Below are 288,358 nucleotides of genomic sequence, written 5' to 3' on the forward strand. Positions count from 1 at the left end.
TCTTTCATTACAAATAATCACTGGCCAAAACCTTCCTTGCACATGAGTCTTCCACAGTACTGCAGAGATAGTCTTAATGTCAGCATTGCAATGTGGGTTTTGACACCACCACCCACTCAGACATGGCATCTAAATAACAATGTATAGCTCCCCATGTATAACAGTGAATAGTTCCCCATTTGTAACAGTGAATAACTATCACTTGACTTTAAGAATTCATAAATATTTTGGATGTGTTAATCCCAAGAGTGTTATGGCAATAGCAGCCACATAGAATATACTGCAGCACTATGTTGGGGAGTTCATTTACAAATTTGAGGAGTCAAGTCATGAAGAGCCCAAAATTTTAAATTATATGTAGTACATATGAATATATTTAATAACTACCCAGAGCAGCTAAGAGAGGATCATCAATTCTTTGCAAAAAAAAGTCAACCTTCAATAATGATGTTTAAAAGTTAAATTTTTATTCTCCTGTCTCAATTTTTCTATTTCATATAATCACTGCATAACAGTTAAAAATCTATACACTGCCACCACAGCTCCATACAAGGCAGCACAAACAGTATTTACATTTTTTCAACAAAAAAACACAATCAATACTGAGAGGGGGCAAAAAAAGTCCATAATTAGTGCAATTTCACCAGATTTTAAATTTACATGCTGAGGATTATTTAGAATTGCTCCCTTATACTGCGCATAAATTTTTTGTAATAATTCTATACAATTTTTATGCTTTAATGAAACTTACAAGCAATATAATACCTAAATTATTTTTGTTCTTAGTTACCATTGTGGGCGCCTGTTTTCAGTAGAAAATAACAAACTTTATTTCATTCCCATGCAAAAGAATTTAACGAAAAATGAAATAAAATGTCAAACAGAAGGTGGTTCTGAAAACACAAAGTAATCCTCACCCTGCCTGGTTTTCTAGATTTAAATTTAAGCAGTACTGGTTGTGAGAGTGAATATGTATCATTCCGCTTGTTGCTCACTCGGGTCCTGCTGTGCTACAAAGTGAAATTCTGCACTAATTATTCCTAAATAGCAGATAAGTAAACAGCCTCTTTATTTGTTACTTTTGATGCCATGAGATTGTATCCACACTTCATTCAAACCTCACCAAATCTTTTATGGCTCTTTATGATTTTCCCAACTACCATAGCAGAAGTTCAAACAATGCAGCTCTTCGTGTACTGAGGAAGGCTGTCTGCCACTTGGAATTTATGCAATGGTTATCATTTCAGGGTAGTCCTTTTTCAAGAACAACTGTGATCCATTCAACCACCTCATACCACCTTCCCAATTTCCCCCTCCAGGATTCCGATTCATGCTGGGGAATGGTAGCATGGACACCGGTGAGCCCTCCAATCCATTATATAAGTGGGTATTCGTCAAGTGCAAACATAGATAGTGATTGTAGTCAGAATATTTTACCATGTGGGGCATCACAACCAAGCCTAATCCTGTTTACACCTAGCATCTACACACATGCACCTTTCCACAAAAATCACTGGGTAATAATTCAGAGATGATAGGTACTAGCACTGTTCCCCTCCCTAGTTCTGGCACATTTACGATTAATTCCAGTGCTCCAAGCTCCAATCAGTTTACTCAGAAAAGACTAGTATCACACTGCAAGGTGCACTTACCCAGTATCCTTTGTAGTTTAATGGAAAAGATAAAGGCGAGGAAGATAAATCTAAAGAAAAAAATATTTTAATCACTTTGTCAAACCCTAAAACTGTATGGGCAAAGGCTACTTACTTTAATTGTTCCATCAGATTTTACCTGCTAAATCTACCTCCTAGTTTTAAAAAATTATTCCCAAGGCTTCTGAAACCAATCAAGAACGCTCTACTGTGGGCAACACATTGAAATGAGCCAAGTGATTTATACTGCACACAACTGTCTTTCCATAATGCTGCTGAAGTCACTGCTCAGTATTGGTTTAGAAGAGAGGAATATCAAAAAATTAATCATCCCTTTTTTAAAAGATCAAAACAACCTGGAACAGGGCAGGAGATATCTTAACAATCCCATGGAATTGGACAGCAGCACTGTATTGCAGTTTCCTCACAAGCTTTCGCAAATGAGCAAAGCATCATACATCACACAATGCTCAGCACTATTTTTCAGGTTTCTACCAGGAAATATTAAGTGCTATAAATACCGAAACAAATGGTCTTTGGGAATATTTGCCCGTTGGATGCTGATCCTGTGAGTTTGTTACTAATATTGGATATTCACTGAACAAAGTGACTACTCTCAAATGCTGGTGCACATATACAGCAATGGAGATCATTAGATAGGCATTTCCAATATGTGATAATTTTGCATAGGAATCTATATTGAAAACTAAAAAATTTTTTTTTAAGTGATATTGGCCTATGTTTTGTTTAAAATATATTTTGTAGGAACAAGGATTTTTTAAAAAATGAAAACAAACTATTTGGATGTAGATTGCCAGCTTTAGGTAGGGACAAGTCCATCATGCATTTCAATATAAAATGCTATATGAATGAGTGAGTGGAGCCACAATAGGGACAAGAAATGTTGGGACCCACAAATTATTAGAATTTACTCTGTGAAATTCAGAAGTGTTCCAGATATAATGCGTGTTTGAATAATAATTCACTCAGCTCAGTAACTTCAGTTCAATTTAAACCAGATAGATTTGCATTGCACCACTATATCCAAGCCAGATCTTGGTTTAATGCAGATGCAAACTGTTATAACAGGAAAGGATCTGTGGCTATTTACTGCCAATCTGAGAAGAAGACCCTTTTATTGGTCTACATAGGTGAGCTTTCAAGATCATGCCAAGCAAATCTTAATTTAACAATTTATTTTAACCACTTCTGCACTAACAGTTCTTCACTCCTTTTCCCCAATATAAATAGAGACGCTTTCTCCCCAACTAATGAATCGAAAGTTATTCTCCCGTGGGGAACTAAACTTTCAAAACTTTCCTGATCTGGAAAGGACTAGGCTGAGCAACGAATAATTCCTTCACTCCAGATCTTAGTTTATTTAGCCCTTCCAAAGATACAAGCTATGGCTATTTACCTTTGCTCGGAGGTGGAACACACTTTTTGCAATACACAAAAGTTGAAAAGCTGATGAAATCCATTGGAAATGAAACCTGCTCAAGTGACGTGATCCCTACAGATGGAAGCAACTGTATTCAAAGGTTGGCGTTGAATAAGGAGAGTGAGTCCCTATGGATCACAAGCATTTTGTTTTGTAGACAGAATACCTATGAAAATTAATAAAACAGGATAACAACACATGAAGTCACCAGTGACTTATGCAATGAAAGGCATTGCCAAATGACACTAGGTGATAGTCTACCTGAAATTAGCAATTAAAAAAAAGGGAATGGCAGGGTTTCTCTGTAGAAATGGCATAATTGGATGCTAATAATAGGTTTCTAAAACTTTTCAGGTGGAGGAGTCCATTATTGCTCAGTAACATGCAGTAGGTATATCTCAAACCAGGCTAATGATGTAGCTCAAAAGAAGGTGATATAATACAGGCTCAGTTCAAATTACAAGATGCAGTAAACTTTCGGTTTAAATTAGGCAGAATGCTATTTCAGTTCTGGTCATCTGATATTCATGTGAGCCTACTTGCTGAAGTAAAACGTGCCAAAGAGTAAAACTATCCTCACAAACACTAGCTAAACTGTTGAAAAGATGGATTGTGTGTTTTAAGCATGCCAAGTATCTTGCGGTTATATGCTACCTTATATATAAAATGCTTAATTTTAACCTTTACATAAATCGACCTTTTTAAAGTAACTAAATCCACAACCAAGAAATTACACCTTTGAAATAACAGTTGGATTATTTGCCTTTAATTTAAAAGGGGAGGGTTGTTTGTTTTCTTTGCCACACACATCACAGGAAGTTGACTATCATGGTCTGGGAACCTATAGACAAAAGTCTACTATAACCTCCCAAAAACTCAGTAGTAACTTCTAGAAACAGAAATCACATAGTGCAATAGTCAAGAGCAGAGCAGCAGACTGTATCTTGGGACTTAATCACTTCTATACCATTAAAGATCCTGCACAGAAATTTTAACACTTCCCCATTCACCCTGATTAAAATAACCTATTGGAGTTAACATTAGATACTAACTGAAGGATAGTGGAACTCAGAAAAAAATCTTTTGTTGCTCAGACTCCTCCCTATACATAAATGCACAAAATTTTGATTACTAAATGTTTGGAAAAAAGCATAAAGACTTTACTAACATAAATTAAATAAAAACTCAGACACTATTACTACACAAACCTGGTTTTAGTGACTTTTAAAGATGATCATTTACACTCGTTACCAAAAAGGTACGTTTCAGCGTAAAGGCTCCAGTAACTCAAGTCTTAATACTCGTTCAGTGCTCTTCAAGATGGAACGCGAGTTCATCTGTCAATTTCGTTCGTGAGTCAAGAAAGAGTCTCAGATTAGCAATTGAAGGCTGCTAAAATATTTAGTATTGTTTTCAATCAACAGAGCCCATTTTCAGCAACCTCAAATAAATTTTGCTATTGGATAATCTTGTTTGCTATGGAGTCTTGAATCCATTAAATATCAGGAATTGACTTGGGCAGCATAGTGGTGCAGTGGTTAGCATTGCTGCCTCACGGCATTGAGGACTAAGGTCGATCCTGGCCCTGGGTCACTGTCCATGTGGAGTTTGCACATTCTCCCCGTGTCTGCATGGGTCGCACCCCCACATCCCAAAGATGTGCAGGTTAAATGGATTGGCTAAGCTAAATTGCCCCTTAATTGGAAAAAAACAATTTTGGGTACTCAAAATATATTTTTAAAAATTAGGAATTGACTTAAAAAGAAATCACAAGTTTTAAAAAATCTAAATTTCTTCCCATTTTTTCCAGGTGCCTGGGGTGGGTTCCGGGGAGCGTAAATAGTATGCTTCCTAGATACCGCCTTCCTTCCAATATTTTCCTCCATTGGTCATTCTTTACATGCAAGTAATTTGCTGGGCTATGGGAAAGATCAGGTTGTAGGACTAATTAGATGGTTCTAGCACAAGCACAATGCACTGAATGACTTTCTCTGTGCTGTAAGATTCTATGACTCAAGAGTTTGCACATATTCAACCATAGGGAAGCATCACATATCGCAATTCTGTCTTCACCTGAAGTACACAAGCGTAACTTCTTAGCCACAGGTCAGGGGTCCTGGCAAAATTGGAGCACTACATTATCCAAGTTGAGGTCAGCTAACACAATAAACCTGAGAATCCCCTGATCTATTTGAACCAGCACATTTGATGCAATTACCCAGTGAGCTCCCCTTTAAATTTTGGTGCCTATCAACAAATAAAACTAACCCGAGTACAAAAGGTAAAGCAAGTACTCAGAAAAAAAATACCTTTGTCGCACAACTATCATAGTGTCATGCACTGTTTCCTGCAAGATTTAACACGTGTCATTTTAAGCCACCACATCATGAATGACAAGAAGTGACAATCTTAAAAGTAAAATGATCAAAGATGCCTGGGAGATAAAATAAACTGCAAAGTTTGTACAGCATTCAGTGTACTACTGCTGAGGTTTAAAATTCCCTTGAATGACAATCATGGTGGGAACACAGTTTTTAGATCAGTACTTTCCTGGCTGCTCCTAAGACATACCTTTGAAAAAAATGGAGTGGGGATTAATATGCAAATTATTACTTCTAATGACCTTGGGTGCAGTTGCTAGAATAAACCAACAGCAGCAGCTGTGGAAGTAAGAGTTTCCTTTTGGTTCCACCTGTAACTAACAACTTCTCCAACCAAAATGCAGCACTAACATATATATCCCTGTCCAGTTGGAGATTTGCACAAGAATCTCATTTATCAGTTTGAACTTTTTTTTAAACTCCACTACTTAAATGGCTTAGATGGGAAGTGATTTATTAGAAGTATGTTCATCTGGCTAGGTTTAAGCCATTTATTCTAACAAGATAACAACTAACATCATTGCTATTGGAGTAAGAATGGAAACCATTCTTTTACTTGTTATGTCCCATTTTAATTTGTTGCAATGTTAATTGCAGCTGAGAAACAGGCTACAATCATTAAGACTAATAAATGTAGAGCGGCTGAACTGGCGAAATCAGATAGACAGAAACAATTACTTAATTCAGCAACTGGTCAATCTCCATAACTGACCAATCAGATCACGTTTAACACAATGAAAGGGTGGGATTAAGCCATTAATAAACTTGGATTCGTTGTGGTTTATGCTGATGAATGACTTTAAATTGCCCCTCGCGCCTGTGCATTATTTTGGGGACAGTCAGCATTATAGGCCAAAGGATCTTCTTCAACTGAAATGATGGCACATATTGCAATTGAAGTGAACCAGCACTGCATACTCGAGCTCACAGGCATGAATCCCTGTCATTAGACGCAAACAAATACGTTCAGCTCCCATAGAAATAGTTCTTAAAGGGAGAAGATTATAGTTAACTATTTAATTGCAATAAAATTTAGAGAGCATCCAAATTTAGTATGGCGAAAGCATTTTAAGTGCCAAGTTTTGCTCTGGTCAAAAATGTCTAACTCCAATTCAGATATATGTAATGTGAATCCTGTAAATTATTAAATAGCCTGGCACTATGTAAAATGCAAATTATATTAAAAATAGAGCCATTTATAAACACACTATCTCCCAATATGGATCCCACAATATTGTTTTTTTTTACATTTTAGGGCAAACGTGAAACATACCTTTTTGGATCGTCTAAATGGTGGAAACTACAGAAACTCCACTCAATGAAAAAAGCAAAATAACAACTTTTCAAATCGTTGTGAACAGAAAGGAGATACCAAGCAAGTTTTTTCCCCCTCTCTTCCTCTTCTTTCTGTACCACAGACCAAAGGTAGCACACCTTGATTTCTCACAGCAAGTATCTGCGTCTAGCGTCTTCATCAAGCGTAAGGTCAACAACCTCCGGTGCCCCACTCCAGGTTGGCTGAGAAACGGCAGCCCACGAATGCATTTGCTGCTGCTGGACCCTGCTGTTGAGGCAGAATGAATGAGAACTCTGCTTCCATGCCGAACAGCTCTGAATGACACCGGGTCTAGTCTGAGTGGATCTGTTTGCAAGCAATTAAAAAAGAAAAATGACGACAACTCATTTTTAAGTTCCTTTAGCTTTTTAAATTCACTTTTTTTTGATAAGGGTCAGACTTTCTTTTAATAATCTGCCTCATCATCAATCAACTGCTCATCAATATTTTCTGACAATGACCTGGGGAAGTTAGGAGAGATTATGATGACTCCCTGAGATAAAACATTTTATCTCCAATTTTCAATTTATGTCTAAACCATGGTGGAGCCAATTTCCTTCCTCTCCCTAAGGCAGTAACTCATGGAAGAGTAATTGTTATATAAACACAAGTGGCCTTCTAATTTCTCTTCCGCATGGTTAATTCATCGTAATGGTGCAGGTAAGCCAGCGTATAGCGATGTCGGTCCCCAGCCTGGATAAATGGGGAGACTTAACAGCGAGAAGGGCACTAGCTGTAAACCCACCCACCAAAACCAAAAAATTATGGTTGAAATGAAGGTGATCAACAAACATTGTGGTGACCCCATGTTACATGGTAAAAAAACAAAAGAAAAGGACAGAAACGAAAGCATCACAGAGGAGTCCAATCTTTTCCTACGTAATTCCCACAAACATGCAATTTCCAACAGAGATTAAGACAGTGATTCGTGAAATCTGACGTAATTTTTCTCTCATTAAACAAGAGGCGTTGAAACCAATTGTAAAGTCCCCATCATATGGCTGAGAATTCAGCAAGGGCCAAGAAAAGTGAATGTTGGCATTGCTGGCCTGTCAGCTTCCCCTGCTGGATGTGTCTGGATGCAAAAGACAACAAATAGATTAATGGGCACAAAAGTGAATGCATTGCATCCGTTGATGAGAAACGGGATGTAGCTACGGATAGAAAGGAAAAGGCAGATGTGTTTCCTCAGGAATACATTTGAAATATTTTAAAATCCTTTCATCTAAATTTTATGAGGAGCAGTTTTTTGGTAGAATTTATAATGCCAGTATGTCAAAGGGCAATATATGTTGAACTGTTATTATAAACCCCACCAACACAAGAATTTACGGTAAAGATTGAGAAAAACATAAGTAAAATAAGGACCAAAGTAAATGAATTGGGAAAAAGCTGATTTTAAGAGATGAAAATGAAACTAAGGAAAGTAAAATGGAAATATTTATTAACATGGAAATGGAGCAGCGGTGGAAACATTTAAAAAGGTGATCAACAAAGTCCAGGAGAATTACATCCTACAACAAACAAGAGAAAACTAACCATTAACGACACACCATAAGTGAAGAAAGAAATATAGTCAGAATCGGTGGTAAAGAAAAATGGGATGCATGCAAAGGAGAGAATGACAGTAGGGAATATGTAATGGTTATGAAAGAAATTGAAAAACAATTAAGGCAAAGCAAAACTACAAAATTACAGCAGAGAATATGAAAATAAATATTTGTGAATTCTACAGTTACAAGCAAAAGCAGGGAAGGGTCACTTGGGAATACGTATGAAGAATTCACAGGTAGTAACAGCAAAATTTCAGAAAAAGTAAATAATTATTTTGCCTCTGTATTTAGTAGTGAGGCTGCCATGGTAGGCATGTCACTGGACAAACTTTTTAAATGTCTTTTTCTACAGATATTTAAGAAAGGGAGAGATAATTGATTAAACTTGAGAGGATAAAACCTCTGGTTCAGGTCAATTGTATTTGTGCATATTAAGAGAAGCTAGGAAAGATATGGAAGAGGCTGTTTTACGTATGTATAAAAAAGTATTAGAAAAGGGAATATTTCCAGAGAACTGGCAAGCAGCTAATGTGATGCCTAGATTTAAAAAAGGTAGATAGAACAAGCCCTTGGAACTGTAGACCAACTCATTTAGTTTCAGTAATAGGAAAGATAATGGAATCTTTTACTCAGCCACGTATTAGAAAACATCTAGAAACTGAACAGATAATAAAGATAAATCAAAACAATTTCAGAAAAAGGTCAAGCTGGACTAACCTTACTGATTTTTTTTTAAGTAACAGAAAGGGTCGAAGTAATAGATTTGAATTTTTAAAAGATCTTGAATAAGGTATAGTAGACTAATGACTAACGGTCAGACCAAATGGAGTGAGGGGACAAATAGCAGAATGGATAGCAAGCTGGCTACAGAACAGAAAACAGTAGGGGTTAAAGGTACTTACTAAGACTGGCAAAAGGTAGGAGATGGTGTTCCACAAAGATCGGTGTTGGGACCACTGTTGTTCACTATTTATATAATCGATTTGGATTCGGGAATCGCAAGTACAATTTCAAAATTGGCGGACGACACCACATTGGGGGTGCAGTTAATACGGAGGACTGCGACAAAATATAGGAAGACATTAATAAATTTGAAGAACGGGCGTGTAATTGGAAATGAACTTCAATATTGTTAAGTATGAGATCTTGTATGTTGTTAGGTAGAACATGGAAGCTGCATACTCCTTGGAAAGTAAGAATCTACATAGAATTCAGGAGCAGAGGAATCTGGGGGGGTACAATACAACAATTACAATATGGCGTTGTAAATTAATAAAGTCTTTTGAAAAAGTAAACAATGCACTGGAGTTCATTTCTAGAGCGATTAAATTATAAAGCAGGGAAGTTATATTAAACTTGATCAAGTTATACTAACTTGATAGAATTTTTCGAGGAGGTCACAAAGATGATTGATGCAGGTAGGGCAGTGGATGTTGTCTATATGGACTTCAGTAAGGCCTTTGACAAGGTCCCTCATGGTAGACTAGTACAAAAGTTGAAGTCACACGGGATCAGGGGGGAGCTGGCAAGGTGGATACAGAACTGGCTAGGTCATAGAAGGCAGAGAGTAGCAATGGAAGGATGCTTTTCTAATTGGAGGGCTGTGACCAGTGGTGTTCCACAGGGATCAGTGCTGGGACCTTTGCTGTTTGTAGTATATATAAATGACTTGGAGGAAAATGTAACTGGTCTGATTAGTAAGTTTGCAACGACACATAGGTTGGTGGAATTGCGGATAGCGATGAGGACTGTCAGAGGATACAGCAGGATTTAGATTGTTTGGAGACTTGGGCGGAGAGATGGCAGATGGAATTTAATCCGGACAAATGTGAGGTAATGCATTTTGGAAGGTCTAATGCAGGTAGGGAATATACAGTGAATGGTAGAACCCTCAAGAGTATTGAAAGTCAGAGAGATCTAGGAGTACAGGTCCACAAGTCACTGAAAGGGGCAACACAGGTGGAGAAGGTAGTCAACAAGGCATACGGCATGCTTGCCTTCATTGGCCGGGGCATTGAGTATAAGAATTGGCAAGTCATGTTGCAGCTGTACAGAACCTTAGTTAGGCCACACTTGCAGTATAGTGTTCAATTCTGGTCGCCACACTACCAGAAGGATGTGGAGGCTCTAGAGAGGGTACATAAGAGATTTACCAGAATGTTGCCTGGTATGGAGGGCATTAGCTATGAGGAGCGGTTGAATAAACTCGGTTTGTTCTCACTGGAACGAAGGAGGTTGAGGGGCGACCTGATAGAGGTCTACAAAATTATGAGGGGCATAGACAGAGTGCATAGTCAGAGGCTTTTCCCCGGGGTAGAGGGGTCAATTACTAGGGGACATAGGTTTAAGGTGCGAGGGGCAAGGTCTAGAGTAGATGTACGAGGCAAGTTATTTTTACACAGAGGGTAGTGGGTGCCTGGAACTCGCTACCGGAGGAGGTGGTGGAAGCAGGTACGATAGTGACATTTAAGGGGCATCTTGACAAATACATGAATAGGATGGGAATAGAGGGATACGGACCCAGGAAGTGTAGAAGATTGTACTTTAGTCGGGCAGCATGGTCGGCACGGGCTTGGAGGGCCAAAGGGCCTGTTCCTGTGCTGAACTTTTCTTTGTTCTTTGTAAACCTATATAGAATGCTGATTGGACCAAAGCTGGAGAACAGTGCATGGCTCTAGTCTCCATATTATAAAAAAGATCTAGAGACACTTGAAAAGGTACAAAAAAAATTTGCTTGGGCAATATTAGAATTGAGGGGCTATAGCTATCACATAATATTGAACAAGCTGGGTCGCTTTTCTCCAGAAAAGAGTAGACTGAGGGATGACCTGATATAGGTCTTGAAAATCGGAAACTGTTTGATAGGGTAGACGTAAAGAAGATATTCCTACTTGCTGGGGAAATCAGAACTAATGGCCATAAATTGTAAGATAGTCCTAAAAAATCCAATCGGAAATCTATGAAAAACTTATTTACCAAAAAATATAGAACACACTACCAGAGGGAGTAGCACAAGCAACTAGCGCATATGCAATTTAGGAGAAGCTAGATAAACACTTAGGAGAAAGGATTAGAGGGATATGTTGGTGGGGTTAGACAAAGAAAGGTGGATGAGACATGTGGAGCATAAATTCTGGCATCTACTTATTTGGCCAAATGGCCCGTTTAGCACTGTAAATTATATATAATACAACATAATATGGGCTCAGATCTGAATGCAGGTCTACCATTTTTGCACTTCTGCCGTAGTTCCTACTGCTTTACTCTTCTTTGATGCTATTATATCAATATGCTAGTTATTTGACGGGCAATTACTATTTCTAGATATTGACTGGATGGCATTAGGAGCCAGAGATTTTCTCATAATTGATTTCGAGATGGATAGCTTGTACCTTGTATCTTCTTGAATTCCTACAATTTCAACCTCGCTATCTGAGGACGCAATCTGGATTTCTTCCTTTACTGGTACAGGGAAACCTGCAAAGCCATCTGCTGCTATGAAGCTCTCTTCTCCTCGACCTGCAAGGAACCAAAAAGCAAATACAACATTAGCATGCTTTATTTAGACAGAATTCATTCCAGCACTTCAAATGTAGAGAAAATCCTCCTTACTGAACTTGCAACTTATCTCCAAATGCTCTCCTTTTTTCAAAATTGCACAACTCCTGCCTCAGTTTTCTTTTCCCTTAATCCTTTTCTGTAGCAACCCCATCTATAAAGTATCCCAGGCAAAAAATGATGTAGAAAACATTTGTACTCAAAGTACTCTTGTCTGACTCAGAAGATCGAAGGGCTCAAATACCACTCCAGAACTTGGGAGTTCTTAACTTCGGGTGACATTTTAGTGCAGTTCTAGGATGTGCTGTATTGTCATCTTTCAAATTAACCTTTAAATTAAGATCCCATCTGCCGACATAGGTAAATGTTAAAGCACCTGTAGTACTATTTGGAGCAGTCCAAAAGATCTCCTAGAGTACAGGCCACAGGCCAACATTCCTTTCTCAATCATCACCAAGATAGATTTACCAGTTATTCATATCATTGCAGTTTCTGAGAGCTTGATGCATGACTACTGTTTTTATGCAATGAACAACAATAATTTCAATCAAAATGAGTTTGGTTTATGAATCAAGTAAAGATGTCTTGAGATAATGGTAAGGCGCTACACAATGGAAATACAGGTTTTCATTAATTCAGAATTCCACCCAGCAATCCACAACCAGTTAACAGAAATTATGCAAAGCATCCCAAGGGTGATTCTTCCTTCGTCCCTGACAAAAGATGTTTGGCATCTCCATCAATGTGATCAGCAATTCACAGTATGAACAATCACTTCTCCATAACACAGTGCATTAGAATACTTTTCAGAAAGTTTTAAAATACTATTGTAATAGTTTCAGAGGTGCAAAAATCACACTTGGATTTATTATACTGTGCATAATTATCAAAATTGACAAAGAGGTTGGTACTACTAGATGTAGAAGTAGCTTGTGCGCTGTGGGTGAGGTTAGCTTAACAAGGCAGCTCATTGGGTTTCAATGTGCTGTCTAAAAATGGGGTAATGATCAAGTGTCAGATCAAGCCAAGATGAGGTGCAATGCCTTTCCTGGTCAGTTTGGATCTTGAACGTCTCTCTTGTGGAGACCATGAATTAGATTCAATTTGAAATTGTTTTTTGGAGCAAGCAATGAGATGGATTAAGGGCTTTGCAACTTTGAGAATGGAATAAATTACTTTTTTTTAAATGGAGTAATATGGTTTGGTAGTGGGTAGTGCCTGTGAAATGGAGCTACTTCAGGGAGTGACCCTGGCTTTGCGAGACCCGGGCTCAGCTGGCTCCGGTCAGGGCTCCTGCTTAGGGATACAAGCCCAACTGCCTTGTGGGTGTCTCAGGAGGGACTACGGAAGGGAGTAAACCCTAAAGAAAATCCAGAGTGAAGCTCAGTAAGGCAGTCATGCGGTGTTTTTGGCATGTTCTGGCAGCCAAACTGGTGCCAAATCATGTGCTCTGCACTCCTTCAGACCCCACCAGCAAGGCCAAGAGGGAGGTTCTGATGTTTGGGCAGCTCAATACCCCTACATATTCTACCTAGGCATGCTCTATAGTCACCTCACAGTGACCAAAACAACACAGTAGGCAGGAGTTACAAGTTATACGCCCAGTTTTGTTGGTGTAATAATGAGCACTATGGGCTGCCATAGACGGTGGGAGAGATCATCGCGTCACATCGGACAGCTACTGCCCGCCTCAAACTGGGCAGCCCCCGAAGGTTCCGTCCCACCACAATCCACCTGCTCCAATGGGTGCTTGAGTTTAGGGTCATTGCCTGATAAGTGGACTGTAACCCTTCACCAAGCACCATGACAAAGAAAGAAAATAAGGTACCAGCCCAATTTGCAAGCTGGAATATCAGAAAAATGCTTCCGGATCTGTCAACAAAGAACAAAGAACAAAGAAATGTACAGCACAGGAACAGGCCCTTCGGCCCTCCAAGCCCGTGCCGACCATACTGCCCGACTAAACTACAATCTTCTACACTTCCTGGGTCCGTATCCTTCTATTCCCATCCTATTCATATATTTGTCAAGATGCCCCTTAAATGTCCCTATCGTCCCTGCCTCCACTACCTCCTCCGGTAGTGAGTTCCAGGCACCCACTACCCTCTGCGTAAAAAACTTGCCTCGTACATCTACTCTAAACTTTGCCCCTCTCACCTTAAACCTATGCCCCCTAGTAATTGACCCCTCTACCCTGGGGAAAAGCCTCTGACTATCCACTCTGTCTATGCCCCTCATAATTTTGTATACCTCTATCAGGTCGCCCCTCAACCTCCTTCGTTCCAGTGAGAACAAACCGAGTTTATTCAATCGCTCCTCATAGCTTATGCCCTCCATACCAGGCAACATTCTGGTAAATCTCTTCTGCACCCTCTCTAAAGCCTCCACATCCTTCTGGTAGTGTGGCGACCAGAATTGAACACTATACTCCAAGTGTGGCCTAACTAAGGTTCTATACAGCTGCAACATGACTTGCCAATTCTTATACTCAATGCCCCGGCCAATGAAGGCAAGCATGCCGTATGCCTTCTTGACTACCTTCTCCACCTGTGTAGCCCCTTTCAGTGATCTGTGGACCTGTACTCCTAGATCTCTTTGACTTTCAATACTCTTGAGGGTTCTACCATTCACTGTATATTCCCTACCTGCATTAGCCCTTCCAAAATGCATTACCTCACATTTGTCCAGGTTAAACTCCATCTGCCATCTCTCCGCCCAAGTCTCCAGACAATCTAAATCCTGCTGTATCCTCAGACAGTCCTCATCGCTATCCGCAATTCCACCAACCTTTGTGTCGTCTGCAAACTTACTAATCAGACCAGTTACATTTTCCTCCAAATCATTTATATATACTACAAAGAGCAAAGGTCCCAGCACTGATCCCTGTGGAACACCACTGGTCACAGCCCTCCAATTAGAAAAGCATCCCTCCATTGCTACCCTCTGCCTTCTATGGCCTAGCCAGTTCTGTATCCACCTTGCCAGTTCACCCCTGATCCCGTGTGACTTCACCTTTTGTACTAGTCTACCATGAGGGACCTTGTCAAAGGCCTTACTGAAGTCCATATAGACAACATCTACTGCCCTACCCGCATCAATCATCTTAGTGACCTCCTCGAAAAACTCTATCAAGTTAGTGAGACACGACCTCCCCTTCACAAAACCGTGCTGCCTCTCACTAATACGTCCATTTGCTTCCAAATGGGAGTAGATCCTGTCTCGAAGAATTCTCTCCAGTAATTTCCCTACCACTGAAGTAAGGCTCACCGGCCTGTAGTTCCCGGGATTATCCCTGCCACCCTTCTTAAACAGAGGAACAACATTGGCTATTCTCCAGTCCTCCGGGACATCCCCTGAAGACAGCGAGGATCCAAAGATTTCTGTCAAGGCCTCAGCAATTTCCTCTCCAGCCTCCTTCAGTATTCTGGGGTAGATCCCATCCGGCCCTGGGGACTTATCTACCTTAATATTTTTTAAGACACCCAACACCTCGTCTTTTTGGATCACAATGTGACCCAGGCTATCTACACCCCCTTCTCCAGACTCAACATCTACCAATTCCTTCTCTTTGGTGAATACTGATGCAAAGTATTCATTTAGTACCTCGCCCATTTCCTCTGGCTCCACACATAGATTCCCTTGCCTATCCTTCAGTGGGCCAACCCTTTCCCTGGCTACCCTCTTACTTTTTATGTAAGTGTAAAAAGCCTTGGGATTTTCCTTAACCCTATTTGCCAATGCCTTTTCATGACCCCTTCTAGCCCTCCTGACTCCTTGCTTAAGTTCCTTCCTACTTTCCTTATATGCCACACAGGCTTCGTCTGTTCCCAGCCTTTTAGCCCTGACAAATGCCTCCTTTTTCTTTTTGACGAGGCCTACAATATCACTCGTCATCCAAGGTTCCCGAAAATTGCCGTATTTATCTTTCTTCCTCACAGGAACATGCCTGTCCTGTATTCCTTTCAACTGACACTTGAAAGCCTCCCACATGTCAGATGTTGATTTGCCCTCAAACATCCGCCCCCAATCTATGTTCTTCAGTTCCCGCCTAATATTGTTATAATTAGCCTTCCCCCAATTTAGCACATTCATCCTCGGACCACTCTTATCCTTGTCCACCAGTACTTTAAGATCTCATACACATTGACAACTCTTGGAAGACTGCCACCATCAACAATGAACTGATTTATTTTTTATTGGCAGGTTAGAAACACAAAAGAGCAAAGACACCATGGAGTGGGCTTGCCATCAGAAACTCCTTGCTCAGTATGGTACAGCCACCCACAAATGGCTCAGAAAGCATACTGTCCATTTGACTGTCTGCCGCTCCTGGACCAGTTTTCTATTCCTCACCTGAAGTTACAGACCAATTCTATGAGAAACTCCACAACATCAGCAGCATCCCTAACACTGAACATCTGTTCCACTGGGGGACTTTAATGCCAGAGTTGGGGCTGACCATGACTTATGGCCCTCCTGCTTTGGGTAACTTTGGAAGGGTGAACAAGAACGGGCAGTGACTGCTGGAGTTGTTTACCACAACTTCTGCATTTCCAACTCATTCTTTCAAACCAAACCCTGTTGCCAGGTTTCATGGAGACAGCAAAGGTCAAGTTGGTGGCACCAGATAGGCATCGTCAGGAGATCCTTTATAAACAGTGTTCCAGTCACACGCAGCTTACTCAGCGCAGACTCCAATAGTTGTAATCTTTATCAGTAGTAATCTTTATTAGTATCACAAGTAGGCTTACATTAACACTGTAATGAAGTTACTGTGAAAAGCCCCTAGTTGCCACTCTCCGGCACATGTTCGGACACACTGAGGGAGAATTCAAAACGTCCAATTCACTTAACAAGCACGTTTTTGTGACTTGTGGGAGGAAACCGGAGCACCCGGAGAAAACCCACGCAGACACAGGGAAAACGTGCTGACTCCACATCATTACTTTGCTCCATGACAATATGAAAGGCACAGTCCAGGACAATGGTGCCTCACCAGCCCCATTCCCCATCTTGAGCAGTGTGAAACAGGGCTGTGTCCTCACACCCACACTATTTGGGGATTTTCTTCTCACTGCTGCTCTCTCATGCGTTTAATCTCCAGAAGGAATTTTCCTTCACACAAGATCAGATGGCAGCCTGTTCAACCTTTCCCGTCTTAGAGCAAAGGCAAAAAAATAGAAAGTTCTCACCAGGGAACTCCTCTATGCTGATGATGTTGCATTAATAGCACACACGGAGGAGTATCTGCAGAGACTTAGCATCAAGCCTGCGGCTGCTTCTAACCAATTTGGCTTAACCATCAGTCTCAAGAAAACATAAGACGTCAGGAATTGCGGCATGGGTTGGTACCTGGGACTTCGATGTTGTTGCCATTTCAGAGACATGGATAGAGCAGGGACAGGAATGGTTGTTGCAGGTGCCGGGGTTTAGATATTTCAGTAAGCTCAGGGAAGGTGGTAAAAGAGGGGGAGGGGTGATATTGTTAGTCAAGGACAGTATTACGGTGGCAGAAAGGACGTTTGATGAGGACTCGTCTACTGAGGTAGTATGGGCTGAGGTTAGAAACAGGAAAGGAGAGGTCATCCTGTTAGGGGTTTTCTATAGGCCTCCGAAAAGTTCCAAAGATGTAGAGGAAAGGATTGCAAAGATGATTCTGGATAGGAGCGAAAGCAACAGGGTAGTTGTTATGGGGGACTTTAACTTTCCAAATATTGACTGGAAACACTGTAGTTCGAGTACTTTGGATGGGTCCGTTTTTGTTCAATGTGTGCAGGAGGGTTTCCTGACACAGTATGTAGATAGGCCAACGAGAGGCGAGGCCATATTGGATTTGGTACTGGGTAATGAACCAGGACAGATGTTAGATTTGGAGGTAGGTGAGCACTTTGGTGATAGTGACCACAATTTGATTAAGTTTACTTCAGTGATGGAAAGGGATAGGTATATACCGCAGGGCAAGAGTTAGATCTGGGGGAAAGGCAATTATGATGCGATGAGGCAAGACTTTGGATGCATCGGATGGAGAGGAAAACTGCAGGGGATGGGCACAATGGAAATGTGGAGCTTGTTCAAGGAACAGCTACTGCGTGTCCTTGATAAGTATGTACCTGTCAGGCAGGGAAGAAGTGGTCGAGCAAGGGGATCGTGATTTACTAAAGCAGTCAAAACACTTATCAAGAGGAAGAAAGTGGCTTATGTAAAGATGAGACATGAAGGTTCAGTTAGAGCGCTTGAGAGTTACAAGTTAGCTAGGAAGGACCTAAAGAGCGAGCTAAGAAAAGCCAGGAGGGGACATGAGAAGTATTTGGCAGGTAGGATCAAGGATAACCCTAAAGCTTTCTATAGATATGTCAGGAATAAACGAATGACTAGGGTAAGAGTGGGGCCAGTCAAAGACAGTAGTGGGAAGTTGTGATTGGAGTCCGAGGAGATAGGAGAGGTGCTAAATGAATATTTTTCGTCAGTATTCACACAGGAAAAAGACAATGTTGTCGCGGAGAATACTGAAATTCAGGCTACTAGACTAGAAGGGCTTGAGGTTCATAAGGAGGAGGTGTTAGCAATTCTGGAAAGTGTGAAAATAGATAAGTCCCTTGGGCCGGATGGGATTTATCCTAGGATTCTCTGGGAAGCTAGGGAGGAGATTGCTGAGCCTTTGCCTTTGATCTTTAAGTCATCTTTGTCTACAAGAATAGTGCCAGAAGACTGAAGGATAGCAAATGTTATCCCCTTGTTCAAGAAGGGGAGTAGAGACAACCCCGGTAACTATAGACCAGTGAGCCTTACTTCTGTTGTGGGCAAAATCTTGGAACGGTTTATAAGAGATAGGATGTATAATCACCTGGAAAGGAATAATTTGATTAGAGATAGTCAACACGGTTTTGTGAAGGGTAGGTCGTGCCTCACAAACCTTATTGAGTTCTTTAAGAAGGTGACCAAACAGGTGGATGAGGGTAAAGCAGTTGATGTGGTGTATATGGATTTCAGTAAAGCGATTGCTAAGGTTCCCCACGGTAGGCTACTGCAGAAAATACGGAGGCATGGGATTCAGGGTGATTTAGCAGTTTGGATCAGAAATTGGCTAGCTGGAAGAAGACAATGGGTGGTGGTTGATGGGAAATGTTCAGACTGGAGTCCAGTTACTAGTGGTGTACCACAAGGATCTGTTTTGGGGCCACTGCTGTTTGTCATTTTTATAAATGACTTGGAGGAGGGCGTAGAAGGATGGGTGAGTAAATTTGCAGATGACTCTAAAGTCGGTGGAGTTGTGGACAGTGCGGAAGGATGTTACAAGTTACAGAGGGACATAGATAAGCTGCAGCGCTGGGCTGAGAGGTGGCAAATGGAGTTTCATGCAGAAAAGTGTGAGGTGATTTATTTTGGAAGGAATAACAGGAAGACAGAGTACTGGGCTAATGGTAAGATTCTTGGCAGTGTGGATGAGCAGAGAGATCCCGGTGCATATGTACATAGATCCCTGAAAGTTGCCACCCAGGTTGAGAGGGTTGTTAAGAAGGCGTACGGTGTCTTAGCTTTTATTGATATAGGGATTGAGTTTCGGAGCCATGAGGTCATGTTGCAGCTGTACAAAACTCTGGTGCGGCTGCATTTGGAGTATTGCGTGCAATTCTGGTCACTGCATTATAGGAAGGATGTGGAAGCATTGGAAAGGATGCAGAGGAGATTTACCAGAATGTTGCCTGGTATGGAGGGAAGATCTTATGAGGAAAGGCTGAGGGACTGGAGGCTGTTTTCGTTAGAGAGAAGAAGGTTAAGAGGTGACTTAATTGAGGCATACAAGATGATCAGAGAATTGGATAGGCTGGACAGTGAGAGCCTTTTTCCTCAGATGGTGATGTCTAGCACGAGGGGACATAGCTTTAAATTGAGGGGAGATAGATATAAGACAGATGTCAGAGGTAGGTTCTTTACTCAGAGAGTAGTAAGGGCGTGAAATGCCCTGCCTGCAACAGTAGTGGACTCGCCAACACTAAGGGCATTCAAATGGTCATTGGATAGACATATGGACGATAAGGGAATAGTGTCGATGGGCTTTAGAGTGGTTTCGCAGGTCGGCGCAACATCGAGGGCCGAAGGGCCTGTACTGCGCTGTAATGTTCTATGTTCTATGTTAAATTCTGCATCCATTACTTGGGTTCAACCATTACCAGCAACCTGTCTCTCGATGCAGAAATCAACAGGCGCATTGGAAAGGCACCTGCTGCTATGTGCAGACTCACCAAAAGGATATGGGAAAATGGTGTGTCACACGGAACACAAAGGTTTGAGTGTTTCATGCTTGCATCTGCAGAATCCTGCTTTACAGCAGTGAGGCCTGGGCAATGTATGTCAGCCAAGAACGACACCTCAACATATTCCACCTTCACTGCCTCTGATGAATCCTCAGCATCATGTGGCAGGACCGCACTTCCAACATAGAAGTCATCGAGGTAGCTAAAATCCCCAGCATATACTCCATATTGCGCCAGTGGTGCTTGAGATGGCTTGTACATGTGAGCCACATGGAGAATGGCAGGGTTCCCAAGGATGTATTGTACAAAAAACTCGCCACCAGCACCAGACCCACTTGCCGCCCACCCCTTCGCCTCAGAGACGTCTACAAACATGACATGACGTCCTATGGCATGGACCACAAGCGCTGGGAGCAAGTTTCCAGCGATCGTCCATGGCCGGTGAATAGCAGTGAAGGATGGAGTGAAAAGAGTAAAGAAGAGACAAAGCAGCTGGCAAGACACGAGATGACATCGCAAGAGAGCCAGATGCTGCCAAACCGCTCAGTGACCTATTGGCGTGCACCCATTGTCTCTCAAGACAGGGACTCCAAGAAGAAAAAAAGTGGTTTACACAAATTACACAAAATTTCCCAAGTGATGATTTAGTAAATAAAGGAGCAAGTCACCATGGCCCATTCTTGTACCTTCCAATAGTTAACAGCTGTCAGTAAGTGAAGTTTGCAAGCAGTCCCTGCTTCTTCTCTCAGCCAAAAGACGACGCAGACAAAACAACTCAACAAATTACCAAATCACAAGCTATCTTTTGGGCTAATGAAATACATATGACACCGTAAGCTATATTACCAAGTTCTAGATCATTTCATATCCCATTAAAATGCGTTCATGGTTTACATTATAACTGCTTCCACTCTTTGCCCAAACATCGGTGTAACTGGCAATATCTGTGAGCATAAAATAGGCAGTCCACCATTTTACACCCTCACTAATGTTAAACGTTCCTTTCAATAAAAGCATGATCAATGAGCAAGGACAAGTCATAGAAAATAGAGATTCCTAAAATAATGGTGTCAAGGGATATGAGGCGAGTGCTGAAGTGGTGTTGAGATTGTGGATCAGCCATGACCATGTTGAATGGGGGTGGTAGGCTCTGAATTGGGGAGGCAGTGGTGTTGTGGTATTGTTTCTGATTACTAATCTAGAGACACAGAGTCATGCTCTGGGGACCTGAGTTCGAATCTGGCCATTGCAGATGGTGAAATTTGAATTCAATAAAAATCTGCAATTAAAAGTCTAAATCATAGAATTTATAGGGCAGGAGACCATTCGGCCCATCGAGTCTGCCCGAGCCCTTGGAAAGAGCATCCTACTTGCCCACGCCGCCACCCTATCCCTGTAACCCAGCAACACCACCCAACCTTTTGGACACTAAGGGGCAATTTAGAATGGCCAATCCACCTAACCTGCACACCTTTGGACTGTGGGAGGAAACTGGAGGAAACCCATGCAGACACGGGGAGAACGTGCAAACTCCACATAGACAATCACCCGAGGCTGGAACTGAACCTGGGACCCAGGAGCTGTGAGGCAGCAGTGCTAACTACTGCACCACCGTGCCGCTGCAACAAAAAACCAAATCAACGTTGAATATTAGTTTTGTTGCTTTGCAGCTTCATTCTGTGAATCATGATATCAATGACCTTAATCTGTAAGCTTTATTGTTCTTTCCTTCCTCTCCTAAAGTTGATGCCTCATGTTAGGGTATGGTTTCACGCAATGGCCAAACTCTCACAATTTCAGCAGCGGGATGAATGGATAAGGATGAACAATACAGAGGATTCATTTTTCATAGTTCTAGATGGCTCAATTAATCATTGCAGAAGCCAATTAAATAATCGGTGCAAACAGAAAGTACGGTGGCCTATTAATCTTCAACTGTACTCTATGGACTCCTGAAATATAATAAAGGAAAGGGAACTGAAGTTAAAGTAAAGCCTAAATGGGGAAATCCACAACGAAATACCCTTTCAGCTTAACCTCTCTATGCATAAAAGGTTTGACTACCCAGAAAGTAGGATCAAGGGAACTCATTACCACTGGGCATAGTTGAGGCGAATCGCATAGGTGTGTTCAAGGGGACGCTAGCTAAGCATGATAGAAAGGACTGGAAGAACATCTTGATGGGATTGGATGAAGAGGGGAAGAGAAGGTTCATGTGGAGGATCACCTGGGACCTGTTCAGCCAGATGCTTAACCAAAAAATATAAAAACAGCTGATAATAAGTGAAGCCAGCATAGAAATCCTCAATGTTAATTGAAAAAATGCAATTGCGCCAGAGACAGCGAAGTATTTGTCAGTTGAGATAGGTCAGGATAATCAACAGACACATTAGTTCTTTATGGGATTCATCATAGTAGATTTAGGTTTGTAGATTAAAGAAATGCTGATGACCTGTAAAGACACTTTCCAACAGTTATAATAAAAGCAAAATATGGTGGATGCTGGAAATCTGAAATAAAAACAGAAAATGCTGGGAAAACTCATCAGGTCTGGCAGCATCCATGGAGAGAGAAACAGAGTTAGTGTCTCGAGTCCATATGACTCTTCTTCAGAGTTTTCAAACAGCTTTCATTTCTCAAGGCAATGACACTATCCCTGTATTACAGGATATATGTGTGACTAAAATGATTAGAAATAAGACCATAAGAATGTTTTAGATTACCAAAATTAACCACAGGTTGTTTTATCTTTTCCAGGAAGGGTAGGGGATTAGTGTATAGAATAGCAACAATGGACCTATGTACTTTGTTGCCCTTTTTATATGACAGTCCGTATCACAGGCTATTGTCACCAAAACTGCTGATGCAATCCAGAATAAACAGCTCAGAATAAATTAATATAGTTAACACTCATTATAATGGTAGATTATAACATCAAAATTACTACCTAGAACACAGGCAAGTACATTTCTCATTAGACTGACCTGCCACACATTGTTCCAGCAGCCCTTGGTTCCTAACAGTGTTCACCTTGAACTCATGATGTCCAAAAGAGAATTGCTCCTGAACAGCAGCAGCTGCAAGAAGATTGTCGACGTTCAGAACATCCGGGTCGGAGTTAGTGTCAGAAATATCATAGTGTGCTATCACTGGAGGTCCATCTGAGAACACACAACACAATGGATGATTCATTCACATGAACAGAAGGGAAGGAGGATAGGAGGTGGAAGAGGAAGAAATGGTGATAACTTAGTTAACTAAAATAATTCAGGTTTTATAATGCTTTCTATAGTGACAAGCATCTACTATTCCTCAATTTCTTGGTCTGCTGTATCTCTTGCTTTATTGAACACAATACAGTAGCCAGAGTGCACAAGCAATGTAGTTTCTTGAACAAAGATAGCTGTACAGTATGTTTTTAAAATTCAAATGCATTATTGGGTGAAGGGAAAAAATAAGCTTTCAGGCTCAATGCACTTTGCAAATTCATCAATAATTCCCAAACATGTTGCTGATAATATGAAAATAAAACATTAAATGTGGACAGCACTATCGATGTGGTCTGATCAGGAACTGCAGCTAGACGCGCACACATACTACCAATGACCAAGAATGACAGTATGAAAGGGCAGGGCAAAATGCAGTTACTATGGGCAGGATAACAGGCACACTATTCCAGAGAACCACATACATAAGCTGTCCTTATCATTTGTAGTCCTGACAATTTTTGCAATCCTCTCGCTCACACGCACATCATCCATACCCCATCCTGGTTAAATCAGCACAGGCCCCATTTTGGGACTTTGAGCAATTGTATAATGCCCCACCAAGTCCTCACTGCCTTCCCTCAATTTCAAACCACTATTTCACCCCAGTTACTCTTCTCTGATCGGCACAGTGGTTCGCACTGCTGCCTCGCAGCACCAGGGACCCGGTTCAATTCCAGCCTTGCGATTCCAGTCTGCGTGGAGTTTGCATTTTCTCCCAGTGTCTGGGTGGGTTTCCTCCGGGTGCTCTGGTTTACTCCCACAGTCCAAAAATGTGCAGGTTAGGTGGATAGGCCATGCTAAATTGCCTCTTTGTGTCCTAAGGTTAGGTGGGGTTACTAGGTTACGGGATAGGGTGGATTGTGGGCCTAGGTAGGGTACTCTTTCAGAGGGTCGGTGTAGATTCGATAGGCCGAATGGCCTCCTCCTGCCCTGTAATGATTCTATTCTATGATTGGTGTGAGGTGTATTTAATATGCTACCATATAAAAAAGACGCAAAGGAAAAGCATCAAGGAACATTTGGTTGTTATTGATTAGCATACCCACCATATTGCGCTTTGGTATGACTTGCCACACACTAGCTTCAAAAGTTAGAAACCAGCATTGAGAGCAGCATCAGTTGGCACTCCCATGTAAGGAACCCAGGTAGAATTCTGACCAAGACCATGAACTCAAACTCTAACAGGTAAGCCAGCCCCGGTTCTTAGTCATAATGCACATCACAATAACATTTGCGGGGAGCGAGAAAAGGAAGAAATTAGGACTTGGAGAACCAACCTGCGCCACAAAACACGTTTCTCATAAGATAACATGAAACATTACAATACACTGTTTATTTTGGAGTCTAAATCTCAGGCCAAATTGCCTATTTAAAGCCAAAAGGCAAGCTGAGTGTGGAACACAGGTGTATGATTTTATACGTTATTTTCAGCCAGGGCCGAATGCTTGGCTTTTTAAAAATCTTTTCATGGGATGTGAGTGTTGCTGGCTAAGCCAGTATTTTTATTGCTCAGCCCCAAGTGCCCTTGAGATGGTGGTGGTGAGTCACATTCTTGAACCGCTGTAGTCAATGTGTTGTAGGTACACTCATGGTGCAGTTAGGGAGGGTGTTCCAGAATTTTGACTCAGTGGCAGTGAAAGATCAGTAATATAATTCCACGTCAGGTGTGCCGCTCAGAGGGGAACTTGCAACCGGTGGCTCCATGTATCTGCTGCCCTTATCCTTCTAGATGGCGGGGGTCGTGGATTTAGAAGGCTCTGTCGAAGGAATCTTAATAAGTTGCTGCAGAACATCTTGTAGATCAGTGTTTTTCACTTTTTTTCCTCCTGGGATCCACTTTTACCAACTGGCTGACCTTCGGGACCCATGCTGGCTGATCTTCGCAACCTACACCGGCTGACCTTCGCAACACATTATTTCTTACCTTTAGTGCGACAGTTGAGCCTGCTTGGTTCTCACAATTTCACTTGCTTTGCTATTCAATGTTACATTTCTGCCGAGGACTTCAGCCGACGAATTCCTCACCGCATCCTTTGAAAAAAAAATCAAGAGGTTCGTCCTCGAACTCGCCTCAGTCTTCAAATGCCTTGAAGTTTTGAGGGTTTTAAACTTTAATTTTCCCTGTATATAACACACATGGGATTTGCATTCTGATTTGCCTTGGCACAATTAACATCTCGGGGCAGCACAGTGGCGCAGTGGGTTAGCCCTGCTGCCTCACGGCGCCGAGGTCCCAGATTCGATCCCGGCTCTGGGTCACTGGCCGTGTGGAGTTTGCACATTCTCCACGTGTCTGCGTGGGTTTCACCCCCACAAACCAAAGATGTGCAAGGTAGATGGATTGACCACGCTAAATTGTCCCTTAATTGGAAAAATGAATTGGGTACTCTAAATTTAAAAAACAAAAACAAAGCCACATCTCAAGAAATCATTTTTATAATGCTTTGTCCCGATTTCAGTGTTTTCTTTGTTGGCTGTTCATCAGAGGCACTGGAGTTCTGCATACAGCTCATACCAGCACTATTTTGTCCCACTGTGGACTCTCCTAAGAAGCTTTCTCCAGCAGATTCAGTTGAGAGATCCTGACCTGTTTTGTGTCTCTGGCCCTCTCTTCCTTATTACAAAACGACCCAGTTCTTCACACAGTTTTGTTGATTGCTTGCAGGTAGCTACAAAGTGGAGGAATCTCTCCTCTGTGATCTGTGCCAAAGCACAGACGTACAGGGCGTGTGTCGCCAGTGACCTGCTCTCTGCCGCCGCTTCTGTCGGGAAGACTACATAGTTTCTTTTTAAAAGTTTGGTCGAGGCCAGCATTCTCAACTTAAAAGCCAATTGCAGTTGGTATTCTTAAAAGTCGGTCGCATCCATTGGGCACTTTCTCCCACAATCGGGAATTTTGCGACCGATCACTCAGTGACCATCCCGACACCCACCTGTGGGTCACAACCCCGAGTTTGAAAAACCCTGCTGTAGATGGAATACACTGTTGCTACTGCTTTTTGGTGGTGGAGGGAGGGGAGTTGAAGGTGGTGGATGAGGTGCCAATCAAACTAGTCGCTTTGTCCTGGATGGTGTCGAGCTAGAGTGTTTTTGGATTTGCACTCATTCAGGCAAGTGGAGAGTATTCCATCACACTTCTGACTTGTGCCTTGTAGATGGTAGACACAATTTGCAGAGTCAGGAGGTGCAGGTATGCCTCCAACCAGTGCAGAGTTTTCCTCCTGATTCCCACTGACTCGGGCTCCTTGATGTCACATTCATCAAATGCTGCTTTGATGTCAGGGGCAGTCATTCTCACCTCACCTCTGAAGTTCAGCTCTTTTGTCTATGTTGGACCAAATTGTAATTAAGTCAGGAACTGAGTGGCCCAGGCAGCCTTGCCTTTTACACAATGGTGCTGGGCTCCCCCATCATTGAGGACGGGGACATTTGTGGATCATCCTCCTCTTGTTAGTTGATTATTTGTCCACCACCATTCACGACTGGGTGTGGCAGGACTGCGGAGTTTAGACCTGGTCCGTTGATTGTGGGATTGTTTAGCTCTCTATGGGATGCTGTTTTCGCTGTTTGGCACGAAAGTAGTCCTGTGCTGCAGCTTCACCAAATCGACAACTCATTCATGGTGCTGCACCTATCGTGTCCTCCTGCATTAAATCAGGGTTGGTGATAATGGTAGAGTGGGGAATATGCCAGGCCATAAGATTACATATTTTGGTTGTATACAATTCTGCTGCTGTGTATGGCCTACAATGCCTCATGGATGCCCAGTTGAGGTGCTAGATCCGTTTGAAATCTATGCCATTTAGCATGGTGATAGTGCCACACAACACAATGGAGGGTATTTTCTTTTTTTCCTTTTTAAAAATAAATTTAGAGTACCCAATTCATTTTTTCCAATTAAGGGGCAATTTAGCATGGCCAATCCACCTAGCCTGCACATCTTTGGCTTGTGGGGCGAAACCCATGGCAACACGGGGAGAATGTGCGAATTCCACACGGACAGTGACCCAGAGCCGGGATCGAATCTGAAACCTCAGTGCCATGAGGCAGCAGTGCTAACCACTTCACCACGTGCTGCCTTCAATGGAGGGTATTTTCAATGCATATCTGGAACTTTAGACTTGTGGTACAGCTGATCTTAAAAGCTCTCAAAAATATTTTAGAAAACAATCTTATCAGTGTTGGCAGGAAACAATTGTACACAAATTCAGTTAAGACACATGTCTAGTTCCTGAGCCCACAAATCTGCATTTGTAAGCACACAATATAATACAGGGCAATTTTATTATGAAGTTATTCCTTTATCTTTCCCTTTTTCCATCTGACCACTCTCAAAGTGATGACCTAAAGAGATGCCTCAACCTATCACTATGAGGTGACCAAGCTGATCTCTCTACAATCTCCGAACCTCTTCAACCAGAAAAGCACGGTTGAGGTTGGAAAAGTCACTGTATGGCAAGAACATAAATCCTCATCATACACATGTGTAGCAAAACACAAGCTGAATGCTTACAACAAAATACTGAACTGAATGGGAAAGGAGAAAAGAACTAATGTCAAAACCTGCACTCATCTGAAGTCAGCGCACTTTGGCCAACGTATCAACGAAGTGGAATAGAGTCACAGAGGTCCACAACACAGAAAGGCCCTTTGGCCCAACAGTCTGTGCCATTCATAAACACCTAAATATCCGAATCCCATTTCCCAACACTTGGCCCATAGCCTTGTATGCCTTGGCATCGCAAGTGCACATCTAAATACTTCTTAAATGTTATGAGGGTCTCTGCCTCCACCACCTTTTAAGTCCGTGAGTTCCAAATTCCCATCACCCTCACTCTGGTTGAAAACATTTTTCCTCAAATTCCCTCTAAACCTCCTGCCTCTTAGCTTAAATCTATGCTTTCTACCCATTGATCCCTTCACCAAGGGGAAAAGTTTCTTCCTGTCTATGTCCCTCGTAATTTTATACATCTCAATCATGTCCCCCCATAGTCTTCGCTGCTGCAAGGAAAACAAACCCAGTCTATCCAATCTCTCTTCATTACAAAACTCTACAGCCCAGGCAACATCCTGGTAAATCTCCTCTGCATCCTTTGCAGTGCTATCACATCCATGATATGGATTCCAGAACTGCACACAATACCTCGAACTGTGCCCTATTCAACATGCAGTTATACAGTTCCAGCATAGCCTCCCTTGCTCTTAAATGTTATGCCTTGGCTAATAAAGGCATATAAATAAGGCATATACAAGGAAGGCATATAATAATAATATGCCTTTCTCACCATTGTATCCACCTGCCCTGCTGCTTTAAGTGACCGGTGTGCATGCAAACCAAGGTCCCTCTGATCCTCAGTGCTTCCCACGAACCTGCTGTTCATCACGCATTCCCTTGCCTCATTTGTCCTGCCCAGGTTCATCACCTCATAGTGTAGCCACCTGGGTTAGCCACTTCCCGACTTAAAATGGAGGTCTGCAAAGGCTGCAGGGAAATTCAGCCAACACAGGCAAAAACTAGCAAGTGCAGAAATCCTGTGCATTAGAACGTGCAAAAGCCCAGACAGCACTGAAACCAACAGCCATCTGCATATTAATGAGCGATCCCCAGGCACAATTGAAACACTTAAGGTGAATAAGACCAAGCCAGACTCCTCGGCGCCAGCAGGAGCCAAGACAAAGGAAGGCCAACGGACACTTAGGGACCGCCCAGCGATCAGGGAACCACTCCAGTATTGGAGAAATTGATCCCAGTGATCGGAACGTAGTCCAATCACCTGGAACCAGGTACGGGGTCCGCCCCAAAGGGCGGGAAGCCCCTGGGGACTATAAAGTAGAGTTCCCAAGTTCAAATCGTCCTTCTTGGCAGGGTCACTCAGCAACGCAAATCAACCCTTGAGAGTGAACTGCCCAAGCTGCTGCATCAACCAAGTAAGTCTCCAGTCAACGCATGCTACGAGATAGGCGCTCCTAGCTACTAGTCCATACCAGCTTTTCAATCCTGCAGACTCAGATCGAACGAAAGGCCATTTGTTCCTCTGACCTGGTGGGCCAATTCCGAAGCTAAGTATAGGCCTTTTAGTGATAGAGAATAGTATAGAAAGTAGAGTTTATGCATGAGTGACTGACTGTGTATAATAAATATGTGTTTTGATTTGAACCTTACTGATTGGTGTGTTGAGTTATTGATCAGTACTTGAACTTGAACCTTGTGGTGGTATCATAAAGATATCCGGCGACTCTAGAGCAAAGGGTATGAAACAGAGCAAATTGAACCAACCAAAAGTTAGCAACAATACGAATTGTATTCCATTTGCGCTGACCAGCCTGTCTATATCCTCCTGAAATCTAAGGCTATCCTCCTCACTATTTACCATCCCACCAATTTTTGTATCATCTGTGAACTTACTGATAAACCCTCCTACATTGAAGTCTAAATCATTTATATAAACCACAAACAGCAACGGCACCAACACTGATCCCTGCTGGACTTCACTGGCCACAGATTTTCAGTCAGAAAAGCACCCTCAGTCATTAACCTCTGATTCCTGTCACTCAGCCAATTCTGGATACAATTTCAACATTTTCTTCGATCCCATGAGCTCCTATCTTCTCTATCAGCCTCGTATGTGGACCCAATCAAAAGCCATGCTGAAATCCAAGTAGACTATGTCAAATAGATTACTCTCATCTACACACCTGGTCACCTCTTCGAGAAATTGAATCAAGTTGGTCAGATATGACCTTCCCTAAACAAAACTATACTGACTCTTCTTGATTAGTCCCTCTCTCTCCAAATGCAAATTAATTCAGCTGCTCAGAATTTCTTCCAATAGTTCCCCACCACTGAGGTTGGACTGACTGGCCTGTAATTTCCTGGTTTATCCCTGAAATAAGCCAAAGGACAGAATCTAATAAGAACACTGTACAGGCGGTCAGGGTCAGAAAGAAAAACTATCTGGAAATGGTCACAAACACAATAAGCAGGAAGGAGTCACTGCTCGAGTATAACTGGGGAACATTTTTGAGGTGACAACGCCTATATTTAGGTTCAAGATTTAAAAAAAAAAAAATTTTTAAACAGATGGGTTTAGTAGATTCCAGCTCAGTTTTTAGGGGCACTCTCTAAAATAAGGAGACCAGGTTATTTTGGTGTGTTTTGTAAAACTTCAGGAAACAAGTTTCGGATCCAGAGTCTGCAACTGGGGGAACACTTCCACCTGCTGCCAATTTGCATTTTTATTCAAGGCTGCAGTGAAATCCATATACAAATTTTACTATATTTGGTCCACATATATTTTCAGTACTGCTTAAATAATGTACACCTCACTGAAAATTGAAGTGATAACTTGCTTCATTTACTCTGTCAGTAATTTTAAGCGACACTTTTTCAACCTCTGATATTAATTTCTTAAAGGCCTTTCTCTTGACTGACTTCAATAATTGTATTCCATCAAGCATTACATAAATCACAGATTGGTCTACTCTACAAGTACTTGTTGTAAATTATCCGCACCTGGAACATTTTGAACTTGCCCCTTAATACTGAGTGCAAACTATTACTTTAAATTAAAATTGAGTCAGAAGTTTTGACACTATTTTATAGCCTACAGCTCCAACTTTAGAACTTTGCTAGTCAAATACCTAAATCATTCAAATTCACAATGCAGCAACACCAACACAAAGAATAGCTAATGGTTAGTTCCTAATGATTATCCTTTATAAAAATCCATCAGTCCTTAAGACATAAGTGTCATATGTGTTAGCATCATGCATTAATATAAACTTGATCCAAATTTACATCACGTGCATTAGCCAAATTACAGTTACCAATCCAAAGCTTAGGCTGCCAATTGGTTTTCATAAACAATTTGTGCACCTGATTTGAGAGGTAGAGATTTATAAACCTCAAAGGTTTATAAACTGAAAGGTTTCTCCCAAATAAAGAAAAAATACATATTTTGTGGAAGAAATAACATTTAAAGAAAGTAGAACATTCTTTAATAATTTCAAGAAACCATAAAAGCAAATGTATGATGTGTATTTTTATTGGTATGATAGCTCTGGAACAACAGTTTAGAAATATTTTGATCCCGGGGGAACTCTCGGGCACCATGATGTGAAGACGGGTTTTTACCGAGCTCCAGCCTAGAACAACTTATATATATATGTTTTGGGAAAAAAACAATCTGCTTTAAAAGTTCATTTTTACAATATGGCAAGGCCAGCTATTGTTGCCCTCCTTAATTTCCCTTGAGAAGGTGGTGGTGAGGAGCTGCCTTCTTGAACTGCTGCAGTTCATGTGGTGTAGGTACACCCATGGTGCTGTTAGGGGAGTTCCAGGGTTTTGACCCCGAGATAGTGATTATTTAATGTCCAATTTCTACATCGTTATTACGGTTTGTCTCTTTTCTTCACTGGCTTTACGCTTATTTTGTCAATTTCAAAGACCTTTTGCCCATCTTGGCGTCACCCCATACAAAGGAGGGAAACCGATGTGGCCCATCAAGCCACCGTATTGCCTTTGACAAATCATCCAATGGAATCCTCGAATGTGGACTGCAATTCTTGATACTATAGCTTCTTTCGGGTCAAAATTTTTATCCAAAATGTTTTAATCTGCCGAGCTTTGTGGTCAGATAATTACTATCCAAGAAGAACTACTGACCTCCATTAACTCGGTCAGTGCTGTTTGCACTTCACATGGCTGCTTGCTATTCTCGAGCACTCTGTCAACCAGTCTTCGGACTGGGTGGTGCAACTTCAGAACGAAGGGTCTCGCTCTCACCTAAAGTCGACAAATTGACAGTAAAAACCAAAGACATTGAAGTTGGATCAAGGAGATCCAATTTGAGGATTTCTGGGGTGGGGGAGAACTGTGGGGCCCCTTGTCCTACTGAATTTGTGGCACAGCTGCTGAAAGACGTGCTGCAGTTGCCTGAGATGCCACTGCTAGGCAGAGCACATCGCAGCCTTCAGACTAAGCCAAAGACCAGACAGAAACAGAGGCCCCTTTCATCATTAAACTCCACTACTATCACAGTAAGTAGGAGATTCTGCAGCTGGCTAGACAGAACGGTATCCTGCTCTACAAAGGAAACAGAATTTTTATTTTTCTGGATTTTACTGTGGCAGTAGCTAAGAAAAGAGCTGCCTTTGTGTCTCCAATGGCACTATATGGGAGCAAAGGTTAGCCTGCTCTACCCTGCAGATTAAGGGTCACAGATAGCAAAGGCGTTCAGAAAATATTCCTTGATCCAGAATAGGCGAAAGACAATGTGACATGCAACTAGTTGACTGGGTGACCTGGTTGACTGGCTAATCTATTTGATAAGCTGCGATGGAGGACGCTGCCGGATTTCAGCTGTGGGAAGTTTTCATTTTCTCCTCCTGAGTATTTTGTCCTCTCTTCTACAGCTGCCCACAGCGTATTTCTAACATTGAACGCTTGATGGCAGTACGATATTAACAGCAACTGTGAAGATTGAAGGACTGCCTTTAAAAAAATTCTTGCTGTTATGAGAGTTTGCCACTTTTGGGTTTTGATATATATATATATATATATATATATATTTCTTTTAAATGTGTTTACTAATAATAATCTTTATTGTCACAAGTAGGCTTACATTAATACTGCAATGAAGTTACTGTGAAAATCCCCTACTTCAGCCCCTGTTCAGGTACACAATGTCCAATTCACCAAACAGACCATCTTTCGGGACTTGTGGGAGGAAACTGGAGGAGGAGGAGAACATACAGACTCCGCACAGCCAGTGAACCAAGCCAGGAATTGAACATGGGACCCTGGCGCTGTGAAGCAACAGTGCTAACCATTGTGCTACCGTGCTGCCCCATATTTTATATATATTTCAGTTACAACATTAGTCATTGCGATGTTATACTATTGATAGTTCATACCAGTTCTGATAATAATTCTCATTTATGAATATTAAATTGAATATACAAACATTTATGCTAGAGTATACATGAGAAGAATAGTTTTAATCAAGAATATTGATGACTGAGTCGATCAGGGAGCACTTTCTTTTCTTAGTACACATGGTGGCGATGTGTTTTGGATCACAATTCTTAATATTACTGTATGCTATTTATTTTACAGCATTGATATGATGTTGCAATTTGAGATAACAGTTTTAGTATGACAATTTCAATGTTATTGTTGGGCTCTTTGATATTTATAGCTGGGGATACTTATGTTTTATTTTTCTCTAGGTGGGGTTTTGGACCAAAGTTATTGAGGTTATCTTTAAGATAGTTATGTTTGAGCCCAACTTAAGAAAAGGAGGTGGGTGCAACCTTTCATTTGGAGGAGGGCCGGCTTTTGAGACTTTATATTATCTTTGCTCCTTTTCCCTTATCTTCCTATGTTTTTCATTCTTTGGTTGCTCTTTAAGTAGAGGGTTGTCAGTTTGCCATCTGTTCCAACTTTGTTGCCTCAATCTGGTCAGTTAATAAATTTCCCTTTTTGTGTAATGATATACAAGAATATTTCATCGAATATGACCAAATATTCAACAAATTTTGTTAGTTGGAGTGTAAAAGGGATGAATCACCCATTGAAGAGATTTTCTCGCCTTCAGAAGCTTATGGCTGATATTGCTTTTCAGATCCATTGGTGCATTTATATTATTTCAGACTCAGGAAGAGGTGGGTGGTACAGGCCTTTCACTCCAAATTTCACTCAAGTCATGATGTGTTGCAATTTCTGTTCACAAAAATATCCCATTTGTCTCTTCACACATCATAGCAGATCCTAATGGCCACTGAGTGATTGTATCTGGTAGTTTATTTAGCAAACAAGTAATTCTAACCAACCTGTATGCATCAAATTGTTTGGTGCTTAGTTTCTTTTTAACCAATTTTTTCTCCTCTTTGCCTTACTTGCACAAATGATCTGATCCTGGGTCGAAAACTGGTTCATGCTAGAGCAGCTTCTGTTATTAGTTCTTTTCCACAATCTTAGAAGGTTACTGATTCTTGGTGTTGCCGTTTCTCTAGTGCAAGAGATTGTTTTTCTTTCCAGTTCATCATTCTTATTCAAGAATAGAGTTTTTCTTTTGGATAGCAAACTTGACTCCAGTGAATATCATAGCATTGTTATATCTGATCATGTCCCCCTTTTGATAAAACTATGTTTTCCTGAAAATGTGCCCTTTGAACATACTTGGCGTTTTGATCCTGTTCTTCTTGCTGAAGAATTTATTCAATTTATCTCCTCCTAGATTGATTTGTTTTTAGACATCAACAAGACCCTGATGTAACTTTCTCCACCATTATGGAATGCATTTGAGGCTTATTTCATACACTGCAAGGATTAAAAAGCAGTGCTCGAGTCGCCAATCTGAATTAGTTGATCTTATACTCTAAATTAACCAGCATGTTTTGGCTCCAACTCCTGAGCCTTATAAGGAAAGACTCAGTTTAAAGACAGATATTTACCTTTTTTTAATATAAATTTAGTGCACCCAATTCATTTTTTTTCCAATTAAGGGGCAATTTAGCGTGTTCAATCCACCGACCTTGCAAATCTTTGGGTTATGGGGACGAAACCCACGCAAATACAGGGAGAATGTGCAAACCCCATCCCAGAGCCGGGATTGAACCTGGGATCTCAGCGCCATGAGGCAGCAGGGCTAATCCACTGCGCCACCATGCTGCCCTCGAAATTGACCTTTTTACGAGCAGACTAAGCAACCTTTTTCTGAAATCAAGGCAACAGTTTTACGAGCATGGTGGAAAAGTCAGCAAAAATCTTTCTCACCAGCTTCGCAAATCAGTGACTTCAATGTGATGACGGAAATTCACACCAAATTTGACTACAAGTGCATAAATGATCAATTTAAAACTTTCTATTCTACCCTGTATTCCTCAGAGTCTGCCAACAACTCCAGTTTTCATTCATTTTTTGATAAGCTTGATATACCAACCATGAGCACTGCTTATAGGTCTGCGTTACATAATCCCCTCTCAACTCTAGAAATGTCAGGTCTTCAAGGCGCTACAAAGTCATAAGGCTCCAGGACCTGATGGTTAACATTTAAAAAAATTGTCCCTGTTATCTCTCCTGTTTAGCTTAGTTTTCTCAGATTCACTTTTTCATGGTAATCTTTCTTTCACTTTAAATCATGCAAATATCTCACTATTGCTGGAAAAGGGTTAGGACCCCTTTAAGTGCAGATCCTATCGCCCCGTTTCCCTGTTAAACATGGACCAGAAGATTCTTACCAAAGCTCTTGTCCTGCATTTGGAGTTCATTTTGCCAACTATAATCTCCCTGGATCAACTTGGCTTTATTAAGGGTCGTTCTCCAAGTTAATTATTTATTCCAAGCCTCCCTCCCCTATTCCAGAAGTTATGATTTCCTTAGATGCTGAATAAAGCACTTGACTGTAGAATGGGACTATTCATTTAAAGTTTTAGAAACACTTGTTTGTGGTCAAGTTTTTATTTCGGGGATTAAAAACTCTGCTTATTCTCCCCCCCCCCCCCCCCCCCCCCCCCCCCCACGGAGGCACAAGACAGGGCTGTCCTTTATCCCAATTTCTTTTTGATATTGCTATTGAACCATCTGCTTTGTCACTTTGATCTAATAAGAATGTAATTGGAATTAATAAGCATGGTTTATGCTATAAGGTCTCTCTATGTAGGTGATCTTTTGTTGGACATATCTGACCCAATGTTCTTGACACTGTTCCAGTGTGCTAAATTTTCAGGTTACAAATTAAATCTTAGAAAAAGTTTGCTTTTACTGATTAAATCTGCATTTGAATTTATTTCCATTTAATTGGGCTTGTAATGATTTTACTTACTTCAAAATATCTGTGCAGAGCGGCACAATGGTTAGCACTGCTGCCTACGGCACTGAGGACCCAGGATCAATCCCAGCCCCAGGTCACTGTCTGTGTCGAGTTTGCACATTCTCCCCGTGTCTGCATGGGTTTCACCCCCAAAACCCAAAGATGTGCAGGTTAGGTGGATTGGCCACACTCAATTGCCCCTTAATTGGAAAAAATAATTGGGTACTTTAAATTTTAAAAAATATATATCTGTGCAACACAAATCCAACAATCTTTTTAAAGTAGAAACTTAAAGACTTTACTAAAAGGCACAAATCAAGACCTTGCCCATTAGTTGGCACTGTCCCTGTCGCTTCCTGGTTATGTCAATTCTGCCAAAATTATGATTTTACCTAAATTTTCCTAATTATTTTAGGCTATTCCTATTTTTATTTTAAAATCTCTCTTTAAATCTGTTGACCAATTGATTTCTTCTTTTATTTTGAATAAAACACCCATTAATTTGTAAAACATTTTGGAAAGTGCAAAATCGTACAGCAGTCTTGCTTTGCCAAATGTTTTGCATTATTATTGTCTCCCAATATTCATGAGCTTATGTATTGGGTTCACTCATTTTTAGGCAATGATAGGCCTATTTGGGCAAATATTGAACATTACTCTTGCCTCTCTGTCTCGCCCGTTTCCTTATTACGTTCACTATTACCAGCTTGTATGAACCGCTATACATAAAAGTGCTCTGTGTTGAGCTCCCTTAAAATATGGTCTCAATTCAAAAATCACTTTGGATTTAAACATATTCTTCCCTCTATTCTTATCCATTCTAATCCATTCTTTCACTTTTTAAAAAATAAATTCAGCTCTCCACCTTCTGGTACAGATTTATTTTGAAATCTTTTAAAGACTTTTTCTCTGAGGGTATCTTTGTTTCCTTTGATTATCTAGTAAGGAAGAATGGCGTTCCAAAATCAGCTTTTTAATTAGGTACCTACAAGTTGGCAGTTTTGGCAGTAAACATGTTGCTTTTTTCCTTCTCTATCTCCTAACAGTCCCATTGATTTTTGTTTAAGGGGCCGTTTTTCACATTTATAACATTCAAAAGCTCTTTGGTGCGTCTTTAGCCAATATCAAGGCGTCTTGGGAGCAGGACTTAAAGACTAGCGTCTGGCGGTCAATTCTTTTCAGACTGCCTTCTTCTTCGTTGTGGATTAGATATGGTCTGCACCAAAATTAATATTCTTCATCGGCTTTATCTTTCTAAACCTAGAGATATACTCCAGAGGTTGTCCTGCCTGTGCGAGATATCATTTGGCTCCTGAAACATTTTCATTTGTTCTAGTCGCGTCCAAGACTGGCTGCTTTCTGGTGCTCTGTGTTCTCAACTTTTCATACATGTGCGAAAAGTCTGGATATTAATCCCATTATGGTAATCCCTGATGATATGGCTGTAGACCATCACCATCCAGGTGCTTTGGCCTTTGCCTCATTGCTTACATGTCAACGTATCTTATTAACTGTGTGTCTGCAGCTCCACCCTCCCACTTGCATGGGTCAAGGAGATGATGACGTTTCTTAAACTTGAAAAGATGAAACATACCTTACAAGGGTCAATTAAAATTTGATTCAGTCTGGCAACCTTTTGTTATTTTGATAACCTTTCTTTTTCTATGAGTTTATTCCTCTTACTTTTTAAAAGTGTTTTCTTTTGTCTCCCTCTCCTAATTTTTTTCTCTGCCTATGTTTTACTGTTCATTTTTTAAAGTTTTGGATTATTTTTTTTATCCCTGCAGATACATGGATATCAAGCACAGCAGCAACAGAAGTGTGATGTTACACCCAAAAGTGTACGTGTAGAAAAGGGTGACAATTTAAGGGACTGCTAATCAACACTATAATTATTGTAGGAGTGAAGATTATTGTGTGCAAGGAAAGCTTTGGGAATGTTTTTTGTTCAAATAAATAAGCACGTAAACTGTAGTCATATGGAGAGGGGCTTTTGCTGACCACTAAAAACAGGGATTAATCAATGGGAAAATAATAAAAGGGCTGGGTGCTATAAATGGAATGAAATAATAGCCAATATCGGTTACTTCCTTCTATTAATTTATGGATCGTCAATTCAAAAAATGTAAGCAATACTTCAATATGGACATTGTGTATGTATGGAGTTAAAAAGAGCACTAGCTGATGTCTAGACTTCTACTCATCACTCAGAAATGCCTACAAGCTCCTTGGTAAATATTACAAATGGGTACACAAAAGGACTTTCTGAGCTGTATCATCTTGCCAATTAGATCATACATCAAATGCTTAAATTTCATTCTTCCAGTTAGAGTGATAAACTGAACCGAGATGAGAGTTTAGTTTTGCAAGTGACTCTCGGGTGTTTATTACTCTCCATTTAACTCATTCACTGCTAAATGCATTCTGGTAGAAATTCATGGTTCTAGAAAAATATGAAGGTTCTAGAAAAAATAATAATAGTAGGATTTTTTGGATTAGTTAAAGGTTGATTCGTTGTAAATAAATGATTGAGACACTGAAATGTGAATGACAAACTAGGAACATGAGGAGTCAGAGTTTTACAGCACGGAAAGAGGCATTTCAGCCCATCACACCTGCGCCGACCATCAAGTACCTAATTATTCTAATCCCATTTTCCAGAACTTAGTCAGTGGCCTTGTATGCAATGGTATTTCAAGAACATATCTAAATACCTCTTAAATGTTGTGAGGGTTCTGACCTCTACCATCCTTTCAGGCAGTGTTGAGTTCCAGATTCCAACCACCCTTTGGGTGAAAAAGCTTTTCCTCGCATCTCCTCTAAACCTCCTGCGCATTAGCTTAAATCTATGCCCCCTGTTTATTGACCCCTTACTAAGGGGAAAAGTACCTTCCTATCCACCCCCATCTACGTCCCTCAATTTTATACACCTCAATCAGGTGTCCCCTCCGCTTTCTCTGCTCCAGGAAAAACAATCCCAGCGTCTCCAGTATTTCTTGATAGCTGAAAAGCTCCAGCACAGGCAACATCCTGGTGAATCTCCTCTGCACCCGCTCCAGTGCGGTGACCAGAAATGTACACAGTATTCCAGCTGGGGTCTAGCCAGCGTTTTACACAGCTCCAGCATAATCTCCGTGCTCTTATATAGAATGTCTCGGTTAATAAAGGCCTTCTTAACCACCTCGTCTACCTGTCTTCAGAGATCTGTGAACTTGCGCACCAGGGTCCCTTTGATCCTCTCTACTTCCTTGGGTCAGACCATTCATTATATATTCCCTTGCCTTGCTAGTCCTCCCAAAATCCTTTACTTCACACTTTTCATGGTTAAATTCCATTTGCCACTCTTCTGCTCATCTTACCAGCCCGTATATATTGTCCTGTAATAAGGCCTTGCACCTCACTATTTGCAACATCACCAATTTCTGTGTAATTTGCGAACTTACTTGTCATCTGCAAACTCACTTATCATGCATCCTACATTCGCATCCAGGTCATTAATGTCATTAAATAATTAGCTACAAACAAGGGACCAAGCACCGATCCCTTCAGAACACCATGGGACACAGGCTTCCAGTCACAAAACAACCTTCAACCATCACCCTCTGCCTCCTACCACTAAGCCAGTTTTGGATCCAGTTTGCCAAACTGCCCTGGTCCCATGGGCTCTTACCTTCTTCATCAGCCTCCCATGTGGAACCTTGTTGAAAGCCTTACTAAGGTCCATGTAGACTCCATTATTGGGCAGCATGGTGGCACACGGTTAGCACTGCTGCCTCGTAGCTCCATGGACCCGGTTCAAATCAGCTTCGGGTGATTGTCTGTGTGGAGTTTGCACTTTCTCCCTGTTTCCTCTGGGTGCTCCGGTTTCCTCCCATAGTCCAAAGATGTGCAGGTTAGGTGGATTGGCCATGCTAAATTGTCCCTTAGTACCCAAAAAGTTAGGTGAGGTTACTGGGTTGCGGCGATAGAGTTGCAGCGTAGGCTTAAGTAGGGAGCTCTTTTCAAGAGCCACTGCAGACTCGATGGGCCGAACAGCATCCTTCTGCACTGTAAATCTATGATAAACAGCACTACCCTAATCTATACATCATCTCCTCAAAAAATTCAACCAAATTTGTAAGATATGATTTCCTTTGATAAAATCATGCTGACTGTCCTTGATTAATTCTTGCCTCCCCAAGTGGACATTATTCGGTCCCTCAAATTTTTTTCCAACAGTTTCCCTACCATTGAAGTTAATTCACTGGGGCCTGTAATTTCTTAGTTTGACCCTACTTCCCTTCTTGAATAATGGCCCCACGTTAGCTGTCCTCTGGCACCTCTCCTGTGGCCAGAGAAGATTTGAACATTTTTCTTAGAGCCGCTGCAACCTCCTCCCTTGCCTCCCACAGCAATCTGGGATACATCTCATCTGGCTCCGGGAATTTATCCACGGTTAGGCCCGTTAAAATTGTTAATACCTCCTCCCTCTCAATGGAGTTTTCTTTCTATTATTAAAAATGTCTGATAGTTAATTGATCTTTGCTATTTTTTCTTTACAACCTTATAATATGGGAAATTTGAAAATTGGACAACAGTATGTTGGAGCAGCAATATATTGCGCCATGTGAACATTTACTTTCTCACTCTCGATCAGGTGAAGTTGCCGGGTGGCCTTCTGGAAAATGGAGGTAGGAGAGAGGGAGACAAAGAAATAAATGGAGACATATAAGGAACACTGTCTTACATCCCAGTAAATTAGTGAACAGTAGCAAAGGGAGAAAGCTGGAGAGAAGATCTCCCACCTGTGCATTTGGTGGTGTGTGTCTCGGGATGAAGGGTAATAGGGAATGGAAATACACGAACACCCAGTTTTAAAAGCACAACCAGCTTCTCACTTTTCTTTTACAAGTTAGCTTAGTTTATACCCATCTGATTTGCCGCAGCGCATACCCATTCACACCTGAATTGTTTAATGTACTTAATGCATGCATTCTTTTATCTTATGTACTAATTAAAATACTTGGGTTCAAAGGTGTTTACACAAAAACACAAAGGCAGATTGCACACCAAATATTACTTGGTGGGCAAGTACTGCTGACAATGTTTAACATAGCCATTAATAATTGTTATGAACTAGGAGGCATCAATTTACCATATATGTAAATTAGTGGATTAACGTCCAACGTGACGTTCATTGCATTAATAAATCGATAAAGGTAAACCCCCAATTTAAGTACAGTGCTTTTGCATCATGCTGATCAAATAAGAGTTGCTGTTTCTCTTCACAGGGCAGACTTTCACCTGTTCCCAGAGCATGGTTTTTCTTGGAACAGGTTGTTAGTCTACCGCCAGAGGCTTACTAGCTTGAGGACACACTCGGTTAGCTCAGTTGGCTCGTTCGTGATGCAGAGCAATGCCAACAGTGCGGGTTCAATTCCTGTACAAGTTGAGGTTATTCACAAAGGTCCCAACGTCTCAACCTTGCCCCTCAGCTGAATCAGGTTAAATAGCCACTAGTCAGTTCTCAAAAGGAAGAACAACCTATGTTCTTCTGGGACTGTGACAACATTTTCTTTTAACAGTAGCTTGAGGGGGCCCACTCCGCATCAACTGGGAGTCCTTCCCATTCTTACCGCCTGCCACTGGCTGGTGTTCTTAGAATTTTGCAGGTTAATACTCAACCACCCGGTGGCTGCTTTATGAAACTATCAGATCCTAGTCATATCAGATCAAATAATACTGTCCACATTTATCTGACTGTACATTATGTACCTTTTTTGCTGATACTTCTGAAGGTTGTCAAAGGAATAGCTATCTCAAATTGTTATCAGCTTTTTATAAATATATAGTTTAGATCTAATTATTTCAAATGACATGGATATCATTTTCACATTATTAATCTGCCTTACTTGTGCCTGTAATATAGGTCAGAAGATACTTTTCAGAAGGTAGGATTGTTTGGAGAGAAGATGAGTTTACAAACAGCAGGACTGTACTGATCGGCACAGAGCTAACAGAACAAAATCAAGCAATTAAATTTTAAAACAATCTCATCAGCAAAGGTGAGGGAATGGGAAAGCATTGCAACAGACTATATTTGGTATTCACAGATGGTTTGCCAAAGGCTACAAACACACAAACATGCAATTTTATTCAACATAATTACTATGGGCTGAAAAACATGATCAGAATGAAAAGAAAATATTTTGTGCAGTGTACCAAACAATACCAATGGTAGTGAATGCATGCTTAGAATCAGCTTTTCTTTCCCCTTCTCATTTCATACTGTTGAAGAAGTGACTCCCCTGAGAGATCCAGTTTCAAGAGTACTAGCAGCTTTGATACCACACATCAGTGGTCATTCTCCGTTTGTGAGCCTTGACAGTTGTTTGCAGGCTATTCAATCATAGTCAAGTAGCACAGCAGCTTCTGAACCTATCCTCATCTAATGCTGGCACACATGCACTTAGCAACGGAGTCAACTCGGGAAAAAAAAGGATCAAATTTATTTCACTGTGATAAATGTTAGGCATTTGCAATATGAAGATCTTTTAATCAACAGAAAATAACCATAAATAAAATTGGCCAAAAGTGTGGTAATGTGCAATGCATCACAAAATATGAACCTTTCATAAATAGGAAAAAAAATTTGATTATCATGATCAAGCTGGTAAAAAATATGCATACCTGATCCAAGCATAATTTCCATGTAGCATTCACCTTTCATTCTTACTGCAACCCAAGTGCCAATCATGCACAAAATCTCTAGTTATTCAATTATCTGGACCAAACTGTTTGTTTGAGCTATTTAAGTTTTAAACTTTAGAAAAGTAAAGCAATATATCTATGTTGTTGTGTTGCAAACTATTATGTAGTCCAACATATAATCACATCCAGTCTTGATGCAGAACTAAGCAAATTGACACTGACCAACTGAGTTATTGATTTCTTTTGCAGTCACTATTTATACAAAGGCAATTAATACATAGAACAGACACTTAATTACATGCAACATCCATCAGTAGTACAGACATGCAAATATAAATACTTCAGCACCTACCCTTTAAAACATGTTTGGCAAATATTTCCAGTCTTCAGATAGTATAGGCACATCTGGTTATTTCTGTAGCTGTGGTCCTGCATCTTCAGTGTTACCAAACAACACGGCGCTGAGCTTAAGAAAGGTACTGCTTTAGTGCAGATCACTACAAGGGGAAGGACCATGGTGTTTGGAGACAGCATTAAAATGCTCTTATCTAGGGTTAACGGCATGGGGAACAAAGCCCATTCACTTTCGGATTTTGTTTGTGGTGCAGCTCACGGTGGCATTTTCATTAAGCTAGCTAACCTTTGGCACCCATTTACAATAGCTTTGTAAAAGTCAAGAGCACTGTGCTTTGAGTCAATATGTACAGCTCTCTGTCACTTCATGGGAACCAGATTCCCTTCAAATGAAAACATGGTGCCCTAAATGGTTACCATCCTGTTTTCTCAAGGGAGTATCTCAAAAATAAATGTATTAAAAGATTTTGTAGGAATTTAGAAGTGAAAATTGTATGTAGATACCATTTACATGATCATCTAAAATGCTATTTCAGTGACTTACATACTGTTGATTTCACAGTATGATGTGTGTTTCTGGAACCCACCTCTTCATTCACCTGAGGAATGAGCTGCGCTCCAAAAGCTAGTGATTCGCAACAAAACTGTTGGACTTTAACCTGGTGTTGTAAGACTTCTTTCTGATTTCACAGTAAGAAGCCAAGAGATGGGCTGCAAGAACAATATTGATAAATTGGTTTCCTTGAGAAAATAAAGAAGATTAATTAGAGAAAAATGGACAAGATGATGGGACAAGGCAATATTGAAATGAAACGCCGAAAAAATCTTTCTACAGTGCTTCATTTCAAAGAACTGTCACAATTTTTATGAATGATATGTGCCAGATGCAATAGCAGATGTCGTTTAAAAAAAATATTTTTTTGGCATGTTTTGGCTCTGTTCTTTCTACAATGAATGAATATTTGCTTTTGGTTCCTTCCCGGTTCCCATTTTTACTGTATCCTGTTCAGTCACAGTAATAGAAAGCCAGAGTTCACAGTTGCAAAATGTCAATGGTTCACATGCAGCACCTTGTGAAAGATGTCTCAACTCCTACCCCTGCCACGTGACACATAGATATCATACTTGTGGGAGGTGAGGTAATCTATAAGGCTGCTTTTATTATCGAAACTTCAAAAATTTGCCTTTCTATATGACTGAGCTCAATCATGAAACCTGCCTGTGTAAAGATCTGTTTCAGAATGACAGTTAAATCTGGTTAATCAGGATTAGTTCATTTCCAACCAAAAAAAGTCTGAAACATTTCAGGATGTTATGCAAAGGATTAATCCCTAACACTGATCAAAAGTATTAAGATGACACAATGAAGAAAATAGGGGGAATACATCTCAGCTCAACAGAAGACACTGGTTATAAAACTCAACAGACAGCACAAAGGTAAGAGCCCAACTACTTTGAAGACTCACTGAGGTCACAGCTATCAACAGAAAGAGCAACAAAAATTAGAAATGAGGGTTTGAACAAGATCAGGTCCCACAAAAAATCTTTCATTTCTACTATACTGTTGATTGAATGGAGAGGGGATAAAAAAGTAACGGAAAGTGGGGGGAAAGGACACAGTGTTCCTAACAGTCAGTTCATGAGTAGCACGGTTAAAGGCTGATGAACAGAATGCTTGCCCAATACACCAATCAGAAACTTAAAATGAAAATGGGTCAAATAAAATATAAGACTTGGATTAATAGCGAACATTGAGCAATTATAATCAAGCCCTCAATGGCTCAACTTCCCAGGGGAAGCAAGTATATGGATTACTGCCTCTGCCTGGATTACTACCTTTCCCTTTAAGATTCGGTACCAATCAGCCACTGGGAAGGGATGCTAAAAATGCACACAGCTTTAGAAAGCACTAAAGCTACATGGGGTGGAGGGGGAAGTTAGCTCAGTTCTAGACGGTTACCAAATGGATCATATGAATGCTAACAGCATGGGGTTCAATCTCTATACCAGCTGAGGCAGACTCAAGGCCTGCATCCTTGCCTGGCCTGCAGTAGAAAAATCACAGCATTTTGCCACGATTTGGTGAATAATCACCAAGGTCTTGCTTTCAAGCATAGAACTGAAGTGAGCTACATTAATAATCCCAGCTGCACAATACACTTCACTTGGTATATCTTAAGCTTTCAGGCCTAAAAGCTTCTATTTGCTGGAGGCTGCAGGAGTCATTTACCTGTTGATTTTTTTGAAACCTCATGCTCTTAAACACCACGTGCAGAATCTTGCTGTTACCCTTATTCGCCATTAGCAAAAACATTACCTAGACTTTTGCAAAGGGATCATCTTACTTTGCATGGATTCTACTACTTTTCTTTGATGGTACTAAACTAATTATACAAAAATTAGCTGTAACACTGAACTTAAACTTCAGCCCTGCCCAAAAAGAAGAAAATTAAAATTTACAACCTTGCAAACAATTTCCACTGCAATACTCATGGTTAAATCAAACAAAGGTTAAGGTGACAAGTGAATACTCGTCTTGAAGTACATCTTACTTCCTAGTTCAGAACACACCAAATGCTATTGCACCAGGCACATTTGCAGCATTGCACACTGGAAAGATCAGTACAAACAGAAGGTGAGGAAGCCAAAAGGAGTTTTATTCTTTCAACAATTTATTTTCATTGAAATTGCAGTATTTTACACTTCTGGATTTTACAGGGTTTTTGGCAATAAAGTACATGGCAAACAATACCGCTACGTAACAAAGGTAAGGTGTTGCAACAGCAATTCCCTAGAAAGTAAAGGTGGACACAAACAACAATCCTGGATGTCAGTTACTGAGATCCACTATATTATCTGTGATTTTGCAATGGCCCTTGGTTCTGAAAACACAGAAGCCTTTGTTGATATCAAAATGTTGATGGATTAGAATTTGCTTACTCTATTTGACACTTTGCAAACCATTAACAAGGAAAAGTATTATCCTAAGCTTTGTATTATTGTTGGATATGCTACAAACTGCTTTCCACAATGCAAGTGACGGTGAAGCAGGAATGTTAATCTAAACCAATTACTGGCTCATTAAAATGCCGTGGGTAAAAATTTGTTTGCAACTTTTCTGCTCTTTAAATATTTCAGACCAGCAAATAGTCTAGTCATTCCAAAAAATAATCAGCCTAGATCTGAATTAAACCAGCACTGCTCAAGTGAACTGCATTTTCATTGAAACAAGAGACATCCTTCTTAACCTTAGAGAAGCAACCTGAGATTTAAGTAATATAGACCATAATTTAGGGTTACAGCGGCAGCTATCTTTAAATTAAAATCAACTAAAATCTTATTTGAAAGGACATACAGCTTGTATTTAGATAAGGAATGTGTTTTTAAAATAAATTTAGAATACCCAATTAATTTTTTACAATTAAGGGGTAATTTAGCATGGCCAATCCACCTACCCTGCACAGCTTTTGGGTTGTGGGGGCAAAACCCACGCAAACATGGGGAAAAAGTGCAAACTCCACACGGACAGTGACCCAGAGCCGGGATCGAACCTGGGATCTCGGTGCCGTGAGGCAGCAATGCTAACCACTGCGCCACCGTGCTGCCCTTAGATAAGAAATGTTTAGAGATGACTATTGTAGAGTCCCACAGAATAATAATCCATTATCATTACAGTCCTTTGGAAAAAAAAACCAGTAACCATAACTTGGGGAGCAGTTGTCAATAAATGAATTCATTGTCTTGGTACAAATTAAAACTGGAAGGGGTGGGGAGGTGAAAAGTGAAAACTTTTTCCGAAAAGGCAGCGCTTCGACTTCAAACATTTTTGTTTCGAGAAGGTAAATATTCTAATAGAATTTTCTTTGTAATGACAAAATATGCATTTCAATCCAATTTTTTTTTTTAAACTGTAGAATTTTCTGTAAAGTGCAGATATTTAGGTGATTAAAAGTAGTGGCTGAAACACACACGAGAAACTAATTCCTCAATTTTGTACATGTAGAATGTGCACAATAGGTCAGAGTAGACTGCTAATAAGAGTCTTTCGTACAGTTTGAGGCAGCATTGTAAGAAGGACATTAAGACAATGAACAGCAGGTTAGATTCACCAGGATGCTGCCGTAGAGGAGGGAAGAAATTTGAGAAGACTTATCTTACTGGAGCTCAAAGGTGAAACTCATGGGAAGATGCTTAGGAAATCAGAAGCACAAAGGGACTTGGGAGTCCTTGTTCACGATTCTCTCAAGGTTAACGTGCAGGTGCAGTCAGCAGTTAGGAAGGCAAATGCAATTTCATAGATTTCATAGAATTTACAGTGCAGAAGGAGGCCATTCAGCCCATCAAGTCTGCACCGGCTCTTGGAAAGAGCACCCTACCCAAGATCCACACCTCCACCCTATCCCCATAACCCAGTAACCCCACCCAACACTAAGGGCAATTTAGAATGGCAATGTTAGCATTCATGTCAAGAGGGCTAGAGTACAAGACCAGGGATGTACTTCTGAGGCTGTAAAAGGCTCTGGTCAGACCCCATTTGGAGTATTGTGAGCAGTTTTGGGCCCTGTATCTAAGGAAGGATGTGCTGGCCTTGGAAAGAGTCCATATGAGGTTCACAAGAGTGATCCCTGGAATGAGGAACGGTTGAGGACTCTGGGTCTGTACTCGTTGGAATTTAGAAGGATGGGGGGTATCTTATTGAAACTTACAGGATACTGCGGGGCCTGGATAGAGTGGACTTGGAGAGAATGTTTCCACTTGTAGGAAAAACTAGAAGTAGAGGACACAATCTCAGACTAAAGGGATGATCCTTTAAAACAGAGATGAGGAGGAATTTCTTCAGCCAGAGGGTGGTGAATCTGTGGAACTCTTTGCCACAGAAGGCTGTGGAGAGCAAATCACCGAGTGTCTTTAAGACAGAGATAGATAGGTTCTTGATTAATAAGGGGATCAGGGGTTATGGGAAGAAGTCAGAATGGGGATGAGAAAAATATCAGCCATGATTGAATGACGGAGCAGACTCGATGGGCCGAGTGGCCTAATTCTGCTCCTATGTCTTATGGTCTGATAGTTATATGAGCATTTGGCTGTTTTGCACTGGTTCGAAAGACTTTGGTGAGAATGTGCAATTCCCTGCTAGAAACAGTTGTAGATATGGTCTATAAATTTTATTATGAAGGAATTAGATAGGTGTCTGAAGAATATAACGTATGAGAAGCAAGCAGAACGTTTGGGGGAGTCTAGGTGGCTCATGTAGAAACAAAAAACAATACATGTAAGCGGTTAACTTTACATTTTTAAACTACATTAAAAAAAACTTTCCCACAAAAAACTGTGCTTCTTTATAGATATAGATTTTACTTGTGTATGTTTCTGAAAATAATACCCCATTCCGCTACCTGGTGTTGCATAATGCTATTTGATAGCTAACAAATCACATTTGCCCCTTTTTGCACCTTAGAGATTCAGTAAGTTTAACCAGTGACTAGCTAAGCCAAAGAGAGTAGTTGAGCGGTGGTAAAACTGGCCTCCAAACTCTCTAGTGCAGAAGAACATTGGCCAGGGTGCCAAGGTTGATTATTCAGAAACCCATGGAGTTAAGAACAAGTTGAATCGGGACGGTGCAGTGGTTAGGACTGCTGCTTCACGACACTGAGGACCTGGGTTCGATCCCAGCTCGGGTCACTTCCATGTGGAGTTTGCATATTCAACCAGTGTCTGCGTGGGTGTCGCACCCGCAACCCAAAGATGTGTAGGGTAAGTGGATTGGCCACGATAAATTGCCCCTTAATTGGGAAAAAAGGAATTGGTTACTCTAAATTTATTTTTTGAGTAGCCTAACACAGCATTGCTTTGATAGTAATGAGGGCACTTTCTCCTGATTATAAAGTGAGCAGCATGGCAAATTGTGCCTGAAGTTTGTGATTATAAAAAAATGCTGCAATCTGTAACAATGACAATCAGTGGTAAAAACTGGTCATGTTTCAGAGCAGATTAAATCTTAAAACTAGTTTCCTATCTTTTACCATGTATTTATTCAACATCAAGGCTTATTTTAAAATGATAATTAGCTAAGATATCGATGTTCTCAACTTTATTCCTACTTCTGAAGCAATTTTCCTCCCCAATGGTAACTCAACAGGTTTTGATGTAGAAATGTAGCCATGATCTTACTTAACTCCTGCTCCTACTTTTATATGTTGTTTCATGAGATGCCAAAACACTGAGCTTAAAGTCAAAGCCATTTCAAAATAGGTGAATGAAAAGACAAGCAAAAAACCCCTGAAAGATTTTTTTATTACATATGGAATTGAAAGCTTGAACATTTGTCATGAAGACTATTAAATGAAAATGAAGAATGCACAAGTTTAAATCAATCTCCAAATACAAATCACAGGTTCTGGTATTTGTGTCCACCTCTAGTACAGAGTTTATTGTTTTCAAAGCAAATTGCACTATAATTATTGTCCACAACTAGTGTCTATAGATGTTGTGTTCCAGTGCAGGTAGCAGCTTCAGCAACAGAGTAAAGAGATGAAACTCCACCTCCACTGATCTTTTGAGTTGTTTTTCAAAATCTGCTCAAGAATCTCATCTTTGGAGTTACTTTACATTCAACATTACAGTGAGCCACAGATTTCAGAAACTGCTTTAATCGCTAAATGCTGGTCAATCCACAAAACCAAGAAAGAGAAAGCATGAAACTTAAAACAATTCTTGGAGGAGGTGGTGGGGAGGAGAATACATCTCAATATACACAGACCGATGGTAGTATTTTCCTTATAACACAAACCTTCATATGAGGCAGCAGTTTTCAGGTAGCGTAATGTTACAGCATATTTCACCATAACAGAATCATACAGAACAAATAAGCAGGTGCTGTATCGAGACTTTCCAATTATACTTTGGCAAGCTGAAGAGAAGGGAGAGGATATCTAAAGCTGCCAGCACTTTCTTTCCCCACTCTGGAGTGAGACATCTCTTACCTGAAACAACAGCTAAAAAATTTTGGATCTTGCGTTAAGCATTAGGGAGTGCGTTGACTCAAACTAATGGGGACTAGGTTATAAATAACCAACCATGACCACTCATGATATTGTTAAAATTTTAAAAATTGAACATCACAATACAGAAATTATACATTTGCTTTTCTCTTTCATTCACCCCCAATCCTCTCAGAAAACAAAATCCAGCAGCTATCTTTTTGCATTAATCTGTCTACTTGGATAGCTAGCAACAAGGAACAAAATAAAACAATTGCAGAAAACTATGATATTCAAACTATGGAGAATTATTGGAGGCATCAGCACACTGCATTTGCCACATTAAGTAGGCAGCTAGCCACTATCAAGGCATGACCAGTCAGAGGACCCAGGAAAACAATTAATAGCTCCTGACAACGAAACGGCCATGGAATCAAATTTAATTAAAATTCAATTCAGGCAGACCATCAAGAGATATGTTTGAGATCACTTTTAACAGCAGTCAAATCAGAGATAGAGAACACTGGTTAAGGAGTACATGTCCTTCCTCCATCATTGTAATTGAATGGTTTAAATTTTAGTACATTACACATATAAAATGTCGTGACAGATTTCTCCCTAAAATGTGCACATTCAATTTGCTCCAGACGATGAACATCAGAAAAATTGCCTGCCTGTGAAATAATTTGACATGGCAAATTAGATGAAAATCACTTTGATTCCATAAAAAGTTCCAATCCCATGAAAATGTATAAATCTGCAACAAGATGTTGTAATACTTAAATGTCATGTGAATACCTCCACGTTTTTTGTGAGGAGAGAGTTTTCTTTTGAACTGTTTTAACTTTAACGCAAAACCTTGCTAAGTTTAACTTTCCCGAATACTGTATATGAAGTCAAAACTGTAGAAAAATTTCTGGTGATGGAAAAGACCATTTGTGGCAGCCACATAAATGTTGGAGGAACACAGAGGAGGCCTACAAAGAGCAGTTTGAAAAGTCACCAGCAAACTTTCACTGACCAAAGGATCGTTAAAAGGCTTCATGCCACAAAGTTGTTCCTGTGAACTTTAGGAATAGCAGATATCCACCATAATGGAACACAGGCAGGGCAGTTTATATAGCTGAGGCAGCATAAAATTAAATTTACAAAATTAGGAGTGCAACTTAGTTTTCAGAAAACCACCCCTTCCCTCCTGAATATTTTGGATTTACAAGTTCTTCCAAATAGCCCACCGTAATTCACTTGTAGGTCATTTCCCATGTCTAATGGAAAGGCATGCAATATTCATTTTTAATCACACTACCAGGACGCCTCCTTTCCTTCATCTTTTCTCAATATGGTGCAAAAAGCTAATAGTGGTCAAGGCTGTATTGCATCCCTGAAATCCATCTACACTGATGTTTCTGCAGTAAAGTACACTAAATATCATGTAAAGCCTATTTCAGCTTCTTTTATATAGTTTAAATCTAAGAAGTGCCCAAAGGGAGGGTTTTTTGTAGTCTGAACTTTGGCTTTATCGGCACATGCAATGGATAAACTAAAGCAGTTTGATAAGTGGTCATTTTGTATAAACTACTAAACTTCAAGTTACTTCAGTGAGTGTATTTGAAGATTTGAATTTGGACATGCCTTGTGTTGCTTTACAAAAAATAATTTTTGGAAGCTCCATGCTCTCATTGAGATGCTAAATGTAACTAAGCCTAAACTTCAGTTTCTAAATTGCAATTATTTTTAAAATCGCAATTATTTTTAAAATCGCACACATTCACAAAAGGCTTATTGACATAAAGGTAAAACTCACATACACTCATTTTGTTATGCCCCTGACACTAGTATAGTCTAATACTGTGAACCTACTTTTTTTAATAAGCCCATTTCACCAGGGGTGGAGGTCTAAAATATTTTTAACATTTAAAAATGTTATCCCTCACCTCTACAGCCAATTTGTATTTATTTGCAAATTCCTTCTTGAAAGTACCGATTTGCTAGAATAAAATGTCCACAGGCAGCTCTCATTAACTAACTTCAGTCAATTGGGCATTCTATATATGCAATACTTAACAGTGAACCTGGCAATTTTGGGAAACATCACAGCGGAGCTGAATCTACCCATACCCAACATTCAAATATGCATTCCAAAAGGAGTCAACAGACAGCAATCAGCAACAGCCCTAACTGATCATCCTCCCCCGACTTCTATAGCCCAGGTGTGATGTGACATCAATTGCAAAATCTGTTATTGTTTGAGCTCAGACCACAAAATAAATACAGATGATAAAGGCCATTTGGTCGATCTTAGTCCATTCATCTAGAGAATCCTCCTCGGCTCAGCTTCCAACTGTCAACTAATCTCAGGAAAGACCATGGGTCAAAAGTTAAGATATATCTGGTCAGTACACCCTTAAGCAATTAACTCATTCATTGAGGTACAAGGACTATTTTTACATGAAATTTGATCTCTAGTTGAAGTAAGAACTTCGGGATTTTCTATATTCTAACATGTATATTTTGGCAAGCAATCATTGATTTTGAGATGTCAGTAAAGTACATTGTAATAAAATCTTAAATTTGTAATCTGTAACTTCCAATTAACTTTTATAATCTCATACCACAAGCCAAGAAGTTGGAAATCCATAGCTGAATCTCCAATGGTTCTCCCTTTCTTTAATAACATCCAGTTTTATTTATTCAAGTTTATGAAGTGAATAACCTAGCCTACCAGGTTCATTTCTATTGTTACTTTTAGATTATCTAAAATTGAAGATTAATGTAGTTAGTCTGCCAATTTAAAATACATTTCTGACATTCTAATGAGAGGTTACCGACTTAAAATGTTAACAGTTCCTCACTTCAATAACGCTGCACGGTTACTGGGATTTTCAGTTTTTACTTCAACTTTCCAACGTCCCCAATATTTCGCTTTTTAAAATGCATTTCAATTGTGTTGCAAGCATTTCATAAATTTCCTGGTTGTTTACAGATATCCAGGTCCAGGCAAAGGACAGGAGATCCCAACATTGAGAAACCATTTAAGCATTTGTTCAGGACATAGAGGTGGTGGGGGTTTAGATAAATATGGCCTGCACTGGCAAGAACAATTCAAATCCCAATTTATTCTCATCAATTGGCTGAGTTGGCAGGGTTGAGATAATCTATGATGTCCCAAATCCAATACAGGTCAGGGGAAGAACATTTGCAGGTAAATTATATAATTGTCCAAGTAAAGTGCCAGTTCAACACCAACAGGACACTTTGATTGTTTAAGATGCACCAACATATTGTGGGCATTGATTGGGTATCCTAAACATGAAACAAACGTATACAGTGGGTTTCTACAACTAAATGCAAATTATGTCATGGCATTGGACAAACACAGCATAGCGGCACTAAGTGTAACATTTACCTCTGGCTTAATGGACTTGAAAATAATCATTTCTGCTGGTACAACCCAAGAGGATTAATCTCAGATTCTGAATTGAAAAATTTTCAATTCTTGTTGGTTACTGTGAGGCTATGCTGTCAGTATTCTACCCCAAACGAGGATTTACAATACTATGCAGTGGCATGGTGGGAATGCGGTCCAGATGAAAAACGAGAAAGCACAAGTACATTGGTGCTATGTGGTGGGGACTTCAGAGGCTTTGTCTATCCATTATCGTAACTGAAAATAGTAAAACAAGAGGAAACTGGAATCTTATTTTAAACATGTTTCAAATTTATATCTCTAGTTTCAATTCTTGCCTAGTAATATCTGACAAATGAGATTTCGAGAGCATCAATTTTCAAAAACAAGGACACCAGTGAGGTTTTGTTTTGGAATGCAAGGACAGACGAGGGGAAGTTTAAAGGGGCAGGAGACGACAGGTAACAGATGTACTGGGTAAAGAAGAGATCAAGAGATAAGGGAAGCATTTTGTAAAATGTAAAGATGAGGCATCAGCAACTGCACCTTTTGGTAAGCATTTCCCCCATCTCACATTATCTAGGCATGATATGATGGTGATTACTGGGCTTTTATTGGTCACTGCATGCACATTAGGATGGTCTCAGATGTGCAAATACAGAACCTTATGTGGGGGCACCAACCTGAAATGTAAGCTTCTGCTTTATTAACCTAATAAGTAACTTGAAATTGTAAAAGTAGTTTTCGTTTAACTGTTAGTAACTTGGACAATTAAAAGTTATTAATTCTGGTTAATTGAACAGTTACATTTAGCAAAGTATTTATACGTTGCAGTGTGACCAAATGTAAAATCAGAGGTAGGTTGTTACAGTTATCATGGTGACTTGTGGCTTTAAAATTTTGTATTTCAAGGAGTCATTCTAAGATTAACAACCTGGCCACTGAAGTTCCAGCATTGTGTACAAAGACTGCGCTGCTGCCCATGTGTGATATTTAAATAGTTAAAAGATCTCCCCTCAAAAACTCTCGTTTGTCTGGAATTTAATTGGAAGATTTCAATTTCTAACTGTTTAAAGATTTGAGTGATTGAGATCCTGACCAGAGGAGTTTCCATTCCCCTGAAACCCAGTCGATGGATTGTTGTTGAAAGCCATTTGATATGCAGGCGGACTATCAGCATTTTGATCGTTGTTCACATAAGGGTTATATGATTGTTGTGGATTTGAATGGTTACTGGACAGATGCATAAATGTGCTGGGTTGATTGGGAGCTGGCACTGATGTGCCCCTTGTTGGCATTTTGAGTTCCTGTCGACTCGGTTGCTGTTTTGAGTCCTCATCAGTGTCCAAGCGGGTCAATTTTTCCATCCACATCCGGAATCTCTCCTCTGTCTGCCGTTGCATCTCCGCAAAACAGTTCATTGCTTCCTCCAGGACATTGCCAATACAGTTCCGCTCCCATGAGATTCCACTGTCCAGTAGTCCAGCCATTTGGGCGGCAGTGCCTGCAGTCCCCTCTGCACGATTGTTGGGAGCTTGAAAGACATTGAGGCCATTTGATAAGAGCGATTACAACACACCCATTTTACCTTTTAAAGAGACAGGATCCCTTTCAGTCAGCCTTATTAAAAAGCAATTCTACATAACAGATTTGTATTACAGCTGTTTTCAAAGAAATTTACATTCACTTTTCTTCAATGGACATTTAGGTGATGTGGCCTGACCTATTGATAGTAAAATGTTACTGATATATTAGATGCAATACTGGTTTGGAAAAGTTTGAATGATTTTAAGCAAGGTTTCTCGTCCCCAATAGCCAAACATCATCAACCATATCAGCATTTATTTTGGTCTTCAAAATACTATAATTTTATGTATAGTATTAATAAAAATACTAATAGGTTGAGTGGGGAAATTGAGATTTAATCATTGCAACCTCTTTGCAAATTGCCAAAAGGAATACAGCTTTTTTTTTTAAAAAAGAAAAGTTGAAATTTGATTAAATTGAAAGGAAAGTTTTAACAGGCCTCTAAATCAATGTTTCATCAGTACTGCAAACCATCTATTTGGTTAAAATGCACTTTACAAAGTGGAATTTATGAATGCAGCACCAACACACAGGATAAAAAAGATAAACCATTCATGCACAGGATCTTACTTTTAGTACTGGCTATAAAAAAAGGCAAGTCAATAATGTAAACAAAATTCTAAAGGTTTTATTAGATTTAGGCCTTATAGGTAAAGCATAAGGAAAGTGCTGCACCCATAGAAATTGTCACTTCAAGTTCAGCTTGAAGTTTCCTGCAGTCCAACAGCAAATGGCAAACTTCCACAGTCCACTGTATAAGCACACAAGTTTAAGGAACTAAGGGACAGATAATCAAACATCTGCTGTGATGTTAAAGATCCAAATGTTGTAAGCCGTTTTAGAAACAGGGTCAAGACACTGCCTCAAAAATAGAACAGAATTAAGATAAGAAAGACTTGGGTTATCTTAACACCAATGGGAACATACCGCAAAAGACAACATCTTCTGCCATTGCTGGTTAGGATGGGAGTGCTTCCACAATGACTGCACCCCAGTCAGCAATCCAAGCTTTTTAGCAGGAAATTGCATTGGCCTGACTAGAATGTTCAGATTCCTATTTGCAACGAACAATGTTCCCATCAACAGTTACAGATCAGCAAGTAAAAAAACAAGCCTCTCCCCACCCCCACCCCCCCAAACTCACACTGCTCTATATAATATATAAAAATATATATCTACATACACACACACACATGCTTTTATTACTATGTTTTGTGTTATTAAAATCTGCATCAAAGTTAATTTTCATGGCGATTAGTGAAACATTAATATGGAGCTTGTATGTACATCTGTACATACATCTGCACATACGCCAGGGACTACAGACAGATGTAACAGCCACAGCATCACTAGAGGGCAGCATCAGAGACGGGTATAAAGGGTCCAGCCCAAGGGAGGATCCGCCTCTTTCAGAAGCACAGGGCTAGTGAACAGCAGCAGACAGAGACAGCTCAGCATAGGCAGTTTACCTTAGCTTCACTGGTCATACCTCTTGACTGTATTAGATCTAGTTAAGCTCTGGAAACAGAACAAACCTACTGAATAAAGTATTTGTGTTAACTGGAAGCCTACAATCTTTATTCAGACTTAGAGAATAACATATGATACCAGGTGTGATTTAGAAAGATAGCTAGACACCAGCAAGAGAAGAAAAGCTTAAACCGGATATTCGACTGTGGAAGACTTCGCAGCAAATGGATCCTTGACGACTAACTGATTCGATGGAACTTGTTGGAACTCCATGGCAGCTGGAAACAACCGGTAATTTAAGTTGTAACTGGTAAATATTTGAACAGCTGTTCCAAATATTTATCACAGCTAATGATTTAAGCACTGCCTCTGACGCAACAAAAATAGCCCTACTACTCTCAACAGGAGGGCATGAAGCTAGAGAAATCTACAATTGCTATAATTACTTAGAAGGTGAGGACAACACCAAAGTAGACATCATACTCAAAAAATTTGCTAAACACTGTAACCGCCAGTCTGGTACGATGCTGGAAAGATTTAACTCTTGTCAGAGAAACGGAGGACCCATCTCTGATTTTATTACAAATCTCAAGTTAATATCACAAGGCTGTGATTATGCGGAGTTCAGAGACACTGTGATACTGAATCAATTAATTTCTGGACTATCTGATAAAAATTTGAGGGAAGAACTTTCACAAAATAAGTCTCTAACTCTAGAAATCGTTATATAAAAATGCCTTGCTTATGAACAAAAACAAAATTAGTACTTTGAGTCTCTACAAACACAGAATCATCCTTTAGAAAACAAAATCGGTAAAAATGGCGCGAACACTCACCACGAGGCAGGGTTGAATTGGAGGAAGACGGAGGTTCTGAGCGGCAGCCATCTTGGGAAAGGAGCCGCACATGCTCAGTTGCGAAAAGAGCACACATTGTACAGGAAGCTCGGTGTGCGCATGGGCAATCGAGTCCTACGCATAACGTCACGAGCGTCATGATGTCAGAGGACCAAGACCACGCTCACTTAAAAGGGAAATGGCCGAAAATGAACAAAAATAAATTTAAAGCTGCAAAACCCAATTTTCTTGCCTCAAAAGGTAGAACAATGCCTGGACTTACCCCAGCAGTTGAAAATAACACCCTGGAACAAACAGATAGCACCGCCCTAGAAGATGATATGGTCCTCGTAGACTACGACTCAGGCGAATATTTCGCTTGGGAGATGGCTACCCCAGTACCAAATCCGAACCGCAACTAGAGGTGTTGTACAATGAAGACCCCGACGATGAGTTCTTCAGAATGGGGAATCTTCAGCCCAGCATATATGACATCCCGACTCGTGAGTGCAGGATTATGCTGCGGCCTGACGCCAAGAAACAGAGTATGGTCCACGCACCACGAAGGGTCCCAGCCTCCACACAAGATGATTTGTTCATTGAAAATGAAGAGAACGATCACAACTCCGAAACAAAAAGCGATGATTTGTCTATCAAACAATACACACAATACTGCTCAGACATGGCTGAGTTATTCGGAGATCCTGATCACAGCATCAGCAACACGGTTGAAAAGCTCAATACGACTCTTCTCATGGTAGATGAATCCAATACCATGGTACCATGGCAGATCGTCGATACATGGGATGACAGCAATACCCAAGATGAAGGCGACGCCAAACAGAGAGCACAGAACGACTCCGTTGAGCACAGATCGACTCTACAGCGAGAACACTGCACGACTCCACAGAGAGAGCGATGATAGACTCCACAGAGAGAGCGATGACAGACTCCACAGAGAGAGCGATGAAGGACTCCACAGTGAGGGCGACACAAGCATCCACAGAGAGAGCGACGCAAGCTCCACAAAGTGACGCAAGCCTCCACAGACAGCTCGGTGACAGACTCAAAAATGGAAGCAAGCAAACACTCCATAGCGAACGCCATGCATATACAAGACCATGAAGATCTATCAAGCTTATTTGAGCCACCAGAAGAAGACACTGAATGTCTACCCACTGTATGTGAGACAAGTGACGAAGAAATCACAATTCCCATACAGGATGTGCAGGATCACAGCGACACTGACATATCTCAGCTCGTCTGCACAGAAGCACTCAATAATCAGAGGACAAAGCTGAAGGACCTGTTTGTGGACGGGACGTTTGCGAGTTTGGGAGCACTGGAAGAAAAATATAAGTTGCCACCAGGGAATGCTTTCCGATACATGCAAGTGAGGGCATTTACAAGGCAACAGGTGAGGGAATTTCCGCAGCTCCCGATGCAAGGGATCCAGGATAGAGTGATTTCGGGGGCATGGGTTGGAGCAGGTAAAGTGTCGGAAATATACAAGGAGATGAGAGACGAGGGGGAGACGATGGTAGAGGAGCTGAAGGGAAAATGGGAAGAGGAGCTGGGGGAAGAGATTGAGGAGGGGCTATGGGCAGATGCCCTAAGCAGGGTAAATTCCTCGTCCTCATGTGCCAGGCTCAGCCTGATTCAATTTAAGGTTCTACACAGGGCGCATATGACGGGAGCAAGACTGAGCAGGTTTTTTGGGGTGGAGGATAGGTGTGGGATGTGCTCGGGAAGCTCGGCGAACCACACCCACATGTTCTGGTCGTGTCTGGCACTACATGAGTTCTGGGAGGGTGTGGCAAGAGTGGTCTCAAAGGTGGTGGGGGTCCAGGTCAAACCAAGCTGGGGGTTAGCTATATTTGGGGTTGCAGAAGAACCGGGAGTGCAGGAGGCAAAAGAGCCCGACGTTTTGGCCTTTGCGTCCCTAGTAGCCCGGCGAAGGATTCTACTTGTGTGGAAAGAAGCGAAGCCCCCGGGCGTAGACGCCTGGATAAACGACATGGCAGGGTTCACAAGACTGGAGCGAATAAAATATGCGTTAAGAGGATCGGCTCAGAGGTTCACCAGGTGGTGGAAACCGTTTCTTGACTATCTCGCGGAACGATAATGGAAAAACAGAACAGACAGCTGCAACCCAGTTTGGGGGGGGGTTATTTTGTGTTTTGTTTTTCTCTCTCTCTTTAGGCTAGTTGTGGATAATTGCTTCTTGTGTAATACTTTTTTCTCATTTGTTGTTAGTTTAATATATTATTTAAATAACGGTTAATGTACATTCTATTATTATTAAGTTGTAAAAATGGAAAATTTTTGTTTTGAAAAACTTCAATAAAACATATTTAAAAAAAAAAAATAATCAGAGGACGGCCACCCATGAGTCCAGAGAGACCATGTCAATTGAAATCTTGAAGATTTTGACTCCAGAAGGAGCACCAAGAGTCCAGAGAGACCACATCAATAGAAATCCTTAAGATTTTGACTCCAGAAAAGGAGCACAAAGAGATCACAGATTATTCAAATGAACCTGAAATGACTTCAAAAGGGGAGCACCAAGAAATCAATGATAATTCAAGTGAACCTGAAATGACTCCAAAAGAGGAGCACCTAGAAATCAATGATGATTCAAGTGAACTAGAAGTGACTCTAGAAGAGGAGTACCAAGTAAGCAAAGAAGAGGAATCGAATACACCAGAAATGACTGATGTCACCAACATCAATGCAACATCAGATCATTCTCACAATTCTCAAGAAGACACGCTCAATGTAGCAGATACCACAAAGGACATTGACACCAATAACTGTGACAATGACTCAAATCATCCACATGGCACACTCATTGAGCGCAAGAACAAAAACCGCAAGAAGCACAGCAGAAACAAGAACAGCAACAACAAAAACAACATGCAGCGCAACAAGAACGACAACAGCACCAAGAAGCATCCCAGAAACAACAAGCACGACAAGAAAAAGAAGAATAAAAGCAAAAACAGAATCAACAAGCGCGACAAAAAGAACAGGAACGCCAACAAAAACCAAGACAGAAACAACAAAAACATCGACATGAACTACAACGAAAAGAACAAAGACAGAAACGACAGAAACACAACAATGAAACAACGACCTGTACAACATGGTACAACTCTGGACGTAAAGGACAATGCCACAGCACACTGCGAAACAATGACAAGACTACAAACATGCCATGGCATGATAAAGAAGGTCACAAATTCACATCTGCTCCAGAACAAACGAGCAAAACAGCTTTCGCGAACGATGACATACAGAATCAATACCACAAACACAGGAAAAAGTTGAGGTCAGACAATGGTGCGACACAGAATCGCTACCCGCAATCAAATGGAACCGGGGGGGGAAAGGTGTCCACATCACTAAACGACTCATCAGCAAAGCAGCCGAGTCACGTTCCGACATCAACCTAGCTGTTATCGTACCGAGCAACCCCATTGGGCTCAGGACTGTCGCCAGCGCAAATGCTCTTCAGCAGAGACATCCAGACAACCCTACCGGCAAAGCAATTCCGAGACCCCGGCAACGCACCGGTTCTCGACGGCATGCGGGCACTATACTACGATCAACATGCGATCCCACTCAAGCCACTGACAATAGGTGACACCAGCAGAATCAGGGACCCAGAAGGCGGATGGTCTAAGTCAACCACGGTGATCAGGCAGGAGGCACCACGGTCCTACATTGTCAAATCGTCTGCGGGAGTACTTTTCCGCCGTAACCGGCAGGATCTATTAGAGATTCGACCTACAACACCAGTATTTCCCCACACTGGACTTGACAGAGTCCATTTGTCCACAGGACGTTCCTCGCCACACAACGCCAGACAGTACTCTTGATGACATCAAACCATCATCCCTACTACCACCGTTAAGACGCTCCAGCAGAAGCCGTAAGGCACCCAACCGGCTAGATTTGTAATGACACTTCAACGCACGCACAAGACGAATATGGACATTTCTCCCGATGGACTCACAACACAGTTAATTGTTTCTGTATTACTTTTATCATTTTCAAAGTGTGCAGATTTGCATATTCTCACCACTTGTTATGTACAGTTTTCTTGAGGCCAGTCTAGAAAACATGTCCAATAAAAAGGGGGGGGGGGGGGGGGGATGTAGTGATCTGTACATCTGTACATACACCAGGGGCTACTGACAGATGTAACAGCCACAGCATCACTAGAGGGCAGCATCAGAAATGGGTATAAAGGGTCCAGCCCAATGGAGGATCCGCCTCTTTCAGAAGCACAGGGCTAGTGAGCAGCAGCAGACAGACAGCTCAGCATAGGCAGTTTATCTTAGCTTCACTGGTCATACCACTTGACTGTATTATATCTAGTTAAGCTCTGGAAACAGAACAAACCTACTGAATAAAGTATGTGTGTTAACTGGAAGTCTACAATCTTTATTCAGACTTAGAGAATAACAGAGAGCTCAAGTCCCTTTCAACTCTCATTTGTTACTACATGTTGTAGTAGGATTTAAGTTCTCTACAATATTGTAACAGAATAAGCACCAGAAAAGCTGATAACATTTTAGCCAAACATTCACCTCTATTCTAAAAACACAAGAGATGCCAAACCTGCACCTTAACATTCTGTCCAATCCAAAAATTTCTGCAGGACGTCTTAGCAAAACACACAATTTCTGCCTGTGGAACTCCTTCAGCCAGTGTCGTCACATGGGACTGTGCTTTCATATGTAGAAGTTCAAATGCAAAGTTACCATCAGTTACTGAATCAGGGCAGTCAGAGCATTCATTAGGATACAAACATTCTGTGATGTGCTGAAGCCTCCAAGTTCTTCAGTGTTCCCAGCAATCGCTAAGGTCAACTTTCTGCCCTCTTTACAGTTCCCTCCAACTGCCTCCCTTCCCCATCTATTATTCAAAAGATGGAGAAAAACTTTGGCCTGTAATTTAAAGCTTTTACTTTTGTGATTGCCCATTGGTTGTAGTCTTCCACAGGGAATTCAGGAATAACATTCAATTAAAAGGGTTTTTTGCAAACATTTCAAAATTATTTCAATCAACAAGCAATCAATTTAATCGCTATTTAATAAACATACTCAATTTTCCAAAAACAAGCTCCCTCATTGGCCCAATGGCTAAATATGTGCAACTAAGCAGATAAAATACCAGGTTTAATTTCTAGTCTATACGGAGGCATAAAAAAAAAATCAGGAGCCAATAGACCATCAGTTTACATAACTGACATACAAGTGAAATTTTCTAGCCATGATCATTTTTGTCCATGCACAAATGCAGTCAGACAAATTTACAGAGCAAACTAAGTTACAGTCTTTCAAAGTTTGATGCAGCAAGTTTACGATTAAAATATCATGTGATTGGTCCTTGGTCCAACCAGTAATGGTGTCCTCCATCCAATCTGAAGGGTAGCTGTGGAGAGGGTGACGTGACGAGTCTGGCATCACAGATGATTAACCTGTAAAGCACTCAGAAATATCCAGATGTTGTCTGCTTTTCTGGTACATGTGGAAATGGTCATGCTTCGAAAATTTGAATTATACTCTGCTAGAATGTATTTTTGAAATGGATGCTTAAAAGGAGATTTCCAAAATGCAGATACCCAAAATGGAAAGGCAGAGCAACACATCTGAAATCTCAATTGCACTGCTGAAAAAGCATGGCAACCATTGGTTGGCTTGGGACATTAGCACAACAAATCCAAAATAAACCTACACATCAGAGATATCGGGCGGGATTCTCCACCCCGCTGCCCACATTTCTGCCCCAACCAGTGGGCGGGATTCTCCGTTATGCCAGCCGGTCAATGGGGTTTCCCATTGTGGGGCAGCCCCATGCCGTCGGGAAACCCCCGGGTGCCGGCATAATGGAGAATCACGCCGGCGGAGTATCCCGGCCCAAGGGAGAGATTCTCTGTTTGAGAGACTACCGACAGATCAGAGATATAGGACGAGATTCTCCATCTGAGAGACTAAGTGCTGACGCCGGGAGTGAATCTCGCAAGTTCTATGGCCCTGAAAGCGGCGCCAGTCCAAGGGCGATTCAGGACATCCTAATAGGTGCTACGTGAAACCAGTGCAATTCCAACGAATGCTGCCGTGTGATTCGCCGGGGTCAGGTTCGGTACTGGAGAGCCTGACAAGCAGGAGTTGCATATAGGCATTCCACTCCCCACACACCCTCATCCCAGCCAAGAAGATGGAACTGGTTGCGCTGAAACACGCTCATTCCGGCGATGGATTAGCTGGGGCCAGAGGGTGGCTGGACTGGGGAGGCACCATATGACCTGTGGTGCTAAGTTCACAGTGGGCAGTCAGCAGGGAGCGCAGAAGCATGGCTGCCTTGCAGGCTGCAGAAATGGTGGTCCACACCGACCCCACCCATCCTGGCCACCCATTGCTACTCCCCTCCACTCTCTGCCAGTGGTACAACTGTCAGAACACTACAGCAATGTTGGACACTTTTCGTCCACCCCTCTTTCCCTCAGCAGCCATGTTGCCTGTTTCCTGATTTTAAACACCACAAGAAATTAAATGAAATGAAAATCGCTTATTGTCACAAGTAGGCTTCAAATGAAGTTACTGTGTAAAGCCCCTGGTCGCCACATTCCAGTGCCTGTTCGGGGAGGCTGGTACGGAAACCTTGTAAGTGAACCTTGCTGTCCGTAATTTGTCCTGATGGAGGCGGGGCATTCGGGGGGGGGGGGGGGGGGGGGGGGGTTTGCAGAAATTGCCTGGTCGGGCCCGTTAATGATATGCCAACGGCATTTACTGTACAATTTGCATGCACATGCTGGCATGTGGTGTGGAACACATTCACACTGTTGTCAAGGCACCGGCATGGCATTCCATCGGGTGCCCGGCGCCGACCTCAATTTTCAGCTGACGTGCAAAGCTGGACGGAGAATCCAGCCCATAAAATAAACTACAATTTCTCTAAATAATAAACAACCTGCATATGTGCAAGCCAACAAAAATGTTTTAAATTTTATTTTACAAAGTAGCAACAATCACAGCCCTCAGCAATTTTACTAATACCGAACTCGAGCATCAACTCAACTAAAAAATATGGTGGATATTTTGATTCAAAGGCATTTTAGCCATCAAACAAAGTATCTACTACCAAGATGGGAATACATAATACCTATATTTAGCAGGTGTTGTGCAATATCAGAGGTTTACACAACGGTATTAGCTACATTAAATGGGTTTTGATGGTGCTGGTTACTAAAATTCCAGAGCCTCTGTATTTTATAGGATACTTCAGTACCAATGAGCTTCAGGAGCACTGTGACTTTACTTTATCAACTTGGATCAATCTGCAGGACCTGACATCCAGACTATTGAGTTCAAACCCACTTCAGGAATAGAGCACCAACGTTGCCATGCAGTAGTGACAGTGAACTGCAATGGCAAGGTATTGGCCTTTGGATGAGATTTCATGTTTGTTCTCATGGACAAAAATCCCATGACCTAATTGAAAGAAAAGTTGAGAATTCTTGCAGTGGCCTGGTCTACAGTCCTCTCTCAACCAACAGCACAAAAGACAGATCATTTGTCATTTCCAGTGTGTGGAGTCTTGATCTACATAAAATGGCTGCCGCATTTGCTCAATACCAGTTAATACTGTTCAAAAAAATTAATTTAATGAAAAATGCTATGAGAGGTTTGAAAGACGAGCAAAACGCTTGCAAGGCTTAGGTTTCTTTTTCTGAATCTCCGAGTACGGAGACATTATTCTCTGTTGTGATGCCATAAGGGAGACCTATTCCAAGGTCAGGCACTTACCAGGTTATTCCAGAGTACTTGCATCAACTGCCAGCCCATTTCATTTTAGCTACTGCTTTTTAGAGATCCCTCATTAAACCTATTGGTGATTTTCCCTTTCAAAATCTCAAAACTACTCCATGGATGCCAAACGCTCAGGTTTTCAGAAACAGTGTGTTTGTTAACCTGTGTCCACTTTTGTTATAGGCCTTGCCAATTTGCAATTTTAGTTCTTAAACAACTCTTCATGGAGTTCATAATTTGCCCAAATGTCATACATTCACAGAAACTTGACAAGAGTTGGGGCTAGAAACATGATCTGAAGAGGCACAATGTAGGAACGTATACTGAGCGCAAAGCTTAACACACCGTTGCTTCACAGCAACAGGGTCGCAGGTTCGATTCCCGGCTTGGGTCACTGTCTGTGCACAGGCTGCACGTTCTCCCCGTGTCTGCGTGGGTTTCCTCCGGGTGCTCCGGTAACCTCCCACAAGTCCCGAAAGACGTGTTTGTTAGGCGAATTGGACATTCTAAATTTTCCCTCTGTGTACCCGAACAGGCGCCGGAGTGTGGCGGATTTTCACAGTAACTTCATTGCAGTGTTAATGTAAGCCTACTTGTGACAATAATAAAGAATATTATGTAATAGATTTAGCTGGATATTATGAAAGCGGAGTCCTAGATCTGAACACTTGAGAAAACATTGGAGCAAAGCAAAATGCCTATGAATAAGTTACAAAACCAGAATGAGGATGGAATCCATTAACGCCAATCTGTGGCAGCAGTTTACAACTAGAGATAAAAGATTAGATTATGATTATACTCACTTGCAGTAGAGCCTTTCTACAAAAATTTAAATCAGAATATTGCTTGCAACATTCTATAGAGATATTTTGAGACAGCGAGAACATGTGCTAATGTTTAAGAAAACATATTAATGCCTTGTGAAGTAACTAAGAAGAAAATCAGTTTCTCTCTCCCTCTACTGAACATAAAACTGTGTCCTTTCCAAGTACCTGAACCACAGCAGCTGATATAAATCTAAACAGCAAAAGTAGGCCAGCAGCAGCAGAAATGAAACAAAGGAAACAAAAACTCATTTAATAATTATTACAAACATTGAATGCAACACGGCGCAGATCTGCTGTGAGCAAGGATTTCCACCTGTTATTTTAATTCTCCGTGCACTCCTACTCTGACCCAGTCGTCTACACGGTTTCCATGAAGCTCACATAAATATGAGATAGCACCTCATCATTACACTGGGTATTTTACGGCCTTCAGGGCTGAACAAGTTGTTCTACAAGTTAACATAACCTCGGCCTGCGTTTTCCTTTTTTCTCTTTGTATTATTTTTGGAACAACAGCTAGTGACGGTGATTGTATTTTTCCCCATTTACTCCTCCTGCCGACACATTTTTTGTTCATTTTCTTGTCCCTTTACCACTTCTCTGCCTTGCACCATTATCCTTTGTCATTCATTCGCTCATCCTTCCATTCTGGAAAAGGGTCATTCAACCTCAAAATGTTTACATATACATACTACAAAAAGTGGGTGTGTCTCTTTTAAAAAAAAACTTTAGCCCATCTTTGAACTAGTTACTTAAAAGTTTTTTAAGGTTCACGCATTGCAATCTTCGAGTTGACCTAGCAACAGTGAACCAGCCCAGTGGTTCTCAACCTTATCAGTAACATGGCACACTTCAATGAGACAAACAATTCAACAGCACACCCACTTTCTTCCAGCTGAATTGATTGCTCATAAACTCCCCAAAATGTAGTAGTGAACAGACAATGAGCAATTGCATGCAAGGGCTGGGGAATAGGGTGCGTCACATCTCAGCAATCCGCACAAAGTGTTTCCTCATTGCGCTGCCATTTATCCTGTGCGCTCAGTTTAAAATCAGCATTCAGATTCAACTTCAGTTTAATTCAAAGCTGTTATATTTAGTGCAACAATAATTCCAATTAAAATGTCAATAGATATTAGACATGAAGATATACCAATCAATGTCAACCAGAAAACAAGAAAAACCATATTGTTGCACTGTAATATAACTGGTGCCCACACTATATGAAAACAACCTTCTTGTTTACCAAGTTAAATGTCAAATCGAAACACCAACGTTAGTTTGTTCATTGTTCCGATTCACAAAGCTGCTCAACAACAGCTCTGCACTCGTGTTTGTTGAAAAGATTCTGTCCAATAAAAACCACCAGTTCCATCATTTCCCATCATCAATATACAGGGAATTTGTGCACAGAGTTTGCACCGTTCCCTCATGACACGACCAGTGTATATTGCCCACCTGGAATTGCTTTTCAGAAGACTTTCCAATAGTATAGAACAAAGCTCATTCAAAGCACCGAAAAGGAAACATGCTCTGGAAACGTTGCTTTATTCCAGTTTGATGGCAGTGAAGCAGGTTTTTAAAAAACTGCCAATAACTGAATAATTTGTTCCACTGAATTTGATATTTGATCCCACAATTTGGTGCAGTTACAAGGACAGGGAAATTAAACTCTTTTTACCTGGCTTTCAATTAGATACCTAAACTGCGAACACCTTTGGGGAGGGGAGGGGGGGGGGGGGGGGGGGGGGGGGGGGGGACGGACGCGGTTGGGAAGAGAACACATTTTGAACGTGGCATTCAAACTGCAGCGGGAGCTGGGCGGTCGCTGAGAGAATTGTTGGGGATTGTCGGTTGGCTTGATGTAAGGGCACATGCACGAGAGTTATGGGAGCCGCAGCATATTCGCACCCTTCTCGCGGCATATTGGGAACCACTCAACGAACCACACACAGACTTGCAAGACAATGGGTCAACATGACAACTATGCAGGTTCCCTGACCCAAATGAAACTGCAAACAAATGCTTCAACCATTAAACTCGCACTGCTCCATCTGTAGATGAAACCACGTGAAGAAACATTAACGTATTAACATACTAAAGCACCACTCCTAAGTGTATCATAGGAATCAAAATACATAACCAATAATACACACTTTTGAAAATTAAGTGGAAACTAATCTTTTGCAAAACTCAAAAAAAAATTGAGATGAGTTCTCAACAATTTTTTAAAGATCTATACTCCTTTTGCAATAATTCAATAGAAATCATGATTATAACAAAATATAAAGATTAACAAATGAAAATTGGAATAACTTATTGGCTTCTATGACATGTCTGTACAGATTATTTGGATACCAAGTCATTAGATTTAGTGTCCAAGAAGGTCATGTAGACAATCAAACCTAACTTCTTCTACATACAATGCATCGACCAGCTTGACTCAGTTATACAAAGAACAAAGAAAATGACAGCACAGGAACAGGCTCTTCGGCCCTCCCAAGCCTGCACCGGCCAGGCTGCCCGTCTGAACTAAAAACCCCTACCCTTCCAGGGACCGTATCCCTCTATTCCCATCCTACTCATGTTTTTGTCAAGACGCCCCTTAAAAGTCATTATCATATCTGCTTCCACTACCTCCCCCAGAAGCGAGTTCCAGGCTCCCACCACTTGTCTCGTACATCTCCTTTAAACCTTACCCCTAGCATCTTAAACCTATGCCCCCTAGTATTTGACTCTTCCAGCCTGGGGAAAAAGCTTCTGACTATCCACTCTGTCCATGCCACTCATAATCTTGTAGGCGGCGAAAGGTCCTGTGATGCCTTGAGTCTGCAAATAAACTAACTCTTTGAGTCAATCCCAGCGCAAGTTTGCTGTGGGGTTATTAATGGAAATTGGATCATACTAAAAATAAGGCATTAGGGAAAACGCCACTGCTTATAAAGAGGGAAAAAAATCAAAACACCTACTGACAGATGGGTGGCAAGAACATATGAACAGAAATAAGACATTCAGCCAATTGAGTGCGGCCCACTATTTAATACGATCATGGTTGATCATCCACTTCAATGCCTTTTCTCTCACATTAACCCCATATTGCTTTCTTTCATTGGTATTTAGAAATCTGTCCATTTCTGCATTAAACACAATGACTGAGCTTCCACATGCCTTTGGGGTAGAGAATTCCAAAAATTCACAACTCTTGAGTAAAAGAAAATCCCCTCATATCAGCCCTAAGTGGCAACTCCTTAATTTTGAAAATGGGTCCCCTGGTTCTAGATTCCCCAACCAAGGGGAACATCTTATCTGCATCTACTCTGTCTAGCCCTTTAAGTATTTTGTAGCTTTCGATGAGATTATCTCTCATTCTTAGAAACGTAGAGATTATTAGCCTATCTAATTGCTTGCTGCACCTGCATGTTAGCTTTCAGTAACTGATTGACAAGGACACCAAGGTCCCTTTGTACATCTACACTTCCTAATATCTTGCTATTCAAGAAATACTCTACACATCTGTTCCTCCTACATTTTTCAACATTATATCCCATCGGCCAAGTCTGTCCAAATCCCTTTGAAGCCGCTTTGCATTTTCCTCACAACACCCATTCCCACTTATCTTTGGGTCAACAAACTTGGAAATATTGGGCGGGATTCTCGGTAGCTCGACACCGAAATCAGAATAGGCAATCAGGCGGAGAATGGACACTCAACGCTGGATCCGGGGCAGGTGATGGTTTGCGATGCTCCGCCCCCTGTAAACTGCTGCCCTCGAGACGTGCGCTGCGCACAGTTTGCAAGGCCCCTGTGGCGTCATCAGACGGCCCACCCGCGATGCTCTGCTCCCAATGGGCCAAGTTCCAGACAGTGCGGGCCACGTGTGGTCTCAGCGGGCGGGAACCCGGCATGCCGGCTGCGGACGGTGTCCAGCACCGCATACTCACCCCTATTCGTGCCGCTGGCCAGGGGGGCTTCTGCTAAGGCTGAGGGGACTAATGGGGGGTGGCCAGGGGGTGGGCTGTGGGGTCAGGATGGGCGGGTTAGGGTTCGAGCATGGCCGGCACAATGTTTGCCAGCGCGACTGGTGCAGGCGATCAGCCCTGCGAGGCCCTGGACCCTGCCATTCTCCAGCTGTTTTCCACACGATCAGCGGATGGTTCACGCGGCGCCAGTGCTAGCCCCTCACCAGTACCAGAATTTCCCTGTCATGAAACACCCACGGATTCTCTGCTGGCGCCGGCACTTAGCCGCTGGAACGGAGAATTCCGCCCATTATATTTGGTCACCACATCCATATCATTGATCTATACTGTGAACTGCCGGGGCCAGTACTGATCTTTGTGGTACTCCACTAGTCACAGACTGCCAATGTGAGAATGGCCTCTTTATTCCTACTCTCTGTTTGCTGCCTATTAACCAATCCTTAATCCATGCCATGTGCTTTAATTTTGCTAACCAACCTCCTGTGGGGGCTTTTGAAAAGTCTTCAGAAAATTAAAGCATACTACAACAACTGACTCCACTTCATCGGTTCTGTTAGCAACATCCTCAAAAACTCTTCCAATTTGTCAAACCGTTTTTTCTTTTTTTTAAAATAAATTTAGAGTACCCAATTAATTTTTTCCAATTAATGAGCAATTTAGTGGGGCCAATCCACCTATACTGCACATCTGTGGGTTGTGGAGGTGAAACCCACGCAAACACGGGGAGAATGTGCAAACTCCACACGGACAGTGACCCAGGGCCGGGATTGAACCTGGGACCTCAGCGCCGTGAGGCAGCAATGCTAACCACTGCGCCACCATGCTGTCCTCCAAATTGTCAAACATGATCACCCATTCATAAATCTTTTTACTACACCCAATCAGATCATTACTATCCAAGTGTCTATTTATCACATATTTTAGAATAGATCTCAGCATTTTCCCCACTACTGATGCACGGTTAACAGATCTGTAATTCCTCGTTTTCTCTCTCCCTCTCTTCTTAAATAGTGGGGTGACATTTGCTACCTTCCAATCTGCAGGAACTGTAGAATATTGGACGGTTAATAATGAAATAATCTTTATTAGTGTCACAAGTAGGCTTACATTAACACTGCAATAAAGTTACTGTAAAAATCCCGTTGCCAACCTCCGGCGCCTGTTCGGGTACACCGAGGGAGAATTCAGAATGTCCAATTCACCTAATAAGCACGTCTTTCGGGACTTCTGGGAGGAAACCAGAGAACCCGGTGGAAATCCATGCAGACACAGGGAGACTCCGCACAGACAGTGACCCAAGATGAGAATCGAACCCGGGTCCCTGGCGTTGTGAAGCAACAGTGCTAACCACTGTGCTACCATGTCACCATACACCAATACATCCACTGTCTCCCTAGCTACCTCTTTAAACACCCTGGGATGTAGGGTATCAGGTTGCGCGAACTTAGCAGCTTTCAGTCCTAGTAATTTCTCCAATACAACCTCCTTACTCAAAATAATTTCTTTTAATTCCTCATTCTCCTTATTCCCTTAGATCTCTAATTCTGAGTGATTTCTTCTATCCTCCTCAGTGAAGACAGACACAAAGTAATTGTTGAACTTCTCTGTCATTTCTCTATACACCATTGTAAATTCCTCTGATGCTGCCTGTTATGGACCCACATTTGCCTTTTTTTTTAAATAAACATTTTATTGAGGTATTTTGGTATAGAAACAACAACAAAATAAACAAGATACATGAAACCATAAATATAGTGCAAAAACCGTTTACCTTTCGTACAGGTCCCACCCTTATTACCCCCCTACTCTAGCCTAAACTGAACTACTCTCTTCTCCCCCCATCTGTTGACGATTAATTTTCCGCAAGGAAGTCGACGAACGGTTGCCACCTCGGTGAACCTCTCAAGGAGAACTTAATTTTCTCCATACAGAGAAAGCTAGCCATGTCCGATAGCCAGGTCACCGACTTCGGGAGCTTTGGGTCCCTCCATGCCAATGGTATCCGTCTCCGGGCTACCAGGGAAGCAAAGGCCAGAACATCTGCCTCTTTCTCCTCCTGGATTCACGGATCTTCCGATACCCCACAAATCGCCACCTCTGGACCCAGTGCCACCCTTGTTTTTAAAACCTTGGATATGACGACCGCAAACCCCTGCCAAAATCACCGAAGGTTTGGACATGTCCAAAACATATGTAAGAAGTCTTATAACACCAGGTTAAAGTCCAACAGGTTTGTTTAGAATCACTAGCTTTCGGAGCGCTGCTCCTTCCATTGCCTATGCACCGTTTAATGTATTTTCCAAATCCACTTCAGCCATTTGTCCTGGCTACAGATTGAACTACCTGACTTTCAAACATAATGCAAAATTTCATAATATTATGGCCACTCATCCCTAAAGGTTCTTTTAAAAGATTATTTTTCAAATTGATTTATGGGATGTGGGCATCATTGGCTAGGCCAGCATTCATTGCCCATCCCTATTGCCCTTGAGAAGGTGATGGTGAGCTGCCTTCTTGAACTGCTGCAGTTCCTATGCATGCTTGCAGGTACACCCAGAGTGCTGTAGGGAGGGAGCACAAGGATTTTGACCCAGCGACAGTGAAGGAACAGCGATATATTTCCAAGTTTGGATGAGAGTGGCTTGAAGGTGTTCCCATGTGTCTGCTGCCCTTGTCCGTCTAGATGGTAGCAGGCTGCTGCCCAAGAACCCTTGCTGAGTTCCTGAAGTGCATCTTGCCAATGGTACACAGTACTGCCACTGTTCTTCAGTGGTCGAGGGAGTGAATGTTTGTGGGTGGGGTGCTGATCAAGTGGACTGCTTTGTCGTGAATGGTGTCAAGCTGCTCGAATGTTGTTGGAGCTGCACTTATCCTTATCCAGACAAATGGAGAGTATTCCATCAAACTCCTGACTTGAGTCTTGCAGATGGTGGACAGACTTTGGGGAGTCAGGTGAGTTACACAGGATTCCTGGCCGCGTCCTGTTGTTCACCTTCCATCTCGTCAGTCTGTATGCCTAAGACACTGAGCCAAGGAAAGCAGCAGGAATGGAACCAACATGTCATCATTAAAACAACTTCCTGGGCAGCACTTCCACATCACAGATCCCTCAGCTCATCTACCCAGCTTCAACCTGCTACGCAAAAATGGGTACTCAACCGTTTTCACACTAGCCACGACCTTTGTGTAATAAATTGACACAAGTGGGGCCTTGCAGGGAATCCTGACATCAGCTATGGGCGCATCCTAATCAATGAGTCACATCGTTGAAGACTGCCACCTGACAAAATTTAGTGGAGGTCTCAGAGAGCTCCACTTAGCCATTTTAGAAGCTATTGCCTGGCTTGGTGATTTCTATATATGCTTAAAAAAATGTGCTCCAAGGGCAGCACAATGGCACAGTGGTAGCAATGAGAGGATATATTTACCACCCTCTGTGAGGTCAGTTTTCTCACTGACCTAAACAAATGTCAGAAAAGGCAGTTCCGAAACTGACTTCCTCATCTGCCCAGATAAAAACAGCTGCACTCCAAAAGAAATCTATTAATTGTAAAAAAACAACTTTGGGTCACGCTGAGAATTGAGTACAGTATTAAGATTACATCTGTTCCTTCTTTATCCTCTTAAGGACTCTATCCCAGCCACACGGTATTAAGGAAACGCAGCACTTAGGGCGAAGGGGTTCAAAGGATATGGGGGAAAGCAGGATTAAGCTATTGAGTTGGATGATTGGTCATGATCATAATGAATTGCAGAGCAGACTCGAAGGGCCAAATGGCCTCCTTCTACTCCTATTTTCTACATTTCTATGAAACAATTACAGTGATCTCCAAAACTGCTATTAATCCATTTTATCACCTGCACTGCACAACTCCACAGACAGCTGCCCTCCAAATACAATTCTCCTCCTAAGAAAAAGAGGTGGCTTACCAATGAATCATTTCATAGAATCACAGAATCCCGACAGTGCAGATGGAGGCCATTCAGCCCATCAAATCTGCACCGGCGCTCTGAAAAAGCACCCTGCCTAGGTCTAATAACCGCCTTATTCCCGTAACCCTGTCTAATCTTTGGACACTAAGGGACAATTTAGCATGTTCAATTCATCTAACCTGCACATCTTTGGACTGTGTGAGGAAACTGGAGCACATGGAGGAAACCCACGCAGACACAGGGAGAAATGCGCAAAGTCCACATAGTCACCCAAGGTCCAAACCCGGGTCCCTGGCAGCGTGAGGCAGCTGTGCTAACCACTTGAACGCCGTGTCGCCCGAGTTTGAATCCCATCCTTAACTAGGTATTTATGCAGCATAATAAAAACAGAAAACGCTTGATAAATGAAGAGGAGGAATGTGGGAGGAAACCGGAGCACCCGGAGGAAGCCCACGCAGACACGGGGAGAAAGTGCACAGACAGAGGCTGGAATTGAACCTGGGACCCTAGAGCTGTGAGGCAGCAGCGCTAACCACCATGCCGCACATATGCTCAAAACGTTAACTGCGTTTTTCTCTCCACAGATGCTGCCAGATTTGTTGAGTTTATCCAGCATTTTCTGTATTTTTTTCAGATTCTCAGTATTCAACAATATTTTTTAAATTTATGTAGCATTTATTTTAATAAAGTTAATCAGCTCGGCTGATTTAAAGGTCTGTCCCATACATCTATGGTGGGTGTGATGGGGAGTCTTAATCATAACTGAAGCTTCTTTTCCACCGTCTTTTTTAAAAATAAATTTAGAGTACCCAATTATTTTTTTCCAATTAAGGGGCAATTTAGCGTGACCAATCCAACTACCGTGCACATTTTTGGGTTGTGGGGGTGAGACCCACGCAAACACGGGGAGAATGTGCAAACTCCACACGGACAGTGACCCAGGCCCGGGATCGAACCTGGGACTTCGGCACCGTGAGGCAGCAATGCTAACCACTGCACCACCATGCTGCCCTTTTCCCCTGTCTTTTTGAATGGGATGGTAAACTGAGGCTTCATCGGTTCACGCAAATGGACATAAAAGTCATGGCGCTGAGGACCCGGGTTCGATCCCAGCCCCAGATCACTGCCCGTGTGGAATTTGCACATTCTCCTCATGCCTGCGTGGGTCTCACCTCCACAACCCAGGGTAGGTGGATTGGTCACGTTAAATTGCCCCTTCATTGGAAGAAAAAAATAATTGGGTATTCTAAATTTATTTTATAAAAAGTGGACATAAATGATCCCATTGCACTATTCCAAAGAGCATGGGAACTATCCATTGAACCAGGCCAAAATGTATCCCTCAACCAACAACAGAAAGAGATTATCTGGTCATCATCATGCTGCTTTTTTGTGGGAGCTTGTATGAAATTGGATGTCATATTTCCTCAATTATAACTGTAACTACAGTTCAAAAATACTTTAATTGACTGTAAGGCACTTTGGGTATCTGGTGGTTATGAATAGCACCATACAAACGCCTCTTTCACTTTCTATGTCTCTCTCTTTAGAATATTCCAATACTAGTATCATCATCAAGTGATGTAACCCAAGTTCCATCATTTGCAGCATCCAATCCATCTGTGCTAATAATATTTGCTGCAAATATTTTCACTGGTACCCTTGCACAGAGCCAAGAATGATGGAAGTTTATTTATTCACGAGTGCAGGATTGCAGGTATTGCCATTGAGACGGTGGTGGTCAGCCATGTGGTGTGAAGCTGTTAGGCAGGAGGCCCCAAGATTTTGATCCAGTGACAGGGAAGGAGTGATGATATAGCTTCAAGTCAGAATGGTGTGTGCAACTTGAGGAGGAAGTTGCAGTTTGTGGTGCCCTCAGGTATCTGCTGCCCTTGTCGTGTCATCATCACTCACTGTTTGTGGGATCTTGCAGTGTGTAAATTGGCTCCTGTGTCTCCTGCATTTCAAAAGTATTCCATTAGCTTGGAGATGTCTGGTGGGTGTGAAAGGATGTCATATGAAGGCAAGACTTTCTCTTCTTTTTGAAACCTTCATCCTCTAGCTCTGCGCTCAGTCAGTCATTATAAAATTTATATTTATATAATTTACGTGCCTTCAGGCACCTCTCCTCAATCGTTTTTATCTACAATGAACAATCTTATTTATCGACAATGAAATATACTGAGTTTAATCTGCTTCCACTCTGGGAATGCGTGATCAGAGACTAGATTAAATTTGCTTTCACTATGGGAGCGTGTGTCCAGACACAAAGTTACGCCTTTTAACTTGGTTTGATAATTTGTTAGGAGACAGAAGTGCGCGCATGTATGTGTGTGTTTGTTGGGGGGGGGGGGGTGCAGCACAGCCTTACTTGGATGAGGGAATAGAGAGCTGTATGCCCACTTTAAATTAGGTCATACAGTAGACAAGAAAAGAAAGTTGCAATGGGACATTGGCACATTAAGGGAATGGACAAAAGTGTGGCAGATGGATCAATGTGGGAAAGCGGGAGGTCATCCACTTTGAAACCTAATACAGGTAAAGATGAATGACTTATTTAGGTTTAGTAGCTCCAATGCCTAGAGATGCACAAGATAGACAAAGCAAGCCATTCTCTCCTGTCGAAAGCCAATGGTCTTGGAACAGTCCTGCATTTGTTGACCAGCTGGAGTTCTCTTCTGACAGTCTAGCGTCAGTTCACCTTGAAACACTCTCTTCTACATTCAGTAAGGGTCCAACGCGTGACCTGGTAAGTAGGGCATGATGATGGAAGTCGGATGATATGGTCAAACCAGCTGAACTGTATTTACCAGACGATGGATGAAAATGGAAGATGTTCAGAGGGTTTTCTTGCTTCAGTGTTGGGCATCCAGTTTATCTCACAAATCCTCCAAAAACATTCAAAGTTTCAGAGGCATCCAATTTCTCTTTATTTACAGGTTTACAAGTTATCTAAATGGTAAGAGATTACAGAATAGAGATGCAGAGGAATCTGGGAGTCCTAACACACAAAATGCAAAAGGATAGCATGCAGGTACAGCAAACAATTAGGAAAACTAACAATTAGGAAATCTGCCACACTTTTTGCATTTATTGCAAGGGGAATTGAATGCATAGGTTATGCTTCAGTTATACAGGGCATTAGTGAGACCACATCTGGAGTATCGTGTCAAGTATTGGTCTCCTTATTCAAGGAAGAATATAAATGCATTGGAAGCAATTTAGAGAAGGTTTACCAGACCAGTACCAGGAATGGGAGGGTTGTTTTACAAGAAAAGGTGGACAGACTGAAGCCGTGCATGTCCAAATGCCACAATCTGGATAATATGCAGGCTTGGGCTGAGAAGTGGCAAGTAACATTCGTGCCATATAAGTGCTAGGATATGACCAGTTCCAACAAGAGAATATCTAACCATTGCCCTATGGAATTCAATGGGATTACCATCACTGAATCTGCCACTATCAACATCCTGGGTATTACCATCTTGACCAGAAATTCAACTGGACTAGCCAAATAAATACTGTGACTACAAAAGCAGGCCAGAGGTTAGTAATTCGGCGGCAAGTAACTCACTTCCTGACTCCCCAAAGCCTGTTCACATCTACAAGGCACAAGTCAGGAGTGTGATGGAATACATCCACTTGCCTGGATGAGTGCAGCTCAGCTCCAACAACACTCTACCATCCAGGACAAAGCAGCCCGTTTGATTGGCATCCTTTCCACAAACGTTCAGTCCCTCCACCACCAACGCACAGTAGCAGCAGGGTGTGCCATGTACACGATACACTGCAGGAACACTCAAAAGGCACCTTCAAAATCTGTGTTCCCTACCATCTAGAAGGAAAAGGCCAGCAGATGCATGGGATCACCACAACCTTCAAGTTCCCCTCCAAGCCACTCGCCATCCTGACTTGGATATATACCACCATTTCTTCACTGTTGCTGGTTCAAAATCCTAGAACTCCCTCCTCAACAGGGACTGTAGCAGTTCAAGACGGCAGCTCACCACCACCATCTCATGGGTAATTAGGGATGGGCAATGAATGCTGGCCAAGGCAATGAAGTCCACATCCCATGAATGAATAATATAGGGTAGGTTTGCATCTGAAGTTTAGAAGAGTAAGATGTGACTTGATTGAACCATACAAGATCCCAAGGAGACGTGACAGGTGGATGTGGAAAGGATGTTTCCTTTTGTGGGAGGATCTAGAACTGGGGGTCACTGCTTAAAAATAAGGGATCTCCTTTTTAAGACAAGATGGGGTGAATTCTTTTCTGAGGTTGAGTCTTTGGAACTTTCTTCCTCAAAAACTTGTGGAGGCAGTCTTTGAATATTTTTAAGGCAGAGGTAGGTAGATTGTTGAGAAGCAAGGAGGCAAAAGGTTATCAGAGTATGCCGCAATATGGAGTTGAGGTTACCATCAGATCAGCCATGATCTTATTGAATGGCGGTGTAGGCTTGAGTGGCCTACTGACCTACTCCTAATTTGTATGTTCATAAGTTTCACAACCAAGTCGGAGAGTGGGAGCATATTTACACTGTAGAACCCAAGCTTGTTTTCATGGCAGGTTTTAACTTTTCCCAATCCTTGTCAGATGGTTGAAAACTGTTGATGTTTTACCCGAGTGAGCTCCTTATCTGGAGCTCAATGGATATTAATGGAACTTGCCCAGATAAATGAAATCATTGCTTTGATTGACATAAATACCTGTTGCTTGTTGGTGGTATCCCAACATCGTATTTTTCTTCTTGCCATTTATGGCGAGTCCCATCTCTCAGCCTGATTGCTGATTTGAGTTCATGAGCTTTTGCGAGCCTATTATGCTGTCTGACATAGCAATTATTCATCAGCAAAGTCCAAACCTGTAAGTTGACCATCACTGATCCATTTCAACCTAAAATTATCCTTGAGTGACTTCCTCAATACCGAGTCAATGGCGACAATAAAAACGGAAAGATACAACCTTGCCTGATTCCAGAAGGCACATTGAACCAGTCACTGTAATCATCCTCTGTCCTGACACAGCACCTGGAATTCTCAAAGATCTCAATATCCATAAATTTCCAAGACATTGTTTTTTAAGTTTTATGCAAAGCTTAATTACATAAATGATATTTTCCAGGAATAGGATGCTGCTGTCAGTCCAAAAAGATGTTCTGCCAAGTTCACAATTGAGCAACATTGTGTATGAATTTCAGTGCCTGTGCGATGTCAGGTGCACATATGAGCAGAGAAAACTGGGGCGCGATTCTCCGACCCGGAATTGCCGGGAACTGGCGTGAATCCCGCCCCCGCCGTGTCCCGAATTCTCTGCCACCAGAGATTTGGCGGGGGCGGGAATAGTGCGCGCCGGTCGGCGGGAATCGCGCCGGTCGGCGGGCCCACCCCCGGCGATTCTCCAGCCCGCGATGGGCCGAAGTCCCGCCACTATCAACCCTCTCCAGCCGGCGTGGATTAAACCACCTACCTTACCGGCGGGAGCAGGCGACGCGGGCGAGCTCCGGGGTCCTGGGTGGGCTCCGGGGTCCTGGGCGGGGTGATCTGGCACCGGGGGGTGCCCCCATGGTGGCCTGGCCCGCGATCGGGACCCACCGATCGGTGGGTGGGTCTGTGCCGTGGGGGCACTCTTTTTCTTCCGCCTTCGCCATGGTCTTCACTATGGCGGAGGCGGAAGAGACCCCCTCCCCTGCGCATGCACGGGGATGCCGTGAGCGGCCGCTGACGCTCCTGCGCATGCGTCGCCCGGCGATGTCCTTTCGGCGCCGGCTGGCATGGCGCCAAAGGCCTTTCCCGCCAGCCGGCGGTGCGGAAACCACTCCGGCGCGGGCCTAGCCCCTCAAGGGGAGGGCTTGGCCCCTAAAGGTTCGGAGAACTCCGCACCTTTGGGGCGGCCTGACGCCGGAGTGATCTGCGCCGTTTTTGGCGCCGAGTAGCGGACATCGCGACAGTTTGCGGAGAATCCTGCCCCTGATCATCAATTGCTGGTTTGTCAATTCATCTCAGATGTGTAGCTGGATTGGGTGCTTAGTACAGAATTGGCACAATATTGAGTGGCACGTTTAAAAATTGTGACCATGAGACCAGAGAAGAATGGAACTACCCATGAGGTGGTAGATGCAAGAAGAAAAATAGAACTTCTGACAGTAGAACCTATGAAGGCTAAAACAACAAAGCGGTTGGAAGGAAAATTACCAAATCTGTCATTATCTCCGGATGGGAATTTCATACCAACCAGGACAGACCCCTAAACAAAGTTTCTTCAGCAGACATAGTATCACAGGTAAGTTGCACCAGAGATCGTCGTTTGACTTTATAAAATTTTGGCAGGAAATGAGGTGTGCTCTAATAATGACGGATCAACAGCTAAGTGAAGTTTTACTGTTTCAGTTTGGACTGCTTACATTTAACATACATACATGTCTCAGAAAGCAGTCTATAACTTGATACTAATTTTCTAGAGGATCACTTCAGAGAATCATGCAACCCTGAAGACCACGGTCCATTACATCTTTGCCGTCACCTTCAAAGGCTACCCAATTCGCCCTACTCCAAAGGTCTTTCCCCTTAGCCTTGCAAATCTTCCTTTTTCAGGTATTTATCTAATTCTCTTTTGAAAGCTATTACTGAATGTGCTTCTACCACCTTTTCTGGCGATGTCCTGCAGAGCATAGCATCTCTTCACCATGCTTGCTCGAAGGAGAACCATCACGGTTTCTCTAGTCTCTCCATATAACAAGTCTTTCATCACTAGTACATTCTACTAAATTTTCACTGTACTCTCTTTTAGGCCTTGACATCCTTCCTAAAAGGTGGTGCCAAGGGATGGACATATGACACCCAAGCTGTAACAAGTGTTTTATAAAGAAGATGTAGCATAACTTTGTTTTTGTATTGTATGCCTTTCTTTAGAAAGTCAAAGAACCAATATATTTTTAACAGCCTTCTCAACTTGTCCTGTCAAAGACCTCTGTACATACAACTCCAGGTGTCACTGCTCTATTTTAATATACCATTTAGTTTATGTTGTCTCTCATCATTCTTCCTATCAAAATTAATCACTTCACATTTATCTGCATTATATTTCATCTGCCATGCGTCTGAATATTGCACCAATCTGTTTGTCTATTACTATCCTGCTCACTGTTTACAACATTTCAGAGTTTTGTGTTGTTCGCAAACTTTGAAATTATGCCATGCATACCCAAGTCCAAGCCAATAACATACGCCAAAAGAGCTGTGGTCTCAACATCAACCCCTGGGGGACACCACTGCACATTTTCCTCCCGTCTGAAAAACAGCCATTCGCCATTCTTGTTCTTTGTAGTATTTTGGGATTCCCAACTTATTTACACTAATACAATGTTACAACAGAAGTTGCTTTACATAATAGAATTTCCCCATTTCACAATTTTATAATCAATGTTACCAGAGCTTCACTTACAAGAAATGTGCAAAGGCAGATCAAATCCATATCTGTCATGATCACTGCAACCAGGGTTATGAAACACAGCAAAGATATTGCTGAAAAAAGACACATGTCAAACGTTTATGCCTTGCACTCATCGGGACATTCATAAGAATACCAAATGTATAGGGAACAATAATTATTTCTTAGCAAATATTTTTATTACGTTTTATACATAAACAACAATTACACATGTATGAACAACCTGAAACACCTCACCAATAATTATAACCCCATCATATACCGCCCCACCAACAATTATAATCCCCCCCACCATATAACACCCCAACAGTAACCAGATCCTTGAAATGCAATATAAACGGTCGCCATCTACGATAGGACCCATCAATCGCTCCCCTCACCATGAACTTGACCTTCTCAAGGTGCAAGAACTTAATCAAATCACCCAGCTACGCTGTGGCGCTAGCAGGTGTCGTCTGCCTCCAACTCAGTAGAATCTGCCGCCGAGCCAGCAATGAGGTAATGGCCAGAGCATCCACCAACACCCCAGTCCTCAATTCCAGCAGGTCTGACAAACCAACTATCACTACTAATGGGCAGGACTCCAAATCCACATTGAAAATTGCCCATATGGTGTTGAAAAAAGACCTCCAGAAACCCACCAATTTGGGGCAGAACCAGAATATGCGCGCATGATTTGCATGCCCTATCGAGCACTGCGTGCACCTATCCTCAACCCTTTTTTAAAAAACGATTAATTCTGGCCTTCGTGAGGTGTGCCCACCACCTTGAGCTCCATCAAATTTAGCCTCACTCAAGATGACGTAGCATTCACCCTATGGAGGGACCCACTCCATACCTCCTCCTCCAAAATGGGTCCCAGCTCCTCCTCCCACCTATCACCTCCTCCACCGAAACCTGCCTTTCCCCATGATCTGACCACATAACCTGATCTCTTCCGATCTTGCACAGGAGAGAATCCGCTCCAGCAAGGTGGATGGTGGCACCCCCGGGGTGTCGAGAAAGTTCACCAGACCAAGACAAACATCTGACAGTACCTAAACATATCCACCCCACCGAAGCCTGCTTTCTCGCTCAGCTCTTCCCAGTCAGCAAACCGACCCTCTAAAAATAGGTCCTTACCCCCTCCCAGGCCCCTTACCTTTCCACCCCCCGAAAGCAGCATCAGGTTTACCCGATTGGAATAAATGATTCCTGCAGATAGTGGACTACCTTGACACTCCCCCCAGTTTACAATGCTTGCTGAATTACCACCATATCTTTAACGTGGAGATAACCACCGGTTTCGACAAATACTTTGCTGGAGCAAATGGCAGCGAGGCCGTCACCAACGCCTCAAGACTCAACCCCTTAAATGGCCCCTACTTAATCCTTACAAAAGCAATCTCCTGGTTCACGAACCAACCAAACACATTCTCCGCTTTGTCCACCCAACAGTAAAACAACAGGTTTGACAGTGCCAATTCCGCCTCAACCCCCGCCCTTCCTTTCCCTCTGTAAGATCCCCTTCCGAATCGGAGGAGTTTGCCCTGCCAATATGAACCCCATTATAAGCTGCTCCAGCCCCCGGAAAAACTGTTTAGGCAGGAAAACTAGAAGGCACTGAAATAAAAACACGAGCCTTGGCAATACTTTCATCTTAATCGCTTGCACCCGGCCCGCCAGAGACAATGGAAGGTTGCCCCATCTCTGCAAACCTGTCCTCAGCCTACTTGCCAAACCAGGATACTCCCTTTTCCCAACTCATATCCCGAAAAAGAACCAAACCATTCCAATATCCCCATAATATCATCTATCAATGCCCCCTGGGTCTCTCACATACAACAAAAAATAGTCAGTGTATGACACACTGTGCTCTACTACACACCTCCCTCAAAATCCCCCCCCACTTCGTGCTGCGACAGGGCCTCCTCCACCCCCTTCAATGTCTCAGCCTGCGCTTTAACCAATTGAGGTCTTCAACTGCTCCCGCATCGGGCTCAAGGGTTTCTCAACAGTGGCTTTAAAGGATTATTTTATCTCCTTGCCCTGCTGCTCGAACTGCCGATCCATTTGCTTGCCAAACTTCTCCAGCTCCTGCGCCATCACTCCCTCCAATGTGTCTAAAGTAATAGGCACAGCGAACATCTTCACTCTTTCACATTTCTTTAACAGGCTACCCTCCTGAGCTTTAGAACATAGCACATAGAACGATACAGCGCAGTACAGGCCCTTCGGCCCACGATGTTGCACCAACATGGGAAGTCAAAAAACAAAAGCCATCTAACCTATACTATGCCATTAGCATCCATATGCTCACCAATAAACTTTTAAATGCCCTCAATGTTGGCGAGTTCACTACTGTTGCAGGTAGGGCATTCCACGGCCTCACCACTCTTTGCGTAAAGAACCTACCTCTGACCTCTGTCCTATATCTATTACCCCTCAGTTTAAAGCTATGTCCCCTCGTGCCAGCCACTTCCATCCGCGGGAGAAGGCTCTCACTGTCCACCCTATCTAACCCCCTGATCATTTTGTATGCCTCTATTAAGTCGCCTCTTAACCTTCTTCTCTCCAACGAAAACAACCTCAAGTCCATCAGCCTTTCCTCATAAGATTTTCCCTCCATACCAGGCAACATCCTGGTAAATCTCCTCTACACCCGCTCCAAAGCTTCCACGTCCTTCCTATAATAAGGTGACCAGAACTGTACGCAATACTCCAAATGCGGCCGTACCAGAGTTTTGTACAGCTGCAACATGACCTCATGACTCCGGAACTCAATCCCTCTACCAATAAGGGCCAACACTCCATAGGCCTTCTTCACAACCCTATCAACCTGGGTGGCAACTTTCAGGGATCTATGTGCATGGACACCGAGATCCCTCTGCTCATCCACACTTCCAAGAACTTTACCATTAGCCAAATATTCTGCATTCCTGTTATTCCTTCCAAAGTGAATCACCTCACACTTCTCTACATTAAACTCCATTTGCCACCTCTCAGCCCAGCTCTGCAGCTTATCTATGTCCCTCTGTAACCTGCAACATCCTTCCCCACTGTCGACAACACCACCGACTTTAGTGTCGTCTGTAAATTTACTCACCCACCCTTCTGCGCCCTCCTCTAGGTCATTTATAAAAATGACAAACAGCAACGGCCCCAGAACAGATCCTTGTGGTACGCCACTTGTAACTGAACTCCATTCTGAACATTTCCCATCAACCACCACCCTCTGTCTTCTTTCAGCTAGCCAATTTCTGATCCACATCTCTAAATCACCCTCAATCCCCAGCCTCCGTATTTTCTGCAATAGCCTACCGTGGGGAACCTTATCAAACGCTTTACTGAAATCCGTATACACCACATCAACTGCTCTACCCTCGTCTACCTGTTCAGTCACCTTCTCAAAGAACTCGATAAGGTTTGTGAGGCATGACCTACCCTTCACAAAGCCATGCTGACTATCCCTAATCATATTATTCCTATCTAGATGATTATAAATCTTGTCTCTTATAATCCCCTCCAAGACTTTACCCACAACAGACGTGAGGCTCACCGGTCTATAGTTGCCAGGGTTGTCTCCACTCCCCTTCTTGAACAAAGGGGCCACATTTGCTATCCTCCAGTCCTCTGGCACTATTCCTGTAGCCATTGATGACATAAAAATCAAGGCCAAAGGCTCAGCAATCTCTTCCCTGGCTTCCCAGAGAATCCTAGGATAAATCCCATCTTGCCCCGGGGACTTAGCTATTTTCAGCCTGTCCAGAATTGCCAACACCTCTTCCCTTCGTACCTCAATGCCATCTATTCTAATAGCCTGGGTCTCAGCATTCTCCTCCACAACATTCTCTTTTTCCTGAGTGAATACTGACGAAAAATATTCATTTAGTATCTCGCCTATCTCTTCAGACTCCACACACAACTTCCCATCCCTGTCCTTGACTGGTCCTACTCTTACCCTAGTCATTCTTTTATTCCTGACATACCTATAGAAAGCTTTTGGGTTTTCCATGATCCTACCTGCCAAATACTTCTCATGTCCCCTCCTTGCTCGTCTTAGCTCTCTCTTTAGATCCTTCCTCGCTACCTTGTAATTATCAAGCGCCCCAACTGAAACTTCACACCTCATCTTCACATAGGCCTCCTTCGTCCTCTTAACAAGAGATTCCACTTCTTTGGTAAACCACGGTTCCCTCGCTCGACGCCTTCCTCCCTGCCTGACCGGTATGTACTTATCAAGAACACGCAGTAGCTGTTTCTTGAACAAGCTCCACATATCCAGTGTGCCCAACACTTGCAGCCTACTTCTCCAACCTATCCCCCCCAAGTCATGTCTAATGGCATCATAATTGCCCTTCCCCCAGCTATAACTCTTGCCCTGCGGAGTATACTTATCCCTTTCCATCACTAACGTAAACGTCACCGAATTGTGGTCACTGTCTCCAAAGTGCTCACCTACCTCCAAATCTAACACCTGGCCTGGTTCATTACCCAAAACCAAATCCAATGTGGCCTCTCCTCTTGTTGGCCTATCAACATATTGTGTCAGGAAACCCTCCTGCACACATTGTACAAAAAACGACCCATCTAATGTACTCGAACTATATCTTTTCCAGTCAATATTTGGAAAGTTAAAGTCTCCCATAATAACTACCCTGTTACTTTCGCTCTTATCCAGGATCATCCTCGCCATCCTTTCCTCTACATCCCTTGAACTATTTGGAGGCCTATAGAAAACTCCCAACAGGGTGACCTCTCCTTTCCTGTTTCGAACCTCAGCCCATACTACCTCGGAAGATGAGTCCCCATCTAGCATCCTCTCCGCCACCGTAATACTGCTCTTGACTAGCAGCGCCACACCTCCCCCTCTTTTGCCTCCTTCTCTGAGCTTATTAAAACACCTAAACCCCGGAACCTGCAACAACCATTCCTGTCCCTGCTCTATCCATGTCTCCGAAATGGCCACAACATCGAAGTCCCAGGTACCAACCCATGCTGCCAGTTCCCCTACCTTATTTTGTATACTCCTGGCATTGAAGTAGGCACACTTCAAACCACCTACCTGAACACTGGCCCCCTCCTGCGAAGTCAAATCTGTGCTCCTGACCTCTATATTCTCAAGGTGGGCTTATTTGTCAATGTTTTCGACATGACTCCAAAGAGGAACATTTCCAAAACCCACAATGGATGTTTGGTCATCAAAACCCACCGAAAAACTCGGGTAAAAGGAATCAAAAAGAAAGACCCAGCCGGGTGGCCAATTTTCATACGTTTTGCTCCTACATTACATCACCAGAGGTCCCCCAACAATTCTTCTTCATAAGAGTACTAATTGGTTGGAAAGTAGACTCTGTTTGGTAAGGTATTACCATGGGAAATGCACCAGTTAACTTGATGACTGACAGTTAAATGCCCGGTATATTAATATATGTAGCTTCCACTGAGAGTCTGACTGACAGTCTTAAATTGGTTGTCAGTGTAATTCTTAGCACACAGGACAGTTCAGCAAAATGCTACAAAAATAGATACCTTTCTTCACAGACAGAAAGAACATGCACACACACTGTGCCGGTTTCAATGGAACAAAATAAGTGACAGCCATTCTCTGGGGCAATGACCTGACCAGATCCAACCTTGTCAGGTTTGAATCTTTTTTTTTGTTTTTATAAATTTAGAGTACCCAACTAATTTTTTCCAATTAAAGGGCAATTTAGCGTGACCAATCCATCTACCCTGCACATCTTTGGGTTGAAGGGGCGAAACCCACACAAACACGGGGAGAATGTGCAAACTCCACACGGACAGTGACCCAGGGCCAGGATCGAACCTGGGACTTCAGCGCCATGAGGCAGTGGTGCTAACCGCTGCGCCACCATGCTGCCCCGTCAGGTTTGAATCTGAACAAAGTTTGGCAGTTAATTATCAGTCATCAGTTAAATGGTGTATTTTCCATGGTAACACCTCTTCCAGAGTCCAGCCTGCCACCCAATCAGCACTCTCTTATCATGAAGTATAAATTCATAGAATTTATATCATAGAATGCACATTCGGCCCATCTAGTATGCACCGGCTCTTGGAAAGAGCAGCCTATTTAAGCCCACACCTCCACCCTATCCCGTGACCCACCACCCACACCTAACCGAAGGGCAATTTAGTGCGGTCAATCCACCTAACCTGCACATCTTTGGACTGTGGGAGGAAACTGGAGCACCCGGAGGAAACCCACGCAGACACGGGGAGAACGTGCAGACTCCACACAGATAGTGACCCAAGCTGGTAATCGAACCTGGGACCCTGGAGCTGTGAAGCAACTGTGCTAACCACTGTGCTACCGTGCTGCAAATTGTTGTTCCCTTTACATTTGGAATTCTTGCAAATGTCCCACAAGTTTTGACATGTGTCTTTTACACAAGTTCTGTACTACCAAATGACAGCAAAGATAGTCAGTTTAAGAAAACAAGTTCACACAAATTGAAAAAAAAATGGCAATCACTCAGGAAGGAAAATAATTTAAGACAGCTAGATATTACTGCAATTGTTTAAATTTGGGTGTAATTCGCATCTAAACTCAATAAGCCCATATAAGAGAACTAATCTGGGGAAAAAATCTCCATACCTTTTCTTCTGTATTTTACATCTAGAAATAAAATTTAAAGAACTACACCCTCTTGACTGCCCTCCCAACTAGACAATTTATTTTGTTGAGTGTCATGCCTATGCTGAAGTAAGCTTGCAGCATGGAGACAAAACATTTTGGGCCCAACTCAATGCTCTCCATCACTCCATGCTGCTCACAATAAAAAGAATGTCACAGCAAGCGCTTTCTATGCTGTTTTCACAAGAACACTCGATGAATATTTCTTGCACCTTGCTATATTCTTTCCTGAACTTTGCTTTTAAAAGTATCATTGCCTTGTTGGGTCAACACAAAAAGCCAGCATTATTTGTGTAAACAGTTGACAGGCAAAGGAGCATAACTTCCAGTATAGACTCAATGGGCCTAATAGCCTCCTTCTGTGCTGCAAAAGACTGCGAACACCAAAGCTTCTTCCATTGTGAGCTTAATATGCAAACATGGAACATTTCAAGATGGATTTGTGGATACATCGTAGATCAGGAACCACGTTCCCGTCTCGAACCCAGGGATGCTGAAGCTTATTATAGCAACCTTCTCCTGGCCAATCTGAGAACTGCCAACCCAATATCAATTAGAATTCAAAAATGAGACATTTGTGGTCTACTTGACAGTTGTTAAATTGATAAACTCACTGGGTTTAGTTTTGTTTATATTTGCATTCAAATTCATCCTGTCTATTCTGATGATCAAACTAATACAATGCCAACTGGCACACAATAATAAAAATCCTGCCATGACAAATGTGATTAAATTAAAATTGCTTAAAAAGTGTATGTATTTTTTTCACACAAAGCATAGATCAAGAATTGACGCTAATGCAATGCTGTAAGAAATAGTACATACATGAGCAATAAACATTTCTCATTCAGGACACTCATCCAGATTTCACTTGTCATTCGTGGAAAGAAAACCCATTTGCTGCTCTGTACTGTCATTTGTCATTGGTGCATGGTGCAATTGATTTTGCACTACAATGTCATTCGATGTCAACAACCCGACGTGATCAAGTTTAATGCTGTTTGCAGTTAAAAAATGTCATTGTTATTTTGTTTTACAAACAATCAAATTAACACCAGCTACCAGTGTTACCCCTACAGAGGTAACAACTAATTTCTTTACAGTGTCAGTTGTAGATATAATTTTTTTAAAATGTTTTTATTCATGCAAGGGATGTGGGTGTCGCTGTCTGGGCCCATCACTAATTTGAGTCAACCATATTGCTATGAATCCGGATTCAGACTAGGTAAGGATGGCAGATGTCCATCCCCTACAGGACATCCGTGAACCAGATGCGTTTTTACGACAATGGTTTCATGGTCACCATTAGAATTTTTAATTCGGATTGCCTTGGGAGGGGGGGTTCAAACCCAGGACTCCGATCATTACCCTCTGGATTAATAGTGCAGTGACAACACCACTACGCCACCGCCTCCCCTGTGACCCAGGACCTAACACCAGGAGTGATGTCATTGGTTAATTTTAATTTCTTTTTATAAAAGTGCCCAACTATCGTTTTCCAATTAAGGGCTAATTTTAGTGTGGCCAATCCACCTACCCTGCACATCTTTGGGTTGTGGGGGCAAGACCCAGGGAGAACGTGTGTTTAAAATTTTATAGCAGGTTGGACCATGATTTTACAAATTTAACCTTCTAGGGGGCGAACGTATATAGGAAGTTGATGCTCTCCAAGAAAATGCTCAAGTTAACTACTTTGTCAGTGAGAATAGTGGTACAGTTCTACTGCACTGCAAATTACAAGAGAAAGAATGAAAACCATTCCTCTTTAATTACCCAGAGTATCTTTACACTTCTTGCATCCAACTGAGGCTTTCACTTTTATCACTTTATACCATGGAGCAAAATGGTCTTTGCAACTGCACAGAATGCATTAACATGGTACTACATAAGCAACGTAATGTAGGTGCTCGCTTACAAAGTCAATATATATTTTTAAACAATGGTTCAATTTTATATGTACTTAATTCATCAAAAGACTAAACGCTGTTGCTTTATCAAGCATGTTAAGGGAAATTGAGGCTCATAGCAACATTGCTACCTTTCTCCAAGGGATGTAGGAAGAGGAACTTGGTATGCATTGAAGGAGATAAAAAGATAATAGTGGTGTCAGGGAACTATGAAAGAGCATGAACTCTTGAGGAAGGAGTGGGTTTGATAAGCTTTTATGTTCTACTAATGGAACCAGAAAGCAAAACTGAATGGCGAGGCAGTCATAAACAACATTATTTAACACAAACTGACATAAAGCAATATATAGGTTAAGAAATTATATTTTATTTCTAAAGCCGTCACCTAAAATCAGGAGGAAAGTTAAATGAAAAACTACACAGGCCACCCAGTTGCTACTTTTCTCTTTCATGGGTTTATAATTACTGTTGTAAAGAATGTTCGTAAATACCTGGAATCTCTGCACTAATCGTCCTCTTGCCACTTCCAGAGACCTCATCCTCGGATGAACTTGTGCTGGAGTCACACGTCAAGTCACTATCACTCGTACTGCTGTCCTGCAGCAGCGTGTACTTTTTCCTAGCTGCTGCTTCACGTTTCTGTCGTAGCAATCGTATCCGTTCCTTTTGCTTCTGGGTTCTAACCTTTGAAACACGGCCATTTTGCTTGTCAATTGATGAGCGATTCTTTTTAGGAGCCATGGTTGATGTTTCACTCTCAGACCTGGATCGTCGGGATTTTCTGGCAACTGCAGGACCAGACCCTCCTGAAGGATCCTCGTCTACAGCCACATTTACCTGAGGTGCCTCATTCTCTTCTACAGATGAAAGTGTGTCAGAGTCTGCCAAATGACCGCTGGAAGAAGGGGAAACCATACACTGATTTGAAGAGTCACTATCATAGGTTCGGCCAATTGTTTGCTTATCACTGTCTGCAGATGGAAGTTGGGATTCTGAAGAGTCTTGCCCGAGTTCCATCAACAAACAAGTTTCAGCAGATAGCCCACTTAGTTTCAGTGGACGGTTACGGTCCTCTTTTCTCAACTTGGCTGTTGAGGTCTCTTTCTGAAATGACCCATCATCTTCCTTGCTGGTGTCACCAACTTTTGTCTCAATACCTTTTGTTGAAGTCTCAACTTCCTCCAGACCATCCTGGGATGAGAAGTCTGCCTTCTCTGCTGCTTCCATCTTCATGTCACTTAGCTTAAGCGCTCTCTATCAAAGACCATTGAGCACGGAGAGTACCAGGACTGAGAAGGTGTGTGCTCAGTTAAAGATTTAATAACCTAAAGGAATAGAGAATTCATAGGTTAGGATAGGATAAAAAAGCAAATAAAAAGTTCTTAATTAGATCAGTTTGTTTCCATCTGTGCATATAATTCTTAATCCGGCAGAACATTGGTGGCACAGTGGTTAGCACTGCTGACTCACAACGCAAGGGACCCAAGTTCAATTACAACCTTGGGTGACTGTCTGTATGGAGTTTGCACATTCTCTCCGTGTCTGTGTGGGTTTCCTCCATGTGCTCCGGTTTCCTCCCACAGTCCATAGATGGGTAGTTTGGGTGGGGTGGCCATGCTAAATTGCCCCTTAAGTGTCCAAAGATGTGCAGATTAGGTAGGGTTACGGGGATAGGGTGGGGGAGTGGACCTAGATAGGGTGCCTTTTTCAGAGGGTCGGTGCAGACCCGATAGGCTGAATGGCCTCCTTCTGCACTGCAGGGATTCTATGGATTATTTACTTTGATAATGGGAGGAAATACATCACCTTTCAGAGGCTGCACAGAAATAGTTTCCTTTTATGAAAGCATATGCTGGAAATCTGAAATTAAAACAGAAAATGCTAGAAGTACTCAGCAGATCTGGCAGTATTCAATTGAGAGAGAAACAGAGATAACCTTTAAAGTTATGACCTTTCATCAGAACTGATGTAACGATAGATCACAGGTTGGAGATATTAACACTGTTTCTCTCTCCACATATACTGCCTGTGAATACTCTCAGAGTGTTTTCAACATTTTCTGTTTTTATTCATAATAGACTCCTTTCATCTGACAGGGAACCTCTCTCCACAGTCTCATAGTCTGGTAATCCAATCCCAAACTTCAGCTTTCTTTTAAACTGGTATTTAAATCTGCATTCCAGCATCCAACCTCTCAACTCTGGTGCTATTAAATCAATTTTTCTAAGCCCTACAGAAGATTTGTGGATTCAGTTTCACCTGGGGACAAGAGATGTTATAGGAGCAGGTTGGTAAGAACCAAAGTTTAAAGATCCACTTAAGTGTTTGCATGAACCAATCATAAATGCCCAGATTTGTAATTTTGCTCACATGTACATTTTAAATTACTTATTTTGAGAAAAGATTGTGAACTTAATGCTCTTTTTTTTCCCCAAAAGAAAAACAAATTGAACAAAAATCAAGTACAGGTCTCAATTCATTTCTTTGTTTCACAAACTACAATTGTATTGACTGTGAGAATAGTTTAAAAAACAGAAAAGGAGGGAAGTGAGTTAAGCCAAGGGCAGAATCACATGAATAGCATTTCCAACCCATTACCCCTCAAATCATTGCTCCTTATAATCTTTATTGTCACAAGTAGGCTTACAATGACAAGTATTTATTGTGACAAGTAGGTCACAACAATGAAATTACTGTGAAAGGCCTCTAGTCCCCACATTCCGGCACCTGTTCGGGTACAGGGAGGGAGAATTCAGAATATCCAATTCACCTATTAGCACGTCTTTCGGGACTTGAGAGGGAACCGGCGCACGCGGAGGAAACCCACGCAGACACAGGGAGAACGTGCAGACTCCACACAGACAGTGACCCAAGCCGGGAATCAAACCTGGAACCATGGAGCTGTGAAGCAACAGTGCTACCCACTGTGCTACCGTGAAAAGTGTTCACTGTAAAATATTGCCTGTTCAAACCTTTAAGAATCCAACTTCATAATTAACTATGTTCCTAAATAAGTTTGTTACAAAGCCGGAACAAGTCAGAATTCTGATTGTTTGTCACTAATATCAGAGATTTAATTCATAGTTGTTTCAAGACTTAAAAAGTGTTTTCAGCTGGTGACTAAAGGACAACAGAAAGAGGATGCAGTGCCAGCTTCAAATTCACTGCTTACATAAGTAGGAAAGTTTTGCAGCTATTTCTTGTTCCTTTGGCCCAAAATTTCAGGTTCAGATTTTTATTCATTTCAGGATGTGTGTGTTGCCGGCAAAACAACATTTCTTACCCATTTCAATTTGCGCTTAGTGGTGGAGAGATTGATCAGTTGAGGCGTATTTTCAATGGAGTTTAGAAGAATGAGAGGAGATCTAATGGAGGAGACGTAGACTTGATGTTTCCCCTTGTTGGACATTCTAGAACGAGAGGCCATAGGTTTAGGCTAAGAGGTGGCAGATTTAAAACAGAAATGAGGAGGAATTACTTCCCTCAAAGGGTTGTGAATCTGTGGAATTTTCAACCCCAGAGTGCAGTGGAGACCAGAACACTAAACAAATTTGAAAAATTAGATAGGCTTTCAATTAGTAGAGGGATGAAGGGTTATGGGATATGGGCAGTGAGGTGGAGATGAGATCAGCCATGGTCACATTGAATGGTGGTGCAGGCTCAAGGGGGCTGCATTGCCTATTTCTGCTCCTCGTTCTTATGTTCTTTTTTTACCACTGGTGAAGTTTGATACAACTGACTGGCTTGTTAGATGAAAGCAAAATACTGCAGATGCTGGAGATCCAAAACAAAAACAAAGCTCTGAAAAAGCTCAGCAGGTCTGGCAGCATACATGGAGATAAAACAGAGTTTAAGGTTTTGAGACCAATATGACTTCTTCAGAACTTGAGGGTTGCCTGGGCTGCTGAGTTTTTACAGTATGTTCAGTTTTTGTTTGAGTGGCTTGTTAGGTCAGCAAAGAGTCAACTATGCTGATGTGGGACTAGAGTCACATATAGACCAGATGAGTAACAGAGCAGGTTCCTTCCCTAAAGAACATTAATGAATCAACTTGGCCTTTAAGACAATCTGGCAGCTTCATGGTCACTTTTACTAATGCCTTTTTATTTGCAGATTGAAATAAAAAAATCAAAATCTCAAACTATCATGCGACATGAACACATATTGGATTACCAGTCGAATATCATAACCACCAAACCAGTTGCAGGAGTTCCCACAATCCCTTCAACAATACATCTACTCCAACCTTTTTAAAAACACTTTACTTGTGAGTATCTTCAAGCTGGAAAGGAAACCCTAAATACTAGAGAATCATCATGGAAAGAAACTGAACATGGAAAGAATTTAAAACATTTTACAAACAGGCATGGCAGGAGACCTCAAAGCCTTGCCATGCTCCTCCTGTTCTATGTGGGAAGCCTGAACACTTCCAGTGTCCAGGGCCAACATGTGTGCACAAAGTGTCTCCAGCTGCAGGTCCTAGAAGCCTGGGTTTCAGAGCTGGAGTGGAAGCTGGGGACACTTTGGCATATCCATGAGGCCAAGAGAATAGCACAGTGGTTAGTACCGTTGGTTCATAGCGCCAGGGACCCGGGTTCAATTGTAGGCTTGGGTCACTGTCTGTGCGGAGTCTGCACGTTCTCCCCATGTCTGATTGGGTTTCCTTCAGGTGCTCCAGTTTCCTCCCAAAAGACGAGGTTGTTAGGTGAATTGGACATTCTGAATTTGCACTCAGTGTACCGGAACAGGCGCCAGAACGTGGCGACTAGAGGATTTTCACAGTAACTTCATTGCAGTGTTAATCTAAGCCTACTTGTGATACTAATAAAGATTATTATTATTAGAGAGGTGGTCACATCACAGGCTAAGACTCCAAATAAGGGAATGGGTGACCACCAGGCAGAGCAAAGACTAGGCTGGCAGTCCAAGAATCTCCTGTGGCTATTCAACTGCAAAATAGATATACCGCTTTGGATGCTGTTGGAGGAAATGGCCACTCAGGAGAAAGCAGCAACAGCCAAATTTGATGCACCATAGTCAGCTCTGCTACATAGGGGTGGAGTACAAAGTGTGGGATTGCAATAATAGTAAGGGGAATTGATAGATATTTCTGTGGCCGGAAACAAGACTCCAGGTTAGCATGTTGCCCCATCGTGCTTCGGCCAAGGATGTTTCAAAATGGTTACAGGACATTCGGTTGGGGGGGGGGGGGGGGGGGGGGGGGGGGGGTGAACAGCCAATGGTTGTGGTACACATTGGTACAAATGGCATAGGTAAAAGGACCAGGGTCAAGGTCCTAAAAGCAGAATAAGGAAGTTGAAAAGTAGGACCCCAAAGGTAGTGATGTCAGGATTACTAACAGTGCCTCTAGCTAGTCAGAGCAGGAATAGCAGGGTATATTAGATGAATATGTGGCTGAAGAGATGGTGCAAGGAGGCTTTCAGATTCCTGGGATATTGGGACCAGTTCGAGGGGAGGTGGAACCAGTACAAACTGGACGGGTTACACCTGGGCAGCACCGGGACTGATGTCCTGGGGCAGTGTTTGCTAGAGTTGTTGGGGAGGGTTTAAACTAAAATGGTATGGGGATGTGAACCAATGCAAGGAGTCAGAGGAGGGAGAAACACAGACAAGAAGACAGAAAGGGGAATAGGAAAAGTAATAGGCAGATAAATCAACGGCCATCTAGTTGTGCGAGTACCCTTGGGGATGAGCGACCATAGGGTGGCACGGTAGCACAGTGGTTAGCACTGTTACTTCACAGCGGCAAAGACCCAGGTTTGATTCCGGTTTGGGTCACTGTCTGTGCAGAGTCTGCACCTCCTCCCAGTGTCTGCATGGGTTTCCTCCGGGCACTCCGGTTTCCCCACAAGTCCCGAAAGACATGTTTGATAGGTGAACTGGACATTCTGAATTCCCCTTCAGTGCACTCAAACATGATCTGGATTGTGGAGACTTGGAGATTTTCACAATAACTTCATTGCAGTGATAATGTAAGCCTACTTGTGACACCATTAAAGATCATTACATGATAGAATTCGTCATCAAGATGGAGAGTGACATAGTTGATTCTGAGACTAGGGTCCTGAATCTAAATAAAAGAAAACTATGATGATATGAGGCGCGAGTTGGATACGATGGATTGAGGAACGCTGCTGGAAAGGCAATGGCAGCATTCAAAGGGCACATTGATGATCGGCAACAATTGTTCATTCCTATCTGGCGCAAAAGTAAAACAGTAAAGGTGGTCAAACCATGGCTTACAAGGGAAATTAGAGATAAATCCAAGGAAGAGGCATACAAATTGGCCAGAGAAAACAGCAGACTTGAGGATTGGAAGCAGTTTAAAAATCAGCAACGGGGAACAAAGAGATTGATTAAGAAAGGGAAAATAGAGTGCAAGGATAAGCTTGCGGAGAACATATAAACTGACTGTATTAGTTGCTATAGGTACATGAAGAGAAAAAGAGTGGTGAAGACAAATGTAGGTACCTTGCACTCAGAAACAGGGGCATTTATAATGGGGAACAAAGACATGGCTGACCAACTAAATACATACTTTGGTTCTGTCTTCAAAAAGGGCGACACAAATAATGTACCAGAAATATTGGGGAACACAGGGTTTAGTGAGAGGGAGGAACTGAAGGAAATCAGTATTAGTAGGGAAATGGCATCGAGAGAATTGATGGGCTTGAAGGTCAATAAATCCCAACGGCCTGATAATCTACATTCCAGAATACTTAAGGAAGTAGCCCTAGAAATAGTCAATGCATTGGTGGTCATCTCCCAAAATTCTATAGACTTTGGAACAGTTCCTACAGATTGGAGGGTAGCTAATTTAACCCTACTATTTAAAAAGGGAGGGAGAGGGAAATCAGGGAATTGTAAACCATTCACCTCGATGTCAGCAGTGGGGAAAATGCTAGAGTCCATTATAGAAGATTTAATAGCAGAGCAATCAGGTGACTGGCTGTATGGAGTTTGCACTTTCTCCCCGTGTCTACGTGGGTTGCCTCCGAGGTGCTAGTTTCCTCCCACAGTCCAAAGATGTGCAAGTTAGGTTGACTGGCCTCGATAAATTGCCGCTTAGTGTTCAAAGGTTAAGTGGGGTTACAGGGATACGGTGGGGTGCTCTTTTGGATGTAGGTGCAGACTCAATGGTCCAAATGGCCTCCTTCTGTACTGTTGTAATTTTTAAATTTTTTTAAAATTGGAAAACAGTGGCAGGATCAGACAGAGCCAGCATGGACTTATGAAAGGGAAGTAATGCTTGACAAATCTAATGGAGATGTTTGAAGATGTAACTTGTAGTCAGTGGATGTGGGTTATTTGAACTTTCAGAAGGCTTTCGACAAAGTCCCACATTAGAGGTTAACGTGTAAAATGATGAGATGGATGGAAAACTGGTTTCCAGACAGTCAACAAATAGTAGGAATAAATGGGTCTATTCCAAATGGCAGCAAGTGGCTAGTGGGGTACAACAGGGATCAGTGCTAGGATCCCAGCTATTCACAATATATATAAATTATTTAGACAAGGGAACAAAATGTATTATCTTCAAATCTGCAGATGATACAAAATTGGGTGGCAGGGTGAGCTGTGAGGAGGATGCAGAGTTCCTTCAGTGTGATTGGGACAAGGTGAGTGAGCAGGCAAGTGCATGGCAGGTGCAGTATAATGTGAATAAATGTGAAGTTATCCACTTGGTAGCTAAAACAGGAAATCAGATTATCTGAATGGCTATAGATTAAGAGAACGTGCAATGAGAATAAGCATGAGGTTCAGCAGATGGTGAAGGCGGCAAATTGTAAGTTGGCCTTCATAACAAGAGGATGAGCATAGGAGCACCAATTGTACAGGTTGTGATGAGACCACGCCTGGAGTAGTGTGTGCAGTTTTAGTCTATTTATCTGAGGACGGATGTTCTTGCTATGGAGGAAGTGCAGCAAAGGTTTACCAGACGGACTCCTGGATGGCAGGACTGGCATATGAGGAAAGATCGAGTTGGTTAGGATTATGTTTACTGGAGATTTGAGGAATGAAGCGGGATCCCATTGAAGCTTATAAAATTCTAACAGGGCTAGACAGGGTAGATACAGAAAGGATGTTCATGATGGTAAGGGAGTCCAGAACCAGGGGTGAACCATTTAGGACTGAGATGAGGCAAAGTTTCTTCACCCAGAGAGTGGTGAACCTGTGGATTCGCCATCACAAAAAGCAGTTGAGGCCAAAACATTGCATGTTTTTAAAAAGGAATTAAATATAGCTCCTAAAGGAATCAAAGGATATAGGGGGAAAGCGGAGTTGGATGATCAGCCATGATCATAATGAATGGCGGAGGACGGTCGTAGGGCCAAATGGCTTACTCCTGCTCCTATTTTCTATGTTTGTGCAGAGGTGGATGGAATCCTCAGTCCTATTATACATCAAATTTATGGCCAAGGCCAAGGTAACCAATTTTCCACAGAGTCTAACATAGAATAAAAAAATGACGAGAGCATAAGAACTAGAAACCCAAAACTTACTCCAGTTAGCTAAAGTAAACAGGAAACTACACGGGAGAATGAATCGTTCAGCAGACCTTGAGGTGCAACCCAAGATCATTCTCATTTTGAGTTCCAACGAGGTGAGAATGCAGAAATCATGGTCCAACAACCCTAGAACAGAGACAATTTTATTTGAGTGAGGTAAACGATTTTGCAATTCAAGTAATGGAATGATATAAAGTTCATGGTGGACATTGGTATTGCGGATTGGAAATGACCAAGTATACAGATTTTTATTTTTTTTAAAACTCCTTCATCCACCATTTTTCTTCCCACTCTCCTGAAGTTCATTATTGTTGAGCTGAGCTTGTCCAATAAATCATGAAAGTCAAATACTTAGTGTTAGTTGAGAGCATGACCTTGTGTAGCATCACAGTCCAAACTACTCCTGTCCCACTGAAAAGTCTACAAGTATGCACTTTCTGCAGCAATCACTGCAATATGTTTAAAAGCAGGAACACTCACCAATTCTGCCTAGTGCAACTATATATATATATATATATATACATAACCATAACGAAATACAGCAATTTGTAGATTTAAAGACAGAACTTCACACAGGATCAATTAAAAAGATAGTTAAATTAAGTTCCACATGATTATTGTTTTGAGGTTTTTTTTTTAGCACTTTCTTTTAGTGGGGGTAGGTGGATGGGTAATAGTTGACAAATCACCGGCTTCATAAGATGCTCAACACCATCAAGAAATTAAGTATAAAGGACTTCCGGGTGCGGCAATGACCAGCTGAGTCGCACGTTTCGGCAGCTCCCTGTGAAACGGACTTTTGGGCTCTTGATAGGAGCCCCAACGGCAATTTTGACGGCTAAAAACACTGTGCGGTAAACCAGAAGGGAATCCCCCCTGGATACGGATGGAAAAAGGAGGAGAGAGTGGCCAGATTGCAGTGGATCCTTTAGAACAGCGGCAAGGAAGGCAAGCAAAAACCAAGATGGCGTCGGAAGGTGGCAGTTTAACATGGGGCCCTGAACAACAAGAGTTCTTGAAATGCTGTGTGGAAGAGCTCAAAAAGGAAATGAAGAAAGAGCTGTTGGCCCCGATACTACAGGCGATCAAAGGGCTAAAGGAGGAACAAAAGACCCAGGAGCGGGAGCTTCGGGTCGTGAAGGCAAAGGCAGCCGAGAATGAGGACGATATACAGGGCCTGGTGGTGAAGACGGAGACGCAGGAGGCTCATCAGAAACGATGTGTGGAAAGGTTGGAGGCACTGGAAAACAACGCAAGGAGGAACAACCTGAGGATTCTTGGTCTTCCTGAAGGTGTGGAAGGAGCGGACGTCGGGGCATATGTGAGCACGATGCTGCACTCGTTAATGGGAGCGGAGGCCCCGGCGGGTCCGTTGGAGGTGGAGGGAGCATACCGAGTGATGGCGCGAGGACCGAGAGCAGGAGAAATTCCCAGAGCCATAGTGGTGAGATTCCTCCATTTTAAGGATAGAGAAATGGTCCTTAGATGGGCGAAGAAAACTCGGAGCAGTAAATGGGAGAACGCGGTGATCCGCGTTTATCAAGACTGGAGTGCGGAGGTGGCGAGAAGGAGGGCGAGCTTTAATCGGGCCAAGGTGGTGCTTCATAAAAAGAAGATAAAATTTGGAATGCTGCAACCGGCAGGACTGTGGGTCACATATCGAGGGAGGCACCACTACTTTGAGATGGCGGATGAAGCGTGGACTTTTATTGTGGAAGAAAAACTGGAATGAGCGGGTTATTAAAAAGAACGTTCGAACAAAGTGGTGGGGCGAATGTGGGGGGCAAAGAGGGGTTTTATGTACTAATCCTGCGATGTGGTAACTTTTCTCTCTCCCACAGGTGGTGATGGGGGGAGGAGGGGAGGTGGAGGAGATGGGGCGTTGGCCATTAGGGGCGGGGCCAAGGGAGTAGGGTTCCCGCGCTATGATAATCATGGCGGGAATAGAGAAGCAGGAAGGAGGGGGCGTCGCGACGGTGCGAGCCGAGGTCACGGGGGGAAGCCGAGGTCAGCCAGAGTTTGCTGACTTCTGGGAGCAACATGGGGGGAGTAATTACGCTAGCGGGGGATCTAGCGGGGGGGGGGTGGGAGGGGGGAATTACTGGGTTGCTGCTGCTGGGGAGAGGGGGGAGCTGGTATGGGAGAGGTTGGGCGGGGGGGCACCGCCTGGGGGAGATACAGCTGCGTGGGAACCGGGTGAGGAGCTGGAAAAAGGTAATGGCTAATCGACAGGGGGGGGGGGGTAGGAAGCCCCCCCAACTCGGCTGATCACGTGGAACGTGAGAGGGCTGAACGGGCCGATAAAGAGGGCACGGGTACTCGCACACACTAAGAAACTTAAGGCAGATGTGGTTATGTTACAGGAAACGCACCTGAAACTGATAGACCAGGTTAGGCTACGCAAAGGATGGGTGGGGCAGGTGTTCCATTCGGGGCTAGATGCGAAAAACAGGGGGGTGGCTATATTAGTGGGGAAGCGGGTAATGTTCGAGGCAAAGGCTATTGTGGCGGATAACGGGGGCAGATATGTGATGGTGAGTGGCAAACTACAGGGGGAGACGGTGGTTTTGGTAAACGTATATGCCCCGAACTGGGATGATGCCAATTTTATGAGGCGGATGCTAGGACGCATTCTGGACCTAGAGATGGGAAAGCTGATAATGGGGGGAGATTTTAATACGGTGTTGGAACCAGGGCTGGATAGGTCGAAGTCCAGGACTGGAAGGAGGCCGGCAGCAGCCAAGGTACTTAAAGATTTTATGGAGCAGATGGGAGGTGTAGACCCGTGGAGATTTAGCAGACCTAGGAGTAAGGAGTTCTCGTTTTTCTCCAATGTCCATAAAGTCTACTCGCGAATAGACTTTTTTGTGCTGGGTAGGGCATTGATCCCGAAGGTGAGGGGAACGGAGTATACGGCTATAGCCATTTCGGATCACGCTCCACACTGGGTGGACTTGGAGATAGGGGAGGAAACAGGAGGGCGCCCACCCTGGAGAATGGACATGGGACTAATGGCTGATGAGGGGGTGTGTCTAAGGGTGAGGGGGTGCATTGAAAAGTACTTGGAACTCAATGATAATGGGGAGGTCCAGGTGGGAGTGGTCTGGGAGGCGTTGAAGGCGGTGGTTAGAGGGGAGCTGATATCAATAAGGGCACATAAAGGGAAGCAGGAGAGTAAGGAACGGGAGCGGTTGCTGCAAGAACTTTTGAGGGTGGACAGACAACATGCGGAAGCACCGGAGGAGGGACTGTACAGGGAAAGGCAAAGGCTACATGTAGAATTTGACTTGCTGACTACAGGCACTGCAGAGGCACAATGGAGGAAGGCACAGGGTGTACAGTACGAATATGGGGAGAAGGCGAGCAGGTTGCTGGCACACCAATTGAAGAAAAGGGGAGCAGCGAGGGAAATAGGGGGAGTGAGGGATGAGGAAGGAGAGATGGAGCGGGGAGCAGAGAGAGTGAATGGAGTGTTCAAGACAGTTTATAAAAAATTATATGAAGCTCAACCCCCGGATGGGAGGGAGAGAATGATGGGCTTCTTGGATCGGCTGGAATTTCCCAAGGTGGAAGAGCAGGAAAGGGTGGGACTGGGAGCACAGATCGAGGTAGAAGAAGTGGTGAAAGGAATTAGGAGCATGCAGGCAGGAAAGGCCCCGGGACCGGATGGATTCCCAGTCGAATTCTATAGAAAATATGTGGATTTGCTCGCCCCGGTACTGACGAGGACCTTTAATGAGGCAAAGGAAAGGGGACAACTGCCCCCGACTATGTCTGAAGCAACGATATCGCTTCTCTTAAAGAAGGAAAAGGACCAGCTACAATGCGGGTCCTATAGACCTATTTCCCTCCGAAATGTAGATGCCAAGGTCCTGGCCAAGGTAATGGCAATGAGAATAGAGGAATGTGTCCTGGGGGTGGTCCACGAGGACCAAACTGGGTTTGTGAAGGGGAGACAGCTGAACACGAATATACGGAGGTTGTTAGGGGTAATGATGATGGCCCCACCAGAGGGAGAAACGGAGATAGTAGTGGCGATGGATGCCGAGAAAGCATTTGATAGAGTGGAGTGGGATTATTTGTGGGAGGTGTTGAGGAGATTTGGTTTTGGAGAGGGGTATGTTAGATGGGTGCAGCTGTTGTATAGGGCCCCAGTGGCGAGCGTGGTCACGAATGGACGGGGATCTGCATATTTTCGGCTCCATAGAGGGACAAGGCAGGGATGCCCTCTGTCCCCATTATTGTTTGCACTGGCGATTGAGCCCCTGGCGATAGCGTTGAGGGGTTCCAAGAAGTGGAGGGGAGTACTTAGGGGAGGAGAAGAGCACCAGGTATCTTTGTATGCGGACGATTTGCTACTATACGTGGCGGACCCGGCGGAGGGGTGCCAGAAATAATGCGGATACTTGGGGAGTTTGGGGACTTTTCAGGGTATAAATTGAACATGGGGAAAAGTGAGTTGTTTGTGGTGCATCCAGGGGAGCAGAGTAGAGAAATAGAGGACCTACCGTTGAGGAAGGTAACAAGGGACTTTCGTTACCTGGGGATCCAGATAGCTAAGAATTGGGGCACATTGCATAGGTTAAATTTAACGCGGTTGGTGGAACAGATGGAGGAGGATTTCAAGAGATGGGATATGGTATCCCTGTCAATGGCAGGGAGGGTGCAGGCGGTTAAGATGGTGGTCCTCCCGAGATTCCTCTTTGTGTTTCAGTGCCTCCCGGTGGTGATCACGAAGGCTTTTTTTAAAAGGATTGAAAAGAGCATCATGGGTTTTGTGTGGGCCGGGAAGACCCCGAGAGTGAGGAAGGGATTCTTACAGCGTAGCAGGGATGGGGGGGGCTGGCACTACCGAGCCTAAGTGAGTATTATTGGGCCGCTAATATTTCAATGGTGATTAAGTGGATGGGAGAGGAGGAGGGAGCGGCGTGGAAGAGATTAGAGAGGGCGTCCTGTAGGGGGACTAGCCTACAGGCTATGGTGACAGCCCCATTGCCGTTCTCACCGAGGAACTACACCACAAGCCCGGTGGTGGTGGCTACACTGAAGATTTGGGGACAGTGGAGACGGCATAGGGGAAAGACTGGAGCCTTGGGGGGGGTCCCCGATAAGAAACAACCATAGGTTTGCCCCGGGGGGAATGGATGGGGGATATGGAATGTGGCAAAGAGCAGGAATAACGCAACTGAAAGATCTGTTTGTGGATGGGAAGTTCGGGAGTCTGGGAGCGCTGACCGAGAAATATAGGTTGCCCCAAGGGAATGCATTCAGGTATATGCAACTGAGGGCTTTTGCGAGGCAACAGGTGAGGGAATTCCCGCAGCTCCCGATACAAGAGGTGCAGGACAGAGTGATCTCAAAGACATGGGTGGGGGATGGTAAGGTGTCAGATATATATAGGGAAATGAGGGACGAAGGTGAGACTATGGTAGATGAACTAAAAGGGAAATGGGAAGAAGAGCTGGGGGAGGAGATCGAGGAGGGGCTGTGGGCAGATGCCCTAAGCAGGGTAAACTCGTCGTCCTCGTGTGCCAGGCTAAGCCTGATTCAGTTTAAGGTATTACACAGGGCACATATGACTGGAGCACGGCTCAGTAAATTTTTTGGGGTGGAGGATAGGTGTGCGAGGTGCTCGAGAAGCCCAGCGAATCATACCCATATGTTTTGGTCATGCCCGGCACTACAGGGGTTTTGGATGGGGGTGACAAAGGTGCTTTCAAAAGTAGTAGGAGTCCGGGTCGAACCAAGCTGGGGGTTGGCTATATTTGGGGTTGCACAAGAGCCGGGAGTGCAGGAGGCGAGAGAGGCCGATGTTTTGGCCTTTGCGTCCCTAGTAGCCCGGCGCAGGATATTGCTAATGTGGAAAGAAGCCAAGCCCCCGGGGGTGGAGACCTGGATAAATGACATGGCGGGGTTTATAAAGCTAGAGCGAATTAAGTTTGTCCTAAGGGGGTCGGCTCAAGGGTTCACCAGGCGGTGGCAACCGTTCGTCGAATACCTCGCAGAAAGATAGACGGAATGGGAAAAAGAAGGCAGCAGCAGCAGCCCAGGATCGGGGGGGGACGGGGGGGGGGGACGGGGGGGGGGGGGGGGGACCAGAAGGACTCTCAGGGTTGTTAATATATACTGTATAGTATGTATAGGTCGTTGCTACAGATAATTATATATTGGACTGTTAAACTATATTTTTGGAGAGTGTTACTTGTGACAAGGCAGTTGCCAATTAGGGCTAGTTTTCATTTTTGTTATTTATTATTTATTCATTTTTTGTTTATAAAATAGGTCATTGTTATTTGTGTTGTTATAATATTGTGTAAAGGATGCACAATGTACTGTGTTGGTTGACCAAAAATTTTCAATGAAATATTTAATTAAAAAAAATAAAAAAAGAAATTAAGTATAAAAAAATGTATGGGGGCTTCAACTCCCTGCATCACTAACTTTAAAAAACTAAAATAGATTTACATTGGAACAAGTAAATCTACTAATGAAATAATCAGAAGTCACTGCTTAAACATTAAAAATAGTGGTTCACGTTAATAGAATTCTTAGTAACATAAATTTAAGGAGAGAACCCTGGTGGTATGACTTTAAGAATCAAGTATTTAAACTAAAAGCGCTCGGTACTGCAAAGCCAATTTTATTAAAGATCTTGCGAGCAAAAATTTTAGAATCTTTACAAATTTATCAATATACTCAATGTCCTTTTCAATTGGTTTTGTTCTTTTGTCCATGAATCAGAGGCCTGAAAAATTAGAGATATGGGATTCTGAGGTTGTATTTGGACCTACAGATCTTCTTGCTATTGGCATTTTTTTTTACAGAATCCCTATAGTGCAGAAGGAGGCCATTCAACCCATTTAGTCCGCACCCTCTGAAAGAGCACCCTATCTAGATACACGCCCCCAACCTATCTCCGTAACCCAGTAACCCCACCTAATTCTTTTTGGACACAAAGGGGCAATTTATCATGGCCAATCCACCTAACCTGTGTATCTTTAAAGGGGCTGTGGGAGGAAACTGGAGCACCTGGAGGAGACGCATGCAGACAGGGGGAGAACATACAAACTCCACAAAGACAGTTAACCAAGGCTGGAATTGAACCTGGGTCCCTGGTGCTGTGGGGCAACAGTGTTAACCACTGTGCCAGATCAGGTGACCTGTGGTCGTACCGAGTGATGGAGCAGGCTCGAGGGACCTACTTCTGCTCCAATTTTCTTTGTCTATTTTACAAATAAACGGACAGGAGAATTTATACATTCAAAACTTACACAAATGTTTGTCAAGAACCTGGAAGATTTAGCGCAGCATTATACTTGGAACCATGTGTATCACAAGAGTACCAATACACCAGAGTTTCATACATATTGCTTTGAATTACAATGCAAGATAGAATAATCCTAAACATAGTGACACACCAGCAGTGGTTTGTAAATTTACTCTCTACACCTCTTTTTTACGGTTGATCTGGAGATTATACAACCGTATCATAAAAAAGCGGAATAAATACAAATATGATAACCAATGATTTTTGATTTACAGCAAGAAAGCACAATCAGTATGATGTTTGCACATGTCAAAGACAAGAGAAATATACAGGAAAGAACACTGACTTCTTATTAAAGTTGGATTTTTGAAATACTTGTCCAAGTTTGGTTATTTGGAAATGCACATTGACATATGATTCACCAGCTGCATGCTGGTGACAACATTTTCAATGGGGTCATGTAAGGATATGAGCACTGAATTGAATGCAGGTGCAAGGATCAGATTTCAAATATCTGTTTAGCTGAACATTCTACACACGTCAATAAGGTTAGTGAGGAGTTTGTGAACAAATGTCCTATCTGGCACTGATTAATCATTTGAAGTGCAGATGCTGGAATTGTCTGTGGATACATTTGCATGTATAATGAAGAATGATGGCTTACTCCCAGCCTAAAGGAACAGATGATGCATTAACCATCACTGATCATTAGCAATACTGGACTGTATATTGGAGTGGACTTCACCTATCTGGATACATTATTTTTCAACATTATTTGTTCATTTTAAAAAATGTTTGCCACATCAAAAGTCAGTTGTTCTCTTCAGACAGAAAGAGCAACATGGTATCAGGCCACACACCAAATTCAAAGACCGTCATATATTAGTGATCGTGACCTTGTCCAATGATTTTATTACCACAGGGATATTAAGCTTCACCTGAACCACCTCAGATACATTATGCATATCAACTGGCAAGACCAAGTCACCAAATGTTAAATGCAAAATGTGCAAAATCAAAGATCTGAGAATCCTTTGCAAGAACAGCTCTTTGTTAAGTTGGATGATGCTAGACTTCAGTGGATTTTGTCAAGAAGTTGATAAATAGAAGGGAAATTATTTTTAAATTGGAGACAAGCAAACAGGATGCCCATATGTTACAATCCCAGTTGGTGTTATAACTCAACGGGAAGTCCTGTGTTGGTGACCACGCTGAAGTTTTGGAGTCAATCCCGGTATCACTTTAGGTTGGTCAAGGATGATGCCGATCTGAGGGAATCAGGGATTCGAGCCAGGGAGGATGGATGCAAGGCGCCAGGGATGGGAGGAGAGAGGGGGCAGGAGGATGAAGGACCCGTTTCTGGAGGGGCAGTTTGCGAGATTGGAGGAGTTAGACCATAAGACCATAAGACATAGGAGCGGAAGTAAGGCCATTAGGCCCATCGAGTCCACTCCACCATTCAATCATGGCTGATTTCAACTCCATTTACCCGCTCTCTCTCCATAGCCCTTAATTCCTCAAGAAATCAAGAATTTATCAACTTCTGTCTTAAAGACACTCAACGTCCTGGCCTCCACCGCCCTCTGTGGCAATGAATTCCACAGACCCACCACTCTCTGGCTGAAGAAATTTCTCCTCATCTCTGTTCTAAAGTGACTCCCTTTTATTCTAAGGCTGTGCCCCCGGGTCCTAGTCTCCCCTGCTAATGGAAACAACTTCCCTACATCCACCCTATCTAAGCCATTCATTATCGTGTAAGTTTCTATTAGATCTCCCCTCAACCTCCTAAACTCCAATGAATATAATCCCAGGATCCTCAGACGTTCATCGTATGTTAGGCCTACCATTCCTGGGATCATCCGTGTGAATCTCCGCTGGACCCGCTCCAGTGCCAGTATGTCCTTCCTGAGGTGTGGGGCCCAAAATTGCTCACAGTATTCTAAATGGGGCCTAACTAATGCTTTATAAAGCTTCAGAAGTACATCCCTGCTTTTATATTCCAAGCCTCTTGAGATGAATGACAACATTGCATTTGCTTTCTTAATTACGGACTCAACCTGCAAGTTTACCTTTGGAGAATCCTGGACTAGGACTCCCAAGTCCCTTTGCACTTCAGCATTATGAATTTTGTCAACGTTTAGAAAATAGTCCATGCCTCTATTCTTTTTTCCAAAGTGCAAGACCTCGCACTTGAATGAGAAATTTGGACTGGAGCCAGAGGAGAGCTTTTGGTATATGCAGGGTAGGGACTTTGCGAAGGTTTTTCCGACGTTTCCATTAGCACCCGCCTCCTTGTTGAGGAGGTGCTGTCAACGGGGGTGGGCTAGAAGGGGAGGTCGTCTTGGCAATTTATGGGAGGATTCTGGAGGAGGATAAGATGTCCATGGAGGGGATTAAAGCAAAGTGGGAAGAGGAGTTGGGGACAGCATTAGAGGAGGGAGTGTGGTGTGAGGTGCAGCGGAGGGAGAATGCCTAAACCTCGTATGCATGGCTGGGGCGGATACAGCTGAATGTGGTGCACAGGGTGTATCTGACAAAGTTGGACGTTGGTGAGCGATATGGAAGGGGCTCTGCTAACCACGTATATATGTTCTGGTCTTGCCAGAAGCTGGAAAGGTTTTGAAGGTCATTTTTTAGCACAATGACAGCTGTCTTAGATGTAGACATTGGGCCTGGTCCCCTTGGGGCCATATTCAGGGCGTCGGGCCTGCCGGAGGCTGCAGACGGGTGAGGGGGCCTTGCTGATTGCTCGCAGACGGTCAGCTTCTCAACCCTGTGCCTCAGTGTGGCTGAGGGATCTAATGGAGTTCTTAACGCTGGAGAAGGTGAAATTTGTCATGAGGGGGGCAAATGATGGGTTCCACAAGAGTTGGGGTTTGTTCATTTTGCATTTTGGAGAGCTGGTCACAGTCGACCGTTAAGGGGGTGGAAGGAGCTGTGTTGGGGGTTTAATATGCTGGGTATGTTTTTTGTTATTGTAAAATGTTGAAAATTGAAAGAAAAATTCTTTTTTTTTTTTAAAAAATAACTGGACGGGAAGATCCCAGAATGGAAACCTAGCTTAAAAGACAGTAGCTTACTTTTTTTAAAATAAAACGTGGAGGACCAGAGTCACAGGACTGCTAATTAGTTTTAACAAGAGTACGCAGGGGTCCAGCGGGAGGGCGGGCTCGTGAGGTGAGCCAATGCGTGAGCTGGGTACGTGGGCCGGGTATGTGGGCCAGGTGGATAGCCAGGACAAAGTATTGGTTAGTCAAATTGGGAGGGATAGTCAGCTTAGGGGAAGTCAGGTAGGGAGGATAGCTGGATCAAGGGTTAGACGGTTCAGGTCAGGAGGGTAGTCAAGTTGGTGGTGAGATAACTAGGTTGAGGGTGATAGTTAACGGGGGCCGGGGGGGGGGGGGGGGAGGAGTCAAGTGGGATATGTGGTCCTGAGGAATTGAACTAAAGAAAAGAGCATTAGACTGGGATGACCAGTTAGAATAGTGCATTATGGACATTAATTCGGGTTGCAGGGAATGAACAAAGAGATGGGCAAAGCATGGCGAGAGGGGGAGGGGTGGCTATCAGGACTGGCTCTTTGCACAAAGAATGCCACAAAGGATGCTGGGAGGCAGAGGCCCAGAGGAAGGAAAGGAATGTGTAATGAGCCTATCAGAATCAGTGGCAGTTAGATTATATGACCAGGTCAAGGAAAGGGTCTATCGGAATCTTGTATTCGTGTATGTGGAACTTGATACTGCATGAATGTATACGAAACCACATGTGTTGCCTCCCTTTGTCTCACTCGCTCTGGGAGTTAAGAGACATGGGTCTCCTGCCTTCAACAGAGCGAGTGTAAGCTTGCAAGCTATTTGAAATAAATTAAAGGAATTTCTAAATCTGAACTCAGCCTTTTGATTGAGACCAGACTGTGGACAGAAAGAACCCAATTTCATCATTTGGTGGCAGCGGAGGGATTTCTACAGGCGACCACCGGTCATCTGCGAAATTAGAATTGAACTGATCTCGGACGGAGAAAGAGGAAATGGGCCCACGACGTGAGTAGCTGGAAAATGACCATGTCGGTTTTCCTTTTTCGTAGTCTGATGAAGTTTAATCACTCGCACATGGTCAGGTAAGGTCGTCTCAACGAAATCAAAGGTCAGTCTGGCAGATTAGAAAACTAATTTCAATCGATACAAGTACGATTGAGGGCTATAAACTGAGGGAATTCGAGGGGACAATTCAGCTAGGGCCTGAGGGAATGTGCCTCGTAATTCAGTTTGCATGTTGAAAATTAAAATTGGTTGTATTGAATTACACTTTAATTCGGTTAAGCTCTTTAACGGGTTGAGGGAATGTCACAGACAATTCAGTTAAGACCACTGAGGGAATGTTCTGGAGACAATTCAATGCCGTACAATTAGAATTGATTAGAGTTGGATTTTGTTAGGGGGAGATATGTCTTATGAGTGAAAAGGTTGGGGGACGAATGGCCACTAGGGAGAACCAGAGACTTGGAAAATTCAGAACCGTATCAGAAAAGAGGAGGCTTCAGGAATGTTTAAATTTACTTTACAGTTTTGAAGAAGGGAAAAAACGTGCAAATTCAAAGTTTTATTGTCCAGTTGGTTGAGATGAATGAAAGTATGATGCTTTGAATTCCTTTCGTTTGAGTGGAGATCTTGGTGGATGAATGTGTGTGTGTGTTTAATAAGAATTTGTGAACAGGGGCTGTTTAGCACAGGGCTAAATCGCTGGCTTTGAAAGCAGACCAAGGCAGGCCAGCAGCACGGTTCGATTCCCGTAACAGCCTCCCCGAACAGGCCCCGGAATGTGGCGACTAGGGGCTTTTCACAGTAACTTAATTTGAAGCCTACTTGTGACAATAAGCGATTTTCATTTAATTTCCTTGAGTATACCTAGTTTTTAAAATGTTGTGTTTTGCAAAACGAAGTTGCACATCAATTCGGAGGTATAGAGGGGCAGTTAAAAGTGAGATATAAGACTTCCGGGTGCGGCGATGACCAGCTAAGTCACACGTTTCGGCAGCTCCCTGTGAAACGGACTTTTGGGCTCTTGATAGGAGCCCCAACGGCAATTTTGACGGCTAAAAACACTGTGCGGTAAACCAGAAGGGAATCCCCCCTGGATACGGATGGAAAAAGGAGGAGAGAGTGGCCAGATTGCAGTGGATCCTTTAGAACAGCGGCAAGGAAGGCAAGCAAAAACCAAGATGGCGTCGGAAGGTGGCAGTTTAACATGGGGCCCTGAACAACAAGAGTTCTTGAAATGCTGTGTGGAAGAGCTCAAAAAGGAAATGAAGAAAGAGCTGTTGGCCCCGATACTACAGGCGATCGAAGGGCTAAAGGAGGAACAAAAGACCCAGGAGCGGGAGCTTCGGGTCGTGAAGGCAAAGGCAGCCGAGAATGAGGACGATACACAGGGCCTGGTGGTGAAGACGGAGACGCAGGAGGCACATCAGAAACGATGTGTGGAAAGGTTGGAGGCACTGGAAAACAACGCAAGGAGGAACAACCTGAGGATTCTTGGTCTTCCTGAAGGTGTGGAGGGAGCGGACGTCGGGGCATATGTGAGCACGATGCTGCACTCGTTAATGGGAGCGGAGGCCCCGGCGGGTCCGTTGGAGGTGGAGGGAGCATACCGAGTGATGGCGCGAGGACCGAGAGCAGGAGAAATTCCCAGAGCCATAGTGGTGAGATTCCTCCGTTTTAAGGATAGAGAAATGGTCCTTAGATGGGCGAAGAAAACTCGGAGCAGTAAATGGGAGAATGCGGTGATCCGCGTTTATCAAGACTGGAGTGCGGAGGTGGCGAGAAGGAGGGCGAGCTTTAATCGGGCCAAGGCGGTGCTTCATAAAAAGAAGATAAAATTTGGAATGCTGCAACCGGCAAGACTGTGGGTCACATATCGAGGGAGGCACCACTACTTTGAGATGGCGGATGAAGCGTGGACTTTTATTGTGGAAGAAAAACTGGAATGAGCGGGTTATTAAAAAGAACGTTCGAACAAAGTGGTGGGGCGAATGTGGGGGGCAAAGAGGGGTTTTATGTACTAATCCTGCGATGTGGTAACTTTTCTCTCTCCCACAGGTGGTGATGGGGGGAGGAGGGGAGGTGGAGGAGATGGGGGCGTTGGCCATTGGGGGCGGGGCCAAGGGAGAAGCGCGGGCTTGGTTCCCGCGCTATGATAATCATGGCGGGAATAGAGAAGCAGGAAGGAGGGGGCGTCGCACGGTGCGAGCCGAGGTCACGGGGGGAAGCCGAGGTCAGCCAGAGTTTGCTGACTTCTGGGAGCAACATGGGGGGAGTAATTACGCTAGCGGGGGATCTAGCGGGGGGGGGTGGGAGGGGGGAATTACTGGGTTGCTGCTGCTGGGGAGAGGGGGGAGCTGGTATGGGAGAGGATGGGCGGGGGGGCACCGCCTGGGGGAGATACAGCTGCGTGGGAACCGGGTGAGGAGCTGGAAAAAGGTGATGGCTAATCGACAAGGGGGGGGGGGTAGGAAGCCCCCCAACTCGGCTGATCACATGGAACGTGAGAGGGCTGAACGGGCCGATAAAGAGGGCACGGGTACTCGCACACCTTAAGAAACTTAAGGCAGATGTGGTTATGTTACAGGAAACGCACCTGAAACTGATAGACCAGGTTAGGCTACGCAAAGGATGGGTGGGGCAGGTGTTCCATTCGGGGCGAGATGCGAAAAACAGGGGGGTGGCTATATTAGTGGGGAAGCGGGTAATGTTCGAGGCAAAGACTATAGTGGCGGATAACGGGGGCAGATACGTGATGGTGAGTGGCAAACTACAGGGGGAGACGGTAGTTTTGGTAAACGTATATGCCCCGAACTGGGATGATGCCAATTTTATGAGGCGGATGCTAGGACGCATTCCGGACCTAGAGATGGGAAAGCTGATAATGGGGGGAGATTTTAATACGGTGTTGGAACCAGGGCTGGATAGGTCGAAGTCCAGGACTGGAAGGAGGCCGGCAGCAGCCAAGGTACTTAAAGATTTTATGGAGCAGATGGGAGGTGTAGACCCGTGGAGATTTAGCAGACCTAGGAGTAAGGAGTTCTCGTTTTTCTCCTATGTCCATAAAGTCTACTCGCGAATAGACTTTTTTGTGCTGGGTAGGGCATTGATCCCGAAGGTGAGGGGAACGGAGTATACGGCTATAGCCATTTCGGATCACGCTCCACACTGGGTGGACTTGGAGATAGGGGAGGAAACAGGAGGGCGCCCACCCTGGAGAATGGACATGGGACTAATGGCAGATGAGGGGGTGTGTCTAAGGGTGAGGGGGTGAATTGAAAAGTACTTGGAACTCAATGATAATGGGGAGGTCCAGGTGGGAGTGGTCTGGGAGGCGTTGAAGGCGGTGGTTAGAGGGGAGCTGATATCAATAAGGGCACATAAAGGAAAGCAGGAGAGTAAGGAACGGGAGCGGTTGCTGCAAGAACTTTTGAGGGTGGACAGACAATATGCGGAAGCACCGGAGGAGGGACTGTACAGGGAAAGGCAAAGGCTACATGTAGATTTTGACTTGCTGACTACAGGCACTGCAGAGGCACAATGGAGGAAGGCACAGGGTGTACAGTACGAATATGGGGAGAAGGCGAGCAGGTTGCTGGCACACCAATTGAGGAAAAGGGGAGCAGCGAGGGAAATAGGGGGAGTGAGGGATGAGGAAGGAGAGATGGAGCGGGGAGCGGAGAGAGTGAATGGAGTGTTCAAGACATTTTATAAAAAATTATATGAAGCTCAACCCCCGGATGGGAGGGAGAGAATGATGGGCGTCTTTGATCGGCTGGAATTTCCCAAGGTGGAAGAGCAGGAAAGAGTGGGACTGGGAGCACAGATCGAGGTAGAAGAAGTGGTGAAAGGAATTAGGAGCATGCAGGCGGGAAAGGCCCCGGGACCGGATGGATTCCCAGTCGAATTCTATAGAAAATATGTGGACTTGCTCGCCCCGGTACTGACGAGGACCTTTAATGAGGCAAAGGAAAGGGGACAACTGCCCCCGACTATGTCTGAAGCAACAATATCGCTTCTCTTAAAGAAGGAAAAGGACCCGCTACAATGCGGGTCCTATAGACCTATTTCCCTCCTAAATGTAGATGCCAAGGTCCTGGCCAAGGTAATGGCAATGAGAATAGAGGAATGTGTCCCGGGGTGGTCCACGAGGACCAAACTTGGTTTGTGAAGGGGAGACAGCTGAACACGAATATACGGAGGTTGTTAGGGGTAATGATGATGGCCCCACCAGAGGGAGAAACGGAGATAGTAGTGGCGATGGATGCCGAGAAAGCATTTGATAGAGTGGAGTGGGATTATTTGTGGGAGGTGTTGAGGAGATTTGGCTTTGGAGAGGGGTATGTTAGATGGGTGCAGCTGTTGTATAGGGCCTCAGTGGCGAGCGTGGTCACGAATGGACGGGGATCTGCATATTTTCGGCTCCATAGAGGGACAAGGCAGGGATGCCCTCTGTCCCCATTATTGTTTGCACTGGCGATTGAGCCCCTGGCGATAGCGTTGAGGGGTTCCAAGAAGTGGAGGGGAGTACTTAGGGGAGGAGAAGAGCACCGGGTATCTTTGTATGCGGACGATTTGCTACTATACGTGGCGGACCCGGCGGAGGGGATGCCAGAAATAATGCGGATACTTGGGGAGTTTGGGGATTTTTCAGGGTATAAATTGAACATGGGGAAAAGTGAGTTGTTTGTGGTGCATCCAGGGGAGCAGAGTAGAGAAATAGAGGACCTACCGTTGAGGAAGGTAACAAGGGACTTTCGTTACCTGGGGATCCAGATAGCTAAGAATTGGGGCACATTGCATAGGTTAAATTTAACGCGGTTGGTGGAACAGATGGAGGAGGATTTCAAGAGATGGGATATGGTATCCCTGTCAATGGCAGGGAGGGTGCAGGCGGTTAAGATGGTGGTCCTCCCGAGATTCCTCTTTGTGTTTCAGTGCCTCCCGGTGGTGATCACGAAGGCTTTTTTTAAAAGGATTGAAAAGAGCATCATGGGTTTTGTGTGGGCCGGGAAGACCCCGAGAGTGAGGAAGGGATTCTTACAGCGTAGCAGGGATAGGGGGGGGCTGGCACTACCGAGCCGAAGTGAGTATTATTGGGCCGCTAATATTTCAATGGTGAGTAAGTGGATGGGAGAGGAGGAGGGAGCGGCATGGAAGAGATTAGAGAGGGCGTCCTGTAGGGGGACTAGCCTACAGGCTATGGTGACAGCCCCATTGCCGTTCTCACCGAGGAACTACACCACAAGCCCGGTGGTGGTGGCTACACTGAAGATTTGGGGACAGTGGAGACGGCATAGGGGAAAGACTGGAGCCTTGGGGGGGTCCCCGATAAGAAACAACCATAGGTTTGCCCCGGGGGGAATGGATGGGGGATATGGAATGTGGCAAAGAGCAGGAATAACGCAACTGAAAGATCTGTTTGTGGATGGGAAGTTCGTGAGTCTGGGAGCGCTGACCGAGAAATATTGGTTGCCCCAAGGGAATGCATTCAGGTATATGCAACTGAGGGCTTTTGCGAGGCAACAGGTGAGGGAATTCCCGCAGCTCCCGACACAAGAGGTGCAGGACAGAGTGATCTCAAAGACATGGGTGGGGGATGGTAAGGTGTCAGATATATATAGGGAAATGAGGGACGAAGGTGAGACTATGGTAGATGAACTAAAAGGGAAATGGGAAGAAGAGCTGGGGGAGGAGATCGAGGAGGGGCTGTGGGCAGATGCCCTAAGCAGGGTAAACTCGTCGTCCTCGTGTGCCAGGCTAAGCCTGATTCAGTTTAAGGTATTACACAGGGCACATATGACTGGAGCACGGCTCAGTAAATTTTTTGGGGTGGAGGATAGGTGTGCGAGGTGCTCGAGAAGCCCAGCGAATCATACCCATATGTTTTGGTCATGCCCGGCACTACAGAGGTTTTGGATGGGGGTGACAAAGGTGCTTTCAAAAGTAGTAGGAGTCCGGGTCGAACCAAGCTGGGGGTTGGCTATATTTGGGGTTGCACAAGAGCCGGGAGCGCAGGAGGCGAGAGAGGCCGATGTTTTGGCCTTTGCGTCCCTAGTAGCCCGGCGCAGGATATTGCTAATGTGGAAAGAAGCCAAGCCCCCGGGGGTGGAGACCTGGATAAATGACATGGCGGGGTTTATAAAGCTAGAGCGGATTAAGTTCGTCCTAAGGGGGTCGGCTCAAGGGTTCACCAGGCGGTGGCAACCGTTCGTCGAATACCTCGCAGAAAGATAGACGGAATGGGAAAAAGGCAGCAGCAGCAGCCCAGGATCGGGGGGGGGGGGGGGGGGGGGGGGGGGGGGAGGAACCAGAAGGACTCTCAGGGTTGTTAATATATACTGTATAGTATGTATAGGTCGTTGCTACAGATAATTATATATTGGACTGTTAAATTATATTTTTGGAGAATGTTACTTGTGACAAGGCAGTTGCCAATTAGGGCTAGTTTTCATTTTTGTTATTTATTATTTATTCATTTTTTTGTTTTGTTTATAAAATAGGTCATTGTTATTTGTGTTGTTATAATATTGCGTAAAGGATGCACAATGTACTGTGTTGGTTGACCAAAAATTTTCAATAAAATATTTAATAAAAAAAAAGAGAGATTTAAAACGGGGTAAGTATTTGAAAGTTCTTTAGAAAATCAGTAATAATGATTAACATGGTGGAAGTTATTTAGAACACAATTCTCAGGAAGTAAACAAAAAGCAAAATCAAAACGTATAAATTGGGATTTGTAAATGACTAGTTGAACTCGGCATAGTCTTGGTTGGTTAAAAAAGATAAAGGGGAAGAGAACAAAGGAATCTAAAATTGAAATGCGAAGACTAGGCATTCGGTGAATTGAGTCCATGTGCTCCTTTATTAGAGGCAGCCATGATGTACCTACATTTAAAAATGTTGTTCAGTGAGTTCCAAAGTGTAGAGATTTCAGTATTTTCTCTGTAAACTCACTACATATCAAATTTAAGATTTGGGGATTTTCATATAGCAAAGACTATGGATTTTTAAACTTTATTTTCAGGTTACACAGGGGAAAGGAAGATCCCAGTAGAAAGGAAGGCGGCCATTTTAGAGATGCCCAAACTGCAAATCAGTTAAAGAGGGGTGAGGCAAGTACTGGGGACTATTCGTCTACTGTAGGGCCTTGGTGTATAAGCACTCAGAACTTGAGGGGTCGCTGCAAGCATTGACCCCAGGGGGGTAGGCAGTCCCGAGAGCAGGTCGAATAGGGACTGTAGCAGGATATCGTTTTCAAGAAAAAATTAATTAAAACATACCCTCGCGTTATATTGGGATAGTGGAGAGGGGCATTGTGGCAGTAAGGGGCTAGAAACATGGGGACCAATGAGACCAGTATTAGGAGGTAGTCGGTGGAAGTGATATGGCACAGCTCCACTGGTTCCTAGTGCCCGCTGAGTTGCAAGAATGTCACTAGCAGAAGAAATGAAGTTTAGACTGTTAACTACATTGCAGGCAGGGCTTTAGGGAATAAAGATATGGGACCGGAGCTTAGATTAGGAGTATTACTTGCAGTATCAAGAAATGAGAATCTGATGGCAGGGAAAGATGAATAAAAATAGATGCAGAAATTTAAAAAATTAAGGTATTGAAACGAATTGATAACGTAAAGAAAATAAGGAAAGCAAACCTAGCAATAGAAAGAATGACACAGGGTTAATCAGCACACAATTCCAGCACACAATCCAGGGAGACGATACAGGCCGTAAAAGAAATAGCCCTTGACCCGAGGTGCCAATTGCGAGCTGGAGATAATGATCAAAGAGTTAGAACAGCACGGAATCATTCAAGAAGTCACATATGAATCGACGAATAGCCCACTTCAGGTAGTTGGCAAGCCTGCTGGTACATTTACAATGGTAACGAATTACAAAGCATTAAATAAGGTTACAAAAAGAAAAAAAAGAGACGGATAAACGGTATTTAATAAATCCACAAACTACATTGGAGGTGGCAGGCAAAACTGATTTAACTAGTATAGATTTAGCCAACGGATTCGGGAGTGTTCCGTTAGACCCAGACAGCAGGGAAAAGACAGCATTTACCTTTGGCACTAAACATTACGTATACTGTAAATTGCCACAAGGATATGTCAATTCCCCAGACCACTTTCAGGCAATAGTAAGGGAGTTGATTAAAGATGATTTGGCTTTAGTATATATTGATGATGTGTTAATTGGAGATGATGATCAGGGGGTCACATGTTGAAAGAGTGACCAAAATTATTAAAACACTTAATGAAGCAGGGTTTCAGATTGGGTTAAAGAAATGCCAGGTTGGCAGGAGCGAAGTCGACTATCTCGGGTAGTCAGTGTCAAGGGCAGGTGGGGAGCCAGTGTTGGGATGAGAGAGAATGCTGCTAGAATTGCAGCGCCCGTTTCACGAAACGGGGGTAAGCAAATCATGGGAATTTTGGGGTATTTGAGACCAGTAGTGGAAGACTTTGGTCTTTATGCTAGACCCATTTATGAAACTTTAAAAGGGGAGTTTAGGTGGACCAGTGAAGAATAAAGAAAATTACAGCACAGGAACAGGCCCTTCGGCCCTCCGAGCCTGCACCGATCCAGATCCTTTATTTAAACCTGTCACCTATTTTCCAAGGATTTACTTCTCTCTGTTCCCAGCTGTTCATATATCTGTCTAGATGCATCTTAAATGATGCTATCATGCCCGCCTCTACCACCTCCGCTGGCAAAGTGTTTCAGGCACCCACCACCCTCTGTGTAAAATCTTTCCATGCACATCTCTCTTAAACTTTCCCCCTCTCACCTTGAAATCGTGACCCCTTGTAATTGACACCCCCACTCTTGGGAAAAGTTTGTTGCTATCCACCCTGTCCATATCTCTTGAGATTTGTCCTACTTTGCCGATATTGCTCCAAAACTTCATCAGTTTTAAGTCGCCTAGATCTTATGTATGTGTCCTTTTTCATCTTAGTTAGTCTCACAATTCCACCCGTCATCCATGGTTCCCTAATCTTGCCATTTTTATCTCTGATTTTCCCAGGGACACGTCGGTCCTGCACTCTAATCAACCTTTCCTTAAAAGACTCCCACATTTCAAATGTGGATTTACCCTTAAACAGCTGCTCCAAATCCACATTCCGTAGCTCCTGCCGAAGAGGAGGTTGGACCAGTTAAAAACAGCTGTAGCAACATCCGGGCCATTAGAGGAGAGACATGAAGAGGACGATTTGAGAATTAAATTTGATCTGTACGCAAATGGATATGGCATGGTGCTTGTTAATCATAGTACTCAGACACCTATCAAACATTGACAGGAAATTGGTCAAGGGGTGAACAAAAGTTTTCGGACATTGCCAAATGTCTGGCAGCCATAACAAAAAGGAAAGCAGAGATTGAAAATTTATCAGCCGGAAAGAAAATGTATGTCACAAATGAATTTTTAGAATTGACAAGAGTTGACCAAGAGACAGGGTTGCCAGCAAGGCGTGAATACAGCTCGATGGGAAAGATGGGAAACCATTCTTTTAAACCCTGCCTCAACGTTTATTCATAACATTAAAAAGGGACAGAAACTTGATAAATCAGTTAGCAGAACAGAGTTGGTAAATGCTTGGGTGGTATACACGAATGGGAGTAAAGTTAAGGAGGACGAGGGACAAGCCATCCGGCATCCATTTTTTAAAAAATTCAGGAAAGAAATGGTGGAGAAACAGGGAGTAAAGAAACAGGAAGTAGCATAGAAAAAAACTGAGACACTGATGGAAGAATGGTCACTAGAGTATGCAGGCCCTCTTTTTACTAGGAGCAGCAAAAGTAATTTGTACTTTTTAAATCAAAGCTGATAGCAGCACAGGGGACGTTGAATTAGAGAATCAGTGACACCTGGAGCAAAGGAATTGTATCAGAACTAAAACATCCGACCCAATTAAATGATAAAAGAGGGATTATTATAATCCATAGGCAACCTATCGGCAGCAAACAAAGAAACATAATTAGTAAGGAATTGAGAATATGGGATGATAGATCAAGGACTGTTATTAATGGACCCCAGTTAAAATGATCCATTGTGAACATAATGAAACATCGTGTCAAGGATGTGGCACGTTCTGTAGCCCAGTAGTATGGACAGGGAGTAATCATATGAAACCCAGGAGAAGGGCAGATATAGCATTCAGGTGAGTTGATATTGCATTTAGAACGACAGAAATGGCGAAATGCTTCAGCTCCAGGGAAATTTGGGGAATTCAGTTGTCATGATTGTTTTGTGAAACATCAGGCAACACTGATGTTTGTGACCACATGATAGCTTTTGACCATGGGATGGTGTGATAATGATAAATTGTAATTATTGCTGAGAAAACCAAGCTGACGACAGAGTGATTGGGAAAGGATGTGCAGGATTGTGAAGAAGTGATAAGCTTGTGGTACCAATTAGTGAAGGAGTACGTAGTTTAAGAGGTGTTGGGAAGACCCGGGGACGTAAAATTAGCCTAACAGTGTTTAGAGACTGTATCACTGCAATGATGCCGTGCCACAGGATAGATCATATCCCCAAACCGCTCGGACAAGGGAAAAGGAATGTTTGGTCGTGAGTGGCAGGGGATAACTGCACTTACTAGTATAATGGAATCAGCGGAGCAGGATGCCAGGGAATGGAAACCTGTTAGCAGCAACGATAGGACAGATGATAAAGTGAAAATGTCATGGTTGGAAATTACTTTCATGAAAATCCGGTCGTAATCAAAATGAAAGGGATTAAAGTACATGCAGTAGCACTATCCGAAATGTATCAGGGAAAGTTTCAACCCGCTTGGATCACTGAGTTAGCAAAAGAGGAGTTTGAGATTCTTCGAGTCTCACTCAGGGGTGCAATGATAGGAGGAGGAGGCTTAACAGGCCTTAATCGTATGATGTACGTACATGATCAGGAAAACAAATCAGTTAAAGAAAAAAAAAGGGAATTAAATGGAAATCCGGAAGTCCTGGAGAGGGCACTTCTGGAACATCCAAACAAGAATAGAAATATACAAATTAAGGAATAGGGCCCTCTCCACCTTTGACCTGTTCATTTGGTTTTCAGATGAAGCAAAAATAACACAAACGAAGAAATGAAAATGAAATGAAAATCGCTTATTGTCACGAGTAGGCTTCAATGAAGTTACTGTGAAAAGCCCCTAGTCGCCACATTCCGGCGCCTGTTCGGGGAGGCTGGTACGGGAATCGAACAGTGCTGCTGGCCTGCCTTGGTCTGCTTTAAAAGCCAGCGATTTAGCCCAGTGTGCTAAACCAGCCCCCAGAACGAGAACTACACTCCAGAGAAGAATGTTTTAGACAGTATGGGGCGGAAAACTAATGATACAATTGGCTACATATTTGAGGGAATTAAATGACAGAGCCCAGAAGGAAAACCTTACGGGTTAGAAACAAATCAAAATATCAAATTGTTCCTCAATAGTGAAACCTCCGGTCAGACATCTCGAACTGCACGTTAGCTGATGGATGATCTGTGGTCTCCACGGGGTATGTACTACCCGGTGGAGTTATTCAGGGTCTTACGGCAGACGGCCGCGACTGACGAGGAACCCCCGCATTTTAAATGACAATAGTTTAGGAATTTTGGCCGCTTGATGCCACGGCGGGAAATTTGTAAGCAATGCAGCAAACAATATTGCATTGGAGTGTGTAATAGTTATTACGGACGAAATGTCCTGTAAGTTGTAGGGATTCAATTGGGTTGTAACCCCAAAAGTTGACTGTATTGAATGTGCAAGTGGTGTTATTGCAAAGTAAAAAAACAAACAAACAAACAAATTATGGCAAGTATACACTCCATGCTGTAAGGAAAACGATAACGGACAAAAGGGATTTGAAGAAAACGGAGTATTGGCTCATGTAAACCGGGGCTGGCAGACTACATGGTTCAGTACAATGTTAGTGTGAGGAAGTCAGGAATAAAAACAGGATTGATTGAAGCTTCTGCAATTCATAAAGCAAGATAATCAGTGGATAGTACATGATATCATAATTTACCATTCCAATGCGAAACGGAAAGCACTTCCTAAAAAAAAAAATACCAGTGAGGGATGAAAACCTTTTTGGTGGCGGGTGGACTGAGTTGTGTGCTGTTTCTAAGGGACATGAGGAAGCTTTTACGATGCTGCTACCCCAAGGTAATCAGATGCCTTGGAGGTAGTGGAACACACGCATTTAGCTATCGTGTTACCTTCCTGAGTAGCAACAGCTACGGTTCACGGTGATTGGACTTGAGGCAAGAACAATACAAAGAGTTTATCGCCACTGGTCTGTGGGATGGATGAATTTACAGTTGATTTCAGTGCACAGTTTACAAATCACAACATGTATATACACACACATGACAAGGATCGGGGATAGCTGCTAGTCAGTACAACTAGAAGGGGGATATAAACCCTACAGTAGGATTCAGCTCAGAGTCAGCTCTCATAGCTTGGTCATGGGGTTTTACCTGATGCATGATTGATAATACTTATTATAATTGTATAATCATTGGATGCCTTAATATGTGTTGTAAGATGACTATGGCTCGGATGATGCCGATAGACTCGGCCCATCACCACTCACCAAGATGACATCCCCTTACTGGCGACCATCAAACCAGAGGGAGCCCGGATGGAGAGCCAGTGTCTGTAAAAATGTGATGAGGTGCTTATGTACGGAATGTAATGAATTGCGGGACGGTCTTTCAGACCAGACATTGATGCAGGTTATTAACCCGGGGATGTTTATAATGGACACTGGGAGTTGTATGCCTAACCAAACTCCAAATTTGGGCCGAGACAGCAACAGGACTATTGTTGGTCTGGCGAATTGTTAGCACACTTTTTGACAATTAGGGGGAACACCTACCCACACATTTCTCTAGCGATAGAGACCCTCGTGGCAGAGGTGACAGAAAATATAACATGTCTGTTCTCCACCTGCACGGAACGGAAGTGTAGCGTAACCCAGACGTCAGGCCATGAGGCGGTATAGTAGTTATCATAGAATGATAAAAAGAGAGAATGAGGAATTGAACTAAAGAAAAGAGCATTAGACTGGGATGACCAGTTCGAATAGTGCATTATGGACATTAATTCGGCTTGCAGGGAGTGAACAAAGAGATGGGCAAAGCATGGCGAGAGGGGGAGGGGTGGCTATCAGGACTGGCTCTTTGCACAAAGGATGCCACAAAGGATGCTATGATGTGGAGATGCCGGCGTTGGACTGGGGTGAGCACAGTAAAAAGTCTTACATTACCAAGTTAAAGTCCAACACGTTTGTTTCACCTGAGGAAGGAGCAGCACTCTGAAAGCTAGTGATATCGAAACAAACCTGTTGGACTTTAACCTGGTGTTGTAAGACTTCTTACAAAGGATGCTGGGAGGCAGAGGCCCAGAGGAAGGAAAGGAATGTGTAATGAGCCTATCAGAATCAGTGGCAGTTAGATTATATGACCAGGTCAAGGAAAGGGCCTATCGGAATCTTGTATTCGTGTATGTGGAACTTGATACTGCATGAATGTATATGAGACCACACATGTTGCCTCCCTTTGTCTCACACGCTCTGGGAGTTTCAAGAGACATGGGTCTCCTGCCTTCAACAGAGCGAGTGTAAGCTTGCAAGCTATTTGAAATAAACTAAAGGAATTTCTAAATCCGAACTCAGCCTTTTGATTGAGACCAGACTGTGGACAGAAGAAACCCAATTTCATCAGTCCTGTGGTCAGAGGGATCTTCAGGTTGGGGGAGGGGGCTAATTATGCCTGGAGGGCAGTCAGAGGGTCAGGGCTGTAGTCGAGGGTCAGTTGTGGAGGTGCTCCCACCAGATTTTAATCCATCTAACATTTCCTGGATAACGACCCAGGTCCAAAGTCTCCGACTCTGACATTCATGGAAGGTCCCGGGGAGCAGGGGTATTGTTCATCAGAAATTGAACCTTCATGGGCAATTCCCACGTGGGTCCATGTGTCAGGACTTCACCGCCCCCCCCCCCCCCCCCCCCCCAAACGCATTTTCCGTTGTACATCCAGTCTCTGACAATCCAAAGATCCGAAGATTTGCCCCAAACTGAAGCTTACAGACAGTAGATAGAACATAGAACATTACAGCGCAGTACAGGCCCTTCGGCCCTCAATGTTGCGCCGACCTGTGAAACCACTCTAAAGCCCATCTACACTATTCCCTTATCGTCCACATGTCTATCCGATGACCATTTGAATGCCCTTAGTGTTGGCGAGTCCACTACTGTTGCAGGCAGGGCATTCTTAACAACCCTCTCAACCTGGGTGGCAACTTTCAGGGATCTATGTACATGGACACCGAGATCTCTCTGCTCATCCACACTACCAAGAATCTTACCATTAGCCCAGTACTCTGTCTTCCTGTTATTCCTTCCGAAATGAATCACCTCACACTTTTCTGCATTAAATCCATTTGCCACCTCTCAGCCCAGCTCTGCAGCTTATCTATGTCCCTCTGTAACTTGTAACATCCTTCCGCACTGTCCACAACTCCACCGACTTTAGTGTCATCTGCAAATTTACTCAACCATCCTTCTACGCCCACCTCCAGGTCATTTATAAAAATGACAAACAGCAGTGGTCCCAAAACAGATCCTTGTGGTACACCACTAGTAACTGGACTCCAGTCTGAACATTTCCCATCAACCACCACCCTTTGTCTTCTTCCAGCTAGCCAATTTCTGATCCAAACTGCTAAATCACCCTGAATCCCATGCCTCCGCATTTTCTGTAGTAGCCTACCGTGGGGAAGCTTATCAAACTCTTTACTGAAATCCATATACACCACATCAACTGCTTTACCCTCATCCATCCGTTTGGTCACCTTCTCAAAGATCTCAATAAGGTTTGTGATGGCGGCAAGTCGCCCAAGAAAGTATTTGAACAGTTGGGTCTGGGGTAATAAAGGCATGGATGTGGGTTTCTGCAGTAAATGGTTTGAGTTAGGGATAGAGTTAAGATATATCCTGGAGGTGGATGTAAGTTGTCTTTAGCATAGACAGAATATGAATGAAAATAACATCCCTTTTTTTTTGTTGTGCGCAGCCTGCTCATTTAAATTTCTTAAAAGGAACAACTTGTGTGCACATGTGCAGGTTAAAGAGAACATTGGTTGGGAATTCATCTCCCAAGACTATGAACAGACTATTTAAACCTAAAATCTGGTCAAGCACAGGGATGGCATTATTTGTTCTGGGCCAAAGACCATGGCTTTTGCCTCTGCAATGTTTAATGAAGGCAATTGCTGCTTATCCCAGCATGGCATTGAGGGATCAGACAGGTAGTGAAGAGGTCAAACTAGTGGAATCTGACCCCATGCCTTTGGAGAATTGGAGAATGAGGATTTAACATTAGATTTGAAAGGGTGGAACAAGGGGAGATGTTCAAAGGAGGAGAAAGTGCCAGAGAAGAGAACAAAGTATGATCTTGTAATGAGCACACTGCCACCACAACACTCTTGCCAGAAAACGTGGTGAAAGGTATAGACAGATTTGGGGCGGGGGGGGGGGGGGTTGTTTAGGGGGAAAATGTCATCACCTCGCAGCCAGATTTCCATCAATGTCATGATATTGATGTGATCATTCACAAGGACGGTAGGCACTGAGATTATCAACTGTGTCTTTGATTAGTGCTTCAGTCCTGCAATAGGGACAGAAATCTGATTGGAGATATTTAAACAAGGAATTACAGAGAAGAGGGGCACAAATTTGGGATGCAACAAACAGGTTTGGAGATTTTAATAAGAGAAATGTAGATTGGAAATAGTATAATAATTTTCATGGTAAATTAGGCGGGGAATTGTTTATTTGAAGAGCCAAGAGAAGACAATTTAAGGGGGAAGGGAACCGCACAATGTCAGTTAGAATAGGGACCAGGATGGAAAGTCGCTTGGTCAGCAATTTAGAGAGAATTGTGTCAATACTGCAAGAGGTAGATCTTACAGACATACTAGGCTCTGAGAGGGCAGAGATCTGAGGAGACCAATTCAGAGCTTGGGGGCGAGATGACTAATGGCAAAGCCAACAATGATGAGACAAAGAAAACAGATACAAGACAGAGACCAGAGTTGGAAGGCTCACCAGGATTGGTGTCAGAGAGGCAATTTAGCAATTAGAGACAGTGGAGGTGTAACAGTCGGTGATGGGGCCATTCAGAAGCTTTGGCTAAATGTTACAAGGGGCAACTTTTAAAAATTCATTTACAGGGTGTGGACACCACTGGTAGGACCAGTATTTATTGTCCGTACCCAAGGTGGTGAGGAGCCTTTTTCTTGCACTACACAAACTGCACTGGTTCAAGTACTCAGTGCTGTTAGGATGGATTTCCAGGCTTTTTATCCAGCGATGAAGGAACAGATTTATTTTCAAGTGATGAAGGTGCATGACTTGGAAAAAGACTCGGAAAAAGACCAATGTGGTGACACGGACTAGACTGGACAGAGCAAGTGGTGGAAAGTATAGCTGGATGGGGAGGGTCAAAGAATCACACAGCACAGAAGGCAACCATTCAGCCCACATGTGAGCAACAGGTTTTTTAAAGAACTATTCAATTGATGCCCCCACCCAATATCACTGCATTTTTTTTCTTGCAATGGATATATCCAATTCCCCTTTGAAACCTACCACTGAATCTGTTTTAACACTCCTTCAGCCACTGCATTAGTTGAATTTACAGCACCAAAACAGGCCATTCAGCCCAATTGGTCTATGTCAATGGGAATGTACTCAGTGACAAGATGTGGTCACCTGTTAGTCCAATTTCCTCCAAGTTCATGATGCCAATGCAACTGTTCATAATGATGTACCATTATATAGTCCCAAGTTCCAAGTCCCAGTTCCAAATTCAGAGTTGACTTCCAATTGGATACTTGCATCTGGTTTATTCTACGGGTTGTAGGAGCGCATAAAACCTCCACACCACATAGGAATAACCATCCAATTGATTAGTATGAAGATGATTACAGTCACGTCAGGAGTGTCAAAGAGGTGGTGGAGCAGCAGTATTGTCACTGGATAAGTAACCCAGAGACTCAGAGTGCTACTCTGGGGACCCGGGTTTGATTCAATAAAAATCTGGAATTTAAAGAGGTCATGGCTGATCTGATCAAACCATTGTTGATAGTAGTAAAAACCCATCTGGTTCACTAATTCCTGAAATGGCCCAGCAAGCTACTCAGTTTACTGACAATTAGGGATGGGCTAACTAGACTGCCAATCAGCTTGTGAATCATTCATTACCTCAAAAGGTATGAAGATATAAAAACACCAACCATTGTGGGAGCACGATCACAATAAGGACTACAGTTGTTCAAGAGACAACCCACCTGGTTATTTGGTTGTTCCAGCATCGTCCATTCTTGATCTTAGTTTTTTAAAAATCTACCAACGAATAAGATTGAATCTGCTTTGTTTTCAATAAACAAGCATATAAAATAAATATCTCACAAATAAATCAGAGGACGGTGTCTCAAGGATCCATCCAGTCAGATAATAATATAAATTGCACTTGCAATAAATGCACAAATGGAACTGATCTTTTTAAGATACTTATCAATGAGTAAGCACCAGATAAAGAGGCAGGGTGAGTGACACTAGATCTATATCCCCATATAGGCAGCTGCATTGCTACTTTTAGCTATTTGTGAGTCTGTCACGACAGGAAATTGTGACTGAGTGATATCAATTTACAGTTTCACCTGCTAACCAAAACATACTGAACTGTTTGAACATTACTTTTATTTGAAGACAAGAAAAGACACTGACTAAAGATGGCTGCCGTGAGTCTTCTGATGTCTCGAATTCTAAGTTAAGGAGAATTTGGGTCAACGGAGTCTGTATTCACTGGAATTTAGAAGAATGAGAGGGGATCTAATTAAAAACATATAAACTTCTGGCAGGGCTGGACAGAGCGAAACTGAGACATTGTTTCCTCAGGCTGAAAGGTCTAGAACTCAGGATACATTGTAGGTGATTTAAGGCTGAGATTAGGAGAAATCTCTTCGCTCAGAGGATGGTGAACCTGTGAAATTCTCTACCACATAAGAAAATAGAGATTTCTAAACTAATGGTGTCAAGGGATATGAGGAGAGTGCTGAAGTGGTGCTGAGATAGAGGATCAGCCATGGCCATGTTGAATGGTGGGGCAGGCTCTGAATTGGGGAGGCAGTGGTGTTGTGGTATTGTCACTGGACTACAAATCTAGAGACACAGTCATGCTCTGGGGACCTGGGTTCGAATCTGGCCATTGCAGTTGGTGAAATTTGAATTCAATTAAAATCTGCAATTAAAAGTCTAAATCATAGAATTTACAGTTCAGGAAGCCATTCGGCCCATCGAGTCTGCCCCAGACCTTAGAAAGAGCACCCTACTTAAGCCCACACCTCCACCCTATCCCCACCTAGCCTTTTTAGACATTAAGGGTAATTTAGCATGGACAATCCCTCTAACGTGCACATCTTTGGACTGTGTGTGGGAGGAAACCGGAGCACCCAAAGGAAACCCACGCAGACACGGAGAAAGTGCAAACTCCACACAGACAGTTACCCGAGTCCAGAATTGAACCAGGGTACCTGGAGCTGTGAGGCAGCAGTGTTAACCACTGTGCCACATTGCCGCCCGTGACCATGAAACCATTGTCGATTGTCATAAATACCCATATGGTTCACTAATGTCCTTTAGGGAAGACATCTGCCATTCATACCTGGTCTGGTCTACATGTGACTCCAGATCCACAGCAATGTGGTTGATTCTTAAATGCCCTCGGGGCTGGGCAATAAATGCTGGTCACTGCAATGCCCACATCCCAAGAACAAAATTTTTTAAAAGGCCAAATGGCCTACACTCCTGCTCCTAATTTTTATGTTTCTATATTTGCAATATTCTTCTTTACTCTGTTATTCTTTAAATAATGCAATACAGTTGGTCAAGCAGGACCTTCCCTTTTGGAATTTGGGCTGACTATTTTTTATCATATTTTCAGTTTCAAGATGTTTATCAGTTATAGTTTATGAGCAATAATTCCATTATCTTTCATACCACTGATAAGCTAGTTAGTCTATAGTTCCCGTGAGTTAATTGAACCTTCCTTCTTATATCTAGAAACTGTACTCCAATACATTGCTCTATTCCTTTTTCTAATTTTTTGGGGGCAGCACGGTAGCATTGTGGATAGCACAACTGCTTCACAGCTCCAGGGTCCCAGGTTCGATTGCTGGCTTGGGTCACTGTCTGTGCGGAGTCTGCACATCCTCCCCGTGTGTGCGTGGGTTTCCTCCGGGTGCTCCGGTTTCCTCCCATAGTCCAAAGATGTGCAGGTTAGGTGGATTGGCCATGATAAATTGCCCTTAGTGTCCAAAATTGCCCTTAGTGTTGGGTGGGGTTACTGGGTTATGGGGATAGGATGGAGGTGTTGACCTTGGGTAGGGTGCTCTTTCCAAGAGCCGGTGCAGACTCAATGGGCTGAATGGCCTCCTTCTGCACTGTAAATTCTATGATAATGAATGTAATAGTGCCTCTGCTAGCGCTTTCCTAACTTCTTTTAATATCTACGAGTACAATCCATCCAGACCAGGATTTTAGCCTAGATTTAACAATAGCTCCATCTTCTGCAACTCAAAATGTCTTTTTTCCCATGTCTTCATTTAAAGAAATGACATCCAGCATAAAAATAGACAATTTCAGTGATTTGATGCAGACACAGCTTTAATTGTGCTTCAAAAAATATATATACTTTTATTCACTGAATCGCACTCCTTCCCACCACAACATTTTTAGAACAATTTCTGAATTAAGGCTCTAAATTGCAAGGTTACCTTTCAAAATTTCATAAAACTAGAAACTCCTTCAGCACCGACTATAACTAGTAGTAAATGGACTTCTTACTGTAAATTTACACCAACTCTCGGCAATGGAAATTCATTCATACAAAAATGGGGTCCCGCAAAGCAACCAGCAGCCTGTAACTGGCCACACACAATGAAGCATATTTATTGCAAAACTTGGATGCCATCAGCTATATAATCCTAAAATAACTTCTGAACATGCATAATTAAAGTCATTAAAGAATGTAATTTCTCCCATTTCCCTTGAATTGTTTTTAAATTTGTTATTCAGAACATTACAGAGTTAATGATTCACTTGCCCAAATATTTGGCTCCATTAAAAGGAAAGGGGCGTCTGCCAACAGTTTTTACGTCAATCATAAGATCATAAGACCAAGAGCAGGCCATTCGGATCCTCACAATTGATCCGCCATCAAAAAGATCATGGCTGATCAGATTGTGCCTTTAACTCCACTTTCCACTCTGCCCACAACAATGCTCGACCTCCCTTGTAGATCAAAAATCTGTCTAACTCAGCCTAATAGTGAATTACACAAACGCCATTGTCCTCTGGGGTAGAGAATTCCAAAGATTAACAACCCTCAACAACAAAAAGTCCTCCTCATCTCAATGTGAAATAGGAGATCCTTTCTTTTCATACTATATTCCCTAGTTCTAGTTTTCCCCAAAAGGGGAAATATATTCTCAGCATCTACCCTGTCAAACCCCCTCAGTATAAGATCACCTCTCATTCGTCAGAACTCCAATCGATAATAAGCCCAATCGACTCAACCTTTCCTCATAAGACAACCCCTTCATTCCTAGAGCAGGGGGGTTTTGATGGAGCTGTATAAAATGCTTGTTAGACCGCAGTTAGAGTACTGTCTGCGCTCTGGTCACCACGCTATTGGAAGGATGTGATTGCATTAGAGAGGGTGCAGAGGAGATTCACCAGGATGTTGTTTGGGCTGGGGCGTTTCAGCTATGAAGAGAGGCTGGTTAGGCTGGAGTTGTTTTCCTTAGAGCAAAGAAGGCTGAGGGGGGACCTGATCGAGGTGTACAAAATTATGAGGAACATAGATAGGAAGAAACCTTTCCCTTAGTAGAGGGGTCAATAACCAGGGGGCAAAGATTTAAGTAGTGGGCAGGAGATTTAAAGGGGATTTGAAGAAAATGTTTTCAACCAAAACGTGGTGGGAATCTGGAACTCACTGCTTGAAAGGATAGTAAATGTGGAAACCTTCACAACATTTAAGAAGCTTTTAGATGAGCACTTGAAATGCCATAGTATACAAGGCTACAGACCAAGTGCTTGAAAATGGGATTACTGGTGCTTGATGGCCATTTTTTGTGCTGTGAAACTATGACCATGACTCTAGTGAACCATCTCTGAACTGCTCCCAATGCAAGTATATCCCTCCTCAAAAGAGATAAAGGCCAACATTCCTTTTGCGTTCCTAATTACTTAGTGTACGTGCATGCTAGAGTTTTGTGATATACAAGGACACCCAAATAGCAATAAATTGCAATAAATGCATAATTGCAATAAATGCTCACCTAGCCAGTGACACCAAGACATCCGTGAACACATTTTTAAAACTGTACTGTAGCATTCTATAATAATCTTTATTGTCACAAGTAGGCTTACATTAACACTGCAATGAAGTTACTGTGAAAAGCCCCTAGTCGCCACACTTCAGCACCTGTTCGAGTACACAGAGGGAGAATTTAGAATGTCCAATTCACCTAACAGCATGTCTTTCGGGACTTGTGGGAGCACCCCCACACAGACATGGGGAAAACGTGCAGACCCTGCACAGACAGTGACCCAAGCCGGAAATCGAACCTGGGACCCTGGCGCTGTGAAGAAACAGTGCTAACCACTGTTATTTCAATAGTCTCTTGCCATTTAAATAACATTCTGATTTTCTATTCTTCCTAGTAAAGTGAACAACCTCACATCTACCAAATTTATACCCATTGTGATGAATGTAGGAATTTCAGATGTATTGTATTTTAGGTATTTTGGTGCAGTAGAGTTAAAAACCTGGGTTAGAGTGTATTTGACTGCTGCAGTCATGCTTTAAAAGAATCCTGGTTTGAAAGGTTGGGAGCCAGGGGTGTAATTAAACCATTGAAAAAGCTTGGGTTATGGAATTTTGCTTTTATTAAGGGGATTCCCTGTGGAGGTAATCATATTTCAACTTGGTATAAGATGATGTCGTTGCTGGGTGGAGCTAAAACATCAGGCAGTTTGAGAAAGCACTTCAGTTCTGATCTGAATGAAGCTGTGTTCAGAGGCAGCTTGATCTCTGCAGTGAGGTTCAGTTGTTTAAAGCAGTGCAGGCTTGTCTGAGACCTAGGGGGAGCTGAAACAAGCTGAGAAACAGCTTCTGAAGTCATACAGCCAGAGTTGCTGCAGGAGTCTGACTGGAGTCAGATCTTCTCTTTAAAGCAGTATCAAGAGATCTCTCTTTCTCAATGAGCATCTCTGTAAAGCATGTATTCCTCAACTCCATTGGTCATTATAGTGGATTGAGAGCGGAAATGATTTTTTTTCCTTATTAAGTGGAAATAAAGATGGCAGTTAAGGTATTGTATTTACTGTATTGAGTATTTTTATGGGGTTATTAGAAGTTATTTTATGGTGTTCTGTTAAAGATTTTAATACTCTGATAGCAATAATGTTTGTTTTAATATACCATATCCCTATTTCTTCATGCAATCACTACTGGGGCAAGGTATCCTTTCCTCACAGTCTGACAAAATTATAAGAAAATATTGGGGTTTCTGTCCTGCATCCTAGCCACTGTCGGGGTCTGGTCTGGGATCGTAATACGATCATTAACTTATCTATATCCCTCAACAGAGAGTCTTGTTGCCAAAACCTTTGTCTTGCACTCAACAGGACAACTGCAAGAATGCCATATTTCAAATAACAATTCATACTACAGGAGAAAAGGGATACCGATTATTGGCAAGTCAAGAAAGCATAGTTGCTTTGACCATTGCAATGTCTCGGCCTAGTCAACTTCTCAACCAGTCAGCACCCCTTTTTGTCCTGATGAATGCAAGACAAAGAGCTTTGACAACATGGCTCACTTTTCAACAATATTCAAGTTCTGTACTACCAAGCTACTGTCTATCTACATCCCTTGGCAGACTTTGTATCCTCTTCACAACGAGGTTTGCTACCTATTTTTGTACTGTCAGCAAATTTGACTGCAATAGTCAGTCTATTCATCCAATTCATGAACATAGACCATAAATAGTAATAATCATCAGTTGAGGCCTCAGCACTAATCCCTACAGCACTCCATTAATTAGTTTGCCAAGTTGAAAATAACCTGATTATCCCAACTCGGTCTCCTGTTAGTTAGCCAATCTTCCTATGTGTTAGTAATTCACCCAAAACACCATGAACTCTGAATAACCTACCACGTGGCACCTGATTGAATTCCTTTTGGAAAACCAAATGCGCTACATCTGCTGATTTCCCTTTATCCACCCTGCTTGTTATGTCCTCGAAGAACTCTAAGAGATTTGTCAATATATTTCTAAGCATAAATATAAGCAGGAAGGTCTGAATTTGCAGTATGCCAGCACATAGATGCATGCATTTTGGAAGAACTGCCAACGTAACCAACTTTAGGAAATCAATGCAAGTTGCACTCTTTGTTCGATGCAGTTAGTTATAGTTAATAATCTTTTATGTACTGCCTTCTCTCAATTACCAAATGATATCAACTCTAATTCTATGTTAATTGTATTTGCTAATTTTGTACGGTCAGAACATACAATATTCAATAGAACCGATGTCCTGGGGGGGGGGTTTGCTAGAGCTGTTGGGGAGAGTTTAAACTAATGTGGCAGGGGGATGGGAACCGATGCAGGAAGTTGAAGGTAGTAAAACAGGGGCAGAAATAAAAGGCAGTAAGGGGGAAAGTGTAAGGCAGAGAAGCCATAGTCAAAAATCAAAAAGGGTGACAGTACAAGGTACAGTGACTGAGGGGAGCTCAGTGAGTAGGACCAGGAATACTAAAAGAAATAAAACGGGAAGTGAAAACATTAATGGTAAGCAACGCGGCAGGTTGTTACATGAAGATACGGGTTCGACGACAAAGAAAAATTAGGAGAAAGGTTAAGAGGAAATATAACTTAGGAGAGGTTACTGATCGAGGTGTTAAGATTCAGAACAGAGGTAAAAAAGCCAACATAAGTGTACTTTACCTGAATGCTCGTAGTATTCGGAATAAGGTAAATGAGTTGATGGCGCAAATCATCGTGAATGACTATGATTTAGTGGCCATTACTGAAACATGGTTAAAGGATGGTCACGACTGGGAGTTAAATATCCACGGGTATCAAACTTTTCAGAAGGACAGAGTGAATGGCAAGGGAGGTGGTGTAGCTCTGTTATTTAAGGATGACATCCGGGCAACAGTAAGGGATGACATCGGTGCTATGGAGGATAAGATTGAATCCACTTGGGTGGAAATCAGGAATAGTAAGGCGAAAAAGTCACTGATAGGAGTAATCTATAGGCCACCAAATAGTAACATTATGGTGGGGCAGGCAATAAACAAAGAAATAACAGATGCATGTAGAAATGGTACAGCAGTTATCATGGGGGATTTTAATCTACATGTTGATTGGTTTAACCAGATCGGTCAAGGCAGCCTTGAGGAGTAGTTTATAGAATATATCCGCAATAGTTTCCTAGAACAGTATGTAATGGAACCTACGAGGGAACAAGCGGTCCTAGATCTGGTCCTGTGTAATGAGACAGGATTGATTCAGGATCTCATAGTTAGGGATCCTCTCGGAAGGTGCGATCACAATATGGTGGAATTTAAAATACAGATGGAGGGTGAGAAGGTAAAATCAAGCACTAGTGTTTTGTGCTTAAACAAAGGAGATTACAATGGGATGAGAGAAGAACTAGCTAAGGTAGACTGGGAGCAAAGACTTTATGGTGAAACAGTTGAGGAACAGTGGAGAACCTTCCAAGTGATTTTTCACAGTGCCCAGCAAAGGTTTATACCAACAAAAAGAAAGGACGGTAAAAAGAGGGAAAATCGACCGTGGATTTCTAAGGAAATAAGGGAGAGTATCAAATTGAAGGAAAAAACATACAAAGTAGCAAAGATCAGTGGGAGACTAGAGGACTGGGAAATCTTTAGGGGGCAACAGAAAGCTACTAAAAAAGCTATAAAGAAGAGTAAGATAGATGAGAGTAAACTTGCTCAGAATATAAAAACAGAGAGTAAAAGTTTCTACAAATACATAAAACAAAAAAGAGTGGCTAAGGTAAATATTGGTCCTTTAGAGGATGAGAAGGGAGATTTAATAATGGGAGATGAGGAAATGGCTGAGGAACTGAACAGGTTTTTTGGGTCAGTCTTCACAGTGGAAGACACAAATAACATGCCAGTGACTGATGGAAATGAGGCTATGACAGGTGAGGACCTTGAGAGGATTGCTATCACCAAGGAGGTAGTGATGGGCAAGCTAATGGGGCTAAAGGTAGACAAGTCTCCTGGACCTGATGGAATGCATCCCAGAGTGCTAAAAGAGATGGCTAGGGAAATTGCAAAAGCACTAGTGATAATTTACCAAAATTCACTAGATTGGAAATTAGCAAACGTGACACCACTGTTTAAAAAAGGAGGTAGGCAGAAAGCGAGTAATTATAGGCCAGTGAGCTTAACTTCGGTAGTAGGGAAGATGTTGGAATCTATCATCAATGAAGAAATAACGAGGCATCTGGATGGAAATTGTCCCATTAGACAGACGCAGCATGGGTTCATAAAGGGCAGGTCGTGCCTAACTAATTTAGTGGAATTTTGAGAGGACATTAACAGTGCGGTAGATAACGGGGAGCCAATGGATGTGGTATATCTGGATTTCCAGAAAGCCTTTGACAAGGTGCCACACAAAAGATTGTTGCATAAGATAAAGATGCATGGCATTAAGGGGAAAGTAATAGCATGGATAGAGGATTGGTTAATTAATAGAAAACAAAGAGTGGGGATTAATGGGTGTTTCTCTGGTTGGCAATCAGTAGCTAGTGGTGTCCCTCAGGGATCAGTGTTGGGCCCACAACTGTTCACAATTTACATAGATGATTTGGAGTTGGGGACCAAGGGCAATGTGTCCAAGTTTGCAGACGGCACTAAGATAAGTGGTAAAGCAAAAAGTGCAGAGGATACTGGAAGTCTGCAGAGGGATTTGGATAGGCTAAGTGAATGGGCTAGGGTTTGGCAGATGGAATACAATGTTGACAAATGTGAGGTTATCCATTTTGGTAGGAATAACAGCAAAAGGGATTATTATTTAAATGATAAAATATTAAAACATGCTGCTGTGCAGAGAGACCTGGGTGTGCTAGTGCATGAGTCGCAGAAAGTTGGTTTACAGGTGCAACAGGTGATTAAGGCGGCAAATGGAATTTTGTCCTTCATTGCTAGAGGGATGGAGTTTAAGACTAGGGAGGTTCTGCTGCAATTGTATACGGTGTTAGTGAGGCCACACCTGGAGTATTGTGTTCAGTTTTGGTCTCCTTACTTGAGAAAGGACGTACTGGCACTGGAGGGTGTGCAGAGGAGATTCACTAGGTTAATCCCAGAGCTGAAGGGGTTGGATTATGAGGAGAGGTTGAGTAGACTGGGACTGTACTCGATGGAATTTAGAAGGATGAGGGGGGATCTTATAGAAACATACAAGATTATGAAGGGAATAGATAGGATAGATGCGGGCAGGTTGTTTCCACTGGCGGGTGAAAGCAGAACTAGGAAGCATAGCCTCAAAATAAGGGGAAGTAGATTTAGGACTGAGTTTAGGAGGAACTTCTTCACCCAAAGGGTTGTGAATCTATGGAATTCCTTGCCCAGTGAAGCAGTAGAGGCTCCTTCATTAAATGTTTTTAAGATAAAGATAGATAGTTTTTTGAAGAATAAAGGGATTAAGGGTTATGGTGTTCGGGCCGGAAAGTGGAGCTGAGTCCACAAAAGATCAGCCATGATCTCATTGAATGGTGGAGCAGGCTCGAGGGGCCAGATGGCCTACTCCTGCTCCTAGTTCTTATACCATAGGAGCATATGTTGTACATTTTAAATAATGAATTTATATATTACATGCTCTTTCCTAGGGCAGGGATGTTAAGTATTAGGGGACATAGGTTTAAAGTGCGTGGGGAAAAGTTTAGAACAGATGTGCGAGACAAGTTTTTTTACTCAGAGGGTGGTAAATATATGGAACGCGCTGCCTCGGGAGGTGGTGGGAGCAGATACGATAGCAGCATGTAAGGGACATCTAGACAAATATATGAATAGGGTGGGAATGGAAGGATACGGACTCCGTAAGTGCAAACAGTTTTAATTTAGACAGGTACCATGATCGGCGCAGGCTTGGAGGGCTGAAGGGCCTGTTCCTGTGCTGTATTGTTCTTTGTTCATTGGAAACATATCATTTCTATTCCCTAAATAATTTGGATTTGTGCCAAGTTACCAAAGATCTTTCATGGCAACCATCAGGCATGGTCAAAATATTCAGGAGTCCTTCAATATAAAACAAACGGTACTAGCCAAAGTTCATGCATAGAATATCTTACCCTCAGACTGAGGATACTTTTCATTGTGCTTAAAAGGATAGATTTAGAACAGCTCTTGAAACTCCCAACTGGCATCCATTAGGCATTGTGTGACATCAGCACTTGTAGAACTACATGCCATGAATTTTTTACCAAAATTCACTAGACTCTGGGGTGGTCCCGGCGGATTGGAAAATAGCAAACGTGACACCATTGTTTAAAAAAGGTAGGCAGAAAGCGGGTAATTATAGGCCAGTTAGCTTAACTTCGGTAATAGGGAAGATGTTGGAATCTATCATCAAGGAAGAAATAGCGAGGCATCTGGATGGAAATTGTCCCATTGGACAGACGCAGCATGGGCTCATAAAGGGCAGGTCGTGCCCAGCTAATTTAGTGGAATTTTTTGAGGACATTACCAGTACGGTAGATAAGGGGAGCCAATGGATGTGGTATATCTGGATTTCCAGAAAGCTTTTGACAAGTTGCCACACGAAAGGTTGCTGCATACGATGAGGATGCATGGCATGATGGGTAAAGTAGTAGCATGGATAGAGGATTGGTTAATTAATAGAAAGCAAAGAGTGGGGATTAATGGGCGTTTCTCTGGTTGGCAATCAGTAGCTAGTGGTGTCCCTCAGGGATCAGTGTTGGGCCTACAATTGTTCACGATATATATAGATGATTTGGAGTTGGGGAACAAGTGCAATGTGTCCAAGTTTGCAGACGACACTAAGGTGAGTGGTAAAGCAAAAAGTGCAAAGGATACCGGAAGTCTGCAGAGGGATTTTGTTATGGGTCCGAGGTTTACAGAACCCCAAAGGTGTCATGGAGTTCAATCGACCCACAACTTTTAATAGATTGTGGTGTGGGAAGCACACAACGTACTCTCCAGGTGTGATACAGCAGAAATGGATAAGTGGTTTTTAAAACAAAACAATGTTTATTCTATGAACTCAAGTTAACCTTTTAAAAACAAATATTGAATATCTTAACACCCTTAGCTTCAAAGATAACCCCAAATAACTGAATAATCCTTCAAACTGTTCCTTTAAACATCCAAAAGACTTCAAACCGTCAAAAATTGGAACACATTAGGTTACATTCAATATATTTAGTCTTTGGATTTCAGAAATCAACATACCAGCTCTGTGTTTCTTCCTGCAGCTCTAGGCAAAACCCAGCTGCCTTCCAAAACTAAAACTCAAAAAAACAGAAGTGAGCTCAGCTCCCCCCACCCTCTGACATCACTTCAGTAATATGATCAGCTCCATTTCTTAAAGGTACATTGCTTAAACATCCATTTCTTAAAGGGACTCTCACATGACACCTCTCCCAAGAAAAAAAATAAACCATCAACTTCAAGATGGTTTCATTTTTCACCTTTGCACCATCAATTAAGAAATGCACACAGTAAAAACACTTTACCGGTTCAAAAAAAACAACACACACAAACAGGTATAATATAGTCCATTTTTTTCCCCGTTCTTCTCCCTCCAACCGAAATCCTTCCGTTCATCACGTTAATTACAAAGCATTGGCTGTCACGTTATCCCATCCTGCCACATGTACCATTTTAAAATGAAATGGCTGTAACAATAAACTCCAGCGAAACAGCCTCGCATTGTTATTCTGGAATCGCTCTAAAAACGTCCACGGATTATGATCAGTATATATAATGGTGTCAGACGGATTGCTGGTCACATAAATGTGAAAATGTTGCAAAGCCAGCACCAAACTCAAAGTCTCCTTCTCAATCGTTGAATACTTTTTCTGGTGAGAATTCAATTTCTTTGAAAAATAACCAACAGGCCGCTCTAGCCCTTCGTCATCGTCTTGTAGAAGCACCACACCTACGCCCACATCACTCGCATCAACAGCCACTTTAAATGGTTTGGTATAATTTGGGATGACTAACACAGGAGCAGTGGTTAACACAGCCTTCAGGCCGTCAAATGCCTGTTGACACTCTACTGTCCACTGGAATTTGCTACGCTTCTTGAGCAAGTCCGTCAGTGGAGCGACCACACTGCTAAAATGTGGGACAAATTTCCGGTAAAATCCACTCATACCAAGAAATCACCTTATTTCCCATCGTGTCAAGGGTATCGGAAACTCCCCAATAACTTTCGTTTTCACATCCCGTGGAACCAATTGACCCTGTCCGATTGTATGGCCAAGGAAAGTGACTTGGGCTTTTCCAAATTCACTTTTGGCTAGGTTTATCACCAAACCCGCCTCCTGAAGTCGATCGAATAACTCCATAAGATGTTTTAAATGTTCTTTCCATGTCTGGCTGAAAACTACCAGATCGTCGATATATACCGCACAATTGGATAATCCTGAAACGACTGTATTAGTTAACCATTGAAATGTGGCTGGGGCGTTTTTCATGCCAAATGGCATAAATTTGAATTGGTACATACCATCTGGAGTCACAAAAGCTGAAATCTCCTTCGCCCTTTTGGATAAAGGTACCTGCCAGTAACCTTTAAGTAAATCCAATTTGGAAATAAAAGCGGATTGTCCCACTTTCTCAATGCAATCCTCCAAACGTGGGATAGGATAGGAGTCCGTTCTTGTAACTGCATTCACCTTTCTCTAGTCCACACACAACCATTGGGTACCATCTGGTTTAGGTACCATCACTATGGGTGAGCTCCATTGGCTGCAACCCACTTCACTTATGCCATTTTTAAGCATACTCTCAATCTCTTTCTTAACCTGTGCCAATTTTAAAGGATTAAGTCTATCTGGATATTGTTTGACAGGAGCAGCATTTCCCACATCTACATCATGTATAGCCATTTTAGTACTTCCCAATTTATCTCTACAAACTTGCCCATGTGATATCAATAACTCTTTCAGGTCAGTTCGTTTTTCCTCTGGAAGATAACTCAACAATTTATCCCAATTTTTAAGAACATCCTCATTTTCCAATTTAATTTGAGGTATGTCAAATTCAGTCATCTTGATTTGGTCACTTTGAGTCAGAAACATTAAAACCTCCTTTTCCTCTTATTGAATATTCAAGCTGCTGTAATTCTTTTTCATGTTCAAATTGCTTAATTTGCAACTGGAGCTTTGCCATTTCTAATGAGTCAGAATGCATCTCAGGCAAAATTAAATGCTCAGCTACCGCTGTAAGTACCTCGTCTTTTCACATTTTGCCAGGCAATGTTAACTGCAACGCTTTTGCCAAATCTCAGTCTGTTTGCTCACCCCTCACTGTCTTTAAGTTCGTTAAGCCAATCCAATCAATAGACTTTTATCCCCCTCGAGCCCTCAATTGTTATGGGTCCAGGTTTACAGAACCCCAAAGTGTGTCATGGAGTTCAACCGACCCACAACTTTTAATAGATTGTGGTGTGGGAAGCAAACAGCGTACTCTCCAGGTGTGATACAGCAGAAATGGATAAGTGGTTTTTAAAACAAAACAATGTTTATTCTATGAACTCAAGTTAACCTTTTAAAAACAAACACTGTTTCAAAGATAACCCCAAAAGACTACAACACTAAATAATCCTTCAAACTGTTCCTTTAAACATCCAAAAGACTTCAAACCTTCAAAAATTGGAACATATTAGGTTACATTCAATAGGTTTATAGTCTTTTGGATTTCAGAAATCAACAGACCAGCTGTGTTTCTTCCTGCAGCTCTCAGCAAAACACACAGACACTCCCAGCTGCCTTCTCAAACTGAAACTCAAAAAAGCAGAAGTGAGCTCAGCTCCCCCCACCCTCTGACATCACTTCAGTAATATGATCAGCTCCATTTCTTAAAGGTACATTGCTTAAACATCCATTTCTTAAAGGGACTCTCACATGACAATTTGGATAGTTTAAGTGAATGGGCTAGGGTCTGGCAGATGGAATACAATGTTGACAAATGTGAGATTATCCATTTTAGTAGAAATAACAACAAAGGGATCATCTAAATGATAAAATATTAAAACATGGTGCTGTGCAGAGGGACCTGGGTGTCCTAGTGCATGAGTCAGGTTTAGCATAGAGCTAAAGAGCTGGTTTTTAAAGCAGACCATGGCAGGCCAGCAGCACGGTTCAATTCCCGTACCAGCCCCCCCCCAAACAGGCGCCGGAATATGGCGACTAGGAGCTTTTCACAGTAACTTCATTTGAAGCCTACTTGTGACATAAGCGATTTGCATTTTTTCATTTCATGAGTCGCAAAAAGTTGGTTTATAGGTGCAACATGTGATTAAGGCGGCAAACGGGGGGGGGGGGGGGGGCATGTGGCGCAGTGGTTAGCACTGGGACTGCGGCGCTGAGGACCCAGGTTCGAATCCCAACCCTGGGTCACTGTCCGTGTGGAGTTTGCACATTCTCCCCATGTCTGCGTGGGTTTCACCCCCACAACCCAAATATGTGGTTAGGTGGATTGGTCATGATAAATTGCCCTTAGTGTCCAAAATTGCCCTTAGTGTTGGGTTATGGGGATAGGGTGGAGGTGCTGAACTTGGGTAGGGTGCTCTTTCCAAGAGCCGGTGCAGACTCAATGGGCCGAATTGCCCCTTAATTGGAAAAGAAAAATAATTGGCTACGCTAAATTTATTTTAAAAAAGAGTTTTGTCCTTCATTGCTAGAGGGATGGAGTTTACGACTAGGGAAGTTATGCTGCAACTGTATACGATGTTAGTGAGGCCACACCTGGAGTATTATGTTCAGTTTTGGTCTCCTTACCGGAGAAAGGAAGTACTGCTGCTAGAGGGTGTGCAGAGATTCACTAGGTTAATCCCAGAGTTGAGGGGGTTGGATTATGAGGAGAGGTTTAGTAGGCTGGGACTGAACTCGTTGGAATTTAGAAGGATGCGGGGGGATCTTATAGAATCATATAAAATTATGAGGGGAATAGATAGGATAGATGCGGAGAGGTTGTTTCCACTGGCGGGTGAAAGCAGAACCAGGGGGCGTAGCCTCAAAATAAGGGGAAGTAGATTTAGGACTGAGCTCAGGAGGAACTTCTTCACCCAAAGAGTAGTGAATCTATGAAATTCCCTGCCCAGTGAAGCAATTGAGGCTCCTTCATTGAATGTTTTCAAGATAAAGATAGATAGTTTTTTGAAGAATAAAGGGTTATGGTGTTCGGGCAGGAAAATGGAGCCGAGTCCACAAAAGATCAGCTATGAACTCATTGAATGGCGGAGCAGGCTCGAATGGCCAAGTGGCCTACTCCTGGCTCCTAGTTTTTATGTTCTTAACTGTAATCTCATAGCCCAGCATATCCCTCATTCTACTAGCACTACCAAGCCAGGGGACCAAGCCTGATTTAATAAACAATGTAGAAACTCATGACCGATTTAATAAACAGTGTAGAAAAGCAGCACCAGGCATACCTAAAATGGTGCCAACCAGTTCAAGTTATACCAGTTCAAGGTGCAGCATGCTATAAATAGAGCCAAGCAATCCTGCAACAAACGTTCTGCAGTTCTGTCAAATCCAGCACCTATAATGGTGGATAATTAAACTAATGAGAGGAAAAGGCTCCATTAAAATCCATATCCTCAATGTTGGGAGAGCCTGGCATGTGAGTGTAGAAGATAAGGTTGAAATGTTTGCAACCATCTTCAGACAGAACAAGTTGGCAGAATTAGTTTCTCAGTCTCCTCCCGAGGTCGTCATCGCCATAAATGCCAGTCTTTAGCCAATATGTCCCCACCAAAGGTGCCAGTCTTGATACAAGAAAATGGTTAACTGCATTGAATACAGCCAAGACTATGGGTCCCAAAAACATTCTGGCTGCAGTGCTAACGATGTGTATTGGAACTAGTCGCACCCCAAGCTGCTCTTGTACAGCTACAAGATTAACATATACCTAGCAATGTGCAAAGCTTCGCAGGTATGTCTGGCCACAAAAGGCAAGTCAAATCCAAACCAGCCAAATAATGCCCCAGAAGCCTAATCTCAATCAAAGTGATAGATGGTGACAGTGTTATCAAGTAGCACTTACTCATCAATGACCTGCTGCAAGAGTCCTTCCTGTGTATTTTCTTTGATCCCATTTATTTTGTGATTTTAATCCATGGACCCATAATCGGAGTGCGTCTTTAAGTAGAAGGCTAAATTTAAACAGCATGCTTGCCAGGACATCATGTTCCCAGGTTTTGTGTTTTGAAAAGTGCAGTTGGGAAAGGGGGCAGTAGATAATCATTCTCTGTCCGTTTAATTATAATACTGTACATAATAAAAGGTTACTTGCGTTTAAAGTTATAAACCTGATGTAATACTGGTCGGAGGCCAATCACCTCTACCTAAGGAGACTGCTGCAGGGATTACTCAGGACTGTGTCTTGATCCATTAATCTTCAGATACTTCAAATTACTTTCCTCCACATGGTCAAAAATTTGGAGGTTCTCGGATGCTTGCACAATGTTCAGTTCCATTCGCAACTCCTCAGAGAATGAAGTAGTCTCTGCCAACATACATCAAGATTGGGGCAGCATTCAAACTTGGCCACTAAGTGACAAGTAATAATTGTTCCATACAGTGCCGGTCAGGAGCAACTCCAACAAGAGAGATGTTAATCACCTCTACTTGACATTCTAACATACTAACTTGATAAGAGTTTTTCGAGGAGGTCACAAAGATGATTAATGCAGGTAGGGCAGTAGATGTTGTCTATATGGACTTCAGTAAGGCCTTTGACAAGGTCCCTCATGGCATACTGGTACAAAAGGTGAAGTTTCACGGGATCAGAGGTAAGCTGGCAAGATGGATACAGAACTGGCTAGATCATAGAAGGCAGAAAGTAGCAATGGAAGGGTGTTTTTCTAATTGGCTGTGACTAGAGGTGTTCTGCAGGGATCAGTGCTAGGACCTTTGCTGTTCGTAGTATATATGAATGATTTGGAGGAAAATGTAACTGGTCTGATTAGTAAGTTTGCGGACGACACAAAGGTTGGTGGAACTGCGGATAGCGGTGAGGACTGTCAGAGGATACAGCAGGATTTAGATCATTCAGAGACTTGGGTGGAGAGATGGCAGATGGAGTTTAATCCGGACAAATGTGAGGTAATGCATTTTGGAAGGTCTAATACAGGTAGGGAATATACAGTGAATGGTAGAACCCTCAAGAGTACGGGCAGTCAGAGAGATCTAGGTTACAGGTCCACAGGTCACTGAAAGGGGCAACACAGGTGGAGAACATAGAACATTACAGCGCAGTACAGGCCCTTTGGCCCTCGATGTTGCGCCGACCTGTGAAACCACTCTAAAGATCATCTACACTATTCCCTATCGATAGAACATAGAAGGTAGTCAAGAAGGCATACGGCGTGCTTGCCTTCATTGGCCGGGGCATGGAGTATAAAAATTGGCAGGTCATGTTGCAGCTGTATAGAACCTTAGTTACGCCACACTTGGAGTATAGTGTTCAATTCTGGTCGCCACACTACCAGAAGGATGTGGAGGCTTTAGAGAGAGTGCAGAAGAGATTTACCAGGATGTTGCCAGTAATGGAGTGCATTAGCTATGAGGAACGGTTGAATAAACTCGGTTTGTTCTCACTGGAACGAAGGAGACCTGATAGAGGTCTACAAAATTATGAGGGGCATAGACAGTGGATAGTCAGTGACTTTTTCCAAGGGTAAAGGGGTCAATTACTAGGGGGCATAGGTTTAAGGTGCAAAATTCAGAGGAGGCGTACGAGGCAAGTTTTTTTACACAGAGGGTAGTGGGTGCCTGGAACTCGCTGCCGGAGGAGGTGGTGGAAGCAGGGATGATAGTGACGTTTAGTGGGCATCTTGACAAATACATGAATAGAATGGGGATAGAGGTATACGGACTCCGGAAGTGTAGAAGATTTTAGTTTAGACGGGCAGCGTGGTCGGCGCAGGCTTGGAGGGCCGAAGGGCCTGTTCCTGTGCTGTACTTTTCTTTATTCAGCAGCAATATCAATGTCAGATCTTCCACTATTAATATCCTGGGGGAGTCACTATTGACCAGAGACTTAACAGGGCCAGCTATATGAATTGTGACTACAACAGCAGGTCAGAGACTGGATATTCTGCAACAAGTAATTCACCTCCTGGCTTGGAAAGCTTTTACAAGGCACAAGGTCAGCAGTGTGGTGATGGAATAGCCACCACTTGCCACAATCAAGAAGCTCAACACCATCCAGGACAAACCAGGACTTGAGCATCTTCAACAAGAGGCAGTCCAACTACCTCTTGACATTCAATAGCATTACCATCAACATCCTGCTGGTCACCATTAATCAGCAACTTAACTGGAGCAGCCACATAAAAAAAATACAAGAGCTGGTCAGAGGCAGGAAATTCTATAGCGACTAACTTACCTCCTGACTCACCAACGTTTGCCCATCATCTACAAGACATAAATCAAGAGTGTGATGGACTCTGCACTTGCCTGGATGTGTACAGCTTAAACAACACAAGAAACTTGACACTAACCACAACAAAGCAGCCCAAAGACTGTTACCCCATCCATCACTTAAATATTCATCCACATACCACCAGCACAATGTGGCTCTAATGTATATCACTGCAACTCATCAAGGTTTCATGAACAGCACCTCCACCACTTGGAAGGACAAGAGCAGCGGTTGAATTTGCACCTCTTAAACTGTACATCAATCTGATTTGAGAATAATATTGCCATTCATTCCTCATTGCTGGATCAAAATCCTGAAACTCCCTTTTCAACAGTATAGGAGCATCTTCATCACATTGACTGCAGCAATTCAAGAAGTCAGCTGACCAGCACCTCAAGGTTAATTAGGGATGTTCAATAATCAGTGACCTTGCCAATGACACCCAATTTCAGTGAATGAAAAAATTGTAAAAACCACGCCGTTTCTAAAGTGTAACTAATTAAGTAAATACAAGCCAGTTCTTTACATTACAGATGGCTCATTAATTCTAGAGAATGCATAAGCAGTTTTTCTTAGCAGCTAGAAGGACTGGCCAGAATAAAGCCTATTTCTAAATTCCTGCTGCTGTTTCGAAATTGAAGTGATAACACAATATTGTTAAATGTATATCATTCCCCTCAGCCCCACATAAATATAAACTATTTCTGAACAATACCAGAGTGGGATACAACATCCTTTATTTCAAGCCCCAAGCAACTAAAATCAATACAAAAAACCGATGCCACATTCTGATCCTAAATGTGAACTCCGTGTGGGGCAACGCATCAAGGCACAAATAACCTGCAGAAATTTATGGTGAAATTCAGTTAGAATACATGGATTCTTTTTTCAGCTTTTTCATGGACATTCTTTCATAGAATCCCTACAGTGCAGAAGGAGCCCATTTGGCCTATCGAGACTGCACCAGCCCTCCAAAAGAGCACCTTACCTATGCCCACTCCCCCGCCCTATCGCCACCTAACCGACACATCTTTGGACACAAAGGGGCAATTTAGCATGGCCAGTCCACCTAATCTGCACATTTGTGGGAGGAACCACCGGAGAATGTGCGAACGCCATACAGACAGTTGCCCAAGACCAGAATTTAACCCGGGTGCCTGGCGCTGTGATGCAGCAGTGCTAACCACTGTGCACTGTTACATCTAACTGCAATATACAAATGTGAAAACTGCTGATTATAAAATTATCATACTCACAAGCATTTTCTTGTGGTTAGTAATTCCAGTAATCATGTCACTCACGCTTCAGTTCTGGCAGAACTTTAACACTTTGTCAATGAAAACCAACAACGCATCATTCGTCAAATTCTCCTCAGGATCACTATTCCCCACTACCCCCACCACCTTCATGATTTTTGCCCCTATACAAGTCTTCACCACCCACAGAAACTAGCATAGTACCCTTTACATAAAAAAATCTCAACGAAACACCGATAGGTATAAGAAAATAGGACATCAAATTAGGAAGACTGTATTTTGAAGAGGTGACCAAAGACTTGTCTCAAAAGATATACATTGATAAACTTTTCAGTGTTAGAGAAAGAGATTAGCATTTTTGCCCAAGGTCAAAGATTCACTGCACAACCTGTCCAGCAAATGCTGAGAGGCGAGGCGGTTGGGCAAATTTGACCCTAGAAACATTGGAAAGTTTTTGCTCAAAATTAACTGAAATGACATGAATATACAGCAAACTCAACAGAAGTTCAAAACATTTTATCAACTAAGTTGCAGTTCATGCCTTGGCTTGTCTTGCTGGCAAATATCCAGGACCTGATTTTAACAGTGTAAAAAAAACCCTTGCCTCGTACACCTCCTCTGAATTTTGCACCTTAAACCTATGCCCCCTAGTAATTGACCCCTTTACCCTTGGAAAAAGTCTCTGACTATCCACTCTGTCTATGCCCCTCATAATTTTGTAGACCTCTATCAGGTCTCCTTCGTTCCAGTGAGAACAAACCGAGTTTATTCAACCGCTCCTCATAGCTAATGCCCTCCATTACTGGCAACATCCTGGCAAATCTCTTCTGCACTCTCTCTAAAGCCTCCACATCCTTCTGGTAGTGTGGCGACCAGAATTGAACACTATACTCCAAGTGTGGCCTAACTAAGGTTCTATACAGCTGCAACATGACCTGCCAATTTTTATTCTCAATGCCCCGGCCAATGAAGGCAAGCATGCCGTATGCCTTCTTGACTACCTTCTATGTTCTATCGATAAGGGAATAGTGTAGATGGGCTTTAGAGTGGTTTCACAGGTCGGCGCAACATGGAGGGCCGAAGGGCCTGTGCTGCGCTGTAATGTTCTATGTGTACGTGAACTGAGCAGTTAAAATTAGGCCCCCAGAGTTAATGCAAAATGGGATCAGTCAGAATTGAAAGACATTTGAACAAAATGTGTCACAGGTCTCGGACAGATACAACAATTATGAAGATCCATAAAATCTAATCTCATTTTCCAAAAATTCTCAAATATAGTTGTCACAGTTGATCAATAAAGCAAAACTGCAGTGGCAAATAGAGGAAAAACAATTTCAACGATCTGTGGCATCTGCGGAGAGAGAAAGAAACAGTTAATGTTTCAAATGACTCTTTAGAACGTTTTCGATTCTGAAGTCATAGTGGACTCGAAACATGAACTGTTTCTCTCTCCGCAAATATGGCCAGATCTGCTGAGATTTCCAGTATTTTGTTTTTATTTCAAAATCTCAGGTATCCATCATAGTTCAATTGGTAGTACTTTCACTTGAGTCAGATGGTTCAAATCCCACTAGAGACTGGAGCACAATAATCTAGGCTGAAATGGCAGTAGAATACTGAGGGAGAGGGGTGGCACAGTGGCTAGCACTGCTGCATACAGCGCTGAGGACCCGAGTTCAACACCGGCTCTGGGTCACTGTCTGTCTGGAGTTTGCACATTCTTCTCGTGTCTGCATGGGTTCCACCCCCGCAACTCAAAGATGGGAAGGTAGGTGGATTGGCCACGCTAAATTGCCCCTTAACTGAAAAAAAAAATTTGAAAAAAGAATACTGAAGGAGTACAGCATCATCAGATGAGACAGTAAATTAAGGTCCTGTCCACTCTCTTATGGGCATAAAAGATCCCAACGCACTATTTTCAAACAGCAGGTTAATTATCCCCAGAGTCAAGGACAATATTTATCCCTCAATCAACAGCATAAACACAGATTATCTGGTCATCACCACATTGATGTATGTGGGAGTTGGTTGTGTGCAAACTGGCTGCATTCCCTCCAACATTGACTGGTCAGCACGGTAGCATAGTGATTATTGAAATAACAGTGGTTAGCACTGTTTCTTCACAGCGCCAGGGACCCAGGTTCAATTCCTGGCTTGGGTCACTGTCTGTGCAGAGTGTGCACGTTCTCCCCATGTCTGCGTGGGTTTTCTCCGGGTGCTTCGGTTTCCTCCCACAAGTCCCGAAAGACGTGCTATTAGATGATTATGGACATCCTGAATTCTCCCTCTGTGTACCTGAACAGGTGCCGGAATGTGGCGACAAGGGGCATTTCACAGTAACTTCATTGCTGTGTTAATGTATTCCAACTTGTGACAATAAAGATTACTTTTTTAAAAATTAAATGGTGCCACAGTCCCAGAGGACCATGGGCTGCTCTCCCATTTGAGGGGGAGAGCTGACTGGTTGTGATTTAACCTGAGGGTCACTACACCTCAGGCAAGGGGAAAGGTTGAGAAGGTAGGGCTTTCATGAATAACCTCAGCCTGTACAGCAATTGAACTCGCGCTGTCGGCCTCACTCTGCATCACAAACCAGCCTTCCAATCACCTGAGCAACTCCCACTATGTTTAAAGTGATTCACTGCAAAGCGATTTGCGATGACCTGCAAGATTTATAATATATGCAAATTTTTAAAAAGTCATTTGCTGAGCAACGGGACGGGAGTGGAGCTAGGGAAAGAACAGCGGTAATGGAAATGTGGGAGGGAATAATGATTTGGTGGGTGGGGGGTGGAAGTGATTGAAAGTAAAGATTGCCATTTATATAGCACCTTTCACGACCTTGTTCCAAAGTGATTTATGGTCAAAGTACTTTTGAAGTGCAATCACTGGTGTAATGTCTAAATCATGGCAGCACAGCAAACTCCAACCGTGAACAAGAAAATTATTTTCATGGGTTTGAAATAACAATGCGCTCTGACACCTGCACAGGTCCATTTTACATGCTGGGAAGCTGCTAACATCAATGATAAAACTTCAAACTAGCTCTTGGAACAGGTCTAGGAAACATCATGTATGCAATCACTATTTTCAGCTTCAGTGAGCTGTAGATCACAAGGAACAACAGCGCATTTATAAGTGCTTCAAGTTTCTTCTCTCAATGCAACATCCATCTGCTGTTGATCTTCCTCATCTGATCCAGTTACCTACACTAAAAATAACACACTTATCTTCTTTTTAGGATTAACTTACCCCCCATAAAATGTAGGTATCTTTTGTCAAGTTATTTTTTAAAAATTCAAATGCTACTTGACAGATAACAATTGCTTAAATATTGCTTGTTAAAAAAAATGTTTTACATTAAGAATCCCTACACTGCAGGCAGCCATTCAACTCTGCACCAACCATACAAAAAAGCACTTTTCCCAGGCCCACTCCCCATAACCCCAGGGCCAATCGATGTAACCTGCACATCTTTGGACTGTGGGAGGAAACTGGAGCACCCAGAGAAACCCATGCAGACATTGGGAGAACGTGCAAACTCCACGCAGATAGTCACCCGAAGTTGGAATCAAAACCTGGTGCTGTGGGACAGCAGTGGTAACCATTGTGCTGCCTCTGTTATTGTAAATAAATTAATGTCCATTTTTTTTATAAAGCGAGCTTTAAATGTTCCCCGATGAACTAGGGAAGACAGCTTCAATCTGGTTTTTTTAAGCAGCATTAGTAATAATGCAGTATCTTAGTCAGACTTTCCATCTATAATAATAATAATCTTTATTGTCACAAGTAGGCTTACATTAACACTGCAATGAAGTTACTGTGAAAAGCCCCTAGTCGCCACATTCCGGCACCTGTTCAGGTACACAGAGGGAGAATTCAGAATGTCCAAATTACCTCACAGCATGTCTTTCGGGACTTGTGGGAGGAAACAGGGGCAGCCAGAGGAAACCCACGCAGACACAGGGAGAACGTGCAGACTCCACACAAACAGTGATCCAGCGATCTAGCATTGTAAATAATCAAATGTTGATTGATTCCAATTGCTATAGCTATACTTCTACTTCCCATCAATCATGGATTTCCTTCTTTGTAAAATCTAGGAATTATTTGTATACGGGCAGCACGGTAGCATTGTGGATAGCACAATTGCTTCACAGCTCTAGGGTCCCAGGTTCGATTCCGGCTTGGGTCACTGTCTGTGCGGAGTCTGCACATCCTCCCCGTGTGTGCGTGGGTTTCCTCCGGGTGTTCCGGTTTCCTCCCACAGTCCAAAGATGTGCAGGTTAGGTGGATTGGCCATGATAAATTGCCGTTAGTGTCCAAAATTGCCCTTAGTGTTGGGTGGGGTTACTGGGTTATGGGGATAGGGTGGAGGTGTTGACCTTGGGTAGGGTGCTCTTTCCAAGAGCCGGTGCAGACTCGATGGGCCGAATGGCCTCCTTCTGCACTGTAAATTCTATGATGATAACTTTCTCACTACAGATATCATGAAATCCCTCAAAACTTAGAATGTTTGAAGTCTTGATTGCATTTCTATCAAACTGCATGTAGCTTCTCTCTTTCACTCCAATGATATCTTCCTTTTTCTGCATATCCCTGGGTCTTTCACTCTGTCGCAATCTATCTCAGCTTATTTTGCTCCATGGCCACCAGCATTTACTCCCAGATTTAGCAACCCCCTTTCTTGGTTTGTTTCCATCTCTCCATCTGTGTACCCGAACAGGCACTGGAGTGTGGCGACTAGGGGATTTTCACACTAACTTCATTGCAGTGTTAACGTAAGCCTACTTGTGACAATAATAAAGATTTATTTATTTATCTCTTTCTCCTTCTCTATTCCTGGCTCGCCTCCTTCACTGCAAGCTTGCCTCTTTCTTTCTTTCACCCATAGGTGTTTATCTTTACCTTTTGTGCTTTATCCAATTTGATCCTTACATCCTGTCCATCAAAAAGTTAGGCCTGATATTACATGTTTTTCTCCATCCCCAGTTTTACCTATACATCTTAAGCACTGTAACCTGAAGGCATACCAACACCTCTCCAACACTTTCATAATAGGCAGAACTAGTTCTGAGTTAATTTGCCTGTGGCTAACTTTCTCCGCACCAGTCCTTTGACTCATTCTCAGCATCATTCCGTTGCATAGCTTTATCGCTCAATCTTGGTGGATTCAAGTCCCATTCCAGAAATCTGAGCACATCATCCTGTTGCTACTTAAAAGCACTGCAGAAGGGCAATCTTTCATATAACTGAGGACACCAGTTGGCACCACTCCCTCAATCTATGTCCTTATATGGCTGTGTGACTGCCTCCCCTCAGGTCTTTCACCTTGTCCTCAGGATTGTATTTGTGTTTAGTATACCATTTCCTACCTGCCTTCCTGTCCATTTATACTTCTAGTATCATAGAATCTTTCAGCATAGGCCATTTACTTTATTGTACTTGTGCTGGCTCTTTAAAATATTGTTCAATTTAGTCCCATTTTCCAGCTTTCGCCCCATAATCCAGCAGATGAGATCCTTCAAGTGCACGTCCAATTACTTTTTGAAATCTGATTCTACTACAGTAGTGTCCCAGATGTTCACGACTTTGTACTAATCACGGACTCATTTGCCAATGAAAATTTTTCTCCCTCCTTTATTATAACCCCCTCAGAATTTTGAATATTATCTCTCTCTCTCTCAATCTCTTCTCCAAGAAGAAACATCCCAGTTTCTCCAAATAACTGAATTCCCGTATCATTGGCATCATCCTATTAATTGCCCTCTCAACTTGATGTCCATTCTCAAGCATGGTGGCCAGTACAATACACACCAGCTGAGGACTAACCAGTGGTTTGTGAAGTTTCAGCAAGACTTTGTTCTGAGCCCATCTGCCTGTATACCGACTTTCCTTTTGTCTCTCTCTCTCTCTCTCTTCACAGCCCGTTTAAATTTTTCCAACTCCCTTCTCGCCCTGTTTTCAAACACAGACCTATGACTCATTTTGTCCCAAGGTCTCCTGCCCCTCCTGTACTTGACATTTCTGTACAGATCTCTTTCTCAACCACTTATCTTATTAGTTGGTCACCCCAGTATATTAGCAGACTTGGCTGTGTTTCATTCACTATCGTCTGCCTCCTTGGTTCCTGAAGTTTGTATGTCAATCCCAAAGTTTCTTAATTGGACATTAAAAGTGCCAGAGCATTAGGAGAAAAAAAATTCTCCTGCCACCCTAGACAATTCTCACAAATAGATGAATTCAAACATGTCACAGAATCATAGGAAAATACATTGTAGAAGAGGCCCTTTGGCCCATCGAGTCTGCACCGACGCATGAAAAACACTTGACCTACCTACCTAATCCCATTTGCCAGCACTTGGCCCTTGAAAGTTATGACATGCCAAGTGCTCATCCGGGTACTTTTTAAAAGGATGTGAGGCAACCTGCCTCTACCACCCTCCCAGGGAGTGTATTCCAAACCGTCACCACCCTCTGGGTAAAACAGTTTCTCCTCAAATCCCCCCTAGACCTCTTGCCCGTCACCTTGAACCTGTGTTCCCTCGTGATTGACCCTTCAACAAAGGGGAACAGCTTCTCCCTATCCACACCCCTCATAATTTTGTACACCTCAATTAGGTCACAGTCTTCTCTGCTCCAATGAAAACAAACCAAACCTATCTAACCTCTCTTTGTCACTTAAAATGTTTCATTCCAGGCAACATCCTGGTGAACCTCTTCTGCACACCCTCCAGTGCAATCAAATCCTTCCTATAAGGTGGCAATCAAAACTGCACAGAGTACTCCAGCTGTGCCTCACCAAAGTTCTATACAACTTCAACATGACCTCCCTGCTTTTGTAATCAATACTTCTATTGATAACAACAAGTGTCCCATATGCCTTTTTCATTACATTATTAACCTGCCCTCCCACCTTCAGAGATCTATGGACAAATACGCCACGATCGGACATCCGGTTTTGGCGGGCGGGAGGCGGCCGCACAATGGAGGGCTCCCGTTCGGGAATGGCATTTTCGGGGCTTTAAGCCAGGGTCCACGGAGGCGGCAAAAGCAGGAAGGAACAGTGAAGGCACAGTGAAGAAAAATGTCGAGGGTAAGCAAAAAATTGTCCGTAAAGAAAACAGCTGAAGGTCCGTCGGGGAGTGGAAAGGTCACCGCGGGGTCACCAAGGAAAATGGAAGCTGGAGCACCAGGGGAGGCCACATTGCTTACGGCTGAAGAAATAACTACGGTGATGGCTGCGGAATTCGAAAGGCAGTTTACAAGACACATGGAGAAAATGAGGAAGGAGATGAGAGAGGTTATGAGTGCGCTGGTGGAGGAGGCGATTTCCCTGGTGATGACGGCGGTGGCGAGCATAGTGGCGGACCTGGAAAACAGATCCAGGCGACAGAATTAGAGGATTGTGGGGCTGCCCGAAGGAGTTGAAGGACCGAGGCCGATTGAGTATTTTGCCGCGATGCTGGTGAAACTATTGGGGGAGGGGGAGGATCCCTCCTGATATGAACTGGATCGGGCTCATCGGTCATGGAGGCCTGTACCAATGGCGAGTGAGCCGCCAAGGGTAGTGACTCTGTGCTTCCGTAGGTACAGTGTGAAGGAGCAGGTCCTGAGCTGGGCCAAGCAGAAGCGGGTGGTGCAGTGGGCTGGAGCTGGTATACGTGTATACCAGGAGTTTACGGTGGAGCTGGCGAGGAGGCGGGCTGCCTTCAACCAGGTGAAGAGGGCACTGTACATTAGCAAGGTGCAGTGCGGCATTGTATATCCAGCGAAGCTGAGGGTGACTTACAAGCTCAGGGATTTTTATTTTGGAACGGCGGAAGCAGCGGAGGAGTTTGCGAAGGCAGAAGGACTGTGGCAGAACTGAGAAATGGCCATGGGCCGATGTGACCTCATGACTGACTGTATTTTCTTCTTTTTTTGTTTCACTGTATGCGGGTGTATGGGCTAAAGGAGCCAATGTTGTATATATTTGGACAAGGGAAGTGATGGCACTTTCACTCGAAATGAGGGCTCTTTGGGGTGTAGGTGGTTATGCGGGGTTTGTGTGCTAAAAGGGGATTTCTGGGCTTTCATAGGGCCGGGCAAGGGGGAAAGGGACCCGGGTGGGGGCCTTCACGCTGGCCGGTTTAAACCGGCCAGTGAACGGGAGTGAGGTGGGGGGGAGGGGCTGCGGCCATTGGAGCCTGGCAGAACAGGGTCCGAGTGGTCTAGCCGGGGTGGAAAGTTGGGGGGGGGGGGGGTGGGGGGAGAAGGAACAGAGGTTGGGGAGGAGTTTTTACAAGAGGCAGTGGATGGGAGGAGTTGGAGACTTGTGGGGGGGGGGGGGGGGGGAGAGAGAAGAGGGGGGGGGGTGGACAACTCTTGGGTATCATGTACGGTACTCTTTCAGAGGCTGGATGGCGTTGTGTAGGGGGGGGTGGGGGAGTGGACTCTATAGGTCAATGCTGACCACGGGCGGTCCCGGACTCCTTTTTCTTTTTTGTTTCCACCGTGTGGGGGGTTTGTTTTATTGGATGCATATATTGACAGGTGGGCCGTTGTTTGGGGTGGTGGGAGGATGGGATCGTTGGTATTGTTAAGGGGATTGATTTTGTATTTGTTACTGTTTACTGTTTGTGGGTGGGGTGTAACTTTTGAAGGAAAATGGAGAATAAGAACATTTTTTTTTTAAATACGCCACGGTCCCTTTGTTCCTCCGAACATGCAGTGTCATACCATTCATAGAATAATAGAATTTACAGTGCAGAAGGAGGCCATCCGACCCATCGAGTCTGCACCGGCCCTTGGAAAGAGCACCCTACTTAAGCCCATGCCTCCACCCTATCCCCGTAACGCCTCCTAACCTTTTGGACACGAAGGGGCAATTTAGCATGGCCAATCCACCTAACCTGGACATCTTTGGATCTTTGGGAGGAAACCGGAGTACCCGGAGGAAACCCACGCAGACACGGGGAGGGAATGCAAACTCTACACAGTCACCCGAGGCCGGTATTGAACCCGGGTCCCTGGAGTTGTGAGGCAGCAGTGCTAACCACTGTGCCACATTGAACATTTCAGCAAATTACTCCTTCCAAAGTGTACCACCCACAAACAGTGGGTTTTTCAGGGTTAAATTCCATCTGTCATTTGGCCATCCCATCAATATCTTCCAGCAACCAAAGATATCAACCACACGGTCATGGTCATCTGCAAAGTTACTGATCCTACCCCCCAAATAGTCATCTATGTCGTTTATGTAAATGATGAATAATAGGAGACCTGCGGCACGTCACTGGACACTGTTTCCAGTCACTAAAGCAGCCTTCGGTCATCACCCGTGTTTCCCACAACTGAGCCAATTTTGAATCCACCTTATCAAGTTACCCTGTATCCCATATGCATTTGCCTTCTTTATACGTCTCCCATGTAGGACCATGTCAAAGGTTTTGCTGAAAGCCATATAAACTCCATCAACTGCACTACTCTCATTGACACACCTGGTCACTTCCTCAAAAAAGTCAATCACATTTGTTAGGCATGACTTCCCTCTGACAAATCCATGCTGTCTATCCTGATCAAACCATACCTCTGCAAGTGGAGATCGATTCTCTCCTTCAGAATTTTCTCCAATAGTTTCCTTTCCGCTGACGTGAGACTCATTGGTCTGCAGTTCCCTAGTTTATCTCTACAATCTTTCTTAAATTGTGGAACAACATTAACTGTTCTCCAGTCCTCTGGCATCTCCCCGGTGGCCAGGGAGGAATTAAAAATTTGGGTCAGAGCCCCTGCAATCTCTTCTCTCACCTGCCACAGCAGCCTGGGACACAATTCATTTGGGCCTGGAGACTGGTCCACCTTTAAGCCTGCCAATACCTCCAATACCTTGTCACACCCTCAATCAATTTGTTCAAGAACTTTACAGTCTCTCTCCCAGAGATCCATACCGACTTCCTCACTCTCTTGGGTGAAGACAGATGTGAAATATTTGTTCAACACCCTACCAATGTCCTCTGGCTCGACCCACAGATTGCCCCTCGATCCCAAATGTGCCTTACTCTTTCCCTGGTTATCCTCTTCCCAATGATGTACTAATATTATATTTGAGCAATTTCCCCACTTTTACCAGCCAGAGCTTTCTCACATTCCCTTTTTGCTCTCCTAATTCCTTTAAGCTCCATCCTGCACTTTCTGTACTCCACTAATGCCTCCGCTGATTTGTTCCCTTGTATTTGCTAAAAGCCTCTCTTTTCCTTCTCATTGTATCCTGGTCATCCATGGTTCTCTGGGTTTGTTACTCCTTCCTATCACCCTAGAGGGAACACGTCAGGCTTGTACCCTCCCAATTTCCTTTTTGAACCCCCCACTGCTCTTCTGTCAATTTCCCCACAAGTAATTCTTCCCAATCTATCTTGGCCAGATCCTGCCTTATTTTATTAAAATCCACTCTCTCCCAATCCAAAACCTTGTTTTTGCAATTGGTCTATTTCTTTGTCCATAACAAGTTTAAATTGTACCATGTTATGGTTGCTATCACCAAAATGCTCCCCCAACACCTCAACCACCTGTCCAGCTTCATTCCCAAGATTTAAGTCCAGCACGCTGTCCGTTGTTGGACCCTCTACATAGTAACCTAAAAGGTTCTCCTGTATACATTTTAAGAACTCCACTCCATCTAAGCACAGTAGCACGGGCAGCACGGTAGCATTGTGGATAGCACAATTGCTTCACAGCTCCAGGGTCCCAGGTTCGATTCCGGCTTGGGTCACTGTCTGTGCGGAGTCTGCACATCCTCCCCGTGTGTGCGTGGGTTTCCTCCGGGTGCTCCGGTTTCCTCCCACAATCCAAAGATGTGCGGGTTAGGTGGATTGGTCATGATAAATTGCCCTTAGTGTCCAAAATTGCCCTTAGTGTTGGGTTATGGGGATAGGGTGGAGGTGCCGAACTTGGGTAGGGTGCTCTTTCCAAGAGCCGGTGCAGACTCAATGGGCCGAATGGCCTCCTTCTGCACTGTAAATTCTATGATAAGCCAACACTATGACTATCCCAATTAATGTTGGGAAAGTTGAAACCACCTAATATAATTACTTACTGTTGTTATTTTTACACAGCTCTCTGAATTGCACACATATTTGCTCCTCAATTTCCTGCTATCTGCAGGTATATAATAAACACCTAGCAATATGGCTGTCACTTTTTTATCCCCAAATTCTAACCCCAAAGCTTTATTTGAAGCCTCCTCCAAGATATCAACTTTCCTTACTGCTGTAACTGATCCACGGTAGCACAGTGGTTAGCACCGTGTATGCTTCACAGCGCCAGGGTCCCAGGTTCGGTTCCCGGCTTGGGTCACTGTCTGTGCAGAGTCTGCACATTCACCCCGTATACCGTGTGGGTTTCCTCGGGTGCTCTGGTTTCCTCCCAAAAAACGTGCTTTTTAGGTGAATTGGACATTCTGAATTCTCCCAAACAGGTGCCGGAGTGTGGCAACTAGGGGATTTTCACAATAACTTAATTGCAGTGTTAATGTAAGCGTACTTGTGACACTAATAAAGAATATTATTTGCAATGCCTTCTCTGTCTCACCTGAAGCTTCTATATCCTGTAATGTTGAGCTGCCAATCCTGCCTCTCCCTCAACCACGTCTCTGTGATGGCTACTATATCACAATTCCACTTGTCAATCCTCACCTTTAACTCATGTGTTTTACTTGTAATACTCCTGACGTTAAAGTAGAGACCATCCAGCCTTGTTCCCTTGAAACTTACTTCTGCTGTATTCCCTCTGACTTGATTGTTAAGAACATAAGAACTAGGAGCAGGTGTAGGCCATCTGGCCCCTCGAGCCTGCTCCGCCATTCAATGAGATTATGGCTGATATTTTGTGGACTCAGCTCCACTTTCCGGCCCGAACTCCATAACCCTTAATCCCTTTATTCGTCAAAAAACTATCTATCTTTACCTTAAAAACATTTAATGAAGGAGCCTCTACTGCTTCACTGGACAAGGAATTCCATAGATTCACAACCGTTTGGGTAAAGAAGTTCCTCCTAAACTCAGTCCTAAATCTACTTCCCCTTATTTTGAGGCTATGCCCCCTAGTTCTGCTTTCACCCGCCAGTGGAAACAACCTGCCTGTAAGATCCCCCCTCATCCTTCTAAATTCCGAGTACAGTCCCAGTCTACTCAACCTCTCCTCATAATCCAACCCCTTCAGCTCTGGGATTAACCTAGTGAATCTCCTCTGCACACCCTCCAGCGCCAGTACGCCCTTTCTCAGGTAAGGAGACCAAAACTGAACACAATACTCCAGGTGTGGCCTCACTAACATCTTATACAATTGCAGCATAACCCCCCTAGTCTTAAACTTCATCCCTCTAGCAATGAAGGACAATATTCCATTTGCCTTCTTAATCACCTGTTGCACCTGTAAACCAACTTTTTGCGACTCATGCACTAGCACACCCAGGTCTCTCTGCACAGCAGCATTTTTTAATATTTTATCATTTAAATAATAATCCCTTCTGTATTATGTCGTGTCCTTATTTTGCCAACAGCCTGTGTCCCCCCTCCCCCAGCAGACCCGACGGCAAAAATGTTAGTCCCATTCTAGTTCAGATGTCCTGCTTGTACAGGTCCCGACTTCCCCAGAAACGGTCCCAGTGATCCAGGAATCTAAAACCCTCCCTCCTGCATCAATTCTTAAGCCACGCATTCATCTGCATAGTTCTCCCATTTCTGTACTCGCTAGCAAGTGGCACTGGAAGTAATCTAGAGATTACAATTTGAGAGGTCCTGCTTTTTAGTCTGCCTAACTCTGAATTCTTGATGCAAGACCTCAATCCTCTTTCTAACCATGTCATTGGTACCAACATGTACCATCACTTCTGCCTTATCACCCTCCCCTTCAGGATGCCCTGCAGCGGTTCAGTTACATCCCAGACCCTGGCACCAAGGAGACAATAAACCATCCTGGAGTCGATTTGGCAGCCACAGTCAGAGGCTTGGTTCTGTGTGCGCTCTCGGGAGGAACCCTCATCAGCCTTCAAAATAGAATACCAATTTACGAGCAGGACCCCAATGGGGACTCCTGAACTACCTACCTCTTTCTCTTGGACATTACTTTAACTTGGATCTTGGTGTGTGAAATTACCTTTGCTTGTCTACATACCAGCAGTGACTGCATTTCGAAATCATTCTTTATATAGAATCCCTACAGTGCATTCATTATGCATTAAGTGTTTTGAGACACCCCAAAATGTAATATGGTACGAGAGAAATACAAGCTGCTTACTCTGTCTTCACCTCACGTTTACCTCCCACTTGCTAAATACACACGTGCATGCCTTCTGCCAAGCCTGTTTTCCCTATTTGAGCCAGTGCATATCTTACATTTTCATCTCTAATTTAATTTGTGTATATATAACGTACACCAACCAGTCTGTGTTTGCACTTCTCAATGAACCGCAATGGTCTGCAGAAACCCATTTTCCTTACAACTCTTTTTCTCCATCATCTCAGTCACCTGTTTATCTCTATGTAGCCCCTTCTCTCCCGACTAAGTTTACACTTCCCACATTATCTTTGTTTGCCCATCATTCTACCTCGCTCCATTCTCCCTCCCAATTGCTCCCCTCCCTTAATGACATAAACGTAGAAGTAGGCCACCTGCCACTTAAAAAGGACTATGGCTGATCTGATGGCAGCCTTAGCTCCACTTTCTTGGCTGCCCATCATAACCCTTGAACCCCTTTAGATGAAAAATCTAACACAGCCTTGAATATATTCAATGGCCCAGCTTCCGGTTCTCTCCATGGAAGAGAATGGCAAAAATTAATAACCCTCAGAAGAAATTCCTCTTCATCGCCACCTTAAATAGGAGGCCCTTACTTTATAAACTGAGCAACCTGGTTCTCGATTCTCCATGAGGGGAAACATCCTCTCAGCATCTAACCTTTCAAGCCCCCTCTGAATCTTACGCGTTTAATAAGATCATCCCTCTTTCTACTAAATTCCAGTGACTACAGGCCCAATTTGCTCAACCTTTCCTCAAATCAAATCTCTTCATCCCAGGAATCCCGTCCTCTCCCTCTATCTTTCTTTCATTCCTTCCGTCTCCCTCCGCCCCTTTCTCCTTCTCCCCTCCAAGCTCTCATTTCTACCTCTGTTTTTCTCTCTCTCGGGGTTCTTACCGTTTTGAGTCCGTATCCCTCGCTCCCAAAACAAGCTCACTTCCGCTCCTGCGCACTGCAGCTTCACCGGCGCTGCGCGCGGTCAACTCAATGGGGCGGGTCTTTCCGCAGGGCAACGAAAGAAAAAACAGGAAAGCCGATCTCCCGAGTCTCAGTGGCTGCGGCCTCTCCACAGTCACTGCCGCCACCTACCTCTCCCAAAATGGCGGAGACTCCGGCTCGGAGGGGAGATTTTTTGCCTTCCCACCGCACCCGTTCTCTGTGGCTTGCGCTCCCTGGAAGCCCGAATGCTAAATTTCGGGATCCCTCACTGGAGCGCGCCCGAACGGAGAGTTTGCGCGGAAAGCCGCTGGCAGGTGGGCCGGCAACATGGTCCCGGCTGCGGCTCTGCCTCCTCCGTCTGCGGCTTCTCTCAAAATGGCGGCCGCTTCACCGGCTCCACGAACGAAAGGTCGGCCGGCCGTGAGCCGGAAGTGATTCTCCTCCTTCAAGGTTACCATAGCAATATTCCAGCTCTCGCCTGTTCACCTGCCTCCATTTTAAATGAAACGTTTTCAGTTTCGCATAAAAGATGTCTTTCAAATTCAACCCAGAACTGATTTAGCAGAGGCTTTCCAGAGTAAGAAAGTCGGCAAATTACAGTCGGCAAATTGCAGCCTGGTTTTTACAAATTGTATCGATCATTAATGGATAAGCATATTTTAAAGTTATCTAATCTTCGCCATGGGAAAGAACAGGATGTAGCCTTGGAAATTAATAATTATGTTCACTCTTGTAAATACAAGGTTTTTGTCATGATATCCAGATCAACAGTTTTGGCTGAGCTGAGATTTGGGGTTTTGTTTTGTCACTTAATGTGCAGCCAACAGTCCATCCCAGCCTGGCTTAAATTGCAGATTTTAATGTACTCCCCCCACCCCACATCTCGCAACATTTTCTCGCACCACCCCTTCCCTGGTCAGCCGCTTGACAAAACTTTTCCCCAAAAAGGGTGCGCGTAGACTGAAATAGCTTTAAAATTACTCAAATGGATCACAACGAAGGTTTGCAACACTGCTGTAATTTTCGGTGAAGTATCTAAACCCAATCCATACAAAATATTTCACAGCAAAATAAAGCTACATTTATCAAGTTCCAACCACATTAGCATTAACTTTCAGACTCGTGGTGGTGTTACAAAATTCTGAACTGTATTATCCATTTGCAGTTTAATCCTGCCGACACCTGCAGCCCGTTTCACATGGGAAAGATCACAGATCTTTCGGTTAGCCAAGTCTTTTTAAAACCAAATCAGTTACGTAAATGTTTACGTAAAAAGCTACGTCATTTAGAAGAAATGCATTCCCCCTAATTTGAACATTCATGAAGATATAGGTGTACTTATGGGATTTAAACATCTCTCCACTGTCCTATTTTATAAGTTTGAAGCAACCAGTTAGAAGCACTGGAAGCAAATATTGTGTGTTCACATCAACCAACTGGGTAATATTTAAATTATGAAATTTGGTAAATTGAATGTTCAGGCTGTTTTTTGTCGTTTTCAAGTGAGGCCTATTATGTATCACCACAATCTGTATTCGCTGGAAAATTGTCCAAGCATATTGTTGCAGTCTCCTTAGCAGGTGAAAATTAGAATTATTTTTCCCCATCATTTGACATTGCAATATTGGGATTTATTTGACCATCACTAATTAAGAGGAAATACATTCTGTTCAAAAAAATTATAAAAAGATTTTGTATCTGCAGGCATTTTATACTAGTTCATTGATTACAGTGATCTATGGGACAGACACAGTATCTAAGCTGATAATTGTGTGTTGAACATCCACCATGGGTCACTCAATCCAAATTTGTGACAACAATTGGTGATCTAAATAAATTGAAGGATGACTTAGTCACTAAATCAAATCTTCCTTCTTTGGAATTAGGATCAATTTTAAAATAGGATCTTATCTGCTTGCTTTAGTATTTTACAAACTGAGAATAAGCACTAATGTTCAGTAAATGCCAGATTACCTCATTGCAAGCATTCAGACTGTTCAGAGGTTAACCCACTGGTGCTTAGTGTCCGATTGGCATTGAATTAGCATTTCTAAAGGTCCTCACAATTTTCTCCTCTTCTTTCTTCCTAGCCTGTAGATATTGTCGTCTTGTTGCAGTTCCTGAGGCAGAGAACTATGTGGTGCTTCAGGCAAATCGGGCATGCATCACATGCAGCTTTTACAATGATCATCAATAGCCAATTTGCCAGAGGATATAACCAATCCCAACTCTAGGACAACCACAGGTTTACTTTCATAGAATTTAGTGCAGAAGGAGGCCATTCGGCCCATCAAGTCTGCACCAGCTCTTGGAAAGAGCACCCTACTTAAGCCCACGTCTCCACCCTATCCCAGTAACCCAACCTAACCTTTTGGACACAAAGGGGCAATTTAGCATAGTCACTCCAAAGCCCTTCTGTGCCCGGTGGGCACCGCAGGAGTTAGGGTGCTTTATTGACCTCTTTAATTGCACTCTTATTTGATGTCTTTAAGTTTCCGTTGATCTTTGTTATGTTCGGGTAGGAGCGGCCCCTTTTTGCTTTGTCCCTCAAGTTTGTTTCCTTTCCTTTGTTTTGTTGGTGGACCTCAAAAGAGTGGCCACTCCAAAGCCAGCACTCCTAGTGCAGACTTTGGAGTTGTGAGGTTGTTGCTGTTGTGGAGAGAGGCAGCTGCTCTGTCGCTCAGTTTGCTGCTGCCAGCTTTATTTGAAGCTCAGTGGTAGAGAGCTCAGGGAGCTGCAAGAGAGGGAAAGAAGTCTGCACAGGTGAAGGTTTGGCCTGACTTGGATAGAGCTCCAGCCTGGGACTGGATTTATACTCTGCCTGCCTGTCTCCCTGCATTTCCACAGCTTGCAGCAGAAGCAGAGGAGGAAGGGCCAGGTTTGTTTGCTGCCCATTTTGATGACTGCATCATCTGTAGAGCCCTAGGGCCTGAGGCCTCCCAGCAAACCGGAGGCTGCTGCAACACTTTGAAGGGGACGAAGAGGACAGGTTGGTGCATCTGGACCATCTGCCGATTACGCTGAGACGGGATAATATCTGTGGACTGTTTTGCTGGGCTGATAACCCTGTCCCCCACCCACCTGCTGCTGGATTGAAGATTTTTTGGGGGACCAGCCTGGTAGACTTTCCTCGACACCGGCCTGTCCTTTTGTGCCTTATCATCTTGTTCCTCCGTCCGCTTTCCTCCCTTCTACTTGGGGGCACGCCGCGGTCCGTCCCCCTGTGCCACATCTTCCTGTGTCTTTCCCCCCCCCCTCCAGTTACTCTTTCTTTTCCCCTTCTCCCCTATTGTCACCACTGACCAAAATGGCAGCAACGCCGCCTACGCCGGTGGTGGGGCCACCTATGTGGGTGTGGTGGCCTCCACCCTTCCCACTGCTTCCGGGGCTACGTCACAATTTCACCTCATGACCCAAACACCTGGGGTGAAGTGCTTCGCCCACCCCACCATGTTAGTCGAGGTCTGTGTCTGCTATGGCCAAATTTGTCTGCCCATCGGCCATAGTTGCAGCCTCAAAAGGTTTATGGCAAGGCTGTCTTCTTTTTGAGAGCCAAGCGGGCGGTCCACCTCATCCTGGAAAAAGGGCTCACGGTGGGCGGGATCTACCTGGCAGTAGACGTGCTGGAGGTCACTGCCGAGTTATTCTCTCTAATGTCCTGTCTTTTATTCCCAGGAGCTCCTGCTTACCCACCTCCATCAACTGGGGGAGGTACGGTCCAGGGTGGTACCGCTCCCGCTCGGCCTCAAAGACCCCACCCTCAAGCATATTTTCTCCTTCCGGCGCCAGGTCTTTGCTTGCCTGACAGGAGGTCCTGGAAGGGGCCTTTGCAATCCCCTTTGGGGATGAAACCTACCGCGTCTTCTGGTCCACAGCCGCCACTCCCTCCTTCCACTGGCCTTGCAACTGACCCCCATTGGGGGAAGCTATATCGGCGCCACTGACATCTTGGCTGCTGGCGTGGAGGTGAGGGAGCGACCGCGTGGCCGGAAGGCTGAGAAGATGACCAACAGGGCGATTCGCCAGCGGCCGGGTTCAGATCCTTCTGACCCTGACTGACCCAGTACCCCTGGCTAATGACTCTGGTGCAGCCATAATGCCTCGCCCCACCATCACCCAGTAACACCCTCAGCCCGGTGACATTTCGCCATCGGATGCCAGGCCTGGCGACATTTCTGCACAGGCTTTGAACCAGAGGGTGCTCTGTCCCAGCCACAAATTCTGGAGAAGCATTGAGCGATGGGGAGTCAGCCTGGAGGGACCTCCAGAGATAGTCTCCCCGGTGTGTGACCCTCTCCCCCGCAAATGGCGTCAGTCCAGGTTCATTCCCATAGATGTGACGCCCAGTCCCCGAAAGAAAAGAGGCAGGGGGAAAGTGAGGAAATCCCGGCAGCACCCACTGTCCCCCAAGAAGGGTGCTACGGGGTCGGACGGGACCCGTTCCACCCAGTACAATTTAGTACCCCGGACTTGTTCAATTTCTCAGGAGAGGGTTCAGCGATGACCCCCTGCTTCTTGGGTTCTTAGCGGGTTATGGTTTTGGAGACCCTCTGTCCCAACCGCTGTCTTCAGGCACCTCTGCCACCATCCCAAAGCTGTTGCCGGAGTTGTTTCCAGGGCCTTCCGGTGACCAGGTGGCAGGGGCAGAGCACTGATCTGCACCACCGCCTCCCGCTGGCCTGGGTTCCCGGGAGGAGCCCGAGGAGATCCCACTTATCGATGACCCCGGTGGCAGGATCAAGGCAGCTCCGGAGTTGGTTGATGGGCTCGTGTCGCCCACCGCACTCAGTGTGGTGGAGGATCCTGGCCCGGATGGCGACTGTCCAAAGGCTGTGAGCCGCCCAGTGTTGGGAGCGGAGGGTGCACGAGGCTCTCTGCAGTGGGGTGCAGGGCTCACTCGTGCCCAACACTGTCGCCCTTCAACCCCTCTGGGGACTCCTGGAATCGGGCAGATCATAATTGAAGGTTCTTTTGTTTTTCTGCCTCTGTAGATAGTTCAGGCAGTACCATATTGGGCCCCCCTCCACCAACACCCGATCCCCTCCCTCCCCACCACCCCCCTTCCTTTCCCTTTTGTTGGTACAGAGGCGAGGGTATCTGGTCTCTCCAGCGCAAAGTTTAGTGTTTGTACCATTTGTTTTTTGTACTTCAGTCCCACGCTCCTGATCTTCGGGCACCCAGTGCGAAGAGGGGCAGGGAAGGCGGTGGACCTCCTTGTGAACCTGCTCCTGGGCCTGGCGAACGCGCCATTCAAAGGTCCAGGCAGCGGGCGACCGAGGGGTTTGTCCAGCCGGACTGTCTGCCTTCCAGGGGGCTACATTTGCGGCCAAGTGTCCATAGAAAGGGAGCATGCGGTGTCCACAGGCACCATCGAGGCCTTCCGTGCCCAGTGGGGACCACAGGGGTTGGGGTGCTTTATTGACCCCTTTAATTACACTCTTATTTGATGTTTTTAAGTTTCCGTTGATCTTTGTGATGTTCGGGCAGTGCCCCTAACAGGAGCAACTCTTTTTTTGCTTTGTACCTAAGTTTGTATCCTTTCTTCTATTTTTTGGTGGCCAATCCACCTAATCTGCACATCTTTGGACTGTGGGAGGAAACCGGTGCACCCGGAAAAACCCATGCAGACACGGGGAGAAAGGGCAAACACCAGTCACTCGAGGCCGAAATTGAACCCGGGACCCTGGAGCTGTGAGGCAGCAGTGCTAACCACTATGCCACCCCGAATTTCAAATCGCATTTTCTCCCACCTAATCTGCTCAAGACCAAATGTAGAACATGACCTGGCAAAACTAACACAACACAGGGATGAAAACTGGAACACTTATTGGTCTCTGTGGCTCAGTCAGTTCAGTTGGTTCAAGTAGTGACTCAGCGGACCAAGACAGCTAATTGCTGTTGACACTTTTGGATTCATATTACTGTTGGAAGTTAGAGTGAAACACTGGTTGGGAAGGAAAAATTTTAAATCACGGCATTCTTTGCCATAGCGTAATGACGCAAATTGACAGCTTCAAATATTTTCACATGCCATGTTGAGAAAGAAAGGGGGTTCTTACTTGTTTGGCAGATTTGTGTGATCAAGCTTTAAAAAAAAAAAAAAATCACAAATTGCAGCAATGTCCCTTGACAATAAAAACAGAAAATGCTAGCAATATTCAGCAAATCAAGTAGCACCAGTGGAACGCGATACAGAATTCATGCTTCAGGTCGATCACCTTTCATCACTCAATTTCTCTCTCCACAGATGCTGCCAGGCCTGCTGAGTATTGCCAGATTTCCAGTATCCACAATATTTTCCATTTGCATCAATAATATTAGTTCTTATCCCAACATGAACAATCTAGTGCCAAAAAAAGACCTCAATAATGCGTAAAAGATTAGGTAGGTTATAATGTCGTCATGTTAGAAGTAGGGTTGATGACTACCCAAATATTAGGAGCATTTTCTCCAGCAGAATAGTAGAGCTCAAGTTCAACGGATTGAATGATATTTTCTCATTCTTGTATGCATACATCCTACTGTAAAAGTACAGCTTCAAAACATGAAATACTCAAGGTCTGCTGTAAAATAGTTACTTATTGCAGTCACATTTATTTACTTTTGTACAATGCTGCATGCACCAGTCCTCTGCCACACAATCTCTCATGGTCTGTCACTGAAAAGAATAGAGATGGTAGAGATACAACAAATCTAAAACAGCTCATTCATACCAGTATTCAGACCGAGACAAGGCAATGTTTCCACACATACAAACGTGAAAGGGAGGATAAATTCTCTAACAGCTCCATAAGTAACTACACAATGCAGCAAAGGATTGGGATAAAAATATACCAAGCTCAAACAAATTTCTTTCTGAACATGGCTAATAGTGGAAGCTCTGTAGTTAGCCTCTTTCCTGAGAAAACTAAGGGCAAAAAAATACTATTTCTGTTTAGTAGACAGTCTACTGTTGAAAAGGGTGTGTGAATATAAAATCAAGTTTGATTATGACGATCTCTGACCATCATAAAATAACATGCCAGCACTAATTCATAAGATCATGGGGACCACAGTCAATCTTTTAAACTAGATGGAAAGGAGGATACAATTGAGATGGAAATAAGAAGGAAAGTGGGAGAAGAGAAGTGCACCTGCATCAGAAATATCAACTGTTGGCACAACTTTAAATCCAAGACCATATCATCACAGCGTGAAACCTTACAGACTTCACCAGCCATTGAAATTTAACAGAATTATTGAGATAACAGGGAATAATCGATATGGAAGCCCCTGACACCGTAAGCTGGTAGAGCAGTAGCTACAAACAGGGGGACATTTTTTTCAGCAGCATCAACAGTTGATGAACTATTAATGAAGTTTTGGCACAGTTAAATGTCATCCACAAATACCATTTGCTCACAAAAGGATTATTTTAGTTCTATTTCATATGAGCATCCCTGATCCAAGCTTGTTAACCTTTTGTTAACATTTCAAACTTTAAAAATATATAAACTTCATTGATATAGACTGCTAGTACAGGCACATAAACAGTATGTGCTATTAGATGCTTCACGTTCGGAAAGAAATATGATCCACTGTCAGTTTTCAGTTCAGTCGAGTAGATTCACTTCAGGTGACCCACACCTCAGATCATCCATTTTCTCAGAAAGAAGGCGATCAACTTTGTTCTGGAAGATAAATCAATTTTATTTTTCAAAAGATAAGCGTTCTTCATGTCTTTTTACAGAGCCCCTGCAGTTTCTTTATCACAGAAGAATAAATTTTAGCAGGAACTGCTCAATTAAACAAAAGTAGACAAGTCCTTGAGCCACATTTATGAATTGTCAATGACTAGATAACAGCAGAGTCCCTCCAATTAGAGATAGTATGTGGTGTAGAGAGGAAAGGTTATGGTCAGTGGTGTCAATAATCACAAAGCTTTCCTGTCAGCTGCTACTAGTGCACACGGCAGAGTCCCAATGGTAGCAAGAGAATTCTTTGCTTTAATTCTTTCATGCAACATGGGTGTCACTGGCCAGGCCAGCACTTATTGCCAATCCCTAATTGCCGTCATCTTGAAACACTGCAGTCCATGTGGTGTAGGTACACCCATGGTGCTGTTAGGGAGAATTCCAGGATTTTGACCCAGCAACGTGGAGGAAAGGTGATATATTTTCAAGACAGGATTATATTTGGTTCGGAGGGGATCTTGCAGGTGGTGGTGTTCTTGTGCATCTGCTGCTTGTCCTTCTAAATGGCAGAGGCCACCGGTTTGAAAGATGCTGTCGAAGGAGGCTTGGCGAGCTGCTGGAGTGCATCTCATGGATGGTATACACTGATGCCACTGTAAGTTGCTATGGCAGGGAATGGGACATTTTATGTGGTGGATGGGTGCCATTCCAGCATAACTTTGTCCTAGATGGTGTTGAGCTTCTAGCGTGTTGGAGCTGTACTCATCCAGGCAAATGGAGAGTATTCCATCTCACCTGACTTGTGCCTTTTAGATTGTGGATAGGCTTTGGCAAGTCAGGTGGTAGGTACCCGTCTCCAAATTCCCAGTCTCTGACCTGCTCTTGTAGCTACACTATTTGACTGATCCTGTTCAGTTTCTGGTCAATGGTAGCCCCCTAGTTGTTAATGATGAGAAATTCTGCTATGGTAATGCCATTGAACTCCATAGGAAGATGGTTTCAATTCAATTCTATATTGTTGGAGTTGACCAGTGCCTGAATGTTACCTGCCACTTATTAGCACAAGTCTGAATATTGTCTAGCTCTGGTTTCCTCCCACAAGTCCCGGAAGACGTGCTTGTTATGTGAATTGGACATTCCGAATTCTTCCTCAGTGTACCCGAACAGGCGCCGGAGTGTGGCGACTAGGGGATTTTCACAGTAACTTCATTGTAGTGTTAATGTAAGTCTACTTGTGACATTAATAAACATTATTATTATATGTTGTTGCACATGGACATGCTATTTTTTTTTAAAAAACATCCTTCCATAACCTTGCCTTCCTATCCCAGTCATCTCCTTCAGTCCTACAATCCTTTGATCTATTTCCACTAATCTAATTTTGGCCTCAAACACTGGCGTAGTCTTCTGTTGCCTCAGCCCCCAGCTCTGTAAATCCCGTTCTAAACCTCTTGAGCACTCCGCCTCACTTCTCTCCTTTAAAGTCACAGTACAAAATCATACTCCTCACAAAGTGTTTGATCACCTGTGATTATCATCTCCTATATGACTGTGTCATGTTTTTTTTAAAAATGAATGTTTTATTAAAGCTTTTCCAACCAACAGTTTTACATAACAAAGATAGAAGTACAAACAATAATAAAAAATCAAAATAAACAAGAATTATTAAACAGAACAAGGTGGGTGTTGTCTTCATACAAAACTTACATTATATCAACAGTTCTTCTCCCCCCCCCCCCCCCCCCCGCGGATGCTGCTGCTGACACTGCTCCCCTAGAAAGTCAAGGAAAGGTTGCCACCACCGGGAGAACCTCATCAAGGACCCTCAAGGCGAACTTTATTCGCTCCAGGCTGAGGAACCCCACCATATCGCTAACCCAGGTCTCCACACACGGGGGTTTCGAGTCCCTCCACATTAACAAGATCCGTCTCCGGACTACCAGGGAGGCAAAGGCCAGTACCTCGGCCTCTTTCGCTTCCTGCACACCCGGATCCTCCGACACCCCAAATATCGCTACTGTTGGACTCGCCTTCACCCAAATGTCCAAAATCCTAGACATCACCCTCGCAAACCCCTGCCAGAATTCTTTAAGCGCCAGGCATGCCCAAAACATATGGGCATGGTTCGCCGGACATATGCCCGACACCTCCCCCCCCCCCCCCCCCACCCAGATGCCAGACATCACCCTGTCCTGGATCCTACGTGGGGGCAGCAGCGGAAATGTCCCCACCTGTTTTCTAAGAAAGTCCCGAACCTGGAGGTACCTGAACGCATTCCCCGGGGGCAGGCCGAACTTCTCCTCCAGTGCCTGCATGCTGGGGAAGGTCCCGTCTATAAACAGGCCCCCCATCCTCCTAATGCCTGCCCTATACCAGCCTTGAAACCCCCCATCCATCCTACCTGGAGCAAATCTATGGTTATTCCGTATCGGGGTCCACACAGAGGCCCCCTCCTGCCGGTGTCTCCTCCACTGCCCCCAAATCCTCAGTGCCGCCGTCACCACCGGACTTGTGGTGTATTGCGCTGGTGAGAACGGCAGCGGAGCCGTGACTGGTGCCCCTAGGCTGCTGCCTTTGCATGACGCCGCCTCCAGCCGCCCCCATCTCCATCATCCACTTCCTAATCATGGCCACATTGGTCGCACAATAGCTACAGAAGTTCGGCAGAGCCAGTCCCCCCCCCCCCCCGACTACGCTCCAAGAATGCCCTTTTAACTCGCGGTGTTTTATTCACCCCCACAAATCCCCTAACAATCCTATTCACCTGCTTAAAAAAGGACTTGAAAATGGGGAGGCACTGAAAGACGAAGAGAAACCTGGGGAGAACCGTCAACTTCACAGTCTGCACCCGTCCCGCCAGGGAATGCGGGAGCATATCCCACCTTTTAAACTCTCCCTCCATCTGCTCCACGAGCCGGGTTACGGTGAGCCTGTGCAGTGCATCCCAGTTCCTGACCACTTGTATCCCCGAGTACCGAAAGCTCCTCTCCACTATCTTGAGCAGGAGCTCCCTCAGTCTTCCCCACGTTCAATTTATACCCCGAGAAACTCTCAAAGTCCCTCAGGATCCGCATGACCTCCCCCATCCCCTCTAGCGGGTCCGAATTGTACAACAACAGGTCATCCGCGTAGAGGGAGACCCGGTGTTCCTCCCCCCCGCACACCAGCCTCCTCCAATCCCTTGAAGTCCTGAGCGCAATGGCCAACGGCTCAATTGCCAGGGCAAACAGCAACGGGGACAGGGGACACCCCTGCCTCGTCCCCCGGTGCAGCCTGAAATACTCCGACCTCAGCTGGTTTGTGGACACACTCGCTACAAGGGCCTGATACAGCAGCTTGACCCACCCTATGAATTCCTCACTGAATCCAAACCTGCCTAACGCCTCCCACAGATACTCCCACTCCACCCTGTCAAAGGCCTTCTCCGCATCCATTGCAGCCACCACTTCCGCATCCCCCCCTCCAAGGACATCATGATAATATTCAGGAGCCTCCTCACATTAGTGTTCAGCCGCCTGCCCTTAACGAAACCCGTCTGGTCCTCCCCAATCACTCCCGGGTCACAGTCCTCTATTCTGTTGGCCAGAATAGTTTGGCGTCTACATTCAGGAGCGATATCGGCCTGTAGGACCCACACTGAAGCGGATCCTTCTACTTCTTCAAGATAAGCGAAATCAATGCCTGCGACATCGTCGGAGGGAGGGTCCCCCTCTCCTTTGCCTCATTGAAGGTTCTTAACAGGAGCGGGCTCAGTAGCTCCGAGAACTTCTTATAAAATTCTACAGGGAAGCCGTCCGGACCCGGGGCCTTGCCCGACTGCATGCTTGCTAGCCCCGACTACTTCCTCCAACTCAATTGGGGCCCCCAATCCCTCCACCCACTCCACTTCCACCCTCGGGAACCTCAACCGGTCCATAAACTGCCTCATCCATTCCCCCTCCCCAGGGGGTTCCGACTCATACAACTTCACGTAGAACTCCCTGAAGACCTCAATGACCCTCTCTGGGCTCAACACCATGTTGTCTTCCTTATCTCGCACTCCCCCAATCTCTCTAGCAACCTTCCTCTTGTGTAGCTGGTGTGCCAGCATCCTACTCGCCTTCTCCCCATACTCGTAGACTGCCCCTTTCACTTTCCTTAACTGCACCTCCGCCTTCCCAGTGGTCAGCAAGTCAAACTCCGCCTGCAGTTTCTGGCATTGGTTCAGCAGCCCCCCCTCTGGGGCCTCCGCGTATCTCCTGTGTCCCGAGTATCTCTCCCACCAGCCTCTCCCTCTCCACCCTCTCCTTCTCTCTGTGGGACCTGGTGGAGATTAAATCTCCCCTAACGACCGCCTTCAAAGCCTCCCACACCACTGCCACCGTTATCTCCCCTGTGTCATTCGCTCCTACATAGTCCTTAATGCTCCTCCTTATCCGCCGACACACCTCTTCATGGGGTGGGGCAGCACGTTAGCATTGTGGATAGCACAATTGCTTCACAGCTCCAGGGTCCCAGGTTCGATTCCGGCTTGGGTCACTGTCTGTGCGGAGTCCGCACATCCTCCCCGTGTGTGCGTGGGTTTCCTCCGGGTGCTCCGGTTTCCTCCCACAGTCCAAAGATGTGCAGGTTAGGTGGATTGGCCATGATAAATTGCCCTTAGTGTTGGGTGGGGTTGCTGGGTTATGGGGATAGGGTGGAGGTGTTGACCTTGGGTAGGATGCTCTTTCCAAGAGCCGGTGCAGACTCAATGGGCCGAATGGCCTCCTTCTGCACTGTAAATTCTATGATAATCCGCCAGCAGCCCCACATCAAGTCTCCAGAGAGGACGCTGACCCCGCTCCACCCCCAGTCGCAGGTCCACCCAGTGCGGGGCATGGTCCGAGACTGCAATGGCCGAGTATTCAACCCCCTCCACCCTCGGGATCAGCGCCCCACTCAACACAGAGAAGTCTATCCGCGAATAGACTTTATGGACGTGGGAGAAAAAGAAGAACTCCTTCGCACTTGGCCGCGCAAACCTCCACGAGTCCACACCCCCCCATCTGGCCCATGAACTCCCACAGGGCCCTGGCCGCCGCAGGCCTCTTTCCCGACCTGGACTTGGAACGGTCCAAGATCGGATCCAAGACAATATTAAAGTCACCTCCCATAATCAGGTTACTTGACTCCAATTCCGGGATCCTACCCAACACGTGCCTCATGAAGTCCGCATCGTCCCAGTTCGGGGCATATACATTCACTAACACCACCCGGGCCCCTTGCAGCTTGCCACTCACCATTATATACCTGCCCCCCTTGTCCGCCATGGTGCTCTCCGCCTCAAATGCCACTTGTTTACTAACCAAAATTGCCACCCCTCTGGTCTTTGAGTCTAACCCAGAGTGAAACACCTGTCCCACCCAAGTTTTCCTGAGCCTCGTTTGGTCCGCGAGCTTTAAGTGCGTCTCTTGCAACATGGCCACATCCGCCTTCAACCCCTTTAAATGTGTGAACACGCGGGACCTCGTGACCGGCCCATTCAGGCCCCTCACGTTCCACGTGATCAGCCTGATCGGGGGGTTGGCCACCCTCCCATCCTGTCGACTAGCCATCTCCCTTTTTCCGCCAGCCACGTGCCCCCCGCCTCCCGTTTCCAGCCCGCCCCTCGGTGGCCCCCCAGCCTGACTCTCCATCCATTCCTCTCACCTGGCTCCCCTTCAGTCAGCCAAGCAGCCTACCCCCCCCCCCCGAAGCATCCGCATAGCTCTGATTTCCCCCCACTGTGCTTCCGTGAGTCAACTCACCCATGCTGACCCCGGCCACTCCTGCCTCTATATGCCGACCCTAAAAGTGTTGCTTCCTTCGGGCCACCCAACCCCCCCTCCCCCCCCCCCCCCCCTCCCCGCAGGGTAGAGGGGCAAGCGCCAACCGGGACCTTCCAGTGCGCCAGACAACCCGTCCCGGGCGTTTCCCGCCCCCTAAAACCAAAGCCCTGGAAAACAAAAACAAACAACAAAACCACCAACCAAACTGGAGCAGACAAGCAAATAATCTTATGCTTTACCCGCCATCTTACCCCCGGTCCACCCCCACCCGCACAGTTCACCCCCGTACAACTGTCCCTTAGTTCTGGTCCAGCTTCTCGTGCCTGATGAACGACCACTCCTCATCCGACATATCAAAGTAATGATGCCTGTCCTGGTATGTTACCCAGAGTCTCGCCGGATGAAGGATTCCAAACTTCACCCCTTTGCTGTGGAGGACTGCCTTAGCCCGGTTGAATCCCGCAAGCCTCCTCGCCAACTCAGCTCCCAAGTCCTGGTAAATGCAGATCTCGCCGTTCTCCCACTTACTGCTCCGCTCTTTCTTCGCCCACCTCAGGACTCGCTCCGGCTGCCAAACGATGAAACCGTATCACCATCACCCTTGGTGGCTCGTTCACCCTCGGCTTTCTGGCGAGGTCCCTGTGCGCCCCATCCAGCTCCAAGGGCCGCGGGAAGGTCCCCGCGGCCCATCAGCGTCCCCAGCATTGTGGCCATGTACGTGTTCTCGTCCGCCCCCTTCGCTCCTTCGGGAAGGCCCAGGATCCGCAGATTATGGCTCCGAGACCTGTACTCAAGGTCATCAGGCCTCTCTTGCCATCTCTTATGTAGCGCCTCGTGCGCCTGCACCTTCACCGCCAGGCCCAGGGTCTAGTCCTCATTCTCCGCCACCTTCCTCCTCACCTCCTTGATCTCCTTCTCCTGCGCCACCACAATCTTCTCCATGGAGGCCAACATCTCCGTTTTAAGCTCCATAAAGCAGTTTTTAAGGAATTCTTGTTCTTTGGCCCACTGGGCCCACACCTCCCGATCTACTCTGGCTGCTATTTGGTCTTCCGGATCTTCTCTGCCTCTTCCCCGCGTTTGCGCGTCTGCTGGCCCCACTCCTGGTTCTCTCCATGCAGCACCTGGGGGGAACCTCTCCAGCATCCGTTCCCACACCCGTCTCAGCCTCCAAGTGCCGCCGCCGTCCCGTTTAGCGGCCCGAAATACCGATCTCAGCGGGAGCTGCCGTGAACGCGACCTAGCTGGTCATGGCCAACCCCTGGAAATTCGTCATGTTTTGTTTTATAACTGCATCTGTGAAGTGCCTTGGGACATTATATTACGTTAAAGGAGTTAAATGAGTGCTATACATTGTTGTCTGTGACCTGGTGCTGAGACGGTTAGTCTCCAACAAGCACGGTAGCACAGTGGTTAGCACTGTTGCTTCATAGCTCCAGGGTCCCAGATTTGATTTCCAGCTTGGATCACTGTCTGTGCGGAATCTGCATGTTCTCCCCATGTCTGCGTGGGTTTTCTCCGGGTGCTCGGGTTTCCTCCCACAGTCCAAAGATCAGGTTAGGTGGATTGGCTAGGCTAAATTGCCCTTAGTGTCCAAAAAGGGGGGGGATCTTATTGAAACTTACAGGATACTGCAAGGCCTGGATAGAGTGGACGTGGAGAGGATGTTTCCACTTGCAGGAAAAACTAGAACCAGAGGGCACAATCTCAGACTAAAGAGACAATCCTTTAAAACAGAGATGAGGAGGAATTTCTCCATCCAGAGGGTGGTGAATCTGTGGAACTCTTTGCTGCAGAAGGCTGAGGAGGCCAAATCACTGAGTGTCTTTAAGATAGAAATAGATAGGTTCTTGATTAATCAGTGGTTATGGGGAAAAGGCAGGAGAATGGGGATGAGAAAAATATCAGCCATGATTGAATGGCAGATCAGACTCGATGGGCCGAGTGGCTTAATTCTGCTCCTATGCCTTATGGTCTTACAACCATCTTCCTTTCTGCTAGGTATGACTCCAACCAGTGGAGAAATTTCCCTGATGGGCCCCCATTGACTTTACATTTACTAGAGCACCTTGATACCGCACTCAGTCAAATGCTGCTTTGATGTCAAGGGCAATCCATTCTTATCTCACCTCCTGAGTTCAGGTCTCGTTTGGACCAAGTCCGAAATGAGGTCTGGAGCTGAATGGCCCTGGCTAAACCCAACTCAGGTTCCTGCTGGGCAAGTAAAGCTCAACAGCTTTGCCGACAACACTGTCTTATCAGTTTGATAATTGAGTGATAGGGCAGTAATTGCCAATCAGAAAGTACCCACATTTGTCTTTCTGCACCTCAACTCCAATCTACCTACTTTAAGTTCCATAACCCTTCGATAACCTTGCCAAACAAAAATCTATCAATATCAGTTTTGAAGTTTTCAATTGACATGTTCTCAGCAAGGAAAAAAATTCAATTTTCCCCTACCCTTTGCGTGAAGAAATGATTTGATATTCTGCCTGAACAGCCTAGCTAATTTTGAAGTTATGTCTGCTTCTTCTAACTCACCGACCCCCCCCCCAACCAGAGAAAATAGTTTCTTTCTTTACCCTATCAATCCCTTTAATAATTCTTAACATCTCAATTAGGTCACCCCTTAATGATGTGTATGAAAGGAAATACAAGGCAACCTATTAAAACTAATCCTCATAATGTATCCCTTGCAGCTCTAATCATTCTGGTGCATCTGCATTGCATCCCTTTGCAGGCTGTTTAGAAGTGAATGTAGTTGTCCAGATGGCGTCTCACCAAGGTTCTCTACAGCTGTAACATAATTTCCACCACTTTGAATTCCAGGCCGCTTGAGACAAAGGCCAATGTTCGATCAGCCTTTTTAATTATTTTCTGTCCATGTCCACTAAATTTGTTTTTGGTGATTTTTGTACAAATACTAATCTTTATTAGTGCCACAAGTAGGCTTACATTAACACTGCAATGAAGTTACTGTGAAAAGTCCCTAGTCACCACACTACAGCACCTGTTCAGGTACACTGACGGAGAATTCAGAATATACAATTCACCTAACAAGCACATCTTTCAGGATTTGTGGGAGGAAACGGAGAACCTGTAGGATACCCACACAGACATGGGGAGAATGTGCAGACACTGCACAGACAGTGACCCGTCAGTGCAGAGTCTGCACATTCTCCCTAGTGCTGTGAAGCAACAGTGTTAACCACTGTGCTACCGTGCCACCCTCTCTGCTCAGTCTCTTAAGTCATTCTTAATTTCTTGCCATTCACAAAATACCTTGATGAGTTCTCAAGTCCAAAGTGGAATGACCTTATATCTCCCTACATTGAATTCCATTGGGAAAATATGCGTTAATAAATGAAAAAGCGCACAGTGTTAAAGGCCAAACAAGTTTCACTAACTTGATTGAGTTCTTTGATGGAATAATTAAGGAAGGCTAATGAGAGTAATGCTGTTGATATTGTGAAAATGGACTTCCAAAAGCTCAATAAATTACTAAATAATCAACATACAAGATAGTTTCTCTATTACTCCTATTACCATTTCACCACTCTTCACTGGACTCTCCAACATCACCTTATATAATAGAACACTACTCTTCTCAGTCTGAATTCCACATATTACCACCTTTTCTGGCAATATTTCTCTCAAACTACATAACTCCTCCTCTCTTACCATCAAACATTCTCCATTCAAGCTGGCACTTAGCCGGTGAAACGTAGAATCCAACCCATGATTTTCCACTCACAAAGCCATGATGACTGTCCGTAATGAGTTCTTGCCTCTCTGAATGCCTGAAGATCCTGTCTCTCAGAATACCTCCTAACAACTTACCCACCACAGACGTTAGGCTCACCGGTCTGTAGTTCCCAGGCTTTTTCCTGCAGCCCTTCTTAAACAAAGGCACAACATTTGCTACCCACCAATCTTCAGGCACCTCACCTGTGGCAATGGACTAGTTTTCTGTTGTGACAGGATTAATTTCCTTTGATTTGCTGACTTCATCTCTTGGAAGTTAAGACATGTAAATATTTGCAGAGTCCTACACTCACATGTTTTAAAAGAGGAGGCCTAGCCAGGCACTGCCAACGTGCTTCTGTTGTGAAGGCAATCCAGCCAAACCCATACTTTATATCCACACTGCCTAGATAATATTCAGGCACTGGCGTTTAATGTCTTCAAATCAGTGATCTGAGGCCTGTTTTACCTCAAATGCTGTTGCAGTCGAAAATTAGTTTATTATTTTGCAGGCAAAAGCTAGTACGCATGGGGTCTTTGGGCCACATGACTCCAAGAGAATCCAGATGAAAAAGATCCTCTTTTAAGAGGAAATACATTCAATTTGCTTCATCAATGCAGATTAGAAGAAACACTACACAAAAATAGGTGGCAGTGTCGAGCACAGAGGTATAAATGCAAAACCACTGAGCAACAGTGAAACATCAATTTGTGACTGTAATCTCCAGCATGTGGAGTTTACCAACCTTACCTGTGAGAAGGTCAAAGAGCAAACAACCAGGCACATCCAAAGGGACGAGTGCTCATGCTAGAATAATGACTGGTTGCAGAAATGTGCAATGATAAAGTTAGAAATGTACAAGAAGTCTGAACTTTTTCTGGATCTAGAGGTTGTGAAGGAAACCAGGAAAGAAGTACAAACATGTCCTTTATTGTTGGGATGCCAGTTTTAATCACCCAATGAAGCTATACTGGGTAGATACGTTGGAGTGGGCATCACAGGCTATACTGCACACCTTAGTTAACGTTTCCAATGTCGCACTACCAGAAATTATCTATAGCCTGCCCCCAAACGTCTTGACCAGAGATCATCTTTATCAGGGGCTGGGAGTGGTGAGTAAATTGAACATGGGAGGAATTAAGTACAAAGGGCCATCGTGCCTTTGATGAAAAATAAATATTTTTTTAAGTAACAACCTTATATTCTCTTATTATGTGGATACAAGCTCAAATCAATCATTATTTAATTATTTTCAATCAGAAAATGTGCTTTTGTTTTTAGGCTGCAGAAAGCTTAGAAAGAATGGTGGAGATCAGGCAAAGAGGAAAGGAGTAGCAGGAAAGAAGAGGGTGTGGAAAACAGCATCCAGCATTATTAAAACTCTTTTGCATTTGGAGTCTGGAATCTGCCCAGACTAGATATGCAGTCTTAACATGAAAATGATAATATCTGTGTAGTCACAAACAGATATAAGATCTTAGTTGACATAAACACTTACCAATTCCAGTTTTGTTTCCTCAATTTTCACTTTGGCACTGTAGAAATTCTGCAAAACACAAGTTCAACGTTGCAAAATAAAGAGATACTCTTGCACAGAAACAAATTAGAAGTCACATTTCAATTAATAATGAAGCTGCACAAGAGAAGTTGCATTTGACACAGAATTTGAACTCCTGACTCCAGTTCCTAATCTTGCGGCACGGTAGCATAGTGGTTAACACAGTTGCTTCACAGCTCCAGGGTCCCAGGTTCGATTCCCGGCTTGGGTCACTGTCTGTGCGGAGTCTGCACGTTCTCCCAGTGTGTGCGTGGGTTTCCTCCCGGTGCTCCGGTTTCCTCCCACAGTCCAAAGATGTGCGGGTTAGGCCATGCTAAATTGCCCTTAGTGTGCAAAAAGGTTAAGTGGGGTTACTGGGTTACAGGGATAGGGTGGAGGTGTGGGCTTGGGTAGGGTGCTCTTTTCAAGGACTGGTGTAGACTCGATGGGCCGAATGGCCTCCTTCAGCACTGTAAATTCAATGATTCTATAAAATGAAGGGAGGCAGTGGCATAGTGGTATTGTCACTGAACTAGTAAACCAGAGACCTAGAGTATTGATCTGGGGACCCAGGTTCAATCCCGCCACTGCAGATGGTGAAATTTGAATTAAATTATAAAAAATCTAAAGATGACCATGAACCATGACGATTGTCAGAAAAACCTATCTGGTTCACTAATGTCCTTTAGGGAAGGAAATCCGTCATCCTTACCTGGTCTGGTCTAAATGTACCTCCAGACCCACAGCAATGTGGCTGGCTCTTAACTGCCGTCTCAAGGACAATTAGAGATGGGCAATAAATGCTGCACAGTCAGCGATGTCCAAGTGCCATTAACAAATTACAAAAAACAGATGTAGAGCACTTACGGGCGTCAAGTCAAGGTAGGATTTCAGTTTTACATTCAAAGATTCTACTTCCTTCTTCACATTTTCAAGTCTCTAGAAAACAAAGATATAGAATAATTAAACTCAACAAATTCCACTTACCCCCCTTTTTGGGCCAGGGTTTAGAAACTCCAAAGTATATTATGGAGTTCACCTGACCTATAACTTTTTATTGAATTTAGCTAGGATGAGCACAACAGCCTGCATTTGAGGTGTGATTCAACAGTCTTCCTAGACACTTTAATCAAAATAAGCTTTATTCTAAGAACTTAGTTAACATTTATAATGAACACACAGCAAGATTTTTTATCAATTACAAATATAAAGATACCCCACAACCCCAGTAATTTATGTATAACACTTAATGAATTCCCCCTTAACTGTTACAATTCAAAAATGAAACCCCATAAACCAAAAACCCCTTTTTTAAGGGTGTGGCCTAGCACTCTGCATTCTGACTTGAATAAGACTGGTTTTTCCTGCGATTCTGACCCATCTCACCAGCAGGTTTAACTCCTTCCGGAAAGCAAACTATATTGTTCAAGTTGCCAAAGCAAGTAACTAAACAACGTTTTTTTTTCATGGAATAACTCCTTTTTAAAATAAAAACAGAGAAAATACTTATTTTACAGTCCACAGTAGTCCAAGCTGAAAGCAAAAGTAAAACTCTCAGCCACAGCTCAGCTCCACCCACAGAAATGACATCACTGAAGCCATGTGATAAGACAAAAACCCCATTTGACAGAAATTGCTTCTACATCATCCCCCAATCCTTCACTCTCAAATCAGTAGTCTGTCAAATCAGTAGTTGAGAGACAAAGTGATCTGGTGACTTGGCAATGCAGGTTTATAATGTTCCATCCATGGATACTCAAACACAGAATTACAATACAGGAGGTGGCTATTTGGCCCATAGTGTCTGCACCAGCTCTCCAGATCAGCACATCACCTAGTACTTTTCCCCCCCATCAGCTCCCTGTACTTGCTGCATATTCTTCCTTTTCAGATAATAGTCTGATTCCATTTCGAATTGAACCTGCCTCCACCGCACTCTTAGGCAGTGCATTCCAAATCCTAACCATCACTGCACAAAAAAAGATTTCTCCCCATGTCGCTTTTGCCTCTTTTACTAATTACCTTCTCATTTGCAATCTTTTCACGAGTGAGGACCGTTTCTCCCAATTTAGGTTAGGCACGCTACAGCCTTCCGGTCTCAACATCGAATTCAACAACTTCAGATGATTAGCTCTACCCCACCTCGACAAGCTTGTTTTCATTCCATTTCATTTTAACGGCTTTTACCTTTTATTTATTTCTTGTCTTTCTTCATATATATTTTTCCCCCATCTTATTCCCCCTTTCTTTACCTTTTCTCCCCTTTTTCTCATTTTACCTCTCTCCCACCCATGTCCCCCCTCCCCCCACATCTACATCTGTCACAGCACGGTAGCACAAGTGGATAGCACTGTGGCTTCACAGCGCCAGGGTTCCAGGTTCGATTCCTTGCTGAGTCACTGTCTGTGCAGAGTCTGCACGTTCTCCCAGTGTCTGCGTGGGTTTCCTCCGGTTGCTCCGGTTTCCTCCCACAGTCCAAAGACGTGCAGGTTAGGTGAATTGGCCATGGTAAATTGCCCTTGGTGACCAAAAAGGTTAGGAGGGGTTATTGGGTTATGGGGATAGGGTGGAAGTTGGGGGTTAAGTGCGTCGGTGCAGACCCGATGGGCCGAATGGCCTCCTTCTGCACTGTATGTTCTATGTTCCCTGTGATTTTAGTTTCTCTGCTGTTGGCCTTTCACACCTTTTATTCTCTCTGGGGACTGCCATTAGCACTCTTCCCTTGGCTTATGTGGCTATGACGCATCTTTCATTCACTCACCCTACAGTATAAATATCTCCCACTTTCTATGTCGCTTTGTCAAAGCTAACTTTTTTTTTAAAATTTAGAGTACCCAATTCATTTTTTCCAATTAAGGGGCAAATTAGCGTGGCCAATCCACCTAGCCTGCACATCTTTGGGTTGTGGGGGCGAAACCCACGCAAAGTCGGGGAGAATGTGCAAACTCCACAAGGACAGTGTGCTTTGTCAAAGCTAAGGGTCATCTGGACTCGAAACGTTAGCTCATTTCTCTCCTTACAGGTGGTTCCAGACCTGTTGAGATTTTCCAGCATTTTCTCTTTTGGTTTCTCCCAATTTAATCTGTCCAAAATAACAAAGAAAGGAAGAACATTACAGCACAGGAACAGGCCCTTCGATCCACAAAGCCTGCACCAATCCAGGCTCCTTTTTTAGACCTACTTATTGCCCAAACGATCTGAATCCCTCCATTCCCCGCCCATTCAGGTGTCCTGCCTCCACCACCTCCACTGGCACCGCATTCCAGGTACCCACCATCCTCTGGGTGATACATCTCCCCCCCAAACTTTCCCCCTCTCACCTGGAACCTGTGCCCCCTTATAATAGAGTCTTCCACCTTGGGAAAAAGCTTCTGACTATTCACCCTGTCTATACCTCTCGTAATTTTGTACACCTCAATCCCTCAGCCTCCATCTTTCCAACAAAAATGCTTATTGGATTGGATTTGTTTATTGTCACGTGTACCAAGGTACAGTGAAAAGTATTTTTCTGCGAGCAGCTCAACAGATCATTAAGTACATGAAAAGAAAAAGAAAAGGAAATAAAAGAAAATACATAATAGGGCAACACAAGGTACACAATGTAACTACGTAAGCACCGGCATCAGATGAAGCATACAGGGGTGTAGTGTTAATGAGGTCAGTCCATAAGAGGGTCATTTAGGAGTCTGGTAACTGCGGGGAAGAAGCTTGTTTTTGAGTCTGTTCGTGCGTGTTCTCAGACTTCTGTATCTTCTGCCCGATGGAAGAAGTGCCTTATCCAACCTCCCCTCATAGCTAGCACCCTCCAGACCAGGCAACACCCTAGTAAAACTTCTTTGCACTCTCTCCAAAACATCCACATCCTTCTGGTAGTGTGGCAACCAGAACTGCACCCAATATTCCAAACATGGCCTAACTAAAGTTTTCTGCAACTGTAACATGACCTGCCAACTCTTTACTAGATGAAGGCAAGTATGCCGTATGCTTTCTTGACCACCTTATCGCCACTTTCACGGAACGATGGATCTGAATGTCCAGACCCCTCTATGTTAATGCTCCTTAGGTTACTGTATATTTCACACCCGAATTTGATCTTCCAAAATGCATCATTTCGCATTTGTCTGGACAAAACTCCATCTGCCCAACTCTCCAGCCTTGTGATTTTGAATATGTTAAATCTACACTTAACCTTCTTTTCTCGAAAGAAAAGTGTTTCTAATCCATCTTCATACTGGAAGTTCCTCCTCCTTGAAGCCATTCTTGTGAACCATTTCTGCACCCTCTCTAATGCTTTCACATTCTTCCAAAGGTGCGGCGCCCACAACTGAACTCAATACATCAGCTGAGACCGAACTATTGACTTATAAAAATTCAACATAACTTCCTTACTCACGTATTCAGTGCCCGTGTTGTCTCTCAACCTGTCCTGCCGCCTTAAATAATTTATCCATAAACACCCAGGTCCCTCTCCTCCTGCACCCCCTTTATAGCTGAAGCTGTTATTTTATATTGGGCAGAATTTCCCCCAAATTTGTCAGTGTCAGGCTCGGACTGAAAACTGGCATGCATATCTCCAGATGCACTGCCAAGCTTTCAGACCAGATCTTCAGCCAGTCCGATAAAACCAAATCTGGAGGCATGGTTTAAGCGGTCAGTCTGGCAGGGCTGGAATTGATAGAACCGGCACCACAACATCTTTAAAGGCACCGAGGTTGAACTTACCCTAGCCAACGCCCCCCCTCCCAAAGCAACGGGGTAACCCCCACCATCATATAGGTATCACAGGCACTCTCCGCGACCCAGGCAAATTCCCCCCTCTTTCAAAGGCATTGGCCCTCTCCCCTCCCCCACCACACGTAACAGGAACCCCCACCCCAAATGCCCCTCCTCCCCCAAGGATCCGCTCACTGCCAGGTTGGCACTGCCAACGTGTGCCAGGCTTGTCCCTTTCCCCTGGGGGCTATGCTTAACTTGGCACCCTCGGCAGGATCCCTTCGACGGAATCCTGTTCTTCTGAAAGTACTGTAAATCTCGCCGAGGTGACGTTCCATTAGTGAGGTTTGAATATTTATTGGGGGGGGGGGGGGTTGGTTAATGGGTGGGAAGACCCATTAATAGTATTCAAATTTATTAAAATCCATTTAAATGAGGTTCCTGCCCTTTGTGGGTGGCAACCACGTCATGCCACCAACAAGGGGCAGGATAAATCGGGAAACGAGATCTCGCCAACGAGAATCTCGTTTTCTGTTTCTTGCGAGATTTTGCACTCGTGTTGACATTTCCATTTGCGGTGAACGCAGGCACAAAATCACCCCCATTGTTTCTCCATTCCTACCAAAATTAATCACTTCATATTTCTCTGCATTGAACTTTGCCTGGCACACATTCCACCAACTTGGCTGTGTCCCTTTGCAATTCTATGCTCTCCTCCTCACAGTTCAATGATTCTAAGTTTTCTATCACCTGCAAACTTTGAAATGGTGTCCTTCACACTAAGGTCTTTTTTCTATTATATCCCTGAATGTGGGTGTTGCTCTCTAAGCCAGCATTTTTAAAAATACATTTAGAGTACCCAATTCATTTTTTCCAATTAAGGGGTAATTTAGCGTGGCCAATCCACCAACCCTGCAAATATTTGGGTTGTGGGGATGAAACCCACGCAAACACAGGGAGAATGTGCAAACTCCACACGGACAGTGACCCAGAGCCAGGTTCGAACCTGGGACCTCAGCGCCATGAGGCAGCAATGTTACCCACTGCACCACCGTGCTGCCCTTAAGCCAGCATTTTTATTGCCCATCTCTAATTTCCTTTGGGAAGATGGTGCTGAGTCACCTTCTTCAACCGTTGCAGTCCATGTGATGTAAGTACACCCACAGTGTTGCTGGGGAGCGAGTTGCAGGATTTTGACCCAGCGACTATGAAGGAACAGCGATATAGTTCCCAATCAGGATGGTATGGAGGGGAACTTCCAAGTAGTGTAGTGTTCCATGTATCTGCTGATTTTGTCCTTTTCGATAGTAGCAGTCGTGGATTTGGAAAGAGCTGCTTAAGGAACCTTGGAGTTCTTCAGCACATCTAGTCGATGGTACACATGGCTGCTGTTGTTTTCGGTGATGGAGGGAGTGTGCCTTTGGGGAAGGGTGCCAATCAAGTGGGCTGCTTTGTCAGACGGTGTTGAGCTTTTTGAGTGCTGTTGGAGCTGCACTCATCCAAGCAAATGGAGAGTATTCCATTACGCTCCTGACTTGTAGATGGTGGACAGGCTTGCGGGAGTCAGGGGGTGAGTTACTCATCGCAGGATTCAGCGATGGTGATGCCAATGAATGTCCTGGGGCGATGGTTAGATTCTCTCTTGTTGGAGATGGTAATTCCCTAGCACTTGTTTGGTGTGAATGTTACTTGCCACTCATGAGCCCAAGCCTGGATATTGTCCAGGTCTTGCTTCATTTAGACATGGACTGCTTCAGTATCTGCGGAGTCATGGAGCTGAACATTTGTGTAGTCATCAGCGAACATCCCCACTTCTGACCTTATGATGGAGGAAAGGTAATTGATGCAGCAGCTGAGGATGGTTGGGCCTAGGACACTACCCTGAGGAACAGTGATGTCCTGGAACTGAGATGACTGACCTCTAACCATCACAACCATCTTCCTTTGTGCTAGACAGGACTCCAACCAATGAAAGATTTCCATTGACTCAGCTTTGCTGGGGCTTCTTGATGCCACACTCAATCAAATGTTACCTTGATGTCAAAGGCTGTCACTGTCACTTAAGCTCTGGGATTCAACTCTTTTGTCCATATTTGAATCAAGGCTGGAATGAGGTCAGGAGCTAAGTGACCCTGGTTTATTTGGCTAGTCCAGTTCAGTTCCTCGTCAACATCATCCAAGATGTTGATAGTGGGAGATTCAGCAATGGTTATGCCATTTAATGTCATGGGGAGACGGTTATATTGAAGATAATTGCCTGGCACTTGTGTAGCATCAATGTTCCTTCCATTAATAGGTCATTAATATATCAGAAAAGGCAAGAGACCCAACACTGACCCCTGGAGAACTCCATTGTAAACATTCCTCCAGCACAAAAAACATCCATTAACAACTACTTTCTGTTTCCTATCACTCAGCCAATTTCATACCCATGTTGTCATTGTCCCTTTTATTCCACAAGTTATAACGTTGCTCACAAGTCTGTTGTACGGCACTGTATCAAAAGCATTTTGGAAGTTCATGTACACCACATCAACAGCATTGCCCATAACAACCCTCCACGTTACTTCTTCTTAAAAAAAAAACTCCCAACAAATGAGTTAAACGTGATTGTTCCTTAAGAAATGCTTGCTTTCCTTAATTAAACCAAATTTGTCCATATGAATATTAATATTATCCCAAATTATTGTTTCTGGAAGTTAATCTGACTGACTTTTTTTGTATAGTATAGAATTTACAGTGCAGGAGGCCATTCGGCCCATTAGGTCTTCACCGGCCCTTGGAAAGAGCACCCTACTCTAAGGTGTGGGCTTAGGCCGCAAACTCGATGGGCCAAATGGCCTCCTTCTGCACTGTAAATTCTATGATAATCTATGATACCTCATCCGTTTCAATTTTAAATCTATCTAGTGTATGAATTACGTTAACCTTTACCATGCCACTTCCGGTGGCGGCTATGGAGGAGTAAGTCGCACATTTAGTTGCTCCCGCTCTGGTCGGAATTTTGGACCTTTCCCCCGGACTTTCTTCCAGTTTTAAATGGCAAATTTGAAAGCTGAGGCAATTGGGCACTGTTTCCACGCATCGGTGTATGGAGAAAAGGACCAGAAGTGCACGAAAGGGCAGAAACAATAAGTCAGTAACGAGCTGTGTTGAAGCTGTAACAGGAGACAGTATGGCCGAGGGCCGGACGCCTGGGGTGGCAGCGCAGCGACCAACGGATCCAGTGATGCAGGCCATTCAGGATGGCTTTGCTAGGCAGAAGCAGGAATGCTTGGACCTGATCAAAGAATCAATTGATCGGCTAGAGAACAGACTGGATGCCCAGGACCGGGTGATCCAGAAGGTGGAGAAGGCGCTGCTTGAACAAGAGGAGCATCAAACAGCAGTGGAACTGGAGGTGGGGATGCTTCGGAAACAGCAGAAAAGGCTCCTGGAGAAGGTGGAGTACCTTAAGAATCGGTCCCGCCGGCAGAATCCAAGAATTGTCGGGCTCCCGGAGGGAGCTGAGGGAGCAGATGCTGGGGGAGGGGGCATTCCCCCGACCGTTGGAGGTGGACAGGGCGTACCGGGCGCATGCTAGGAAGCCGCGGGCGGGGGACCCTCCTAGGGCAATGGGGGTGATATTCCACAGGTTCCTGGATAAGGAATGCATTCTTCGGTGGGCCAAACGCACGCGGAGTTGCAAGTGGGATAACAGCATCCTGCGGGTGTACCAGGACCTGAGCGTGGAGGTGGTGAGGGAGAGGGCAGACTTCAACCAAGTCACGGCTATTTTCTTTATGAAGGTGAAGTTCGGTCTGCTGTATCCAGCGCGTCTTTGTGTCACGCATGAGGACCAACATCACTATTTTCAGTCGCCCGAAGAGGCACTGGACTTCGCGAAAAGAAAAGGACTGGTGGGAGTCTGAGAACTCTCGGACTTAGAGACAACTTGTTGGCCTATATTGGGCCTTTTTTTCTGTGTTTTTTCTTTTCTCCCCCTTGGTTTTTGGTGGGTTTTGTTTTCCTGTTTTCAAATTGGTTATGCCTTCTCGTATTGTTTTGTGTCTGTTTTTTGGAGCTCTGCTTAGGGAAAAGGGAGGGGGGGGGGGGGAAAGAGAGGGGTTCTGCTAACGTGGGAGGGACTTCGATGGAAGGTCACTGAGGGGGTCGGGGGTGGGGGCCGCCGTGGGGTGGGCCGGTGGAAGCGCGGCGCATGGGCTGGAGGCAGGCCCAAGAAAGGGGATGGCTGACCAGCAGGTGGGGGAGGGGGCACTTTGCCCCCAACTAGGCTGGTCACCTGGAATGTCAGAGGGCTAAATGGGCCGGTAAAGAGGGCACGTGTGTTTGCGCACCTGAGGGGACTGAAGGCAGACGTAGTCATGCTGCAAGAGACACACCTTAAAGTAGTGGATCAGGTTAGGTTGAGGACAGGCTGGATTAGTCAGGTTTTCCACTCAGGACTGGATACAAAGACTAGAGGGGTTGCAATTCTGATTAACAAGCGGGTGGCATTTGAAGTGGGGAGAATAGTCTCGGATGTGGGAGGTCAATATATCATGGTTAGTGGCAAGCTGCAGGGGATGATGGTAGTGCTGGTCAATGTATATGCGCCAAATTGGGACGGGGATTTTATAAAGAGGGTGCTATGGAAGATTCTGTACCTGGATTCGCACAGGCTGATTATGGGAGGGGATTTTAACATGGTTATTGACCCAGGCCTGGACCGGTCATGCTCAAGAACGGGTAAGATGCCAGCAATGGCAAAGGAGCTGAAAGGGTTCCTGGAGTAGATGGGGTGGGGGGGTGGGGGGGGGGGGGTGGATCCATGAAGATTTAGGCAGCCGAGGGCCAAGGAATTTTCTTTTTACTCCCACGTACACAAGGTGTATTCCCAGATAAATGTCTTTGTCGTGGGTAGGGCCCTATTGGCAGGGGTGGTGGACACAGGGTATTCGGCGATTACGATCTCGGACCATGCTCCGCACTGGGTGGACATGCAGGTTAGTATGGATAGCAAGCAGTGCCCGCAATGGAGGTTGGATGTAGGGCTATTGGTGGACGAAGCAGTGAGCGAGAGGCTGAGGAAGTGCATGCTGAACGACCTGCAGGTAAACGATACGGGGGAGGTCTCAGCAGCGATGGTCTGGGAAGCGCTGAAGGCAGTGGTGAGAGGAAAGCTGATCTCGATCCGGGCTCACAGGGGCAGGACGGATGGGCAGAAACGGACCAACTGGTAAAAGAGATTCGAGTGGGTAGGAGATATGCGGAGGCTCCAGAGGCAGGGCTTCTAAGGGAACGCCGGAGACTACAGGCGGAATTTGGTTTGTTAACCACCACGCGGGCAGTGGAACAGCTCAGAAAGGCGAAGGGGGTGATTTACGAGCACGGGGAGAAGGCCAGCAGGATGCTTGCACAGCAGCTCAGAAAGAGGGAGGCAGCTAGAGAAATAGGGAAAGTTATTGACGGGGATGGGAACTTAGTTGGGGACTCGGCGGGGGTGAGCAAAACCTTTCGGGATTTGTACAGCAGGTTGTACAGGTCGGAACCCCGAGGGGCCGGAGGGGATGAGGCACTTTTTGGATGGGCTGACTTTCCCGAAGGTGGATGGGGAGCTGGTAGAAGGGCTGGGTGCCCCGATCGGGCTGGAAGAGATAGTGGAGGGTCTGAAGGCCATGCAGTCGGGCAAGGCCCCGGGACCGGACAGGTACCCAGTCGAGTTCTATAAAATGTTCTCTGGAATATTGGGGCCGGTGCTGATGAAGATCTTTAACGAGGCCAAGGAAAGGGGGGCTCTGCCCCAGACAATATCACAGGCCATGATCTTGCTCATTCTGAAAAGGGACAAGGAGGCGGAGCTATGTGGGTCTTACAGGCCGATTTCCTTGCTGAACGTAGATGCCAAACTTCTGGCCAGAATTTTGTCCTCCAGGATTGAGGACTGTGTACCGGACGTTATAGTGGAGGATCAGACTGGGTTCGTTAAGGGCAGGAAGCTGGTGGCCAATGTAAGAAGGCTGCTAAACGTGGTCATGAAGCCCCCGGAAGGTAGGGAAGTTGAGGTGGTGGTCGCGATGGACGCGGAAAAAGCCTTTGACCGGGTTGAGTGGGACTACTTATGGGAGGCGCTGGAGCGGTTCGGGTTTGGAAGAGGCTTTGTTGACTGGGCTAGGTTGCTGTACCAGGCTCCGGTTGCAACTGTATGGACAAACAGGACGATTTTGGACTATTTTACACTGCACCAGGGGACGAGACAGGGATGCCCCTCTCCCCACTGCTGTTTGCGCTGTTGATAGAGCCGCTGGCAATTGCCTCAAGGGGCTGGTCCGGGGGGGGAGGGGCGGTGGAGCACAGAGTCTCGCTGTATGCAGATGACCTACTGCTGTACGTCTCAGACCTAATGGAGGAGATGGAAGAAATTATGGGAATTTTAGGGGGATTCGGCCGATTTTCGGGGTATAAGCTCAATATGGGGAAGAGCAAGATGTTTGTGGTCCAGGCGAGAGGTCAGGAGAGGAGAGGCGTCTGGGGGAACTGCCGTTCAGAGTGGTAGGGGACAGTTTCAGGTACTGGGTATCCAAGTGGCGAGGGATTGGGACAGGCTACATAAATTGAACTTGGCCCAGTTGGTGGATCAGATGAAGGAGGATTTCCGGAGATGGGATGCGCTCCCATTGTCTCTGTCGGTAAAAATGACAGTCCTCCCGAGATTCCTATTCGTCTTCCAATGCCTCCCCATCTTCACCCCGCGGTCCTTTTTTAAGCGGATCAATAAGATTATCGTGGGCTCTGTGTGGGGGGGGCAAGTCCCCCCATGTGAAGAGGGCAATGCTCGAGCGGAGTCAGGGGGATGGAGGGCTGGCGCTGCCGAATTTCAGCAATTACTACTGGGCGGCTAACATAGCCATGGTGAGGAGGTGGCTGGTGGGGGGTGAGCCGGCATGGGTGCGCATGGAGGAGGCTTCTTGTAAGGGCACAAGTCTGGGGGCGTTGGTAACGGTGCCTCTGCCGTTCCTGCCGGCGCGGTACTCCATCAGTCCAGTGGTGGTGGCGGCCCTGAGAGTTTGGGGGCAGTGAAGGAGACATGTGGGAGCAGAGGGGGCGTCGTTGTGGTCCCCCATCTGCGATAAACCGGTTCTCCCCAGGGAGGATGGACGGGGGGTTACGAATTTGGCAGAGAGCGGGGTTTGAGAGGAAATGAAAGAATGAAAGTCGCTTATTGTCACAAGTAGGCTTCAATGAAGTTACTGTGAAAAGCCCCTAGACGGCACATTCCGGCACCTGTTCAGGGAGGCTGTTACGGGAATTGAACAGTGCTGCTGGCCTGCCTTGGTCTGCTTTCAAAGCCAGCGATTTAGCCCTGTGCTAAACAGTCCCTAATGGATGGGGGACTTGTTCATAGAAGGAAGTTTCCCAAGTATGAGGGCGCTGGAGGAGAAGTTTGCATTGGCGGGGGGAAATGAATCCGATATTTACAGATGCGGGACTTTCTGCGGAGGCAGATACCAAATTTCCCACTCCTGCCGCTGAGGGGGATTCAGGATAGGGTGGTTTCTAGAGGATGGGTAGGAGAGGGGAGCGTCTCGGACATACATAAAGAGCTTATGGGTTCGGAGGAGTCGCAGACCGAGGAGCTGAAGCGAAAGTGGGAGGAGGAGCTGGGGGGAGTGATAAAGGAGGGCCTGTGGCTGGACGGGTTGGGTACGGTCAATGCGACCGCAACGTGTGCCAGGCTCAGCCGGATCCAATTTAAGGTTGTTCACCGGGCTCACATGACAGTGGCCCGGATGAGCAGATTCTTTGGGGTGGAGGACAGGTGTGCGAAGTGCGCCGGGGGGGGGCAGCGAATCATGTCCACGTGTTCTGGGCATGTCCAAAACTGAGGGGATTTTGGCAGGGGTTTGCTGAAGCCATGTCCACGGTATTAAATACGAGGGTGGCAATGAGTCCATAGGTGGCGATTTTTGGGGTATCACAGGATCCGGGAATCCAGGAGGAGAAAGAGGCGGACGCTCTGGCCTTTGCTTCCCTGGTAGCCCGGAGGCACATATTACTTACATGGAGGGACTCAAAGCCCCCAAAATCGGAGACCTGGCTTTCGGAAATGGCTGGCTTCCTCTGCCTGGAGAAAATTAAGTTCGCCATGAGAGGGTCTCTGTTAAGGTTTGCCCGGAGTAGGCAACCATTCGTCGACTTCCTTGCAGAGAATTAATCGTCAGCAGAAAGGGGGGGGGGGGGGGTTAGATTAGCGTAGTTTAGGGGGGTAAGCAATGGTAGGACCTGTGGGAGAGGGTGGCGGTATTTGCACTATGTTTATATTTTTCTTGTTATGTACATTGTACAGCAACAATCAACAATGCCAAAGAAATATCTCAATAAAATGTTTATTAAAAAACTACTACTTTTTTAGTAGTAAAAACTACTGGGTGCCCTGGGTGGCACCTTCTTCCTTCATAAAGACAGATGCAATTTTCATTTAGTACCTATCCTTTGTGGTCCCTAATCGAATTTACTCCTGCTTTTATCGCCCTTTTATTATTTATATGCCTACAGAACACTTGCGGTTCCCTTCTATGCTAGCTACCTGTTTCTTTTCATACACCCTCTGCTTAACTTATTCACCACTCCTTTGATTTTTTTTAGATTCAGCTTGTTTTTCCAATTATATTTTCTACCTGACATCTGTCAGAAACACATTCAACTTTTTCTTAATTTCTCAACACATTATTCAACATATTCAGTGCTCAAAATTGATCCTATATTGTTGCCAGACAATGAGCGTGATTGAACAGCCTCGTCGCGCCCGACTCGGTGATGTGACGAGGCCATTAAATCTCAGGAGTGGCCTCTTACAAGATTTGTGACGCTTGGTGCACCTCGTGAGATCTAACGAAATCTCATGAGACGTCACCATCTGGATCTCACCCATTAGGCTCATTTAAATAGGTCACGCCCGATTCTCCCGAAGGCCGGGGGCAAACCCCGTGCCTGGGAGACCTCGCCATGGCACCATTTAGCACTGGTATTTCAGACAAAGGCGTAATGCACCTTGGGGGGAGGGGGGGTCTCCCAGGCCATCGGAGGCACCCAGGTAGTTGGGCTCTGGGCAGGGTGGTACCTTGGCAAACTCAATGCCACCCGAGCACCTTAGCACTGCCACTGGAGCACACTGGCAGTGCCTGGGTGCCAGGTTGCTAGTGCCGTTGGGGGAAGCCCTTCTCTAAAGAGGTGGGATGAGGGGGGGGGCTGTAGAGGAGCCCTGAAGGAGGTTTTTGGGGCAGTTGCGGGGGGGGGGGGGGGGTCCGGAAGCCACAGTGTGGTGTCCAGGATGGGGGGGGGGTCAAGTGTTCGGGGCGGCGGCTTTGAAAATGGTGCCTCAGTCTCACTGCAGAAATGAGATACGTCCGGCATTGGCGGGGCACCCAAAAATAGGGTCCCGTTTGATAGTGGGGTTGTTCTCGGCAACTACAAGACCATGCTATACGCGCCCAAAACGGGACTGTTTTTTGTGCGTTAAATCATGCCCAATGTTTCAGGTCCCTGGAGGATCAATGAGGATAAACTAAACATTGATGAATTTATATATTCTTAGTCCTTAGTCAACAAAAATACAGTTGGAGAGGAGACATCCTGACTCTTCTAACAAGGCACGTCCTAAACAGACTATCAAGTGCATCGTACATTGGACAACAAGAAACAGTCTCACCATTACTCAATGGAAGGATTCAATGCTCACTTACTGCAATGACAATTTCTTTCTATCTACAATACATTATAAAAAGAGAAATCAGAAAATGACCAGCACTGGTCAATACTCAATTCCTTCAATAATTTACCCACCTCAGAGAGTTCCACTAGTGATTGATGATCCAGAGATTCGTCAAACCCAACCTGTTTTAGATCATTCTTGTAAAAGAAAAATGGATAGTCAAAGATTAAACTTAAAAATAACATTTCAAAGCCTCACAGTTAATACAGCTGTAAAAAAAAAAAAGAGAACAAATACAAGACTCTTGTCAGGATGCAATAGGATTTCACTCCTACCATTGTAAGGTGCAAAGCAATGGGCCAATGTCACACAGCAATAGAAGAATTCTCCAAAAGCAACAGAACATTATTAACTGTATCTCCACAGATGATTGTACTTCCACAATGTTAGTCGAGCTCCCTCGAATTATTAGGCTCACTACATCATCTCACTGAGCATCTAGTGTTAGTATTTATTTTTGAACTGCACCCCACACCACCAAATCTCTTCAAAGTGCAGATTTCCTTTGGGCTACATTTCTAAAGCGGGGGGGTTGACGACAAGAAGATAGGCCAAATGGCTTCATGTGCTTTACTATTCTATGATGCCATGAAAACAGAATATCCACTCTGAAGGACAGGGATGTTTAATTAAAGTCCTCTACAACATCCACGCTTTGCTATTAATGAAAAGGTATCGATGGATGGCAGTGAGGAATTCCAATTCGGATGCATCGCTTGTGTTTCTAACCTCAGTCAGTCCACGGTGGAGAAATGCCAAAGATTTCACTCACAAGAGGAGGAGAAAAAAATACAAGAAAGCTTAAGCTACTCTCTGGAACCCCAACCCCATACTGGTTGCTTACAGAGCAGCATTGACAGATGCTTGGAAACAGGTAGCAACATATTGGATTTGGTACCTCTCCCATGTTGTTATTTTTTTCCCGTACCAGCCTCCCCGAACAGGCGCCGGAATGTGGCGACTAGGGGCTTTTCACAGTGACGTAATTTGAAGCCTACTTGTGATAATAAGCGATTTTCATTTCATTTCATTTTTTGGAGATAAACCTAGACAGTACAATCAAATAGCCATTTGACCACAAGACAAAGCATCAGGGCCAAGTTGATCTTGTCCTGGCACACCATCCACACACTGATTCATTTCTACCCCCCCCCAACCACTTTCAATGCTCTCCAAAAGGCCTTTTGCCACTGTGAAGAACATGATTAACACACAAATGTAAAATAAAATTTTGGGCTGCTTGAATTTCTGGAGTTCTCCCAACTAGCTATTCCATTCGAAAACTGATTAAAACCCCATTCCAGGGATGGCTGTAGGTTGGACCGTTAGGCAATCAGTCTTGAAACTGTAATCAGAACACTGACCTCCAAGGTTTGGCTGAGTTGGCTCCATTCATTCATCTTTTTTCTGAAGAAGTCCGCATTCTGCTTTTTACATTCTGCTTTTGCCTTTGCTGTAATGAGATTGGCATCTGTTTCCAATAAATCCCTTAAAACAAGACAATACATTATACTTGCTGAAATGTCATTCCACTCAGGCCAAGTGATGCCAGTACTGGTGAATGGTACATTTTGTCGTTCTTTGCAGAAGGGTCACCATGCAGCATTGATGTAGGTACAACTCCTATTCGAACAATGTGCCTTGACCCCCAAACCGTTACCATCTTCCTAGAGACCAAAAACCTTTTCTGAAAGGATCTGAATTCCCAGTGACTGATTCAAAGGATCACCTGATAAGATTTCACATTTTTAGACTTTTACTGCCACAAGTACTTAAAATCAATATCAAGCAAACATTGATACAAAAGCAAAATACTGTGATGCTGGAAATTTGAAACAAAACAAAATGCTGGAAATACTCAGCAGGTCAGACAGGAGAGAACCAGAGCTAACGTTTCATGTCAATGACCTTTCATCAGAACTGACTAAAATATTCGTATGAAGGGGAGTCCCGATGAAAGGTCATCAACATGAAAAGTTAACTCAGTTTCTCGCCACACATGCTGCCTGACCTGCCGTGTTATTCTGGTATTTTTTGTTTTGAGTAAATATATATATTTTTTAAGTACCCAATTCTTTTTTTTTCAAATTAATGGGCAATTTAGCACATCCAATTCACCTGCCCTGCACATCCTTTGGGTTCTGGGGGGTGAGACCCACGCAGACACAGGGAGGATGTGCAAACTCGACACAGACAGTGACCCGGTGGCGGGGTTAAACCGGGGTCCTCAGCGGCGTGAGACAGCAGTGCTAACCACTGCATCACCCGAGTAAAGATAAATATATCTGTTGCTTACTAAGTGAACTGCCGAAAAGATTTTGCCCCTTAACTTCCTAACACTATGTTTATACATTACACTGCACTCTCCGAATAATTGTAATCTTTACAGGAACCAGTCGTTTAAGAAAGGATACACTTTCATTGGAGGCGGTACAGCAAAATAATAATAATAATAATAGCTTGTCACAAGGAGGCTTCAATGAAGTTACTGTGAAAAGCCCCTAGTCGCCACATTCCGGCACCTGTTCGGGGAGGCCGATACGGGAATTGAACCCGCGCTGCTGGTATTGTTCTGCATTACAAGCCAGATGTTTAGCCCACTGTCCTAAACCAGCCCCTTCACTAAAGTTCACTAAATCTGTGCCTGGGATGAGGGGGTTGTCCTATGATGATAGATTCAGTAAATTGGGCTTTTATTCTCTAAGGTTTAGAAAAATGACAGGCTATTTCATTAAAACCTACAAAATTCTGAAGGAGCTTGGTAGGTAAAGAGATTGCTTCCACTGGTCAGGGATCAAAAACGCTGGGGCACAGTCTCGGGATAAGGGGCCAATCATTTAGAACTGAGGAGGTCAAATTACTTCACTCAAAAGAGTTCTGAATCTTTGGAATTCTCTGCCGCAGAGTGTGATGGATGCTTGAAGGGAACTGGCTATTTCAGATAGGTAGAAGGGTCATTAATTTAGCCCAGATTAAAATCCATTTTAAAATGGATTTCATCATAAAACTTCAAGCATAACTTAGATTACAAAAACACACAGCTTGCAGGATTTGCAGTGGCAAAAGTACAGAATTTGAAACATCTAAAAACTAGCTAAAGCTTATGCAACATTTTATTGAAAAGTTAAATTGACATTATAAACTGTCCATTGTTCTAATGAACAGAATTGCAAAGGTTATGCAGCCGTACCACAATCTGATAACGGTCGCCATGACTACATGGACCCAACATTGTTCAGAATACAGATAATATCGCAGTCAGCAGTGAAACCAGTAAAAACTAGAATTGATTAAAAGAATATATCACATTCTAATACAGGACAAGCATCTAAAAAGCAACATGTCTTCAGAAATGTTGCTTATTGATGATTGACAACTGACCATCCAACCAACTGCATTTAAGACCCATCCAAGCCAATCAGCACATTCCAAGGGTAGGAACAGATGGAGTCAGACTGATAACATTCTCTTTAAACATAGAGGTCCGGGCATACATTTTCCATCCAGAATCACTCCATACCTTTTACCTAACTATTTGCTATCCTTATTTCGTATTTTCATATTTCCATTCTAACTCTTAAAGTCTGCGCAAGCTGTTTTGCTTTGAGCAAAGAACCATTACTGTATTTTGAAAGTTAAATCTGCTTGTAAACCATTAAGCCAAATATATCTCTTAAAGTCTTTTGCTGGCAAGGGCTTTATTGAGAACATTTGATTTGTAACCACAAGAAGATTTCAGTCTCTCAATTATAATCAATAGACACAATAAAAGATTTTTATTTCGCATCCGAGAAGTGTAACTTAAATTCTACTGAGTTTTGAAGTGTATAAGAGACTACACTTCAACCGTACGGTAGATTCCTACAATGCTCCATTGTTGAATACATTTAAAGCTGGGATAGACAGGTCTTTGGTCTTTTGGGGAATTAAGGGATTGGGGAGCAGGCAGGAAAATGGAGTTGAAGTACACGATCAGTTCCGATCCTACTGAGTGACAGAGCAGGCTCAGGGGCTGTGTGGTCTAGCCCTGCTTCTATTTCTGGTGTCCAAAGTTACTCCCAGCTTCCAACAGGCTCACTTCTTCCCATTTCACAGAATCGTAACATCCAGCGTCTGTCAAAAATAATTTCCCCTCAGTCTTCTGAGAATCCCTGAACTGACTTCTAAGGACAGCACGATGGCCCAATGTTTAGCACTGCTGCCTCACGCCGCCGAGGATCTGGGTTCGATCCCAGCCCCGGATCACTGTCCGTGTGGGGTTTGCACATTCTCCCCGTGTCTGTGTGGGTCTCACGCGCACAACCCAAAGATGTGCAGGGTAGGTGGATTGGCCATATTGCCCCTTAATTGGGAAAAAATTGGGTACTCTAAATTTATTTAAAAAAAACATGAGCTCATCAAACATTCTGCTGCCCTCAACACACATGAAGTCTCATTCACCCTCTGCTTATATGAACAAAATTACAACATGAATAAACCATTTGACCCCTTGCGCCTGCTCTGCCTTCAATCTAATCATGGCTGATCTTCTGCCGCAACTCCACTTTGCTGCCTACTCCCCTTATTCCTGAATTCCACAAGAGCTCAAATGTCCACCTATGCCAACCTTGAATATATTCAACAAAGGAGTATTCACAACCCACGGGGATAGAGAGCCTGTTGACTACACTGACTCCTCGTCCCAAAAGCTAAGATTTTAAAATGGTCAACCTTTATTTCAAACTCCTTCAAGGCCTCATCTCTCACCTTTGTAATCTCTTCCAGGCCCATAACCCTTTCAGATATCTACACTCATCCAATTCTGCCCTCTCGCACAGCACTCGTTTCCATCACTTCACCATGCCTTTACCTGCTTAGGCCCGGAACTCTAGAATTCCCTCCACTCGAAAACCTATCTCTTTCACCAAACTTTTCACACCTGGCCCAACATCGCTATGTGGCTCTGTGCTAAATTTTGGTTGGTAATACGTAGGATGATTTAATTTATAAAGCTTCTCTGATGTAGTAACGGTTGCTATTGAACACCTCTCAAAGCGCAGCTAAGAAACTCATGCGGTAACAGAACTTGGAAAAGGGTCATGGAAATCTTTCCGACAGGTCCCACAATGTAGCACTTGCAGATCACACAGATACAATGGCTTTGCTGGTGGCTTTGGTTCACCACAAGAGGCTTTTGGCCTCCTGGAGAAAATCGTAACACCCCCTCTGGTGGAGACTGTCATGTAATTATGGGTTTAGATCCTACATTAATAAACCACACAGCACAGCAAATCCTAGCTCGATAACAGTGAGCACACCTGAAGTATAATTATTTGATAGTGATGGGGTAGGGCATCCTGATAGCATGAGAATGTGTTATAAATGCAAGATTTTTCTAATTAGTTCCTGTTCCAATGTCACAATCTTCTGAATGAATTTATGAATCAATAGGCTACAGAATGTGAGATAGAAACCTTTTAAATCAATATTTTTGGCAATCACCTTCTCCAGTTAAATTAATTCATTCATAATGAGCACGGATTTCCAGTGACCGATGAAGTCAAATCAAATTTGATTTTAAATGATACAGAATTCAAACTTGGATTTTCCACAATCCCACCAACCTTCAATAAAAGCCATAAACCAGTGGTTTTCCAATCTGCACTGCAGAAGCATTGCTTCATTTTTAGTTACTGCTGGGTCATACTAGACGAACAGTCAAGGTGATGCACGCAGCTATGGGATATTGATGTTCTCTACAAAGCATGAATTGTGGCATAACAACGGTGTTATCTCAGATAAAAGCACCCCTACCTACACCAGTACAATGTCACAATTTTGTCCACAAACCATCCTCAGGTTAAAACTGAATTTAGTTGAGACAATGATAGCAACATTTAAGCAGCAGTTTAAAATTAATAAAACGTCACAAAGTATTTCAAAGGAGTGTGACCCAATAAAATTTGACAGTCATATTAGCAGATATTAGGGCAGGTCAAGCTTCAAATGGTTTGTTTTAAGGAGCATCTTAAGGGGGAGAAAAAGAAAGAGGCAGTGAGGAAAAAGTAGAGCGATGGAGAGGCTTTTTAAAAAATGAATTTAGAGTACCCAATTCATTTTTTCCAATTAAGGGGCAATTTAGCGTGGCCAATCCACCTAGCCTGCACATCGTTGGGTTGGGGGGCGAAACCCACGCAAACATGGGAAGAATGTGCAAACTCCACACGGACAGTGACCCAGAACCAGGATCAAACCCAAGCAGCAGTGCTAACCACAGTGCCACCCTGTGCACACACGACTGCGTGGCAAAATTACAACTCCATCTACAAGTTTGCTGACAATACGACCATAGTGGGCCGGATCTCGAATAACGACGGGTCAGAATACAAGAGGGAGATTGAGAACCTAGTGGAGTGGTGCAGCGACAACAATCTATCCCTCAATGCCAGCAAAACTAAAGAGCTGGTCATTGACCTCAGAAAGCAAAGTACTGTACACACCCCTGTCAGGATCAATGGGGCCGAGGTGGAGATGGTTAGCAGTTTCAAATTCCTAGGGATACACATCTCCAAAAATCTGTCCTGGTCCACCCACATTGACGCTACCACCAAGAAAGCACAACAGCGCCTATACTTCCTCAGGAAACTAAGGAAATTCGGCACCTCCACGTTAACTCTTACTAACATTTGCAGATGCACCATAGAAAGCATCCTACCTGGTTACATCACAGCCTGGTATGGCAACTGCATGTGGAAAGCGGGCAGCATACTCAAAGGCCTCTCCCACCCGGCTTACTCACTCTTCCAACTTCTTCCATCGGGCAGGAGATAGAAAAGTCTGAGAACACGCACAAACATTCTTAAAAACAGCTTCTTCCCCGCTGTTACCAGGGGCGCGATGCTCCGACCCCCCCACCGGGTCGGAGAATCGCCGGGGGCCAGCGTAAATCCCGCCCCCGCCGTGTCCCGAATTCTCCACCACCGGAGATTCAGCGGGGGCGGGAATCGCGCCACGTCGGTCGGCGGAAATCGCGCCGGTCGGCGGGCCCACCCCCAGCGATTCTCCGGTCCGCGATGAGCCGAAGTCCCGCCGCTGTCAACCCACGCCAGCCGGCATGGATTGAACCACCTTTCGAACGGCGGGACAAGGCGGCGCGGGCGGGCTCCGGAGTCCTGGGGGGGGGCATGGGGCGATCTGGCCCCGGGGGGGGTGTCCCCACGGTGGCCTGGCCCGCGATCGGGGCCCACCAATCTGCGGGCGTGCCTTTGCCATGGGGGCACTCTTTTCCTTCCGCCTTCGCCATGGTCTTCATTATGGCGGAGGTGGAAGAGACCCCCTCCACTGCGCATGCCATGAGCGGCCGCTGACGCTCCCGCGCATGCGTCGCACGACAAAGTCATTTCCCCACCAGCTGGCGGGGCGGAAATCACTCCGGCGCGGGCCTAGCCCCTCAAGGTGTGGGCTCGGCCCCTCAAGATGCGGAGAATTCCGCACCTTTGGGGCGGCGCGATGCCGGACTGATTCTCGCCTTTTTTGGCACCGGTCGGCGGACATCGCGCCGATTGCGGAGAATCCCGCCCCAGACTCCTAAACGACCCTCTTATGGACTGACCTCATTAACACTACACCCCTGTATGCTTCACCCAATGCCGTTGTTATGTAGTTACATTGTGTACCTTGTGTTGCCCTATTATGTATTTTCTTTTATTTCCTTTTCTTTTCATGTACTTAATGATCTGTTGAGCTGCTCGCAGAAAAATACTTTTCACTGTACCTTGGTACGGCATGACAATAAAATCCAAATCCAATAGTAAAAAAGTGAAACTAAACTGGATCGCATGACACACTATCCCTTGAAGGCATGTTACAACTGGGGTGGGGAAGCTCCAAACTGGAGTCATACTTAGCACAAAGGTAGATGTGTTGGAGGCCAATCATCTCAACATAGGAGCATTACGGCAGGAGCTTCACACCATCTGGGATGGAGAATGACACCCCATCCACTACCTTAAATATTCACTCCTTCTACCACTGGCCTAGTGGCAGCAATGTTTACCATCTAGAAGGTACACTGCTGGAACTCGACAAAGCTTTTTCAACAGTACCTGACAAACATAACCTCTACTCCCTAGAAGGAAAAGGCCACCAAGCCCTTGGCAATACTATCACCTGCAAGTTACCCTCATACACCACCCTAACTTGGAGCTATATCTATTTCTATCCTGTTGATGGGTCTAAATCTTGGAACTCCTTCCCAAACAGCACCATGGGTGTACCTACACCACGTGGACAGTTGAAGAAGGCAACGCTCACCACCACTTTTTCAAGGGCAATTAGGGATGAGCGACACCCACATCACATGAACAAAGAACAATAGATTAAATGGTTGTAAGTATAGCAACAGGGTGTGTGAAGTCAATGTTAGAATAATCATGTTCAGACCTGAAAAGAGCAGACTCCCCGGGCGTCATTCTCCGACCCCCCGCCGGGTCGGAGAATCGCCGGGGGCTGGCGTGAATCCCGCCCCCGCCGGTTGCCGAAGTCTCGGGCACCGGAGATTCGGCGGGGGCGGGAATCGCGCCACGCCGGTTGGCGGGCCCCCCCGCTCGATTCTCCGGCCCGGATGGGCCGAAGTCCCGCCGATAAATTGCCTGTCCCGCCGGCGTGGATTAAACCACCTTTTGAACGGCGGGACAAGGCGGCGTGGGCGGGCTCCGGGGTCCTGGGGGGGGGGGGGTTGCCCACCGATCCGCGGGCGGGCCTGTGCCGTGGGGGCACTCTTTCCCTTCCGCCTCCGCCACGGTCTCCACCATGGCAGAGGCGGAAGAGACTCCCTCCACTGCGCATGCGTGGGAAACTGTCAGCGGCCGCTGACGCTCCCGCGCATGCGCCGCCCGGGGATGTCATTTCCGCGCCAGCTGGCGGGGCAACAAAGGCCGTTTCCGCCAGCTGGCGGGGCGGAAATTCCTCCGGCGCCGGCCTAGCCCCTCAATGTTGGGGCTCGGCCCCCAAAGATGCGGAGCATTCCGCACCTTTGGGGCAGCGCGATGCCCGTCTGATTGGCGCCGTTTTGGGCGCCAGTCGGCGGACATCGCGCCGTTTCGGGAGAATTTTGCCCATGAAGTACTATTGTACTTCATGTTTTATGCTGAAAACTGCCTAAGCCTATGAACTTTTACATCCATCAGAGAAAAGAAGATTTGGTGTCAGAGCTGGTATCGAATCTCAAGTCTCAAGGAAAGGGAATTCATTGAATGTTTACAGGAGGGCTTTTTGGAACAGCTTGTGATGGAGCCCACGAGGGAACAGGCCATTCTGGACTTAGTGTTATGTAATGAGCCAGACTTGATTAAAGATCTTAAAGTAAGGGAACACTTAGGAGGCAGTGATCATATTATGGTCGAATTCAATCTCCAATTTGAAAGAAAGAAGGTAGAATCAGATGTAAAGGTATTACAGTTAAATAAAGGTAACTACAGGGGCATGAGGGAGGAACTGGCGAAAATCGACTGGGAGCAGAGCCTAGTGGGAAAGACAGTAGAACAGCAATGGCAGGAGTTTCTGGGAGTAATTGAGGACACAGTACAGAGGTTCATCCCAAAGAAAAGAAAGGTTATCAGAGGGGGGATTCGGCAGCCATGGCTGACAAAGGAAGTTAGGGAATGCATCAAAGCAAAAGAGAAAGCCTATAATGTGGCAAAGAGTAGTGGAAAGTCAGAAGATTGGGAAGGCTACAAAAACAAACAGAGGATAACAAAGAGAGAAATAAGGAAAGAGAGGATCAAATATGAAGGTAGGCTAGCCAGTAACATTAGGAATGATAGTAAAAATTTCTTTAAATACATTAAAAACAAACGGGAGGCAAAAGTAGACATTGGGCCGCTCCAAAATGACGCTGGTAATTTTGTGATGGTAGACAAGGAAATAGCTGAGGAACTAAATAAGTACTTTGCGTCAGTCTTCACAGTAGAAGACATGAGTAATATCCCAACAATTCCGGAGAGTCAGGGGGCAGAGTTGAATATGGTAGCCATCACAAAGGAGAAAGTGCTAGAGAAACTAAGAGGTCTAAAAATTGATAAATCTCCGGGCCCAGATGGACTACATCCTAGAGTTCTAAAGGAGATAGCTGAAGAAATAGTGGAGGCGTTAGTTATGATCTTTCAAAAGTCACTGGAGTCCGGGAAAGTCCCAGAGGATTGGAAAATCGCTGTTGTAACCCCCCTGTTCAAGAAGGGAACAAGGAAAAAGATGGAAAATTATAGGCCAATTCGCCTAACCTCGGTTGTTGGCAAGATTCTAGAATCCATTGTTAAGGATGAGATTTCTAAATTCTTGGAAGTGCAGGGTCGGATTAGGACAAGTCAGCATGGATTTAGTAAGGGGAGGTCATGCCTGACAAACCTGTTAGAGTTCTTTGAAGAGATAGCAAATAGGTTAGACCAAGGAGAGCCAATGGATGTTATCTATCTTGACTTCCAAAAGGCCTTTGATAAGGTGCCTCACGGGAGACTGCTGAGTAAAATAAGGGCCCATGGTATTCGAGGCAAGGTACTAACATGGATTGACGATTGGCTGTCAGGCAGAAGGCAGAGAGTTGGGATAAAAGGTTCTTTTTCGGAATGGCAACCGGTGACGAGTGGTGTCCCGCAGGGTTCAGTGTTGGGGCCACAGCTGTTCTCTTTATATATTAACGATTTAGATGACGGGACTGGGGGCATTCTGGCTAAGTTTGCCGATGATACAAAGATAGGTGGAGGGGCAGGTAGTATGGAGGAGGTGGGGAGGCTGCAGAAAGATTTAGACAGTTTAGGAGAGTGGTCCAAGAAATGGCTGATGAAATTCAACGTGGGCAAGTGCGAGGTCTTGCACTTTGGAAAAAAGAATAGAGGCATGGACTATTTTCTAAACGGTGACAAAACTCATAATGCTGAAGTGCAAAGGGACTTGGGAGTCCTAGTCCAGGATTCTCTAAAGGTAAACTTGCAGGTTGAGTCCGTAATTAAGAAAGCAAATGCAATGTTGTCATTCATCTCAAGAGGCTTGGAATATAAAAGCAGGGATGTACTTCTGAAGCTTTATAAAGCATTAGTTAGGCCCCATTTAGAATACTGTGAGCAATTTTGGGCCCCACACCTCAGGAAGGACATACTGGCACTGGAGAGGGTCCAGCGGAGATTCACACGGATGATCCCAGGAATGGTAGGCCTAACATACGATGAACGTCTGAGGATCCTGGGATTATATTCATTGGAGTTTAGGAGGTTGAGGGGAGATCTAATAGAAACTTACAAGATAATGAATGGCTTAGATAGGGTGGATGTAGGGAAGTTGTTTCCATTAGCAGGGGAGACTAGGACCCGGGGGCACAGCTATAACACATCTTTCCAATGGAGTTTGGATGAGGGGTCGCTAGCAGACTTGGGATTTTGTGTGAAGATGGCAAGGGTAATTGATGAGTATTTGACATTTATTAAAAATGGGAAGGTCTTGCCATCAGTGTTGTGGGAGGCTTTGAAAGTGGTGCTGAGAGGTGAGATAATCTCGCATAAGGTGCAGGTTGAGAAGGAGGCAAGGGAGGAGCGACAGAGACTGTTAGATGAAATTTTGGAGGTTGGTGGCAAGTATTTGGAAGATCCCACCCCAGTGCTTCTGGCCAGGAGGAAGGTACTTCAGACATAGTTCGATCTGTTGTCCACAGGTAAAGTGGTGCGCCAGTTGAGGCGGGGAAAAGGAGCAATGTACGACTATGTTTGTGCTGGTGATAGAGCCTTTGGCCATCATGCTGAGGCAGTCAGATAGGTGGAGGGGGATAGTGAGGGGGCAGGGTTGGAGCATATGGTTTCTCTATATGTTGATGACCTTTTGTGTACCTCAGATATTTACATATATATATATATATAAATATAATCTAACTATTACCAAGCTTTGCAAACAAACAAATCAGGCAAGGTTTGCGGTGTGATTCCCTGTCTGTGCCAAACTAGTTGTTGTCAGGCAGTAAGGCCATTAGAAATGATGTCAGTACCCAGTTTAAGGAAATAAAAGTGAGATGTGTGAGACTTTGGACATTAGACAAATTCCCTGCCAACTTTCATTCTGAAGGCCAAGGTTCACACAAAGACAATAATCACCAGGGAGAGACAGGAATTAACTAATCCGTATGGAACTGTTCCAAGCAAGGAATCAACACATTAAGAAAGAGGGCAGAGAAACGGGCAATGGAAATAAGGGAGTAATAACTCTTCAGCACTCACTTTTCCAGAGACTTTTCCATACTGATGGCCTCGGTCAGCTTCTTTGACAGGTCACGAATTACAAGGGTCTGACTTCTGTTCTCAGCTGCTGTACGGTCAGAAGTCAAATCGTTTATTGCAAGCACAAAGCTGAAAATAGAGGGAGGAAAAATTTAAGCATTCAAGAGGAAAATGTTATCAAGCAGCTGAACAAACCAGGGAAATACCAGATTCAGATCCTGCTGTGTCAGGTTTCTGGTACCTAATCATGGTCGGTGGTAAAATGTTTTATGTCTGGATTGAATTAGAGAACAGATCAGGTTAATCTATTATGACTCAAAATGAAACAGCTTGCCAGCGCTCATTATGTAAGTTCCCCATTGAAGAGCAATGAGTGGTACTAATGAGTTGAGTGGCCGTCTTCTTCTCTGCATGTATTATTTTGTGATTCTAATTTGGTATAGTATTGGAATGTTGGCAGAACCTTAACTCTGCAACAGTCCCCACTACAGAAGGAATGAATCTGGAATAAAATGTGCGCAAACTACATTCCAAGTGTGGATCACTTATTTTGGCCTCCTCCCCTGCCTCACTGGCCACTGATTCTGATAAAACCTTTCAGTTAACTGTTTCATCTCCACAGATGCTGCCTGATTTGCTGAGTATTCTCAGCATTTTCTCTTCTTATCCCACTGGCCTAAAGTCTGATCTACTTGGAAATTGTTGGCAGACTTCGTTTAAAGTACTATTTACGCACAGCTATCTTTGTTAGCTTAGCAATTGACATTCTGTCTATAATCATCTGAAGTTCTTGATGCACTTTTCTGACAAGCTGACTTTTTTCCCCCTTTGCCCTCCTAATATATCTGCCAGACTGGTCTCCCACTGTGAAGATCAACAGGAGCTTTGAGTAATTCTCTTAGGAGAGAGATCAGGATTTTACCCATTTCATTCAGATCATTAAATGTCCAAGACTGTTCTCTCAATCCCACACCAAAAGAAATCCACATAGAAAAGGTTAGGTCAGGATGGTGTTGGAACAACCATACTTGGAGGTTGGGACAGTCTAATCCAAAAACTATAAGCATTGAAGGGGAGAGACAAGAAAAATGGAGAACAGGGGAAAATTAGAAGTTAAAGTCTAAGGGGGGAAAATAATTAAAATATTTGAACAATTAGAAGCCAAGGTGACATCTTAGTCTTTTCAAAGCAGATAATTGAATTAAAGAACTCCTTTCTGTAGTTGAAACAATTTATTAGTTCTGAGGATTATACAAACTCCCCTTTTCACTTCTTCATGTCACCCAGAAAATGGACAGATACAAAATGGCACTGAAACAGACAACTGAACCTAGGAATTTAAATAGGGAAAGATTTTAAACTAGAGTTTGATATCCATTCAGGAATAAATCAAGAGCAGTTAATCGAGTACTAGGCATCGCTCTGAAATGTTTGTACAGCAGGATGAGCCATATATGGCATTAGACCAAGGCATTACGACGTGTGGTATACGCCTTTATGGGCGGCGCGGTAGCACAGTGGGTAGCACTGTTGCTTCACAGCTCCAGAGTCCCAGGTTCGATTCCCGGCTTAGGTCACTGTCTGTGTGGAGTCTGCAAGTTCTCCCCGTGTCTGCATGGGTTTCCTCCGGGTGCTCCAGTTTCCTCCCACAGTCCAAAGATGTGCAGGTTAGGTGGATTAGCCATGCTAAATTGCCCTTAGGTTAGGTTGGGGTTACTGGGCTACGGGGATGGGGTGGAGGTGTGGGCTTAAGTGGGGTGCTCTTTCCAACAGCCGGGGCTGAATGGCCTCCTTCTGCACTGTAATTTCTATGATTTTATACTTGTGACAATATTATTATTATTATTATTATTATTATTATTATTATTAAGCGGTAGCAGCATGCCATGGTAATACAAGAGAGTTCGGAGGAGCGAGGGTTAATGTGGGACGAGAGAATACTACCACCCACAGTATGATATATAGAGCCACATAATAGTGGACCTTGGGAGAAGAGTCTGAAAGGAGGCACCATTGGAGGCATCACCAATGCATAGCAGTACCTGGGATGTGTACAGAGTTATGGGTTAATGATAAATGATTTATACTTAAACATACAAGTCTCAAGACCTCTTAGTGAGTGACCAAACATAATCTTTACAACACTGCCAGTGTCCCTTAGTCCTACCAAGCAGGCCCTTGAAATCCAAGCAACTCAGTGTTTGAACTTTGAGTTTGGGGGGTTTTGAGGATCAGTCTTAGTACATTCATGTACTTGATGGGGAATTCCTAAACTCAGAAAAACAGCAAAATCTATTAACATACACAACTTGAAATGTATGGTCACATTGATCTAAATCTAATACCCTTCCCCCAAAGCTCCATGATTACGCCAATACAGCAATGAAGACAAAATCTTAGACATCCCTGCATGAAATGAATTCAATAATATGAGGGTTGGAGAGAAAGTCTTATTACCAATTCAGCTCAGATGCCACCAGATACTCAAACTTGGGGTTCATCTAACTATTACTTACCAATTCAATTTACCTTTTAATTCTTTGGACTTGGGTCTACTTGATAGATTCTCAATTTTAAAAGTGATGTGCCATGGATAAAGATGCAGACCTCAACAGTTAGGTGGCGTTTTAACAATATCACAGAATGCAGAGTAAACCAATTCCACAAAAGCACAAAGCGCTGAGGGAGTGGCGGCAGCAGTGATTTATACAGCCTGTATATACCATGTGATGCTGCCACCTCCAAATATTTTTCACAGTTCACTGAGCTGAAATAATTAAGGAGACAGCAATTGAACCACAGGAGACAGGAGGCAGAAAAAAGTGAACACAGCGAGTTGTTCCAACCTGGAATGCACGGCCTTCAAAATGTGGTGGTAGCAGATTCAATAACAACTTTTAAAATGGAAACTGGATAAAATACTTGGAAGTGAAAAAGATACTAGGCTATGGGCAAAAGATTACTAGGCTATGGGTGTGGGACTAACTGGATAGTTTTTCCAAAGAACCGGAAGAGATACACTGGGCTAAATGGTCTCCTTCTGGATTGCATCTATTCATCAAAGAGAGAACATATTCCAGGGGTATTATTGTAATTGGCACATAACACACGCAACAGCAATATTGCTTGATTTGTTTGGCGAGTTTATTGAGTGAGTCAGCTCGAGACAAGGAAAGGTACAGTTTACCTACTGTGTTAAGATAATTGATCTGAGCCAGCACGTTGACTGGCCTCAGCAGTGCTGGATTAGGAAGCAGAAAGATTCACTCTCGATTACTATCCACAGGCCCTGCATGAAGTGTTTCTTCAGTCAACAGATGAGGACAACTTAAGATGTCAGTGAATAATCAGTTATTGTACAGTTTTACAAATTAAGAATAAACTCTCGGGTGTGTTATACTGGGTGCCTGGCATCCATCCAATTGTACAGCAGCAAAAAGTCAACGCCTTCATGAGCAAAGATAAAAGGACACATGGCCTGGGGAGAAAAAAGATTAAAACTTTCCAGAAGTATTGATTTAAGTAGCACCAGAGGAGAGGTAGTCCAATGTATCACGCTTCGGTACATCCTTTCCTGCAGCTTACAAGGTAAACAACGTAATGGTACCGTGAGAACACCACCCACCAGGTACATTGTACATACTCGTGCGACTTGGCCAACGTTGTCTACCTCCTACGCTGCAGGAATGGATGTCCTGAAGCGTGGTACATTGGCAAGACCATGCAGACGCTGCGACAACGGATGAACGGCCATTGCGCGACAATCGGCAGGCAGGAATGTTCCCTTCCAGTCGGGGAACACTTCAGCAGTCAAGGGCATTCAGCCTCTGATCTTTGGGTAAGCGTTCTCCAAGGCGGCCTTCAGGACAGGCGACAACGCATAATCGCCGAGCAGAAACTTATAGCCAAGTTCCGCACATGTGAACGGCCTCAACCGGAACCTTGGATTCATGTCGCATTACATTCACCCCCCCACCATCTGGCCTGGGCTTGCGAAATCCTACCAACTGTCCTTGCTTGAGACAATTCATGCCTCTTTAATCTGTGATTATCCCTCTCTCCAGTTGCTCCATCTGGACCTGTAGACTTAATTGCCTGCAAAGACTTGCATTGGAAATATCGTCTTGCATCTTTGACTTTGTCTATATAAATGTTCCTGGAACCCACCTCGTCATTCACCCGAGGAAGGAGCAGTGCTCCGAAAGCTAGTGATTCGAAACCAACCTGTTGGGACTTTAACCTGGTGTTGTAAGACTTCTTACTATTTAAAATAGTTATGGAAAGGGACAAAACTGGTCCACGAGTGCAAGTTCTAAATTGGGGCAAGGCAAGTTTTGATGGAGTTAGATAGGAGCTTGCAAGGGTTGTTTGGAGGAGTTTTTTTGAGGACAAAGGGACCTCCGGCAAGTGGGATGCCTTTAAAAGTGAAATAGCTAGAGTTCAGGGTCTACATGTTCCGGTTAGGGTGAAGGGCAAGGCTGGCAGGAGTAGGAAACCCCGGATGACAAAACATATTGAGGTTTTGGCCAGGTAAAAAGAGGAGGCATGGCTCCAGTACAAGCAGCTGGAATCAAGGGATTCCCTGGAAGTGTACAGGGAATACAGGAGTATACTCAAGAAGGAAATTAGGAGGGCAAAAAGGGGGTATGAGGTAGCTTTGGCTGAGAGGGTTAAGGTGAATCCAAAGGGATTCTTTAAGTATGTCAAGGGAAAAAGAATAGCTCGAGAGAGAATATGACCCCTCAAGGACCAAAGTGGACACATGTGGAACTGTAGGAGATGGGTGAGGTTCTCAATGAATATTTCTCCTGTGTTTACCATGGAGAAAGAGATCCATGGAGAAAGAGATAAAGACTTGGGAACCTGGGAAGGTTAGTGGCGATATATTGGGGACAGTTTGCATTGCAGTAGAGAAGATGATGGACGTATTAAAATGTATGAAGGGGGATAAATCCTCTGGCCCTGACCAGGTATGTCCAAGAACACCGCGTGAGGCTAGAGAAAAAATTGTGGGAGTACCAGCTAAGATATTTGCATCATCATTAGCCGTGGGTGAGGTACCAGAAGACTGGATGGTAGCAAATATTGTGCCCTTATTTAAGAAGGACTACGAAGAAAAACCTGGGAATTATAGACCGGTAAGCCTAACATCTGTGGTGGGTAAGTTACTAAAGGAGATTCTGAGGGATAAGATATATGGGCATTTGGAAAGTCAGGGTTTGATTAGGAGTAGTCATCACGATTTGTGCATGGGAGATCATGCCATACAAATTTGTTGGAGTTCTTTGATGAAGTGACCAGGGAGGTTGATGGGGGCAGGGCGGTAGACTTGGTCTATATGGACTTCAGTAAGGCCTTTGATAACGTTCCACATTGTAGGCTGCTCTGGAAGTTTAGATCACATGGAATCAATCCAGCGAGAGCTGGCAAATTGGATATACAATTTGCTTGATGGTCGGAAGCAAAGGGTAATGGGCAGCATGGTAGCACAGTGGTTAGCACTGCGGCTTCACAGTGTCAGGGACCCGGGTTTGAATCCCGACTCCCCGTGTCTGCATGGGTTTCCTCGGAGTGCTCCGGTTTCCTCCCACAAGTACCGAAAGACATGCTTGTTAGGTAAATTGGACATGCTGAATTCTCCCTCAGTATACCCGAACAGGCGCCGGAGTGTGGCACTAAGGGATTTTCACAGTAACTTCACTGCAGTGTACTGTAAGCCTACTTGTGACACTAATAAAGATTATTATTATAAGGATGCTTGTCAGACTGGAAGCCTGTGACTAGTGGTGTGCCTCAGGGGTCAGTGCTGGGCCCATTGCTGTTTGTTATCTATACCAACGATTTGGATGAAAATGTGCACGGCATGATCAGTAAGTTTGCAGATGACACTAAAATAGGTGGTATTGTAGACAATGAGAAAGGTTATCAAAAATTGCAACAGGATCTTGATCAGCTGGGGAAGTGGGTCGAGAAATGGCAAATGGAGCTCAATATAGACAAGTGTAAGATGTTGCATTTTGGAAAGTCAAATCAAGGTAGGACTTTCACGTGAATGGTAGGACCTTAGGGAGTATCGTGGAACAGAGGGACCTTGGAGTTCAGGTGCACAGTTCTCTAAAGGTGGAGTCATAGGTAGATCGGGTAGTGAAGAAGACTTTTGGCATGCTGGCCTTCATTGGTCAAGGCATTGTGTGTAGAAGTTGGGAAGTTATGTTGCCTTTGTAAAGGACATTGGTGAGGCCAACCCTGGAGTATTGTTCAGTTTTGGTCGGCTTGCTATAGGAAAGATTTACAAGAATGTTGCCAGGACTCAAGGGACTGAGTTATAGGGAGAGATTGGGCAGGCTAGGACTTTTTTCTTTGGAGCGTAGGAGACTGAGGGGTGAACTTATAGAGATGTATAAGATCACGAGAGACATTGATAGGGTGAATGCATTGATAGGGTGAATGCACTCAGTCGTTTTCCCAGGGTTGGGGAATCAAGAACTAGAGGGCTTAGGTTTAAGTTAAGAGGGGAAAGAATTAAAGGGAACTTGAGGAGCAACTTCTTTTTTTTTTTACACACATGTGGAATGAATTGCCGGAGGAAATGGTTGAGGCAGGGACATTGACAACAATTAATTGGCATTTGGGCAGATACATGGATAGGAAAGGTTTCGAGGGATATGGGCCAAGTGCAGGCAAATGGGGTTAGCTTAGATGGGCATTTTGGTTGGCATGGAGCAGTTTGGGCCGAAGGACTGGTCTCCGTGCCATGGATTCTATGATTTTATTAGAGAGAAATTGCCATTCCAATTAACAATCACTAGCAAGGACAGTCAGGCTCGACAGCAATGCCATATACAATTGAGGAGACCACAGATACTGTCAAAACATCGGAACAATGTAAGCCAGAAGGTGGCCAGACCAGTGGCCAAGGAACCATTCTACAATATAGTGCTAATGTATTTAGGAAAAGGGATGGATGTAGAATCACAATATTTCATGCAAGCAGGACACATGACAAGCTGTCGGACATGGTTAACAGCTGTGACATTAGGTATAATTCTGAGTGTCTGTATATCCCAACCACACAGCTCAACTTGATTTTCTTTCCTCTCTCATTTGTATTTCATTAAAGAACTCAGTGACACAAATACGGCATGCAGAAAGGGGCTAGAGGAAGACTGCACTTTACTAACAGTCCTGTTAGTATAGCAAAGCATCAAACTTTCTCAGTCAAGTTCAAGTAAGGGCTATGAGTCAGTCTTGCTGTTTGCCTATAACACCTGTCAAATGGTTGGTTACCTGGTTTGAGAGGTATCTTTTAGGTCCAAAGCGAGGCTGCTATTCACCAGGTTTTTCAGGCAGCTGGACCCATTACTGGAGAAGCTAGTGGTGGACAAGCCCACACTCTCCATAATGAAATCCTGTATGTAGTCAGCTGATGAGAGAGAGGAGAGAGAGAAAATTAAACAGGAACTAAAGTATCCAAGTACTGTGCAATAACCCCAATTTTGTGTGTACAATCGGTATATGCCTTGAATCTGGGGCACTGACAATCAAGTCTTCACCAAGGTGCAGGACTCCAGGTTTGAAGCTAGCAAGAAACAGGGCAGCATCAATCACTTTTTTTTTTTAATTTAGAGTGCCCAATTATTTATTTTTTTCCAATTCAGGGACAATTTTGAGTGGCCAATCCACCTACCCTGCACTTCTTTGGGTTGTGGGGGTGAAACCCACGCAGACATGGGGAGAATGTGCAAACTCCACATGGACAGGGACGCAGGGCTGGGATTCGAACCCGGGTCCTCAGGGCCACAGTCCCAATGCTAAACACTGCGCCACATGCAGCCCCAAGCAGCATCAATCACGCCTTTCTTGGCGTCCCGAAATACAAGAGAATATTTTTTTTAATTGAAGTATCAGCCTTTCATCAGAATTGACAGTAATGAAGCAAAATTAATCAAAATAAAGAGGTCAGTACTTCTATTATCCGAACTTAACAGCCCTCCCACCCCATCCCCTATAACCAATTATTTTGCAGATGTAAACTACCATAAACAAAAAATGAATCACAAAGGAAACTTAAGCCTGGGGCCGGAATCTTAGACCATGCCCACAGCAAGATGGCCACGAATGGGACAGGGACCACGTAAAGGTCCATTGACCTCGGGCAGGAATTTCCAGTTGCCGAGCGGCCGTGGCCAAAGTGTCCCATTCATTAAATCAAAAGCCACGGTTAAAGTACAATCTCTAAATAGCTTACTAACTTAGAGGCTGGGGATGAGACCGTGGAGGGATTTGAAAATAAGGCTTAGAATTTCAACATCAAAGCATTGCTTGAGCGGGAATCAGCGAGCACAGGGGTGGTGGAGGAAAACAGGATTTGGTGCAAGTTGGGACATGCGCAGCAGAGTTTTAGATGGCCTCAAGTTTAGAGGGTAGAATGTAGAAGTGCATTAGAGTAGTCAGGTCCAGAGGTAACTAAAGCATGCACGAGGGTCGCAGCAGATGAGCTGAGCAGGGGCGGAGGCAGGCAATATTACAGAGATGGAAGTAGGCAGTCATAGTGACGGCACAGATTTGTGGTTAAAAGCTCATAGAATCATAGAACCCCACTTAAACCCACACCTCCACCCTATCCCTGTAACCCCACCTATCATAGCCAATCCACCTAACCTGCACATCTGTGGACTGTGGGAGGAAACCGGAGCACCCGGAGGAAACACACGCAGACATGGGGAGAACGTGCAGACTCCATACAGACAGTGGCCCAAACTGGAATCGAACTGGGACCCTGGAGCTGTGAAGCAACTGTGCTAACCACTGTGCTGCCCAGACATGACACCAAGATTACAAACAGTCTGGTTTAGCCTCAGACATTTGCCAGGAAGAGTGATGGATTTGATGGTGAGAGAGTGGAGTTGATGGTGGGGACCAAAGACAATAGCTTTAACGTTCACAATATTTAATTGGAGAAACCGTCTGCTCATCCAGTACTGCATTTAGAGGCAGGAGAGGAGTCAAGGGGTAAAGTGGTTGGTAAAGCTGTGTGTTATCAATGTAAATGTGGACACTGACATGTTTTCAGAGCAGCAGGTGGATGAGGAATAGGAGAATGATAAGAATAAATCCTCGGGGGTTCTCAGAGGTAACCATATGGAAGAGGAATGAGAAGTCTTTGATGGCAATTCACCAGAAACAATTATATTAACAATAATCCTGTTCCAAGAGTTGCCGATTGAAAATCATGCTCCACAATAAATCTAAATATAAGGAAGAACAGCTTGGTGTGATGCTATTTAAGATGAGGAAAGACAGATGCTACAACTACATTCAGCAACTTCCTCAACACTCAAGCCAAGAAAGGAATCTACACGTGCAACAGCAGTATGAAATTCTTTCATACAGCCCAACAGTGTGGTAACACTGCAAACTAAATCAATCCCTGTCCAGATTCTTTATTCAGTTTAGTCCAGTTGAATAATATTCTGCAATCAACTCACCATCAGACTTGTACTCCACAGTCTTTTGTTTCACATCCTCAATCAGTTGCATGGCGTCACGGTCTCGAGTTTCATTCTGCTCCATCAGACGAAACAAAACATCCATGGACCATGGGTTCACTTCATAGAACGGGACCTGCTGATCCCCAAAAATCTTTGCTAGCCACTTGGAAACCTAGCAATAAAATAAGAGAAAAACACAAATTTAATTGGATCAGAATGTCCGTACCATAGGCAGCACGGTGGCCCAGTGGTTAGCACTGCTGCCTATGGTGCTGAGGATCCGGGGTCGATCCCGGCCCTGGGTCACTGTCCGTGTGGACTTTGCACTTTCTCCCCGTGTCTGCATGGGTTTCACCCGCACAACCCAAAGATGTGCAGAGTAGGTGGATTGGCCACTAAATTGGAAAAAAAAATAATTGGGTACTCTAAATTTTTTTTTTTTAATTCTCTCTGCAACACCAAAAATGAACTTTGCTGGAATTACATTTTTCAACACAAGAAAAAGATGAACAAAAAAGGCTTGCAGGTCCCTCAACAGTACCAATATTATCAGAATGTAAATTATGCACATGATGATCTTCAGCCACCTTCTGACCCCACTAGACATTCATACAATTTCCTGGGAAAGATCAAACTGCAAATATTGTTCGGTGGTACAGTGGTTAGCACTGCTGCCTCACAGCACCAGGGACCCTGGTTTGATTCCAGCCTTGAGTGACTGTCTGTGTGGAGCTTGTATGTTCCCCCAGTGTGTGCGTGGGTTTCCTCCGGGTGCTCCAGTTTCCTCCCACAGTCCAAAGATGTGCAGGTTAGGTGGGGTTATGGAGATAGAGTGGGTAATGGGCGTAGGTAGGGTGCTCTTTTAGCGAGATGGTGAAGACCCGATGGGCCAAATGGTCTCCATATGAACTGTAGCGACATTATGACTATTATGCCACCTAATATTAAACAAACTCTCAACGAGTCTCTGCAGAACATGGGCTAACTTTGCATCTACACTTCCCAACAGGTATGTGAATCAGGAAGAGATTTCCACTGGTTACAATCTGTTTGCAACATCATAAATAGGCAGCAGATTCCCCCCCACCCCAACCCAAAGATGTGCAGGGTAGGTGGATTGGCCACACTAAATTGCCTGGAAAAAAATTGGGTTATCTAAATTTATAAAAAATAATAATTGCAATCTTCAGATTTTAAAAACCTGAGACTGCCAGCACTAACTGCTTTTTCTTTAAATCATAACAAATACAATAAACTGACTTTAAAATTATGGAATGGGTAGGTGCCTGTTCAGATCAACAATAAACAACATGCCCGGTCATGGAAAACCCTAATTTATTGAACAATTCCCCAGCATAGGAGGGAGTAGAAGAGAAAATGGAGATGGCAATTAGGCTCTTCCCACCTCCCCCCACGCAACACCCCCAAAGAAACAACATTGCTTCAAAAATCACAATAATAATTCAATAACTAGGGTAAATACAAGACACAAAACAAATTCTCAAAGTTATAAAATCTTCAAAAGAAATAAAAATGAGTTTGCAGTCTCTACACATGCCATTTACACATGTACACATACACATCCCCCCACAAAAATAACTGAAAAGCACCCTGCTAAAAGGCCTCTGCATCAAGTCAATTCATCAAGTTAAATTGTTTATTGTATTGTCCTCATGGTATTTATTAAGGGTTTGGGATCACATGCCATGATTTATTTTGTTTTTCCTGTTTCAGTATGACATGAAAAGTAGGAGTTACAATCAGACTGGAGCTTGTCAGGACTTGAAGTCCAGGTGTACCCAATATTTCACCAGTTCCCTGAGGGGAAAATGAAATGCACAAACAATACCAGCAATATAAACTTAACGCTTGTTTTTGTAGAAATGGAATGAGAAATTTATGGAGGGGAACGTAGCACTGAAGAAGCTAAATGTATTTCCTGCAGGGACAGAATCAGGACTCTCCCTTACTCCAGGTCATTTAGATTTTTGATGGTGCATTTTGCTCCATTCTGCTTTTGTAGCCGAAAGTGAGGAGTGGATTGCAGCAAGTGTCTTGTGAGTCTGTTATCAACAGAGCATCAGTAAATAGGAACGCCTTTCTGAACTTACACTCAAAACTGACCATTACAATTCCTCTGAAGACAGCATCAGATGGGGTGGTAGACCCTTCCTTCTAGATGGATTAGGTTCAGTGAATCTCTCCCCTACCCACACAAAGATCTTGAATCTGAAGTGCACTTCCCATATAAAATCAGAGCTTTAGCCATCCTCGGTGGTGGGCAGATTACTGGGAAAAATTCTGTTGAACAGTATAAATTGTCATTTACACAGGAATGGATTATTCTGGGACAGTCAGCAGGTATTTATTAAGGGGAGGCTACCGAACATGACTGAATTTTTGAGATAACAAGGCGGGTAGCGTGTTTGATGTCATCTGCATGGACTTTAACAAGACTTTTGCCAAGGTCTCACATGGCAGTCTGGTCAGAAAATTGAAAGCTCATGGAATCCAAGGGAAAAGTGGGCGGCACGATAGCACAGTGGTTAGCATAGTTGCTTCACAGCTCCAGGGTCCCAGGTTCGATTCCCGGTTTGGGACACTGTCTGCACATTCTCCTCGTGTCTGCGTGGGTTTCCTCCGGGTGCTCCAGTTTCCTCCCACAGTCCAAAGATGAGCAGGTTAGGTGGATTGGCCATGCTAAATTGCCATTAGTGTCCAAAAAGGTTAGGTGGGATTACTGGGTTAAAGGGATAGGGTGGAGACGTGGGCTTAAGTAGGACGCTCTTTCCAAGGGCCGATGCAGACTTGATGAGCCAAATGGCCTCCTTCTGCACTGTAAGTTGGATGCAAAATTGTCTCAGTACCAGGAAGCAAAGGGTTAGAGTCAAATGGTGATTTGGTGACTGGAAGACTGCTTCGTATCCCTAGTTATCCTTGAACTGAGTGGCTTTCTTAAGCCATTTGAAAGAGCAGTTGGGAGTAAACCACATTGCAGTGAATCTGGAGTCACATGTGGGCCACAGTAGGACAGCAGGTAAGGACGGCAGATTTCCGTACTTTAGTTAACAAAAATTTCATGGTGACTATTACTGAGGCATGGGGCGGTATTCTCCCCCCCCCCCCACACCGAGTGGGAGAATCGCCGGGGCACCGCGTGAGTCACGCCACGCCGCCCCAACACCCGCACGCGATTCACCCACCCCCCCCCAAACCAGCGGCGCGAGAATCACCGCTCGCCGGCCCAGATGGGCCGAGCGGCTGGCGAAAAACCTGACAGTCCCGCCGGCGCCGTCCACACCTGGTCGCTGCCAGCGGGAACTGTGCGGGAAGCAGCCTGTGTGGGGGGGGGGCCTCCGATTGGGTCTGGCCTGCGATCGGGGCCCACCGATCGGCGGGCCTGCCTCTCTAAAGGAGGACCTCCTTTCCTCCGCCGCCCCGCAAGATCCATCCGCCATCTTCTTGCGGGGCAGCCTCAGGGAGGACGGCAACCGCGCATGCATGGGTGACATCATTTACGCGACGCCGGCCGCATCATTTACGTGGCGCCAAGGCCCAGCGCGCGTAAAAGACACGACCCCGCTCCTAGCCCCCCGGGGGCGGGAGAATAGGGGGCTGGGAGCGGGCTCCAACACCGGAATGAAACACTGCGGTTTTCACTCCGGCGTCGGGACTTTGTCTCCCTTTGGGAGAATCGCGCCATAAATTTTTAATTCTAGGTTTTCACCATCTGCAGTGATGGGATTTGAATCCATGGGGAGGACAAGCAAGGCAAGGGCATAGACAATAAACCATAGGATACGGAGATATGCGGAAGAATAGAAGGACCTTAGAATAAATGTCCAGAGATCCAGAAGGTAGCAGGACTGGTAAAGAGGTGATTAGGGAGGTGTACAGAATAGTCTTTTTGAGTTGAGGATTAGAATACAAAAGCAGGGAGATTACTCTAGAACTGCATAGTATCATGTGTAATCTAGTCACCATATTACAGAAAGGATGTGCTCGATCACATTGGAGGTGGTAGAGAGAAAATTTAATGTGGTCATGAATGGAGATTGTTAGATGCAAGGAAAGATTGAATAGATATTTTTATTCATTTACAGGATGTGGGCATCGCTGGCTAGAGCAGCATTTATTGCCCATCCATTGTTGCCTTTCAAAAAGTGGCGAGCTACCTTCTTTTCATAGAATTTACAGTGCAGAAGGAGGCCATTCGGCCCATCGAGTCTGCACCGGTTCTTGGAAAGAGCACCCTACCCAAGCCCACACCCCCACCCTATCCCCATAACCCAGTAACCCCACGCAACACTAAGGGCAATTTGGACACTAAGGGCAATTTAGAATGGCCAATCCACCTAACCTGCACATCTTTGGACTGTGGGAGGAAACCGGAGCACCCGGAGGAAACCCATGCAGACACGGGGAGAACGTGCAGACTCCGCACAAACAGTGACCCAGCGGGGAATTGAACCTGGGACCCTGGAGCTGTGCAGCAATTGTGCTAACCACTATGCTACCGTGCTGCCCCTGAACAGCTGCAGTCCCTGAGTGCAGGTACAGTGCTGTTTTGTTATTTTTTATTTGTTCTTGGGATGTGGGCTGGGCCAGCATTTGTTGCCCATCCCTAGTTGCCCTTGAATTGAGTGGCTTACTTGGCCATTTCAAAGGGGAGCAGTTAACAGTCAACCGCATCACTATGTGGGTCTGCAGTCACATGCAGGGAAGGCCCTCCCTGAACCAGGTGGGTTTTTACGACAATCGGCAATGGTTTCAGGATCATTAGACTCTTAATTCCAGATTTTTAAAAATTGAATTCAAATTTCACCATCTGCCATGGTGGAGTTCGAACCCAGGACCCCAGATCATTACCCTGGGTGACTGGATTACTAGTTCCATGACAATACCACTACGCCACCGCCTCCCCAGAACTTTGACCCAGCGACAGTGAAGGAATGGCGATATATTTCCAAGTCAGGATGGTGAGTGACTTGGAGGGGAATCTCCAGGTGTGTTGTTCCTTTATGTCTGCTGCCCCCGTCCTTCGAGATGTTAGTGGTCGTGAGTTTGGAAAGTGCTGTCTAAGAAACCTTGGTGAGTTCCTGCAGTGCATATTGTAAAAGGTATACAAGGCTGTTTCTATTCATTGGTGGCAGAGGGATTCAAACTTTGTGGAAGGGGTAACAATCAAGAGGGCTGCTTTGTCCTGGATGATATCAAGCTGAACTCATCCAGACACTGCTGACTTGTGCTTTGTAGATGGTGAACAGGCTTTGGGGAGTCAGGAAGTTAGTCACTCACCGCAGGATTCCTTTGACCTACTCTGGTAGCCAGAGTATTTATATGGCTAGTCCAGTTTCTGGTCAATGGTAACCCCTGGGATGTTGATAGTGTGGAATTCAACGATGGTAATGCCATTGAATGTCAAGGGCAATGGTTATATCCTCTCTTGTGCCTGGCACTTGTGTGGCGTGAATGTTACTTGCCATTTTTTAACCCATTCCTGGATATTGCCCTGGTCTTGCTGCATTTGAACATGAACTGCTTTAGTATCAGAGGACGAATGTCGGTTTGGGCTTTCTTTCCATAGAGGCAGAGAGAAAATTTAATCACGGTAGATAAAATTATGAAGGGCCTAGACAAAGTTGTTGTTTTTTTTTAAATAAATTTAGAGTACCCAATTATTTTTTTTCCAATTAAGGGGCAATTTGGCATGGCCAATGCATCTACTTTGCGCATCTTTGGGTTGTGGGGGTGAAACCCACGCAAACACGGGAACGATGTGCAAACTCCACACGGCCAGTGACCCAGGGCCGGGATCGAACCTGGGACCTCAGAGCCGTGAGGCAGCAATGCTAACCACTGCGCCACTGTGCTGCCCGGGCCTAGACAAAGTTGACAGGAAAGAGCCTTTTCCATTTGCAGAAAGATCAATAAATGGAGGTAAAGATATATGATGCCATTTATAGAACTTCTTCCATGTAGTTTCCAACCCCATCAAATCATTTCAATTAGTCTTTCAATTTATTACATAAAACGGCTACCAGGTTCACTTAATTTAAAAGTAACCAGAAGCTTAACAGGGCAACTACATAGATACTGTGTGACAAGAGGTCAGAAGCTTGGTGTTCTATGACCTCATATGAATTAGGAAAGCATTAGGCCATTCAATAAGATCATGGCTGAGCTTATTCTAGCCACATTCCTACATGCCCTGGTACCTTTAACTCCCTTGTTAGTCGAGAATCCCAACAGGGAAAATTAATGTCCAAAGATCACTGAAGACTAACAGGCAGGTGCAGCAAGCTATTATAAAGGCGAATGGAATGTTAGCCTTTACCGCAGAGGATTTGAGTACAGGGGTAGTGAAGTCTCACTTCAATTGTATGGAACCTTGATTAGACTGCACTTGGGGAGTACTATGTGCAGTTTTGGGTTCCTTACCTCAGGATATTATTGCCGTACCAGCCTCTCGGAACAGGCGCCGGAATGTGGCGACGAGGGGCTTTTCACAGTAACTTCATTTGAAGCCTACTTGTGACAATAAGCAATTTTCATTTCATTTCATTAGGAAGTGCAACAAATGTTCACCAGACTTGTTCCAGGGATGGCAGGACTATCTTATGAAGAGAAATTGGGCAAACTGGGCCTGTATTCTCCAGAGTTTAAAAGAATGAGAGGTGATCTCACTGAAATCTACAAAATACTTAAAAGGAATAGACAGGGTAGATGCAGGTAAGATGTTTCTCTTAGTTGCAGAGTTTAGAACCAGGGGGCACACTTTCGAAATAAGGGGGAATCCACTTAGGACCAAGGTGAGGAGAAATTTCTTTACAGGAGGTTGTGAATCTTTGAATTTTCTACCCCAGAGGAGCAGTGAAGCTCAGTTATTGAGTAAAAATAAAGCAGCGATTGATAGATTTCTGATTAACATAAAGGGTTATGAGGATAGTGTGTAAAAGACATTGAAGTGTCCGATCAGCCATGGTCATATTGAATGGTGGAACAGCCTTTACTGGGTGAACGGTGAAGCAGGCTCAACAGGCGTAACAGCCTACTCCTGTTTCTATGTTCCTAAATTAACTGCTTATCTCGTTGGCAGGCTCACTCCATTGTATTTGGCATTTGGGCAGTAGAGTTCCATACAAAGTTTTGGTTAGGGACATCAATATATCTATCATATTATGAGACAAATATGCTAAATACTACAGACTTAATCTGATGTCAAATGAATATTTCCAATTTCTTCTTTTTAACAATAATCTTTATTGTCACAAGTAGGCTCACATTAACACTGCAATGAAGTTACTGTGAAAAGTCCCTAGTCGCCACACTCCGGTGCCTGTTCGGGTACACGGAGGAAGAATTCAGAATGTATAATTCACTTAACAGCACATCTTTCTGGACTTGTGGGAAGAAACCCATGCAGACACAGGGAGAACATGCAGACTCCATACAGACAGTGACCCAAGTCGGGAATCGAACCTGGGACCCTGTGCTGTGAAGCAACAGTGCTAACCACTGTGCTACCATGCCGCTCACTTAAATAATCAGATGAGTTAAAAGAAATGGAAATGGATGAAAGCTCAGTCAAGATCTATCTGTAATAGATTCTATCTATTTTGTAATGTTGTGTATTAGTATTTATATCTTGTTAAACTTTAAGCCCTTTTTATTTAGCACTTGAAAAGTGCAATTACCATTTTCCAGTATGTTAAAGTGCCATACATTTAGGCCTCGACATTTACTGGAGTGGCATTTCCAAGCAATGACAGAGTTCTGAATGTTACGGAGGCTGAGTTTTCTGATGTTGCCACTGTAGACGATGCACAAGTGACTGCTTCAAAAACAGTGCAGGGTAAATAGGAGGAACTAGTGACTCAAATCTGCACGATCAAGCTGTGTAAAGTGCCTTGCCTCAAGTTATTAAAGCTGGAGAAGTTAGCACAGCTGCCTCACGGCACCAAGGTCCCAGGTTCGATCCCGGCTCTGGGTCACTGTCCGTGTGGACTTTGCACATTCTCCCCGTGTTTGCGTGGGTTTCGCCCCCACATCTCAAAAGATGTGCAGGCTAGGATGGATTGGTCACGCTAAATTGCCCCTTAATTGGAAAAAATGAATTGGGTACTCTAAATTTTTTTTAAAAATTAAAGCTGGAGACGTAAATGGTTAGTGTTGTCTGAAACCTATTTCACATTCTACAAGTCAAAAGCGTGACGGAAATCTCTGCACATGGATGAGTACAACTCCAAAACGCTCGACACCAGTCAGGACAAAGCAGCCCACCCCAATATGCACCCCGTGCTCCATCTTAAGACAGTCACTCCCTCCATAGGGATTCTGCAATGTGTATCATCTACAAGATGTGCTACAACAATTCACTGGGGCTCCTTCAACAGCACCCTAAAGCTATAGGGGCATGGGCAGCAAATGCACAGGGACACCAACAGGTTATCCTCCAAACCACACACCATCCTGACTTGGAACAACACTATCATTCTTTCATTATAACGGTCAGAATCCAACAGAACATCCTCCAAACCCCCAGAGCAGCTCTGCTGCAGACACGCCCGGGGGGGGGGTGGGGGGGTGAGGGTCGGATGTGACTGACAGCTGCGCCGTCCAATTGCTTCACGCGCCATCCGTGTAATCCTCACGCACCACCAATCCGGTAGAGGCAGGTAGGCGGGACATCCCCTCACCAAATCGCCAGCAGAAATGTCTCAACAGTTTTTTTTTAAATTGGATTTTAACTTTAAATGTTAAAAAATGTGACGTTTAGAAGTTTTCATGGAAGCATTCAGTACCTTTGCGGTCCTGGAATCCATTTGTAGTCTTTCTTTAAAAATTACGAACACCCGTTTTAACGGTTGGAAACGCTCGCGGTTTTTCGCGCCATCCTTTTGGGCCCAGTTACCCAGGCGCCCCGGCCTTGCCCCGCCCCAACCCGTGACGTCACCCACAGAAGCTGAGGTTCAGTCTGAGGCCAGCAGCGAAATATACACCTTCCTCCATTGTCTTGCTGTTGTCGTGTGCCCCTTCCTCACATTTTGTAAAATATAATAGATCTTGGAAATTTTAAACAAAGGCAAAAACAATACCGGAACTGGGCATCGGTCTTGATGGGGAATTTTCTTTTATTCAGCTTTTGTTGCCCATTCCTTTTTTCTTAAAAATTCCAATTAATGGGTAATTTAGCGTGGCCAATCCACTGCACATCTTTGGGTTGTGGGGGTGAGACCCACACACACATGGGGAGAATGTGCAAACTCCACATGGACAGTAACCCGGGATCGAACCTGGGTCCTCGGCTCGTGAGGGAGCAGAGTTTGTTGCCCATTCCTAGTTGTCCTTCAAAGAGCAGTTGGAGCATCAACCATCGTTCTGTGGGTCTGGGTCACATGTCGGCCAAACTGAGCAATGGTTGATAATTTCCTTCCCTAAAAAGGACTTCAGCTTGTGAGCCAGTGATGAATAGGACAAGGGCAAAGAAAGGACTGTGATAGGGTGGAAGATAGGAGAGGTTGGACAATGGAAGATTTAGTCATGCCAGGCCAAAGAGAATGGTGACGGGGCAGGAAAAGAAACCAAAGATGCTCTGTTGAAAGGCTATTGATCTGAAAGGTTACCTCTGTTTTTCTCTCTTCACAGATGCTGCCTGGCCTGCTGAGTATTTCCAATGTTCTCTTTTTTAGTAAACAAAAGATGTGTTTCGAGTAACGATGTGTGCTGCTGTCTGGAAGCAAAAATCAGCATAAAACCAAAACATGCAATGAAAAGGGAACAAAATGGAGGGATAGAGTTACATAACCAGCAGCAGAATTGTACTCAACCACAATCAGTAACCTCGTGACCCAGCATATCTCCCACTCTTTCGTTATCAGCAGGCCTGAGGATCAACCCTGGTTCAATGAAAAGTGCAAGAAGGGGTGACCAGAGCAACACCAGGCTACCTAAAAATGATGTAGAGATGCCGACGTTGGACTGCAGTGGGCACAGTAAGACATCTTACAACACCAGGTTAAAGTCCAACTGGTTTGTTTCAAATCATTAGCTTTCGGTGCACAGCTCCTTCACTATGACTCACCTGGACCTAACAAGTGGCAAGTAATATTTGCACCATGAAGTGCCAGGTAATGACCATCTGCAACACTAGTTAATGTAATCATGGCTGATCTTCTGCCTTGAATTCATATTCCCACTGCTCCCCACAGTGGCACAGTGGGGGATGGCATGGGGGCACAGTGGTTAGCACTGCTGCCTCACAGCGTCAGGGACCCAGGTTCAATTCCGGCTTTGGATGACTGACTTGTGGACCTTTCACTTTCTCCCCTTTCTGCGTGGGTTTTTTCTGGGTGCTCTGGTTTCCTCCCACAATTCAAAGATGTGCAGTTTAGGTGGATAGGCCATGCTAAATTGCCCCTTAGCGTCCAAAGATATGCCGGTTAGGTGGTGCTGTGGGTTGCGGGCATAGGGCAGGGTAATGGCCCTAGGTAGGGGGTGCTCTTTCAGAGGGTCGATGCAGACTCGATGGGCCAAATCTATGGTTAATATCTCCCTGTCCATCACAGTCTTCAACATATTTAATGATAGAGCATCCACAAACCTCGAGGGTGGGGAATTCCAAAAGGTTCACAACCCTCTGAGTGAAGACATTTCTTATCTCAGTCTGAAATGATGCACCTCTTATCCAGAGGCTGTGATCCAGATTTCCCAGCCAGGGACACAGCCTCTCAATGTCTATCCTATCAAACCCTTACGTGGAGAGACCAGAGAAGTTGGGATTGTTCTCATTTGAGCAGAGAAGGCTCAATGGAGATTGAGTAGAGGTGTTGAAATCTATGTGGGGTGTTGATAGATGGCAAGAAACCTTCCTCTGGCAAGAGGGTCGGTAACTGGCAGAAGGTACGTGGGGAAAGAGAGGGCCTAATTGGATAGCTGTTTCAAAGAGCAGGCAGTGGTATGATGGACCAAATGGCCTCCTATGTTACATGATTCTATATTCCATTTGGAAATAGGCTATTGGCTTCACCCTGTACTGTTGCCAATTACTTCTCCGTAGAGCAAATTATCTAACCCAGACCCTGTTTCCATATATTTTTGGACTGGTTATAGCTCAGTGGGCTAGCAGCTGGTTTGTGATGCAGAACAAGGCCAGCAGCGCAGGTTCAATTCCCGTACCAGCTTACCCGAACAAGCGCCGGAATGTGGCGACTAGGGGCTTTTCACAGTAACTTCATACTTGTGACAATAAAAGGTTATTATTATCTTTATCCAATAGCTTTCTTCCAAGCCTCCAATCTAATCTCAAATGTTGACATAGCTTCTTCCTCAATCATTAACCGTGGATGGTCATTTCACAACTCACAGTAAATATATTCCTGTCACTTCATGTTCTGAATGACACATTAACCTTGTAATTATGACCTCTCATCAGTTGTAAGCAGTCTGTTCCTATCTATCCTGATCCATTGTTTTAAACACTCCTTCCATTCACAGCATAATTACCGCTATTGTTTTTTTATCACCTCAGATCTTCTAACATTAAATTCCAACTGTCATATTTAAGTCCATTCCCCCATCTTATCAACAACCGTTTGCTGTTTCCTTTGGTCTTCTAATTATTTAATCTGATGCTAACACCCTCACCCATGCCTTTGTTCCCTGCAGACTCAATCTGCTGCTCGACCAAACACAATCCAGCCTGGCCTGCTACATTCTGCCCTCCCTAAACCTTCCTTTTAAATTTAGATTACCCAATTCTTTTTTTCCAATTAAGGGGCAATTAATGGGGGCTGGTTTAGCTCAGTGGGCTAGATAGCTGGTTTGTGATGCAAAACAAGGCCAGCAACGGGGGTTCAATTCCCGTACCAGCTTCTGTGTGCACAACCAGATGACGGAGTGTGGCGACTAGGGGCTTTTCACAGTAACTTCATTGCAGTGTTCATGTAAGCCTACTTGTGACAATAAAGGTTATTTTGTTTTTAGCGCCGCCAATTCACCTACATTCTTTGAGTTGTAGGAGAGAGGCCCATACAGACACAGGGAGAATGTGCAAACTCCACACGGACAGTGACCAGGGGCCGGGATCGAACTCTAGTCCTCGGTGTTAACCACTGAGCCACCGTCCCACCCCTGCCGTCCGTACACTTGAGGCCATCCAAAACAATGCCACATGTGTCCTTACTCACACCGAGCCAGGTTCACCTATCAGTCCCTGCTCACAGACCTATATAGGCTCCTGCTTTAGCAATACCTCAATTTTAAAGTTCTGACCCTTGTTTTCAAATGTTACCAATGTCTCAACCCTCCACACCACTGAAATCTCCACCAGCCCCAACCCTCTGAGATTATGGGGAGGCCGTGGCACTGGACCAGTAGTCCAGAGACCCAGACCAATGCCCTGGGTTCGAATCCCACCATGGAATTTGAATTCAATCAAAAATTTGATGACTGTGGGCGGCACGGTGGCGCAGTGGTTAGCACTGCTGCCTCACGGTGCCGAGGTCCCAGGTTCGATCCCGGCTCTGAATAACTGTCCGTGTGGAGTTTGCACATTCTCCCCATGTTTGCATGGGTTTCGCACCCAAAACTCAAAGATGTGCAGGGTAGGTGGATTGGCCACACTAAATTGTCCCATAATTGGAAAAGATGAATTGGGTACCCTAAATTTATATTTTTAAAAATCTGATGCTCGTGAAACCATTTTGATTGTCATAGAAAACCATTTGGTTCGCTCATGACTCTTTAGTGAAGGAAATACTCCACTGAGAAGGAAATTCTCTACTGAGTAGGGCTGCACTCCAATGCCTGTGTCTATGTATTTACATTGTGTTTTTATGTTTGTCCTATTTTTTTTTCCTGTGTGGAATGATCTGTCTGGACTGTACGCAGAACAATACTTTTCACTGTACCTCATACATGTGACAATATAGCCAAATACAATACAAAAATCCGCCATCCTTATCTGGTCTGGCCTACATCTAGCTTCAGACCCACAGCAATGTGGCTGATTCTTAACTGCCGTCAGAAATGGCTGAGCAAGTCACTCAGTTGTATCAAAACAGTAAAAAGTCAATGAAACCAGAAATGACAATGGTGAATTCAGTCCTGTCAACACTTTAAGTCCCTCTCACTAACATCTGGGGCCTTGTGCCAAAATTGGGAGAGCTGCCTCACCACAAACTAGCCAAGCAACAACCTGACATAGTCATACTCGCGAAATCATACCTTACAGATAATGTCCCAGACATCACCATTCCTGGGATTGACCTGTACCACTGGCAGCACAGACTGAGCTGGCTGAATCCTAAAGGACATAGCTGCTAGACTGGGACTGTGGCAAGTGATGAGGGAACCAACAAGGGGAAAAACATACTTTTTAAAATAAATATTTTCATTAAAGTTTACATTTTTACACTGTACAAGAGATGGATGAAACGGTTATTATTTACAATTTACACGTTATTCCTTTTCGGTATCCCCCCTCCACCCCCCCCACCCCCCCCCACTTTGTTCTCCCCCTCCTTCCTGCCCCCCCCCCTCTTTTCAACTGTCTCCAGGTCCTATCTTAGGCCCTACCCTTCACCGTAGATGTTTTTTAAAAATAAATTTAGAGTACCTAAATTTCTTTTCCAATTAAGGGACAATTTAGCGTGGCCAATCCACGTACCCGGCACATCTTTGGGTTCTCTGGATGAACCCACGCAGACATGGGACAATGTGCAAATACCACACGGACAGTGACCCGGGGCCGGGATCGAACAGTGCTAACCACTGCGCCACCACGCTGCCCAGATGGATTGTTTTGTCATTTGTTTTGTTCTTTAGCTTTGTGAGGGGTCCAGAGCAGCATGGTGGCGCAGTAGATGTGCAAGCTTGGTGGATTGGGGCAGCACAGTGGCGCAGTGGTTAGCATTGTTGCCTCAAGGCGCCGAGGTCACAGATTCGATCCTGGCTCTGGGACACTGTCCGTGTGGAGTTTGTACATTCTCCCTGTATTTGCGTGGGTTTCGTCCCCACAACCCAAAGATGTGCAGGGTAGGTGGATTGGTCACGCTAAATTGCCCTTAATTGGATAAAAGAATTGGGTGCTCTAAATTTATCTTTTTTAAATACATTTTTTTTAAATGTAAGTTAATTTTTTTTAAAAACTTTGTGAGGTGCCCTCTGGTCCTCATGTCGGTCTCTCCCTGGGTTCTCTCCTGGTGTTTCCTTGGGCTCTCCCACTGTTGCCCTTCCCCCTTTGTCTTTCTGTAGCCCTTGTGGTTCCCATGCATCCCCCCCCCCATGTTCTATCCATTGTTGGCTTTTCAAACAGGACTTGGAACAGGCTGATGATTGGCCCCTACGCTTTGTGGAAGCCCTCGTCCGACCCTCAGATGGAGACCCATCTTCTCCAGGTGGAGAAATTCCGATATGTCTGCCATCCAGCCTGCAGCTGTGGGTGGTGCTGCTGCTCGCCAGCTGAGCAGGATTCTCTGACTGCCGATTAGGGAAGCAAATGCAAGTGTGTTGGTGTTCTTCCCCATATGTAGTTCTGGCTGGTCCGATACCCCGATGAGTGCCACTCTTGGGCACGGCTCCACCCTCACCCCCACAACCTTGGATTGGGCATCCATGAGGCGCTGTGGGCCATCAGCAGCAGCAGTATTGTATTCAACCACAATGGCCCAGCAAATCCCCCACTTTACCATTACCACCAAGCCAGGGGATCAATCTGGTTCAATGAAGAATGCAGGAGAGCATGCCAGGAGCAAGATCAGGCATACTGAAAAATGAGATGTCAACCTACTAAAGCTACAACACAGGACTACTTGTGTGCCAAACAGCATAAGCAGCAAGTAATAGCCAGAACTAAGCAATTGCACAACAAACGCATCGAATCTAAGCTGTGTAGTCCTGCCACATCCAGCCGTGAATGGTGGTGGACAATTAAACAACTCGCTGGAGCAGGAGGCTCCACAAATACCCCCATCCTCAATGATGGAGGAGCCCAGCACGTATGTGCAAAAGACAAGGCTGAGGCATTCGCAACAATCTTCAGCCAGAGGTGCCGAGTGGATGATGCACCTCGGTCTCCTCCGGAGGTCCCCAGCATCACAGATGTCAGTCTTCAGTCGCAATTCTCTCCACGTGATATCAAGAAACGACAGAAGGTACTGGATACTGCAAAGGCTATGGGCCCTGACAATATCCCGGCAATAGTACTGAAGATTTGTACTCCAGAACTCGTTGCGCCCCTAGCTAAGCTCGCCCAGTACAGCTACAACACTGGGAACTACCCGGCAATGTGGAACATTGCCCAGGTGTGTCCTGAACACAAGAAACAGGACAAACCCAACACAGCCAATTACCACCCTATCAGTCTACTCTTCATCATCAGCAAAGTGATGGAAGGAGGCATCAACAGTGTTATCAAGTGGCACTTACTCAGCAATAACCTGCTCACGGACACCAGTTTGGATTCAGCCAGGGTCACTCAGCTCCTGACCTCATTACAGGCTTGGTTCAAACATGGACAAACGAGCTGAATGCCAGTGGTGAGGTGAGAGTGATTGCCCTTGACATCAAGGCAGCATTTGACCGAGTATGGCATCAAGGAGCCCTAGATAAATTGGAGTCAATGGGAATCGGGGGGAAAACCCTGCGCTGGTTAGAGTCATACCTGGCACAAAGGAAGATGGTTGTGGTGGTTGGAGGTCAATCATCTCAACTCGACATCACTTCAGGTGTTCTTCAGGATAGTGTCCTAGGTCCAACGATCTTCAGCTGCTTCATCAGTGACCTCCCTTCCATCATAAGGTCAGAAATGGGGATGACATCACCATGGTTCAACATCATTCGCCACTCCTGAGATAATGAAGCAGTACATGTCCAAATGCAGCAACACCTGGACATTATCCTGGCTTGGGCTGACAAGTGGCAAGTTACATTCGCGCCACACAAGTGGCAGGCATCTCCTACAAGAGAGAATCTAACCACCACCACTTGAGATTCAATGGCATTGCCATCGCTGAATCCCCTACAATCAACATCCTGGGGGTTACCATTGATCAGAAACTGAACTGGACTAGTCACATTAATACGTGGCTACCAGGACAGGTCAAAGGCTAGGAATCCTATGGTGAGTAACTCACCTCCTGACCCCCCCAAAGCCAGTCCACCATCTACAAGGCACAAGTCAGGAGTGTAATGGAATACTCTCCACTTGCCTGGATGAGTGCAGCTCCAACAACACTTAAGAAGTTCAACACCATCCACGACAAAGCAGCCCGCTTGATTGCTCCCCCTTCCACAAATATTCAAACCCTCCACCACCGCCAAACAGTGGCAGCCGTGTATACCACCTACAAGATGCACTGCAGTAACTCACCAAAGTTCCTTCGACAACACCTTACAAACCCACGACCATAACCATCTAGAAGGACAAGAGCAACAGGTACCTGGGAACCCTACCACCTGGAGGTTCCCCTCCTAAGTCACTCATCACCCTGACTTGGAAATCTAGCGCCATTTCTTCACTGTCACTGGGGCAAAATCCTGGAAGTCCCTTCCTAACAGCACATTGGGTGTGCCTACACCTCAAGGACTGCAGCGGTTCAAGAAGGCAACTCACCACCACTTTCTGAAGGGCAAATAGGAATGGGCAATACATGCTGGCTGAACCAGCGACACCCACATCCCGTAAATGATATATTTTTTTTAACTCAGAGAAGAGTAAAAATAATACAGTAATAATAGTTGGAGGTTTCAACTTCTCTAATATTAAATGGGATAGGCAAAATGCCAAAGGACGAGAGAAGGCAGAATTCATAAAGTGAATCCAGGAGATATTTCTGAGCCAGCACAGTCCTACAATAGAAGGGGCAAGTGGTAGAGGTGTCAATGGAGGGGCATTTCGGTCACAGTGGCCATAACTTGGCAAAATTGAAGGTAAGTATGGAACAGGGCAAAGATGGACCAGAAATCCGATTTCTGAGCTGGGGGAAGGCTGTTCTAAGAGGATAAGACCGGATCTGGCCAAAGTCATTCAAAAAGGAAACAGAGAGAGTACAATGCCAACATGTTCTCGTAAAGCTAGAGGGTGGGACCAACAAGTCCACAGAACCCTGGAGGTCAAAAGGATGTACAGCATTAGATATGAGACAGAAGGGAGATTTTTGGCAGATTCAGGGGGCCCTCGAGAAGTATAGAAAGTGCAGGGGTACTTAAAAAGAGATTTGGAGAGCAAAGAGGGGACATGAAAAAACACTGCTGAGCAAAAAGAAGGAAAATCTCAAGATGTTTTATAAGTATATATTTTTTTACAGGATATTCTTTTTTTTAATTTAGAGCACCCAATTATTTGTTTTCCAATTAAGGGGCAATTTAGTGTGGCTAATCCACCTAACCTGCACATCTTTAGGTTGTGGGGATAAAGCCCACGCAGACAGGCCTCGGCAAACTCCACACGGACAGTGATCCAGGGATGGGATTCGAACCCGGGTCCTCATTCTCCATGTGTCTGCGTGGATCTCACCCCACAACTCAAAAAGATGTGCAGGATTGGCCACGCTAAATTGCCCCTTAATTGGAAAAAAGAATTGGGTAGTTTAAATTTACTTTTTAAAATGAGTATTTTGCATTTTTGCGCACAATGGAGAAGTACAATGTAGGCTTAGAAAGCAGGGAATAGGACTGTGATATAATTGAACAAATTAGCATTGAGAGGGAGGAGGTGTTAGTGGTTCTAGTGTATGTAAAAGGGGATAAATTCCCAAGCATAGATGGAATGTATCCTAGGCTGCGGTGTGAGGCAACAGAGAAGATTTCAGGGGCTCTGACGCTAATTTTCAAACCCTCTCTGGCCACAGGAGAGGTGCCAGAGGACAATTAATGTGGGACCGTTATTCAAGAAAGAAATTAGGGGAAAAGCAGGTATTTTTAGGCCACTAAGTCAAACATCAGTGGTAGGGAAATTATTGGACAACATTCAGAGGGACAGAATTAATCTGCACTTGGAGAAGCAAAGATTAATCTAGGATAGTCAACGTGGCTTTGTCAAGAGGAGACCGTGTCTAACAAATTCAAATTTTTAAGGAGGTGAGCTGGTGTGTAGATAAGGGCAGTGCAATTGATGTAGTCCACATGGACTTTAGTAAGCTTTTGACAATGTCCTACATGGGAGACTGACCAAGAAAGTAAGAGCCCATGGGATCCAGGGCAATTTGGCAAATTGGATCCAAAATTGGCTTAGTGGCAGGAGGCAGAGTTTAATGGTCGAAGGTTGTTTTTGTGACTGGAAGCCTGTGTCCAGTGGTGTATCACAGGGATCATTGCTGGGTCCATTGCTATTTGTAGTATATGTTAATAACCTAGATGTGAATGTGGGCTGTGTGATCAGGAAGTTCACAGATGAAATTTGATGGTGTGGTAAATAGCAAGAAGGAAACCCTCAGATTACAGGATGATCATAGAATCATAGACTTTACAGTGCAGAAGGAGGCCATTCGGCCCATCGAGTCTGCACTGGTCCTTGGAAAGAGCAACCTACCTAAGCCCACACCTCCACCCTATCCCCATAACCCAGTAATCCCATCTAACCTTTTTGGACACTAAGGGCAATTTCGCATGGCCAATCCACCTAACCTGCACATCTTTGGACTGTGGGAGGAAACCGGAGCACCCGGAGGAAACCCACGCACACACGGGGAGGACGTGCAGACTCCGCACAGGCAGTGACCCAAGCCAGAAATCGAACCTGGGACTCTGGAGCTGACCACTGAACATCAAGCCATTATCTCCAACACCGTTAGCGACCTCATTTCCTCCGGATGCCTTCCCCCTACAGCTTCCAACCTCATACTCTCCCAACCCCGGATAGCCCATTTTTACCTACTTCCCAAAATCCACAAAAAGGACTGTCCCGGCAGGCTCCTGCCCCACTGAACTTATTTCCTCTTATCTTGACTCCATCCTCACTCCTCTGGTCCATTCCCTCCCACCTACACCCGGGATTCCTCTGATACCCTGCGTCATATTGACAGCTTCCAATTCGCGGGGCCCTAACCGCATTCTATTCACCATGCATGTGCAATCTCTCTACACCTCCATACCACATCAGGATAGCCCAAGAGCTCTTCGCTTCTTTCTCGAAAAGAGGCCCGGATAATTCCCATCCACCACCACTCTCCTCCGCCTGGCTGAACTCTTTCTATCTCTCAACAACTTCTCCTTTAACTCATCCCACTTTCTCCAAATCAAAGGTGTAGCAATGGGCACACACATGGGTCCTAGCTACGCTTGCTTTTTTTATGGGGTATGTGGAACATTCCTTGTTCCAGGCCTACCCGGGTCCCCTCCCATAACTCCTTTACCGATACATTGATGACTATTTTGGTGCCGCTTCATGCTCTCACCTGGACCTGGAAAAATTCATCAACTTCGCTTCCAGTTTCCACCCCTCCATCACTTCCCTTTCTTGATCTTTCTGTCTCCATCTCCAGCAATAGACTATCTACTAATATCCACTACAAGCCCACTGACTCCCACAGCTATCTGGACTACAGCTCTTCTCACCCTCCACCCTGTAAGGACTCCATCCCTTTCTCTCAACTCCTTCGCCTCCGTCGCATTTGTTCCAATGATGCCACTTTCCAAAATGGTGCTTCGAAAATGTGTTCCTTCTTCCTCAACCGTGATTTCCCACCTACAGTTGTTGACAGGGCCCTCAACAAAGTGCGGTCCATCTCCTGCACCACTACCCTCACCCTCTCCCCTCCCTCCCAGAACAAGGATAGAGTCCCCCTTGTTCTCACATTTCATCCCACCAGCCTCCGTATGCAAAGCATAATCCTCCGCCATTTTCGCCAACTCCAGCGTGATGCAACTACCAAACACATCTTCCTTTCACTCCCTCTGTCAGCATTCCGCAGAGACCGTTCCCTCCGAGACAATCCAGTCCACTCCTCCACCAAACACAGTATCTCTCCCATTACCCATGGCACCTTCCCATGCAATCGCAGAAGGTGTAACACCTGCCCCTTTACCTCTTCCATGCTTAACATCCCAGACCCAAAACACTCATTCCAGGTTAAGCAGCGTTTCACTTGCATCTCTTCCAATTTGGTGTATTGCATTCGCTGCTCCCAATGTGGTCTCCTCTATATCGGAGAGACCAAACGCAGACTGGGTGGTCGCTTTGCTGAGCATCGTCTGTGTGCATTCAGGATCCTGACCTTCCCGTTGCTTGCCATTTTAACAAAAGACCCTGCTCCCATGCCCACATGTCTGTCCTTGGCCTGCTGCAATGTTCCAGTGAAGCTCAACTCAAACTGGAGGAATAACATCTCATCTTCCGGTTAGGCACGCTACAGCCTTCCGGCCTGAACATCGCATTCAACAACTTCAGATGATTAGCTCCTCCCCACCTCGACCCATTTGTTTTCATTTCATTTCATTTTAACTGTCTTTTACCATTTCTTTCTTTCTTAATATATATTAACACCCCCCCCCCCCCCCACCACCACCACCATCTTATCCACCTTTCCTTCCCCTTTCTCCACTTTGCTTCTCCCTTCCTCTCCCCCCACATCTACATCTGTCAGAGTTTACCCTCTGATGTCAGTTTCTCTGTTGTTTGGCCTTTCACATCTTTTGTTCATGGGACTGCCATGAGCACTCTTTCCCCTTGGTTTCCGTGGCCATTATCACCCGGTTTCTCTGGGTTTCTGTGGCTATGACTCATCTTCCATTCTCACTCCACCGTATAAATATTTCCCACTTTCCCTGTCTGTTAGCTTTGACAAAGAGTCATCGGACTCGAAACGTTAGCTCTTTTCTCTCCCTACAGATGCTGCCAGACCTGGTGAGATTTTCCAGCATTTTCTTTTTGGTTTCAGATTCCGGCAAGCGCAGTAATTTGCTTTTACCCTGGAGCTGTGAAGCAACTGTGCTAATCACTGTGCTACCATGCCCCCTATGATATAGACGGGCTGATGAGATGGGCATACGAGTGACAAATGGAATTTAACCCTGAAAAGTGTGAGGTATTGCATTTTGGGAGGACTAACATGGCAAAGGAATATACAATGAATGGTAGGACCTTAGGAAGTGCAGAGGGACCTTTGGGTACATATCCATAGATCCATGAAGGCAGCAGGACAGGTAAAGTAGGTGGTTAAGAAGGAAAATATGAGGGGGATCCAGGATACGGTAGTGTCTAGGGGATGGGTGGGAGAGGGGAGCGTCTCGGACATCTACAAAGAACTCATGGGGGCAGAGGAGACGCAGACCGAGGAGCTGAAGCGTAAGTGGGAGGAGGAGCTTGGTGGTGAGATGGAGGATGGCGTACGGGCGTACGCGTTAGGAAGGGTCAATGCAACCGCAACATGTGCCAGGCTCAGCTTAATGAAAAAATGAAAGTCACAAGTAGACTTCAAATGAAGTTACTGTGAAAAGCCCCTAGTCGCCACATTCCGGCACCTGTTCGGGGAGGCTGTTACGGGAATTGAACCGTGCTGCTGGCCTGCCTTAGTCTGCTTTCAAAGCCAGCGATTTAGCCCTGTGCTAAATAGCCCCTCCAATTCAAGGTGGTCCACCGGGCCCACATGACAGTGGCCCAGATGAGTAGATTCTTTGGGGTGGACCACAGGTGTGTAAATTGTGCGGGAGGACCAGCGAACCATGTTCACATGTTCTGGGCGTGTCCAAAACTTAGGGGATATTGGCAGGGGTTTGCAGACGTCATGTCCAGAGTTTTGAAAACAAGGGTGGCAATGAGTCCAGAGGTGGCGATTTTTGGAGTGTCGGAAGATCCGGGAATTCAGGAGGAGAAAGAGGCAGATGTTCTGGCCTTTGCTTCCCTGGTAGCCCGGAGACGGATACTGCTAGCTTGGAGGGACTCAAAGCCCCCGAAGTCGGAGACCTGGCTAACTGACATGGTGAGCTTTCTCGGCCTAGAGAAGATTAAGTTCGCCTCGAGAGGGTCAGTGTTATGGTTCGCCCGGAGGTGGCAACCATTCATCGACTTTTTCACAGAGAATTAATCGTCAGAAGGGGGTGGGTTAGGGTAGTGTAGAATAGTGGGTCAATTAGGCGGGTCTTGGCAGGATAGGAGTCGGCGATTGCACTATGTCTATTGTTCTTTGTACATTGTTTTTATACTGTTGTTGTTTGTAATGCCAAAAATACCTCATTAAAATTGTTTATTAAAAAAAAGAAGGAAAATTTGAGGGCAGCATGATGGTGCAGTGGTTAGCACAGCTGCCTCACAGCACCGAGGTCCCAGATTCGATCCTGGGTCTGGTTCACTGTCCGTGTGGTGTTTGCATATTCTCCCCGTGTTTGCGTGGCTTTTGCCCCCACAACCCAAAGATGTGCAGGGTAGGTGGATTGGCCTCGCTAAATTGCCCCTTAATTGGAAAAAAATGAATTGGGCACTCTAAATTTATATGTGCAAACTCCACACGGACAGTGACCCAGAGCCAGGGTCGAACCTGGGACCTCGGTGCCGTGAGGCAGCTGTGCTAACCACTGTGCCACCATGCTGCCCTCATATTTTCCTTTTTTCTTAATAAACAATTTTAAATTTATATTCAAAAAGAAGGAAAATAGGATACTTGCCTTCATTAGCCAAGGCATAGAATATAAGATCTGGGAGGTTTTGATGGAGCTGTATAAAACGCTTGCTGGGCCACAGCTGGAATACTGTGTGCATTCTGGTCACCCCACTATAGGCAGGATCTGGTATTTGGAGAGGTTGATGTCTGACCACAAATGTGGAGGTATCGCGGCCACATTCTGGGAGGCATTAAAGGCGGTGGTCCAGGGGGAGATTATCTTTTTCAAGGTGCACGGAGATAGGAGGAGGAGACAAGAGTATGGACAATTATTGGCTGAGATAGTCGAGGTGGACAGGGAATATTCGAGGGACCCCACCGTGGAGGGGTTGGCGAAGAGAAAGCGGTTACAGGGGCAGTTTGCTAGGTTGACAACAGGGAAGGCAGTGGGGCAGCTACGGAGGGCGAGGGGGATGCAGTATGAATATGGAGAGAAGGAGGGCTGTATACTAGCCCATCAGCTACGGAGGCAGTTCGCGTCCAGGGAAATTCTGAGATTACGGACAGGGAAGGGGGAGGTAGTATCGGTGCCGGGGAGCATAAATGAGGCGTGCAGGGAGTATTATGAGAAATTGTATAGGGCTGAGCCAGGGGGTGAGGAAGGGGATATGCTGTGGTTTTTGGATGGTTTGGAGTTCCCGTGGCTGGATGAGGAGAGGAGGCAGGCCATAGAGGAGCCATTCGGCTTGAGAGAGGTGATGGAATGTATAAGAGGGATAAAGTAAGGGATGGCCTCAGGGTCAGACGGTTACTCAGCGGAGTTTTATTAGGAGTTTGCGGAGGAGTTGTCACCACATTTACTGGGGGCTTTTAGCGAGGCATGAAGAAGGGGAGCTGCCTTCAATGACAATGACACAGGCGATGATCACGCTAATTCCAAAGAAAGGGAAGGACCTGCTGGAGTATGGGTCATACAGGCCCATATCACTGCTGAATACAGATAGAACATAGAACATAGAACAATACAGCGCAGTACAGGCCCTTCGGCCCACGATGTTGCACCGAAACAAAAGCCATCTAACCTACACTATGCCATTATCATCCATATGTTTATCCAATAAACTTTTAAATGCCCTCAATGTTGGCGAGTTCACTACTGTAGCAGGTAGGGCATTCCACGGCCTCACTACTCTTTGCGTAAAGAACCTACCTCTGACCTCTGTCCTATATCTATTACCCCTCAGTTTAAAGTTATGTCCCCTCGTGCCAGCCATATCCATCCGCGGGAGAAGGCTCTCACTGTCCACCCTATCCAACCCCCTGATCATTTTGTATGCCTCTATTAAGTCTCCTCTTAACCTTCTTCTCTCCAACGAAAACAACCTCAAGTCCGTCAGCCTTTCCTCATAAGATTTTCCCTCCATACCAGGCAACATCCTGGTAAAGCTCCTCTGCACCCGCTCCAAAGCCTCCACGTCCTTCCTATAATGCGGTGACCAGAACTGTACGCAATACTCCAAATGCGGCCGGACCAGAGTTCTGTACAGCTGCAACATGACCTCCCGACTCCGGAACTCAATCCCTCTACCAATAAAGGCCAACACTCCATAGGCCTTCTTCACAACCCTATCAACCTGGGTGGCAACTTTCAGGGATCTATGTACATGGACACCTAGATCCCTCTGCTCAGCCACACTTTCAAGAACTTTACCATGAGCCAAATATTCCGCATTCCTGTTATTCCTTCCAAAGTGAATCACCTCACACTTCTCTTCATTAAACTCCATTTGCCACCTCTCAGCCCAGCTCTGCAGCTTATCTATATCCCTCTGTAACCTGCTACATCCTTCCACACTATCGACAACACCACCGACTTTAGTATCGTCTGCAAATTTACTCACCCACCCTTCTGCGCCTTCCTCTAGGTCATTGATAAAAATGACAAACAGCAACGGCCCCAGAACAGATCCTTGTGGTACTCCACTTGTGACTGTACTCCATTCTGAACATTTCCCATCAACCACCACCCTCTGTCTTCTTTCAGCTAGCCAATTTCTGATCCACATCTCTAAATCACCCTCAATCCCCAGCCTCCGTATTTTTTGCAATAGCCTACCGTGGGGAACCTTATCAAACGCTTTGCTGAAATCCATATACACCACATCAACTGCTCTACCCTCGTCTACCTGTTCAGTCACCTTCTCAAAGAACTCAATAAGGTTTGTGAGGCATGACCTACCCTTCACAAAGCCATGCTGACTATCCCTGATCATATTATTCCTATCTAGATGATTATAAATCTTGTCCCTTATAATCCCCTCCAAGACTTTACCCACTACAGACGTGAGGCTCACCGGTCTATAGTTGCCGGGGTTGTTTCTGCTCTCCTTTTTGAACAAAGGGACCACATTTGCTGTCCTCCAGTCCTCTGGCACTATTCCTGTAGCCAATGATGACATAAAAATCAAAGCCAAAGGTCCAGCAATCTCTTCCCTGGCCTCCCATAGAATCCTAGGATAAATCCCATCAGGTCCCAGGGACTTATCTATTTTCAGCCTGTCCAGAATTGCCAACACCTCTTCCCTACGTACCTCAATGCCATCTATTCTATTAGCCTGGGGCTCAGCATTCTCCTCCACAACATTATCTTTTTCCTGAGTGAATACTGACGAAAAATATTCATTTAGTATCTCGCCTATCTCTTCAGACTCCACACACAATTTCCCATCCCTGTCCTTGACTGGTCCTACTCTTTCCCTAGTCATTCGCTTATTCCTGACATACCGAGAGAAAGCTTTTGGGTTTTCCTTGATCCTTCCTGCCAAATACTTCTCATGTCCCCTCCTTGCTCGTCTTAGCTCTCTCTTTAGATCCTTCCTCGCTACCTTGTAACTATCCATCGCCCCAACCAAAACTTCACACTTCATCTTCACATAGGCCTTCTTCTTCCTCTTAACAAGAGATTCCACTTCCTTGGTAAACCACGGTTCCCTCGCTCGACGCCTTCCTCCCTGTCTGACCGGTACATACTTATCAAGAACACGCAGTAGCTGATCCTTGAACAAGCCCCACTTATCCAGTGTGCCCAACACTTGCAGCCTACTTCTCCACCTTATCCCCCCCAAGTCACGTCTAATGGCATCATAATTGCCCTTCCCCCAGCTATAACTCTTGCCCTGCGGTGTATACTTATCCCTTTCCATCATTAACGTAAACGTCACCGAATTGTGGTCACTGTCCCCAAAGTGCTCTCCTACCTCCAAATCCAACACCTGGCCTGGTTCATTACCCAAAACCAAATCCAACGTGGCCTCGCCTCTTGTTGGCCTGTCAACATATTGTTTCAGGAAACCCTCCTGCACACACTGTACAAAAAACGACCCATCTATTGTACTCGAACTATATATTTTCCAGTCAATATTTGGAAAGTTAAAGTCTCCCATAATAACTACCCTGTTACTTTCGCTCATATCCAGAATCATCTTCGCCATCCTTTCCTCTACATCCCTAGAACTATTAGGAGGCCTATAAAAAACTCCCAACAGGGTGACCTCTCCTTTCCTGTTTCTAACTTCAGCCAATACTACCTCGGAAGAAGAGTCCCCATCTAGCATCCTCTCCGCCACCGTAATACTGCTCTTGACTAGCAGCGCCACACCTCCCCCTCTTTTGCCTCCTTCTCTGAGCTTACTAAAACACCTAAACCCCGGAACCTGCAACATCCATTCCTGTCCCTGCTCTATCCATGTCTCCGAAATGGCCACAACATCGAAGTCCCAGGTACCAACCCACGCTGCCAGTTCCCCTACCTTGTTTCGTATACTCCTGGCATTGAAGTAGACACACTTCAAACCACCTACCTGAACGCTGGCCCCCTCCTGCGACGTCAAATCTGTGCTCCTGACCTCTATACTCTCATTCTCCCTTACCCTAAAACTACAATCCAGGTTCCCATGCCCCTGCTGCATTAGTTTAAACCCCCCCAATGTGAAAGTTGGCCAAGTTAGTGGCAGGAAGGATGCGTCCCGGGGATGGTTGCAGAGGATCAAATGGGCTTTGTGAAGGGCAGGCAATTCACTAGTAATATTAGGCGGTTATTGAATGTGTTCATGACGCTGCCAAGGGACGGGTATCGGAGGCATTGGTGTCTATGGACCCGGAGAAGGTTTCTGACCAGGTGGAGTGGCAGTATCTGTTCGAGGTTCTGGGAAGGTTTGGGTTGGGGCTGAAGTTTGTGGCATGGGTGACTGCTGTACATGACCCTGATGGGGAGTGTACGGACAAATGAGATGAGCTCACAGAGTTTCGGGTTGCATAGGGGAACGAGGCAGGGGTGTCCACTGTCGCTGCTGTTGTTTGCGCTAGTGATAGAGCTCTTGGCGTTGGCCATTAGGGGGCCAGTGGAGTGATAGGGGATTATGAGGGGGTGTAGGGAGTACCGGGTATCACTGTACGCAGATGATCAGCTGTTGTATGTGTCAGATCCGTTGGAGGGTATGGGGAGAATTATGGGCTTATTCGAGGTTCAGGGCTTTCTCGGGTTATAAACTGAAAGTGGGAAAAAGCGAAGTGTTTCCGGTGAATGAGGCGGTTCAGGGAGCTAATTTAGGGGTGTTCCGATTAGGGTAGCCAGGGATAGATTTAGGTATCTGGGGATCCAGGTGACGGGGGAGTGGGCGACATTGCACAAATAGAACTTTAAAAAGTTGGTGGAGGAGATAAAGGAGGACTTTAGGTGATGGGATACGCTTCACCTGACGCTGGCAGGGAGGGTCCAAGTGGTAAAAATGAATATCCTGCCATGGTTCTTATTCATATTAGAGACATTCCCGATCTTTATTCCAAAGGCCTTTTTCCAGAAGCTGAATGCAGTGATTTCAGAGTTCATATGGGCAGGGAAGATGCCACGAGTAAAGAGGGTCATGTTACAGAGGCAGAAGCAAAAAGGGGGGTTGGCATTACCGAATCTGCTGCACTATTATTGGGCGGCGAATATGGAGAAAGTGAGGCAGTGGTGGGAAGGAGAGGGGTTAGAATGGGTTAGGATGAAGGAGAAGTCCTGTAAGGGCTCCAGCCTGAGAGCCAGGGTAAGGGCGGCACTACCGCTGATACCGAGGAGCAACACGGTGACCCCAGTTGTACAGTGCATGATTAGGATGTGGAACCAGCTGAGGAGACACTTTAGGATGGAGGGGATGTCGGTGTTAACACCGCTGCTGTGTGAGAAGCACTGGTTCAAGCCGGGGGAAACTGGTGGCATGTATTTGGAGAAGAGGTTTGCAAGTTTGAAAGAGCTGTGGGAGAGGGTAGAACTCCCAAAGGGAAGTAAATCTAGGTAAAAACAAGTGAGGGACTTTGCACAGAAGATGTGGAAAGAGTTTTCCAGGCTGCCCTATTGGAACGATTGTGCTTCCGAATGTGGAAGCAGAGGGTAGGATTGGGGACATATCCGGGTGGCTGGGGGAGCAGTGGGGAGAGCAAGTGGCGAGGATCCAGGAGAAATGGGAGGAGGAGTTGGGGGGGGGGGGGGGGAGATAGGTTGGGGAGTGTGGAGTGAGGTGCTGCACAGGGTAAATTTGACTTCCTTGTGTGCAAGGATGAGTTTGATACAGTTTGAGGTGGTAGACAGGGTGCACATGATTTGGGCGATGATGAGTGGGTTCTTTCAGGGTGTGAGAGACGAGTGTGAGAAGTGCTGGTCAGGACCAGCGAACCATGTACATATGTTCTGCGGGGTGTGAGAAGTTGGAGAGGTAACAATATTAGGCGGGAACTGAAGAACATAGATTGGGGGCAGATGTTTGAGGGCAAATCAACATCTGACATGTGGGAGGCTTTCAAGTGTCAGTTGAAAGAAATTCAGGACCGGCATGTTCCTGTGAGGAAGAAGGATAAATACGGCAATTTTCGGGAACCTTGGATAACGAGAGATATTGTAGGTCTCGTCAAAAAGAAAAAGGAGGCATTTTTCAGGGCTAAAAGGCTGGGAACAGACGAAGCCTGTGTGGAATATAAGGAAAGTAGGAAGGAACTTAAGCAAGGAGTCAGGAGGGCTAGAAGGGGTCACGAAAAGTCATTGGCAAATAGGGTTAAGGAAAGTCCCAAGGCTTTTTACACGTACATAAAAAGCAAGCGGGTAGCCAGGGAAAGGGTTGGCCCACTGAAGGATAGGCAAGGGAATCTGTGTGTGGAGCCAGAGGAAATGGGCGAGGTACTAAATGAATACTTTGCATCAGTATTCACCAAAGAGAAGAAATTGGTAGATGTTGAGTCTGGAGAAGGGTGTGTAGATAGCCTGGGTCACATTGAGATCCAAAAAGACGAGGTGTTGGGTGTCTTAAAAAATATTACGGTAGATAAGTCCCCAGGGCCTGATGGGATCTACCCCAGAATACTGACGGAGGCTGGAGAGGAAATTGCTGAGGCCTTGACCGAAATCTTTGGATCCTCACTGTCTTCAGGTGATGTCCCGGAGGACTGGAGAATAGCCAATGTTGTTCCTCTGTTTAAGAAGGGTAGCAAGGATAATCCAGGGAACTACAGGCCGGTGAGCCTTACTTCAGTGGTAGGGAAATTACTGGAGAGAATTCTTCGAGACAGGATCTACTCCCATTTGGAAGCAAATGGACATATTAGTGAGAGGCAGCATGGTTTTGTGAAGGGGAGGTCGTGTCTCACTAACTTGATAGAGTTTTTTGAGGAGGTCACTAAGATGATTGATGCAGGTAGGGCAGTGGATGTTGTCTATATGGACTTCAGTAAGGCCTTTGACAAGGTCCCTCATGGTAGACTAGTACAAAAGGCGAAGTCACACGGGATCAGGGGTGAGCTGGCAAGGTGGATACAGAACTGGCTAGGTCATAGAAGGCCGAGAGTAGCAATGGAAGGATGCTTTTCTAATTGAGGGCTGTGACCAGTGGTGTTCCACAGTGATCAGTGCTGGGAACTTTGCTGTTTGTAGTATATATAAATGATTTGGAGGAAAATGTAACTTGTCTGATTAGTAAGTTTGCAGACGACACAAAGGTTGGTGGAATTGCGGATAGCGATGAGGACTGTCAGAGGATACAGCAGGATTTAGATTGTTTGGAGACTTGGGCGGAGAGATGGCAGATGGAGTTTAATCTGGACAAATGTGAGGTAATGCATTTTGGAAGGTCTAATGCAGGTAGGGAATATACAGTGAATGGTAGAACCCTCAAGAGTATTGAAAGTCAAAGAGATCTAGGAGTACAGGTCCACAGGTCACTGAAAGGGGCAACACAGGTGGAGAAGGTAGTCAAGAAGGCATACGGCATGCTTGCCTTCATTGGCCGGGGCATTAAGTATAAGAATTGGCAAGTGATGTTGCAGCTGTATAGAACCTTAGTTAGGCCACACTTGGAGTATAGTGTTCAATTCTGGTCGCCACTACCAGAAGGATGTGGAGGCTTTAGAGAGGGTGCAGAAGAGATTTACCAGAATGTTGCCTGGTATGGAGGGCATTAGCTATGAGGAGCGGTTGAATAAACTCTGTTTGTTCTCACTGGAACGAAGGAGGTTGAGGGGCGACCTGATAGAGGTCTACAAAATTATGAGGGGCATAGACAGAGTGCATAGTCAGAGGCTTTTCCCCGGGGTAGAGGGGTCAATTACTAGGGGGCATAGGTTTAAGGTGAGAGGGGCAAGGTCTAGAGTAGATGTACGAGGCAAGTTTTTTTTACACAGAGGGTAGTGGGAACTCGCTACCGGAGGAGGTGGTGGAAGCAGGGACGAGGGTAGGGGGGTAGGGAGGAGAGGGGGGGATGAAAAGAGGGGAAAACTTGTACAGACTGTAAAATTTTGAGTTGGGGAGAATGTCCCCCAGATTATTTATGTTTTGTATTTTTTGGATATGTTTGGAATAAAATATAGATTTTACAAAATCAATGATGGGAGAGCCCAGTACATCAATGTTAAAAATTAAGGCTGAAGAATTTGCAACAATATTCAACCAGAAGTACCAAGTTCATGATCCATCTTGGCCTCCTCCGGAGGTCCCCAACATGACAGGTGCCAGTCTTCAGGCAATTAGATTCACTTAGCATGGTATGAGGAAACCGCTTAAGGCATAGAATACTACAAAGGCTATGGGCCCTGATATATTTCGGCAGTAGTACTAAAGACTTGTGCTCCAGAACTTGTGGCATTCATAACCATGTTGTTCCAGTACAGCTACAACACTGGCATCTACCTGACAATGTGAAAAATTGCCCAGGTGTGTCCTGTACATGAGAAACAGGACAAATCCAACCTGGCTAATTACCAGCCATCAGTTGACTCTCGATCATCAGCAAAGTGATGGAAGGTGTCATCAACAGTGCTATCAAGCAGCACTTGTGTAACAATAACCCGTTCACTGAAGCTCAGTTTGGCTTTTGTCAGGTCACTCAGCTCCTGACCTCATTAAAGCCTTTTCAAACAATGATAAGAGAGTTGAACTCCAGTGGCGAAGTGAGAATGACTGTCCTCAACATCAAGGCAGCATTTGACCGAGTGTAGCATCAATCAACCCTGGTGAAACTGGAGTCTGGGAACTAGGGGGAAAACTCTCCACTGGCTGGAGTCTTACATAGCACAACGAAAAATGATTGTGGTGGTTGGAGGTCAATCATCTCAGTTCCAGGACTTTGCTGTATTCCTCAGGGTAGGTCTCCTAGGCCCAACCATCTTCAGCTGCTTCATCAATGACCTTCCTTCCATCATAAGGTCAGAAGTGAGGATGTTCGCAGATTATTGCACAATTCTCATAACCATTCGTGACTCCTCAGATACTGAAACAGTCCATGTCCAACTGCAGCAATACCTGGACAATACCCAGGCTTGGGCTGACAAGTGGTAAGTAATATTAAGTAAGTGCCAGGCAATGACCATCTCCAACAGAGTGAATCCAACCATCTCTCCTTGACATTCAATGGCATTACCATTGCTGAATCTCCCATTATCAACAGCCTGGGGATTACCATTGACCAGAAACTGAACTAGATTAGCAATATAAATACTGTGGCAATGAGAGTAGACCAGAGGTTAGGAATCCTGCAGCAAGCAACTCACCTCCTGACTCCCCAAAGCCTGTCCACAGTCTACAAGGCGCAAATCAATAATGTGACGGGATACTCTCCACTTGCCTGGATGAGTGAAGTTCCAACACTCAAGAAGTTTGACATTATCCAGGACAAAGCAGCCCACTTGATTGGCACCCATCCACAAACATTCACTCCCTCCACCACCGATGCTCAGTGGCTGAATTGTGTACCATCTCCAAGATGTACTGCAATAACTCACCAAGGTTCCTTAGACAGCACCTTCCAAACCCACAACCTCTGCCATCTAGAATGACAAGGGCAGCAGACATATGGGAACACCACCACCTGGAATTTCTCCTGCAAGCCACACACCACCCTGACCTGAAAATATATCACCATTCCTTCATTGTCGCTGGGTCAAAATTCTAGAACACCCTTTGTTTAAAATAAATTTAGAGTATCAAATTATTTTTTTCCAATTAAGGGGCAATTTAGCATGGCCAATCCACCTAGCCTGCACATCTTTGGGTTGTGGGGTGAAACACACACAAACACGGGGAGAATGTGCAAACTCCACACGGACAGTGACCCGGGGCCAGGATCGAACCTGGGTCCTCAGCGCCGTAGGCAGCAGTGCTAATCAATGTTCCACCGTGCCACCCAATTGAACACCTTCCCAAATAAATGAAATGAAAATCGCTTATTGTCACAAATAGGCTTCAAATGAAGTTACTAACGCTGTGGGTGTGCCTGCAGCAGTTCAAGAAAGCATTTTGCCACCACCTTCTCAAAGGCAATTAGGAACGAGCAATAAATTTTGGCCTAGTCAGTGATGCCATGAGTAAAGAAAAAGAGGATATCTGCACTCCCCCAATTTTGTCTTCTTGAACGTGCACAATTTTAATTACTCCACGGTTAGCTGTCGTACCTTCAGGTGCCGAGGCCCTAAGCACTGGAATTATCCTACTGAAACTCACTTTTTTCCTTATTCCTCCTTTATGACATGCTTTAATACTTAGCTCTTTAACCAAGCTTTTGGCCATTTGCCCCAGAATCGATTTACATGGTCTAGTGTCATATTTTGCTTTATAACGTTCCTGTGGATCCTAGTGGAATGTTTTATTACATTAAATGTGTGATATTAATAAAGTTCTTGTTTCTGGGGCAATTCTTAAAGAACACAATGTAATTATAGAACAACAAATGACATCTTGACCGTGTGGAATGGGATTACTTGTGGGAGGTGCTGGGGCGGTTCAGGTTTGGGCAGGGGTTTGTGGATTGGGTCCGGTTGTTGTACCGGCTGCGGCAGCGAGTGTGCAGACGAACCGTGTGAGTTTGGGGTATTTTAGGTTGCATCGTGGACGAGACAGGGATGTCCACTCTCACCATTGCTTTTTGCCTTAGCGATAGAGCCATTGGCAATGGCACATAGAGCATCAAGGGGTTGGCAGGGGATAGTGCGGGGTGGGAGGGACATAGGGCTTTGTTGCATGCGGATGATTTATTGCTCTATGTATCGAACCCACTGGAAGGGGGGGGGGGGGGGGGGGGGGGGATCTTGGACATATTGGAGGAATTTGGCCAGTTTTGGGGTAAGTTAAACATGGGGAAGAGTGAGGTTTTCACGATCCAGGTGAGGGGGCAGGATAGGAGGCTGGGGGAGCTGCCGTTCAAGGTAATGGGGGCCAGTTTCAGGTATCTGGGCATCCAGGTGGTGCGGGGATGGAGCAGTTACACAAGTTGAACCCGGCCCAGTTGGTGGAGCAAATCAAGGGGGATTTTAAGAGGCGGGATGTGCACCCAGTGTCATTGGCAGGGCAGGTGCAGTCTGTGAAGATTACGGTTCTCCCGAGGTTTTTATTTGTGTTCCAGAACCTCTCAATCTTTATTCCAAAGGCTTTTTTTGGAATGGTCAATGCACTGATTTTGGGGTTTGTGTGGGTGGGCTACAAACTCCAGGAGTAAAGAAGGTGCTGTTAGAGCGGGTTGGTGGGGGGGTGGTGGCTCTGCCAAATCTGATGCATTACTTTTTAACAAAATGTTTTTTATTGGATTTTTGCACAGAGTATATTTTGCCATTACGTACACAGGATATGATATATCTATATATATGTAAGTAGGCATCCGTTAATGCCAGCGAGGCACTTCCGGAGGGAAATCCTCAAGTGGGTCTGGTGCCGGTGTTGCCCCTTGCCTCTCCCCTTGCCGCCGTTGTCTTCTCGTGCACGCTGCCGCTTCATCCGGCCCTCCAGTCCTCTGACTGTATTCTCCTTTTTCTCTGTTCCTGTGGATGTCAGGTTGGTTAACATTTCCCTGCGCCCCCCCCCCCTCCCACCTCCTTGGCTCTCCTCTATTGTTCCCTGTCTCTTCCCTCCTCCCCCCCCCCCCCTGCGGTTCGCCTTTCCTTTCCTCCCCCCCCCCCCCCTTGTGTCGTTCCCCCCCCCCTCCCATTCGATCTCCCCCTCTCATGCTTTGGCTGCTTTCCCCTGGTTCCTGGCTGCCTGGCTATTCTTCTCCTTGTTTGTTGGCCACAAACAAGTCCTGGAACAATCGGGTGAATGTCTCCCACGTTCTGTGGAAGCCGTCATCTGATCCTCGGAAAGGCGAATTTAATTTTCTCCATTTGGACGGATTCCGAGAGGTCGGACAGCCAGTCTGCAGCTTTAGGTGGTGCTGCTGACCGCCAGCCGAACAGGATTCTACGTCGGGCGATCAGGGAGGTAAAGGCAAGGGCGTCTGCCCTCCTCCCCAGAAATAGAACTGGCTGGTCTGAAACCCCGAAGACCGCCACTTTCAGGCATGGCTCCACCCTCACCCCCACCACTTTGGACATTGCCTCGAAGAAGGCAGTCCAGCACTCCATAAGTCTGGGGCAGGACCAGAACATGTGGGCGTGGTTGGCTGGGCCTCCTTGGCACCGTTCACATCTGTCCTCCACCTCCGGGAAGAACCTACTCATACGAGTTCTTGTTAAGTGGGCTCTATGTACCACTTTTAGTTGCGTCAGGCTGAGCCTGGTGGAGGTGGAGTTGACCCTATGCAGTGCTTCGCTCCAGAGTCCCCACCCTATCTCGATCCCCAGGTCCTCCTCCCATTTCCTTCTTGTTGCGTCCAGTACGGTGTCGGCCCCTTCTACCAGTCGGTCGTACATGTCGCTACAGTTTCCTCTCTCTAATATGCTTGCGTCCAGTAATTCTTCCAGTAATGTCTGTCATGGCAGTTGTGGGTAAGTCTTTGTCTCCTTTCGTAGGAAGTTTCTGAGCTGCAGGTACCTTAGCTCATTCCCCCTGGTCAACTGTAATTTCTCCGTCAGTTCGTCCAGTGTCGCAACCCTGCTGTTGGTGTATAGGTCCCTGACTGTCAGTGTCTCCTCGTCCTGTCTCCACCTTTTGAAGGTGGCGTCAGTCAGTGCTAGTGTGAACCTATGGTTGTTACAGATGGGAGCTTTGTCTGACATTTTGGTCAGACCAAATTGCTGCCGTAGCTGGTTCCAGGACTGGAGGGTGGCTATCACCACCGGGCTGCTGGAGTGTTTTTTGGGTGGGGATGGGAGTGTCGCCGTGCCGAGGGCCCGGAGGGAGGTCCCCTTACGGGAGGCCTCCTCTGCGCGCACCCACTCGGCTTCTGGCTCCTTGATCCATCTTCTTACTCGCTCGGCCGTCGCCGCCCAGTGGTAGAATTGTAGGTTTGGGAGGGCTAGCCCACCCCTTGATTTTGTTTTTTGTAAGACCTTCTTTGTGATCCTAGCATTCTTCCCCCCCCATACGAACGCCATGATTAGTTTGTCTACTGCTTGGATAAAGGCCTTGGGGATGGCTCTGAATAGGAAGAGGTACCTGGGCAGCACGTTCATTTTGATCGTCTGTACTCTCCCCGCAAGGGAGAGTGGGAGTGTGCTCCATCTTTGGAGGTCCTTTTTTACTTCCTCCGTCAGACTGTTGAGGTTCCATTTGTGGATCCCTTTCCAGTCGTGGGCTATTTGGATCCCCAGGTAGCGGAATTTGAGTCGGGCTTGTTTAAACGGCAATCCCGTTAGTGCTGCCCCACCTGCTTGTGGGTGTACCGGGAAGATCTCGCTTTTGCTCATGTTGAGGTTGTAGCCCGAGAAAGCGCCAATCTCTTTCAGGAGCGCGATGATTTCGTCCATGCTGCTTTGTGGGTCCGAGATGTAGAGGAGCAGGTCATCTGCACAGACTGAGACTCTGTGCTCTCTGCCGCCCCTTCAGATCCCCCTCCAACGTTTTGCCGCTCTGAGCGCAATTGCTAGTGGCTCGATTGCTAGGGCGAACAGCAGCGGGGACAGTGGTCATCCTTGTCTGGTGCCCCTGTGCAGCTGGAAGTATCAGGAGTTGGTGTTGTTTGTCCGTACGCTCGCCATGGGAGCGTTGTATAGGAGTTTTACCCAGGAGGTGAATCCTGTTCCAAGCCCGAACCGCTCCAGTACCTCTATGAGGTATTTCCATTCGACTCTGTCGAAGGCCTGCTCTGCATCTAGGGAGACGATCACCTCTGGTGTTCTCTCCCCGGAGGGGGTCATTATCACGTTCAGCAGGCGCCTGATGTTGGAGGTAAGCTGTCTACCTTTGACAAAGCCCGTCTGGTCTTCTGCGACCACCTCTGGCACGCAGTCTTTTAGCCTATTGGCTAGAATATTGGCCAGTATTTTGGCATCTGCGTTGGGTCTTTATCTTTCTTAGGTATCAGCGAGTGTGTGAACATCTCCCGCAGGTGCGGGGCCAGTGCTGTTGCAAATTTTTTGTAGAAGTCTGCCGGGAATCCATCCGGTCCCGGTGCCTTCCCCGCCTGCATGGAGCTTATGCTGTCCATGATCTCTCCCAGTACTAGTGGTGCTTCCAGGCCCCGTTTTCTGCCCTCCCCCATGACTGGTATGTCCAGTTCACCAAGGAACCGTTTCATCCCGGCCTCCCCCATTGGGGGCTCTGAGGTGTACAGCCGTTGGTAAACGGCCCTGAGTGCCTTGTTGATCTTTTCTGGCTCTGTTTGGAATGCGCCTCTAGTATCCTTGATTTGCGCAATTTCTCTGGTGGCTGTCTGCTTTCTCTGCTGGTGTGCCAGCAGGCGGCTGGCTTTGTCTCCGTGTTCGTATCGGGTCCCACGTGCTTGGCGGAGTTGAAGCATTGCTTTCCTGATGAGAGCAGATCAAAGTTCCTTTGCAACTCTTTCTTCACCGCCAGGAGCTCTACAATCGGGGCCTCGGAGTATTTACGGTCTACCTCCAGTATGGAGTCGACCAGCTGCTGCCTAGCCGCCTTTTCCTCCCTATCTCTGTGCGCTTTGAAAGCGATGATTTCCCCTCTTAGTACGGCCTTTAGCGCTTCCCAGAACGTGGAGGGCGAGACCTCCCCGTTCTGATTGTTCCCCGTGTATTCTGCTATGGCCCACGATATCTTTTCGTTGAAGGCCTCCCCCAATGATTAGCCGGTGCGTCGCTATGTCAGGGATGTCAGGTTGGTTAACATTTCCCTGCCCCCCCCCCCCCACCTCCTTGGCTCTCCTCTATTGTTCCCTGTCTCTTCCCTCCTCCCCCCCCCCCCCCCCCCCCCCCTGCGGTTCGCCTTTCCTTTCCTCCTCAGCCACCACCACCCCCCCCGTGGTTCGCCTTTCCTTCCTCTTAGAATGAGTTGTGTCGTCCGCCCCCTCCCATTCGATCTCCCCCTCTCATGCTTTGGCTGCTTTCCCCTGGTTCCTGGCTGCCTGGCTATTCTTCTCCTTGTTTGTTGGCCACAAACAAGTGCCGGAACAATCGGGTGAATGTCTCCCACGTTCTGCGGCCCTACTTTTTTGCATGTCCCCGGTGCTGGCTTTCTTGCTAGTGCGGCGACCCCCCTCTAGGGAGTTACTATCTTGGTTCCCCCCTGCCCAGCCTCTGCGTTTTTCGCCCACTCATCCCCCGCCCTACTCTGCGCTCCCCCTGTTTGCTCACCCTTCTCCGCTACTCTCATACCCTTGTGCTGGGGCCTGGTTTCCCACCTATGTCGGTTCATTGGGTAGTGATTTGCTTTTTGTTCAGGGTGCGCTTGCCATGGTGGCATTGCCTCACCCCCCCTCCCCGTCGGCGCGTTGTTGCCCCTTACCAGGGGCCCCGTGTTTCTACCCTCACTGTTGGTTTTCCAGCCCATGTTCTTCGGTAAATTTGTTTGCGTCGACGGGGGATGTGAAGAAATACTCTCTTTCCTGGTATGTGACCTAGAGTTTCGCTGGGTACAGCATACCAAAGCGCACCTTGTTCCTGTGAAGGGCTGCTTTGGCTCTATTGAATTCGGCCTGTCTCCTGGCGAGGTCTGCCCCAATGTCTTCGTACACTCACTATAATGAGGTGCCCTTCCCATCTTCAGGTTCTGTTTTGCCTGGTGTGGTAGGCTATATTAGGGGTATCACGGTACCTAGGTGGGATGTACCTTATACTGTAGTATGAGTGGTAGAACCTGCCTGCTGGTTCCACCCAGCAGGCGGAGCATAAGAGTCTGTGTTTCACCCACAGCAGTCATTCTGTACCGGAGCTGCTGGGGTAACTACTTGTTCATTAAAACCTTCAATTGGACTACAATCTCGCTTCAGTAGTGATTGATCGTGCATCAATTTAATGAACAAGAATTGAAGAATGGCTGCTCTCCGCATCAAGCCAGAGTGTCTACAAATCAACCCCAAGCGGCAAATGCAGCAGCAACTTTTAAACATTGGCTGGCATGTTTCAACGGGTACATCAGGACGGCCCCGACTACCCCCACGGAGGAACAGAAAATGCAGGTCCTCCACTCAAGGGTGAGCCCAGAAATCTACACGCTTATCGAAGACGCGGACGGTTTTGAGGACGCAATGACTTTGTTAAAAGAGCACTACGTCCGCACTGTGAATCAGGTCTACGCTCGGCATCTTTTAGCTACCAGACGGCAGATCCCAGGGGAATCACTGGACGATTTTTACCGCGCATTGTTAGTGTTAGGTAGAGACTGTAACTGTCCACAAGTCTCAGCCAATGACCTCACCGAACTCTTAATACAGGTTGCTTTTGTTGCAGGCATGCTCTCCTCTAAAATCCGCCAGCGACTGCTGGAAAATGACACGCTAGGGCTTAAAGAGGCACGGAAATTTGCGCACTCCCTAGATGTAGCCTCCCGCAATGCCCAGGCCTACGTTCCCAACCGCGCGGTACCCGCATGGACAGGGTGGACCCCACCCACGGCCGATTCCAAAGCACCCCAAAATTCCCCACAAGCTTGTGCAGTGCGGCTGCCAGGAAACTGGGGGGGGGGGGGGGGATGCTATTTTTGTGGGCAAAACAAACACCCCTGGCAACGCTGCCCGGCCCGATCCGTAATCTGCAAGGGCTACGGGAAGAAGGAGCACCTCGTGGCAGTATGCCAGGCCCAGTCGGCCGCCGCTGTCTCCACAGGCAAACCGGGCCCACTGCCATTCCTCTCCTCACAGGCAATGTGCAATTCATGGGGGCAGCCATCTTGGATGACGTCTCTGGACCCCGGCTCGGCTGGCAATGTATCGCCTGATGAGATCTCCCAGCCAGTGATGCGATTCATGGGGGCTGCCATCTTGGATGACGTCTCAGGACCCCGACTTGGGTGGCCGTGTATCCCCAACGAGATCTCTCAGTTTCTGCCACAACTTGCCTCAGTGACACTGGACCAGCCTTGGCCCCAAACGCTTTCAACCGCTACGACGTCGGTACTCATCAATGGGCACAAGACATCCTGCTTGATCGACTCTGGGTGCACGGAAAGCTTCATCCATCCGAATACGGTAAGACACTGCTCCCTCGCTGTACACCCGATTAAACAAAAGATCTCCCTGGCCTCTGGGTCCCACTCTGTGGAGATCCAGGGGTACTGCATAGCCAATCTCACGGTCCAGGGCGTGGAGTTCAATAACTTCCGACTCTACGTTCTCCCCCATCTCTGCGCTGCCACACTCCTGGAACTGGACTTCCAGTGTAACCTGCAAAGTTTAACGTTCAAATTTGGCGGCCCCATACCCCCCCTCACTGTCTGCGGCCTCGCGACCCTCAAGGTCGACCCGCGTTCCCTGTTTGCAAACCTTACCCCCGATTGCAAACCCGTCTCCACCAGGAGCAGACGGTACAGTGCCCAGGACCGGACCTTCATTAGGTCGGAAGTCCAACGGTTACGAAAGGAAGGCATTATCGAGGCCAGCAACAGCCCCTGGAGAGCTCAAGTGGTGGTTGTAAAGACCGGGGAGAAGCATAGGATGGTTATAGACTACAGTCAGACCATCAACAGGTATACGCAGCTCGACGCATACCCTTTCCCCCGCATATCTGAAATGGTCAACCAGATAGCGCAATACAAGGTTTTCTCCACAGTAGACCTTAAATCAGTCAACCACCAGCTCCCCATTCGCCCAGACGACCGCAAGTACACTGCATTCGAAGCAGATGGGCGGCTCTACCACTTTCTAAGGGTTCCCTTTGGTGTCACAAATGGGGTCTTCCAACGGGAGATGGACCAAATGGTTGACCGGTACGATCTGCGGGCCACGTTCCCGTACCTCGACAATGTCACCATCTGCAGCCACGGCCAGCAGGACCACAACACCAACCTCTGCAAATTCCTCCATACTGCAAAAATCCTTAACCTATAACAAGGACAAATGCGTCTTTAGCACCGATCGCCTAGCCATCCTCGGCTACGTAGTGCATGATGGAGCCATAGGCCCAGATCCCGAACTCATGCGCCCCCTCATGGCGTTTCCCCTCCGCCACTGCCCCAAGGCCCTGAAACGTTGCCTGGGCTTTTCTTATTATGCCCAGTGGGTCCCCAATTATGCGGACAAGGCCCGCCCACTAATCCAGTACACGGTTTTTCCCCTATCAGCAGAGGCATCAAAGCAGACATCGCCAGGGCGACGATACACACAATCAATGAGTCCCTCTCCTTCCAGGTCAAGAGTGACGCATCAGACGTAGCTCTGGCTGCCACCCTCAATCAGGCGGGCAGACCCGTGGCCTTCTTTTCACGCACCCTCCACGGCTCAGAAATCCGCCATTCCTCCGTCGAGAAGGAGGCCCAAGCCATCGTCGAAGCTGTGCGGCATTGGAGGCATTACCTGGCCGGCAGGAGATTCAGTCTCCTCACTGACCAATGGTCGGTAGCCTTCATGTTTGACAATGCACAGCGGACTTCCGGGTGCGGCGATGACCAGCTAAGTCGCACGTTTCGGCAGCTCCCGGTGGAACGGACTTTTGGGCTCTTAATAGGTGCCCCAACGGCAATTTTAACGGCTAAAAACACTGTGTGGTAAACCAGAAGGGAATCCCACCTGGATACGGATGGAAAAAGGAGGAGAAAGTGGCCGGATTGCAGTGGATCCTTTAGAACAGCGGCAAGGAAGGCAAGCACAAAGCAAGATGGCGTCGGAAGGTGGCCGTTTGGTATGGGGCCCTGACCAACAAGAGTTCCTGCGGCGCTGTGTGGAAGAACTAAAAAAGGAGATGAAGAAGAAGCTGCTGGCCCCGATATTACAGGCGATTGAAGGGCTAAAGGAGGAGCAAAAGACCCAGGAGCAGGAGCTTCGGGTCGTGAAGGCAAAGGCCGCTGAAAATGAAGACGAAATACAGGGCCTGGTGGTGAAGACAGAGATGCACGAGGCACAACACAAAAGGTGTGTGGAAAGGCTGGAGAATAATGCGAGGAGGAAGAATTTAAGGATTCTTGGTCTTCCTGAAGGCGCAGAAGGGGCGGACGTCGGGGCATATGTGAGCACAATGCTTCACTCGTTAATGGGATCGGAGGCCCCGACGGGCCCGTTGGAGGTGGAGGGAGCCTATCGAGTTATGGCGCGAAGACCGAGGGCTGGAGAAACACCTCGAGCCATAGTGGTGAGATTTCTCCGCTATAATGACAGAGAGATGGTCCTCAGATGGGCGAAGAAAACTCTGAGCAGTAGGTGGGAGAACGCGGTGATCCGCGTATATCAAGATTGGAGTGCGGAGGTGGCGAGAAGGAGAGCAAGTTTTAATCGGGCTAAGGCGGTGCTTCACAAAAGGAAGGTCAAATTCGGAATGTTGCAGCCGGCAAGATTTTGGGTCACACACCAAGGGAAGCACCACTACTTTGAGACGGCAGAAGAGGCGTGGACATTTATTATGGACGAGAAGCTGGAATAGGCGGGCAAGAGAAAGAACGGTTGGGACAAAGTGGTGGGGTGATTACGTGGGGTGAAGGGGGGAAAAAGGGGAGGGGATGATTTTTCAAGTTGTTCATCTTGCGACCCTGTAACTTTTCTCTCTTCCCCATGTTGTGGGGGAGGGGGGGAGGGAGGATGAGGAACAGTGGGCGCCGGTCATTAGGGGCGGGGCCAAGTGGGAAACGCGGGCTTTGTTCCCGCGCTATGGTAATCATGGCGGGAACAGGGAAGCAGGAAGGAGGGGGCCTCGCACAGTGGGGGCCGAGGTCACGGGGGGAAGCCGAGGTCAGCCAGAGTTTGCTGACTTCTGGGAGTAACATGGGGGGTGCAACTACGCTAGAAAGGGATCTAGCGGGGGGGTTAACTGGGTTGCTGCTGCTGGGGCGAAGGGGCAGCTGGTACGAGGTGGGGTGGTCGAGGCGGGAGGGCGCCGTCGGGTGGATATACGGGTACGTGGGAACCGGGTGAGGAGCTGGATAAAAAAGGGGATGGCTAGTCGACAAGGGGGGGGTGGTAAAGAGCCCCCCAACCCGGCTGATCACGTGGAATGTGAGAGGGCTGAACGGGCCGATTAAAAGGGCACGGGTACTCGCACACCTAAAGAAATTAAAGGCAGATGTGGTTATGCTGCAGGAGACGCATTTGAAACTGATAGACGAGGTCAGACTACGCAAAGGATGGGTGGGGCAGGTGTTTCATTCGGGGTTAGATGCAATGAACAGGGGGGTGGCTATATTAGTGGGGAAACGGGTACTGTTTGAGGCAAAGACCATAGTGGCGGATAGTGGGGGTAGATACGTGATGGTGAGTGGTAGATTGCAAGGGGAGGCGGTGGTTCTAGTGAACGTATATGCCCCCGAACTGGGATGATGCAAATTTTATGAGGCGTATGTTGAGACGTATCCCGGACCTAGAGGCGGGAAAGTTGGTAATGGGGGGAGACTTCAATACGGTGCTGGACCCAGGGCTGGACAGATCGAGGTCCAGAACCGGGAGGAGGCCGGCTGCAGCTAGGGTGCTCAAGGACTTCATGGAGCAGATGGGAGGAGTAGAACCCTGGAGATTTAGCAGGCCTAGGAGTAAGGAGTTCTCGTTTTTCTCCTATGTTCATAAAGTATATTCACGGATAGACTTTTTTGTTTTGGGAAGGGCATTGATCCCGAAGGTGACAGGGATGGAGTACACGGCCATAGCTATCTTGGACCACGCTCCACATTGGGTGGACCTGGAGATAGGAGAGGAAAAAGAACAGCACCCACCCTGGAGAATGGACATGGGATTATTGGCAGATGAGGGTGTGTGTTTAAGGGTGAGGGGGTGTATTGAAAGGTACTTGGAGCTTAATGACAATGGGGAGGTTCAGGTGGGAGTGGTCTGGGAGGCGTTGAAGGCAGTGGTTAGAGGGGAGCTGATATCTATCAGGGCACATAAAGGAAAGCAGGAGGGTAGGGAAAGGGAGCGGTTGCTGAAAGAACTTTTGAGGGTGGACAGAAAATATGCGGAGTCACCGGAGGAGGGACTGTACAGGGAAAGACAAAGGCTACATGTAGAATTTGACTTGTTGACTACGGGTAATGCAGAGGCACAATGGAGGAGGGCACAGGGTGTACAGTACGAATATGGAGATAAGGCGAGCCGGTTGCTGGCCCACCAACTGAGGAAGAGGGGAGCAGCGAGGGAGATAGGGGGGGTGAGAGATGAGGAGGGAGAGATGGAGCGGGGAGCGGAGAGAGTGAATGGGGTGTTCAAGGCATTCTACGAAAGATTATATAAAGCTCAGCCCCCGGAAGGGAAGGAGAGAATGATGTGCTTTCTGGATCAGCTGGAATTCCCTAAGGTGGAGTAACAGGAGAGGGTGGGACTGGGAGCACAAATTTAGATGGAGGAGGTAGTGAAAGGGATTGGGAGCATGCAGGCGGGGAAGGCCCCGGGACCAGACGGATTCCCGGTGGAATTTTATAGGAAGTATATGGACTTGCTGGCCCCGCTTTTGACGAGAACCTTTAATGAGGCTAGGGAAAGGGGGCAGCTGCCCCGACTATGTCAGAGGCAACGATATCGCTCCTCTTAAAGAAGGAAAAAGACCCGCTGCAATGCGGGTCCTATAAGCCCATTTCCCTTTTAAACGTGGATGCTAAGATTCTGGCCAAGGTGATGGCGACGAGGATAGAGGACTGTGTCCCGGGGTGGTCCATGAGGACTAAACCGGGTTTGTGAAGGGGAGACAGCTGAACACGAACATACGGAGGTTACTAGGGGTAATGATGATGGCCCCGCCAGAGGGGAAAGCGGAGATAGTGGTGGCGATGGATGCCGAGAAAGCATTCGACAGAGTGGAGTGGGATTATCTGTGGGAGGTGCTGAGGAGATTTGGCTTTGGAGATGGGTATATCGGATGGGTACAGTTGCTGTATCGGGCCCCGATGGTGAGTGTGGTCACGAATGGACGGAGGTCTGATTATTTCCGGCTTCACAGAGGGACGAGGCAGGGGTGTCCCCTGTCTCCGTTATTGTTTGCATTGGCGATTGAGCCCCTGGCCATAGCACTGAGGGGTTCCAGGAAGTGGAGGGGAGTGTTTAGGGGAGGAGAAGAACACCGGGTATCTTTGTATGCAGATGATTTGTTGTTGTATGTTGCGGACCCGGTGGAGGGGCTGCCAGAGATAATGCGGATACTTGGGGAGTTTGGGGATTTTTCGGGGTACAAATTGAACATGGGGAAAAGTGAGTTGTTTGTGGTGCATCCGGGGGAGCAGAGCAGGGAAATAGAGGATTTACCGCTGAGGAAGGTAACAAGAGACTTCCGGTACTTAAGGATTCAGATAGCCAAGAATTGGGGAACCTTACACCGGCTTAATTTAACATGATTGGTGGAACAGATGGAGGAGGATTTCAAGAGATGGGACATGGTGTCCCTGTCACTGGCAGGTAGGGTGCAGGCGGTTAAAATGGTGGTTCTCCCGAGATTCCTCTTTGTGTTTCAGTGCCTCCCAGTGATGGTCACGAAGGCTTTTTTTAACAGAATTGAGAAAAGTATTATGAGTTTTGTGTGGGCCGGGAAGACCCCGAGAGTGAGGAGGGGGTTCTTGCAGCGTAGTAGAGATAGGGGGGGCTGGCACTACCGAGCCTAAACGATTATTACTGGGCCGCCAATATCTCAATGGTGTGTAAGTGGATGGGAGAAAGGGAGGGAGCGGCGTGGAAGAGATTGGAGAGGGCGTCCTGCAAGGGGACCAGCCTACAAGCAATGGTGACGGCACCGTTGCCGTTCTCACCGAAGAAATACACCACAAGCCCAGTGGTGGTGGCAACACTAAAAATTTGGGGGCAGTGGAGACGGCATAGGGGAAGGACGGGAGCCTCGGTGCGGTCCCCGATAAGAAATAACCATAGGTTTGTTCCGGGGAGAATGGATGGGGGATTTGGAGTATGGCAAAGAGCTGGGGTAGTACAACTGAGAGATCTGTTCCTGGATGGGACGTTTGCAAGTATGGGAGCGCTGACGGAAAAGTATGGGTTGCCCCAAGGGAATGCGTTTAGGTATATGCAACTGAGGGCGTTTGCGAGGCAACAGGTGAGGGAATTCCCGCAGCTTCCGACGCAGGAGGTGCAAGATAGAGTGATCTCAGAGACATGGGTAGGGGATGGTAGCGTGTCGGATATACATAGGGAAATGAGGGACGAGGGGGAGATCATGATAGATGAGCTGAAAGGGAAATGGGAGGAAGAGTTGGGGGAAGAGATCGAAGAGGGGCTATGGGCTGATGCCCTACGTAGGGTAAACTCGTCGTCCTCGTGTGCCAGGCTAAGCTTGATACAATTTAAGGTTTTACACAGGGCGCATATGACTGGAGCACAGCTCAGTAAATTTTTCGGGGTAGAGGATAGGTGTGGGAGATGCTCGAGAAGCCCAGCGAATCACACCCACATGTTCTGGTCATGTCCGGCACTACAGGGGTTCTGGGTGGGGGTGGCGAAGGTGCTTTCGAAGGTGGTGGGGGTCCGCGTCGAGCCAAGCTGGGGGTTGGCTATATTCGGGGTCGCAGAAGAGCCGGGAGTACAGGAGGAGAGAGAGGCTGATGTTTTGGCCTTTGCGTCCCTAGTAGCCCGGCGCAGGATATTGCTTATGTGGAAGGAAGCCAAACCCCCGGGCGTGGAGACCTGGATAAATGACATGGCGGGGTTTATAAAGCTAGAACGGATCAAGTTCGTATTAAGGGGTTCGGCTCAGGGGTTCACCAGGCGGTGGCAACCGTTCGTCAACTACCTCACAGAACGACAGAGGGAATGGAAAAGAAAGAAGATAACAGCAGCAACCCGGGGGGGGGGGGGGGGGGGGGGAGGACCCGGGCGGGCTGTCATTACCTAAAACATTGTATATGTATAGGCATTTGTTTTAGGTAATGTATATTGGACTGTTAGATTGTACTTTTGGAGAGTAACTATTTTTGATAAGGCAGTTGCCATTTAGTTTTTGTTTATCATAGAATCATAGAATCATAGAATTTACAGTGCAGAAGGAGGCCATTCGGCCCATCGAGTCTGCACCGGCTCTTGGAAAGAGCACCCTACCCAAGCCCATACCCCCACCCTATCCCCATAACCCAGTAACCCCACCCAACACTAAGGGCACTTTTGGACACTAAGGGCAATTTAGCATGGCCAATCCACCTAACCTGCACATCTTTGGACTGTGGGAGGAAACCGGAGCACCCGGAGGAAACCCACGCACACACGGGGAGAACGTGCAGACTCCGCACAGACAGCGACCCAAGCCGGGAATCGAACATGGGACCCTGGAGGTGTGAAGCAATTGTGCTAACCACTATGCTACCGTGCTGTTTATATATTATTTATTTATTTGTTTAAAACTGGCCACTGTTATTTATATTGTTTTATTGTTGTTAAAAAGAAAAACTATGTACTGTTATGTTTGGCCAAAAAATCTTGAATAAAATATATTTTATTGAAATTTTTTTTCCCTGAGCAACATTTTTCCCGCTTACAAAACAAGCGAAACGATAACAATATCAAAACAGATTTTTTTTTACTTTTTAACAATAGTAATAATAATAATAATATACAAGTAACAAAACCTCGTACTCTATTGACCTATACTCAACTAAGCCTCCTCCCCCCCTGGGTTGCTGCTGCTGGTCATCTGTCTTCCCTCTAACGTTCCCCTAGGTAGTCGAGAAATGGCTGCCACCGCCTGGTGAACCCTTGAGCCGATCCTCTCAGGGCAAACTTTATCTGCTCCAGTTTAATAAACCCCGCCATATCGTTTATCCAGGCCGGGGGGTTTCGCCTCCTTCCACATGAGTAGGATCCTGCGCCGGGCTACGAGGGACGCAAAGGCCACGACATCGGCCTCTTTCGCCTCCTGCACTCCCGGCTCTTCCGCAACTCCAAATAGAGCTAACCCCCAGCCTGGTTTGACCCGGGCCTTCACCACCTGCAAAATCACTCCCTTCCAATACCCTTCCAGTGCCGGGCACGCCCAAAACATATGTGCGTGGTTTGCCGGGCTCCCGCCACACCTCCCACATTTGTCCTCCACTCCAAAGAACCTGCTCAATCTTGCCCCCATTATGTGTGCTCTATGTAGCACCTTAAATTGAATCAGGCTAAGCCTGGCGTATGAGGAAGAGGAATTTACCCTGCTTAGGGCATCAGCCCACATACCCTCCTCTATCTCCTCCCCTAATTCTTCTTCCCACTTTCTTTTTAGTTCGCCCACCGACTCCTCCCCCTCTTCCCTCATCTCTCTATAAATCTCTGACACCTTGCCCTCTCCGACCCACACCCCTGAAAGCACCCTGTCCTGTATCCCCTGTGTCGGGAGCCGGGGAAATTCCCTCACCTGTTGTCTAGTAAACGCCCTCACCTGCATATATCTCAAGAAATTCCCCCGGGGTAACTTATACTTTTCCTCCAGTGCTCCCAAGCTCGCAAAAGTCCCATCTATGAATAAATCTCCCACCTTCCTAATTCCCAACTGGTACCAGCTCTGAAATCCTCCATCCATTCTTCCTGGGGCGAACCTATGGTTGTTCCTGATAGGGGACCCCACCAGGGCTCCCCGCACCCCTCTCTGTCGCCTCCACTGTCCCCATATGTTCAGTGTTGCCGCCACCACCGGGTTCGTGGTGTACTTTTTCGGTGAGAACGGTAGCGGCGCCGTCACCAGCGCCTCTAGACTCGTCCCTTTACAGGACCTTCTCTCCAGCCTTTTCCACGCCGCTGCCTCACCCTCCATCATCCATCTACGTATCATTGCCACATTGGCGGCCCAATAATAATCCCCCAAGTTCGGTAGTGCCAGTCCTCCTCTGTCCCTACTGCGCTGAAGGAACCCCCTCCTTACTCTCGGAACTTTCCCTGCCCACACAAAGCTCGTAATGCTCCTATCTATTTTATTAAAAATGGTCCTGGTGATTAAAATAGGGAGACATTGAAATACAAATAAGAACCTCGGGAGGACCATCATCTTAATTGCTTGCACCCTGCCCGCCAGCGATAAAGGCTGCATGTCCCACCTCTTAAAGTCCTCCTCCATTTGTTCTACCAGCCGTGTCAGATTAAGTCTGTGCAAGGTTCCCCAGCTCCTAGCGATCTGAATCCCCAAGTATCGGAAGTTTCTTTCCACTTTCCTTAGCGGTAAGCCTTCTATCTCTCTACTCTGGTCCCCTGGATGTATCACATATAATTCACTCTTCCCCATGTTTAACCTATACCCCGAAAATTCCCCGAACCTCCTCAAGATTCGCATAACCTCTATCATCCCCCCCGCTGGGTCCGACACGTATAGCAATAGGTCATCCGCGTATAACGAGACTCGGTGTTCTTCTCCCCCTCTAGTCACCCCTCTCCATTTCCTGGAGTCTCTCAGCGCCATGGCCAGAGGTTCAATTGCCAGCGCAAACAACAATGGAGACAGCGGGCATCCCTGTCTTGTTCCCCTATATAATCGGAAATACTCCAATCTATGTCGACCTGTAACTACGCTTGCCGTTGGTGCCCCATAAAGTAGTCTAACCCAGCGAATAAATCTGTTCCCAAACCCAAACCTCCTTAACACTTCCCATAAATACTCCCACTCCACCCTATCAAATGCCTTCTCTGCGTCCATTGCCGCCACTATCTCTGCCTCCCCCTCCACTGAGGGCATCATTATCACCCCTAATAGCCGTCGCATGTTAACATTCAATTGTCGGACTTCCGGGTGCGGCGATGACCAGCTGAGTCGCACGTTTCGACAGCTCCCGGTGGAACGGACTTTTGGGCTCTTGATAGGAGCCCCAACGGCAATTTTAACGGCTAAAAACACCGTGCGGTAAACCAGAAGGGTGTTCCCCCTGGACACGGATGGAAAAAGGAGAGGAAAGTGGCCGGATTGCAGCGGATCCTTTGGAACAACGGCAAGGAAGGCAAGCAGAAACCAAGATGGCGTCGGAAGGTGGCAGTTTCATATGGGGCCCTGAACAACAAGAGTTCTTGAAACGCTGCGTGGAGGAGATAAAAAAGGAAATGAAGAAAGAGTTGTTGGCCCCGATATTACAGGCGATTGAAGGGCTGAAAGAGGAACAAAAGACCCAGGAGCAGGAACTTCGGGTCGTGAAGGCGAAAGCAGCAGAGAATGAGAACGATATACAGGGCCTGGTGGTGAAGTCGGAGATACAGGAGGCACACCAGAAACGATCTGTGGAGAGGTTGGAGGCACTGGAAAACAACGCAAGGAGGAACAACTTGAGGATTCTTGGCCTTCCTGAAGGTGTGGAGGGGGCGGACGTCGGGGCATATGTGAGCACGATGCTGCACTCGTTAATGGGAGCGGAGGCCCCGACGGGTCCGTTGGAGGTGGAGGGAGTATACCGAGTTATGGTGCGAGGATCGAGAGCAGGAGAAACTCCCAGAGCCATAGTGGTGAGATTCCTCCGTTTTAAGGATAGAGAAATGGTCCTTAGATGGGCGAAGAAAACTCGGTGTAGTAAATGGGAGAACACGGTGATCCGCGTTTATCAAGATTGGAGTGCGGAGGTGGCGAGAAGGAGGGCGAGCTTTAATCGGGCCAAAGCGGTACTTCACAAAAAGAAGATAAAATTTGGAATGCTGCAACCGGCAAGACTGTGGGTCACATATCAAGGGAGGCACCACTACTTTGAAACGGCGGATGAAGCGTGGACTTTTATTGTAGAAGAAAAATTGGAATGATTGGATTATGAAAATGAACGTTTGGACAAAGTGGTGGGGCGAATGGGGGGGGGCGAAGAGGGGTTTTATGTTTTAATCCTGCGGTATGGTAACTTTTCTTTCTCCCACAGGTGGTGATGGGGGGAGGTGGGGAGGGAGAGGAGATGGGGCGTTGGCCATGGGAGGCGGGGCCGAGGGAGAGGCGCGGGCTTGGTTCCCGCCGCGCTATGATAATTATGGCGGGAATAGAGAAGCAGGAAGGAGGGGGCGTCGCACGGTGCGAGCCGTGATCACGGGGGGAAGCCGAGGTCAGCCAGAGTTTGCTGACTTCTGGGAGCAACATGGGGGGAGTAATTACGCTAGCGGGGGGTCTAGCAGGGGGGGGGGAGAGGGGAATTACTGGGTTGCTGCTGCTGGGGAAAGGGGGGAGTGGGTACGGGAAAGGATGGGCGGGGGGGCACCGTCTGGGAGAGATACAGCTGCGTGGGAACTGGGTGAGAAGCTGGAAAAAGATGATGGCTAACCGGCAAGGGGGGGGGGGGGGGGGGGAAGCCCCCCAACTCGGCTGATCACGTGGAACGTGAGGGGGCTTAACGGGCCGATAAAGAGGGCACGAGTACTCGCACACCTTAAGAAACTTAAAGCAGATGTGGTTATGCTACAGGAAACGCACCTGAAACTGATAGACCAGGTTAGGTTGCGCAAAGGATGGGTGGGGCAGGTGTTCCATTCGGGGCTGGATGCGAAAAACAGGGGGGTGGCTATATTAGTGGGGAAGCGGGTAATGTTCGAGGCGAAGACTATGGTGGCGGATAACGGGGGCAGATACGTGATGGTGAGTGGCAAATTACAGGGAGAGATGGTGGTTTTGGTAAACGTGTATGCCCCGAACTGGGACGATGCCAACTTTATGAGGCGAATGCTAGGACGCATCCCAGACCTAGAGACCGGAAAGCTGATAATGGGGGGAGACTTTAACACGGTGTTGGAACCAAGGCTGGATAGGTCGAAGTCCAGGACTGGTAGGAGGCCGGCAGCAGCCAAGGTGCTTAAGGATTTTATGGAGCAGATGGGAGGGGTGGACCCGTGGAGATTCAGTAGACCTAGGAGTAAGGAGTTCTCGTTTTTCTCCTATGTCCATAAAGTCTATTCACGCAGAGACTTTTTTGTGTTGGGTAGGGCATTGATCCCGAGGGTGAGAGGAACGGAATATACGGCTATAGCCATTTCGGATCATGCCCCACACTGGGTAGACTTGGAGATAGGGGAGGAAACAAGAGGGCGCCCACCCTGGAGAATGGACATGGGACTAATGGCGGATGAGGGGGGTGTGCCTAAGGGTGAGGGGATGCATTGAAAAGTACTTGGAACTCAATGACAATGGGGAGGTTCAGGTGGGAGTGGTCTGGGAGGCGTTGAAGGCGGTGGTTAGGGGGGAGCTGATATCAATAAGGACACATAAAGGGAAGCAGGAGAGTAAGGAACGGGAGCGGTTGCTGCAAGAACTTTTGAGGGTGGATAGACAATATGCGGAAGCACCGGAGGAGGGACTGTACAGGGAAAGGCAAAGGCTGCATGTGGAATTTGACTTGCTGACTACAGGCACTGCAGAGGCACAATGGAGGAAGGCGCAGGGTGTACAGTATGAATATGGAGAGAAGGCGAGCAGATTGCTGGCACACCAATTGAGGAAAAGGGGAGCAGCGAGGGAAATAGGGGGGGTGAGGGACGAGGAAGGAGAGACGGAGCGGGGAGCGGAGAGAGTGAACGAAGTGTTCAAGACATTTTATAAAAAATTGTATGAAGCTCAACCCCCGGATGGGAGGGAGAGAATGATGGATTTTTTGGATCGGCTGGAAATTCCCAAGGTGGAAGAGCAGGAAAGGGTGGGACTGGGAGCACAGATCACGGTAGAAGAAGTGGCGAAAGGAATTAGGAACATGCAGACAGGAAAGGCCCCGGGACCGGACGGATTCCCAGTTGAATTTTACAGAAAATATTTGGACTTGCTCGCCCCGCTACTGACGAGGACCTTTAACGAGGCAAAGGAAAGGGGACAACTGCCCCCGACTATGTCAGAAGCAACGATATCGCTTCTCTTAAAGAAGGAAAAGGATCCGCTACAATGCGGGTCCTACAGACCAATTTCCCTCCTCAATGTGGATGCCAAGGTCCTGGCCAAGGTAATGGCAATGAGAATAGAGGAATGTGTCCCGGGGGTGGTTCATGAGGACCAAACTGGGTTTGTGAAGGGGAGACAGCTGAACACGAATATACGGAGGCTGTTAGGGGTAATGATGATGGCCCCACCAGAGGGTGAAACGGAGATAGTAGTGGCGATGGATGCCGAGAAAGCATTTGATAGAGTGGAATGGGATTATCTGTGGGAGGTGTTAAGGAGATTTGGGTTTGGAGAGGGGTATGTTAGATGGGTGCAGCTGTTGTATAGGGCCCCAGTGGCGAGTGTGGTCACGAATGGACGGGGATCGGCATATTTTCGGCTCCATAGAGGGACAAGGCAGGGATGTCCTCTGTCCCCATTACTGTTTGCACTGGCGATTGAGCCCCTGGCGATAGCGCTGAGAGGTTCCAAGAGATGGAGGGGAATACTTAGGGGAGGAGAAGAACACCGGGTATCTTTATATGCGGATGATCTGCTACTATATGTGGCGGATCCAGCGGAGGGGATGCCAGAAATAATGCGGATACTTGGGGAGTTTGGGGATTTTTCAGGGTATAAATTGAACATGGGGAAGAGTGAGCTGTTTGTGGTGCATCCAGGGGAGCAGAGTAGAGAAATAGAAGACCTACCGTTGAGGAAGGTAACAAGAGACTTTCGTTACCTGGGGATCCAGATAGCTAAGAATTGGGGCACATTGCACAGGCTAAATTTGACGCGGTTGGTGGAACAGATGGAGGAAGATTTCAAGAGATGGGATATGGTAGCATTGTCAATGGCAGGGAGGGTGCAGGCGGTTAAGATGGTGGTCCTCCCGAGATTCCTCTTTGTGTTTCAGTGCCTCCCGGTGGTGATCACGAAGGCTTTTTTCAAAAGGATAGAAAAGAGTATCATGGGTTTTGTTTGGGCCGGGAAGACTCCGAGAGTGAGGAAGGGATTCTTACAGCGTAGTAGGGATAGGGGGGGGCGGGCACTACCGAGCCTAAGTGAGTATTATTGGGCCGCTAATATTTCAATGGTGAGTAAGTGGATGGGAGAGGAGGAAGGAGCGGCGTGGAAGAGATTAGAGAGGGCGTCCTGTAGGGGGACCAGCCTGCAGGCTATGGTGACAGCCCCATTGCCGTTCTCACCAAGGAACTATACCACGGGTCCGGTGGTGGTAGCTACACTGAAGATTTGGGGACAGTGGAGACGACATAGGGGAAAGACCAGAGCATTGGGGGGGTCCCCGATAAGAAACAACCATAGGTTTGCCCCGGGGGGAATGGATGGGGGATATGGAATGTGGCAAAGAGCAGGTATAACGCAATTGAAAGATCTATTTGTGGATGGGAAGTTCGCGAGTCTGGGAGCGCTGACTGAGAAATATGGGTTGCCCCAAGGGAATGCATTCAGGTACATGCAATTGAGGGCTTTTGCGAGGCAACAGGTGAGGGAATTCCCGCAGCTCCCGACACAAGAGGTGCAGGACAGAGTCATCTCGAAGAAATGGGTGGGGGACGGTAAGGTGTCGGATATATATAGGGAAATGAGGGATGAAGGGGAGACTATGGTGGACGAACTAAAAGGGAAATGGGAAGAAGAGCTAGGGGAGGAGATCGAGGTGGGGCTGTGGGCAGATGCCCTAAACAGGGTAAACTCGTCGTCCTCGTGCGCCAGGCTAAGCCTGATTCAGTTTAAGGTATTACACAGGGCACATATGACTGGAACACGGCTCAGTAAATTTTTCGGGGTGGAGGATAGGTGTGCGAGGTGCTCGAGAAGCCCAGCGAATCATACCCATATGTTTTGGTCATGCCCGGCACTACAGGGGTTTTGGATGGGGGTGACAAAGGTGCTTTCGAAAGTAGTAGGAGTCCGGGTCGAACCAAGCTGGGGGTTGGCTATATTTGGGGTTGCACAAGAGCCGGGAGTGCAGGAGGCGAGAGAGGCCGATGTTTTGGCCTTTGCGTCCCTAGTAGCCCGGCGCAGGATATTGCTAATGTGGAAAGAAGCCAAGCCCCCGGGGGTGGAGACCTGGATAAATGATATGGCGGGGTTCATAAAGTTAGAGCGGATTAAGTTCGTCCTAAGGGGGTCGGCTCAAGGGTTTACCAGGCGGTGGCAACCGTTCGTCGAATATCTTGCGGAAAGATAGATGGGGGAAAAAAGAAGGCAGCAGCAGCAGCCCAGGATTTGGGGGGGGGGGGGGGGGGCGGGGGGGGGGGGGGGGGGGGGGGCGGTGTGTGGCCTGAGACAAGGCAGTTGCCAATTAGGGCTAGTTTTTATTTTTGTTATTTAATATTTATTTATTTGTTGTTGTTTTCTTTTGTTCTTGTTTAAATAAAAAAGGTCATTATTATCTGTATTGTTATAATGTTGTGTAAAGGATGCACAATGTACTGTGTTGGTTGACCTAAAATTTTCAATAAAATATTATTTAAAAAAAAACATTCAATTGTCTCCCTTTTACGAACCCTGTCTGGTCTTCGTGCACCACCCCTGGGACACAGTCCTCTATCCTCGATGCCAGCACCTTTGCTAGCAGTTTGGCGTCCACGTTCAATAGTGAAATAGGTCTATAGGACCCACACTGCATCGGATCTTTGTCCCTCTTCAAAATTAGCGATATCGTCGTCTCCGACATTGTCGGGGGTAGTGTCCCCCCTTCCCTGGCCTCATTAATGTCCTCGCCAGCAACGGGGCCAACAAGTCCACATATTTTCTGTAGAATTCCACCGGGAACCCGTCTGGCCCCGGGGCCTTCCCTGCTTGCATGCTTCCCAGTCCCTTAATAACCTCGTCCACCTCAATCGGCGCCCCCAGGCCTGCCACTGCCTGCTCCTCCACTTTCGGGAACCTCAACTGGTCCAGGAACTGCCGCATCCCCTCCTCTCCCTCTGGGGGCTGAGACCTATACAGTTCTTCATAAAAGGTCTTAAACACCTCATTTATCTTTCCTGCCCTTCGCACAGTGTCTCCCCTTTCATCCCTAATTTGAATAAAATATATTTTTTTAAAAAAGACAATGCACAGCGGGGCAAAATTAATAATGATAAGATCTTACGGTGGAGGATCGAGCTCTCCACCTATAATTACGAGATCTTGTATCATCCCGGGAAGCTCAACGAGCCTCCTGATGCCCTGTCCCGTGGCATTTGTGCCAGTGTACAAGTAGACCGACTCCGTACCCTCCAGGACAAACTCTGCCACCCGGGGGTCACCCGGTTCTTCCACTTCCTACTCCATCGAGGAGGTTGGGGCCGTAACCAGAAACCGCCAAATCTGCACGGAGTGCAAGCCGCACTTCTACAGGCCAGAGAAAGCGCACCTGGTGAAAGCTTCCCGCCCCTTTGAACGCCTCAGCGTGAATTTCAAAGGGCCCCTTCCCCCCACCGACCGCAACACGTATTTCTTAAACATGATTGATGAGTACTCCCGGTTCCCTTTCGTCATCCCGTCCCGACATGACAGCTGCCACTGTCATTAAAACCCTCCACAGCATCTTTACCCTGTTCAGTTTCCCCGCCTACATCCATAGCGATAGGGGGTCCTCCTTCATGAGTGATGAGCTGCGTCAATTTCTGCACAGCAAGGGCATTGCCTCCAGCAGGAGGACCAGTTACAACCCTCGGGGAAACGGGCAGGTAGAGAGGGAGAACGGGACGGTCTAGAAGGCCGTCCTACTGGTCCAAGAATCTCCCAGTGTCCCAATGGCAGGACGTCCTCCCCGATGCACTTCACTCCATCCGATCTCTACTGTGCACTACTACCAATGAAACACTTCATGAACGTCTCCTTGCCTTCTGTGGTGAATGTATAATTACTGATAATTCACCAGTGCACTGTGTTATGTTATTAACCCTGTGGGCTCTACCTATGGGCCATTGTGTGGCTTCACCCACAGGGGATATGTTGGGGCATGTACGGGCTCTGCCCATGGCTCCACCCCCTTTACAGGAAGTATAAGAGCTGCCGACCTGCAGGGCCGCCTTCAGTGTTGTACCGGTCACAGGTTGGCTCAGTTCTAAGCTGATTAAAACCACGGTTTACTTCTCCACGTGGCTTCGAGTGAATTGATGGTCGCATCATGTGTATTGCATGTAAAGGCACCAAAGGGTACCGCTATAACCTTTACCACTGTAAAAGCAAGGCCACCACCCCCGCCGGACTCTTTTTTTAAACAGGGGTGAATGTGGTAGGCTATATTAGGGGTATCGCGGTACCTAGGTGGGATGTACCTTATTCTGTAGTATGAGTGGTAGAACCTGCCTGCTGGTTCCACCCAGCAGGCGGAGCATAAGAGTCTGTGTTTCACCCACAGCAGACATTTCTGTACCGGAGCTGCTGGGGTAACTACTTGTTCATTAAAGCCTTCAATTGGTTTACAATCACGCTTCAGTAATGATTGATCGTGCATCACCTGGCCCAGCGCAGGATTGTTTCCCTGTCTTTGTACCGGTGCAGTTTGGCTATAACTGCCCTCGGGTGTTCCCCCGCCCTGGGTTTCGTGCGCAGCGACGGTGCGCTCTGTCCATTTCTGGTGGGTTGGGGAAAGTTTCCCTCCCCACTAAGTTGCCCAGCATCTCGGCCACGTAGGAGGTGGGGTTTCTACCCTCGATCCCCTCTGGTAGGCCCACTATCCTGACATTTTGTCTTCTTGAGCGGTTTTCCTGGTCGTCCACCCTGCCCTTCAGGCTCCCCTGCGTTGTGTCCAGTCTCACCACCTCCTTCTCCGGGGCCGTGATCCGGTCGCTCATGTCAGTCGCAGCCCTCTCCAGCTCCTTAATGGTCACCTTTTGGGTTTCCAGTTCCTCCTCCTGGGCTTCCAGTTTCTTCTCTGCTCTGCCCAGGGCGAGCTGCACCTCAGCCAGGGCCTTGGCCATTGCTGTCTGTACTGCGGCCTCTATGTCTGATTTGGTCCCTGCCTTGCTTTCTTGCTAGTGTTCCCTCAGCGCCTCGGCAAAGGCTGCCTTCCAGTTCCCCTCTGGCCCAGGGGGAGAAAGCTCCTGTCTGCCCAGTTCTTTAGTTGTGGCGAGGCTTCCATTCGCCGCTTCGTGTGCCAATTAGCTCATCTGAGTGGGCTCGTATATTGCCCCGTTTGCTCTTGGTGCCCGTCTCCCTCTGCTTTGACTCCCTTCTGGCATTTTTTTTCCCTTTCCCCCTTATTCCCCCCCCTTCCCCTCTTTTTCTCTCCCCCCCCACCCTTCTGAGGAGACTCTTTTCAGGTAAGTCTGGTTTTCTTTTTTGAGAAGCGTGGAAGGAGAGGGAGTGTTCTGTCCCTTTAACAGTTTTCTTTTTCTAAGTCTTTCTTTCCTTTTCTTTGGTTTTTCTTTCCTCCCTTTTTCCCCTCAAAAAGAGGGAGTTTTCGTTTTCTTTTTTCCCCCCTCCTCCTCACTCACCCCGGAACCAGAGAGAGAGAGAGAGAGAAAGGCTTCTCGGGACGGGAGTCCCCCTTTGTTCTGCCGCTGCCTGCCTCGTGGTGGTTGCCACCGGGGGTGGGGGTCCTCGCTGCTGGCTCGGACCCTGCTTTGGCTCAGGCCGCCACTCCTCCTGCCCCAAGCTTCGCTGCCCCGCGTTGTTGTCCCGTTGCCCCGCTGCCGCCCGCGTTCTGCTGTGCCGGGGCCGGGGGTGGCTCTGTCGGTCAGGCCGGCTCGCAGGCCCGCACTCCGCTGTGCTGTCTCCGTTCGGTTGGGGGGGGGGCGCGACTCTCTCTGGTCGCTTCCTGGTCTCCGGCCCCCGGCTCCTCCCTCGTACCTTTCCTCCCTCCGGCTCCTTGCAGCCTCATCTCCTTCTCCCCGGGGAGGGGGGGGGGGGGAATCTCCCCTCGTGCTTCTCCTGCCGCTCGCTCCGATTCCGAGCGCCTGGGTCTCCGGCCCCGCTCCGCCTCTGTGTCCGTGTCGCTCCTCTTCCTTCTCTCCCGCCGTGCGGGGGCCCAGTCGGCCTAGCTCGCACACCCGGGCGCACGTGGGGGGAACGGGAGCGACTGTGTTTCCCTCCGCCGCCGGAAGTCGAGTCCATTTGATGCATTACTACTGGACAGCAAATATAGCCATGGTAAGGAAATGGGCAGTGGGGAAAGGTTGGTTATGTGAGCGAATGGAGGCAGCCTTGTGTAAGGACTCGGGCTTAGGTGAGCTGTTGATGGCGCCTCTGCCGTTCTCGCCGGCCAGGTATTCCACAAGCTGGGTGGTGGTGGCGGCAGTGGCAACACCTGAGGCTGGAGGGGGCCTCGGTTTGGGCACCGATCTGTGGGAATCATAGGTTCCAGGGCTGGCAAAGGGCAGGGATTGAGCGGTTTGGGGACCTATTCCTTGGGGGCAGTTTCTCGTGCTTGGAGGGGTTGGTAGAGGAATATGAGCTGCCCAGAGGGAATGGGTTCCAGTATTTGCAGGTGAGGGACTATGTAACGAAGCAGATGCCTTCCTTTCCCGACCTACTGCCCCCGGGGTTGCAGGACAAGGTGGTGTCGAAAACGGGTGGGTGAGGGGAGGGACTTGGAGATCTACAAAGAACTAATGGACTGGGAGGGCACCCCGAAAGAAGAAGTCAAGCGCAAGTGGGAGGAAGAGCTGGGGAGGGAGTTGGAGGCTGGGCTGTGGGGGGAGGCTTTGAGGAGAGTGAACGCATCCTTGTCGTGTGCACTTATTCAATTCAAGGCAGTCCACAGGGCACAAAGGACTTGATGAGTAGGGTTTTCGAGAGGGTGGGCGGTGTGCAGGGAGGCCCGCGAAGCATGTCCACATGTTTTGGGCAAGTCCGAAGCTGGAGGGATTCTGGCGAGGGGGGGGGGGGGTTGCTGACGTTATGTCAGGTGTTGAGGGTGAATGTGGTCCCGAGTCCAGAAGTGGCAATCTTTGGAGTGTCGGAAGACCCGGGTGCTCAGGGGTCGAGAGGGACCGATGTCTTGGCCTTTGCCTCCCTGGTAGTCCGGAGACAGTTCTTGCTGGGGTGGAGGAACTCGGGGCCGCCAAAACCGGGGGTGGGAGTGAGCAACCTCGTGGAATTCCTCAGGTTGGAAAAGATCAAGTTAATAATAATCTTTATTATTGTCACAAGTAGGCTTGCACTGCAATGAAGTTACTGTGAAAAGTCCCTAGTCGCCACACCCCGGCGCCTGTTCGGGTACAGAGGGAGAATTCAGAATGTCCAATTCACCTAACAAGCACGTCTTTCGGGACCTGTGGGAGGAAACCGGAACACCCGGAGGAAACAGACACGGGGAGAACGTGCAGACTCCGCACATACAGTGACCCAAGCCGGGAATCGAACCTGGGACCCTGGCGCTGTGAAACAGTGCTACCCACTGTGCTACCGTGCTGTCCTTCGCCTTGAGTGGGACTGTGGAGATGGAAACCGTTCATTGACTACTTCGAAAATGGTTAAGATGTCAGCAGTGGGGGGGGGTTCAAAAAGGAGGTAGGGGAGGTAGAGGGTGGCAGCAGGGAGGGTGGATGGTGGATTGTGAGATATTTATTTGTTATTTGAATTCCTATTTGCTGTCTTTTTTGGTTGTGGTTGTGTTTGATGTCAATATATAAATGCCTTAATAAAATATTTTTTTTGAAACAACAAATGAGATATAAGCATTCCCTGAATAAGCAGAAGTTGTGGAGGAGATCTGCAGATGGGTCAAGAAACTATATTTCCTAAAATGTAAAATGACCTAATGACGGGTGGCATAGCTGGTCTATGGAAGAACAGACTAAATATTGCACTGAAGACACTGAACTTCTGTTCTCTGAAGTAATTACATTTTTCTAGGGATTTGGCAGTGCTGCTGGTAAAGTAATTTGAAGATAATTTGTTGTTTCAAAAACTCCTGAAGACACAACAAAAGGCTTTTGATATAAATGCAGCTCCACTGCCCAGTGAGAATTATTTATATCAACCTGCTCAAAGTCACCTTGCAGTGTGGCAGCAGGTGTCCCAGTTCACCTAGATGAAGCAAAACGCAACTAAGAGTGCTTCATGCACAGCAATGTGTTTGCTACTCATTTTGTAAAATTCATTACTCCAAATAACAAACATAGGCAAGTCACATCAAGAAGTCAAAATGGGCAGCACGGTGGCGCAGTGGGTTAGCACTGCTGCCTCACGGCGCCGAGGTCCCAGGTCGATCCTGGCTCTGGGTCACTGGCTGTGTGGGGTTTGCACATTCTCCCTGTGTTTATGTGGGTTTGACCCCCACAACTCAAAGATGTGCAGGGAAGGTGGATTGGCCACGCTAAATTGCCCCTTAATTGGAAAAAATGAAATGAAAAATGAAATGAAAATCGCTTATTGTCACAAGTAGGCTTCAAACGGAGTTACTGTGAAAAGCCCCTAGTCGCCACATTCCGGCGCCTGTTCGCGGAGGCTGGTACGGGAATGAATTGGGTACTCCACATTTTCTTTATAAAGTCAAAATGGATTCTTTACAAGCATATATCACCACTGCCACCACTACAATAACCGCTGTCACACTTCATTAGAGAGGCTCCAGGATACAGGCCAGCCTCCATGGGATTGTGCAGGAGCTGGATAGATGGTGGGAAAAGACCCAATCGGACTGGATATCCAATTAAGCCCCTTAATAAGGAGCATCCTCCGGCTAAGCAGATTTTCAATCAGGTGGACCAGGTGCCCATTACATCTGTGAAATTCCAGGCGGTTTCTCCACAATGTGAGAAGGCAGATCAAGGGAACATCCGAATCAGAGGCTCCAATCTATTTGGAAACTTCCAGCGCCCATTTCAATGGGAGACTGTTCCCCCAAATTTTAAAGTATCTAAACCTTCTGGCCTCGCCTTCTTATTTATTGATTTGTAACTAGAGAGCACGATTGGAGGTACCCTCCAGCAGTTAGCTTTATTAGCATCTGATGTGGCCGCCTTGTGGAACCGCACGTTTACGGAGAAGCACGGTTCCCGGAGCTGTGAGCCAAGTTGGGAGTGATACCCCGGATGTGGACTTCCTGGGGTAGGCAAAAAGACGTTCATGCGGTGTACTGTTAGTAGCAGTGCAGAGTAATGAGCGAATGGAATGTAGTGTATCAGGGAGGACCTCTTGCCAGCGGGAGGCCGGGAGATTTCTGGACCGTAGGGCCAGCTGGACGGCCCTCCATACCGTCCCATTCTCCCTTTCTACCTGTCCGTTTCCCCAGGGGTTGTAGCTCATCGTTCTGCTGGAGGCGATACCCCTGCTGAGCAGGAACTGACGTAGCTCATCACTCATGAATGAGGATCCCCTGTCACTGTGGATGTAGGCGGGGAAGCCAAACAGAGTGAAGATAGAATTAAGGGCTTTAATGATGATGGCAGACGTCATGTCGGGGCATGGGATGGCGAAGGGAAAACGGGAGTATTCATCGATCACACTGAGGAAATACGTGTGTCAGTCGGAGGAGGGGAGGGGGCCTTTGAAATCCACGCTGAGGCGTTCAAAGGGGCGGGAGGCCTTCACCAGCTGCGCGCAGTCCGGCCGGTAGAAGTGCGGTTTGCACTCTGCACAGACCTGGCAGTCCTTGGTGATCGTCCTTACTTCCTCGACGGAGTAGGGCAAATTTTGTGCCTTAATGAAGTGGTACAACCGAGTGACCCCTGGGTGACAAAGGCTGTCGTGCAGGGCCCGGAGTCGGTCTACCTGTGCGCTGGCACATGTACCTCGGGATAGGGCGTCTGGGGGCTCATTGAGTTTGCCAGAGCGATACTTAATCTCGTAGTTATAGGTGGAGAGCTCGATTCTCCACCGCAAGATTTTGTCATTTTTGATCTTGCCCCGCATGTGTGTTGTTGAACATGAAGGCAACCGACCGTTGGTCAGTGAGGAGAGTGAATCTCCTGACGGCCAGGTAATGCCTCCAATGTCACACAGCCTCAATGATAGCCTGGGCCTCCTTTTCGACGGATGAGTGCCGAATTCCAGAGGCATGGAGGGTGCGGGAAAAGAATGCCACGGGCCTTCCTGCCTGGTTGAGGGTGGCGGCAAGGGCGACGTCCGATGTGTCGCTTTCTACTTGGAATGGAAGTGTTTCGTCTACAGCGTGCATTCCAGCTTTGGCAATATCAGCTCTGATCCGGGCGAAAGCCTGTTGGGCCTCGGCCGTCAGGGGGAAATGAGTGGACTGTATGAGTGGGCGGGCCTTGTCCGCATAGTTTGGGACCCACTGGGCGTAGTATGAAAAGAACCCCAGGCAGCGTTTGAGGGCCTTGGGGCAGTGGGGGAAGGGGGAGCTCCATGAGGGGGCACATGCGGTCGGGATCGGGCCCCAGAACTCGTTCTGGACCACGTAGCTGAGGATGGCTAGGTGGTTTGTACGGAACACACACTTCTCCTTGTTATACGTGAGGTTGAGGAGAGTGGCGGTGCGGAGAAATTTAGCGAGGTTGGCATCGTGGTCCTGCTGATCATGGCCGCAGATGGTTACATTGTCTAGGTACGGAAACGTGGCCCACAAGCCGTACCGGTCGACCATTCGGTCCATCTCCCTTTGGAAGACCGAAACCCCATTGGTGACACTGAAGGGGACCCTAAGGAAGTGATATAGCCGACCGTCTGCCTCGAAGGCGGTGTATGGCCGGTCCAATTTACGGATGGGGAGCTGGTGGTAAGCGGATTTCAGGTCCACCGTTGAGAAGACCCGGTACTGTGCAATCTGGTTAACCATGTCAGATATGCGTCGGAGGGGGTACGCGTCGAGCTGCGTGTACCTGTTGATGATCTGGCTGTAGTCTACGACCATTCGGCTTTTCTCCCCAGACTTAACCACTACCACTTGAGCTCTCCAGGGGTTGTTGCTGGCCTCGATGACTCCCTCCCGAAGCAACCACTGGACCTCGGACCTGATGAAGGCCTTATCCTGGGTGCTGTACCGTCTGCTCTTGGTGGCGACGGGTTTGCAATCTGGTGTTAGATTGGCAAAGAGGGAAGGAGGATCGACCTTTAGGGTCGCAAGGCCGCACACAGTGAGGGATGGTAAGGGTCCGCCGAATTTAAGGGTCAGACTCGGGAGGTTGCACTGAAAATCCAGGCCAAGGATAAGTGCAGCACAGAGGTTAGGGAGGACGTAGAGGCGAAAACCGTGGAACTCTAAGCCTTGGACTGTGAGCGTGACCGTGCAGTAACCCCGGATTGCTACGCGATGGGATCCGGAGGCCAGGGAGATACTTTGATTGGTAGGGTGTACCAAAAGGGAGCAGCGCCTTATCGTATTTGGATGTATAAAGCGCTCAGTGCTCCCGGAGTCCAGTAGGCAGGAGGTCACGTGGACGTTGACTTTCACACTGGTGGATGCGTTGGTCAGAGTATGTGGTCGGGACTGGTCGATTGCCATGGATGCGAGTCGTGGTTGATCGTCGGGTAGTGAGGCGACCGCTGAGTCGGGGTCCTGAAACGCTGTTGGTCTCCATGTGCTGCGGGGTGGACAAGTTGGCGGCGCCCGGAGGTCCTGGGTGTCACAAAATGGCAGCGCCCACGGAACGTATGTTGCGGGGGTGGAGCAAGATGGCGGCGCCCAGGAAATGCACGTGTTGTGCGGGGGAGAAGATGGCGGCGCCCATTGCTCGCACATGGCCTGGGGAGGATAGCGGCGCCCATTGTCCGTGACCGGGTGGATGGGGGCGACCGCTGCCGCTGAGCGGGCCTGGCACACCGCTGCGTAGTGGCCCTTCTTCCTGCAGGCCTTACAAAGGGCAGCGCAGGCCGGGCAGCGTTGGTGGGGGTGTTTTTGCGGGCCGCAAAAATAATATCGGGGCCCCCCCAGAGATCACTGGCTGGCACGTAGCGCAGGCGTATTGGGTGGGTAGCGCCCCCGCTGGGCTGGCTGCCTGTGGGGCCCATGAAGCGTAGGAGGAGTGGGCCACGCGGTTGGGGGCGTAGGACTGTACATTGTGCAGGGCGACCGTCATGGAAAGCGCTAGTGTTTTAGTCTCTGCGAGGTCGTGCGTGGCCCCTTCTTGGAGCCGCTGCCCGATAACATCAGACCCAATCCCAGTTACAAAAGTGTCCCGCATAAGGAGATCTGAGTGCTCCTTAGCTGTAACGTCCTGGCAGTCACAGTCCAGAACTAGTGGAATCATGGCCCTCCAGACGTCCTCGATTGACTCACCAGGTAGTTGAGTACGCGTTGCGAGCATTTGTCTGGCGAAGAGCATGTCCGTCTTCTGCTCATTTTGAGACGAGTCATAGCATCAGCGTAATTGGGCGCATCCTGGATCAGCGGGAAGATTTTAGAGTAGAGTCTGGAAAACAAGATTTGAATCTTCTGAGCCTCTGGAACAGGGGTCGGCGCCGCGTTGATATACGCTTCAAAACAAGCTAGCTAGTGCTGAAAGTCCTTTCTGGCGTCGATGCGTGTGGATCCAGCTGCAGGCGATCTGGTTTAATCCGGAGGTCCATCTTCTGAATCAGATACTAATAAATTGAGGCACGATCAATTTGGCTGGAGACAAAGTTGAATTCAAACTGAGGCTTTATTAGTATCTGATGTGTGGCCTCCTACAGCAGCTGACGAAATGGCTGCGAGCTGAAGGCCACGCATATTTATAACCCGGCTCCTGGGCGGAGCTAGCATGCAGGGGCCCAGGTGAACCTGTAGTGCAGGTTTTACCGTACAACCTCTAATATCAGAACACAGTGGTTTACCACAGGGAGTTTGCACATTCTCCCTGTGTTTGCGTGGGTTTCGCCCCCACAACCCAAAGATGTGCAGGGTAGGTGGATTGGCCACGCAAAATTGTCCCTTAATTGGAAAAAAAAAAGAGGGTACTCGAAAAAAAAAAAAAATTTTTTTTTTTTTTTTTATAAAATGATGCACCTATGGATAAAACAAACATGTACAATTTGAATATATATCATGAAAGTCGCCGAAAAGGGGCGGCATGTGGTACAGTGGTTAGCACTGCTGCCTACAGTACAGAGGACCTGGGTTTGAATCCCAGCCCTGGGTCACTGTCCATGTGGGGTTTGCACATTCTCCTTGCGTCTGCGTGGGTTTCACCCCCACATCCAAAAAGATGTGCGGTTAGTGGATTGGCCACACTAAAGTGACCCTTAATTGGAAAAAAAGTTGGGTACGCGAAATTTATTTTAAAAAATGAAAGTCGTGAAACACTGGATAATCTCTTCTCAGCTGCAATTTAAGCCCTTGCAACTTTCTTGTAAATCGTCTCTGCATCTCTCCAGAGCAATTATGTTATTTTCCTTCCTGTAATGAGGTGACCAGAACTGTCCACAAAACACCAGCTGTGGCCAAAACAGCATTTTATACTGTTCCACCATTATAGCCCTGCTTCTGTATTCAATACCTTGCCCAATAAATGAAAGCATTCCATGTGTTTTCCTGATCACCTTGTCCACCTGTGATGCCACCTTCAAGGACCGGACAGGAACTCCATTCTAAGATTTCTCACATCCTCAACCCCTTTCAATATCTTCCCATTTATTGAGTATTCCCTTGCCCTCCCCAAATGCAATACCACACTTTTCCAGATTGAATTGCACTTGCTACACATTCAACTAAACCACTGATATCATTCTGGAGTAGACAGCTATCCTCTTCACTATCAACTGTACAGCCAATTTGTCTCATCTCCAAATTTCCCATGTCACCCACATTTACATCAAAATGATTAATATATACAACAAAAGGCAAGGACCCATGTGGATCACCATTGAAAACTGTTTTCCATTTGAGAAACTGACCATTGGTTACTCTGTTTCCAGTCACTCGAGCCCATTTTGGATCCAACCTGCCACCTTAATCGGTATCCCATGAGATTTCACTTTTCTGACCAGTCTGCCATGTGAGTCCTTGTCAAATGCATTACTGAAATCCATGTTGACAATAGCCACTCCATTACCCTAGTCAATGCTCCTGGTTATGAAGTAAAATGTCAAGTAAAACACAATCTTCCCCAACAAACTATGCTGATTATCCCTGATCTGTCAATGCCTCGAAGTGGGCTTGCTGTGTCTCAGAATTGTTTACAATGATTTTCCCCATCACCAAAATTAGATTGACTGGCCTGTAATTATTTGGCCCATCCCTCACAACCTTATCATAGAATTGAGTGCAGAATGAGGCCATTCGGCCCATCAAGTCTGCACCGGCTCTTGGAAAGAGCACCCTACCCAAGGTCAACACTTCCACCTTATCCCCATAACCCAGTAACCCCACCCAACACGAAGGGCAATTTTGGACACTAAGGGCAATTTATCATGGCCAATCCACCTAACCTGCACATCTTTGGACTGTAGGAGGAAACCAGAGCACCCGGAGGAAACCCACAAAGGGAGGATGTGCAGACTCCGCACAGACAGTGACCCAAGCCGGAATCGAACCTAGGACCCTGGAGCTGTGAAGCAATTGTGCTATCCACAATGCTACCGTGCTGCTTATGTTACAAGCAATACTCATACAGAAATTTGGAAAATGATCCTCAATACATTTGCCATTTCCTCCTGGGGTTCTTTAACAGCCTGGGCTACAATCATCTGCCTTCATTATTCACCTTCAAGATGCAGTACTTCTCTTGGCTTATTTCACCTGAACACACCACATTTCCCAGCTCATGCTCTGGCCATTAAAGGGATCATTTTTTGCCAGTACTAACCTCCCCACTTTTGCATTCCTCAAAATAGCATATGGCTGATGGGGAAGAAAGGCCTCCTACACAGTCTCACTCCCATCAGACATGTGCCTTGTGGCCCACCTCCTGTGGAAAGTGCCTTTTGCGAAGCACCCCTGAAGAGACACTGATTTTTGGTCATGGTTCAGTTACTTTGCTGTAGGTACTGTTCCCAGGAATGCATACAGAGAAATATCAACTGTAGCTGGAAGACCAGGTGCTCTTTAGTCTGCCCAAAGCTGGTGGTCTTCTAGTGCCATGAGCTGCCCACAGCAAGTGCTGCTATGTAGCACATTCAGGCCAGGACTGAATGCAGAGGAACAAACAAGCGTGGAGTTATTCTGGTTCTCTACTGTTGGTGAATGAATTAAATGCCACAAAAAACATTTTTAAATGATCATTTATTCAGAGAAGCACTTGTCTGAATCAGTTCCCATACCAAAATAAATTGTTTGATTTTACATTTAGCTCTGATCAGTACAGAAATGCCAAGCTTCCTCGTTGGCCATGATCAGTACAGAAATGCCAAGCTTCCTCGTTCGCCATTTTTTGCACAGTTATCTGGTAAGACCACCTTTAACTTCTAGTGGTGTGCAAGTCAAATAATGTTGTGGATGGTACCGAGTCTATTTGGATGAAGTTTCTCATGTTAATGAGACTGCTTCAGATTATTCAATTATAAAATGATAAAGCGGGGGCAGGGGTCTATGCAGTATTAAACATCTGGTCAGGGAAAAAGGATAGGTTACAGCAAGCAAAAAGTTTACTTTAGTTTTAAAAATATACATGTTGCATTTAATACTCTGCAGCCCAAAATAATTTAAAAATTGGCAATTAGTGCAACTGAACAGTCAGAGAGACCTTTTGAAAGTGGTTTTAAAAAAGATACCAAGGTGGGTGGTGGTTACAAACAGCAAAGTGGTGGTTACAAACAGCAAATATAATTAATGCAAAGAGGTACCGACTGGTCAGAAGCAAGCCCATATCAATAGTGGTTTAAAAATATTTTTTAAATCGGCAATTAGTGCAACTGAACAGTCAGAGACCTTTTGAAAGTGGTTTTAAAAAAGATACCAAGGTGGGTGGTGGTTACAAACAGCAAATATAATTAATGCAAAGAGGTACTGACTGGTCAGAAGCAAGCCCATATCAATAGTGGTTTAAAAATATTGTGGCTACAAACAGCAAATAATAAATCAATGCAAAGATGTTTCCAGTGGTCAGAAGCAGGCCGATATAAAATTGAGGAGGAAAGAGTATAAATTACACCTGGTTGTGCTACATTCCATTTTCCCACTAGGGGACTTACATGTACATTGATATGAAGCCAGCATTAGAGCCTTGGGATGTTGTAACCCATTGAGGCAAATTTATCCAAGTCATTTGTTTTGTTCAACTTAGAAGAATTGATACAGGAAAAAAACCTGGTACTTCAGCATTGCAAGGCAAGCATAAGAGGTCAAGGGTAGGTTTTAAAAGAGCAGTGATGACTTCCATTCCGAGTTAGTGGGTCTGAACACTTGCTTGTAGCATAGTGAAGAGTTCTCAAATAAGCCACAAAGCTGGATATCTTCCATTGCATGGATTTCTATCATGCATACATGCCAGATGGGAGCGGCTGGTAGTCAGACTTTCGTCTGCAGCCAATCACACAGATGCTGATCATTCCAAAAAGCTGGAGGAAAAAAAAAAAAAGAGAAAGCAGATAATTTAGTCATGGCCCTTTCTCTTGCATGAAGAGGAGAAACAGCTACCAGTAAGGCTAGATGGGAAACAAATGCTGTTACAGGTGGGACTGGAGCCAGTCATTTATTTTCTCCCCTCCCCCTCCTTTACCAGCCTATATTCCTAACCCCCACAAGTGGTGGTTAGCTGATTGGGCTTAAAAGGCCACTTTTGCCAATCCAAATTGTAATTTTGCATGTGGGTGCTAGAGGTTGAAATAGCCAAGAGATGAGGGAGCCTCTTGGCAGACTGGGGAAAGGATAATGCTCCAAGCTAAAAAAGGTCAACCTCTGGCATAGAACATAAGTGCAGAAGGAGGCCATTCAGACCATCGAATCTGCACCAACCCACTTAAAGCCCTCACTTCCACCCTATCCCCATAACCCAATAACCCTGGATACTAAGGGCAATTTAGCATGGCCAATCCACCTAAACTGCATGGCTTTAGACTGTGGGAGGAAACCGGAGCATCCGGGGGAAACCCACGCAGAAACGGGCAGACTCCTCAGACAACCCTGATGCTGTGAAGCCACACAGTGCTAGCCACTTGTGCTATCATTACAGCATTACAGACACTTGCCCTCCCACTGAAGAGGATCCAGTGCTTTCTTCAGTGATGTGCTTCAGTGATTTATACTGGAGTTGCCATCGGCCCCTCCAGCCTCAGGGGATTACCCACTGACCTCAATTGGTTAGAGCTCCAAAACTCCTCAAACTATGACTCCAGCTCAGAATTTATCCAGTCCCAGGATTGGTTTAGTAATGAAAATTCATTTATCTTCTGCTCCAGCTATTATTCAAGCCTCTTCAGAAGCTCCTATGCTAATCATGGCCAAAACCTCCAACCTGGAGCTTTTGTGCCAGGGCATCAGGTTTAATTTAAAATGAATACCTGAATGACGGCAAATCCCAAGATCACCAGCATAGCATAACTTAGAATAGATTCCAGGCCAGTCTCCAATTTCATCTCACATCCCTACAAAAATAAAAGTTTAAATTAAAAAGCTGATGTTCCAGAACTGAAGCCAACATTTATTAAGTATTTTATTGCCATACCACAAACTTGCTTAGGTACATGATTGACGTAGAATTCGCGACAATCAAACATAAAAAAGGCTGACCAATGTCGCAAATGCTCATCAAGTATCGAGAATGGATTGGATGTTGCAATTGAAATGGAGCCACAAATCACTTGTAGAATTTCAGTGTAGGAGGCTATTCAGCCCATCAAGTTTACACCAGCCCCTGAAAGAGCACCACAACCCAAGCCCACACCTACACCCTATCCCTGTAATACAGCAACCCCACCTAACCCTTGGACACCACAGGGCACTTTAGCATGACCAATCCACCCAAGTTGCACAACTTTGGACCTTGGGGGGGGGGGGGGGGGGGGGGGAAAGAGAGAGAGAAAAAGAGAAACCGGAGCATCCATAGGAAACCCACGCAGATACAGGGAGAGCACCCCCCGGAGACACGTCATCGGCCTAGTGTTCTCCGTGGCGGCAGAACCTTCCAGCCCGCACAATGTGGGCGAGTCATGGGGCTGCCATCTTGGACATCTTCCTCACGGGCCGACACGTGCGACTGACAGGGGGGCAGCCATCTTGGACCACCACAGAACCTGACCACGCCGGCTACCCGCAACTCAGCGTGATCACCCTTGACTAGTCGCGACACAAACACCTCCAGAGCTCCATGACGACCCTCCAGGTAAATGGACACTGAACGCCCTGCCTGTTCGACTCCAGGAGCATGGAGAGCTCCATTCATCCAGACATGGGAAGACGCTGCTCGCTCCCAATCTTCCCAGCACATCAAACCCTCTCCCTCGCTTCTGGGTCGCACTCAAGTGCAGATCCGGGGTGCACTACCACAACCCTCGCAATATAGGGCACAGAGTACGCCACTTACTCCCTGACCTCTGCACACTCTTGTTGGGACTGGACTTCCAGGTGTAACTTCAGGAGCCTGACGTTCAGTGGGCCCTTACCCTCACTCACTATGTAGCCTCACAACCCTAAAAGTCAACCCTCCCTCACTCTTCACAAATCTCACTGCCGACTGTAAACCAGTCGCCACCAGAAGCAGGCGGTACAGCATCCAGGATAGGACTTTATCAGGTCTGAGGTCCAGCGACTCTTGCGGGAGGGAATCATGGAGGCCAGCAAAAGCCCCTGGAGAGCTCGGGTGGTGGTCGTCAGGACTGGGGAAAAGAACCAGATGGTTGTAGATTACAGCCAAACCATAAACGCACCTCTATGCATACCCCCTTCCCAGGATCTCAGACATGGTTAACAATATCACACTACCGGGTGTTCTCCACGGTGGATCTAAAGTCTGCATACCACCAGCTCCCAATCCGCCTGGGGGATCACCACTACACAGCCTTTTGAGGCAGGTGGCCGCCTCTTCCACTTCCTCCGGGTCCCCTTGGCATCACAAACAGGGTCTCGGGTCTGCCAAAGAATGATGGACCAGTACGGGCTGCAGGCCACATTTCCGTACTTGGACAACGTCACCATCTGCGGCCATGATCAGCAGGACCACAATGCCAAACTCCAGCGATTTCTCCAAACCGCCCGAACCCTTAAACCTCACTTACAAGGAGAAATGAGTTTCCCGCACAACCAGACAAGCCATCCTCGGCTAAGTCGTGGAAAACAAGGTTCTAGGACCCAACCCTGACCGTGCGCGCCCATGTGCAACTCCCTCTCCCTCACTGTCCCAAGGCCCTGAAGAGGTGCCTCAGGTTCTTTTCCTATTACGCCGTGGGTCCCCAACTATGTGGACAAAGCCCGCCCACTAATCAAGGCCACCATCTTCCCACTGGTGGCTGAGGCCCACCAGGCCTTCAGCTGCATCAAGGCAGATACCGCCAAAGCCACGATGTGCACGGTGGAAGAGTCCGTCCCCTTCCAGGTGGAGAGCGACGCATCAGAGGTCGCCCTCGCCACTACCCTCAATCAGGCAGAGCATTTTTTTCCCCCCACGAACCCTCACCGCCTCTGAAATTCAACACTCCTCGGTCGAAAAAGCCCAAGTAATCATGGAAGCTGTGCTGCACTACCTCGCTGGTAGAAGGTTTACCCTAGTCACCAACCAAGGATCGGTATCCTTCATTTTGATAATACACAGCGGGGCAAGATCAAGAACGAGAAGATCTGGAGTTGGAGGATCGAACTCTCCACCTATAATTACAATATATCATCCTGGGAAGCTCAACGAGCCCCCAGATGCCCTGTCCCACGGCACATGCGCCAGCGCACAACACAAGATGACAGACTATGGGCTATCCATGATGACCTCTGCCACCTGGGGGTCACCCGGCTTCTCCACTACATCAAGACTCACAACCTGCCGTACTCCACTGAGGTCAGAGCCATGACCAGGGACTGCCCAATCTGCGCGGAGTGCAAGCCACACTTCTATTGACTGGATATGGCCCACCTGGTAAAGGTATCCAGGCCCTTTGAGCGCCTCAGTATCGATTTCAAAGGACCCCTCCACCAACCGCAACACATTTCCTCAACATAATTGACAAGTTCTCCCGCTTCCCCTTTGCAATCCCTTGCCCCAACATGACCACGGCCACCGTCATCAAAGCCCTACATGGTGTCTTCACCCGGTTTGGTTTCCCCACGTACATTGTGACCGGGGCTAGTCATGCATGAGCGACAAACTGCGTCTGTACCTGCTCAGTAAGGGCATTGCCTCAAGCAGGACTACCAGTTATAACCCCCGGGGAAA

The 288,358-nt window shown here is 45.5% G+C and overlaps 3 protein-coding genes across 10 annotated transcripts in view; all 3 read right to left on the reverse strand.

Moving 5' to 3' along the window:
• Positions 1-445: 445 nt before the first annotated feature.
• Positions 446-161,613, reverse strand: ark2n (arkadia (rnf111) N-terminal like PKA signaling regulator 2n). Of its 8 annotated transcripts, none has more exons than XM_072497482.1 (7): positions 161,186-161,610; positions 98,663-98,794; positions 93,421-93,547; positions 90,629-91,462; positions 23,161-23,337; positions 11,756-11,882; positions 446-7,116 (listed from the first exon to the last, which is right to left on the reverse strand). In XM_072497482.1, exons 4-7 carry the CDS (start codon positions 91,368-91,370, stop codon positions 6,918-6,920), a joined length of 1,245 nt encoding a protein of 414 aa, XP_072353583.1. In that variant the 5' UTR covers positions 91,371-91,462; positions 93,421-93,547; positions 98,663-98,794; positions 161,186-161,610; the 3' UTR covers positions 446-6,917. The 8 variants fall into 8 exon arrangements, with proteins under 8 accessions (XP_072353583.1, XP_072353580.1, XP_072353581.1 ...); XM_072497479.1 differs by lacking the exon at positions 93,421-93,547 and adding an exon at positions 145,721-145,749; XM_072497480.1 differs by lacking the exon at positions 93,421-93,547 and having other exon boundaries at positions 161,378-161,610.
• A 6,175-nt stretch (positions 161,614-167,788) lies between these two features.
• On the reverse strand, positions 167,789-225,092 carry haus1 (HAUS augmin-like complex, subunit 1). The gene is made up of 9 exons (XM_072497486.1): positions 224,964-225,092; positions 216,157-216,331; positions 213,956-214,091; positions 206,669-206,797; positions 195,797-195,920; positions 194,504-194,569; positions 180,836-180,907; positions 179,930-179,977; positions 167,789-168,897 (listed from the first exon to the last, which is right to left on the reverse strand). Exons 1-9 carry the CDS (start codon positions 224,982-224,984, stop codon positions 168,820-168,822), a joined length of 849 nt encoding a protein of 282 aa, XP_072353587.1. The 5' UTR covers positions 224,985-225,092; the 3' UTR covers positions 167,789-168,819.
• Positions 225,093-283,269: 58,177 nt separating this feature from the next.
• The window catches only part of tspan36 (tetraspanin 36), a 20,046-nt gene continuing 14,957 nt past the window's right edge, over positions 283,270-288,358 (reverse strand). Inside the window, exons 6-7 of the mRNA XM_072497487.1 lie at positions 285,501-285,584; positions 283,270-284,558 (exon numbers count right to left, since the gene is read on the reverse strand). Of these exons, the coding sequence (XP_072353588.1) occupies positions 284,475-284,558; positions 285,501-285,584 (168 nt within the window). The 3' untranslated portion in view covers positions 283,270-284,474. The remainder of the gene's footprint in view (positions 284,559-285,500; positions 285,585-288,358) is intronic.

The sequence above is a fragment of the Scyliorhinus torazame genome, chromosome 3 (genome assembly GCF_047496885.1).
Source record: "Scyliorhinus torazame isolate Kashiwa2021f chromosome 3, sScyTor2.1, whole genome shotgun sequence".
Taxonomy (NCBI): Eukaryota; Metazoa; Chordata; class Chondrichthyes; order Carcharhiniformes; family Scyliorhinidae; genus Scyliorhinus; species Scyliorhinus torazame.

What these genes read in the sequence shown, in the direction of transcription:
- haus1 (XM_072497486.1), bottom strand. Translation starts at nt 224,984, where the DNA reads ATGGATTCCAGGACCGCAAAG. An exon ending in AAAGATACCTCTCAAACCAG is followed by an intron (nt 206,798 to 213,955) that starts GTAACCAACCAT and finishes CTCTATTTTCAG; the next exon opens with CTTTGTGCTTGCAATAAACG. An exon ending in CACTAGTGGAACTCTCTGAG is followed by an intron (nt 180,908 to 194,503) that starts GTGGGTAAATTA and finishes TTTGTTTTCTAG; the next exon opens with AGACTTGAAAATGTGAAGAA.
- ark2n (XM_072497484.1), bottom strand. Translation starts at nt 91,370, where the DNA reads ATGAAGATGGAAGCAGCAGAGAAGGCAGACTTCTCATCCCAGGATGGT. An exon ending in GATTAGTGCAGAGATTCCAG is followed by an intron (nt 23,338 to 90,628) that starts GTATTTACGAAC and finishes GTGTGTTCTCAG; the next exon opens with ATGGACCTCCAGTGATAGCA. An exon ending in GCTGGAACAATGTGTGGCAG is followed by an intron (nt 11,883 to 23,160) that starts GTCAGTCTAATG and finishes GGTTCCTTGCAG; the next exon opens with GTCGAGGAGAAGAGAGCTTC.